The sequence below is a fragment of the Heterocephalus glaber genome, unplaced genomic scaffold (genome assembly GCF_053883595.1).
Source record: "Heterocephalus glaber isolate CG9 unplaced genomic scaffold, H.glaber_assembly_v1.0 deba00001442, whole genome shotgun sequence".
Lineage (NCBI taxonomy): Eukaryota > Metazoa > Chordata > Mammalia > Rodentia > Bathyergidae > Heterocephalus > Heterocephalus glaber.
In genome coordinates this window covers 54155347-54399139 of record NW_028258296.1, presented here as the reverse complement: position 1 = coordinate 54399139, position 243793 = coordinate 54155347, and the positions used below count along the sequence as shown (strand labels likewise).

General features: G+C 41.8%; 4 protein-coding genes, 1 long non-coding RNA gene and 1 pseudogene across 11 annotated transcripts; 2 read left to right on the top strand and 4 right to left on the bottom strand.

Moving 5' to 3' along the window:
- Positions 1-1496: 1496 nt before the first annotated feature.
- Positions 1497-40015, bottom strand: LOC147827757 (uncharacterized). Its single transcript, XM_087213336.1, has 2 exons — positions 39139-40015; positions 1497-2138 (listed from the first exon to the last, which is right to left on the bottom strand). The coding sequence occupies exon 1, from the start codon at positions 40013-40015 to the stop codon at positions 39482-39484; it is 534 nt and encodes a 177-aa protein (XP_087069462.1). The 3' UTR covers positions 1497-2138; positions 39139-39481.
- On the top strand, positions 8920-36518 carry LOC147827758 (uncharacterized). The gene is made up of 3 exons (XR_015452080.1): positions 8920-9175; positions 10240-10326; positions 30979-36518. It is a non-coding gene; the product is annotated as an uncharacterized LOC147827758 (long non-coding RNA).
- Notch2 (notch receptor 2) lies at positions 40013-194072 on the top strand. Of its 5 annotated transcripts, none has more exons than XM_087213334.1 (35): positions 40013-40144; positions 82642-82723; positions 109989-110081; positions 112146-112405; positions 115797-116132; positions 125321-125443; positions 141517-141750; positions 143027-143182; positions 143614-143802; positions 144685-144798; positions 145634-145747; positions 147348-147581; positions 151071-151181; positions 155188-155380; positions 156705-156850; positions 158515-158628; positions 161109-161228; positions 161645-161797; positions 166861-167089; positions 167990-168191; positions 169647-169800; positions 170176-170360; positions 172384-172516; positions 176983-177219; positions 178123-178235; positions 179113-179618; positions 180937-181284; positions 182336-182478; positions 182661-182871; positions 183276-183372; positions 184627-184795; positions 185397-185698; positions 186455-186602; positions 188503-188600; positions 189479-194072. In XM_087213334.1, the coding sequence occupies exons 1-35, from the start codon at positions 40072-40074 to the stop codon at positions 190847-190849; spliced, it is 7491 nt and encodes a 2496-aa protein (XP_087069460.1). In that variant the 5' UTR covers positions 40013-40071; the 3' UTR covers positions 190850-194072. The 5 variants fall into 5 exon arrangements, with proteins under 5 accessions (XP_087069460.1, XP_087069459.1, XP_004853910.2 ...); XM_087213333.1 differs by having other exon boundaries at positions 109986-110081; XM_087213335.1 differs by lacking the exon at positions 40013-40144 and adding an exon at positions 81341-81723 and having other exon boundaries at positions 109986-110081.
- LOC147827756 (centrosomal protein of 44 kDa pseudogene) lies at positions 186663-187991 on the bottom strand (annotated as a pseudogene).
- A 22195-nt stretch (positions 194073-216267) lies between the features above and the next one.
- Positions 216268-219532, bottom strand: LOC147827755 (golgin subfamily A member 2-like). Of its 3 annotated transcripts, XM_087213331.1 has the most exons (9): positions 219360-219532; positions 218505-218729; positions 218353-218425; positions 218061-218152; positions 217561-217689; positions 217362-217449; positions 216866-217266; positions 216695-216784; positions 216268-216618 (listed from the first exon to the last, which is right to left on the bottom strand). In XM_087213331.1, exons 1-7 carry the CDS (start codon positions 219453-219455, stop codon positions 217019-217021), a joined length of 951 nt encoding a protein of 316 aa, XP_087069457.1. In that variant the 5' UTR covers positions 219456-219532; the 3' UTR covers positions 216268-216618; positions 216695-216784; positions 216866-217018. The 3 variants fall into 3 exon arrangements, with proteins under 3 accessions (XP_087069457.1, XP_087069456.1, XP_087069458.1); XM_087213330.1 differs by having other exon boundaries at positions 216268-216784; XM_087213332.1 differs by lacking the exon at positions 217561-217689 and having other exon boundaries at positions 216268-216784.
- A 154-nt stretch (positions 219533-219686) lies between these two features.
- Positions 219687-222903, bottom strand: LOC147827754 (golgin subfamily A member 6-like protein 9). Its single transcript, XM_087212644.1, has 6 exons — positions 222487-222903; positions 221174-221284; positions 220640-220683; positions 220486-220531; positions 220290-220377; positions 219687-219934 (listed from the first exon to the last, which is right to left on the bottom strand). Exons 1-6 carry the CDS (start codon positions 222901-222903, stop codon positions 219687-219689), a joined length of 954 nt encoding a protein of 317 aa, XP_087068770.1.
- Positions 222904-243793: the final 20890 nt, after the last annotated feature.

The window sequence follows — 243793 nt, the reverse complement described above, 5'->3', positions numbered from 1 at the left end:
GGTAAAGGTTGGTTTTCTGCCTCCTGTTCAGCAGGTCTTTCCATTAACCCCCTGCAGCCACACCAAGCCAAGGAATGTGTCCCAATTTTTAACCCCTGAAAGAGATCTCTTTCTCCCAGGTTTAGCCTGTAACCCATCAAAGCCTGGCTTGTAGTGAGAAGCATTTAGGCTTAGAACTTGAATCTTGATTCTTCCTCTTGCCAGCCAAATGATTTAGCAGTGCTATCATTTTAGGCTTGATCTTCCTGAATATTTGCTTTTACATGTAGAAAACGCAGGTGACATTGCCTGACATGCCATTGTGTTGTTGTAAGTGTTAAAAATAACAGCAAGTATCTTATTGGCTGTTTTCCACATCCTGGGCTCGGTTTTAAGCACCTTACATGCATCGATTCATTGAATTCTCACAACAACCTTATGTTCTTCAGTCTAGGCTGTCATTATTTCATTGCACAGGTAGAAAACAGAGAACTAGAGAAACTTATCCCAGGTTACACAGCAAGCAAATAGGGCAGTCAGGAGTTCAACCCAGGTGGACTCCAGAGAGAAGTGCTTTATCTCCATGCCATATTGGCTATGCACATTGGGTTTGCTCTCTACTATAGGTACTCAATCAATAGCTGTTACTAAGAATTGGAACAGGCTTGGGTTAATTTATAAGTAAAGCAAGCAGCTAACTACCTGGATCAAGTCAAAAGGCACAACTATTCAAAAATATCTTCAATTTATTATGACACAGAATCAAATTTCTTACCACCAGCTCTGTTTCTTTAGGGTAGGAAGTCACTCACAGACTTTTGTCAGTGATTGGAGACATATTTGATGGTCACAGCAATGAGGGTTCTACTGGCATCTAATGGGTCAGGCCAGGAATGCTGCAAAACATCCTACAATGCCCAGGACCGTCCCTCAACAAATGTTAATATGACCCAAAATGTTGATATGCTGAGGTTTTTAATTTGCTTTAATACTGAGTACTTAGTAATGAATTGAGACTTCAGTCTTGAGGAGCACTGGTTGTTTTTGTTTGTTTGTTTTTTGGTACCAGGAATCGAACTTGGTCTCATGTTTGCCAGGCAGGTGCTACGCCCCTGAGCTACATCCCTGGCCTGAGGAGCACTATTAATACCCAACTTTGTCACAGAGAATGGCAAAGCAATGCCCTGTTTAACACTGATCTATTGATACACTGACACAGTTCAATATATGCGATCATTTGTTTTACTGACTGTTGATGCAGCAGCTGACATTACCAAGCAAAGGAGATGTGTGCCCTAGAAATGGCCTGGCTGAGTTAGGGCTTGTGGTAGAGTTACAAAATAGAAGCTGTTTTTCTGCCAAATTGTGTTACCATGCCCCAAATTGCTGACATTTCTTCCAATATGTTGAAGTAGGTCATAAGCTCACAGCGATGCCATTTCCTTCCCGCATGCAACTCTATGAATCCCTGATAACTCTCTGTTCAGTCTGCCTTTTAAAATTATTATTATGTGCACACCAAACAGATTTCCAAAGTTTGATTTTCTTGTCCTCTTTTGGAAACTCAAATCTTTAAATTGGTGAAAATTTACTTTGGCAAACAACTTTTGTAAAAATATAAATTTTATTTTATTTATCCCATTTCTCCCCTCAAGCTCCTTCTCCTCCCCATGTACAAAGCCTTTGTTTCTATTTTTACTTTTTTCTTGTCCCTCCCCCCACCTTGTTCCCCTTCCCATTTGAACACTTTCTTCCCATTTCCCAACATCCATTATACATCTCAGTCCTTATTTCCACATTCAGTTTCTCACACCAGAGAAACAGTGCGGTATTTAAACGTGTGAGTCTGATTTATTTCACATCAGAGTGTGGTCTGAAGGTCCATCCATTTAGCTATAAATGTCTGAGGCTCATCCTTCTTTGTGGCAGAGTAGTACTCCATTGTATAAAAAAAATCTTCTTTATCCACTCATCAGTTGATGTTTGCCAAACAGAACTCTGACCAGAAGAACAATCTTGGTTCCTTCACATGTGTGAAGTGTCTGTGATGTGGCAGCACATGGAACTTTCTTCCTTTGTTGGAGAACACTGCCTTGCATCATCATGGCTCGCTGATTTCCATCATACTGTGCATTCATTTAAAGGCTCCATGAATAACCCTAAAAGAAGTTATATCAGTCAGTTTTAAATATGAGGAGACCAATGGTTCCTTTCTTCTTCTTCTTTTTTTTTTTTTTTTTTGGTACCGGGGATCGAAATATATCAGTCAGTTTTAAATAGGTTGTGATGCAATAACAAACAACCCCATATTCTCATAACAAAAGATATTTATCTTTTGTTCATATTGTGTACATCATGAATTGGCTGCTATTTCATGCAGACCCAAGGAATAGGCCCTGTTTGTTACATGGAGGTGTCACAGTGAAGGAAAAGAGCAAAGGTAGAAAGATCAGATGGCTCTTTGGTTCTGCTTGGAATTGGTACATATCGCCTATGCTCACCCTCTATTAGCCAGTGGAAGTCAATGGCCAAGGCAAATTGCAAATTCCTTTTATAAGCTCCACAGGCACAGGGAGCAAATATTCTAGACAACAGTATAGGCTGTTTAAAGGAGTCTGTCTTTGCCCTCAAAGTCATGACCCTCAGAGCCAGGGGCTTGGCCTTGAATCATTACCTTTTCAAGAAGTTTTTGTCAAGACACAAAGGAAGACCATACAGAGAAAGAGTTAAAGAGGGAAAATTGTTGGATTCTGATAACTGGCTTGATGAGCAGCAGGGGTGGATGCTAATAAAGTCCAAGAGAAAACAGAAGTTCAGGGGTGACTTCTAAGATCCCACCTTGGGCGATTGATGAATAAGAGTAGCTACAATTGAGGTAAGGAGCAGAAGAGGAAAGGGAAGTTTAGAGGGAGACACATATGTTTATTTTTGACCCCATGCATATGAGATATCTTGGGGACATCTTGTCCTGGAAAAGGTGATAGACAGCTGGATATAGGAGTACAGCTGATGAGAGAGTGCTGAGCCGGGATCAAAGTCTTGAGGTCCAACAGCATTTCAGTAGCAACAATAGCTATGCAGTTTGCATCTATTGAGCATTTGCATTCGCCAGGCACTGTGCTAAGCACATTTTCTTATTTAGTTCTCACAGTAACCCTATAAGCAAGTTGGCATAATTTATCCTCATTTGGTAGGTGAGGAAATGAAGCCTAGAGAAGTTTAAAAAAAATGGCCTATATCTCACACTTAGGAAACTGTTAAACAGGATCCAAGCCCTTTGCCTCCACAGCCCACACTGTAACCACTTCTGCTGCTCTTAGTGGAGCTATCGAGAGAATGAGGCAGCATGGATGGAAAGAAAAGAGAAGAGCCGAGCCTGGGTCAGGGTTTTAAATATTCATATTAAGAACATGATGGTGGGCCGGGGATTTAGCTCAGTGGTTCCACCACCTGCTCCACAAGCGCAAGGTCCCGAGTTCCATCCCCGGTACCAAAAAAAAAGAAAGAAGACAAATGAAGACCTCAGAGTGTATCACCCTCAAAAGTCAAGTGTGCAGTGTGGACTCCAGTCAGGGACAGCAGGGTGCTCCGAGGGCACAGCTGGGAAAGGTCCACTGGTGTTGACAGTTAAGTCCCGACAACAAGTGTCCTGACCTCGGGGGGGAGCATCCGCAACCACCCGTATCTGCCCCCCGAGACCCGGGCCACAGAGATGGCTGGTCACTAGCCGGCTTGCAAACATCAACTTGTTGCTGCTTCACATTCTTTGAATTCTGCCTCCTGAGTCTACTTTGATGGTTTGTTTGTATGGCTTTATTTTGTGTGTGCGTGTGAGTGTCAGTGTGTGTGACTCTAGGGGTTGAACACAAGGCTATGTCCCCAGCCCATATATATATATAGATTTCTATTTTGAGACAGGGTCTCACCAAGTTGCTAAGCTGCCTGGGCTGGGCTCGAACTTGTGATCCTCCTGCTTCTGCCTTCCAGAGGGCTGGGACTGCCTCCATGTTTTCACCTGCTCAGTTAGGTCTTTCTTTCTGGGTCTGTTGACCTGGCTTTCAGACTCTGTATGTGTGGAAACTTGTCCTGGCTTCTGAAGTCCATACGTATGGATACTTGTCCTAGGTTCTTTTAGTTGAGTAAACCCCAGATTTACACTTCATTCTTAACCTTGGTTATTATGAACCTTCACCTTGAAAGAGCGAGGTTGCGCACTGCACCTCAACCTACAAGGCTGTTATCTCCAGCATTTCTCTGCAGCGCAGCCTGAGAATGGGGACTCGTGGTCTCAGGTGGTGCTTGTTAAATCTGTTCCATATGTGAGACAGGTTGCTGCAGAAGGGGCTGCTGTTGCGAGGTCGCAGCTTGCTGGTCAGGCCTGGTCCAGCCTTACAGTGCCTGCTGTCAAGCACAAGCTCGCTGTCTTCAGCATCTGCCCAGTTACCATGCTTTTAAATCCAGCTCCTAAGTCTGAGGTTTACATCTGGGAGTGGGAAGACATTTATGTAAACGGGACTTCTCATTGCTGCTGGAAAAGGAGAATGCTGGAGAGTAGCCCAACGACTGCCCGGAAACCTACACTGTGGACACCGCTAGGAGTCTCAAAACCCTGACAGACCAACAGGCAGGAGCTCTCGCTATGTGAAGGGTGGCCACTCTTCACTCCAGCGTCAGAGAAGACAGAAACCCAGATCTGCCTCGAGCTTAGCAACCTGACTGGAATGAACTGGTATTATGGAACCCCTGTGAAGTGAGGGTACCAGAATCCTCAGCGTCTCTGTATTTGTGTTAGGTTGGAGTCTGCACCCATAGGTCCCCTCTGGTGGCCACATCCCCAGTGAGTGTTACTAGATTTAGAAAATAAAAACACAAGACTCCAGTTCATGTTTTCCTAGCTTCCCGTTTTCATTAGTGTATGTTTATAATAATTACATTCATCTTGGGGAATTGGTACACAGACATACCGTATCTTAATCATTTTTTACTTCCCATTCTCTCTGCCCTCTCATGTCCCCCCATTCCCAGTTCCCCTTTCCGTCTCCACAGACTACCTCCTTGTTTCCTATCATCTATTTATTTTGCTCCTTAAATCATTTATACTTTCTTTTTTTGTTTAAGAGAAACCATGTGATAGTTAACCTTCTGTGTCCAATTTATTTCACTTAGCATTATGGTCTCAAGATGCATCCATTTTGCTGCAGATGACTCCACTTTATCCTTCTTTATGGCTGAGTATTACTCCGTTGTGTGCATATACCACATCTTCTTTATTCATTTATCTGTTGATGGGCCTATGGCCACTTCCAAGATTTAGCTACATTATGAGTTGAAGACATCAGTTAAATTTGAATTGCAGGGCTGGGGATTTAGCTCAGTGGTGCTGCCACCTCCCTCACAAGCGCAAGGTCCCCGGTACCAAAAAAAAAAAATTGAATTTCAGGTAATAAAAACTACTTAGCATAAGCATATGCCACACAATACAATATTTAGGATATACTAATATTAAGACATTTATTGTTTATCTGAAATTCAAATTAATTACTTGTCCTAAATTTTATCTGGCAACGTTGTGGCTTCCACAGTACCCAATAATTTGGGCCTTGGTAGAAATTCATAAGCCTTAAGATCCAGTGGGCCTCCACCTCTCCAGAAAACACTGGAGCACTTTGTGAAGAAGAAAGTCGCACAACTGGCCCTCTGCTGGGACCACTGGGTCCGGATTCTCTTGTTCCTCGTGTTCCTGGGCCAGCTTTGGGGGTCCATGAAATCTGACCTGAGCGCCTGTAATCTCATTTGCCTTCCATCAACTGCATTTGGGAGACAGGGTGAAGGACAGCTTTCTAGAAGTGTCGAGACCTCGAGACCTTGGTGCCGTTTGACCCATGGAGCACCAAATGATTAGTGTCCTGCCCGACTTTCTGGGAGGTGATCTTTGCTCTTCACAGGCACTGTCCTAATGCTCCCTTGAACACCTCGACATACACAGACATACCTGTCCAGCTACGCCTCAACAGTACTCTAGTACTGGCAATCCTGGGTTACCTGAAGGATAAGCATCTGCAAAACAGTCTCCAGAAAGAAATGTGTGGACCGAGTCCAGTGTAGACAGGTGTCTCTGGTTCTGGAGTGAGAGAGACCCTAGTCACTTGAAGAGACTTAGACATTCCAAGCCATGCTTTATGGCACTTCATTCTCCCTGTGTAACTGCCCCAGTAATGACCTCCTAAACAAAGAAGGAAGTTTGCCTGATGGGCTGAGGTCGACCCCATGTCAGGCAACTCAAGACTCCTTGCTCCAGCGTAGCAAAATCTGTGTACCAGGAATCATTCTAAAGACTCATCTATATTAGCTAATTTAATATTCATAATAATCCTAACAAGTTATGCACTGTTACTACAGCTGTTCCATAGGTAGAGAAACTGAAACACAGAGAGATAAAGTAATTCCTCTACAGCCACACAGATACAAAAATTTTGCTAGGAAATAAAAATTGAGTTTTAAATTCAGGTACTTCCAGCTCCAGAGCTGTCCTCCTAACCAGTAGGCCCGATCTAGACAGCCTTCTGGTGTGGAGACTGGTGCTGCCAACACTGTCCTCAAAGGAGTCAAAGTCGTCTTCAAGCCCTGGAGGGTGTAATGCATGATAGGGACTTCAGCCTGCCTCAACTGGAAGCTCAGCTCATGCTCTGCCTTGGGTGCTCCTGAGCTACATACCCAGCACCAGAATCACAGAGCAAGGCTCTGTCCTTGACACCAGAGTATGAGGAGTGGCAGACTCACCCTCAGAAGTTCTGCTTGAGTATTTCCCAATCTTCCTGTTCACATCATGTGTGAGTATTTTGAACATTTGCACATAGTCCTAGACCAGAGCCAAGACCTCTCTGGAGGTAACTCGAGCAGTGTAAAGTTCCAGGCAGGCCTTTCTAGGAGGAGGAGGAGGGGCACATCTCTGGTAGGAAAGCTTGCGTGCATCCTCAGCCCAGCCTCCTGCCCATTCTGCAACCAAAACACAGTATGAGGCCCTTTCCGACAGATGTGCTGGGTTCTGATGCACGACGACCAGAGCAGCTGGACCTGAAGCAAAGATAACCTGGGCTTCCTGAAGGCCAGCTATGACTTCCGATCCACACACCTTCAGGACTTCCTGTGGGACTCTGGCCTGCTTTCTGGCCCAGTCATGTCTGTCCTGGAGGGGACAGCTCTATGAGGGTGGCAGACTTCCCTCCCTGCGTCCCTTCTCTGTTCACTCTGTCCACTTCTGTGGTTTGTTAAAGCATTGGTGTCCAGCCAGACCCCTCTCTGTGCTCCAGTTTGGGCCCATCAAGTCTACGTGTCCCATCCCACCACCGCCAGACAGGTGACAAGAAAATATGTACGGAACACTTGCATTGCTTTCTTTCTAGAACTTCTTTTCCACGTGACAACAGTTTTCATCGGAACCATTTCCTTGTATCTTGTCTTCTCTGGACTACTGGCACTCCTTCGGCTAGATAGCACCTCAGACGGTACACACTAACTAGAAGGACTTTCATCAGTGAGCCATATTCTGGCTGGCAGCAACCTCTGGAGAGAACGTTAGAGTACAGAATACCATTTCATTCTCCCTAATCACATTCATTCTGCCCAACTAATGTGTAAGCTGATAGGTTCCTAACAAAAACAGCATCAGCAACGACAGCCAACATTTAGTAAGCACTTATTATGGGCCACATGCAGCAGAGTGCTTTGTATATTTCTTCAATTAAATCTCACAATGATGAGGATATTATTTTATCCCCGATTTACACCTGAGAAAACTATGCCAAAGATCACATAAGTAAATGTTAAAGCCAGATTTTAAGTTAATTTTAAGAGCGGGCATCCAGTATCTCTGCTGCCATTATCATATATCTGCTGATTTCCCCGTGCCTAACCTCCAAACTTCTGTTCTTTTCTAATTCTCCAACTACCCACTCCAGCAAAGAGGGGGGATAAACATGAACTGTGCTCCTGAGAGGAAAGAGACTCATAATGACACCATGGCACACCAGCTGGACCATGGAAAAGGATGAGGGCAGGGGTTGTTTTAATTTGACCCTTTGAAATAGACCCTACCTGAAAGAACAGGAGTTTTCTATAAGTACTTTGCTGTTTTGTTCTTGCATCAATGGATTCTAAACACCCGACATGGTGCCTAGCTGGTGGTAGGTGCCCAACAAACATTAGCGTGGGCACACAGCGAGTTGGGGCTGGCCTAATTGAGAGTGCAGGGTCTATGAAGGCAGCTTCATGAGTGGCAGGAAAGTGGGTTTGTATAGAGCCAGGCGACAGGATCTGCATGACAGTAGTGCACTCTTTCTCAGCTCCTCTGTGCTTCCTTTGATCTTTTTGTTTTGTTTTGTTTTTGAGACAGGGTCTCACTATGCAGTTCAGGCTGGCCTTGAAGTCACTATGGTGCCCAGGCTGGCCTTGACCTTGCAGCGACCCTCTGCCTCAGCTCCCCCTTCCCCCTAGTGCTGGGATCACAGGTGTGCACCACTATGCCCAGCTATTTGTTTCCTTTGGTTTTTTTATTCCCACTAACAAATTGTTTGCTCTTCATGCATTTTCTCTATTTCATCTGCCCTCTTGTCACTGTTCTGCTTCCCCATAGCTTCAGTTTGCCATAACCCTCCACAGTCCCACTCTACTGTGTGCCATCATTTCAGGTCCCATTTCCATCGCTAACCGCTTCTTTATACCCATGTTTCCTAACTCGGATCCCAGAAGGAGAACATCTGATTGACTTAACCCATGTTTTCTATTCCAGCCCTGGATTTTGGAGAGGCAGCCCCAGTGGCGAGGACCAATTCCTGGTCCAGTCAGGAGCCATCCCTAGGTAAAGAACAACCTAGCTGTGTTCTTCAGAGCAGGGGGCCGTGGGTGGGGCAGTTTCATCTAGAAGAGGAAGTTGGGTGTGGCGGGCACTGTGTTGACATAATCCAGTATAGGAGTGCTCCCGGGAGCCCATCTCTCATCTCTGAAAGAGATAACTTTGTGGGTTTAGACTTATCAGACTTTCCCAGGAGAGCCCAGCCAAATGCAGCTGGTAACCTGATGAGTTTGGAATTGCTCTTGGCCTCCATCTCCTTGTATATGCTTCCTTCTGGGACTACTGTGGTTTTTCAGCTTATCAGTGGTCGAGTTGGCTTCCTTCTGGATTCTCTCTTCAGCTTAGGTGAGTTGGCTTTTAACTGGACTGCTTCAGGCTTGGGAAAAGGCGAGTGCTTGGATTCCACTTTGGCTCTGGATCATTCTCTCTACCTGGAAGGAATGATCTGACTTCTTGTTTTCTTGTCCTTCTTATTCAAATCCACTCTCAAATCCACACTTACCTAAGTGTGCCTTCCTTTTCCAGGCCCACCTACTTACTCCTGGGGGCATGACATTAAGAAGTGGCTGGTGACCTCAGTGAGAGCAATTTTAGAGGAATGGTTGGGCAGAAACTATAAAGAAGCAAGTTGAGGAAGTGGAAATAGTGAGTGTACGACTACTCGTCTCAGAAGTATAGATGGAAAAGAGAGGAAGAAAACAACTGTGTTAAGAGGGGTTTTTTTAATTGTTAAAGAATTTGTTGCCAATTATATAAACCATGCTGTTATAAAAGTTTTTTAAAAAGCGAAAATTATGAAGGATAAAACAATATCCCATTAAGCCTCTACCCAAATAATTGTGCCAGTTACCCATTTTTAAGCACCTACTAAATAGAGGGATTATACTAGTTACTTTGGAGGTAGTTTCCATTTCTTATGTAACACAAAGTCCCTGTTGAGCCAGAATTCAGACGAGATGCCTGTGATGCAGAGTAAGACAATATCACTTCCCTCACTTTACAAATGGTACCCATTGATTTACAAGGAGGTTGAGAGTTTTGCTGGGGGGTATACACATTTTTTTTTTCTAAAATTTTAGTCCTACAGAGAGACATCTAAGGAAATTTCTAGGTGGATGGATTGCTGGAAAGGTAGAGAAAAGACAGGGTCCTCCAGAGAGGGCAGTCTTTTGAGGAAGGAGTCTGTAGGGGTGAGACTGGAGCACCAAAGGGCATGACCACTCTGGCTGTCATAGGGCAGGATGGAACCCAGCTCCCCTGGAAATGTCTCCCCAGAAGAAAACAAAGAAGGCCATCTGTGTAATAGAAAGAGCCATTTTATGAAAATCTGTGATGCTCCAGGGCCTGTCTCCCCATAGGGAACTAAATGTAACACCAGGAAAAGAGCTTTCCCTTTTTTCTACTGACAGACACACCAAGGATCATCACAGACTCAGTTTCCCACAAAACCAGAACCATGGGGCCAGCGGAAAAGTTTTCTTCCAACTTGCAACAAGGTAATAGAGGCTGATTTCAGTAAATTCTGTAATAACACTGTACCTGCAGCATTGATGCTGAAAAAATGCACTCATTGACTTCCTATTTTTCAAAAGCATCATTGCCTGGGGGAATCACACAGGACCCCACACTGCCACACTGATTTTGGACTTGTAGCTCATAGTGGAGCTGAAAGAGCAAGCACCATGGTGCCAGCTAAGGAGACTGTCACAGTACAGGATGACAGCACTGATCTAAGAGCACAGCTGTGACCTGCCCACTCATGCATGCAAATGTCTTTGCATGAAAAACATTTTCCCAAAAACCCCATATAAAACTAAAGACCCCTCCTCATCCTAGTCCTTGTTATCATCGACTCCACCTTTCTATAGCACTTAAGGCCATTTTGTCTTCTGTGACTTTTCTTATTCCTTCTTCTTTTGTAATCATCTCTTTTCCTATCCTGGTCTGTTTATCTTCATGTTTCCAGAACCCAGACCAGCGACTGGCACAGTATTTTCAATAAAAATAGTTAATTCACTTTGTGGGTTTCTCAAAAATATTTGGTGGAGGATAGAACTACTATGAGTTTTTTTTGAGGGGGGTTGGGTTCATAGAGGGACCTAAGATATTTGTTTACATTTATAACAACCCTACAATAGCCATGTGCTAATATACTCATTTTACAGATGAGGAAACTGGGGATTAGGGTGAAACTGTCTTGTCCTAGACCCCATCTTGACAACGCTCCAACATAAGCGTATTTCAAATCACTCAGGAGAAGTAGCAGATACATCACCACTTTATTACAAGGGCAAGTCCAAGTCAGAGTGCGAAAGCATCAGTGGAGTGAAAGGATTCTGATGTGTGATCAAAATATATGGTGAATGTTTAAATTTTAAAAAAAATTTAGGGTAAAATAATAAGGACCAAAACCAATATAAACTGCCATAATAAGTAAGCAGTCCTTGAAGGAGGTATTGTTATTACTGAGACAAAAGTCTTAATTGATATGGTAAAAGAAGGAATTGAAAAAAGTGATACCTCCAGCAGTGTGAGTGACTGAGAAGGATTACAAGTTTGAGCTCAGCCTGGGCACCTTAGCAAGACCTTGTCTCAAAATAAAAAACAAAACAAAAAAAAGTCAGGGATGTAGCTCAGAGAAAAGAGCCTGGGTTCAACTCCCAGTACTTAAAAAAGAAAGGAAAGAAAGAAAGAAAGAAAGAAAGAAAGAAAGGAAGAAAGAAAGAAAGGAAGAAAGAAAGAAAGAAAATCATAAACACTGATTACAAATATGATTGTAAAACATTTTTCTGTTGTATTTTTCATAAAATAAAAAAATCAACAAAAAATACATAGGAAGATCATGAAAATTTTGTTTCATATTTTCATAAAATAAAAATTTAAAACATAGCAAGATCGCTCCCCCCCAAATTGAGAGATAATAACCCATATAATCAAGTGAAAATAGAAAGATTTCATCTAAGGGGGTAATTTCAATTCCTTTCAGAAAAGAAGCTTGGCTTGTTGAAACTAAGAAAGAAACAAACAAGTAAAATCAAGTCTTTGTAGCTTTTAGCAAATCTATAACAAAATTACGTTAGTGTTGATTTCATATTTTAACTTCAACTGTAAAACAGCAAGAGTAAAATGCCTTGTGGCAAAAAGAGTCAATACTGAGTCATAATCCAGAGAAGATGCTAGCAATGGCATCTGTAAAATGAATCAGGGAGCAGTAGGAAGCCTCGGGAACAGGGGGATTCTCAGAAATAGGACTCAGGGTTGTTAATCACGAGGCTCCTGGGAGTGTAAGGGACCTGTGAAACTGGCTCTGCCTTAGAGTAAGATCTGGCTCCTGTGAGTCCCCTCCCTGACTATCAGTGGAGGAGGCAGGCTACACTGAGGTCCTCCTGAGGTCTTTGGAGGGGGAGGCAGGGACAGATGACTACCCAGACCCGGGAGGACCAGCTGGGCAGGTCAGCCACGGCAAAGGATGGGTAAGGAGACAGGACTAAAGAGTGCAAGGAACCTCTGGAGGCTACATCCACCAGGAGTCGGTGTGGTGGGCCGGTGGCAGCCTATCTCTTCTTTCAATCAATATTTACTGAAAGTTCCTTATGTCCCAGGCACAGGGCCAGCCACTGGGCTCGGTGCTGGGAATGGAAATAATAAACTACTTCCTGATCTCTCCCCTCTCTTCTGGAGAAAGAGGGCTGAGGTCTGGCTCTGGTTGGCACTGGGACTGGCCAGGACTTTGTCTGCAGGAGGCCAACCTCAGCTTGGGCAGCAGGGTCAGGTCAGGGGCAGCAGGACCCGGTTGAAACAATACTTATATCATGCTTGGAACTGCTTTATTATTTCTTCTCCACTTGGTCAAAATACATAAGCAAACTAACTATCTTATGTTTTGTTTTAAGCAATTTCTTGATACCCAGGTATGACTTGGGTGTGTTGATTTTCAGTCCTTAAAGTAACAATGTATCTAATTTGTGGGCTTGACAACTGCCTAACTGTAAGTGTATTTCAAATCACTTAGCGGAAGTAGCAGGTACGTCACCACTTTATTATAAGGGCAACTTCAAGTCAGAGTGGGAAAGCATCAATGGAGTGGAAAGGTTCTGAGGTGTGATCAAAATATATGGTGAATCTTTAAAATTTTTAAAATTAGAGTAAAAGACACATTGCCATTATTTCCCCTCTCTTCGAACACACTTATCCCATCTTTCTTGCCACTTTCTAAAGTGGCTCTGGAAGTCCTCTTTCCCATCTTTAGTTGCCTTACTGTGTTTATTTCGCTATCCCAAATCAATTAAAAATGTTTGCCTTTTGTAGTCATTCTGATTTGGGGAAGAGTCAGAAATCCCATGATGCCAAATCCAGTGAAAGTGGATGAAGATGCATGCTAATGTTTTTATTTGACAAGAATGATAAAAAAAAATACAGTCAATTCATAAATGAAAAAATTTGTTACAGTAAAAGACATTGCTGTTAACTACCCTCAAAATACTCAAAATATTTCAAAACACACTTAGCCCATCATTCTTAGCAATGTGTTTTACTCTAATTTTTAAAATTTAAGTATTCTTAGTACTGTTTAATCATCTTTTTAAAATCATTTAAGAAGAGGGTTCGATTATTACAGCAGATAATCTGCAGCAAGGTCTCCCATGTCCTCTCCAGCAGGAGGGCTCCTCTTCATGACTGGAAGGAAACCAAGGAAACAGGTCTGATGCAATCAACAACCTGGGTTTTTGACTTATTGAGTAGGATTGAGTTACTCAATTATTTACCATTATGGAACATGGTTTCCTTATTAACAGAGTTATGCATGATACTAAGATTTCTACAGTAACCTACTTAAGATTAAAATTCACCATGTACAGCATTTAGCTCAGTCTTTTTACTCAAACTGGAACTCAAAGTTTACTAATTGAAAAAATGTTGTACCAGTAGAAAAAGAGAGAAAGAATAGGAGAATGAGCAATAAGAGAAGCGAAAATAGACGTTCACGTTTAAGCACATCTAATCTTGGCTGTATAGCTACAGCTGCAGGTTCTAGCTGGAAGGATTTGGATCTCTGCTTCAATGGAAACTACAAAGAGTCCACCAAACAGATGATGTTAGGAGCCACTTTTAAGTTTCAGCTCAGTGGTGCTGTGCCTGCCTTGCAAGTGCAAGGTCCTGAGTTCGATCCCCGGTACCGGAAAAAAAAAAAAGTTTCCAGAACTGTGATCTGTGTTTTTTTTCAGTCTCAGAATCTATACATCATTACAAATTTAGGGCATTTCACCGTCACAAAGAATTTTAAAGCAGAACCAAACAGTGTAACTCAATCTTAACATTTAATAAACACTCTGTGCCAGGCACTCTTAATCACTTTACTTGTATTAACAGAATTCCACGAATAATCGCACAAACGTCTGTGAGGTAGATATGGTTGTTTTCATTTTACAGATGAAGAAACTGAAGCACACAGATTGTCCAAAATCATAACTAGTGAGTGACAGAGTTTGGGTTCAACCCACACTCCCTGACTTGAGGTCACACTTGCAGCCACCATGCGACAAGCTAACTGCAGACATGGCTGCCTCTGTACACATTCTCCAAGTGAAGGACACGCCTGCTCATGTGCTCAGATGATTACCTATGACCCTCTGAAATTTGTTAAGTTGTTTCTGAAAGTGACAACTTAGTATGTAAAAGAATTCATTTTTTCTGTGCACAAGGTATTTCTTTGGATAGCAACTTTCATTCATTCATTCATTTATTCAGCCACAGTACCAGAGATTGAACCCAGAGCCTTTGCACTGTGCTACATCCCCTTGTCCCCCTTTTTGAGACAAGGTCTTACTAAGTCACTGTTGTCCAGGCTGGGCTCAAACTTCGGATTGTCTTGCCTCAGCCTCCAAGAGTGTGGTACCATGCCTGGCTTTTGATAATAACCTTTTAAGAAATAAATTAAGGCTGGGGATTTAGCTCAGTGGCACCGCACCTGCCTTGCAAGCGCAAAGTCCTGAGTTTGAACCCTGGTACCAAAAAAAAGAAAAAAGAACCAAATTAGGTTGAAGTAGAGCTACTCGTGTGAGGAGAGAAGGTGGCTGGCCACTCATTTAAGAACTTTAAAAAGTGAGGGAGTATAAAAAAACCACCTTCTACATCCTGCCAGATCTGACTTCCAATAGTTGGTTTTGTTAAACAAATTTCTATCTATGTTCATACTTTTTTCTTCTATTATCTTTATCCAGTTTTAGGGTTAGCACAATGTTGAGTTCCTAAAATGAGGGGAGAAGTGTTCCTTCTTTTTTCTGCTTTAATTGTTTGATATAATTTATCAGTTAAAATGTCTATGAGCCTGCTGTTGTCATATAGGTAGGCTTTCAAGCTAGGAATATACTTTCTTTAATAGGTGCTATTCAAATTTTATATTTCCTCCAGGGTTAGTTTCATTAATTTGTCTTCCAAGTTACTTCTTAGAAGTTGTCAAATTTATTTCAGAAAAGATTTTTGTAATATGCTTTCTATATCCTTTTAAATTCTGTAAAATCTGTGGTAATGTCTCCTAGATCTTGATATTGTAATTTAAAAGATGTATAACTGACATTGTGTAACAGGAAGAAAAGGTCTAAAAGAGCAGGGCAATTGTGAGGGGTAGGGGAAGGGAAAAAAAGGGAAAGGAAAAAATATGAGAAGAGGAAAAAAATGGAAACAAGGTCTTTGCAAATAGGGAAGGGTGGAGGGGGTGAAGGGAGGGCAGGGAAGGGGAAAAAAAATAAGAACCAAGAGACTCATGTAATGGTACAATATCCCAATGATGAATCTAACTGTATTTTATACCTAAAATGTATCAATAAAGTTAATGGGGAAAAAAATAATAAACTACCTGGTTTATGAAATATAAAAAGTGAGGGATGAATTTAGCTTAGCGGTTCCATTGCCTGCCTCACAAGCAGAAGGACCGGAGTTCGATCCCCAGTACCAAAAAAAAGAACTTAAAAAAGTATCAGTTGGCAGGATGCAAAGGCAATGTACATGCCAATGTAATGAATATGCAATAAATAAAACAGATTTGCATTGAAATCTTCCTATATAATAAGAAGTATCTTTTATTTTCCTGTCCTGTCTTTTTTTTTTTTTGGTACCGGTGATAGAACTCGGGACCTTGAGCTTGCAAGGCAGGCGGTGGCACCACTGAGCTAAATCCCCAGCCCTATCCTGTCATTTTTAATTCCCCCTTCCCTTCTTCCTTTACTCTTCACATAATTCTCTTTTACTTCTCCCAGATTTCTTTGTTTTTTTATCTGTGGTGCTGTGGAGCACACCCCGGGCCTCAGGCATGCCTGCCAAGTGTTCTACTACTGTCCCAGGTTTGAAACAAGAATAGCTTTTTGCTGAGCACAGTGCAACACACCTGTAACGCTAGCACTTGGGAGGCTGAACCAAGATCTCAGCGAATTCCAGTCCACCCTGGACTGCACAGTGAGACCCTGGAGTAACCACATTTCTCCTTTTCATTATTATTTCTTGCATAGGACATTAACACAATTTTGTAATCATCTTACTTTGGAGGTAAGGAAAGGAACAAATATTAACCTGTATATTGGAATTTTTCCTATGGGATGTTATTTTGACTGTCTTTACAAGAGCACAGAGAAGCTAAAATTATAAGTATAAATTTCCGATAGTGTGTTTGGTTTAAAATTTGTTGTGAATTTCAGAACTTTCTATTGTGTCGTAATGATCTAGCAGCAGATTCTTCTGATTCTTAAGAATTACTGATCACATGCCGGGGATTTAGCTCAGTGGTTTCCGCCGCCTGCCTCATAAGCGCAAGGTCTGGTGTTCGATCCCTGGTACCACTCCACCCCCCCACCCCCACCCCACCCCCGCCGCAAAAATTACTGATCCCATATCCCCAAATATCTTCACATGCAGTTCAACAAATGAAAACGAGGTGCTCTGAGTGGGTTTAGGGATTAATGAGCTCATGGCGGCGAGTCTGCCTTAAGAAGCAGCTTTTGGAGTGGACCAGCTGTGGACCCTCTTCTTAGCCAGCGCAGGAGGCTGAGAGGTGGAGAAAGGAGCAGTGTAAGCCCACTGAGCCCCAACTGCTGCACTACGCATTTTGTTTAGATGATATTCTGAGAACTAAATCCACCCTGCTGTTTCACAGCTTACGCTCCAAAAACACGCCAGCATCTTAAAATGGAGGCCACGCTCAGTTAAGTCAAAGCCCAAGGGGTTTCTGTCATGGCAGCCTCACCCATCCACCTGGAGCGTGAGGGAAGGCGGGATGGGTGGTATCGCAGCTCTTTTTCTGTCCTCCAAAGTAAGAAGTGGGCCTCTTTTCCTCTTTTTTGGGGGCTTGCTTTAAAGGAAGTTCAACTCAGTTGAAGCGTCTCCAAATTACTGTGGCTGATTTAGAAACTATTCTGGAAAATTAGACCCTGGCACAAACTTAACAGATATGTTTTACAGTAAAAAGAAATCCGTGAACATAGTGTATTATGAAAATACGGTCCAAGTGGGGTTTTTTTGTTTTAGGCATAAATGTAGATAGTATGTTAAGAAATTAGATAATTTATATATATGAGCTCAATAATAAATAGTGAATATTATTTCTTAGGACAAGAGTACAAAAAGTCATTTTGAAGACAAAATCTCTAATTCATTAAATTTATTTTTTTTTGATGCTGTGGATCGAACTCAGGACCTTGCGCTTACAAGGCAGGCACGATGCCACTGAGCTAAATCCCCGGCCCTAATTAATTAAATTTAAATAACTCTATTCCGATATCAATGGAAACAGATCATGGTAGAGAAGTACATTTAAGAGACTTGTTTTTTTGTTTTTTGTTTTTTCCCAGTACTGGGGATCAAATTCAGGACCTTGCATTTGCCAGGGAAGAGTGGTACCACTGAGCTACATCCCTGGCTCTAGAGACTTGTTTTTTAATTAAGTAAAAACACTCTGGATAAAAGAAATCATATCATAAGTGAAAAAATATGTTTTTCAAGAGAATTGAAGGCGATGGTGTCATCAAGATAAAGAAAATGCCAGGTGTGGTGGCACATGCCTTAATCCTGTAGCTCTGGGAGACTAAGGCAGGATTGCAAGTTGGAGTCCAGCCTGGGCAACTCGGGGACTTAGTGAGATCTCAGCTCAAAATTATAATAATAATAATAATAATAACAAAAAATTTAAAAATGGCTGGGAATGCAGCTCAGTGTGAAGGCCCCATGGTCAATCCGCAGTTAAAAACAAAAGATAAAGATCAAATAGCATGGAGGTTAAGAGAAACTCTTGCTCCTTTTTGGTGCATGGGAATTGGCTCTGTGGCAAGAGAGCCTGGGTTTTGTGTTCTGATGATCAGGGGAGTAATGCGCTGATGAAGCAGGAACATCAGGGTGTATTCTACAAGTCAAGACCTGCAGGAACTCCAAAGGGCACGTGCAGAGCCTGCCAGAGAGGTGTGCACCCTGCTGAGCCAGTAAGGAGAGAGCCACATTCAGGTGGGTGAGACTGCTGGGATTCTCTCTGGCTTTCACATTTTAAAAAATGTATCGGGCTTATCACTTTTTTTTTTTTTTTTGCAATGTTAGGGATTGACCTCATCCCTTAAAAGCATGTAGCAATAATAACTTAAGTCCTATTTATTTCCTTTAAAAGGAAGAAACATTTGAGGAGACAATTTTGTACCCCCATCAGGAAGAACTTTTGGCGTGTGAATAATTTAACCAGAATCATTGCCCAACATTTAGGGAATAGCTTATATAACCTTTCAGTCAACCTATACTTCATGCTACATTAACTTCTTGACACCTCTGTAAACTTATTTGTTTCACCAAATATTGACTGGAAACTGAAGAAAAAGGAACCTCCCTTGTACAATTACAGAACATTAGAGCAAAGGAGAACCGAAAGATGAGCTTGTAGAGGCCATCATTTTACAGACGAAGAAACACAAGCATGGAGAGGCTTGCTGATGTGTCACTGCACTGGGACATGGCCCACCCAGGCCCCTTGGCCTGACCTAGACCCAGGCTCCAGCACCAACACCATGTGAATGAGCATGGCAGGCACTGGGCAGACTGAAGGAATGACACAGATGGAAAGGTACTTGACATCAAGAAGCTTCCAGTGGAATAGGGAGAGCAGATATGAATGCCACCCTTCAAAATTATATTGTACTCTCTTGCTAGAATGTTCTTTCTAAATATTTAAATTGTTTCCTGGTGTGGTGGCACACGCCTGTAATCTCAGCACTCGAGAGGCTGAGGCAGGAGGACCGCCATGAGTCCAAGGCCAGCCTGGGCTACACTGTAAGTTCACAGCCAACTTGAGCTGCATCGTGAGATCCCATATATATATATATATATATATATATATATATTATATATATATATATATATAAATAAAAAGATTCAAATTGCTGTGTGTCTGTCCCTGCTTTTAACTCTGGACTGGCTCCTTGCTGCCTATAAGATAAAGCCCCTTGCTCTCCAACTTCTTGTCTATTTTGATGTCCAGGATCTAGCCACAGTGAACAGATTATTCTTCTCTACATATGGTAAGCTGTTTTATCCTGCCAGACCTTTGCTCATGCTGTCCTCTGCCTGGAATGCATGGAAGGACCTCCTCCATCCCCACCCCTTGGGAACTTAGCAAGTTCCAGGCCAGCCAGGGCCACACAGGGAGACCACCAAATTCCACTTAATGAACTACCAATAGAAGGCCTTAAAGGGTGCTATGGGAATGCACCTGAAGGAGCGGTGACCTTGGAGGAGTCCCCAGAGGCTGCAGCAGGCACACTAAATAAATGCACAACAGATCACAAGGGAGAGGGCAGAGGTTGGCTCATAACTGTGTGCAAGAATAGAATACACAAAGGTGCAGAGGCCTGAGAAATCATGAAAAAGCTTTCATATTTGGGAAATGTTGAGGACACCTGATAGGATGGACTGTGGCATATGGGGTTTGTTTTTTTTTTGGTTTTTTTTTTTGGTACTGGGGATCGAACTTGAGACCTTGTGCTTTCGAGGCAGGCAGAGGCACCACTGAGCTAAGTCCCTGGTCCTCAGATGGGGATTTTTGTTGTTGTTGTTATTAAAGTGGAAGTAGGTACAAATGGTAGTGTGTGGAAAAGCCTGGCAATCACTGCTAAGAAAGGAGTTGTAGTGTTATTTTGAATATCCAGAAAAAGAAGGGCTTTCAAGGTCAGTATTGATGGAGTTGCCTGTGAAAGGGCAACGCAGCCCCAAGAGTAGGTAGAGGCTGCTCTGGAGCTGGGGAGATGGATAGCTGTGAGTCGAGGGCTTTGCTGATCTGAGGGTACAGAGAACTGAAAATGGTTCAAGTGAGAAGTGATGAAGACCTGATTCACGGCAGTGGGGATGGAAAAAAAAGGAATGAATGACTGGATTGAGCCCAGCCGTGATGGAATGGTGCGCAGTGACTGGTGGAAGATGAGCAGTGAGGGGAAGGAAGAGTCAAGAGTGACTCCAGGAGTTTGTCTTGACTATTTGAGCAGATGGCTTGGTCCTGCTGTGGAATTCAGAAAGACGGAGCTGGAGCCAACACAGAAGCAGGAGCGAAGTCCATGTGCAGCCATGGAAGCCATAGAAAATGAGGCTGTTCACAGAAAAGAAAGAGAACTGTCAAAACAAAGACAAGACACTCATGGTACAGTCTGAAGAAAAGACCCGAAGGAGCTGTAATAAAGGGCCATGAACATACTCACTGGGGGCTGGAGGAAGTCCAGCATAAGTCAGCTCCACTGGTGAGCCAGTAAGTCAGAGACAAAAGGCTCCTTCTCTTCCCCTGTCCCATCCAGTTCACAAATCTGAGGTTGAATTGAAACTAAGAGTTATGCTAAAGAGCTTCATCTAATTAGGGCTGGTGAAAAAGTTGAGGTGGTTGGTCTATCTCTGGGAAGAGCTTGATAAAGAATTGAAAATCTTTTTTAAAAAAGAACTGAGAGACTTTTACATTAATATTTTTTCTTCATTTATATGAGTTGAAATTAGGTTAAGGAAGTAGCTGATTAAAGAAGTGAAAGAAAAAATCATGACGAGGAAGAAGGATAAGTATTAATTCTTTAAAAACAGACGACACGCCAAACAATGTTCAGTCCCACTGCTCTTTGTTCTCCAACTTTAAGCAGTTCAAGGTCTATAGGAAAAATATAAGCTAGCATAGCCAATAGGCTCTAGCAGGCAAGGGGAAAAAATTCTATTACTATATAATGAGGCATTTATAAAAGAAATTTTGGCTGAGTGTAGTGGTGCACACCTGTAATCCCAGCACTCGGGAGGCTGAGGCAGGAGGATCACTGTGAGTTCCAGGCCAGCCTGGGCTACATAGAAAGACTTTGTCTCAAAAAAAAAACCAAAAATTTTTTTTGTTCCAAATTCCTTAAAAGTGTTCTAGTAAGAGAATAAGTATGGATACTTAACATGTGTTCTGAGGATGGTTGAGAGTAAGAATTTTGCAATTTTGAGGGTGAATCAAGAATGTTGTGACACACAGCATGCAGACTCGTGTATCACTGAGCTGAATATGGACAGGTTTGGGTGCTGTGGAATCCACACAGTGAGTCACAAGGGACATGACCTGTGCCCTAGTTATGTCAGAAGGTCAGATCACAAGTTTGGAAAATTTTAAAAAGTAAAATAAAAAATTTAAACTCCTACAGATAGTTTGAGAAGCACCATTTTAGATCAATATTGAAAGTTTAGACTTCTTACAGCTAATTTGGAATGAGGAAGTTGATCGAGAGCTTGAGTACACACCAAAAAAAAAAAAAAGTACATATAAAGTGAGAAGCAATGGGAGTCATTGTAGAAGATGTGAATTGGAGAGGGATATGCTTAAAATTGCCTTGTAAGATGGTCTAGATTAAATTTAGGCTACTTTTGTTTTTCCAACATGCCCAGAGTTTTTAGCAGTACCTGGCACATGGTAGGCACTGATAAATATCTGATGAACACTGAATGAGTTGTTCCAGCTACAAGGTAGAGACTAGACCGAGGAGGAGAAGGACTAGAATTTGGAAAAATGTCCAAGAAACTTAAAAGACAGTCTAGATGCTGGTTGATGGGACTAATCAGTCTAGCTGATACAGAGGTAGAGACAATATGAATCCAAGAGGAACCTCCAGTTTTTTCCATTCAAGACAACGAAGCTATCCACCAAAGTCCAATTCAGAAACATGAGATCATCCTTCACTCTTCTCTTTCTCTTTGGGCCTAAAATTCTATCATTCCCCGGGCCTTAAATCTTGCTACTCTGACACATGCTCATTTACATGCTCAGATATCACTTTTTCCGGAAAGCATCCTCTGCTTGCCAGGCCCTCTGTTTTGTGTCCTATACCACCACCAATACATGGGTCATTTTGCATCTATTAGCTTTTTTTTTTTCTTTTGGTACTGGGGATTGAACTCTGGACCTTGAGCTTGAGAGGCAGGCGGCGGAACCACTGAGCTAAATCCCCAGACTTACATCTATTAGCTTTTAAAACATGTCTCTAACACTTTGAGCTCTTGAGGGAACAGGTTATTTATCTTTATATCACCAGCACCTTGCACATTTACAGAATAGATAGTAAGCATGAGCTCACTTTATGAAAAGTGAACACTCAGGGTACTGTGATGATCTGTCTCCGTGTTCCCTAGACATGAAGACTTGGTAGGTGACTGAAGTGACAGTGTGGCCCTGTCTCTCTGGGGTCACCACCTACTACCCCCACCTCACTCTCACCCCTCTCTCCAGTCACTTGGACTGCAGAACTCTTCTGGGTAATGTAGTATTTCACTCATCCTCATCTATCCATAATGCTTTTCATCAAGTGTTTCCGTTTTATGATTCCTTTTTCGTTTTGGTTTTTTTTTTGGTACCGGGGATCGAACTCAGGTCCTTGTGCTTGCAAGGGAGGTGGCAGAACCACTGAGCTAAATCCCCAGCCCTCCTTTTTCATTCTTAAGGCATAGATCAATGTTTTTCCTTAGCAAGGCCTTTTATGATCTTCTCAAGACAGAATTAATGACTTCTTCATTTGAGTTGCAAACATATTTTATGCATATCTGTACTATCTATTTTACATTATATTTTGCTTTTTAAAAACTTTTTTGTTTTATTTTGTTTGTTTGTTTTTGTACTGGGGATCGAACTCGGGACCTTGCACTTGTGAGGCAGGCAGCACCACTGAGCTAAATCCCCGGACCTATTTTTGGTTTTTTTGAGACAGGGATCCAGTACATGTTCCAGGCTGGGCTCAAATTTACGGTGATCCTCCTCCTTCAGCCTCCCAGGTGCTGGGATCATAGGTGTGCAGCATCACACCCAGATTCATATCTGTTCTGCCGTAAGAATATGCAAAAGCCAATGTGCAAGAATGTGCCTGGCATATAGCCTGAGAAAATGTATTTATTTTATTTTTTTGGCAATGTTTATTGAATTGCATGGAACATACAAACAGATGCTCATGGAAGGCAATAAAAAGGGACCAAAAGATTAAAGAAAGGTGCCCTTGGGAACAAGTAAGAAGCGAGGAAGAGACAAGAGGACAGTTGAGAGCATGCAGAAGACTCTAGGAGGCAGAGCGTGAGGAAGGCTGACCTCTAATCTGAGAGGTGAGCATGGGCACCGCACCACATGCACTGAGCTGTGCTCCTGGGAGTCAACCAAAAAGGCCGTTGGATTTGACCATGAAGAGATTTAAGGGGGCTACTCCAGCCAGGGCACTGGGTCTGCTCCAGCTTTTAGGTCAGGACAGGAAGGATCTCCAGAAGATAAACTGAAGATCTCATATCTTTTCAATGTGTTTGAAAGCCAGGGACATGGACAGTCTAGCCCAGTTCTAAGTAGGTCACAAGGCTTGGTTCTTTTACCTGATGGAGAAGGTTTTATCATTTCTTCTTTTTTTTTATTAAGCTTATTGGTACATTTTAGGAATACAATAATTTGATGACATTCATCACTGGGAATTTGTACCTTTACATGACATATCTTGGTTCTTATTTTTTCCCCATTCTCCTGCCCTCCCTTCAACCCCTCCACCCCTCCCTATTTACACACTTTGCTTCCATTTCTTCCTTTTCTCATATTTTTTCCTTTCCTTCTTTCCTTTCCCCTACTCCTCTCACTTCCCCTTCCCCTTTAGACCTTTTCTTCCTGTTTCACATTATCAATCATACATTTTGATCCTTATTTACACTTTCAGTTTCTCACACAAGAGAAACTATTGGTATTTATACATGTGTGTCCTACTTACTTCACTTAAGAGTGTGCCCTCAATGTGCATCCATTTAGCTATAAATGACTCTAGTTTCTCATTCTTTATGGCTGAGTAGTATTCCATTTAAAAAAAACAAACCCTCATCTTCTTTATCCAGTCTCCAGGTGATGGGCAATTGGGCTGTTTCCAAGCTTTAGCTATTACAAACTGTGCTGCTATAAATATGGGTGCACATACATTGCTGTGGTATGATTCTTTTAACTTTTTGGGGAAGATACCCAGCAGGGGAATAGCTGGGTCAAATGGGACCTCTAATCCTAGTTTTTTGAGGAATCTCCATACTGATTTCCACAGTGGTTGCACCAGTCTACACTCCCACCAGCAGTGAAGCAGGGTTCTTCTTTCCCCACAGCCCCACCAGCATTTGTTATTGGTTGATTTCTTGATAGCAACCATTCTTTCTGGGGTGAGGTGGAATCTCAGTGCTGTTTTCATCTGCATCTCTCGAATAACCAGTGATGTTGAACATTTTGTCACATGTTTATTTGCTGATGCAGAAGGTTTAATATATGGACCAACCTAATGTGGAGACCAACATGACCATCACAACCAGAGATTATTATCAATGTGGCATAGTCACCTTTGTGGTCCATGCTCTTTGGAATCAAAGATAAAATGTCTAAGTCTGGTTTCAGAACTCAGAACAATTCCTCTTCCATGGAACACTTCTGGATGACTGAATTTCTCTATAAAAGGCATCCTCTGATCTAGTGGACAAATATCCTCCATGCCTCTGCCTGCCTTAAATCTTGCTCTCCTGTCTTCCACCATTATTTCAGCTGGATTATCGAATCTATGTTCTGCTTGGTTAAGCTTCATGCACAGCTGTCTGTCTTGACCCATACTAAGACTCATCTAGACAAACTCCTATGCTTGCAACCTGTCTGGATTTTTGCCCAAGTTGCTTTTGTCTCGCATCTACTTCTAAGATATATCTATTGTGTCCTAGCTTAGTCTACTGTCATCAGGTATGATGTGCATACAATATGAGTGAGGATGATTTTGGGGAGATTTAAAAAATGAATTAACTAATTAATTTTGATTTTTTGAGAGAAGGTCTCAATATGTAGCTCACCATGTAGCCCAGGCTAGCCTCGAACTCACAGAGATCCTACTGCCTCAGCATCCTGAGTGCTGGGATTACAGGCACGTGCCTCTATGCCCAGCTAACAATTTTTTTTAAGTGCGTAAGATGCACATACATGTATGTAAGGTATGTAAACTTCTATCACAGTATACCTGCGTGTATTAGTCAGGATTCTCCAGAGAAACAGAACTGGTAAAATACATATAGATAGCAAAAGACTTATGCGAGATTGATTCATGAAATTATGGAAACCAAGAAGTCTCATGACCTGCTGTCCACAAGCTGAAGGCCCTAGAAGGCCATTAGTAATATTGCAGTCCAAGGTAGAGTGCCTGAGAATTAAGTTCCAGCCTGGCTCCAAAGGCTGAAGAGCCAGGAGCTCTGATACCTGAGGACAGGAGAAGATGGCTTCCCCTACTCCACTCCGGAAGAGCCAACTCGCCCTTTCTCCACCTTTTAGATGATGTCCACCCACAGTAGTGAGGGTGGCCTTTTTCTTTTACTCAGTCTACCAATTCAATTGCTAATCTTTTCTGGAAACACCCTCACACACATACCCCAATAATATTTTACTAGCTTTTTGGGCAATCCTCAGAGCAGTACAGTGACACATCAAGTTAACCACCACGCTGTGGTATTAAAATTTCATGAAGGAGAATTTTTTTTGTGGGGGTACAGGGGAGCGAACTCGGGTCCTTCTGCTTACAAGGCATGTGGTGGACCTGAGAATTTTTTTTTTTTAAGTCTAAAAAGGTTTCTTATTGTGGTGATGATGGGGAAGAGATGAGAAACACAGTGATAGGTGGTGATGAGTGTGCAAATCGAGTTACAGGAGGAGCAGGGGAGAAAATGGAGGAAGCCACGTGAGAGAACTTGACTGAGATATGGCTTCCAGAGAGGATTCCAACCCAGCAAGCAAATGCACTGCGGGAAACCCTTTCACATTTATTAGCAAAGAGTTTCTCCTCATTTTAGTTTCAGAGTATACGTTTCTGCGAAAACAGCAGCAACATTTTGCATAAGGACATTAGTCCACCTCTCCTGTGCTTCAGCAGCTGTTAAGCTAATTATCCGCTTGGAGGTAAGGCTTCGCTCATATTTTGCAACACAAGAAAGACAATGAAAAGCACTGCCCAGATTGTGTTTGCAGAAGCTCTTTCATGGCACCCTTTCAATGGGTTGGGCAATTTAAAAGATGCAATTGCAATCATGACTAACTCATTAAGACGCTGGAGAAAACCCTGAACATCCTTAACCTACTTTTGAAAAGAGAGGCAAGAAAATTACAGGAGTGGGGATAATCCAAGAAAAACAATTTCAAGTCTTTGAACAAGAGACAGACTCCAGAACTTCTTTAGCTGAGCTGGAGATAGGATGAAAAAGCAGAATGTTGTTTAAAGGAAGTCCAGCAATCATCGGGGTACTTATCCCTATAATATATGACATTTTGCTGGTCTGTTTTGATTTTAGAAATTCTCTTCTTTGTTCTTTCATAGACTCATTAAGAATTTCCTGCTGAGCCTTTGCATTTCATCTTAGATAGACCACCAATACTTTGTCTTCATCTCCCTCTTGATGCCTGTGCTCTCCTTCCCTCCTACTTTCCTGGTGTAGTTGTGAGGACTGAAGCAAGGATGATGCAGTTGGGTTGGAAAGTTGAAGGGGGAAGATGAATGAGCCACAGTATCTACAGTCAACTCTTGGCTGCTTATCCATGGTAAATCTCACTTTCAGCTTCTTGTTGACTTTAATCACCCACTCCATGTGCTTAACTCTATGACAGATGTTATCACCAGCTCTGTTCATTCACAACTATAAGAAATCAAGCTGAACAAAGAAATATTCAGGAAAACGTTAGGTATCAAATTAACCGAGGGAGAATCTCTTGTCATTGTTTTAGTGAATATGGGTCATTGTGCTTTATACTCCAGAGAGAGGAGATGAAGAAAAAAATGTGTGTGTGTGTTTTGAGACAGGGCCTTGTTTTGTAGTCCAGGCTGGCCTTGAACGCACTACATAGTCTAGGTTAGCCACAAATTCATTATCAATCCTCCTGCCTAAGCTCTCAAATGCTGTGGTTATAGGCATGTAGCACCATGCCCACCTGAGAAGGAAAGATTGTAGAAGTTGTGCTCCCAGGAGGGTCCAAATGATAGGTAATTATACAGAGCTTAGGGAAGCATCTCTGCTCAGGGACATTCGACTGAGAGGGCCTACTGACTACAGGAGAATAAAGACAAAGAATACTGGTGAATAATCAGACAGCTTTTCCAATTCTGGCTCATTCTCACATTGTAGCATCAATTTTTTCTTAAGTTTGGTAAATTCTTGCACCACAAAATACCTTCAAACAATTCTTTCAATCCTGTGGATATTTGCAGGCTGCTCTGGAAATCAGGACACATAGAATTTAATTCTTGCTGTGACTTTTGTTGACTATGTAACCTTCAGACTTTTCCATTTCCAAAAATGGCATAAATGGTTTGGAATTACTGCAACCTGAGTTCAAGTCCTACCCCTACCACTTGGCAGTTTGTTGACCCTGCACGAGGTATTTAATTTCTTTCATCCTTAATATCATTATCTATTAAATGGAAAGATATCTACCTTTTGGAAAAATTGTGATGATTTAATGTGATCAAACATGCAAAACATCTAGCACATATGAGTCACCACATAAATGGCTCTCTCTATAGGAATATCTGCCGGTGAGGAAAGATAGGAGACAAAGGTTCCTGATAGGTTCTTCCATAACCATGTGGTACTACTAGAGAATGCAGAGAATACAGCCCAGCCACATAGTAACTCAGGCCTGTTTCATTCCTGCAGGATCTAGCCAGCACTGAAATCAACATGTGCAAGGGTAAGGCTGAGGGAAAGAGAGAGGGAGGATAAGAAATGGCAGCTGCCAGGGTCTGTTCTTCCTGTGGGAGAATTTCCTAACATCCTTTCACAGTAGGGTAGGAAGAAGAGGTGAACGGCTGCTGCTGGTGGTGGATGCACCAAGCCAGGTACCAAAGTGTTTCCTGCTCAGTCTCCAGAGAGGTCATTCTTGGCTCTGGATACCTCTCCCCAACATCCCTGCAAGTATTTTCTCAAAAGGAAGAGAGGCAGCTGCATAACTAACTAGTTGGTTCACAGAGCTGACAAACCACTGTGTCATCAAAGAAAGAGAGAGTCATGTGAAATAAAAGGCTGTGGTTCGACTTTCCAATTGGAGAGTCAGGTGGCTGTGAGGTGGCACATCTGACTCTTGTAATTAACGAAGTTTCTCATTATATCCTCTCCTTTGCCTGCTTGCCCACGGCTCAGTTCCATTGGATAGGCAGTGAGTGTCTACTCTAGTCATTAATTTACTGAGGCTGTTCTCTGTTCTCAACATTCACTCAACACACCTCTATGGAACATCTTCTAGGAGAATAACAAAAGTAATAAGAAAGAATGTGCACTCATTACATTCCCAGTAGAGCAGTTACTCTTTAGCTAATTGCCAAATGGTATTTATAATATGAATGGCATATATAAAAGAAATGGCCTATCTAATAGAAACCAGCTGTGGTAGGACTTGGAGAAAGAGCCACAAGGCTGAGGAATGTTTCACGAAGGAGATGATATTTGTCTGAGGCCTTGAGCTGGGATTCCACAGGTGAAGAGATGATGGCCTCCAGACAAAGGGAAGGAAGTTCATGCCCAGGGGTGAGGGTGACTGAGCACAAAGCATGCCCGAGCAGTGGTTGGTGAATCAATAGGGGGCAGCAGCAGGAGAAGAGGAAATGCGGAGAAAAGGTCGAGGGTTTTCTATTCCAGTCTGTGGAGCCTGGGCTTTCAGTACAGGGAATGGGGAGCCATTAGTGGTTTTTCAGCATGAAGTGATGGGATTATACTTGTGCTCTGGTCCTTAGTGTAGTGAACAGACTGAAAGAAGGGGACACCGGAAGCTGGGGAATGGCTAGAAGGTCACCAAAGTTGTCAGTGCTGACAAACACAACTGGTCAAGGAGATGAGGACCAAGAATCAGTTCACTGGATTTTGCAGTTGGAGATTTTTGGTGACATCTAAAAGTAATTTCCCTACAGTGATTCAAGCAGAATCCACATTACCAAGATAGTGGTTCTCAAAGTGGGGTCCCCAGACCAGCAGCATCAACACCACCCAGGGAACTTTCTAGAAATGCAAAGCACCTGGCTCATCCCAGACAAACACCCGAACTCTGCAAACACAGCCCAGTCATTGGTGTTCTCTTGCTCAAGCCAATGTTTGAGAACCATTATCTTAAACAAATCATTTTCATCTCTTCTCCAAGAATCCCTTACTAGGGCCCAACTCTTAAACTTGAGGCCTTTGCTATTCCTTAATATTAAGGTTTCTCACATCTTTGCATAAGCCGTGCCCTCTATCAGTAGTGTGTTCTCCCTGACTCGGTGTATGTAAAGTCTCTGTCTGGCAAGACTGAACTCATTGTTTAAGGCCTAAAAAATGTTAAAATCTCCAACTTCCTTCAGGCAGCCCTGTTATGGTTACTTGTGCATTTATTTCTATTATGACATGCACTCATTTTATTGTGTTGTTTTGGCTTACTGCCTGTCCTCCCTACTAACTAAAGCTTCTCTGGAGTAGGAACTGCCTTGCCAATCTCTATTTCCACATTATTTTTACCCGATAAATGTAGGGAGAGGAAGCTGTCATGGGTTGAAGAATTAAGAACAGCAAGGGTTAAACTACTCTTTTACAAGTTTTGAGAGTAAAAGATAAATTTATCTGAGCCTACAGTAATAAGTGTGTGTGTGTGTGTGTGTGTTAGAAAATTGTTGGTGGAAGGGATTAAGCCAGCAGAGAGGGAGCAATGAATGATAAGACAGCGGGAGCAAATGCATAATGAATAGCAAAGCAAAGGTCCTGGAAAAGGTAGAAGGGGCTGAACTCAGCAGCCAGTGCAGACAGATTAGCACTGAAAGGGATGTAAGTCTACTTATATCTCTGAGATGTAAGTAGAGGCAGTAAAGGTGGGTGCATAAAAAGATAAACTGTAAGGTCAAGTAGGGAGGCTGATGAGTTGTCAGGCCCAACGGGAAAGAAATGGTGAGGGCCAGAACAGGTTTTACAGGGGACGCGATGACTGAGCTAGGAAATGTCTTTAGTGAAGTTGGAAGTAAAGCGTTTTGCTGGGAACAGGGAACAGAAAGTGAGAAAGAAAAGAGCGGTAAAGGCTTGTAAATGCTATGGAGGGGCAAGTTGTCAGGTGAGAGAGCAGCAGGAGATTCTTCCTGTTTCAAGATACAGAGGGCCCCACCCATTCATTCAACTGGCATTGCTTTGGCAATGAAAGCAGCACGCGGGTATTGTCTCCAAAAGCTCTCTTCAAAAAGATGGACAACTTTTGCGCAGAGATCTCGATACTAACACAACCAGTATTCTAGCTCTACATATCGATCAGCATAGGAATTTTCTGCAGACAATGCCAATGCTACATAAGGCAACTACGTAGTAACAAAAGAAAACATTTATAATGTACGAATTACCTGAGAAAGCAGGATAAAAACTGTATGCAGATTACCCCATTGTACAAATAATGCATACAAAGGACAACAGAATAAAACATACCAAAATGCTATCAACTGATAATGCAGGTATGTTTTCCTTTATTTTTCAAATTGATTTTTTAATGTTTATAATTAAAATGATGACAATAAATGAACTGGTTATTTACTGATTTTGTCTTTCATTAGGAATATCTCAGAACAAAAAGTTGTAATGTGGAACCAATCAAAGTTATCTAATCTTCCCTGCAGCTGCCAGAGGAGGGAAGAAAGGTCCTGAAGTCGCTCTAGAGTTGGAGGTTGACAAGCAGGAGGCTGGGTACTATGTGCTACAGGGAAACATGAAGAGGTATATGGTCAAGCCCTCGTCTCACAATAAACTTGGGTTTAAAACAAATAATTGGAAGAAGGCTCAATGCTCAACTGGTCATCTGAACAATGGATGGGATTTGATCTTTGGGGCAGAGACGTGTGGACAAGCAGTACTGGGCAGAGGTCAATTGTATGCCACTGGGGTTGGCTGAATGGACTTGGGCCTGAATCCCGGTGCCACTGAGAAGCCATGTGACCTTGGGCGACCTTCTCTGGTTTCAATTCTCAGCGAAGGGCAGGGTGAGTAATTCCTACATCACAACAATACAGCAGGCGAAGTGCATACCATGGTGCCCAGCACACAGAATGCACTTCCTGAGTGCTGGCTGCACTATTGCTATTAATGTTACTGTTGCACCTGTGAATATTTGTGATAGAATGGATTTGGACTGGGAGTATGTTGAATTCTTTGGAGAGATTCTGAGTGATGTCCTGAGAGCTGGCCTCTCTTGCTGCTGGGACACGGCTGTGGGCTCACCCCAGGCCTTCAGGAAGGGCAAGGAGGATGTGTAAGGGGGAACTCCTCATTGTTTCTTCTTTTGCTTGTGTTCGTGCTACTTCCTCACTTCCACACAGGTGTGTGTTACTCCAGGGCACACTTTCACCTTCCTCTCCTACTCTTCTATTCTGGTTTTCTTCTCTCAACTCTTCTTACTTCCCTTTTCTCCTCAAAACCCCAAGTGGTAGATGAGTAAGGAACGACATACAACTGCCTTCTGTATGTTCTAAGTTTGCCTTTTTTAAAACTTACAGGCTGTTTCCTAATTCCAGCACTTGAAGGCTATCTCTGGGATCTGTGTTCACCCTTTCATTCTTTCCCTTACTTTAAAATTATTTACTCCCCCATCCATGCTCTTTAATGAATACTCTCAAATAATAGTCATCAGTATAGAGACAAGGGTTCCAGGCCGTCAGAGTTCAATTAAGGAAGTCGATTTTGGAGTAATTCTATCTTGCAAACGAGACCAACAGAGGTGTGAACTGTCAGCAAGGCTCTTCTCGGCCACGAGGTGCCTTTCCTGGACTCACATGTAAACCTCAATGTGGGTAGCAGTCTCTGCCTCGGCACTATCTATTCTTTGATTCCTGCTTAGAATTTTAGTGATAGGGAAGGAGAGAAAAATGGTTGGAACAAAAAAAAAGAACAAAAAAAAAGAAAAAAAAATGGTTGGACCAGTGGTCTGAGACAGATGAGAATAGTTAAAGTGCACAATGCTGACAGAGATCAAAACGATTAGAAACAAAAACATAGTGCTATCCAGGATATTCAGGCACAACGACCACTTAATTGATGGGTTTTGATTTCACATTCCATCCCACACTCACGAAAAATAGTGATGATGTACCTGTAGCTTTATCAGAAACCCTATTTGTATATTTATAAGTCCATTATCTTCAGCAACAGATGCATGGTCTGAGCCCAGCAATTACCACCTCTGACTCTTTTGCACACATTAGCAGACACACATACCACTGATTTGTACTTTCCTATAACATTACTCTTTCCCTTTTAATTAGAGTATTTGCAGAAGTGAACCCCATCGTTAAGGCCATGTATGCTTCCATTATAAATACCTGTTGCCAGCCATTAATTATCTCCTGATGAATTACTTACTTAGAAGGAGATTTTGATGCTAACTTTTATAAATGGGATTTCCCTTCATTGCTTGTGATGTCCCCCTCTCGTACTCAGTTAACCATTTTGGAATTCCACACAATAGGGAAATGTTCCCCTTCTGCTTCAGGGGACTTAGATATGATCTGCTCCTAGATGGTATGAAGATTTTCCATATTGTACGGTAGAAACTTTTTGTGTGCCTGGATCTCACTGCTCAGGAATTTCTTGGCTAATCATGAAGGCAAAATGTTGCCAGGCATGGACATGCACACCTGTAATCCCAGCACTCAGGAGGCTGAGGCATGAAGATCGTTGTGGGTTTGAGGCCAGTCTGTGCTACCCAGTGAGAACAAATGCCATAGCATTTTATAAAAATTCAGAGTTGTATAACCATTTTAGTGACTGAAGCACTGAAACTCATCCAATAATATTGTGGTTTGATAATTACACAGTTGCGGATTTATGGTGCTCCTCAGTTAAGATGTGTTTGTATATTCAGGTCAGCCTCCTTTCTACATTTTATATACGAAAAGTACACAACCACTGGGGAAGTGAAGTCTAATACCTTCCAGTATAAAATAGCTAAGGAAGAATTTTAAGTCAAGTAGTGCTAAAGTGAACATTCTCATACAAATTTTCCTGCTTATCTCCTGAACAGCAGAGGATTTTGGATTACTAGTTAAATTTTACAGATACCATTTGTCAAATTCTATATACAGATGAGAAATAGGGGGATTTAGCTCACTGGTTCTGCCACCTGCCCTGCAATCACAAGGACCTGAGTTCGATCCCCGGCATCAAAACACAAAAAACAAACAACGAAAAACAAAAAAACGAAAACAAAACAAAACAAAACAAAAAAGGCCAGACAGATGAGAAATAGATCCTTATATAATGACAAAGTTACATTTTCCTTTTCTTAACATTAATTAGAGATATGCATTAGTGAAAGGGCAAAAATACGTCAAGAAGCCAGAATCACAAGTACTTATGTTACGTACATACTTAATCAGAGCATTAATTGGGTCTACGCTCACTATTGAATCTTGAGGGGGGTCTCCTGCTTTCTGGACCTTATCCTCTGGTTGGCTGAATTTTGTGGAATATGTGTGTTTCTTGAGTCTTACTCTTCTCAAGACAAAGAACTCAACTATTGTGGAGTTTACAAATATGATAGATGAATGGGAAATGCTTGTCTCTGTGCTGTTTAGAATCAGTTATGGCAGCTACAGCTCATATCTTGCAGGCTAGGGACTGGATGAAATGTAAGTGGCCTTGAAATTAATCATAGTACTCTTTACTTTCCCATGGCCATGTGTTTTATATATATATATATATATATATATATCTGTTGAGGTTATATTATTGTTTGTTGGCCTCCCTCAATGCACTATGATCTGTAGAGAGCTGGGGCTGGGTCTTCTAGAAGTCTGACCTGCTACAGAGTCACGGACATGGTCTGCACAGGGAGGCTCTCAAAAAATGCTTTAATTTCATTTTTAAGTTCACATTTGCACACCTAATGGTTATACCCATTGTGGGTAGTTGGTAGATGTACGCAACGCATCTCACTTCTTTCCATGTCGCCTATGCCCTGCACCCCTCCCTTCATCTCTTGGTCCTCTTCCCATTTGCAAACGACCTGTCTTCCTTTTTCCTTTTATCCATCTTTTTTTTTTTTGCTTTTTATTTATACTTTGGATTTCTCATATGAGAGAAATCATATGGTATTTAAGCTTATGTGTCCGATTAAGTTCATGGATAGAGAGCTGGAGGGAAGGAGGAAGGGAAGGGGAATAAAAAGAATTAAGATATGTTGGGCCGGGGATTTAGCTCAGTGGTTCCACCACCTGCCTTGCAAGCACAAGGTCCTGAGTTTGATCCCTGGTACCAAAAAAAAAAAAAAATTAAAATATGTTAAAAACATTTACCTACTCCCTGAGATGAAGTAAACATTATATATACTACAAACGTGTACTAATAAAACAAAAATAAATAAAAATGATTTACCATAAGTGAATGTATTCACCCGTTCAGGTTTCCCAGTTATAGTACGTCAGTTTGTTTTGGTCTGACTGATATGGAAGTAATAAGAACTCTGCCCAGAGGTCCCCATGCTAAATATCATGCTGGGTGTGCTTGCCACGTTGGGCAAAGAGTCAGGGAATGAGGCTAAATACGAAGCTGGAAACAGTGGAGGTTGTGCCACAGCTTTGTCACTAATTACTTACTTAACCGTGGGCAAGGCGCTTTATCTTGGTTTCTTCATCTGAGAAATGGGGATAATCATGACTGGCCTGCCTATTTCCCACGATTGCTTTGGGGATCAAGTGAGATAATATACTTAAAAGAGTTTTTGGAAAGCCTAAAGACTGCTCAAATGCAAGGTGTTATTAAAAGAAAGCTTGCCTCATAATTTCTGCTTCCACAAACATCACACACCCTGGGCCCCTTGGGTTATGTGGTGACGTAAGTGGCACAGCTCAGCTGACATGTGATACTTTCCCCAGAATCCTGCTTCAGCATCTACAGTGTCTAACTGATTCAGCCCGAGAATCTACAAGCACCTAGAAATTCTTCTCGTCTTGCATCTCTCCTTAATTCATGTAGACGTACATGCTCCTTCTCATTCGATATTTACTGAAAAATATATTATGGAGCACTTCTGTGTACCGGTGTGTTAGAAACTGGGGCAAAATCTCTGCACTATTGGATCTGATAAAACAGAAATCATAAAAAATAAGTGCCCAGTCTTACATTGTTTTGGAAGGCAATTTCATGTGTGAGCTTTAATTATATGGCTAGAATTTATATATGACTATATATTTGACTAGAACTGTAACTATTTGTAGCCCTTCTTCAAGTTTTCCTCCTGTTAATGGTCTGTGGATTTTAACTGGGCCGGGAGACTGAGTTGTTGTTGTTGTTGTTGTTGTTTTAACAGATGAGATTGCAGGATCTCATTTTTCTTTGTATCAGTGAAACTATGAGCTTCCAGCATTAGCAAAAGCCGTGATTAGTTATAGGAGCCCCTGGATGTTTTCTTGCCAATCTCGCCTATGCAGAGGATTTTCTTTGACTGTCTCTGGGAGGAGGAGGATCATTCGCCAATCCAAGTGAGTAAGATGCTGAGTACATTTGGGGTCAGCCTCCCCAGGCAGACCTTAGGATTTCATATCTTCAGCTGCTACTCAAGTTTTAGGACACCACTACTACTACAAGTCTCTGTGGCTTCTGATAGGGATCAGGGAAAGACCCACGTGGTGGAATTGAAGCTTAACTTTGGGAAGAGGCCAATGGTAAGAGTGCAAGTCCATCCTGCTAATCAGTCAGGCTGCACCCAGCTGTCCTTAGGGCAGACACCAGCCATGCTGATGGTGTTCCCTCTCCCAGCTATATTGATATCTTCCTCCTTCGCTTCTCTATCAAACCTCCTTTCCTTCTCCTTTATATCTTAAATCTAGGAATACCATCATGATGGCTCAAGGTGCTGTGGTCATTGCTGATTCTTAGATCTAACTTTCCTCTCTCCAAGCAGTTATTAGCTTAAGGAACCAAGCCCATCTTTTCTGCATTTCCACAGCGCCTGAGTTCTTATCTTCCAGGTTCAAGCAACAAATTCTGATCTCTATTGTCTACCTGCTTCTCTACATATTGCCCTGTGCCTGGAGCAGCTTTAAATCTCAAAGTAAGTGAAAGTCACTTCTGCATCACCTGATTAAATTAGTTCTTTGGGAGGCAGGATGTACTATGTACAGGTGCAAATTCCCTCTGATGAGCGTTATCATTACGTGTACCTAAAATGCACCAATAAATGTTTTACTATAAAATAAATAAATTAGTCCAGTCGTTGGGCTCTTCCTGGAGACCTTCCCTGACCATGCCCAGCTGGGGCAGGACTCCTGGTGCCTCAGCTGTGAACCTGTATCACTCTGCTTGTCACACTAAATCCTCATTCTCTTTACTTGTCTCTCTTTATCCTTCAACTCCCTGCACGGGATCTGGCCCAAGAGAAATATTCATTAAAATGCTAGTTGATGAGTTTGGCTTTTGTCACTTCTTGATCTTTGCTAATCCCAATTTCTTCCTTTATTTCCAGTTCCGTTTTTGTTTGTATAAATTTATATTCATAAGGGCTGGGGATTTAGCTCAGTGGTTTCACTGCCTGCTACACAAGCGCAAGGACCAGAGTTTGATCCCCGGTTCAAAAAAAAAAAATATAGGCCGGGGATTTAGCTCAGTGGTTTCGCCGCCTGCTGCGCAAGCACAAGGAACCGACTTCGATCCCCGGTACCAAAGAAAAAAAATTATATTCACAGCTTTTTTCAAAGTATGTCTTTCAAAACACCTGCTCAGTCATGGCCTTCTCCTTCTGTCTATAACATCACTCTGTATTCCTTCTGTCTTTACCAGAATGCATACAGTAAGTTTATTATAACAAACTCAACAGAAGTTATACATGAACATAATAGCTTGATTTCTTTAAAATAGTAACCCTGAGGAACCACACATCTATTTTCATAATGTTATAACTACAGTTGTTTCTGCAGCTCCTCCTCAGGGGTAAGTACCTTATCTTCTCTGAATGTATTTCAATAGCGACAGAACTGATCTTGCAGTTGAATTTTAAAATGTGTAGAAAGCCAATTGACTATGATATATCCTTAATGAGTTAAAAAGCATGATCAGACTGCTAACACTGTGGGTCAACAACTAAAAATTAATGTTATTAATCTTTCTTTAAATATATTTGCACAAGAGAAGTTCCAAAACTATTCTGACTAATTATGGTTTCTTTGTGGGGGTTGCTGGGGGTTAAACTCAGGGCCTTTGGGCTGAGTTATCCCCCATCTCCAGCCTTTTGTTTATTTTGAGACAGGGTCTTGTTAAATCTTTAAATTGCCCAGGCTGGGCTCAAACTTGTGATTCTCCTGCACCATCATCCCCAGCTTGATTATTTTATATTTGAAAAAAGTTTCTAGCGACCCAAGGTGACTACTTTCTACCTTTCAAATAAGGTTATTTATTTGTTCTAAAGTACTTATTAAAATTTTAGTTTGGGAACTTCATAGGCCTATTCTTATACTGATTTGCACTTGCTTAGCATTGTTTTATATCTCAGTCCAACATTTATTATGTGATAGATACTGGGCATAAATAAGGCCAGGATACTTGCCCATAAAGACTTCCTAATCTAGTTGTGAAGATAGGAACAAACAATCCTGTGTAAAAAACAGATTTTGGGGTGAGACAAAGAAGCAGTACAGTGGAGGGATTGTCTCTTTGAGGTAGGAATGCGTTTCACTGTCAGCAAAGCCTTCTTAGGGCTGAAGGATGAATGATGATGAGAAGTTTATTGAGAGGAGGGAAGTGGACTACAAGAGTCATTTCAAGCCAAGGGAACAGAAGGTACAGCGAATGAAACAGCAAGATATGTTTGGGGAATCTCAAGTTGTTCAATATAGTTTCTGTGTCAAGTTCACAATGGGGGCAGTGAGGACAGAAGATGGAGTCCTACAAAGGAAAGTCATGGTATGTGCCATTTTTAGAGGTTTGGACTTTGCTCTAGAGGAGTCAGGGAGGCTTCCTACCCCAACACGATTGTAAGCTCCCACATCCAATTAATCATATAAATTTGTCCTCGCCCCAAGATTTTCTCAGAACCGTCAATTCCTTTTCACTCTGTCTTCTACCTCATTAGTTCTGGCCTTCATCATCCCATGTCTGGACTGTTTCACAAACTCCGAACTGGTCCTGGGGCTCTGGTCCACCTCTTGCTCCTGACAATCAATTCTGCACAGAACTATCAGAGCAACTTTCTTTTCCGTTAAGTCTCACCCCTGCTCAAAAACCTTGTATGGTGTTCCACGACCCGAGAGACAACACCCCCACCCCTTTTAGCTTGTCATCCTGGTCCCAGCCCCCTTTCCCTCCTTTGCTGCCCTCCCCGATAACAGCGCCAGAAGTCATCAATGTAGTCTCTTGTGTGTAGCTCTGCTTTTATAATGGCTCTCATGTGGAATGATACATCCGCACAACTCACAGTCATTGTTAATTTTAGCTCTTCCTACAAACCTTCTTGCAACCAGGCCAGATCATATCCCCATTCCCCTGTCCTAGAAGTAATCACTATTTGGGTGGTGTCCTTTTACATGTACATATGCGTCCACGAATAATATTTTGTTTTGAAAATCATACACAAATGGCATACATTCTCTCTTCTGCAATTTTTTTTTCACTATTATTTGGTTTTCAGGATTTATCTTGGTCAACATAATGAAGAAAGTCTTTCCTACTGCTGCACTGCATTTCATTTTATTATTCATTTAGTCCCCTGAGAGTGGGCATTTTGGTTGTTCCCACCCTTTGGCTATTACAGTGTCACAATAAATATCCTTAGCTGGTCTCTATATTTTACTGACCTTTCAAGATTCCGCTCTCATCACAGCCGTTCCATGAAAGCCTTGCCTGAATCCCCTATCCCGCAGCAGAGGTCTTAGTCCTCGAAGTCCTAGTACATCTTGTTATTACTCCTCTGTCCCAAGCATGCTGCTATGCAAAGTAAGGCACTTAAGAAAGATTTGCTAAATGAACTACAGAATAAATGAATGAATGAATGAATGAAGAAAGAAGAATGAATGAAGAACAAATGAATGAAGCCTGCACTCCCAGTTGACGGCTCTGTTCCTTTCAAGTGGACTTTGGCGCCTTCGCCCCCATTTCCTTCTTTGACAGCACTGGTCCTTCTCCACCGCATTCCTTTGGCTAGCAGGGGAGTGTGTGAAAGTGTGGAGGCACGAGGTCTACCTCTCCTGCAAGTTCAGGATCCTGGTAGACCCTAGTGTTTGAGTTTATCAGGCTTGCACTCAACCCCTCAGCGGAGCCCGGCCCGGCCCGGCGCTCCACCGCGGCGGGCGCGTCGGCGGCCGGCGGGTCGCGGAGGACTGGGGGGCTGAGGATGAGCACTCGTAGTAGATCCCTCCGCGGGGCCTGGCCGGCGCTTCTTCCTGCGGGAAACCCCTGGGTGCCCCAGGCGGCGGGGCTGAGGCCGGCGACCGGGGGCGGGGCCTTGCGGTGGGAGGAGGCGGCCGAGGCGGAAGGACACTTGAGGCTGCTTCGCGGCACACTCGAGAAAGTTTCAGCCCAACTTCGGGCGGCGGTCGGGGGAGCGGCGGAGTCGCGGTGCGGGGAGTCGAGGCGTTCACGCCCGAGCTTCGGAACGTAGCGCCGGGCCGGCAGCCGCAGCGGCCGGAGGAGGGGAGGAGAGAGCGGGACTTCTAGGTCGGGACCCCTCCCCATGTGGATTTGCCGCGGTAGCGGCGGCGGCGGCGGCGGCCGAGGAGGCGACCGAGACGATGCCCGCCCTGCGTCCCGCTCCGCTGTGGGCGCTCCTGGCGCTGTGGCTGTGGCGCGCGGCCCCCGCGCGTGGTGAGTATCGGGCCGAAGGCCGCTGTCCCCGCGCGCGCCGCGCCCCCTCCTCCTGCCCGGCCGGCCACCTGGGGCTACCGCTGCCCCCACCTGCCCTCTGCGGGAAGACGGGGCTCGGCCGTCCGCGCAGCGAGGCCACTTGCTTCCCGAAAGTTGGGACAGCGTGGGCCGCCCCGCGCTCCCCAGAGCACACGCCTCCTCGGCTGGGCGGCGAGCCTCCGAAGCGACTTCTCCCGCGCACCGGCGCCAGGGACCGGCGGCCTTTCTCCTTTGGGTGCGCGTTTCCAGGGGTCGGGGGGAGCGGGCCGCGGGCGCGCCGGGCGCAGGAATGCCCGAGCGTGCGCGCCGAGGGCGGCGGGGGCAGGGCTAGGCGCCCGCTCGCCCCTGCGCAGGGCAACCGCAGCCTGGTGCGTGTGGGTGGGCTCGGCGGGGACTGGACGGGACGGGGTCTGCGGCGCGTCGGAGTTTTGACACTCCGGCCTGATCGGCGATCCCGAGGAGTTGGGTGTGCTGATGAGTTGGGCTTGTTTCTCCACCTTTGTTGAAAGGTAGAAGCCGGAGCAGTGGGGAAACTGGTGTGGCTGCATGCTGAGCCACATGATTTAAAAATCTCAACTGCTGTTATTCTTTCCGAGGCGCGGAACTCTGCTGCTGTTTCAGTCTGTGTCCAGACCCAGGAATGTGGTGTGACGATCGCCAACTCCTCCAACCTGGCAGCGGCGTTTGCTACTTTTTGGCGTGGTTGGGGGTGGGGCAGGGGCGGGTGAGCAAAAGTGGATACGTTGATTCAAAGTGCTTTCTTACAAAGCTTCTTTACGGTTGGATATTCCCTACAGTCTTGCTAACGCGGTTGGAGCAGGGAAAGGAAATCCAATCGTATTTTATCCATCCCACCTACATTTTGAAAGTCTAAATTTCTTAAGACTGTTTTGTGCCGAGAGATCTTGGGGCTGTGGCACCCTGCTCTGTAATCCTGGATATAAACCTACTACTATCTTAACTCACCAATAAAATGGGAATGAAATTACCCAGCTAATAGGATTAATTAAAAGAATGTATATTAAACCCATGATACTGAAAAGGTGCTCAGAAAGTCCTTTCAGGGCAGAAGCTGTGTTTTGTTCTTTCTGAGCTCCTTTCAACGGAATGGTATCTTGTGCATGTTTGCTGAACTGAAAAGGGCCTCTTCTTTTCCGAGTCTAATACCAAGCCAGATTTTACCTCTCCCAAAAAACTAGTACATGAACTATGTCTGTTTTCAAAGAAGAGATGAGGTGCAGAAAAATATAGTCTTTGTTCATTGTTAACAGGCATCTGACATGCCAATCACAGATGTTTAAACAAGAACAAGGTTATTTGTCACCTGAAAACAGTACTGGGTTGTTCAGCACCAACAAGATACTTCTTGGAAAGTTCAAATTTCGTATACCAAAGGTCCTTACAAATTTCAGAAGTGAACCAGGAGCTGTGGGATGATGAAAACTTGTTGTTTCTGAAGTATTTAATAAACGTGAATATGATAGCATTTGTGCCTTTTTCTTTGAGTGAAAGCTTTAGTAAAAGTAGATTTAGGATAAAGAGGCAAATAATTAGTGAAATAGTCTGAGGGTTACAATCCATGGTCTACCATTAACTTTTTTTTTTTCTTCAAGTAAATAATTTAGTCTTCATGATTGGCAGTCTCCTCACCTATGAAATAGAACCAAAGGTATAACCTACTTTACAGTCGTAGGAAGTAGTAAATATGATTATGAAGTAATAAGATTGATGTCAGAAATAGGATCAGTGTGGCATATAGGGCTTGTTTCATTCTAGGACTCTGTGCCTAGAACAGTGATGGCAAACTTTTTAGAGCTTTCAGTGGTACAAACACCCCCCTGTGACACAGTGCCGTAGGTTTGCCACCACTGGCCTAGAACTGTACCCTCTTTACAGTACTTCTGCTCTAGTGAGGTACTGTTATTCCTGGCTGCTTAACTTTTGGGGGGTCAAGTTGAACGTGAAGTTGCCTCAAGGGACAGGATTTAGATGTTTCGATTTTTAGACAGGTGTTCGTAGGTGCTGGATTACTGTAATAGAAGAGATTAGAAAACCTGTTCCTTGGTACAAGTCTTAAATGGTCTCAGAGTCTAGGAATGATGGTTTCTTGGATCTTCCTAATATAGTATGATCATGTTTTCTTCGGTAATAATTGTAGTACACACTTCCAAACTTTTAAGTGTTCTTGCGTTTGTCTCCTGGCCAATTGTTAAACAGTACTGAGTTCCTAAGGCAAGGAGTTTTCAACCCATCCGTTTGCCTAAATATCTATCCAGGACCGCCCCATGTCTCTTGTCTTCTTTTTGCTTTGTAATGAGAAAAAAACTCCCTGATTTTGTTGCCTACTAGATAATTTCTCAGCTCAATTCTTCACATTTTTTGTTTTTTTGTTTTTTGAGGCAGGGTATTGCTATGTAGTTCAGGCTGGCCTCAAACTCACCGTGATTTTCCTGCCTCAACCTCCTGAGTACTGGGATTACAGGTGTGTACCACTATGCCCAGCTCGTTTTTTTAAAACTGTATAGGGCAGTTTTTTTCTTTCGGATAAAGATGAAATTTACCCTAACACCATTTTCCCCTTGTCTTTCTTTGTATATTATTATTTAAGCTCTTTTTTGGGGGGTGGGGGAATGAATACTGGTAGTCCCCCGTGTTTTGATTCTTAAAAAAATATTTACTCATATCTTGTTAACATCTCTGTGCCATTCTCAGTCTAGTGCTTCTTTCTGTAGGTTTCTTAAGTGTAGAACAGTAACTTCTAGTTCACCTGAAGTGTGGATGTGAGCTTCAGGACCTTTAAAGAACATCTAAACTCAGTGGGATATGCTTGGATGCTTCAGAGCAGCCTTACAATACATTTTAAAAATATCACACCCACAGAAATTCTCTTTGGCCCACAAAATTTGCATTGATCTAGTTCCCACTTGCTGATGCCATTCCTAGTGATTCTCCATCCTACCCGTTCCACTGTGATAGAACAAAGCTGTGTGTCCTGGCTAAATGAAAATCAGCTGGAGCCATTTCTGAACTCAGGAATTCGGGTGCAGTAGCTCTGAGGATCTGTATTTTTATTAAAGGTTTACATGACATTCTGAAACAGTAACTTGGTTAGTACTCATGGATTAATTGCATTTTATCTACCTTCATGTGGCATATAGGATTTTTCCTTCTAGATTTTAATAATTTCCATAATGAGCCCAACCTTAGCCATTTCAGAGTTTAACTCTTCTGACTCTGGAGGAATTAGAAGTTGCTAAAAAGCTGTAGAGTATGATGTCATTCTTTCTTTTTCATCTGGGCCCAGTGTGTCTCCATTGTCTCTTTGGAAGAGCTTCTTACATTTGAAGGCTATTATAAATTCTCCTCTCCCCTTCTTTAACTTTTTCCTCAAGCATCATTGACATATATCATTTTTTGATCCTTTATTTGTTCAGAATGATTTGAGAGTGAAAAAAACTCGAAGGCGTTATTTGAATGAGAGCAGAATAAGAGATTCAATATCCTTAATTATCCTTATGTTGTGTTTTTGGTCCATATTTAAGTGCTTCCTTTCTTGGTATCTCTATCTAGATGTCTCACCTTGACCTTTCATTTTCTTTCCATCCTCCCCTGATTCTCCTCCCTTACTCCCATTCTCTGCAAATGACTTGGAACCAAAGGTTTTCATTTCTTCTACTTTCCCCTTTTTAAAATTTATCAGTCAGCCAGATGTGTAGTATTTTGGAAAGATCACAAAACTAGGAGTCAGAAGACCAGAATCCTCTTCTAGGTCTGTTATTAATTGGTGAGGTGACCTTGTAGGAAAACATACTCTTTTGGCCCTTGTGTTAGTTACTTTCCTTGTCATTGGGACATAATACCCAACACCACAACTTAGAGGAAAAAAAAGGTTCATTTTAGGACACAGTTTGCAGAGGCCTCAGTCCATAGTGGGCTGGCTCCAAGGCAGGATGGCGCTCCAGGGGGACACGGTGGACATCACGCAGAGAGGGAAGGGAGGAACTGGGGAGGGAGATAGACCCTTCCAGGCCACACTCATTGTGTGTGACCCCTGTTCTGCCTGGACCACCACCTCCTAGTAGCACGTCAGCTTAAACAGAACACTTAACACATCTTCAAATGCTTATTGTTAATATATGCTTGAGGAATAGAGTTGTGGCTTTTCACTTAAGTGTTTATTCTAATGCTCACACCCTTACCCTTCTATCTGGCTTGGTTCCTTGGCATCTGATAGGCCCCTAATAAATATTTGTTCAGTTGAACAATTATCTTTAGTCATTTTCTTATGCTGGTACTCCTAGGCAGTTTTTAAATGGTATTTTCAAGAATCATTGTTTGCGTTGAAACCTTACATTTGGGGGAAAAACCAAAAATTTCCCTACCTCAGATGTTTTATTTAAATTTGCCATTCTGAATTTCTTTGTGTGTATGTGGTTTCATTCATTTATTCTTTTTCTTTTTCCTGATCACTTCTGCTATTTATAAAGGTCACTTTGACTTTGGAATCTAACTTCAAAGGCACTGGCATTCACCCCCTGCCTCTCACTCTCTACTGCTTCCTGTTTTAATAGTATAGGCCAGCAGTTTCTCTTCTTTTGTTCAGTTGTCATGCCTTATTGTACTTTTATCATTTTTTGAGACTAGACATTTTTGGAATGATATTTTTTTACCTTAATGTTAGCAACATTTGTTTGTTTTAATGATCTTTTTGAGATTTTTTCATCATAAGCAGGCTCTTGATATGTACACTTAGTAAATTGTATTTTTTCTCACTAAATGAGTTCCCTGACCACCACTACTGAAAAATAACTCTAAAGGCGAGACATAGTAAGTTATTTGAGAGAACCACATGGTGGGTAAGCTGCTTCTGCAACAAGTACTTGCTTCTTAAGGCAGAAACTGCCACATGCTGCCCTTCTCTGCCCTACAGAAATTGTCTGGCATTTGCCGGTGTGCAGAGTCACCAGAACGGCAGGTCTTGGTCAAGCACCTGTGACTCTTGCTCAGCCACCCTCGGGATGTTGTGTAGGAGAGGCAGATGGTGAGTCAGGGGTGTGTCTCTGTTTTCTCCTTTGAAGAGATAGCATCAATTGCAAGCTGACCCCGCCTATAGACTTTCATGCTGACCCTTTTTATTCCTCAAGGGGTAGCTGCCATTCTCATCTTTGTTGACTCAATGTGTTGATGGACACTTTAAAATCCATCTAGTCCTTCTCTACACACCATGCTGGATCTGATCTTAGAACACCCTGGTTCAGAAATAGAATACTTTCCCTCTGCTTGACCACCCTGGCGGCAGACAGCTCCTTGAGTCCAACTGTGAGCAGCTCTCATTCTTAGGAAGTTCTCCTTACATTTGGCTGTAGTCTGTCTCCTTACAATCTGCACTCATTGGCATCTTCTCTGAAATTTGTGTCACCATCCTGAGCCGTGCGTACCTGACAAAGATCCAAGAAGGGTGGTTATGTACTCTTCACTGGACTGACACCCACCAGTCTGTCCTGGTAGTGGAACCCAGTGGGGATGTGAAGACTGTCGTGTCTGGGAGGACTGCTTGGGGAACCGTCGTAGCCCTGTGTGTTTCACAGCTCCCTGCCAGGTGGGCCGTGGTGGGAGCAGGGTTCTCCTCATCCGTTACGGTAAAGACAGTGCCATGGGTATATCGTGTTGCTGGGTCTGGTGGTCATCTTTTCCCCCTTGAGCATGCCCGCAACTTCCTGAATGCCAGACTCACTCAGGAGAAGGAAGCTGTCTTCAGCCCTTGTGAATGGTGCTTCCTTTGAGGGTGTCTGTTTTTTTGTTAACCCATCATGCATAACTGGTGGCAGGAATTCCTTCACATGTGTTAGTGTGAAATGATAGGAGGTCACTCATTCCAACTGGTCCTGATTTGGGAGTAGCTGAGTTACTCCAGGATGTGTAGAATGAAAAAGGGAGAGAAAAACGTGGAGGAATGTAGGGCCTCTGGTACAGCACAGAACAAGGCAGTCTGTGAGAAGGATCCCAGCATTGCCGCTTCCAAAGCTGTGCTGTCCCTGATGGGAAGAAGGGGTGGTGCTGGTCTGCATGCCTCAGGGGAGGCGGACTGCAGGGTTCCCTGGTGCTGGTGAAAGGTTTGCTGCTGAACTTTTTTTCCTCCTTCCTATCTTTTTTGAGGGGAATGTTAGCTATGTGGCAGAAAATACATTGTGGCCTTAAAAGAAAGAGTAAAGCCAAGAAGGAGAGATGATACGAGCCACTGTGAGGAAAGCAGTTATTGCATTATTTATAACGTAAACATTTTGATGTACTCCTCTGGTAGGATCCCTGTTGGCTCTAAGATGTATTGTCCAGGTAGCTCTGCTGTCTTAGTAGCATACTGAGGAGAGGATGGGTGTGGTGTGCTGCCACTCTTGATTCGGCGTCGTGTTGGGGGTGGTACAGAATGTTCTGGCCTTCAGATGTGAAGGGACCACGAATGATCCTGACCTCAAGAGCACACACAGCATCACGGAGACAAGACCGATGGCACACGTGAGGAGTATGAAATACAGTCAGTGGTTGGTCATCTGTCCTCTGAAGTAGTTCCCAGCAGTCTGGGTGACTAAGAGTTAGAGGGTCTGGGGAGTAAACTCCAGGTCCTGATAGACCAGGAAGGGCAATCCCAGCTAACCCTCGGGCTTCTCTGCTGTGATGCACTTTCTCCCATTTTCCTCTCTCACTACAGTTTAGTTTCGAAGTCTCAGAACTTGGCATGGGGAAAAGACTAAGACCCCTTTGTGTGGTGGATGTAAATGTAAATTTGGCGTATGTTGTGGCTCTGTTATGTCTGTTCGTGGTTGGCGGCAAGAGAGAGCCCTGTGTCCTCAGTCCTGGGGTGCCAGGTCTGAGCTGTGACAGGGTGGCGACTTACTGGTAGCTTCTGAAAGAGCCAGTTCTCTCTCAGTGGCAGGAGCTGAGGGACTTCTCGTGACGGCCAGGCAGACCACAGCGTGGTGTGGGCACACCCGCAGCTGCTGCCACAGGTGGTACTGATTAATCATACTAACATCTCCCTATTCTTTTGTACTTGTCTTGGCAAAATCCTGCCCTACCAGCTCCTCAGAAGTTTGTGCATCACTAGATAGGGTTGAACCAGGGCGTGGGGGTCATGTCACTGTTCCTTGGTCCTCTTCAACTCCAGCCCACGTACGTCAGCCCAGCTGTGGCTCCTTTGGTCTTGGGGCCAGGCGTTGAGGGGCCAGTGTCTCTCTTGCCAGGGACCAGAGCACCTTTCCTGGAGGCTTGCCTGGGGCAGTTCAGGTCTCTCAGCCGTGCCTTCTGCAGGTTAATGGCAGGGGAGTAGGAGCGAGATGGACTCATCGCTGTACAAGACAGGTTGGGTCTGTGGTGTTGCAGAACCTGTTTGTGGGTTAAAGAGTGGCTCTCCCACCTGTTTATTCCTGTGAAGAGAGTGTGTGTATTTTGTGAGGTAAAGAAAACATGATAATAGTTTGATTGGAGGCAGATATTGTCTCCTGAATGTTTCCATTTAACAAATAGCAAGCATCCTTTTAAAATATGATTTTGCTTGCTGAATAAGGCATTAAATAAGAAGCTGTGGTTACATTTTAAACTGTACTGCCTCGTTTGGAGGCAGGTGCATTTTTAATTTGAGTAGTTTGCTTTTTCATCTCTTGAGAAGCTTCTGGAAGGCTTTTAAGCCTCAAACATTTTCACCAGTCTGTTTTAACTGCTTCTTAGTGGGGAAAAGTTAAGTTGGCATACTTAGCCAATACTCGAATAATTGAATACCGTCTACTCAGTGATCTATTCTGTTGTGTTTCTAATATGAATCGTCACTACACTAGATAGTGCTAATGGGTAAACATCTCTAAATGGTAAATGTGGCGAGCTGCAGAGATATTTTTAATTCTTGGCTTCCATGGGAACTCGTTAGAAAGTGTCAAGACTCACTGAAGTTTCAGGATATGCATATTTCGATTTCTAGTTTTTATATGTTTTCTTTGCTGTGAATATAGCTATTCATTTGCTTGATCTCCTGTAGCTTGGAAATATTAGGGGTGTTTACTTTATGGTGCATGCCTATAATCCCAGCTAATCAGGAGACTGAGGCAGGAGGAGTCGATGTTCAAGGCCAGCCTGGGTAATTTAGCAAGACTCTGTCTCAAAATAAAACTCAAAAGGGGCTGTAAAACTGGCATTGTAGGAGGCTGAGGCAGAAGATCAAAAGTTCAAGCTCAGCCGGGGTAACTCAGCAATTTAGTGAGATTGTCTCAAACAATTAAAACCAAACCAAACCAAACCAAACCAGGGCTTGGGATGTCACTCAGGGGGGGAAGGCTCTGGGTTCAGTCCCCAGTACCACAAACAAAATAAAACACAGAAACCATCAGAAGAAACCCTCCTTCCTAATCTTTATGTGAATTTTAAGGAAAAAGACCATTTCTGGTGAATCATGCTGATCTTTGTCACGCTGCTATGTTGCGCAGTTGGGAGCAGCTTCCAGAGGCTCCAGTGGCACATACTTTCCAAGAGACTTAAGGGAAATGGTGGTAACTAAAAACAAACATTGTAACAGTTTCACAGTTTCAGGTAGGTTTACATAGCAACAGAATTACTCCTTATGTTTATACATAATTAACTCATATTTATACTTTCTTGATTTTTCTCTGGCACCTTCACAAGTTTTGTTTTTTATGTATATGTGATTTAAACAGTAGTTCCATTTAGAAGTAGTTAAAGATGTTTGAAAATCTAGAAAATTATAAGAAAAATAGCATTAGTCATACCACTGTTAATGTTTTGATATATATATTTGGTCTTTTTTTTCTATCCTTGGATTTAACAAAAGTCTCTGATTCATAATATGTATGCAATTTTTTGTTTTGCTTTTCTTAAATAATTATATTTTTATATTTTAAGTATTTTTCATACATTTAATTTTAATGGTTAAATAATATTTGATTACTAGGTTTACTATGTTTTGACCACTCTCTTTTGGTTGCATGGTTGATTGATTCCATTTTGTTTTCTATAAGTGGTGTGATCAACTTCATACAGAAAGAAATTTCTCTCTTTAGAATTTTTCCATAAGCTAGATTTCCAGGAGAATTATTACTAAATTGAAGAGAGTGATGCTTAAAAACTAGGAAAAAAGATTTTTAAAAAAACAAAAATAAGCTGATTATGGTGGCTCACACTTTAATCACAGCACCCTGGGAGGCTGAAGCAGGAGGACCACAAGTTTGAGTCCTGCTTGGGCAACTTAGACCCTGTCTCAAAATAAAAAAATAAAAGGGGGGAGGGGGTTGAAGCTCAGTGTGAAGGCCCAGTGTTCAGCTCCCTGTCACACACATGCACGCGCGCGCGCGCACACACACACACACACACACACACACACAGAAACCCACTAAACCGAAAAAATTAAGAGCGGTAGTAAGCCCATACATACCCTTTAACCCAAACTCATAATTAACATTTTGATGCATTTCAGAGAGTTCTTATTTTTGGTGGTCATTGTTGTAAATAGTACATCGACATACACAGTTTTATAATATACTTTCATGCCATACAATATGAATTTTCTCACACATATAAATATTTTTAAGAATATTACTTCAAAGGCTACATACTGTTGTCTTTTTGAGACAGGGTCTTACTGTATAGTTCAGGCTGGCCTGTGTAGCCCAGGGTGGCCTTGTACTCGTGGCAGTCCTCCTGCCTCAGCTTCTGGAGTGCTAGTTTATAGGCATGCCCCGCCACATCTGGCAAAACTAAGGTTAGAAGGAAATTTACTATTCATTTATTTATTAATTCATTAATTCATTCTTTTTCCCCTTGCTTTTCTTTTTTCCCCCTCACATGTGCTACCACCGAGCTAAATCTCTGGTCTTGTTATGTCTTGAGAATTCACTACAATTCAGATTGAAATCAATCCTTAGTTAGCAGTTTTCTTAGTTCTAAATAATGCCATGAACATCTTTATTCATATGTCTTAGTAGAAATACTTATTTCCAAATATAAACTCCCAGAAGTTAAATTATTTTATTAGGTGATCTGGACCTTTTTGTGGCTTTTGACACACATTGCCAAATTGCTTTTCCTACAGTTTTGACCAAGTTATACTTTCATAGGCAGAATATGGGACTGTCAGTGTTCCCAACCATTGTCAGTACTGGGTTTTGTTTGTAAGAGTCTTTACTCCTTGGCAAGTGGTAAATGCTACCTCAACTTATGCCTGCCCTTTTGATTACAGTAATGTTCACTGGCCATTTGTATTGCCTCTTCTTTTTCTTTTTTATTTGATAAATTATGTCTTTTACTCATCAAGGTGTTTGATTTTTTGATATGAAAAAGCTCTTTAACCATCATCGGCCTTTTTTATATGTCAATAATTAACAATACATAATATCAGATTACTACCAGCTTTGATATAAAAACCTATTCATTTGATAAGTTGCTGTTTTATTCTATGATTTCTGATGTGCTTGACTGATTTTTCATGTATCGTTAACTGATATTTTCCATAGCTGCTTTAAAATTCAAATCTGGCGGTATCACTTTGCTGCCAGTTGTATGTGCCCAGGAAATACACGTGTATTTTAGTACCGACTAAAAAAGATGTTGGGGAAGACAACATGTTCTGGAACCAAATTCGTGATTTGGGGTGAGTGAGTGTAACCTACACTTCTGTCTTCCTCGATCTCTAAGATTGTGAAGCACCCCTGAAAGGCAGGACCAGTACTGTGTCCACCACACTTAATTCAGACATTATGGCCTAGTGGTTAAACCTGTAGTCGCCTCCTCAGTTTGCTGAGAGGACAGGATGAGGAAGTTCCCTCCCTTCTCCCCTCACCAAATTGATTAGTTGTGGCTCAGGCAACCTGTTGTTTTGGTACACCATGGACACCAGCTGTTTTTCTGCTTCTCCCTCCAGCCTCCCCCTGCCCCACTGCTGTGCTGTGTGCACAGTGGGTAGGAGATCAATGTTGTTACTGAAGAATGTTGCAATAAAGAAGAGTGGCCGGTCTCTCCAAGCTTGTGTGTTCTGAAGGCACCCCACTGCTTCTGACATTCAGCGCTCCAGCTGAACTGCTCTCTGCTGAAGGCTGGCGGGTCTCAAGTGTTGGGTTCAGAGTAATTTCAGGCAATATGAATGCTTTCTGAAGTATCACTGGAATTTACTGGGCTGGTTGTTTGCCAGCTATTACCATATTTAGCATGAGAAGACTTGGAGAATGAGGACATTTCTGACCAACCAAAGAAGGAAACCTCGCTCAAGGCTGAAGGACTGCACAAGCCCCCTGCCTCTCTTTTTAACATTTTTTTAATGAGGTGGTTCAGAGAATGCCAGTTAGATCGAGACTCCAGTTTGGGCCCCTTGGTCTTTGCTTCTGTCCCCTGTCCACATAATTTATGAATGGGAAAAGAGATTGGATAGTGAAGTTCTCTCTCACACTGAGGTCTAATGCTGTTTCTGGAAGGAAGTGAGAGAATTATTATGCCTGATTGTACACTGAAAGGCTTATAAAGCAGGTGAAACTGCTGATTAAAAACACAGGTTGATGAGTATTTATTCTCGTCTTTCTCCTTGAAGGCTCATTAATTTTCTATTTTGTCCTGTTCTGAATTTATTTTGGCTCAGCCCTTGTCTGCACCATACTTTTGGAACTTTCAGCCTTCCTGTTGGGGCTTAATGTTTCTCTGTCTCGGTTTTTCCATTTTAAAGATGGAGTTAGTTTTTGGAAGGGTCAGTAAATATAATTAACATAGAATTATTTTTATAAACTAAAACAGTCCCCAGCATTATATGATTTAAAGCAATTTATAGTTTACTTTGTACAGAAATTTGGTGGAAACTGGGTCAGAGGGCTTAGGTGACGTATATACCATTTACTCCTGGACATCAACTTGCACATGGATTTTTTTCTTTCTAAATTGTTGAATTTTTATCCCGTATCCTTCATTCTGTTAGGGTTTTATATTAGTTCTTCATTTAGCTCACGCAGCTGTCCCTTGGGGTGGACAGTGTTTTTCTGTGTGATGGACAAGGAATTTGGAGCATGGGTTGTAGCTCAGCATCTTGGAGTGAGACATGAGACATGTAGTTAGTGAAGGACACAATCAGGATTCAGACCCCTCTCCCGCTTCACAGGGTCTCTAATTGCGGTGCTTTGTGTACCTTCTCAGCAACCCCGAGATAGGGAATAGGGAAGTGGGGAAACTGAGGCTTGTAACACACTCAGGATAATGCAGTTATTAAGGGGCTCAGTTGAGATGTAGAGGTAGGTAGAGTCTGTTCCAATATGGTCCTTCCTTAGTCTAGTACATTGCAGATACATGTTTTATGGTAGGAATAACTAAAAATTAACACAAAACTCTTAAAAGAGCCAAGCTGTTAGGAATGTTTTATATCTTCTGAGTAAGTTAGAGATGGGTGGATGTTATTTGACCGATGCATTGATGGGCCTTGCATTTTCTTGGTTGATTCCCACTTCCAGGACATGCAAATAGAATTCAGATGGAAAGAAGAGAAGTTCCTGATAAGAATGAGTATTGGAGGTTGAATCTAGGGCCTGTGCAGTGAGCTACATCCTCACCCCACACCCTCTTTTAACTTTTATTTCAGGTAGGGTCTTGCTGAGTTGCCCAAGGTGGGCCTGAACTTGTGATCCTACTGCCTCAGCTCCGCGGAGTGCTGGAATTACAGCTGTGCACCATTACACCTGGCTAAGGATGAGTCTTTTTAAGCCCACTCGTTCCCTGGCTGTGAGCTCTTCAGGGACTGCTCTGGGTAGCAATGGGCTGGATCCCTTGGGCTTCCTGTTTGTATTTCTGGAAAGACTTCTCTTTGAGAGGGAGTTGTCAGTTTTTATGGGAAGAGGTAGGGATCCTCACCTATGATTTTAAACTTGCTTATCCTGTATTCTTGGGTGTTTCTTCAGCACTCTGTGTCTGTTTTGTTATTCCTAGATTGAGGATAACAGCAGTAATTGTTGGTGGCGTTAGGTGTTAGATTCGTGGGGCAGTGTCTGCCACATAGTAGAGTGTAGTAAGTTCTTGGTGGTGGTGGTGGTGTTTTTTTGCGTCCCAGTCTGGACTGGCCTTTTCATTGCATTCACTTTGCTTCAATCAAAGTGGGTGAGGGACCAGCCTTTGGGGAGGAAAGAGGAGCTTCCCCTCTACAGCATTCAGATTTGCTGGTTTCCTGTGACATAAATATTGAAGAGTATCGTATTTGACTTTGTCCCTTTAATGGGGTTCCTTTCTAATGTGGAGAAGTTTTGTCTTATGCAAACTGTATTGACAGATGTTAAATCACTTCCCTGTTACTTATTAACTAGTCATTGTGGTTGGATGGTCCATTTAGTGCTACTGTGATTTTTCTGTGCAGTTTTGACAATAGTCGTACTCAGTTCTCTTATTCTCATATTTCCTATGATGTGACAGATGTCAGCGAGCCATCCAGGGTCACCATGAGGAAGGAATACTAGTCTAAGGCCTGACTCCTCAATGTTTTAATTAGCCTTAAGGCAGTCATTTATATAATTATCTCTATTAGATGTTTTGGGAAGAATGCACATATTTTCCCTCATGACTACCTTAGGGGCCCTGGAGATTTGGGGAGCTTGTGCTGGCAACCACTTATCTCATCCACCTTTGTTTTAACGATGAGGAAACCAAAGCCCACAGAAACAGTGACTGGCTGAAGGGATTGGAGCCAGGTCAGGATTGGGGTTATCCACATTCTTGATTTATGGTCAGATAGTTTTTCTTCCGTGTTCACTGATGAAATGGTGTTTCAATATGGCTTTTGAGGTCTAGAAAGGGTTAGTGTCAGGGACAACAACAGAAAAAAAGAGTAGGAAAGGTGGAGGAGGGCAGAGGTGTGGCCATATTGAAAATGTCTGTGAGTCTGTGAGCCCCTGCCTGTGAGTCTGTGAGCCCCTGCCTGTCCCTTTGGCCTTCTTTGTACTGGTTAAGACAACCCAGCAGGCCTGGTGTCATTAGTGATCCGAATTAGATTAGCCTGGCCTGGTAGAGTTACTTTCTCAGAAACCGGCTTCATATTTTCACATTTGTTTCCCATGACAGTTTGCTTATCTCAAGTTTTGGCAGCCTTGAACAAATGGCTGTCAGGTTTTTTGTTTTGTTTAGTTTTAAGGCAAAATTCCAAATTTTATTTTGCAGATTTTGTAAACTGTCTTCTACCTACCACTCCCTTCTGCTCCCTCTGTAATTATTTCTAAGACTTTGTTTTTCCATTGTGGGAGCACTATGAAAGGTTTGCTTTTATAGTCTGAGATATTTATAATTATGTGTAAGCACAGTTTACAGAAAATGTAAGTGGTGCACATGTTAACTCAAATACCCTGAAAACACTTAAAATATTTTCCTATAATTTAAATCTTTTCAAAAACACGTTTGGAGCTGCTTGCTGTAAAAGAGAGGTATACCCATTAAGGGTATCAGAATTTAGATATAATATAGGTAAATGTGAATGTCACTTTGGAGTAACTGGAAGTGTTTGCATGAAAGCTGATCCAAGGTGTACCAACCAAGCGCACAGAAATCTCTGTTCTCATGGAGTTTGTCTGCCTGTCAGTAGCTCCACGCACTGAGGGTTTATGCATGTGACAGTTACTTTTGAAGCAGCTCTTTACCTGTTTCTTTTTGTCCTTACAGTAGGTGTTGTGATTCTTGTTTGCAGAAAGGTTAAGGAATGGTCATGCAGGTCACCCTGCTAGTCAGGGGACCAGAGCAGCATTGTCTGTCTGATGAAATCCTCTAGTCCATGGTGGTAAACCTATGGCACGTGTGCCACAGCCAGCTGTTTGTTATCATTGAAAGCTCTAAAAGCTTCTCCATCACTGGCCCTCAGATAACATAATTTTGGATTTAATATTTTTTTTGTACTAAATTGACTTACATTTTTACTTTTTGTAACAGTATCTTAACTCTGAGTGAATACTTACATATGGGAGTTATTTAAGCAGCAAACTTCCATTTTGAGGAGTTCTAGTTCCTTCTGAATCTTTTTGTAATGAGGAAGATTGGCACTATGTTTGCTATACTCCAGGGACTGTTTTTAGTGGCTCTTTTTTTTTGTTACTTTTTGACCTCAAAAGAAATTCTTTAGTAGATGAAGATGAGGAATGAATCTCTAGTTTTTTTAAATAAAACTTTTAGAAAGCTCCAGAGTCATACAGTATTTGTGCTCAGAAATGTTTTATGACAACCTTTTTAGTTACAAATAGCTTTCTCTGGACTGTGCAGTTGTGTTCTTATTGTACTACTCTGAAAGGGATGTGAGAGACCATGTAAAATGATTGGAATGCCTCAGCATCTGAACAAGGGACATAGCCAATCACTAAAACTACCCAGTACTAACTTACCCTGGCCAGGAACTTGGGAGTTTACTGTGTGCAGCATTTTTGCACATATCATTACAGAACAAGAATAAGGACAACTTTGCCTTTTCTTCCTTTCTTTGAGCTTTATCCCAATTATTCTCTTTTATAGCTGAGAATTGGTGGTCGTCTATGCTATATGAGAAGTATGTTTCATGTCAAACATACGAGACAATCTCAGATCAAGTCTTCTGTTCTGAAGTGCAGTCTTTCCTAAATGCTAAGACATCTATGGCCATACCACCCTGAATGTGTCCAATCTTGTCTAAATTCTAAGCCATGTGGGTCCTTTCAGAAATATCTGACTTTCTCCTTAGGTTTTAGCTGAATGGTACAAGAGAGAATACCCAAGAATATAAGAGTAATAAAAGATAAATGACAAACAATGTTGACTTGTTTTTTCCCCCAGTCAGGACCTTGTGCTTGTGAGCCAGGCTCAGCGCCACTGAATTACATCCCTGGCCCTGTTGATTGTTTTTAAGTGTCTTTCAGAATGATTTTTAGATATCCCTCCCCACTATATTTTGGCTTTTACTTTAGTGTAGTTGGTGAATTTTGGAACCAGATTAGACTTGACTCTGATTTTTACTAGCTGAGGGTATTGTTCAATCCTGTAACGTTCTCTAAGTCTCAGTTTCCTCACTTATATAATGGGGTAATAGTAATGTCTAATTTGCAGGAGTGTTTGTAAATTGGAGACAACAGTTGTGCTTGCATGGTTCTAGGCACAAAATAGGCACCTAAGCGTGGGGGCCCCAAGCTTTAAACTTTATCAGTCTCATGGTAATTCCATCTTCGGAAGAAATAATGAGGGAATACTTGTCCCTGGACCACATTGTCTTAATTTTTAAAAAATGACTCATTCAAGCTCTGCTCCATTGCTAAGGCAAGAATGTGGATTACCTAAAGAATAGACTAAAAGCATTATTGTCTAGTAATTTCAAGTTCATAGGTTGGCTCAGTATGTTTTAAAAGCTTTTCTAACTTTGTTTGTAGCTGCAGCCTCTTGTACCTCTCACCTCAGAAGCAGTTGATTCACAGAAAAACATGATTTAGGATTTTAAATCAAAGCTGAAGAACTCTTTCAATAAGGAGGAACCTACTTAGTTGCATTATTTGTTTCTATATTTTACCCCGAGTCTTCATGGAAATAAGGTTTGAAATGTTAGGCACAGTTGGTTTTCAGCACTGGGCAAGTCTATCTAATCAGGCATGTGAAGTGGCCTATGTCAGATTTTTGTGCCAGAGAAGGCTAGGGGAGAGTGAGGCGATTATTGCTGTTGCATGTAATTCCTGAGCATGGTTGACACACTCAGAGAACAGTGGGGAAACTGTTTGTAAACAGTTGTTGAAGTTATTTGCACTAACCTGTCACACAACCACTTTGCACCTCATATGGGCTCAAGAAATGGGTCTTATATTAGGATAGGTGTATGTGACCTAATTTGAATCATGTAATTGTTTATCATTTCTAGGCTAGATGATGGCGAGGATTTTCTGTTTTTCAGAATTTTGAACTGAGAGCTTTACTATTATGAAACAATATTTTATATTAGTGTTTTTAAATTTATAACCACCTTTATAGACATGATCTTATTTGAGCCCCAGATATACTTTGCAAATGAGGGAAGGCTAATTACCTTATTTTAGTTTTATAGATGAGAATAATAAGTTGCAAATAACTTCAAGGGATTTTTCTAGGTCATTCACATGTTTAGTATCTGACAAAGCTAGGGCAGAACCCAGGTTCCAATAAGGAGGGTAGCTCTTTTTTTGTGTGTGTGGTATCGGGGACTGAACTCAGGACCTTGCGTTTGTGAGGCAGGCGCGGTGCCACTGAGCTAAGTGCCTGGTCCCAGGAGGGTAGTTCTTGATTCATTGTATGAATGGCTTCCTCTGTGATGCCCTCAAGTCTGCGTTCCGTTCCCCATGATATGGAAAGATTCTTTTTGCTTTTTTTTTTATTAACTGTGTCAGTTATAGTGTGACAGTAGTGACACAGAATTTGGGGATTCTTTCTCTGCTGGGTCAGGTACAGGTAGCGTTTGTGTACCTGAGTTGTTAGGCAGCTCCTCTCTTCCCTCATCAGAATCCGAATGTTGATCCACAGTGAAACAGGCAGGAGAATGTGACTGACAGCTTAATGAATTTATAATGTCATGTTCACTTCAGGGAGTTGGCAGTCTTTGATGTCTATTTCTTAGTATTGTTCCTCAACCACTGTTAATGTCTCAAGCATTGATTTTTCCTGTGTGACCCAAAGTGACTTTGGTGCTCCTTAAAGTTTCCGATGTTTCTCAAGAACGTACAGCAGGGGCCACTTCTTTATGTAATTTTGTCATGGCTCTTGGGACTCCTCTCCTTATCATTATAACTTTAAACGGAATACACATGGTGCATGCAGACGACATGTCAGTATGGCACTGTCCCTTATGTAAGTGCACTTGCATGTTTCTTCTTTTAATCAAAATGAGGAAACAGAATATGTTTTGTTACGGTAGTTTTACACATGCACCCACAAGGAAAGGTGTGTCTAGGCTCTGTGGGAACTGTAAGTGATACATTTCAGGGAAACAAAATGCATGGAAACTAAAATTTTAACTCTGTCAAATGTTCACGGGGAAAGAGAAAAATTAGCAGCCCTTACACACCAGTGCCATGTCAGCCTTAATTCTAAGGCTGATGACTTAGCTAAGAGCTCCTGCCTTGTTTGTGTCCATCAGCACATGGAACTGTGTTTGCCTTTCTGCAAAGGCACATTTCCCAAGATGAGCCTTTTGTTCAGGGAAGCCTTTTTTTTCCTTTGGCAGTACTGGGAATGGAACCCAGGGCCTTGCTCATCCTCAGCTTTACTGCTCACCTGTATTCCCAGTCGAGCTCAAGGGAGCTTTCTTAGAAATAAAAATTCTTTGTTTCTCACTGTATGGAAGTTGCTCAAGGGAAACTAGTTGAAGGTTTGACACCTCAGCATCAATGCCAACTGGACCTTTTTGACTCCTGTTGCAATTTAGCTGCACATTTGGCCTTGCTCGAAGAAGGCCACTGTCATCTGCCCCGTCAGGACTATGGAAGAATTTGGAAGTGGTGTGAGTGTTGAAATTTCCCATTCTCCATTATCCCCAGAAGAATTTTGATAGCAGGGCTGCTCCTGAGTCACGTAGATTATCTAAAAGTGCATATAATTTTTTTTCATAAAAAATTGAGGATAGGTTATATTTTTTATTCAGGACAGGTTGAAATGGGCAGACTTGTTACATTTCCTGCCATAAACGAATACTTATGGTTTGGGTAAAGTCTCAAATTTAAAATTTTATAACTTGGATATCAATTAAAAATTAAACACCATTGATTTAAATGAGTGAACGAGTGTGTGTGTGTGTGTGTGTGTGTGTGTGCGCGTGCGTGTAGGGAGGAGGAATAGACCTTGGATCTGTTTTTTCAAGAAGTTTTTTTTTTTTTAAATAGTAGTGCCTATTCTCAGTTGACAGAGCATAGCTATCTAGAATGCTGCTCAGGCCTAGTGAAAAGATTTAGGGAAGTTGTAACTAGTTTAATAACCATCTGTGGAGTGACATAGATTGACACACCCAATTACACAAGACTCGAGTCTGAGAACTGTTGATGTGCAGTCATCCCATCAGCATCTGCTTGTCATTATCAACAGCAATAATGGCTCAACTATTTTTGGGGGCCACATGAAAAGACAGGGTACCCATATCAAAGAGTAAGTCAGACCTGACAAAAACATAGCCCCTCCTTATCCCTTTGTTCCCAGACTTTAAGCATATCCTTTTGTATGGTTTTGAAAGAATTTATTTTACTTGTTTGTTTTTCATTAATTTTTTTTTTGGCCTTAAATACCATACATTTCCAGCTTAAAATTTTGCCAAAACCAGGAAGGGCCAATTTACTGTGGGTCATTTTTTCTGACTCATTTCTTTGTCATTTGGGAGCCTTTACTTTTATGGAATTGTACTGCTTTATATGTATGAAAATATTCAGTATCTTTTTTAGTTTGCATTTTTGGCACAGTTGCTATTATACCACCTTTGGGTACTTTCTAACATAAATAATTTGAGTCACTGTGAGAAGGAAGGAATCCGTTCACAGGGATGAATTTGAGTGTTGAGAAGATAATATATAAGACTGCAGATCACGTACATGTGCATCAGTGTATTTTATGGAGACAGGGCTACATATTTGTAGAGATTAGAGAAGAGACCCTGTGGAAGCTCACACAGAGCTGCTCTCCTGATATCAGAGCCAGTTCAGAGTAAAGGCCAGGTCTTCTGCCTATTCCTCTCTGCAGAATTGGATCATTATTTTACTGGTAGAAATAGGGATCTTGTTTTTGTGTTTTTTTCTGGACAAAAAAAGCATTTATTGACTGATTTGTAGCTTGGCAATGGAGCTCTTGCCTGGCACGAAAAAGCCCTGAATTGATCCCTAGCATTTAAACAACAACAACAACAAAAATTCTGGAGCAGGTAAAATTACGCAGAAGATAGAGCAGTAGCATTGTCCAGTGGCTGGGAGTGGTAGAAGAGGCTGACGAGGAAGGGACATGAGAAAGCCTTAGAGGGTGGAGGGACGATTTTGTATCTCTGTGCAGGTGTTAGGTTGCATGACTATGCATTTGTCAGAATCGGGAGAAGTGAGCCAGATACGGTGGCACATGCCTGTAATCCTAGCAGTTGGGAGGCTGAGGCAGAAGGATCACAAGTTCAAAACCAGCCCAGACTGCATAGCAAGACCCTGTCTCAAAAAAAAAAAAATGACAGAAATGAAATGTACTCTAAGGCGTGGCATGGTGGCATGTGCCTATAATCATAGTCAGGAGGCTGAGGCAGCAAGATCACCACATATCTGAGGGTAGGCTAGACTACAAAGTGAGACCGTGTTTCAAAAAAACAACAGAACAGGGCCGGAGATTTAGCTCAGTGGTGCCGCGCATGCCTGGCAAGTGCAAGGTCCTGAGTTCGATCCTCGATACTGCAAAAAAGAAAAAAAGTGAAAAAAAACAACAACGAAATAACAGAACAACAAAAAACATACTCTAAATTTTACTGGATGAATTTATACCACAAGCAAAGAAGGATCACACTACATCAGCATCTTGAGCCCTTAGGGCAGATTCTCTGCTTTGTGCTTTGGGTGGGGAAGGCTGGAGACTCATGCCTTCAGGAACCCTGGCCCCTTTTGTGGAGCTGCCACCCTGGTCAGGTCACTTCAGGACAAAGATGCACGCTGAGCAGCACAGCCTTAGGCGACCCCCCCCCCCACGAATGTCCGGAGTGCACGGGCACAAACCCAGGTGACTGAGGCCAGAGCTCCAGGCCTGCCACCGCCCACAGGAACACAGTGGCCGAAAGACGCTGCTGCAGGCTTGACGGGGCCACTGTCTTCACTCAGCTTTTTTTCTTTTTTTCAGTACTAATTTTGAACCCAGGGCTTTCATACTGTACTATATCTCCAGCCCTTTCTTGTTTTTTATTTTGAGACAGAGTCCTTGCTAAGTTGCAGAGTTCCCCAGGCTGGGGTTGCACTTTGGTTTTTCCTGCTTCAGCCTCCCAGAGTGCTGGGATTGCAGGTGTGCACCACACCTGGCTCAGTAATTTTTTTATGAGCAGAAGAGTACACCCTAAAATAATGATAAAGAGTGTACTGCAGTGAGCACATAGACCAGTAACACAGTTGTTTATTATCAAGCATTATAGACTGGCATGAGTAGGTGCTACGCTTTTATACAACTGGCAGTGCGCTGGGCTTGCTTACACCAACACCACCACAGATGTGTGAGCCACATGTGGTGTCATAATGCCTGATGGCCGTGTCAGTAGGTGATACGGGTTCTCACCTCCATTGTGACCCAACAGGGACAGAGTCCTCGTCCTCAGGCAGAGCCTGCCTGTGTTTCCACTTTGATTAGGTGAGGAGCTCAGACATGCTGGCCCCTGCAGCCATCTTTCTGTCCTATGAACATCTAAAGTTTTAAGTCACTGGTTTAAATATCACCAGGAAATTGATGAATTCATTTGTTAATTCAAAATTCAGTGACGGGCGTCAGAATTCTACAGAGCTCCAGCGTGCCATCTTCTTTCTCAAATCCCTAATTTTGTCACAGGGAGGAGATGAAGAATATTTATTTAGAAAAACCGGGGACACCAGTACAGCTTCCTCCAAAATCAAAGGAGCTAGTGGGCTGGGGGGATGAATCTTGTTTTTAAAAGGCACCTTTGTTTTTGGAAAATAGGTTCAATTTCTTTCCAGAGTGGAAAAAAGATGTATTTTTCCTGCCTCTTGATAAAAACCATTGTATTTTCCTAAATCTTGTTGTCTGTGACTGGAGTTTGATGGCACCGTAGGGCGTCTAACTAAGTTGCCTTTTGGGAAATTAGAGCTTCATAGAAATTATTGAGCTTTTCCATGGCTTTCTCCAGGCATAGGCTCAGTGTAGCAATACACATGTTTTCTTTGGTTTGTCAGCACTCACCAACCTTAACTTTGGAGTTTTGATATTTGGTTGCTTTCTGTCTGAAGTGTCTGTCTGCACAAAATGGATTCTTAAGAAGGTTTTACTATTTTGGGAAATGGTCAAACACAAGGTATGGGTAGAGCAATGCTGTTACAACTTTGGTGTCAAGTGCTATGTGCTGATTGGCCGTGGGGCCATGTTTGTTTTTTGAGAAGTGATGTAGACGGAGTTTGAGGAAGCATTCTGAGCCTGCATTCCATTCGTCCTGCTCCTGGATGGTGTGAGGCCAGGAAACATGCTTAGATAAAAAAAATTGTTTAACAAATAGCTTTTGCATTTCTTCCAGGGATCCGTCTTTGTGCCAAATGTTAGACTAGTTGCTAGTATATCTTCCTAGCTCTTGCACTGAATAGAGGTAAGCTTCCAGATGTATTTATTCATGCACTCAACAAATACTTGAGTGCCTATCACCAGCTGCTAGGCGCAGTATTAGTTGTGAGGAGATATTGTGAAGAAAACCTGCAAAACCCTCCTTTTTTAGTGGGATTTCAGTGAGCCTAGGCCAAGATTAACCTGATGTTAAGCATCACAGTCACTTTTTATTGAATGTGTATTCTGTGCCAGGAATTAAGGGTAATGCTTTTACATGCAGTGTCTCATTTAATCCCTGGGAAAATCCTAGGGTGTTAATCTCAATATAAAAGATGATGAACTTTGAAAAGATTGGTAATTTATCTGAGTTTGTGGTTAGTGGTCGTGCTAGTCTGTCTGGCTGCAGTGCCACACTGTTCACTAGCAGCCTCCAGTGCACTGATCATAAACTGCGATTGTCTATGAGCTATGGGCTATGAAACAAATTCGGTAGATCTCAAATAACACTTTGGGACAAAAATGGAGCAGAATAGAGAATACCATGTGGTAAGCCTAAGCATTGTTTCTTGACATTTTTTTGTTGGTATGCACACATACCTGTGAGTCTTGAGTTCTGATATAGAGTATAGTTTTTTTTTGGCACTAGGGATCGAACTTGGGACCTTGGGTTTTCGAGGCAGGTGGCAGCACCACTGAGCCAAATCTCCGGCCCTAGAGTATGTTTCTTACTGTAGGTCACCATAAAAATGTTTGTAAGTTACTGCTTTGTTGTCCATAGGACCATAGACCATCTAACATTTTTTTAACAGGTCAGAAACTTGAGGCCTTTGAAAAATAAGTAAATTTTGAAGAACATGAAAGTAGTCATTGGCTGCACAAAGACAAATATGCCTTGTTATCCCGGGTCCATTACTTTATTCCTCACAACACGCTGGTTCCTTAAAAGTGCACTGTAATGTCTGGGAATTGACTCCTGTCTTTCACATGATGGGAAATAAGTATGGAACCTTTCGGGGTGTTCAGAAAACTTGAAAAGGGAAATTGAACCTCAGCCTGCTCAGGGTAGGTGAAAATTCTGCTCTGATGTCCCCAAAATCTGCAGCTAAAGATGCAGAGTTTCTCAGGGGAGTTCTGGCATATTTGATGGAATGTGCATGATAATATTAATCAAGTGCAGGGTGTGTGTATGTTTCATATATAAACACATGTAGTTACTAATTATTTTAACAGCCGTCACGGCTGGGACGTGAACCTAGCTGCTTTGCGTGAGCGGGGTACCCCACCAGCGAGTTACCACTTCTCTGTGCCACCTGCAGTTCCTCATTGTGTTCTTGCTGAGTTCAGAACTGTTTTCCTTACACGGTGGCTTACCTAGGGATGGTCTCAGCCTCACTTTTCTTTTGTTATATCATATATCTTTTTTTTTCTGTATGTCCTTTTATTGGTACATTTTAGGTACACAATATAATGACATTCACCATTGGAAATTTGCACCTTTACATAATCTCTCTTGGTTCTTATTTTTTCCCCCTTGCCCTCCCTTCAACCCCTCCATCCCTCCCTATTTACAAAGGCTTTGTTTCCTTTTTTTTTTATTTTCTCATATTAATTCCATTCCCTTCTGTGAGGGATAGGGATATATCATATATCTTCACTGCGTGGGTAACTTTGGTTCCTGTTACTTTTCCATTTGAGTTAGCACATTGCTGATTTGAATTGGGCAGGGCTGGGAGTTATTGGTCTGATGAGGGGATGTTAGGTGTTGGTTTCCCATGCACTGTATGCAAGCGAGCTTACCGTCTACTCAGGAATAAGGAGGACTTTGGTAATAACTTGAGAATGCTTATAATCCTTCAGTAAGTGCCCTCCAGTAGCGTATAAATAGTCACGGAAGCTGAGGGAATGAGAAGTCAAGGGGCCCATCAGGGAGGGAGCAGGGGATTGAGACTGGTGGGGAGGATTGACTAGTACATTCTCTAATGGCATGTGCTGGGTCGGAAAGGCAGTAAGGATGGGAAGAAACATTTAATCTAGTGAGTCATAAAGTCGCAGTGAGAAGCAGCCTAAGAGGCCAGAAATATTGAAGTGAGTGGCTCTTGGTCAGATGGCTTGGTGACAGAGCTAGGCCTCACACCTCTTTCGTCCCGAGCCATGTTCTCCAGAGTTGTCGGACAAAGCACTTGATTCCAGAGAGGAGAGAATGTCACTTACCCCAGAGTGAGTGAAATAGAGAGCTGGGGAGATAGATCAAGTTTATTCGGTTTCTTTGGATTTTCCTGGTGTCCCGTGTACTATCAAGGATGTATGTACCCTGGTTTGAAATGTTGGAATGTGAATTGTTGGGGGTAAAGCAAGAGCCCCCAAGCTGGAAATAAAAGTATGACCCCCCAAAAAAAACATTCTTTTTGAGCAGAGACTCTCTTCCCATAAGTAAATAAATATTTACAAAGAACTAAACATACCTCATATGCAGCCAAACCATATATATATGTATATATCTATATATTTGTTAACTCTTAGTAAACCTTAATTGTGTGTGTTTTAGATTAGAAATCTGTAGATGTTCTAGCATTCCTACTGGCATTCCCAGCAGAGAGCCTCACACCTCCCCCACCTCTGCAGTATACACACCTCATTTTGCAGACCACTGATCCAGAAGGTAAATCAAACAGTTTAATGCCAAAGCCATTGGTTCTTTCATTAAATAGATTATCTTTTGCTCTCACTGTTTCTAATGTCCCTTTGCAAAATAGTTTTTGAGGTAATGCATTGAATTAAAAAATGTTTTCTTAGGTGGAAAAGATAAGGATAGAATGTATATGTGAATTAGGTTGAATCTCTTTTTGAGGAAGAATACTGATTTTCTTCATAGTCTGGGTTGGTGTAAGAAAAAGCTCTGTGTGATGTTATTAAGCCTTCCCTTCCCACCATTAGAGTGAACTAGCCTGGTTCATAATCCAGAGTTAGGGCTTGGTAAATGTTTACTGATTTTTTTAAAAGATCTTTCTACCTTAACTAGAGAGCAAGCTAGAAAGGATAGAGTGGGACCCTATAGAATGATACTGGTAGCATGCAAGGACTGTGGATTTGTTGTGAGCTTTCTGCAGCATCCCTCAAAATTGATTGAGCAGGAAGGACCATGTACCTCAAAATAAGAAAAATGAGTTCGACAATTTATTTCATTTCAGAGTTTGGAAGCCCAGGATTATGGGCATTAGCTAAGACACAGGTCTACTGAGCAAATATAGTGAAAAATTATTTTGAATATTAGAAGAATTTCCATTTTTATAATGAAATAGGAAGGGACGACACTGTCTGTCATTTGTGGTGAGACTCTGCAGAGCAAATTAGGAAGAGGAATAATAAATCTCTTTGGCTGCAAGTAGAACCAGACAGACTCAGGGACATGTATAGTATATATGTGGGTATTTCCAAATATTTTTTTTAGTCATGAGAATGCAAATCATTTTGATGTTAGAACAGCTCAGCTTATTACTATTACTGGAAAAACAAGTTAAACCAAGTACATGTCCTGTTGAGAGTGAGTCAACAGTGTCATTTTAATGTAAAGGATGGTGCTGTAAGAGTTATTCCAAGTCCTGCGGTTTTCCTCCAGCTGAGCAAAGACAGCTGTTGGTGAGGCTTAAATGCACAAAAAGAAGTTGCCCATTTCCTTTCTGTTTTGATTGTAGCCTTTTTTTTTTTGGCTTGAGGCTTTTCCAACATCTGTTTTTTCCTTAGATTTCTGTTTTCAGATATTTTGAATTTTTGTAGATTTTTTATTTTTAAAGTATATTATGTATTATAGGTGTATTACAGTTTAAAACTTCATTTTAATTCATCTACCAATTTCAAGGTCCATGGTTGGGACATTGGTGTGAGATATCCTTTAGAAAATGTTATAAGGAAAACAGAAAAGCGATCTATTGTAATGTCATTATTTTCTGCCGTTCTTTAGTGGTGTGGACCTGAAGTAAGGTAGTATTTTATGGAACAATCTAGCAAACTATGGTGATAAAATGTACCCCTTTGACCTTGGAAGACAGGTGTGGGTGTTCTGGGTGTTGTGGAAAGTACTGAGAGCTGTTCTAAGTTTTCTTCTTTGGATTCCAGCATCATTAAGGTGTGTGTCAGGACTGATTATTTCTTGGTTTGGGAGGGTGGGTTTTGCCTTTTTACTGTCTGGCTTGATTCTTTTAATTGGAGAGAAGCAGACCCAATGAAGAAAATATTTTATCTCTTATGGCATTTTTGGTTTAACACATTAGTCATTACCCGCCTTCTGTGAGTAGTAGGCCACGCTTTTCCTGTTTAATGGTTCAGTCTTTAACTGAACTGCAGAAGTATTATTCAGGGGGATTTATTTCTAATCATTTAAATTATGGGTGCTTTGATCAAATAATGATGTAGTGCCTACTTTTAACAGGGCCATGATTTGTAAGAATAAAATCGTCAAGGTAAAGTATGATCACTGTGGGGACCTGATTCCATCCCCAATTCCATCCTCTCCTCTTGCTTCTGTCATGCTACTCTGTTATTGAGAAGAAGTGGTGTCTAGTTACAATTTTGCCAAATGAACAAGCAAGCAAACCAATAACTCTGTATAGTTGTAGCCATTCTTTTACCTCCTAGGATGGCTGCTTTTGTTTTGTATTGAATCCTGGAGTTGCCATATTTTCAAAAGTGGTGTTCTGGGTGTCAGTGAGCAGGACACATGTGCCAAAGGCAGTTCCCAACAAGGGGCAACATTGGTGGCCCCTTTGTCCTGGGGAACTCAGTACTGGTTTTATTTTATTTTATTTTTTTTTGGTACTGGGGATCGAACTTGGTCCTTGCGCTTGCGTAGCAGGCAGCGAAACCACTGAGCTAAATCCCCGGCCCAGTAATGGTTTTATTTTGACAGGCATGTGATCAGCTGATATTTGGCATACACTTTTTTATGTGCATGGCTTATATGCAGGTGGTTATCTATGTGACACTGTTACAGATGTATATTGCAGAAGTTTGCAGGTTACAGTAGATAGCAGGTTTTTCTGTCTCTGTTGAGTAAAAGGAATGCAGGGCCCATAGATAAAAAGCTATATTCTAATCCTGGGTTCAACACCTTGATTTATATGACTTTGGGGAAGCCCCTTATTTTTTTGAGTCTATAAAATGGTGCTAATACCAATTTGTATGCCTCATAGGGTTGTTGCGGGATCACATGAGGTCATGTTTATAAAGATGTTTGGTAAGCTGTGAAGGTACTTTTTTATAGCTCTGTCTTTGGCCAGTTGATCTGTGTGTGGTTGAGCCTCCTCAGGATAGCCCTCATAAATTGGGGGTTGTGAGCTTTCTGGCCTACTGGGCCATGGTTTTCACATGGACTGTGTAATTCTTTTAGGTTTGGGTGGAGGAACATGGATGAAATTCAGCTAAAAATCCTTGCCTACTAGAAGCTGGGAAGCAAGTCTGAAATACATTGTATGGCCTTGCTTTTCTTCACAATGCCTAGTCAGCACCAGGTCCATCTTTGTGTACAGCGGGTGCTTGCTGCTCTCGTTTTCCGGAAGTGTATAACCAAGCCCACGACTTAGGACATGGTTGGCTCATTTCTGAAATTAATTCTTTGAGTTGTACTTTGAAGGTATTATGTCCTCTGAAGGTTTTTTGGTTTTTTTGGTACTGGGGATCGAACTCAGGTCCTTGTGCTTGTGCAGCAGGCGGCGAAACCACTCAGCTAAATAAATCCCCGGCCCTGTCCTCTGAAGGTTATTTGATTTTAGGTTATTGTATTTTCTTTGCAGGTGAGTTAGCACTGCAGGAACTCACTGTGCTCAAATTTATAAATTTGTCTTATTTAACAGTTCTAAAACCAGATTGGATTTGGTAAGGCTGTTGGGATAGGGATACTTGACTCACTTTTTTTTTTCCAAATGAAAAGCTTATAGTATTTGAGACCTGCGATGGTAGCATATATTCAGGCTCATAGCTAAAATGATTACAGTGCCTTGGTTTTAATATTTTCTTCAGTGAGGTAATGTGTGCTTTAGTGGGGAGGAGGAGAAATGTTATTTAATCACCAGCACTGCACTAATAACCACATTCACTGAATCTTTTGTCCCTTTGCTTGAACTGAGGTTTCTTGCTTTAATACTGGTTTTCCAAAGGGCTTAATCCTGGTAATGCGATGAGGTGATGGTGGGAAGGACATTCCCACCGGGCCAGGCCGAGTGGCGGAACTGGTAAAACTCCCTGTGTAAATCTCCCCTTCCGGCATGAGTGTCACACCCATGGCCTCAAAGTGGAGTGAAGTTTTACTGAGGAGAGAATTTTAAGAGTGATAAACAAAGGAGATTAAAATGTCTCCTCTGCCAGGCCGTTTGTTTCGATCTTAAAAAGCTAGAATAAACTCACTTTGCAGGTTTTCTTTTTGTCGTGTGGGAAATGAAGCACTTGTTTATCATTCTCGTCTGTTGCTTCAACAGTTCAGCTTGGCAGACATCTTCAAGCACTTGACCATGTGCCTGGCCTCACGTCTGGGTTGAAGCCAGGGGAGCAGACATGGGTTGTGTTGCCCAGTTCCAGCATCTGTATTCTCCTGGAGCTCTCTTAGGTTCCAGGCAGGAGGAGTGGCAGCAAAACAGATGAAATGGGGGTGGGCCAGGGCATCTATGATTAAAAAAAAAAATCCTTCAAGGGATTTATGACTCATTCCTGAAAGGGCAGAAGGAAGCACTGAAGTCAAGCAAGTCAACATCTCAGGCTGGGTGTAGTGTGCACACATGAAATCCCAGTGCTCAGGAGGCTGAGACAGGAAGATTGCCATGAGTTCGAGGCCAGCCTGGGTGGGGTACATAATGAGGTTAAGGCCAGCCTAAACTACATAGGGATACCTTGTCTCAAAACAAAACAGAACAAAACAACCAAAAACTCAACATTTCTTATAGGAGTTATCCTGTCTTCTTTTTCTTTTTCAAGTGGTCAACAATTTATTAATGTTTTTATTGAAGAATAAAAATAATTGATTTATTTTTAAATTATAAGAAATTATTTTCATTGTGAAGAATTGAAAATAAGCCATAATATAATTCAGGTAGAAGAAAAAAAAGCCATTTAAATGAAAAGATTTGAATTCTTTCTGGATTCTGTGATTCTCTTTTAAATTTAATTTTTAATTAACACATTAATTTTATAGAATGGTGCATTTCATTGTGACAATTTCATCCATGCATCTAGCATACTTTGGTCTTTTCTCACTACACTCTCTTACCTTTACCTTCCATCTCCCTCTAAAATTTTTAATTTAATATATTAGAATGTATGTTATTTTTTTCCACCTTTCTGAGAACTCTAGAATGAAGCTGAACAGGAGGTGTCTTTTGGCTTTTCTAGAACTAAACAAACCCTTGACAAAAGCCTGTGACTCTGTTTCCAAATCAAGTGTTGCTGCAAATGGAGATATGCAGTGCTTCCTCCTGTGTTTGAAGACACAAGCATGGGATGTTTAAGTTCCCATGTAGTTGTTTATTAGGTGTACAGAATTTTCTGTCTCAGCTTCGTTCAACCATCAACAGTTAGATAAGCAAAGAGAATGGACCTGAGCATTTGCAAACTAGATTGTGACTATTTTGTTAGGTCCAGGGGTGGACAGCTCACCATGCTGATTTCTTTTCCATCTTTTTCCCTAAATAAACTTTCTTCTTTATCTTTACTCTTCCTTCTTTAATTCATTCAATGAAGCTAAGAGTTAGTTCTCCATGATAGAGTGCTCCAGAGGAGGATCCAGCCCTGATGCAACATTTTGTTAGTAAGTTCAGAGTTATTTTTATTAAAATGAATGTTGGGATTCCATAGAAATATGAGTAGTCCTGGCAAGAAGTTTTTACTTTAACTTACAATAAAGAAAGAAATATGAGTCGTCAAAAGACTGGGTTTTTTAAAGAGGACTGAGGTTTTTAACGGGAGTGTAAATATTAAACAAGGAAATGACCAACTCTTTGTCAAATTTTTAGGTATGTGTTGTTATTTTTTTCAGTTGACCAAGATATATTGGTATGGATTGACATAGATTTGTGTTTGAAAGAGAGTATTAAAAGAAAAAATTGAAAAACAAAATTAAATAGAAATTTAAGCTTGGGACTACGTTTCATGTATTCCTCTTCCCTTAGTATTTAGTAGATTTGATATTTTCCTCTTGTCTGCCTAATCCTGTTCCAAGGTTTTTGGCCCTAGGCATGTTCTCTGGAAATGAGAATGATTCCCATTTACTATCTCTGGATTTAGATATTTTCTTCACCATGCTAGTTTCTATACTTATTTAAAGTATCCTGGGTATGAGCCAGGGTTTTAGGAGCTTTTGAGGCTCATGGCTTAGGCACTTCTCAGCGACACAGGCAAGAATGTTAGGTTGAATACACAGGTGGATAGCTGTGTTTCGAGCTCCAGGTATGGAGCCTCTGGCACCCAGATAATAATACAGAAACAACCTAAGTGTTAGGACTTTAATTTCTGCACATCCGTACTTCTGAAGGGGCCTCCGCAAGTGTGGTTGGACTTTTTGTAGGACTTCCGATCTTGTACCTACACTTTTCCCAGTGCCTTGATCCTGGCATTCTAGAGAAACCTTCCTCAGTCTCTGCTCTTGTGGGGAGCCTTCATCCACCACCCAATAGTGACTTCTGAAAGGCTGTGGGGGAAGCGCTCAGGGGGAAATCTGAGACTTTTCAGGATCTTCCCTGTTTGGCTTGGAGAAGACTCCATGATTTCATATAATGACATATAACAAAGATTTTTTCCATTTCCACTTTAACATGGATTTGGCCCTTACTCTTTCTTTTTGGAAGTCTACCTCTAAATTAACAAAATACTAGAAATTGTCTCCTCCATTTAAAAATCATGCTGAACAATTTAAACTAGAAGAACATTTTGTTTCTTTTGGGTGAGAAGCAAGAAGTTTATACATATTTTTTTTTTCCAGCAAGCGTACTTAAAAGCATCTATTTAAAATTAAGGGCTTTAAAAAATATTAAGTTGTACTTAACAAAAAGGTCTTTAGAAAGTTTTAAAAAGAGAGGGTTTACTAAAAGCACAGGAAATTGGTAACAGGCAAAATTTGTCTTGATAAGAGAACAGACAGTGATAACACAATAGCCAGAAGATGTAAGGTAAGACAATGGAATAATGTTAGTTTTGGATTGGACTTTTTTGAGCACTGAGTAGCACACAACTATATATCCTTTCTGTAGAGAATAATTAACTTCTAGAGATGATTTGGCTTTTTCCTCTCTGTTGGGTTTAATTACACTGAGATTCTGAATGTTTTGGACATTTAAATCCCATATTATTTTGCTCAGTGTTGTTTTGCAAAGGGTTGGATTCTTGTGTTGAGGAATACATTGGAGGTTCTTTGGATCATGTTGGTCTTATTGTTCTATGGGTATGTATCAGCCAAATTGCTTATAGAAAAAATGGTACTGTACAATGAAAACAGACCATCTTAACATTCACTTGGAATTTTTATTTGTTTTCAGCATTTTCCATTTAGATATAAATTATTATTTTTTTTTGTTCAACATATTTCAGTTTTCACCATAGTACTTTTGGTTTGAGATTCAGAGTTGTGGCAAGGGTGGAGAGCGTATAATTAGACACAGTCATATTTGAACATTTTTGTGCTTAATAAAATTAGAAGCTTAGAACATTTTGAAGACAAAAACTGATGGGTTTGTTAATATATTTTGCCTTAGCTACAGATATTTAGCTTGTTGAGTATCTTACAAGAGTATTCGTACTTGCTGTGGTCCAGGCACTATGTTAGGTCCCAGAGATACCATGATGAGCCTGTGAGGGTCACCACCACTAGAGCATTTGTGTAGAGTGGGGGAGGGAGACGGGTGAGGGAACACTTCCGTACATCTTCTCTGCTGCAGGGGAGGGCAGAGGAAGAACATCTACATTAACCAGAAGGTCCCCGAGGCCTTTTTAGGGAAAGTTATTGTCTATGATTCAGAATACAATAGGAATTTCACAGGATAGTGATGGAAGAATATGTGTAGAAGTGGTCATTAGTACATTGGCCATATCCTGATTCATGAATACATGTGGGTTTTTTCAGACCTTTCATTTCATATGGAAGAGTTTCATCTCCAAATGCATTAGTTTCCTTTCCAAAATCCAGGGATTGAAATTTAACTCATAAAATTAAATTTTTTTTCTGTAGTCTTTACAAAGACAGAACAATAAAAGAAAAATACAGTGTATAGTAAATTTCAATGTGGCACAGCGGATTAATGAATTTTGTTTTGGCAATACAAAATAAAATGGGGCAAAATTAGAATTTTTAAAATAAAGGATTATTCTAGATTTATTACTTGCTGGAATGAATTTCTTTATAAAATGAAAATTGTATTAGTAATGTCAAAACTACTCTTACTTACAAATTCAGTTTTTATTGATTCTGTGTCTCTAAATCGAGGCATATTTTTTAGTTTTTGGAAAGCAGTACTTTTTAGCCTGGGCCTTACCCCTGGATCTCATATCAGCATCTCTTAGGAAAACATTTTCTATTAGATGGTGTCTGGGATGAGCATAAAAATCCTTGGCACCTTACCTGGAAAATAAAATTGGTGTCTCTCTTATTGCAATTTTTTTTTCTTTTTTTGCCTTTTAATTAAGACTAATTTCAAGGAAGAAGACAGCTGTTTCTCCACTTCATTTTTATTTAAATGTAGCACTTGGGATTTGAAGTTTCTGCACTTCTGTTTGTTTGGATTTTTTTTTTTCATGGCTTGATCCCAAAAGAATGTAATAAAAAACTTAGTAAATGCTTTGTTGTTTGAAATTGTAGGGCGCTGCAGAATTATTGCAAATCCCTGGTGTCTCCCTGTCTGCCCTCAATTCTCCTATTTTTGGTAATAATGCAAGCAGTCATTTTAGAAAACTTAACTGTGCTCAATTTAGTGCACCCCTTCCACAGGCCGCGTGCCAGAAGCAACGGCAGCCAACAGCAGCCCAGTCCTAGGTGGAAGGCTCAGATGCCTCTCTTTCAAATACTGTGACTCCAAATTTACATGAATTCCGAACAGGAAAAAGAACCATACAACTCTCCTTCACTGATCCTAGGAACACCAACCTTCAAGGCAGTAAAGGCTCTTCTCAGCGAGCAGTAGATGCATGCTGCAAACAGAAGGGAGTCATGTGAGACAGACGGCAGACAGAGGCCTATTTGAAGAGGCTACAAAGCAACAACTAATGCCAACCTGAGACATTACGTGTCACTGCAACAAGTGAAACACATTGAAGACTGCTCAGATTACACTGGGTACTAGACTTAATTACTCATGTTAGAGATTCCTGAAACAAAGGGAGGCTTTTAAGCCAGGGGTATGTAGTTGGCTTGGTGCTGAAAAACTTTGGAAAATTTAGGTAGAGCCTAAAGGAAATTTCAAGGAGGAGCATCCTGTCATGGCTTAAATACCTTCAGCCTCGCCCTAAATAGATAAGTTTATAAGTTTATGAGGCACTGAAACTGGTGAAAATCAGTGACAGCTTACTTACTGTTTTTAGCATTTGTGTACAGTTGAGGCTGATAAACTTGAAGAAGCACTAGCTAGCAGCATTGTCCCGACTGAGTTACAATTAGTGCTAAACAAGGGTTGGTGTTGTATTTCTTAGAAGTTCTTTGTGGAGTGGTTCTGAGGTAGATATTAGGAGATTGTGCTATAGGTATCCAAAAAAAGAAATTTTATATTGCTTTTATTTATTTATTTATTTATTTATTTATTTATTTATTTTTGCATGTGTACCTGTGATTTTATTTTGAAATTTTTTTGAAATCACCTAAGGTGGAAAGGGGTCACTCAGCTGCCTTTGTGGATTCCTCTGCCTCTGAGGGGGCTTCGCTGGCCTCCCATATGACCCTCTCATCCTCGTCGGAAAAGTCCTTGTCGTGCAGCTTCTGCGCCATGCTTTGCTGCCGGGTGACACTGAGAGGCCTGCTCATGTCCCTAAGCCACAGCGGCCGAGAAAACCAGGAGAAGCCCTCCTGACTGTCCTTTTCCACTGAGTACTTCCTTCTTGACCTGCAAATGCTACTTGATGACCCTTCCTCATCTTTCCCCGAAGCTGTTCTGTAGGAGCAAATCTTTTTTTTTTATTTTTAAATTTTTTTTATTAAATTCTTTTATTGGTACATTGTAGGTATACAACACAATTACATTTCTCATTGGGAATTCCCAAAGAGAAATGTAATTCCCAATGCTTTTATTTTTCTTAGAGTCATTTGTGTTAGGACTGTCATTCTGTCTTTAACTTCCTTCCATGCGATTGTAAGAATTGTATGTTTTGTGTTTGATTTCCATGCAATGCCAACCTCACAGTAGTTGTTCAACAAATATTGGTACAATTATATTAAAGTTGAATGACATTTTTGCTCATATATAGTGTTCAGTTTACCTTTAGCGAATCATTTATCTCTGACGTACTTTACCTTTTTAAAAGAAGAGCAACGAGCTTCATTTTGTTTATAGTAGTTCAATATGTCTTTTATTAGATGGCTAGTGATGCCCATTGGGAAGAATTTATGCCATTTATGATATCACACCCTATAGTAAATTATGTCATTTTGCTTTTAAGTTTCTTTTTCTTTTTAGTTCTTTTATTGGTACATTTTAGGTATACAATCCGTTTTTAAGTTTCTTTTCTTAACACAACCCAATAAACACTCTCCCACCTAGAGTGAAAGCTGTGACCCTCACCACACTTTCTGGGTCTAACCCTGCCTGCCTCTGTCCTGTCTTCCATTACTTGCTTAATAATCTCTAGCCATTGCGAGCCTAAAATACCTTGTTCGCACCTGGAGCCCTTTACATTTGTCATTTCCTCCATCTGGGGTGCTTTCCTTCCTATCTTCGTGTCTCTTCACTTCAGTCTCCCTTCAGAGGTCACCTCCTCAGGCAGGCCTTTCCTTTTCTTTTTTTTTTTTTTTTTTGTTAAATTCTTTTATTGGTACATTGTAGGTATACAACACAATTACATTTCTCATTGAGAATTGTACCTTTACATGATGCATCTTGGTTCCCTTCACCCCCTCCACCCTTCCCTATTTACAAAGACTTTATTTCCATTTCTCATCATTTTTCCTTTCCCTTCTTTCCTTTCCCCTGTCCCTCTCACTACCCCTACCCCTTTGGACCTTTTCTTCCTATTTTGCGTTATTGATTATTCATTCTAATCATTGGTACATTTTAGGTATACAATATAATGACATTCATCATTGGAAATTTGCACCTTTACATAATCTCTCTTGGTTCTTATTTTTCACCCTTGCCCAGCCCTCCCTTCAACTCCTCCATCCCTCCCTATTTACAAAGATTTTGTTGCTATTTTTCCATATTCTCATATTAATCCCATTCCCTTCTATCCTTTCCCCTAGCCCTCCCACTTCCTTCCCCTTTGCCCCTTTTCTTCCTATTTCACATTACCTATTATACATTTAGTCCTTATTTACACTTTCAGCTTCTCACACTAGAGAAACTATTCGGTATTTATTCAGGTGTGTCCTATGTATTTCACTTAAGAGTATCGCCTCAATGTGCATCTACTTAGCTATAAATGTCTCTAATTTCTCATTTTTTATGGCTGATTAGTATTGCATTTTATAAAAAAACCACATTTTCTTTATCCAGTCTCCAGCTGATGGGCATTTGGGCTGTTTCCAAGTTTTAGCTATTACAAACTGTGCTGCTATGAACATGGGTGCACATATATCACTGTGGTGTGATTCTTTTAATTCTTTGGGGAGGATCCCCAGCAGTGGAATAGCGGGGTCAAATGGGACTTCCAGTTCTAGTTCTTTGAGGTATCTCCATACTGATTTCCACAGTGGTTGCACCAGTCTACACTCCCACCAGCAGTGGAGCAGGGTTCCTCTTTCCCCACAGCCCCACCAGCACTTGTTACTGGTTGATTTCATGATAGAAGCCATTCTTTCTGGAGTGAAGTGGAATCTCAGTGTTGTTTTCATTTGCATCTCTCGAATGACCAGTGATGTTGAACATTTTTTCATGTATTTATTTGCTATTTCTACTTCTTTGTCTGAGAAATGTCTGTTCATTTCAGATGCTCATTTTTGGATTGGGTCTTTAAATTTGAGAGGTCTGATCTTTTTAAGTTCTTTGTAGATTCGAGATAGTAGACCTTTGTCCGAGGAAGAGCAGGTGAAGATTTTTTCCCACATTGTGGGTTGTCTCTTCACACTGCTGGTGGTTTCTCTTGCTGTGCAGAAGCTTTTTAATAAGAAGAGATCCCACTTGTTGATAGTTTGTGCTAGTTCACGGGCAACTGAGGTTTTGTTCATAAAATCTTTTCCTACACTGATGTCTTCAAGAGTTCTGCCTAACCTCTGTTCCAACTGGTTCAGAGTTTCTATTTTAATATTCAGATCTTGAATCCATTTTGATTTTAGTTTAGTGCATGGCAAGAGATACAGGTCTAGTTTTAATCTTTGACAAGTTGAAAGCCAATTTTCCCAGCACCATTTATTAAAGAGGCTATCTTTCCTCCAGTGAGGGTGTTTGGCTCCTTTATCGAAGATGAGATGGCTGAGTGTGTCTGGTGTTGTTTCTGCATCTTCTAATCTGTTCCACTGGTCCTCAGGTCTGTTTCTTTGCCAGTACCATGCTGTTTTTATCCCAGTAGCTTTGTAGTATAGTTACAGGTTGGGGTTTGTGATACCCCTGCCATGTCTCTGTTACCTAGAATTGTTTTTGCTATTCTGGGTCTCTTCTTGTTCCAAATGAATTTTTGGATTGTTTTCTCAATGTCCATGAAGTATGCTGCTGGGATCTCAATTGGAATTGCATTAAATCTATATAGCAGTTTTGGAAGTATGGCCATTTTCACTATATTAATCCTTCACACCCAGGAGCAGGGGATGTCTTTCCATTTTCTGATATCATGTTCAATCTCTCTTTTCAGAGTGCTGTAGTTTTCAGAGAAGAGGTCTTTGATTTCTTTCATTAGGTTGATTCCTAGGTATTTCAGTTTTTTGGATGCTATTGTGAAGAATTATTTGCCCTATTTCTCTCTCAATGAATGTCATTCATGTAGAGGAAAGCTATTGATTTTTGTGTGTTGACCTTGTAACCAGCTACTTGACTGAATTTGGTTATTAAGTCTGGAAGACTTTTGGTGGAGTTCTTGGGGTCTTCTATATAGAGTATCATGCCATCTGCAGATAATGACAATTTGACTTCTTCATTTCCTATCTTTATTCCTTTTATTTCTTTCTCTTGCCTAATTGCCGTAGCTAATGTTTCCAGAACTATATTGAACAGGGTGGTGATAGTGGACATCCTTGTCTTGTTCCTGATTTTAGTGTGAAGGATTTCAGTTTTTGACCATTTAGTATGCTATTGGCTGTTGGTTTTTCATAGATGGCTTCTATCAGTTTGAGGTAGAGACCATCTATTCCAATGTTTTGTAGGGTTTTTATCATAAATGCATGTTGGAGTTTGTCAAATGCTTTTTCTGCGTCTGTGGAGATAATCATATGGTTTTTGTCCTTGGCTCTATTGATATAGTGTATTACATTAATTGATTTTCGTATGTTGAACCAACCCTGCATCCCTGGGATGAATCCCACTTGATCAGGGTGTATGATTTTCTTGATGATCTTCTGCATTCTATTTGCCAGCCTCTTTTTAAGGATTTTTGGATCTATGTTCATTAGTGAGATTGGCCTATAGTTCTCCTTTTCAGTTGGGTCCTTCTCTGCTTTGGGGATCAAGGTGATGCTTGTTTCCAGGAATGAATTTGGGAGTATTGCTTCCCTTTCAATTTCATTGAAGAGTTTAAACAGTAGTGGCAGTAATTCCTCTCTAAATGTCTTGTAGAATTCAGCAGTGAAGTCATCAGGGCCTGGGCTTTTCTTAGGTGATAAGTTTTTAATTACGTTTTCAATTTCATTGGTTGATACTGGGTTGTTTAGAATTTTTAGGTCTTCTTCATTCAACTTTGGTAATTCATATGTATCTAGGAATCTGTCCATTTCTTTTGTGTTGTCCATCTTATTGGCGTATAGGTTCTGGAAGTAGGTATTGATGATCCTCTGTATTTCTGCTAGATCTGTTGTAATTTCACCCTTTTCATTCCTAATTCCATGGATTTGGGCCTTTTCTTTCCTTTTTCTGATAAGGTTGGCTAAGGGTTTGTTAATTTTGTTGATTCTTTCGAAGAACCAGCTCTTGGCTTCATTGTTTTTTTGTATCGTTCTCTTAGTCTCCATTGCATTGATTTCTCCTCTGATCTTTATAATTTCCTCCCTTGTGTGAGCTCTTTTTCTAGAAGCTAGAGGTGCAGCATCAGGTTGTTTAATTGGGCTCACCCTGTTTTCCTAATATGCGTATTCCCTGCTATGAATTTCCCTCATTAAGACTGCTTTCATTGTGTCCCATAGATTCCGATATGTTGTATTGTCATTGTCATTTAATTGAAGGAACTGTCTGATTTCTTCTTTAATTTCCTCTGTGACCCATTGGTTGTTCAGAAGTGTGTTGTTCAATTTCCATGTGTTTATGAAACTTTTTGTGTTTCTTTTGCTGTGGATCTCCAATTTCATCGCACTATGGTCTGATAATATACAGGGGATAACTTCAATTCCTTTACACTTACTTAAACATGTTCTATGTGTGAGTATGTGGTCTATTTTGGAGAATGACCCATGTGCAGCTGAGAAGAATGTGTATTCTGATTTTGTGGGGTGGAAGACTCTGTAAACATCTGTTAAGTTCATTTGTTCAAGAGTTCAATTGAGTTCTAGTATTTCATTACTTATTTTTAGTCTAGTTGATCTATCTATTTGTGACAGTGGGTTGTTGAGGTCCCCCACTACAGTTGTATTAGTGCATATATGACTTTTCATGTCTGTTAGTATTTGTTTTATATAGTTGGGTGGACTAGTGTTTGGTGCATAGATATTTATGATTGTCATCTCTTCCTGTTGGATTGTTCCCTTTACAAGGATGTAGTGTCCTTCTTCATCTCTCTTAATCAGTGTTAGTTTGAAATCTACTTGATCCGCCAAGAGGATAGCTACTCCTGCTTTTTTTCAGGTTCCCATCGCATGGACTATTATTTTCCACCCTTTAACTTTCAGTCTCTGAGTTTTATTTTGAATTAAATGTGTTTCTTGTGTGCAGGATATTGTTGAATTTTGCTTCTTGACCCATTCAGGCAGGCCTTTCTTACACTGTCTAAAGAAACACCACCACACTCCTGCCCTCATGACTGCTTTGTGTTCCATTCCTGGGTCTTGTTCCTAACAGAACCTACCACTGTCTGAAATAACTGTAATTATTCATTTGTTACCCATCTTTCCCTATGAGAAAAAAGATTCCTGAAGACAGGAACTGTGTCCTGTGAGCTGCAGTATCCCTGACATCAGGGCCTGCATCTGCCTGTAGCAGGTGCCCTCTGAGTGTGTTTGTGGTATTAGACAACTGGTCCCCAAATACACTGCACTGAAAGTGTGCACATTGGAAGTCAGCTTCTAGGTTTTGTGTCATGTTGCCAAATGATTGATAGATGAGACTGAATACCCACTGGTGCTTCTCTTTGGCCTTACTTCTTTTTGAGGTGTGTGTGTGTGTGATGAGAACTTGCACGGAGACAAGATGTAAGACACAGACACAGATGTAAGATTGATTTCATTCAGCCATTAATTTATTGAGTGCCCACTGTGTGTGACTTAAAAAGAAAATTTTGGGGAAGAGTCACTGCCTTCCAAGAAAACATCAGTTTAGGCATCAATTCTCTGGCTATGATTTGATTTAGCATTTTACTTTCATTCTACCAATGTGAAGCTGCCTTAAAGTTTCCTTGTTAAATTGAAATGTTTTACTTTGGGGGGAAAATACAGTTTGAGATAACATCTTTCCTAGTCTCACCTATATCATTTTGGGTTATCAAAGTTTTAACTTATCTCTATATGGCAAATACTTACAGTATTCATTTAGAAATAGGCCAGCAGTGAACTCATGAATCTCAAATTTTACTTTATTTTTCTTTTTTTTGTTCAGGCAGTGTGATTATTACCTAGATGATTCCTAGACTCTATGGGAGTATATGGTTGTAGGGGATTTCTTAAGATGGACACTCTTCACAAAATGTGGTTCTTCAGACCTGTATTGGTTGTCACCATTGCCTTTGAATTTGTTAAGGATTTTCTCAGGCCCTCTGTGGAACTACTCAAATGAGAAACTGGGGGTTGGGTACAGCACTCTTGTGTTTTAAGAAGCCTTCCAGGTTATTCTAATTTGTACTAAAGTTTGAGAGCTATAGCTTAGTAAATTGTAAAGGTTCAAGGTAGCATGATCCCACAAATCACCCAAATATCATTAATTATTAGCCTGGTAAGCCCGCCTCCTCATCAGTCACTGAATTAGATTGGTTCACTAAAGCTAGGCTGTAAAGTTATTTGGTAGGTTGATTGTCACACATTGATTTTAGCATTGTTTGTATTCCTCTGAACCTGTCACTGTAATGATTTGCCAGGGCATGTAATAGGCATAGGCTCTCCCCACCCCCACCCTCCCAGGGCTTTCTGAGTCCAAGTGGCTGGTTCCTCATGCCCTCCTGGATAGCTTTCTGCAGGTATGGGGCATGCCATTTATGTACTTTCAATGAGGGAAGTGTCACTGTTGAATTACAAGGGACCTTTGGGGCATTTAGTCCTTCTCCAGCTTAGGTACAGGTAGAAAACTGTGCCTCGACGTTGTGCCTTGCCCACAGTTGCATGGCATGGTAGGGCTAGCAGTGGTAGAGGCTGGTTGCAGGCCTGCTGACGCCCTTCACTGCAGCAGGATTCCCACAGTGGGACAGAGCTTCATGCCTGCAGAACATTCCTTTCCTACTGAGAAGTTTTCCTTTTTATTTAAAGAAAAAAAGCAAATAGAAGCCAGGAAGTTCTCACTGAAACTAATAAAAGTGTCTAAAGAGAATTAAAAAAAAATCAGTTTGAGAACTTGTGTATGGAGGAAATAACCTGACATTAACTGTTTTAATTATAGTTGTTGCATTGGCCTTATCAGTGTGGGAAGAGGGAGTACTTCAGCCCTACAGGGAAGTGGGATATGGACAAGAAGATGAGCCTCTTCCTGAATCTGCCTGTTCGCCTGCAGCCTAGCGACTGATTGTTTGATGCCAGCAGCTGTCTTGGATACTGGAGACGTGTTGAACTTAGAGACTTGGGTCCTAGGCTCAGTACTACCACAGCTAGTGTTGTGAAGAGCCTACTGAACCTCTCTGGGCTTCATTTTCTGGTAAATGGGTACAATAACATCCTATCCTGTGGAGGAGAGTGTCAGGTAGTGGGAAACAGTATATGTAAGAGAACCGTCTCTGAATCTGGACTTCCTAGATTCACATTCCACCTCTTTAACTCATGGGTGTGACAATAGACAGGTCATTTGTCCTCTCTGTTTCCTCACCTGTGAATAATGTAATGAAGTTAACTACTTCCTGGGGTTGTGAAGATTGAATTGGATAATCTGTGAAAGTGCTTAGAGCTTGGTATTTAAGTTGTATTTATTAGCTGTTATTACTGTTAGTATTTTTAAAGCAATGTTATTTAAAGGATGATGGGGTTCCTATAATCATGCTCTCCAGTGATTTCACCACATGGTACAGTATTGGGAAAACGAAGGCTCCTTACACAGTATTGATGGAGGAGTTGCTGGTGGTCTGGCCCTCTGAAAAGAAGCTAGTTTTGCTGCTCAGGATGGGCAAGCCCACACCCTCTGATGCTGCATAATACATGCATAGGATTTTGTGGCTAGAGTACCTGAAGGTGGAGAGTTCTCGATCTGACTTTCAGGGATTTATGCCCAAAGCATCCGGGGAGAGGGACATCTTGATGACCCTCAAGAAAAGCTGATGAACTTCAATTTTGATTTTGATTGTTAGACTAGGTTTCTTTCTGTCTTGCCTTTCTAGTTCTCACTGATTCTTGATGTAGTACATTTTGGTGATGAATGTGGGAGGTAAATTTTAGAATGAATTTTTGTGCTTCCATGACTTTGGAAGCCAAAAGATGAAAAAGTGATTACAACTCTAAAAGAAAACCCAGTCAGATTGGATGTGGGCCGAAGGTTAATTTGGATGATGGTGTTTTGGTATCTGAGGATTATGATTGATGGCTTATTTCTAATGTACTTTATTCTTTTGTTTGTTTGTTTTAGCATTGCAGTGTCGAGATGACTATGAGCCCTGTGTAAATGAAGGAATTTGTATCACCTTCCACAATGGCACAGGATACTGCAAGTAAGTTTTTCTTTTCATATATTTCCTTTTTCCACAGTCAAACACTAGACACAGTTAGGTTACCCTCTACTTTTAATACATCTATAAAATGTTACCGTTTCTCAAACTGCTTTGATTAGTTTTTGTGGGTGGCAAGGATGGAAGGCTATGGATGTCAGATAAATGATTAATAAGAACTTAACTGTTTTACAATTTTTTTCATCATGAATAAGACTTTTCAATGAATGGCTAGTTGATATATATTATGTCTCTTCCATCTTTCAGTTTAAGGTACAGCCTTAGAATCTCTCCTGAGCATGTTAGCTATGATCTTGTTTTTAAGGCAAACCAAATAGTTATTAACTTTAATTCTGCCCAGTATAAGTAAATGTAATCATGATTCCCCCCCAGTATAAGAAATTCAGTTCTCAAGGTGAGATTGTGAGTGAGAAAGATGGAGTAGTGGCAGGGGCTGCGTGGGTTTATGCTATCAGAGGGGTTAAAAAAGGACGAACAAGGAAGGGGTTGGAGAGAATAGTTCTTGGCTCAAGAGCATTTCTTTTTTTTTCTCTAACCGTCTAATCTAGCCATCCTTTTTGTTTCAGGAAGGCTGCAAGATAATTTCATAAACAGCTTCTCTAGATTTTGTGTAAACCATTTTTTCCTTTTACCTCAGTTGAAAAGTTTTGATAGTAACATGTACCCATTTATTTCAGGGAAAATGTTGGAAAAATAAAACCTAATATGAAATTTCTCTTCTTTTTCTTCGTATAATTAATTATAACATCTTTTCCTCATTAAGTTCATTCTGACACCAGGATCTAAGTTTGTTAATGTCATAAACAAAATTGTTTTTCCAAGTCAGAAACAATTTTCTTCAGCAAAGTGAAAATATTTTAAGCTGTGATGACAGCAAAGCTTACCACTGGTTTGTTTGTATTGGAATAAAGATAACATTGGAAATGAAAGATTTTATGTAACTGATTATAGACTGCTCACTTGATTTTTCTAGCTGGAAAAAAAGTATGTGCTGCATTCCCTCTCTTTTTTTTTTTTCTTTTTTTTGTACTGGGAATCAAACTTGGGACCTTGAGCTTGAGAGGCAGGCAGTGGCACCACTGAGCCAAATCCCCAGCCTGCATTCTCCTCCAAGAATGGAAATACAATTGGAGAAAGTAAGGGAGGGAACTTAACATCTTAGAATTGGCACCAGAAATCTTGTTTAGTTTCTTTAAGGTGTCTGGTGCCTTAGTTGCTTACTTTATTCTATTATTCCGTTCTCTTATAGTAGTTAACCCATTACATTGTGATCACTTGTTGATGTATTTTTATCTCTCAGTAGATTGTGAGGTCCTAGTCTTTGGCACTTTTACACAGTTAATGCCTAGTACTGTACTTGGTATTTATTGCTTAACAATGTGTTTCTTGAACCAAAATGTTTAGTATGGATAATCATTCACATGTCTCTTATCTACTTGTCTTAAATATTGAGATATTGGTTCTTTCCTTTGAGAATTTTGTTTCATGGAGCATCCAGGATGATAGCAGCACACAGAGAGGCAAGCTATTTGGACATAATTCACCTTGGCGACTTATGTAGGGAGAGTGCTTGCATTGGTTCCCATGGTTGGCCTACATATTTATGGTCTGCCTAGGAAGCACAGTCTCTGAGTCTTTACCAACATCCACTAAAGGTTACTTTTGGGAGGGAGCAGATGTATGAGTCGCTAATCTCAGACTCTCCAAGCAAGATTAGAAAGGCAAGGTTGCCCTCAGTTTTTGGAGTGAACACTGGTAGCAGGCAGGAACTTCCTTGTGGTTGGTGAAATGGGGCAGCCGAAATTCTGTTCCTGGATATGGCTAATCGTAGATAGAATGCAATCCATATGAGTCCCTCAGATATCTCCTAACACTGCTGTGAGGCAGACACACTCCTTGAGAAAAAGTAAGGAAGGAAAATAATAATTGGCAAAGCCATCTTTTTGGGAGACCCATATAGTTGTAAAAAGAGAGGATTTACCTGAGTAGAGGTAGAATTAGCACCTTCAGGACTCGCAGGGTCCAAAGAAATAAGAATATTGCCCCAGAGACGGAGATAATTATTCCTAAATGCTGTGCCAGATACACAGAATCTTAAGCAGAATTTTAAGCCAAAATAATGTGTAGTTGGCATTCTTTTCAGTATATTTTTACCAACCTTGCTTTTTCCCCCACCTTGGGGAAAGAAGTTAATCCAGCTTGTTCAAGTAAATATTTTCACAAACTAGTAAATAGGTATTATAACACTTAGAAGGTTTATAAAAATTATATCAGGCATGCAGGGCATGTGATTATGTTTTTATTCATGAGATTGCTTAGTGGATTAAGAAAAGAAAGTTGAAGGCACATTCCTTTGCAGGGGATGAGAGCTGGTGGAAAATGTTTTCTAGTAGAAGCTCTCTGACTACCTGTTAAAAGGGCATTATGCTACTGATTCAGCTAAACTCTAATGACTGTTTATATAAATTATAGAAACCCTGGATAAAATCACATTGACAGATGAGGATAAGTACTTTTAAAGATTGGTTTTGTACACAGCTCACCATTTTCTCACCGTTAGGAGCCTGAGTACTGTGTCAGTGTATGATCAGACAGTGATGCTAGACAAAGGAAACGTGTGTAATCTTGCATAAAACTCAATTATTGCTGCCAAAAAGTTGCTGTCAGATCTTAATAAAGCTCTCTCACTACAGGGAAATAAGACATTTTATTTTCTCCCTTGTCCTACTGGGAGGTATAAATATACAGTATAATTAAGTTTGGATGTCATTAATCACTTTCAAGTTATTTGCTTCAGGCTTTCAAACATAAACCATTCCAAATCCCATTTTGATTAAAAATCATGAGCAACTCAAATCACTGGGCTGTTGAGGGTAGGTAAGGTTATGAGTTGTACAATTTAGAAAATGTATATTTTAAGGACGTATTTGTCAGAGTTACTTAAAGTTCTTATCTGACAATCGTTAACATCTAGCTTTTCTATGGATATTTTTGTATATACGGCTTCTTCTCTTGACTATTGGTAGTTTTCCTTCACTTCACATGTGTAGTACGTTTTAATTGTTGACTGGACTTTAGGGTACTGCACTTTGAAGTTTTTCTTCCACTAAAGAATGTTTTGTTCTAGTAGGCAGTTCCATTCCTGTCAGTTCACCTCAGTCCCATGGAGTCTTGATTTTAGGCTTTCTCAGGGTGAGTCTGCTTCTGTTTTGTCCTTGGTCTAACATACAGAGCTTGGCCCTGGGATATTGTCCTTATTTCCAAGATGGGACTTTCAGAAAGTTCAGTGGAATCTGTGAAGGGTTTACTAAGCCCTGAGGTACTTCTTGTCAAGCTCTTCTAATCTGCCAGGACTTCATTTCTTCTGCTCAGTCTTTTCAACCTTCTAGTTCTCACTTTCTCTTGGATTCCTGAATCTCATCTTGCTCCCGCACAGTCAGCATTCATTGAAGGACACATTTCAAGCTGCTTCTTCAGTGACTCTGCCTTTTCCAGGCTTTCTCCTCTCAAATTCCAGCTGCTTTGACAACTTGGACGTCCATAGTTGGCTTACATTCTTCCCCTTCTGCTGTGCAAACTGGGACGCAGATTCAGGGAAAAACAGTATAAATATAGATTTCCTATGGTTTGCTTCCTTTTTTCTCCCCAGCACTCATATCCTATCTAGATTCTGACTGCTTTTGGTTGCTCTCTTATGCCTTTAATACTGTATTTTATCCAGAGTTTTTAATTGTTATGAGCAAGAGGGTTGGCCCTATGTGAGTTACTTTGACATCATTCTTAAGGATGAAAGTTGGAATTACAAAGAAATTTCTGTACTCCACTTAGGAGGTGTGTACCTAACATACCCATGTTTGTGAAGCATGGAAAAGTCATGGGAGTTGCAAAGGCTTCTGTGGGTGGGTGCTTGTCCTCGAGATTCTGCTCGTTGTCTATCTAAAAGTGACATTTTGAAGTGCATCATTATAAATATAAAATGTTATAAAATACAAGCTTGTGTCACTCTTTATCTAAACCCTGTCTGCCAGCTGTAATAAACATTACACATTAACAACTAACAGCTTTCCTTGCTGGTATAAGGAAGTAATGTTGGTGGTCCAGGCCTCCTAAATCCATCTAAGAAAATTGGAGCTGTTGTCTTTGTTGTTGAACAGAGACACTGAACTTCTTCGGAATGCAGGGTGTTTGGGAGGATGCATCATCCACGTTCATGTCATGGTGGTGCTCTCTCAAAAGGCGTTTCCAAAAGTCATGGCTGGCCCAGCACGCTCCTTTCATCACCTTAGTGTTAGTGCATTCAGTGCTGTGCAGGGTAGCGTCAGATCAAAGAAATACACAAGAAAAATAGAACTGTTAAACCACTTTCTCTTCTTGGTTGAAACTAGGTCTGCCAGCCTGGTTCCTTCAAATAAGAGTCCCCTAGTTAGGAACATCATATATTCAGTTTTTCTGGAAAATGCTAGCAGAAGCCTGGATATTTTTTTTTTTTTTTGGTTCCATGGATTGAACTCAGGATCTTGTGCTTGCCATGCAGGCGATGGAACCACTGAGCTAAATCCCTGGGAGCCTGGGTATTTTTAACATAAAATGAAGAATGCTCTCTTTTGGCTCATTAAATATCTTTCACAGAGTCATTTTTAAAATGTGATGGTTAAGGATTATTAATTTGAGTTAGTCACAGCATTCTATTTATGTATACCACATGTAACAGGTAGCTCCAGTCTGAGGTGGTAGTTGTAATTAATTAATGTTCTCATGACACTTCACACTTGTTTTGGAAGTCATCGAATAACTACCAGGTTCATTAACTCGGACTTCTTAAAGAGATTCAGAGTGAGTCCTGTTAGAGGCTTGTGAAGTCGGGTGTGAAATAACTGACTGTGTTGGGGTCCTCTACACAGAAACCACCAGTGAATAGCAGAGCTGGGGCTGGGGAGGGGAGGGAGGTATTCACCTCAGGAGTGGGATAAAGGGGGCTGCCAAAATAGCAATAAGATCAATACTATTGTAATTATATAGAAAAAATGAAAGCAATGCAGGAATGCTGAAAAAAGTATCAAACCTTCAGTAAAGAGGCCAGTATTACTGATATTTTTCTGTTGCCTCAGGCTCCAGTGTAACTGTTCAGGTTAGCACTGATGAAGAGCACCTGGAAGTGCTCTGCCTGTGACATGCAGAGGACACAGGTTTTCATGCTACATGGACCCGAGACCTAACTCCTTTGGCAGGTTAATGACCGCAGTGCTAGCTGACATTTATTGAACACTTTTACATGGCAGAGTCTGTCTTGAATTGAGCTCCTTTACATTATTTCAGTCCTTGAAGGAGGTAGGTAGCATCCCGTTTTATCAGTGAGTATATGGAAGCTCAGAGAGGTTAAACAGTTTATGCAAGATCACATAACTCTTTTTATTGACCTGAGATACACTCTTTAAAAATGTGCTGTCATTCTGAGTCTGTTTGCCTATCATTAAAATGGGACCAAATTATATATTAAAGGTGTAGTTTAAACAGTGCTTTCTGAAAAGAGAGTGTGAAACATTTGAAAATATACGAAAGGCAGGTTTTTAGACTACAAATATGATTAGAACACTGCTTTAAGTGTTATAGTTCTTAGTTTTAAACTAGTAACAGTAACATTAGTTAGGTCTGGGCATTTCCCAGTAACACTAGATAGAACCGTGTGCCTTCTTGTAGCTGAGTGTATGTGGGCCAGGCTTGGCTACCGCAATGCTTTGAGAAGGGGTCTTTGGCTTGAAAGCTCGGCACAGTTACTGGAGAGGAAATACAAGGCGAAAGCAGTGAAGGGGGTGGAGGATAGACCCATGTTGCCTGTGAAAGTGTTCTTAGTAGACAAAACTAAATTGAAAAACTTGAAACTTTGTCTTTTTCCTAATCAAGGATGAGCAAGTCCAGACTGATTTTATGCAGCTGTGACATTGAGACAGGTCAGATTGAATGACTTCTGATATGTTGTTGCCAGCACAAAAGTCCCAAGTTGTTAACCATAACACCTTGCATTTGCCTAGTAAGTTACAGATAAACACGCTTGAGTCCTGTGAGGCTTTTCCTTGTTTAGAATTTAAGATCTGGACCCCACAACAATGCCATTCCTGAGTCTTTTTAACACTGTGTCCTTTAAAAAAACTTTAACACGCATGTTGTGTCTCTGAGGGGTCTTGCTTGAGGAAGTCTTGATCTCTAGCTTCTTTTCAACATATAGCAACAGAATTTCCCGTGCTCCTTTCAACTCATCTGTATTCTTTAGGCTGGAGCCTTTCCACTCCACTGTTCAGTGCCAAATAGGAGAAGGCAGTTCTTAGGGCCTGCTTGGATTCTTTTGCCCATCTTGGGTAACTGCCAGTAAATTAAATCAATTAATTTTGGCCTGAAAACGTGGCATTAATAGATCTTAGTTTAGCTAAGTTTCTTTCAACACAGTCTCCAGGTTAAATATAATCTTGTGTGAAGTTTGCTTCTTACTGTTCAGTTGTGGCTTGTCAGCACCATTAATTTCATGTAGGAATTCTTTTTTTCCCTCTCCTTCCTTCTTTTCCTGTAAGTAGAATGAGAAATATTTTTTCTCTTGCAGGATCCAGAGAAGCTTAATTAAATCCTTCATTTTAATTTTGTCTTATCTGTGCCCTTAATCAGGGCCAGCAAAGTGGGAGATACCAGAATGCAGTAAGAATTAATTTATCTTGAGATTTCTAAGCTTTATTTGTTACCCTAGTGTAAGAGTGTAGATATGATGGAGATTTTCACTAAACCCCCTTCTCACCATCTGGGAGAAGGAATTTTGTAGCTAAGATTGAAATGTGTCTTTTCCACCCCACTGTCATACGTGTCCATTTTGTATATGAGCTTGCATCCATGTGCACACACGAGTGTGTTATGTACGTTGTTTTCACACTTGTCCTATTTGAGTTTTACCTTACATCCCAGTGTAAGCTAAATTAAAATTTCTCTTGGGTTCCCCCAACTTTTCTAGATCCTTTTTATGCTCTGCAGTAACCTCTAAGCACTTATTCCTCTATGTTCAAAAGTGTATTGCTGATTTTCATACTGGTATCATCTGCTTTCCTGTGTTAATTCAGTACCTTCTGTTTAAAATGTTGATCTCTAGAATATTTTCTGACTTGATCTTTATGAAAAGGGCTTTAGAAAACAAAAGTAAAGGCGGAGAATAAGAAAGGCAGTATTTAAATGACAGGTGATATTACTCAGCAAACGCATGGAACTAGAATATTTGCTAGAATATTATTTAAGGTGTAATTTTCACCACACTGGTAAGTAATGAGCAGGCTCCTGTGATCATCGTGCTGGGTATTAGACAGAAAAGCCTCGAGAGGCCTGTGACAGACTTCCTCACTCACAGGTATACATACCCAGGTGTAGTGTCTGTTAACGGGATGCCATGTTTCTCACACATATGACATGGTGGCAGCCCTCTGACTTCTTGCCATCTTGTTGGAGAGATGAGATATACATATGTGTCACAATTATCTGTAATTGGTGATAATGAGAACTGTAGAGGTTTGTATATGGGTACAGGCTCAACTGCTGTGGGTCAGAAGACTAAAATCAGGATTTTTGGTGCGGTACTTAGATTCTAACTGTTGGACCGTTTTTGGTGCCATCAGAGATGGAGAGAGAGGAGAAGGAGGAAGGAGAGTCAGGGAACTAGCAAGCTGTATTATTTGCTAGTCTCATCATTGCCAATTTTTTCATCATTTCTTCTTCAGTGACATAGTTTCAAAACCTTTCTGCATCTTGGCGGTTCTTTTCGATCTATGCTCCAGTTTGTGTGAGGCTTTACTACATCCCTGGTGGATTAATCTGGCTTTACAGTGACAGCTAAGTGATTTAAAAAATAGTTTCTTTAGCACATGTTTTCTTGAATTTCATCATTTAGAGATGGAATGCCTAGAGTGAAGGGCGAAGAGAAAACCAGGGACAGGAAGAGAGGGCAGCTGGTAGCAATTACCCACCCTCCCCCAGACCTTTTGGCCTTGACTGTCGAGTCTCCTGCTGTTGCCAGACAGAGCAGCCAGGTAGGCTTGTGGCCACATTTTCCAAAGAAATTCAGAGGTCAGGGATCTCTGGGTGGGGGTGGGGGTAAGGAGAAGAATGAGTTGGGGTAGAGAGAGTGAGAGAGAAGTAGAAACACTAAGAACAGGGTGTGTTTTCATGTGCTGCAAAGTTCATTGCTTTAGCTGAGAATTCAGATGCTCACCCTTAAATTTTCCTGTCCAGCATATCATGGGTCAGATTCTGTTCATTTTAGGGATCCATAGTAAGCAAGCGTCTGTTAGCCAAGTCTTTGGTTACCCCAAATTAGCTTATGTCCTTCCCTGCTTGTTTCCTGTGATTACATAGTGCATATCCAACCCCTCAATTATCCAGAATGAAACAGGTCTGCCTGTTCTGTGTGGAAAACATTTGACAGTGGGTAGGATTCTCCTGCGTAGACCAACACAGGGCCTTAGTCACTTAACTACCTGTCCCTTTAAGATTTTGAAGTGCTGGCTTTTGGGTAAGCCAAACACATCTCCTTGGGGAATCATTTCACCAGGAAGCTTGCCCCTTTGGAAACATCAGTCATCCTGAAAAATACTTCAAGAACCTCCTAGGTTTTCATTTTTTGCCTGAGTCCTATTTATATGTAATCTTTGTGCTGTCTGATGCTCTGTCTCATATTGCTGAAAACTCATGTCCTTGAATTTCTGGGTCGCTCTTAAAAAATGGACAGAAATTGATTATAATGAAAAGGTGACTCACGTCCTTCCAGGCAAAGGCAGACGCTGACAATCAGCGGTCATAATTAGTCTTGAAAGCAGCAAACTCTCTAATTATGGGACATCACCTATTTTCTAATTTTTATAAGAATTAAGATAGCATCATGAACTGGGGAAGTGAGTGAGACATTTATCTTGTGTTGAGAGGGTACATAAAAATGAGATCTGGATAAAAGTCTGACATGAAGTTACGTAAGTGGTTGATTTCTTGTGTTTTAATTTAGTACTTCTCTTTGCAGACTGTGTCTTACACATATACATACACACACACACACACCCCCAGGCATTTTTAGCCTTGTGTAATTCATCAGCAGGGCAGATTCAGTAGGGACTGAAATGTGTATCATCGCTCTCTGGGGAAGAAAACAGGCTGTCATGTTGGCTGGTTGTTTTGAGCTAGGTAGTAAGGTCTTTCCATCCCTTTTAGGCTAAGACTTCCTTTCTGTCTCCTTACCTTGTTTAAATACATTGTTACTGCCCTCTCTTTGCTTGCAGTTTTGCTCCCTTCTACTTCCTTTGAGGGGCTAGCTGAAAGCGTGGGTTATGCAATCCATTTAATGAGCGTCTATTGCTTGTCCTTGCCCTTAGGAGGGTGACAGGCCCTGTGAGGGATGGAAAGTAAGACAGACACAGAGGCACCATTTTTTTTCTTTTTTGATACTGGGGATTGAACTCGGTACCTTGTGCTTGTGAGGCAGGGAGCGGAACCTCAGAGCTAAATCCCCGGCTACAGAGGCACGATTCTTGCCATAGGGAGCCCAGGTTTGGGATGTGGCAGTGGCCAGCACACACACTATGCAAGTGACTCGAGCATTGACACTGCAGGCACCCTAAGGGTGGGATTCCTGAGGGGTGCAAAAGGCAAAATTTTTTCTTTTCTTTTTCTCTCTTTTTTTGGGCAATACTGGAGATTGAAGCCAGGGCCTTCTATTGAACTACATCCCCAGCCCTCTGTTAATTTTTTTGTTTTGAGACAGGTTTTCACTGAAGTGATAAGTTGCCTGAGCTGGGCTTGAATTTGTTGTGATCCTCCTGTCTCAGTCTGGCAGAATGCCGGGAGTAGAAGTGTTCACCACCATGCCAGGCTGAGAGCCAAAGAGCCTAGAGTCATCACACTTAGGAGGTTGAGGGGCCTTTGACGAGCACTTTCCCCACTCGTCTTCTTTTATGTATGAGGAGCCCGAGGCTTAACACATCGGAGTGAATTTCCATGTGGGACATAACGGATTAGAGTGTAGACTGGAACTGAGAGCTGCCTCTCCAGACTGTGTTAGGCACTGTAAGGATTTAGCCCTGTTTCTTTGTATTCATGGTACCAGCCCTTAAAGAATGGATGTGAGTGAACATATGTATTGACATAAAATCAGCATTGAAAAACAGACAAAAACCTTAGGGCTTTTATTGAGTGTTTAAATTGCATTTAAAAAATTTTATTTTATTAATACATGTTTGCAGTTGATGAAGTTTGCATTTATTTTAGGGAGTAGGTACCTTGATTCTTTTTTATTTCCTTTCGCCTCCCCAACAACCTCCTCCCTCCATCTGTAGACACCCTCTTTCCCCATTTTCCTTATTATTGCTATTATTTTTAGTTCATGTTTACAACATATGGTGTTTACATTCATTGTGGGTATTTGGTACACGTACATGAGACATCTTAAATTCTTTTACTTCCTCTTTCTTCCCTTCCTCCCCTTGCCCTTAGTCTCTTGGACTACTTCCCATTTGCAAAAGATCTATCTCTGTTTGCTTTTGACACTCTTCTGTTTTGCTCTTTATTTGTACTTTGTGTTATTCAAAGGCGAGAAACCATACAGTTGTTAAGGTTGTGTGTCTAATTTTATTTCACTTAATATTATGTTTTCAGAGTTGATCCATTTTCCTACAAATGTCTCAGATTTATCCTTTTTTATGGTAATTGGAGTTTTTGTTCAGAAAGTCCTTTCCTACATCTGTGATCTCAAGAGTTTTACCTATTTGGTGTTCTAGTAGGTTGATTGCTTTTGTTTTAATTTTTAGATCTTTGATCCATTTTGATTTTAATTTAATACATGATAAGAGATACAAGTTCAGCTTTAATCTTCTGCATCTGGATAGTCAGTTTTCCCAGCTACATTTACTGAGGAGGCTATCTATCCTCCAATGTAAGTTTTTGGCCCCTGTGTCAAAGATCAAATAGTTGCATGTGTCTGGGGATGTTTCTGCATCCCTTGGTCTGTTCTCTTGATCTACAAGACTCCTTTTATGCCAATAAAATGCTGTTTTATCACTGTAGCTTTGTAGCATATTTGAAGTTGGGTATTGTGATGCGTGCTGCTTTGCTTTTGTTGCTCAGGATTGCTTTTGGTGTTCTGGGTCTCTTCTAGTTTCATATGAATTGTAGAATTACTCTCTCTAGTTCTGTGAGTAATGCTGTTAGTATTTTGGTTGGGATTGCATCAAACCTGTATATCAGTTTTGGGAGTATAGCCATTTTGATAATATTTAAAACCTTAGCATTTTTGTGAGATAGTTTGGAAGACTGAAAATGTCAACTCTAGCTGTACCTTTTTATTTTGTAAAGTTTCATGAAACAAAACAATATAGAAATTCTTTAGAGCCCCCCCCAAAGGAGATCTATCCTGTAGCTTCAAGGGGCTATGGGGCATGCCTTAATGGATTCTTCCAGTTTTAGAGATAAAGTGAATGCTGGTGATTATTTGGTCCAGTGTCTTTACTTTTAGTACATGAGGAAATTGAGGAACAAAAAGATAAAGTGGCTTCTTTAAGATCTTGCTGTTTAGTCTAGGCTGGTCTTGAACTCACAGTGTAGCTTAGGCTAGTCTCAAACTCATGGTAGTTCCCGTCCCCGTCTCCTGGGTTCTGGGATTTCTCATGAGTGCTGTCACATCCGGCATGATTATATAGCCAGTGCTGGTCCAGAGGAAAGGTCTATGGGCAGCCCCTCTACCAGAAAGACCTGGAACATCTTGAAGTCTTAGGAAATTAAAAAAAAAAATCTTTTATTCAGATAAAAGAAACCAAACTCATAACCACTAAGTATATAGTTATATACATACAGTATATATGTATCTATTTGTATTTAGGGATATATTTTTATCTAGGGAAGATAAAAGTATATTTGTATCTAGGGAAGTCTGAGACAAATATATAATATATAAAGTAATATATTAATAGAAATTATATATAGGTTTTTGTCCAAGGCTCCTGTATTTTATGTATGTATTGTATTTGTCCAAGACTGCTCTAAAAACATCTCGACTGTCCCTGCGCAGGATGTTTTGGTAGGAAAACAATGCAGGAGAATATAGATCTACCATGGCTGGCCCTGCCCCAGCACAGCTCAGTAGGTGTTGCACAGCTCCAGAGTCAGTGTGGAGACTCGGGCTTTGATACAGATTGTGGCTCCTACCTTATACTGCTATTTTGTTTAGATTGGGGGATTTTATTTGGAGCTTCAGCTCAGTTTAAAGTGCACATCCAGCCTGGATCTATTTCTTTCTGCTTTCACAGAGTTTGTTGTGCTTGGCACCTCCATCCTTTAGTATGCTGATGTCTGCACTGAATTCTCAGAATGCATTTGCCTTCGCTTTTTCCCCCCTACAGAGATTGAACCCAGGGCCTTCTCACTGAGCTACAGCCACAGTCCTTTTAAAATTACTATTATTTAAAAAATTGTTTTTGAGATGAGTCTTGCTAAGTTGCTAAATTTTCTTTCTTTTTTAAAAAAATTCTTTTATTGGTACATTTTAGGTATACAATACATTTACATTTATCATTGGGTGCTTGTACCTGTACATGATGTATCTTGGTTCTTATTTTTTTCCCCATTACCTGTGCACCCTTCACACCCTCCACCCTTCCCTAGTTACATAGATTTTGTTTCCTTTTTTTTTCTTTCTCATAATTTTTCCTTTCCCATCTTCCCTTTCCCCTTCCCCTCCCGTCACCCCTACACCTTTGGACCTTTTCCTATTTCAAATTATCAGTTATTTGTTTTAATCACTTTAATCCTTATTTACACTTTCAGTTTCTCACATTAGAGAAACTATTTGGTATTTACACATGTGTGTCCTATGTATTTCACTTAATAGTCTGGCCTCAATGTGCATCCATTTTTAGCTATTTGTGTCTCTAGTTTCTCGTTCTTTATGGCTGAGAAGTACTCCATTTTATAAAATACCCCACATCTTCTTTATCCAGTTTCCAGTTGATGGGCACTTGGGCTTTTTCCAAGCTTTAGCTATTACAAACTGTGCCGCTATAAACATGGGTGCACATATATTGCTGTGGTATGATTCTTTTAATTCTTTTGGGAAGATACCCAGCAGGGGAAGAGCTGGGTCAAATGGGACCTCTAATCCTAGTTCTTTGAGGTATCTCCATACTGACTTCCACAGTGATTGCACCAGTCTGCACTCCCACCAACAATGGAGAAGGGCTCCTTTCTCCCCACAACCCTGCCAGCCTTTGTTATTGGTTGATTTCTTGATAGCAGCCATTCTTTCTGGGGTGAGGTGGAATCTCAGCGTTGTTTTCATCTGCATCTCTTGAATGACCAGTGATGTTGAACACTTTTTCATATATTTATTTGCTGCTTTTACTTCCTTGTCTGAGAATTGTCTGTTCATTTCAGATGCCCATTTTTGAATTGGGTCTTTGAATTTGGGAGGTCTGATTTTTTTCAATTCTTTATATATTCTAGATAGTAGACCTTTGTCTGAGGTACAGCTGCTAAAATTTTTTTTCCACATTGTAGGTTGTCTGTTAGCTCTGTTGGTGGTTTCTCTTGCAGTGCAGAAGATTTTAATAAGATGAGATCTCAGTTGTTGATTCTTTGTGCTAGTTCCCGTGCTGCTGAGGTTTTGTTCATGAAGTCTTTGCTAAATTTTCTTAAACTTGTGATCTTCCTGCCTCACCCTCCAAGAATGCTGGGATTCTGAGTAAACTTAAGTGAATATTTTCAGCATACTTGTTTGATATTTAGTTTCTGTAGTATGGGAAGTTATAGATCATTATGATTTTTGTTGAGGGCCCCCTAAATTGTCTTTCCCTTGGGCTATGGTCCTGTTTTTTAAGGGAAATGGTGATCGTAAGTTACACTATAAACACTATAATTTTTTTTTGGTATTTCCACCATTTTAATCATTATTGGTTTTAATTATTTAAAAAAATTTCTTGCTTGTTTTATGGTGCTGAGTGGCGGGGGGGTACCCAGTATCCTACACATGCTAGCTAAGTACTTGGTCTACAACCCCAGCTCTCGTCTTTGGTTTCAGTGTTGACAATAATGATCCTTTGATGACTGGATTGCCTTTCTTCTCTCTCTCTCTCTCTCTCTCTCTCTCTCTCTCTCTCTCTCTCTCATCTGTATTTTTATATGACCCAGGCTGCAGCACAGGCAGGCTGTTATACTGCAGGGAGCCCTCCTAGACTAACCCCTGGTTTGCCTTTTTAGTTCATAATAGCTGCTCCTAAAATGGCCTACTCTTCAGTGAACAAAGAAGTTACCTAAATTAAATGAACATTTTGGAAGTGTTTTGTCTTCATATATAATAATTTAATGCTGTTCTGCCCTCAGAGCAGGAGTCAGTAAACTTTAAGTGCTAGATAGGGTTTTGGATTTTGTTGACTAAAAGGCAATTGAAGATCTTAAATAGCTATTTATATTTCCATTTAAAATAGCACCATTTAAAAAATGTAAAAGCCAGCCAGGTATGGTGATACATGCCTATGATCCTAGTACTCTGGGAGGCTGAGGCAAGAGGATCTCTTGTTATAGACCAGCTTGAGCAATTTAATGATTTAATGAATCCCTGTCTCGAAATAAAAAATAAGAAAAGGCCTGGCAATGTAGCTTGGTGTGAAGGCCCTGCGTTCAGTCCGCAGGGCCATTAAAAGTAATAAGAAAGCCAGTCACTGCTTCTGGGCTGACAATACAAAAATAGGTGGCAACAGATTTCATTGGAGGGCAATAGGGTGCCAATCTAGCTTAGAGCCTGTGAGCCAGTTGAAGTGCTTCATGCCCTCCCAGAGGAAGGGGTATACACTGGAAAACCATTCTTTGTCATATTTATTTTTTTGATAGCCAAATGAAGTTCTTGAAACAGATTTTCTGAAATTAAAATAGTGAATCATCTCTGATTTCTTCTGTCTTAGTTTTTAGTTGGGGCCTCTGGTCTAATTAAGATCATCTATGCTGCAGGCCAGGGCCAAAGCTGAGATCCTGCTAAATTAACTAATAATAATAACCAAATAAATGAAAATAACTTCTCATCAACATAAAAGTGGTGGATACTGTTAGTTGTTGTAAACATCATGAAAGTTATTGTTTGTGTGGAAAAGTTTTTGGGGTGACCATTTTGATGGTGATGATTTTAGTAATTTCAAAAGTTTCTAATCTAGAGGAAAACTGATAAATCAAAGCCTGTTCCAGAAGTGGGGTTGGTGCTAAGGTAGTACATGTATATAGATAGCACAGGCATTGCTGGTGTCATCCATATGGTAAGAGTTTGTGGGCTCTGCTGTTAGATTTAAGAATATAAGAGGATGGAAAATAATTATAGAATTGTAGTTTTAAAAGAGCCTGTATGGTGTTCAGTTGTATGTTTTCTACACTTTCTCATTGGACCTCCCCTTCTAGTTTAGCTGTTCCCATGGAAGTGTAGATTTGATTTCATGCAGCAGAAGAAGCACAGACAAAGGAATTTGTACAGCAGAGGAACACTTAATTTTTAGGACACATGGTTTTGAATGTATACTAATAATGCCAGTGTTTATAGAAACTTTCTTGTTTCATTCAACCACTGTTCATCTATTTCTGAGTGCCAGGTCTAAGCTGAGTTACTTTCTTTGTGCCATCGCATTGTTTCTCAGTTTTCATCATTATCACCCCTTGCCCAAAGGAACCTTCTTAAAGTCGTTTTTCCCTAATCATTCTCATCCTGTGCAATTTTAGTATCATTTATGTATGTACATTGTATATCTTTTTAATCTGTTGTGGCCCTTAGAAGGCCAGAAACCATTTTATATCTATGATTCCTTTTTTTTAAACTCTGAAGAATCAGCTTTCTTGCCTTCTGGCTATGGTTCTATGTTTTAAGGGAAATAGTGGGGTTTTTTTTTTTTACTTTGTTTTGGTCTTGAACTATAGTTAGACACCATTATTTTTTTTATGATATGTACCACTTTTACTATCTGTGATTCTAAGACCATTAAAATGAGCTTTACATAGTGTTTGAAGGCATTCTGAAATTATATTTTCCAATTATTCATTAAAAGAATTGCACTCCTACCTGAGTGATTACTTTCTTTTCTACTGAAGGGTGATGTATTCAAAGTCCACAAAGAAGTACTTCGTTGTTGGGTCTTTTCCTCTTTTAAAGTTTGAAAAAATGCAGATTTTTCTTAAGCCTATTCCCACATTCAGGTTTGGTTTGATGTGAATTGAGTACGGTTATTTTTGAGCTAAGAATCCTTTCAGATCAATCTGAGAGCTTTTGGAACTATGGTGTGTTCAGACATGTTTTGGACTTCAGAACCTTTAAGGTGGTCATTCACTCCCACTTTTCTTCTTAGCAGTCTTCCTCAAGTTTCACTGCCAGTTTAAAAACCTAGCAGTTCATGCTATTGAGGCCGCTTTGTGGAATTTCTGTCACTCAGGGCTCCAGGCCCATAGTGGTTCATGTTGTTATTTTATCATAGACTAATAAAAACGCAGGAAAGAATGAAGACTGTGTGTGCAAGGTTGTGTGTGCACATTTGTGTGCCTTTTATGTGTTTGTTAGCTAACTTCATATTTTTGAGGAAAATGTAATTAAAAAAACAATCTACTCCATTTGTGGTCGGCCCATGTTGAATGGTTTAGGGGTGAGTGGGGGTTAAGAAGTACTCTATATGTCAGGAATCTTAATTAAAGAAATCCTTTGGGTAAATAGCTCAACCTATTCCTTCCCAAACTTCAAATGTAATTCAAGTGTCTAAGGTGTAAAGATTCCATGGGCCCTTGCATTTTGTCCTTTGGCCTCTGTTTTTTTTTTTTTTTTTGGTACCGGGGATTGAACTCAGGTCCTTGCGCTTGCGGGGCAGGTGGCGGAACCACTGAGCTAAATCCCCGGCCCTGTCCTTTGACCTCTGTTAAGAATATCAGCATGGGTAGTGGAATGCCTTCCATTTGCCAGTCACTGTTTTAGGCAATGAGGGTATGGGGATTTGTCTATTGGGGAAGACAAATAATCATCATAAAGATTAATGACTGATACGATACATCAGAATTATGGTAACACAGCAGGTGTGTCTGGGCTGTTTCTCAGAGGAAATAGCATTTCAGCACAAGTCTGAAGGAATTTAGGGCTTCACTGTGAGAAGAGGGTGGGGAGCAGTGTTTGGGGTGAGTGAACAGCATGTGTAAAGGTGTGGAGGTGCCATGCGAGCTGGAAGAAGTTGAGTTGGCAAGAGTGTGGTGTGGAGGGGAGATGGTGTCCAGATGGAGCCATTTCCAGTCTTTTCAATACAGCATATCACATCAGAATCTATTAAGAATTCAAGAATTGGTTAAGGGGTGGGGGGTATACTTCACAGGTAGAGCACTTGCCTAGCATGAGCAAGAACTAGGTTCAGTTCCTAGCACCACAAAAACATCATTTTAATATGCCTTTTTATTTTAATAATCATAACAACATCTGCACACATTTAATTACAGGCAAGAGACTGTTCAGCAGTTTGGAGAGTGATTTGTCAGGATTGTAGACCCTTTACAATAATTCTGCAGCCCATAACTTGGAAACAATTGGCTTAACTTACTAAGTTTTACCTATTACTGTAAAGGGTACTTTTTGTAAGCTCCTATAACCAGGGTGTGTTTGTCATGTTTTAATCACACGTAGATATTTTCTCAGGGTCCTGGGCAGTGAAATATGGTAAGGAACTGATTGTGTGCTGGAAGACAGAGGAAAGACTACTTTCTGTTACAGCAGCAAGGCACGTCTTTCAACACTGCTCGTGTGCCCCTGCCCCATCTTCCAAGTGACGATGGAAGAGCCTAGGCACTCAGCTCAGCTTTGGAGTTCTGATAAATGATCCCAGACTGTAAACTGGAAGATAAAGGCATTTGCAAAGTTCTTGTGTCAATAGAGCATGCTTTCCCATTGCAGTGCTTCCTGACTTCATAGTCCCCAATGAAAGGGAATGACACTGTCACTGAACAGCTTCCACACCTGTAACATGTAGCTTCTCTTTGGTTTGGATTTCTTAGAATCATTGTGTATGTGCACGCACGTGTGTGTGTGTTTGTGTGTGTGTTGCTTTATTCAGAGGAGCGTAGGAAAACCTGAACACATGGAGCTCCAGAGGATGGTTCCCAGCCTCACAATTCCCCGTGAGGTCCTTTTCCTGTGGGAAACTTTCAATTTGGAAGCATTCAGCCTAATGTGGGAACCAAGATTAACATTTTCTGAAATACTTTACAAGAAAAGCAGAAATGTTCTGTCCAGGAAGCTGAATTTACATAGTAGAAAAATGGGCTGTCCTGCAGTATTTGGTAGTCTTTGTGTATTAGTTGTGATAAAAAGTGTGTGTGTGTGAGAAAGAGAGAGAGAGGAGAAAGAGAGAGAGAGGAGAGAGAGAAGAGAGAGATTGGTTTGTGTACTTGTCTTCGTTTCCTTTACATCAAACTAACAAGGCCCTAGAAAGTGTGTTTTACCGCAAACAGCCAGGTTCTGAGCCCTGCTCTGTATATGCTAATACTTTTTTCTCCTTTTTATTTTTCCTTCTTGCTGAGTAAGCTATAATGTTTCCTTTTAATTTCTTTTTTCAGAGGAAGAGAGTAGGGGTTGAGAGTGGGAGGGAAAAGTCAACATGACAGAGCTTCTTTTTCTTCCCCTCTTTACCAGGAAGTTAACTGGAAATCTTCGCGGGTTTTGTTGTTGTTGTTTGTTTTTGTTTTAAAACGAAGTCAGTAAGTAGCAAAACCCAGTTAGTTACCTTTCCACCAAGTTACAGACGTGGCCCTGGAAGCGCCCGGAAGACAGCACGAGGTGCTTTACCGGTGGATGGGGTCTGCAGGGCCAGCCCAGGCCCTGGGGCTGATTGTGCAGCCTCTGGGGCACCTAGAAGCTTGAAGCCACAGTCTTGGGATTTGAAAGTTACATAGGAACTTTCACTGGTTACAGTTAGCTTTGGCTGTTAGCAGTTATTTTTATCTACTTTAATAGGGGGAGTGGGGGAAGGGGCAGGAAACCAAGCTGGCATTATGGTCACAGGAAAGAACAGGCTGATTTGGGGCCTTTCAGACTGCAGACCTTTGTTACTGACCGATGCTTAATTTGGTTTCTGGATTCTGTTAGGTTTTTCCCCCTGCCCTTACCTCATTTACCTTAACGACAGCCTCCCCCTCTGGAGCTCAGCTAGGGCAGGCTGCCACTGAGGATTGGGGGGCCAGAGGCCCAGAACAAGAAGAAAGTGGGTTGAAAGCAGAGTTCTGTTTAAAGAATTTTCTGCTGGAAACCAGCCCAGAGGGAGTAAAGAAGAGCTTTAATGAGGAGCAGCTGCAGGGCCGACACAGCCCACATGAGACATTTTTTCCCCCTCCATTCCACATTCTGTGCAGTTTTAAAAAAAATCATGATTTTGAAATAGCTGTTTTGTGAAGCACGCCTCTCCTTTTCTTCTTGTATGTAGTGGGATTTTGTTTTGTTGTTGTTGTTTTTAAGGACCAAATCCTTAGTTAAAAAAAAAAAAAAGCAAAAGACAAACAACCATTAAAGGCAGAGCAGAAGCAAAGCCCTGGATGCAATTTGGCCTCACCCTGCTGCTGCAGAGCATTCGGTGCAGAAAACAGGGAGAGAGAACACTGGCTTTTATTTGGAAAAGGGGCTTATTTCCTGCTCAGACTTCAGTCATCTTGGAGCTGACACAAGCTGCTACACTGTTTTAAGCTTTTCTCTACACGAGTGGCTATTCACTTAGGAAACTTGAAAGAACAAAATTCTCTGTCCTCTTATTACTAGGGAGGCTGATCCTGAACCGCAGCCATTGCCAGATAGAATGGAATTGCCATTCACATCCCAGCTTCGTTGAAATCTGTAAAGTGGCTACATGTAAACTAATCCCGGCTGCTGGTGACATGTGAGAGTTAGGGTCTGGTTTTCATCTGCTTCAGTGGGGGTTCGGGCTGGCTGTGTAGGTATCTTTGGAAAGGGAATGTTTTCCAGTTCTATGAGGAGAAGTCCTGTATTTTTCTCTCTTCCTCCTCCCTCCTTGATTTCATTTCTTCTTGTGTGTATTTGAATAGTAGCAGTGAAAAAGTGGACCTCTTCATGTCCGAAATGGCAGAGTTTTAAAGAAAAAGTCAGGAGTGTGTCTGTGTGGACCTTATAAGGAGTCATATTAATTTATGGGATTCTTTTATAGGGAAAAAGCTTCCCCCCCATACTTTCCCTACATTCCCATTCTCACCTGTGAACTGTGTTCTTTCAGGATTCCAAAGTGAGGGAAGAAGGTCAAATAGAGGGAAATTGCAGAGAACAATTAAATAACCGATAAATTCCGCACAGGAGGGAGGCATGACATTCTTATAGTTTTGGGAACAAAAGGCAGCTGTTAGATGTATTTGATTATTGTTTTTGAAAACCTTTTACATAGCTCTTTGGTTCAAGTAATAGACTATTTTTCAAACTTTATACTGGTAACTGAATGGAGTTATAAACATGTGAGGGAACTTGTGTGCTTAACTAGTCATATTTCCAGCCTCTATCCAAGCTTAATTTGAGTTATATCAAGCAGAGAGCTACTTAAGCTCTTGTTTTCAGGCAGAGTATCGCTTCCCACTTACACGTCCAGGGTGTGTGGTATCCTTGTGTTATAGTTGAGCAGGGATATGTGAAGCTAAAAGACCTCCTGCTTTAGAAAACAGGGGTCTTTTATTTCTGACTGCCTCACTTACCCATTACTCCCCTGATGTCCCATGTCCATAATTCTGCTTAGTGTCTTGGGATATGAAGGATAATCCTCTACCTCAGGACTCTTAGGTTTGATTTGGCCAGTGTTCTACCAGACAGACCATAGTGTAGAGTTGGAAGGGGATTTTCTAGCAGATTTGGATTGGGAAACTGACCTTATCCACCATATGAAATTTAACCTGCTTTGGAACCAGTTGCTTAGTGGCATATGATATTCAAGGAACCTGCACAGGGCCTCAAGACATGCTCTTCCCCCAGAAACTGTCTAAATGGAAGCTTGAGAGGAACGTGGGAAAGATAGACAGTGGCTTAAGTGAAGCAGAGCCAGTGGTTAGAAACAGTGCAGTGATGATGAGGAGGGGCCAGAGATGGGCAGGTGAGTTGGAGGCCACTTACTGAAGGATGTAGAGATTTTGAGTGGATACTTGAAAGAAGTATGGAAGAAAGACAATAAATAGGAAACATCAGATAAGAAGCATGCCATTTCTCATTGGAATTCAGACTTTCTTTATAGGGATCAGTTGACAAAATTGTGGCAGCAACCTAGAGTGTTTGGGTTAGGGTGTATAAGTAGTAGGAGTAGGGTAGGTGGGAAGGTCAGAGATTCTTAGGAAGTGTGCTAGTTACCAGGCAGAAGAGTGACACGATCAAAATTATATGTAAGAAGGATTCGGAGTAGTGTTTCCACAAGGAATTTCCAGGCTGTCCCTACAGAGAGGTCTGATGGAGTGCCTGGGCAGTTAGGATGATGTTGGTGACTGAGTAGGTGCTGGTCTTTGGGGCAAGTCTTAGTAGCATGCTCTCATTAAGTGCTGTTTTATTAGAAGTTCTAGGTGAAGTTAGGGATAAATTTGTAGATGACACAAAGCTAGGGAATTTGCTAGATTCACAAATGATAGACTTGTGGAAGTCAGTTAGCTTTGATCTTGATCTTGTCTTTGATCTTGCAATAGGGATTCAGACCAGTTTTGGAGATGAGGTGCAGCGTTGAAATTCTATGAGTAGATGGATATAGCATAGGAGTTGTCTTAGTCAGTGAGACTTAGGGTAAAGATTCAAGATGTGAAAATTTTAGAATGAACAGATGACAGTTCAAATTATAAAACATTTGAATATAGGACGAGAAAAATACAGCATAAATGTAGCTCACTTGGAAAAGATTTAGAGGTATTTAGCTGCACATAATACTTTGTGGTTTCTAAGAAAGTAAATGCAGTGCTTCACACATATGCTAAGAAAATAAAGCTTTAGAATGAGATAGTAGAAACGTTGTGTTCCGATCAAGAGGCAGTGGTCTGATTCTGCTGCTCAGGTGAGAATGCAAGTGTGGGGTCCTTTTCTGTTTTGGGCCCCATGTTTAAGAGTTGCCTTGATGAAGTAGAATCATCTATAGCTGTAAAATGTGTGGCAAGTGTTGGTATGTAGTGGATGCTTAAAAATGTTGGACATTGTGATTATCATTGTTGTTGACATTTTAAGTGTAGAAGAGCCACCAAACAGGGTGTGGAAGCTTGGAAATAATTTCATACTGAGGGATAATATTATGCTCAGTAACAGTCCAAAAGCACTGAATACCGAGACAAAAAGAATTTAAGAGAGTCTACAAATTTAGATTCCTTTTTGTGTTTTGAGACAGGGTCTCACTCTATAGTTCACACTGGTTTTTTTTCTTTACAGCAAGAAACAACCAACAGAGTAAAGACAACTCACAGAATGGGGAAAAAATTTCTAGCTCTTTCTCCGACAGAAGACAAATATCTAGAATATATAAAGAACTCAAAAAAAAATAGACCCCCATCCAAAATAAAAGACTCAATCAAAAAATGGGCTCTGTGCTGCCCTTTAGTTTATCCTCCTGCCTCAGCCTCCCAAGTGCTGGGATTACAGGCGTGTGCCACCACGCCTGGCTTTGTCTTTAGACTCTTAAAGGTCTATCTTGCTCCTTTGTGTTCTGGAGGACAAGGAGGGACAGTAGGTGGAAATTGTAGAAAAGTAGTTAAGTAGTTTTTCTTTTTTTTGTACTGGAGATTGACCTCAGGACCTTGTGCTTGCAAGGCAGGCGGTGGGTGGCACCAGTGAGCTAAATGCCTGGCCCAAATAGGTTTTTTTGTAAAAGTTAAGATACGTCACATAACAAAATTCACCCTTTAAAAATGTATAATTCAGTTCTTTTAGCATATTTACGAAGTTGTGGAACCACCACTATTACCTAATTTCAAAACATTTTCATTATTTTAAAAAAAATCCTCTACCCCTTAGAAGTCACTCTGCATTTTCCCTTCTCCCTAGCCTTTGCCAACCCTAATCTACCTCTGTCTGTGGATTTGCCAGTTTTGGACATTTGAATCATACATTTGACTGGCTTCTTTCACTTAGCATGATGCTTTTATGGTAGCTCCACATTGTAGCATGTAGCAGAACTTCATTCCTTTTTTGACCGAATATTTCATTGAATTTGTATTTATCCATTCATCAGCTAATGGACATTTGAGTCGTTTACCCCTTTTGGCTGTTTTGAGTCACACTATGCAAGTAGTTGTATGGACATATATTTTTAGTTATCTTGAGTGTGTGCCTTGGAGAAGCAGCATAATTTTAAGACTTAAGATAGACATTCCTGACAATGGAAAAGTTGAAGACTTCCATTGAAGCAGTGAGCTAGTACAGTAGTTCACTTACTGATATTTAATCTGTGCTAGGTGGTGTTGTAAGTGCTTTGCAATGATTTTAAAACCCTACAAGGACACAATTATTAAATCTGTTTTACAAGGAGGAGGTTTAGTACTTTGCCCAGATTACCCATTGAGCAAATACTGTAAATGGTGGAATTGGGATGGAAATCTAGGTGGTCTGGTGGGAGAGACTGTACGTTTAATAGCAGGATCAATAGACCTTCAAGCACTTAAAAAATTCTGTATGTGAGGCACCATGCTGCATGTTTGTTTTCAAGCAGAAACCTGTGACCTTTTTGGATAGCAATTTCCTCAGGGCGCATTGAATCCTCAGCTCCCGTTTTTTTTCCAAAGATGGATGGGAATGCAGGAAGAGAGGCTTTTAAGGTGATTAGAACTTGTGTGAAAAAGGAAACTGATGTCTTACAACTCTTTCAGGAAGATACCTACAAGGGGAATAGCTAGGCCAAATGCAATTCGGGTTTTCAGTTTTTTGAAGACTCTTCATACTGATTTCCATAATGGTTGTACTAGTTTATACGTAGAAGTGTTCCTTGTTCTCCACAGCTTCACCAGCATTTCATTGTTTGGTTTCTTGATGATAGCCCTTCTTTCTGGGGTAGGATGGAATCTCAGTGTTGTTTTAATTTGCATTTCTCAAATGGCCAGCGATGTTGTACATTTCTTCATGTATTTATTGGCCATTCATACTTCTTTTGAGAAGTGTGTGTTCATTTCATTTGCCCATTTTTTGATTGGGTCTTTTATTTTGGGTGGGGGTCTATTTTTTTTTGAGTTCTTTATATATTCTAGATATTTGTCTTCTGTCGGAGAAAGAGCTAGAAATTTTTTCCCCATTCTGTGAGTTGTCTTTACTCTGTTGGTTGTTTCTTGCTGTAAAGAAGCTTTTTAATTTGATATGCTCTCATTTGTTGATTCTTGGTACCATGTCTTGTATTACAGTGATATGTGCATACACATGTTTATAGCAGCACAATTCATAATAGCTGAGTCTTGAAAGTGGCCTACATGTCCATCAGCAGATGAATGGATAAAGAAAATGGGATATTTACATATAGTTGAGTACTATTCCGCCAGAAAGAAGCAAAATGGATGCACCTTGAGGCCATAATGTTAAGTGAAATAAATCAGGCACACATGCTTAAATATAGCATGGTTTCTCTTACGTGAGAAACCCAAAAGATAAAGAACAAAATAAATGATAGATAATAGGAAGTAGAGAGGTAAAATTTTTCTCAAATGGGAGGGGGGAACCAAGAGATTGGGGAGGGGGTGGTACAGGAATAGAAGGGGATGAAAAGAATTAGGATGTGTTATGTACATGTATCAACTCCACATAAGGGATGTAAATGTTATATACTGAAAACATGTACTAATAAAAAAAGGGAAATTGTGTATGTGAATGATAAGTATTATAGGAATTCAGTTAACAAGACTTATCAGAACATAGTAATAAATTATATATAATTTAAAGTGATTAAAAGTGATTTTAAATTATGAGTGGAATCCTTAGAAAATTGGAGGAATTAAAGTTTCATGGGAAAACGGTCTCTTTCCAAATGTTTAGTTTCAAGTATTGGCAGAACATACTAAGGTCGATAGATGACTTCTAGAAAGCTAAACATATGGGGCTGAAACAGTGTGTTTTGTGACATTTGAGGTGGTGTTTAAAACCAAGTGAATAACCACAACAGTAGTACCAGTACATATGAGAGAAGTGCAGGGCACCCCAGACTTAAATTTCAAGGTGGTTGTAACTGATGGGGAAGGAGGAGGGGGAGGGGGAAGGGGAGGAGGAGGAGGGGGAGGAGAACAGTAATCTAGACTAAGACTCTACCAGGGGAGTCACAGAAGTCAGGGGAAGAAAGATGAAAATGATTCATGAAGTGGTCAGCAGTACCTTCTGGGGGACAGGGAATTTCCTGATGGTGAAATCTCAGATGAGGACACTGAATGTGACAATGGGAAAGTTCTTGCTCTTAGAACATAGTTTCTAGGCAATAAAGTGAAAGTCATACTGCAGGAGACAGGTAAGAAGTAGATGGAGAAGAAAGAGGAATGTCTGTAAAAGTAGTCACAGGAAGTTGTTTGTGAATGAAAAAGAATTTGGAAAGGGAAATGCAAATTAGTGAAAAAGATAAATTAAAAGAGATCTGTATATGTTTAAAGGTAAAAGTAAAGAAATAGGCTGATATCTAGCCTTCTAGAACATTTGAAATAGAAAATCAAGCCTTACTTTCCACAGGTTTTGTTCTGCATAAAGCAAAGACATAGTTCTGTAGGGGGCCTTTAGTAGGGTGTGTCTGTGGTAATCGTACCTCAGTATTATCTACTTAGAGTAAAGCCCTAAACCATTTGTACAGTGGTCTAAAGGCCGCACCTGATCCACATCCACATTACAGTCTCACTATTTTCTGCGACTCTTTTATTCTTTGGCATAGTTACAGAGGTCTCCGTGACTCCTTGCCATGTCTTGAACTTACCAGGACTGCTCTGTCTTAGACCTGTCCATTTAGTATTCCTTCTTCCTGAAACATACTTCTCTTTGTTGCTACATAGCTATTCCTGCACCTCCTTCAGATCTTGACTCAAATGTTGCTTTCTCAGTGAGACCTTCTCTGATTTTCTATTTAAAACTGAAATTTTTGTCTGCCCAGTCCATGCCCCTATTCCCAACCTTATCCCTTCCTGTTTTTCTTTATAATATTTACTCCCTCTAACATGTTATAACTTTTACTTATTAATTTTGTCTTCGTGTTCTCCTACTAGAATTTAAACTCCATGAGGGCAAGGGTTTTCCCAGTGTAGTTGTCCCTCAGTACCTGTGAGGTATTGGTTCCAGGACTCCGCACATGTACCAAAATCTGTGGATGCCCAAATCCTGTACCTAAAATTTCTAATTACTTATAATGCCTAATAGAGTGTAAATCGTATGCAAAAGTTGTTACATTTTTAGGGAATAATTACCAAACCAAAGCCTGAACATGTTCAATACAGACCACAGTTTTTCCCTAATTATTTCCGATCCGGTTGCTTGATTCCATGGCCGTGGAACCTGTAGATACAGAGAACTGTTAGATATCTGGCAAACAATAGGCATTTACTAAATGTTTGTTGCAAGAATGAATGAATATTATGAATTTAATATTCTTTGTGGAAACCAGTAGGAGAATATTCTCTTCATCATCAACATTGTTACTAATAAGCATATTGAGTGCTATTTATAGGCTCCATATAGTCTCTTCTCAGGGGTTGGCAAACTTTTTCTGTAAGGTGCTAGAGAGTAAATATTTTTGTGGGCCATGTGGTCTCACTGCAACTACTCCATTTTGCTGTTGCATTGGAAAAGCAGCCATGGACCATCTGTAAATGAGTGAACATGGCTGTGTTCCAGTAGGACTATTTATGGATGCTGAAATTTGATTTTTACATCATTTCCAAATGCCACAAAGTATTATTCTTTTTGTTTTTTTTTTTTTTTCTCCAGCCATTTAATAATGTAGAAACCATTCTTAGTTTATCGGTAAGAAAATGGGCAGTGGGCCAAATTAGATTGGTAACATATACTTTGTCCGTCTCTGTTTTTATTGGTTTCTCAAATATATCTTAGTTGAAACTTATTTTTTCCGTACTTGGTAGGGAACAACAATGTGGATTAAACCTTCAAAACAGTTCAGAAATTCTTCTGTTTAGTTCCAGAAACTTTAATGTCGTTCCATTTTTGTTCTCCTGGGAACCTTATGCTTTCGTTGTGTCTTTATGATGTTAACATTTAAGTGAATTTGCATTGTTTTAGCAGATGCCACATGATGGTGTTGGGAGTACTGTTACAGCTTAGCAGCAGAGCTGGTCAGAGCCCACCCAAGTTTAGAAGATTGCCATTATTTACAAGGTGAATAATTCCCATATGGGGGAATCCAGAGTCATCAGCCAGGCCCAGTGCCCAGAGGACCATCCCTGTGGATGGGAATTGTGTTAGAGTTCTTAACATCATCCACAACACATTTTGTGAATAAGCTGCAAATGCTTTTAATAATGTAAAAGCAGGGTTAATTGTAGCAGTGCCACTTTGGTATTCTTTACTCCTAAAAAAAAAAAAAGGAAACCAGAAAACCAAAATCAAAACCCCCCAAACCCCAAAACAGAAAAAATCCTGTTATCAAATCAAACTGTGATTTGGATTAGGCATCGTAATTTCCTCAATAAGCGCAAAGAGAAAAATGTTTTTCATTTGCAAAATTTTTTAGTACTTATAAGGTTTTTCATGTACTTGCTTTTGTTCTGTTTTCACAGTAGTCCTATCATGTAGGTACCCTTTGTAACTGTTTAAGTGTGAAAGAACTGATAGTTGATGACAGAAAATAATTGGTCACAGCACCAGGACTCCTGAGAAGATCTTCTGGGCACCTGAGGTGCAGATTCTTTCCTTACTCTCAGCTTCAGACAGTTGATGCTTTCAGTGCTGCAAACTCTTCCACCGCCTCTTCCTCTCTCGGGGAGTGAGGAGCCTGTGGCCAGTTACATCACCGAGGCGGAGGCTGTTCCGGCTCTCTTCTCTCCTAGCCATTTTGCCAACTGTGTAATTCTTCTGAGCATGTTCTGTCTTGGTCTGCTAGTATCTGGCCTTCCTTCTTTTCTCCATACCTTTGATCCTTGAAGACCTCATCCACCCACCAGTAACGAAATGTCTTGGGTATGACTGGCAAAGACAGGAAGGAATCCAGCGTGACTCCAGATCTGAGGGATTAGGACCATGGAGACCCAGTGACTGAGCACCAGAAGACTTGACAGGAGCTGATTTTGAGGGAGCAGATTTAGAGTTTGTTTTAAATGTGTTATTGTTGAGGAAATGGTTGAACAGCTTTGTAGATTCAGTTTTCTATCTTCCAAAAAAGTAAAATGGTGAAATAGGTTGAACCAAGGATCTGGGGCTCCAGTGAAGTAGCAAAATGCATAGTTAGAATCAAAGTCTTTGTGCTCCTTTTACATACTTTTTAGGGGTGCCGTTTAAGCAACTTATTCATTATGAAAATGGAAACTTCTCAAGCTTTTTTGAAGCTGTTTAGAGAAAATTATTATCAATAGTACTCACAATTTGGGATGGCTGTGTATCTTATCAATTAAGAGGTGGCATGAAAAGATTCCTCAGTACCTCAGTGAGGAGCATGTTATAGGATGTTATTCTTGAATTATTTCACTTCTTCATTTTGGTACCTTAATGTGGTACCTTTGATATTTTATATTATTTAATTACATCATGTGCCTTTTTATTTGCCTAAAAAAGCTGCCACTTATATATTAAAAGATATTAAGACACTCCTTTAGGGCTTTTCCCATTCCTGTACCTCCTTCCCCTTTCTGTTGCAGACTCAACCATCTGGTTGTAGCCCAGAAAGCTATGTGCAGGCCAACTGATGTTTCAGTGGAAACAAGAGAAAGAAGAACTTATTATTTCTCGATACTTAATCAAGAAATAGGTCATGATATCGTATATATTTTAAATTGGAGGGATAAGAGAGTTGGTCAAGTCCATGCATTTGATGTAAATACCTTAATCCTATCAAATGGCTTAGTCAGAATGACAGAGTTAATGAATTTAAGCAGAGAGTATGAATAGTGCTCTCCCAAAAGGTGCTGTTACACTATCCCAGCCTGTACCTATGTGAACAAAGCTGCGTGTATTTTTATTTTGCCTTTGAGTAAGGGTCATGCTGACTGCCTGTGGCAGACACTGCTGAATAATCCACCTACCAAGACTCAGAAAGACCTGGAAGTATGTGGTTAAGTTCTCTACTTACTCCTTTGCCAGTAGTGGGGGCATCTTATAGATCATACTTGTAAGTCTCTTGATTCCGCAGTTTACTGTGTTCTTGGATAAACTGCATTGTTTTACTGTAAGTTATTGGGCTTACAGAAAGTCAGGAGTTTTAATGGACTCCTGTGTTTTTCCCTACAGATGTCCAGAGGGCTTCTTGGGAGAATATTGCCAACATCGAGATCCCTGTGAGAAGAACCGCTGCCAGAATGGTGGAACCTGTGTGGCCCGGGCCATGTTGGGGAGAGCTACCTGCCGGTGTGCCCCGGGGTTCACTGGGGAGGACTGCCAGCACTCGACCTCTCACCCCTGCTTTGTGACTCGTCCCTGCCAGAATGGAGGCACCTGCCACATGCTCAGCCGGGACACCTATGAGTGTACCTGCCAAGTAGGGTTTACAGGTAACAAAAGTGACCCACGCCCATACTTGGCTACTCTCAGCACATATCTTTATTTTGAATCTTTAGATTTTAAAGTCTGTTTTGAAGGGATCCCCTGACTCTGGTGCACATTTAACATTGTGATAAAGAATGGGAATGTTCTGGACAATTATCCTCAAGCTCCTTTTAAGAGTTTTAAGGGGCCAAGAAGGAGAAATAAGGAGAGTAAAATACTTAGATACACTTGACAACTTCAAGTCTGCACTGCATGTGTTAGGACCTCAGGATTGGTGCTCACAATTAGTTCACTGAAGGAAACGCGCTGTCACTAGGAGAAGGGCGTGGATGCTGTTGGTTTTCACTTCTCCAAAGTCTTCCTGAGCTACTCAGGGCACACTGGCCATGCTGCTTTCCTGAACTCTTGATCGTTCCTCTTTTTTCTGCATTGCCTCATCCTTATCCATCGGTGTTTATGTTCTCCGGAACAGTTCTGAGGCGTGTCACAGCTCCCCCTGGGGAATCTCACCGTCATCGATTGCTTCGTCTCCCCTGGCGCCGATGACTCTCCTAGTCTTCCCGTTAGCTGCTGCCTGCCCACCACTCGGGCTCACCCTTCTAACCGCCTATTACGTGGTCTGCTTAGGACTTCTGTTAGCACCTCCGATGCAGCGTGTTGATAGAAATAAGGGACCCCGTTGTGTAGCTCACACACCCAGACTGCAAGCTCCTCTTCCTCGTCTTTTCCCCCTTTACAGCAAGTCACCAATCCATTCTCTGAGTTACGTGCAACTTATTTTCTCCTCTCCATTTCCTCTACCTGCTGTGTAGCTGAGGGCCATGGTGTCTCTCACTTGGACTCCTGAATTAGTTTCTTAGCTTCTCATATTATTCTCTCTCTCATTCACCTGTGATATTGTTGCATCATTAGTTATAAATGCAGATCTTTTAACAAACTCGCTTGCTTACAGTGTCTCATGACATTTCCTCATCTACAGAATAAACTGTAAACTTCATTTGGCTTCCGTGGCCCATCCTACTCTAGGTGATGGTGCCTCTGTGGCCTCACTTCTCCTCAGACATCTAGGCCTGGTCACACTGACATTCTCATCATTTCCTGAAAAATGTCATTCTTTTTGTTGCTTACATGTAGTTGCCCATGTCTTTGCCCGAAAGGCTCTTTTTTATAATTGATGATTGCACAATGTTTTTCTAAAACTGTCTCAGTGACCCCTTTGTGATTGCTTGAGGCAGTTGGTAGCTAGATTTTACTATTTTTGTGTCACAGTTTATCGTACTTAATTTTTTCTGTGTCTCTCTTTTGAGTAGATTGGGGGTTCTCCAGAGGTAGGTCTGAACTTTATTCAGAATGAACCATTGGGGTTTATTAAATTTGGTGAGAAAAGGAGAACCATTCTCCATTTTGTCCTATTTTAAACACTAAATCAATTGCTTCTCTGAACCAATAAGCAAAAAATGAGGAAATAAACGGAGAAAACTAGACTGGAGAAGTTATCTTAGAATATTTTTTGTATTAATTTTTCATCAGAGGTGTTGGTAGGGATAAAGGGTAATTAGAAGGATGAGTTGTCTCATCTTTACCATGGTAGCATTGATGATGTGGGTCATTAAAGAGACTTGGGGCTGTGAATAATTTCTTACTGATTGTCAGTTTTGTTTTTGCAGTGCTGGTGATTGAACCCAGGACCTTTGCACTGAGCTATACCCCCAGCTCTTTTATTTATTTATTTTTGATTTTGGAGACAGGATCTTGCTAAGTCACCAAATTGCCCAAGCTGGGCTAAAACTTGTGGTCTCCTGCCTCAGCCTCCCAGAGCTCTGGCATTACAGGCATTTGCCACCATGCCCAGATTGCCAGTTTTGAGTTGTTTTGCTGCTTCAGGACATGGGGGAGAGCATTCCCGTTTCCAGCATTTTAATCCTGATTAGTAGAAATGGCAATAATGCCTTCTTTAGAATTAAAACTTCACTCTGAAATGGGCTCCAAGTTAAAACTTCCTCTTTTGCTATTAAAAAGATCTCTTGAAGGTCTGCAGCATTCTGATCATCTTTATACCTTTATCACTTAACTCTGTCATTGTAGGAATCACCACAACCAAGTTCACCCTTTTGGTTTTTGTGAGCACTCTTACCTCACCCCGTCAAACCTGTTAGCTGGTCTCCTGTCACAGATGCAGCAGAGGCAGTGAGTTAGTGCCTGGACCTAAGGTGTGTAGAGACCAAGTTCAAGGGTCTCTCAGTGTCGCTTGTGGGCAGCCATTGATAGCCAGGCTTGTCAGAAGGAAGCCTTTGTATCTCTTCTTTCCATTGTAAGTAACTGCTTCTCAGTGGAATGATGGAAAAACTTGGAACAAAAATGGTAGTTCCTTCATTTTCTCCCTGCTTAGCACTGAGGTTTGTGTGCTGGGCTCAAGTGTTTTTCACCTTTCCCTTTTGATTTGACATTTCTTGACAAGCAAAGAGCATTTCTTTCTGTCTCATATGCCACATCGTCTATCGAAGTGGTCCTGTCTCTGTTGCTTTTCAGGGGGGGCGGTCAAAGATTTGGACAGCCAGTTGCAATATTAGCAACTCATAGAGTTCTCATCTCTAGTTTAAAAAACAGAAGATTTAGATAACGAAAAGAAAGACATATGAATATCAGGTTCATTAGAATCATGGAGATATTTCTCTGTTCTTCTTTCTCAAAAAATCTGTTCTGCTTCCCATGGATTCAAAGCTTAGGATTCATCATCACTGCCTTCCTGCTATTGCTGGTGCCTTTTTACTTAGGAAAGCCCACAAATTACCTTTCAGGACCTCTGCCCTCATGACAGCTTTCATTTCTTTTGATATATAGGGAGTCAGAGATCCATCACCATCTCCAAATGCATCAAATTGTATTTATAGCAAGACCATAATTAACATTATTGCCCAGAATATATGTGTGTTGTGTCGGGGGGCATTAAGAATGGCTTCGTAGATGTGGTGACTGCTGAGGAGAGTCAGATAAGGGAGAGTTCACTAGGTGAACAGAACAGAAGCTGGCCTTCCAAATGGAGGAGCAACATGTGCAAAGACAGGCAGGTGTGAGAGAGCAGATGGACCCAGGCTGTGTGCCACAGGGACTGCCCGGATCCCTGACTGGGCTTCCTGGGAATCGCCTGCTGCCTCTTTCGGACTCCATGCATTGAGTCTTGAGTCTCATCTACTGACCCTAGAGAGCTGGAAGGTGTGCCTCTGTCAGTTGATCTTGAGGAGGCTCTGCGTTGTCCTTCTGTAAAATCAAGAAGGGTAGGGATCCTTGGGAGAGCTCCTGCCGCTACCTCTTGGGCCAGAGAGGGGGATGTTGAGGGTGGGGCCATCTCCTGTTTCTCTCTGTGAGTGGGACTGAGTGCTTCTGTCCTTTCTGTAGGGAAGTTGTGCCAGTGGACTGATGCCTGCCTGTCCCATCCCTGTGTAAATGGAAGTACCTGCACCACTGTGGCCAACCAGTTCTCCTGCAGATGCCTCGCAGGCTTCACAGGGCAGAAGTGTGAGACTGATGTCAATGAGTGTGACGTCCCAGGACAGTGCCAGAATGGTGGCACCTGCCTCGACCTGCCTGGTTCCTACCAGTGCCAGTGCTCCCAGGGCTTCACGGGCCAGCACTGTGACAGCCCCTACGTGCCCTGTGCACCCTCCCCCTGTGTCAATGGAGGCACATGCCGGCAGACTGGCGACTTCACCTTTGAGTGTAGCTGCCTTCCAGGTAAGGAGTTCGCTAGTGTCCGGGGTCTGGGGATAAACCAGTCACGGAAGGAGGGCAGATGGTAATGAGTGTGGCTTAGTGGCTCCTTTAGGAAGTACCTTTAAAAAGGAAGAAAAGGGAAGTGAGAATTTCGTGTGGAGTGGGTTGCTGGTGAGGGAGGAGTTTTATGGGCCCACTGAGCTTCATAAACTGAGCAGGGGGTTATTTAACATGTCAACATTTATGATGATGAGTGGTTCATTTATTGTCCCTTTTGGAGACGTAGTGAGAAGAAATAAGAGAGATAGAACTCTGGGAAAGGGACAGGGAAATCTGGAATGGAGAAGAACATCATGAAAGTTAGACTTTGGTAAATATATATGTGTGATTAGTAAAGTGCTTTAAACTAGATTGACACTTAAGTAGTTGATCAGCTTTTCCATATGCTTTTGGCTCTGATGGAGTAACTCACTATTGTCTCATCCATTTAAATATTTTAAATGCATTCATCCACCTTTTGTTTTTCTTTTTTTAAGACAGGGTCTCACTGTGTAGCCCAGGCTGGCCTTGAACTCATGATGATTGTCCTGCCTCTTCCTCCTGAGTGCTGGGATTGCAGACACTCACCACACCCGACTCCATCGACCCTTTTGTGATTTTTTTTCCCCCTGGGATACTAGCCTTTAGAACCTTCTCCCATGTACCTTCTCTGACTTTGGAGTACCCACCCCCTAAATGGGAGCTGGAGAGTTTGGAAACTAGAAAGGAAGGGGGGTCCTCTGTTAGTCAGTGGGCACTTTTTGATGAGCCCTGGTAGATGATGTAGGAGAGACTAAGCGTGACACAGTGCTTTGTCATGCTCTTGGCTGATCCCCTGGAGCACACATGAAACCCAAGATAGCAGCAGGCAGAGGCTCAGTGTCTGGGAGCTCAGCGCCTGGTGTTTGTAGGGGGAAAAGAGCAAGACTGGCCAATTCATTTCGCTCCTTAAAGTGATGGGGAGGCTTAAAACCAAGAATTTTGATTGGGAACAGAACACAAACAGCTGGAGCAAATGAATTACTAAGCAACAAAGGTCTTGTTTTTATACAAATATCCTTAGTACAAAAACAAAAGAAGAAAAACTCTGTGGGGTGTGTGTGTGTGTGTGTGTGTGTGTGTGTGTGTGTGTAGATAATATGCTAAATAGACATAATTGCCTTACAAAGAGGTTGTTCTAGCCACTCTTTTGGAGTGGGAATTTTAAATTCTGGTGTTATGGATGTGGTTCACATATAATGGGTTTGTGTTTTATTTTGGGGGGATTAAAGGTCATAGGTTGGTTCTTAGTGAAAAACGGTAATTTATTCATTTTATTTGGTAAAAATGTGTTGACTGTCATATTCTAAATACTGTGTTATGTGACTGGGATACAACAGTGCAAGATCCTGCCAGGAGTCTAAATAAAAACTTTATATCATTTAACTGTATCATGAGAACATGCTATTAATTATACTGCTTTTAGTTTCTCTTTCAATAGAGAATAGATAATGCTGTTATTCGAGATACTAGATAAATGTTTATTAACATAGTATTACTATCATCCACATTATCATGTAGAAGGGATAACTAAAAGATATCTTTTTCCTCTTGAATTTGTTTGCTTTTAGGGTTGAAGACAGAAATATACTATAAACAGTTTAATTTTGTAAATATTTTAGTATCGCTAACATCCTAGAGGTCTGATGCTATCTATACTGGTCTAAGAGGCCAGTAATTGAGGTTACTGTGATTTATGGTTGAAGGCTATATGCCATTTACAGTTTTAAGAAAATTACTTTTAATAGTTGCCTAGAACAGGAGGTTAATTTGGCAGCAAGATATTGAGGGGAAGTTAGAGAAGTCAATAAAGGAAGTCTTTAGCTGGGAGAGAGTGATTATTCACTCCCATTGTTTGTGCATTATTATCCATTAGCCATGATAAGAACCTCAGGGAATTCTGAGAGCGTGTCCAGGAAAGGATCTGTCAAATGAGAATAGTATCTCCTCCTTGAGAAAGGAAATAACCAGGGATTCCACAGCCAAGAGGCTGCCAGAGTTAGTGGGAGGGAGTAAGATTTTGGCTGTCTCTTAAGCTCTTATGTCATGTAAAGCAAGACAGTATTTACTCACTAATGGTGCGCACACGTGGTGTGTGTGTGTGTGTGTGTGAGAGAGAGAGAGAGAGAGAGAGAGAGAGAGAGATGGAGAGGCGTGGAAGAGAAGATGGGCAAAGAGAAAACTAACATTTATTTAATGCCTTTTCTAAGCCAGGCACTCCTGGGTACTTGCATAGGCAAAACCCTTGGGGATGGGTATCATTGTTTTCAGTTTTCTCACACAGTGTAACTGAAGTTCTGTGATATTAAATGATTTACCCACAGTTGCACAGCGGATACCTGGGGAGGCTGGGCCCTGAAACCCAGGCTCTGTGAGTCTTCCTGCCTCGTGCTACACTGCTCAGCTGCTTCCTGGTGGCGCTTTGAAGATGTGTGACTTTTTAGTAAATGTTTGGTTCAAAAATATCTATGCTTACATTTTCAGAAAAATGAGATATTCCTAATTATAACCAAGTAGTATTTTTATCTCTGCATATATATAGTGTTGTGAACATATTTAAACATAGTTAAGGAGATCTAAAACAGATGACCTTAGCATGGACACATGTATAGAGAGGGAAATCCCAGAGGTTTCCAGAATAATGGATATGCAGCAACACTGTGAATAAATATGTATTTACACAGTGTGTAAGAGTTTTATGCTGTGTCGTATGTACTAGGTGAAGTTTTAAAGTACTTACTTGATTTCCACATAGGGAAATAGTGCCTGGAGAAGATTTTTTAAAAAATTAATTTTATTGGTACATTTTAGGTATGGAATATACTGACATTTATCATTGGAAATTTGTACCTTTACATAATATATCTTGATTCTTATTTTTCCCTATTCCCCTGCCCTCCCTTCAACTCTTCCACCCTGCTATGTTTACAAAGACTTTGTTTCCATTTTTTCATTTTCTCATATTAATTCTATTCCCTTCTTTCCTTTCCTCTAGAGAAGATTTTTTTAAAGTCCTTTAAATAATACAGTACCCTTTTTCTTGCTCCTCCCTTAATTGTTCTCCATGCTAAAGTAATAATCACCCTCTCCATGTGAATAACAACTTATTTGAGGAGAGTTATTATTTCAGATCTAAAAATGGGGAAACCAAGTCAGCAGGAGGCAAAGCAGCTTGTCGAGATATTTCACAACTCCAGAATGACTGCTTCCGACCCCATTTCAGGCCTTTTCACATCTTACTGAGGCATGCTCTAATCATCCTATTTCAACTTGTAACCCTCCTCCGTCCCTCTGAATCACTAATCCTGGTATAGTTTTTGTTTTCTTTTTCTGTGACACCTTCTTACTGTATAATCTGTACTATGTAATTTACTTCATTATGCCTATTGTTTATTGTCTTTTCATAATTCTGCTGCTGGCCGGGGATTTAGCTCAGTCGTTTCGCCGCCTGCTGCGCAAGCGCAAGGACCTGAGTTCAATCCCTGGTACAAAAAAAAAAAAAAAATTCTGCTGCTGTCTTCTCCTCTCCAGAATGAAAGCTAAGATCTTTGTTTTGTTTACTTATGTATCTCAAACACCTGAAATCAGTGCTTGGTATACATAATAGGCCCACAAACATCTGTTGCCGGCCTGTTTGAAAATGGACTCATGTTATAGTATGGAGACTGCAGCTTTGGTCTTCTCATTTCCTTCTCACTACCGTGCATCCTAGACTTACTTTGAGTTCTCCTTTTATTCTTGTCCACTCCTGTCTTTTCAACATTGAGAGTTAGTGATCATATTTAAATGGTTGTTTATAACCCTTTCCTGCAAAGGGTTAGTATAGTCACTGTGAGGTGATTTTAGTATTGTAGGATTCAGGGGGAAAGAATTAAAGCTGCAGAAAAGAGAGGGAAAAAAAGTACCTTCAAGAGGGAACTAATAGAATGGAATCAAGCAATCACATTGCATTGTGTTCTTGGGTCAGCAGCTGTTAATAATCTAGACACCTGATGAACTTCCATCATGTAAAGTCCTGAGGAGGGCTCCCAGGCCCAGTGATTTTAGCATAAGAGCAAAATAGAGCATGAGAATGAATTACAGAATCATTGAATTTCTGTTTTTCTGTTAGGGCCAACAAATGGGAGAAAATGGGTTAGGCTCATTTTGATAGCTACTTTAATAAATAGCACAAGTAATCAGAAAACCAAGGGCTGTTTTGAATCTGTTGGCCATCCCTTGTGAGTTCACGGTTGGGTTGGACAGTCCTCAGCATACTTTCCCTCTTCCCTTCTCTCCCACATCTCTGTTCTTTAGATTTCTGTTTTAAACTTAATAGAATGCTGTTGGGTCTGTCCTCTCCTACCAAAGAAGGCTTAACCTTTGCAGCCACCTTTGCAGTGGTTATGTGTCATTTCCCTGCACATTAGAGCTTGCACACACCTTGTGGTTTTGTGCCTGTTGCTTTCTGTTGTTGCTGAGTTTAAGAACTATGAGAAGTAATTCCCTCTGCATTTTCCTACTCAGGAGCATGTGATGTTTTCCTGGGTATTATACTAATCATGTTTCGGCAGGGGGAGGGGAGTAGCCCTGTATCTTTTTGGTTTTGCCCAGTTCCAAGTACCCTCACTTTTTCATCTCTGTTCATGGAAGCTTTTTGTGAGGACTTTGGGCCTGGCTGAGAGCATCCCAGTTATGTCATCTCCTCTTCCCTTTCTCCTTTGGTCCCCACTCCTTTCCACCCTTACACCTCCTAGGGCCTAAAAACGGAAAGACAGGCATCCTCTCTTGAGAAATGTTGCTCTCTGTGTGGGATGACAAGTTCAAAAGACTTTTCTGCTCTCCATTCTCATTGCCATCCTTACTCACTGCAGTAGCCCACAGTTCCATGACAGCCTGGTCTTAAAATGTTCCTTCTAAGTTTAATTTCTCTCCTTCGGGCTTTTTAAGGACATGGCTTGGCTTTGGGCAGTAGACTCCTTTAGTGCGGTCCCTGTGAGCCTCTGTGACTGCTACACCCATCCCACCCACGGGTCTGGAAGTATGACTGCTTCCTTTTCCTCCAGAAACTGAAAAAATATTCTTTTTTTTGTTGTTGTTAAATTCTTTTATTGGTACATTGTAGGTATATAACACAATTGCATTTCTCATTGGGAATTGTACCTTTACATAATGCATCTTGGTTCTTATTTTTTCCCCATTCCTAGCCCTCCCTTCACGCTCTCCACCCTTCCCTATTTACAAAGACTTTATTTCCATTAGAAAAAATATTCTTAAGAAGGGACCACGCTGTAACTTACAGCCTGCCCCGGCTCTGGGTAGACTGTTTCATACAAGAATTTGTTCGCTCTTTCCAAAAAGGGTTCTGTAAATCTATTTTTAAAGCATAAATCCTGTCTGAACTTTGGAGGAGAAACAGTTTGGCTTGAGCTTTCTTGAACATGAAAACTTTTGACCTAAGGCCAGTTTTTCAGCTTGTTGAAAGAAAACTGGGGTCTCAGAAAACGAACTAAAGACCAGGTAAAATTTCTGGTTCAGTACTGACTCTTGCCTCTTGGCCATATGATTGAGGGCATGTCAGCTATGTGACCTTCACCGTCTTCATCTGTAGCATAATAGGATTGGAATAGATAACTTCTAATGGGTGTCCTAATTCCATTGGTACCTAATAATGTTAGCTAAATTGTTTAATTACTTTCTCCCTGAAGTAACCACTTAGAGATATAATTTACACACCATATAATTTGCTCTTGCATATAATTCAGTGACTTTAGTACAGTCATAGATAGATCTAGCCATCACTTCAATTTTAGAATATTTTTATGCTCCCAAGGAAACCATGTACCCATCATCACTTGTCACCCATTGTTTCTTAATTCTTTCTCTGCCCTTGGCAATTATTAACCTACTTTCTGTCTCTATTTGCCCATCTTAGACATCTTATAAATGGAAACAGCAATATGTAGTCAGGTGTGACTGGTTCCTTTCACTCAGCATAGTTTTAAAACTCCACCCATGTTGTAGCATGTTATCAGTACAGTACTTCATTCCTTTTCATGGCTGAGTAACATTCAGTTGTGTAGGTTTGACATTTTATTTACTCATCAGTTGATTAACATTTTGTTACAAGTAAGTTTTGATGAACATTCTTGTATAAGTTTTGTGTGGATGTAGGTTTTCATTTTTCTTAGGTATTTGCTGAATTATATAGTAACTGTTTAACCTTTCAGTAATTGCCAGACTCAGACTAAATGTATCCCAAAGTGGCTTCACTTTTTTTACATTCTAGCCAGCAGTCTGTGAGGCTTCCAGTTTCCCCATCTTTGTCAACACTTACTATTGTCGGTCTTTTTTATTCTAGCAATCCTAGTGGATGTGAAATGTTATCTCATCATGGTTTGATTTGTTTTTCTCTAATGGCTGGTGAAGCTGAGAGCGTCGGCATACTTAATGTTCATTTATGTATCTTCTTTGGAGATTGTTTAGATCCTTTGACTAGATTATTTGTATTTTTTAATAAGCTGTGAGAATTCTTTTTAATTGTAGACATGTCTCTTATCAGATGTATACTTTGGCAGTATTTTCTTTCACTCTGGGCTGTCCTTTCACCCTCTTGATGGTATTCTTTGAAGCCTAAATGTTTTTAATTTGATGAAGTCCAGTTTACCCATTTTTTTGTTGTTGTTGCTTGTGCTTTTGACCATGTTTAAGAAAGCTTTACTTAACCCAAGTTACAAAGATACAGTCTTTTTGTTGTTGGTGTTCTAACAGATAATTGTATAATTTTAGCTCTTACATTTAGGTCTGTGATCCATTTTGAGATAATTTTTATGTATGAGGAGGGGTTCCAAATCCATTCTTCTGCATGTGGATTTTTAGTTGTCTAGCACCGTCTATTGAGTTAAGTGCTTTTTATATCTGACTCGATCCTCCAGTAACTCTGCGAGCTAGGCCCTGTTCATCCCTCAAGGAAGAAAGAAAATTTAAGGTTTGTACCAAGGTCACTCAGTTACTGTGTGGCAGGGCTGAGAGTTGTGCCTAGGCAGTCTGGCTCCAGAGGCTATGCTTTTAACCACAGATGAACTCTCACCTGTCTGCCCTCTTACCGCCTGCATATTGACAGTGAAGAACTACCTCAAAAATACTCAGGCAGCCATATACAATTTTATTTCTTATAGCTTGTGGTTATGTGGAAATGCTTTTGCTTTCTTAATTTGTCTGTGGTTGGTGAATTCAGTTATTTGTAACATTGACTAATATAAAGCCAGGTCCAAGTTATAACTTAGCTTCAAGGGCTTTATCACCTCCAGACACCCTGTTCAACCATGTTTAATCTCAGTCACCAGCGAGACAAGTTAGGGAGAGGATGGCCATCACGAGTTGTAGAATCCCCATCAGACCACACAAGTTCTTCTAAAACACTAATTTGAACTTTCTCAAGAGTGGCTCCATGAAGAGCACTAGACTAGGAACATTGACCTCAAATTGCATTCAGTGACTGCTCTGTGGTAGACCTGCAGCTTTGGCCTCACTTTATCACAGTTGGGGATGGGCTTAAGCAATTTAGCATTTTCTGGCTCAGTCCCTTTGCAAGATTTTCATATGAATAAACAGCAATATGAGTAATATAAATTTTTAAAACCTGAGTGTATATTTCCTTAGTCTTTCTCAGGCTTGCTTAGTGAATTCATCTGCTTCAGTGGACTGAATAATAAGTACTGGGAGAATTAGAATTTTCTTCAATTAGGCTTTCAAATGTTCCTATCTTCTGTGAAGTATTTCCTTTCCTTTCTGGGGAATATCTTTGACCACTCATTTGAAACTCATTTATGTAACTATCTCTATGTTCAGAGAAACCAGCCATGTTCCAGTATAGCAAAGCAGATGTAAGAATTCACAGTAACTTGTGGTAAGGAATGATCGCTGTCCTCCTCATGAGGTTGTAAATGTCATGGAAGCAGGGACTCTGCCTTTTTCACCTACTGTTACTCCTCAGTGTCTAGTGTAAGACCCAGCAAATATTTTGAGTAAGAGACAAAAACCTTAAGGAATATTTGAGGAGTCCAAATAGCTAGTTATGCTATATTTCAGGTAGGAAAATACTCATTGAACATTCTCTTGTCTTAAAGCTGGTAGCCTTCTATTTATTAGCTCAAGGATTTGGTACAAGAAAAGGGAAAGGAAGGAAGCCAAATGTATAAAATACAGAGAGCCACACTGTGGGCACTGAGGTTGAAGTTTGATGCTTGAATTTTGTTTTTCACGAAAGAGAAAAATCAAAAGAAAGGAAATAATGCTGTAAATATAACATTCATTTAGAGATGAACATAAATAATTTTTTTTGTGTGTTTTGTTTTTGTTTTTGTTTTTGGTACCGGGGATCGAACTTGGGACCTTGCACTTTCGAGGCAACTGCCAGAATCACTGAGCTAAACCCCTGGCCCATGAACATAAATAATTTGAAGTACTGGGACGTAATTAGTAATCATGGCACCTCATTTTAAGGTAGCTTTTAAGATTTGTGTAACACCTTATGAAGTGATACTTACGAGAATGTAGAAAGGCAGACTGGGCGAGACTCCTTTTACAGATGGGGAGGCTAATTCAGAGTTTGTAATTTACTGTGTATTAAATGGCTTGTAGGTTGTGAGACTGGACTTGACCTGTATCAGTATTCAATATTTCAATATTTTTCCTATGCACCCCCATCCCCAATTTTGGAGGCCCCTGAGCTATCTCTACTCCCCCCAAAAAGGAATTTAAAGTTAATTGGGAAATCTTTTATCTCTTCTTTCCAATAGTCTAGTATGGAGCTGGGGAAAATCTAATACCTTGTTTTTTCAGAACCAGTATGTATTTGTCCCAAGAAGGTATTTATCTTCCCCAGGATTTTATTTCATGGAAACACGTTGAAATGCTCATGAGGTGACTGTGGAGGCATGTCATTGGTATAAAGAGTCCCTTTCACTGTCTGGCTATGTTTGATGCCAGAGAACATGAAGGATCATGGAGTTTTTCGTATAGTGAGTTCTACATTGAGCAGTTCTGCATTGGTTGAACCGAAATGGTTTTCTGGTGACCGTGTCCTGTAGGAGAAAGTGGAATGCTTCTATTTGAGAGTTCATCATGTGCTTTTGTTCTTCCCCTGCCAGGCTTTGAAGGGAGCACCTGTGAGCGGAATATTGATGACTGCCCGAACCACAGGTGTCAGAATGGAGGGGTTTGTGTGGATGGTGTGAACACTTACAACTGCCGCTGCCCGCCTCAGTGGACAGGTGCGTATACAGTGGCCAGTCATCAGAACAGGGTGTGGCTTGGAAACCAGAGGAGACTGGGGTTAAAGTGAGCACCTTGTACAACTTTTCTTAGAGCTGCTCTGAGACTAGACTGAACCGAGCAGAGACCTTCTTGCTGCATCTTTGGGTGGGTGCGGCACTAGCCCCGTGTGCTCTTCTGTGTTCACAGCAATAAGACAGTTTTCACAGATATGATTGGGGAACTGCTCTGAACTTAGCAGCATGTTAAGTGCTGTGACAGGCGAGGAGAACATTATTGATTAACCTAAGGCCTATTATCCAGAAAAAGCAGCACATTACTTGGAACGTAGTAGTTGGTTAATAAATATTTTGGGAGGGAAAAGAACACATTTAAATGGCAAAATGTACACACTACGAGAATTCAGATCATAGTTTATTCACGGAGAGATATCTACCCTGCCTAACCGTTTATTGTCATCCCCCATAGCTAGCAAAGGGTTGAGCAATTACTTTTGACATTATTTTTTATTATCCCACTACATGTCTGCTTTTTCTGTCTTGTATTCCTTTTTCCATACCAGACAAAAATAGGTTTTTCTGCCTCTGACATCAGAAGAGCAGTCTTGTTTAATTTTACAGCCTCTTGGAAGTTTCTTATGTTGTCTTAGGTTTTTCACTTATTTTTGAAAGTCAAGTGATTTTATGCAGGCATTTAGTTCTCATTTTTGTTCATAGGATGTGTTTATCTGTCTAGTGAAAGTGGAAACTATTAACTGGTTAAGGGGTGAAGAGCTGAGCCTTTTGGAGGGACATTGATTTAATTAGAAACCCAAGGAGTACACGACAGGAGAAGAAACTGCAGCGGCAGGGGTGGGCTGTCTCCTGTAGAGCAGTCTTGGTGCTGGGTTGCAGCTATTCCTACCTAATGTTCTTTAGCATCTTAGAATTGCTTTCCTTTATAGCTTCTAATTATTTAGAGTACTCTAATGCTGTAGACTCTGAATGGGAAGAAATAGAAAGGATTTACAACTTAATATGATTTTCTTCAAGAGTCTTCATTTCTGCTTTTAATCCCCAAACTGTTGGTTTTGATTTTTTTCCCATGGGCTTTCCCTAGCCCTGAACTTTCCTTAGCATTTTTTTCATGGTGTCCTAGGACTTTACTCCTAACCCTCTATGCCTTCTACATGCTCTCTCTTCTCCTAACGTTCTATTTTTTTTTTTTTTTTCCATTTCTGTGGAGGATTTTTCAGAGGCCATTTTTCCAGCTTGAAAAACTACCGAGAGTTACTTCGATGGTAGATAGTTACTGGGAGATCTGAATTTTTTTCTCTTTTTAATGATATTTGCCATGGTATTAGACAGGTTGAGATACTTGCCAGGAACTTGACTTTATTCTAATCTCCTGCTTCCCAGTGGGAGAGTGACTGTGTGGTACTACGACTTCTGATGCCAGTGAAGATTAAATGGTATTTAATTTCATTGCTGATTTCTCTTTGATATCACATTTGGTTTCCTGCTTTGATATTAATTAGGGAGGTCTGATCTTGGGAAAAACTTTCCCCCTTTCTTATCCCAGGATGTTTAGTAAGTACCTCTTATCTATCAAAGTCCTTTTAAGACATTTCTCTTTTGATGTGTTTTATTTCTAGAAAGAGTGAGAAAGGTAATGAGTGGGTAAGTTCCGAGTGGCAGTTTTTTTTTCTTTCCATCTGTTGGCTGTCCTTTACAGTGACCCTCAGTCACTGGTTTCCTTCCCCTTTCTCTCTGATTCTTTGATTTTCAGTGACAAGACTTGCTTTTTGCCCTACCCATCGTCAACAGAATGAAGTCCAAGATCCTTCCTGTTACTGAAACCCTTCAAGCCTCAGCTCTGTCTTCTTCCCCAGGCTCCCTTTGCATCCACCAGCTCTTCAGACTCCAGCAAAAGAGCTGCTCTTAATTCTGATTCTGCTGCTCATTGTTTCACAGCCTAAGTCTTCATTCACATCATTCCTTTTCTCAAGATTTCGCCACTCCTCTCCGTTTTCCTGTTTTTCACCTCCCCAACTCTTGCAGGTGGTTACCTCCTTCAGGAAGCCTTCGCTGACTTCTCTGCAGGCTCAGCCGAGTGTTCCCCGCTAGGCTGTGTCTCCCTGTATTTGTATTGACCTTGTCTGATGCCTGATATGACGGAGGTACCGAGTTAGGGGCAGTTGGACTGTTGGTGACAGCTGTTGCTAGCACTCTTTACAGACCTATGAGAACTGTTTTCCATCACACCCTGCCCGCACTCTGAAGAGAGGAATGGAAAGACATTTGTATCATAGGGTTCCTATTTCCATTGAAATTACAATTCTAAATTCAGATTCGTATTTTCTACATGATGTAAATTATAGAAATGAATAGGTCTGGGGTGTAAGAATTAAATGATGTTTATTAGCTCCCAAACAGTGTGCTTAATTGCACTGTTTTTATTTTGTGTAATGTTTGCAATAATTGTGTCAGGTATAGACTTTATTAAATATCCATTTTACAGATGCTGATACATATTCAAAAGGGTTAAATAATTTGCCCAAGGCAGATAGTGATTAGGTTAGTGTTTGAATCTAGGCTTATTGAGTTCCAAATCTGTGCTCAAATCTGTAGTCTTTTTTTCTATCTCAAATTGATTCGGCGAGTTGTCCTTTTTATTTTTTAAGGACTTTTCTAATATGTTGAAAGTTTAATTTCTAATTTTGTCATGCTAGGATTTGGTGACTTACTCTTCGTGTTTACCCCCATTTAGGAATTTAGCTGGTTACTTTGAGGTTAGAAGTTCACATAATGGGAATGTTTTATAGTACATTCAGTGCTTTTTTCACTGTACCTAAGAGCCTCGTTTCAACTTTGTTCAGACGTCCCTTTGCAACTTCCAGCTGTAGAGTTGAAGCATGAACTGTTTGGTTTGGCTTTTGACAAAACAGAAAAGGAGGGGTTGTACTAGGCGAGTAGGAAAGGAGATGAAGTTGCTGGCCATTTGAAAACAAATAGATGAGATTATATGGATGGGGAAAAAAAGACATTATTTTAAATAAATGGAAATTTGGGAATTTGCTATATTTTTAATGAGAAGAGCAGCAGACTTCCAGATGAGTGGAAGTTTATCCAGCTCTACTCATGGTTTGACTTGGAGAAGATAAATTCCTTGTTCTTAGAAGACTTTATTTGCTATGCATGAAACGAATTATCTCTTTCTTTCTTGAGGTCTTGGGAGAATCACTGGCCAAGAAAATGCTTTTTGACTTTTTTCCTTATTCAGCAAACAACAGTCCTGCTAAACAGTGTAGTTACATCTTGCTGTTGAATATCTTAAGTGTGATGTTCTGTAACTACATGAAATACCTGCTTTTGATGACTTAATAGGAAAACAATACAGTATCTTAATAAGGCTTAAATATTGATTAGATGCTTAAGTTATGATGTTTTAGATAACATTGGGTGAAATGAAATATATTAAAATTAATTTTATACATCCCTTTTCATTTCTACGGTGGCCACTGGAAAATTCAGAATTACATCTGTGTGTCTCCTTGTATTTCTTTTAGAAAATACGTACTTTAGATGCAAAGATGTTCTTTCTGCATTACCATTGCTGCTACTATGTAGGAACATCAACTTGGCCTCTCAGTGGTAGAGGAGTAGATGGGTAGCCATATGTAGAGGAGGCCTCTTATTGGTCTCACTGGCAAGAACATGTTGGCTTTGTTTTACTGTGGTTTTCCCATCAGGTAAGGGCAGAACTGTGTCATAGCTCAGTACAGAGCCTTTTCAGCTACCATGGCTGTCTAAATAGTGTTTGTTCATGCTTTCAAAGACCACCAACCAGTTTTCTGGACTAGCCTGAGCTCAAGTAGAAGAAAGAAATTGGTGTTGGGAGTAGGTGTGGACAAATGGTTTACTTCTTCATAGGAATCTTATTATGAAGATAAGTCTGAATGACTCGATGTTCTTTTAGGAAATGAAAGTATACCTAAGGGTTTAATGCCGACTGAGCACAAATGTCGTCATTATACTGCATTTGGCCCCAGGCCATCTTATTGGGGAAGTTCTGCTCTGCTAGATAACCATTTAAGGAGAAATAAGTTTTAAAAGGCCCCAAAATTTATTAGAGCAATGTAGATTAATGTTTTGTCTACATAGGTTGTTATTTGAATTTTCCTTTTAAAGGTTCATTTCCTTCAGAATTAAAGTTGACTCTAAGCTCAAATTCTTCTCTGTGGCTGCTTTTGGTTTTGGGTTCATTTGTAGGGCAGATGTGATTTACTTTCTGTTGCTTATTATTAATCCAGAAATGTAATTTCATCTTGGGCTTAGAATAGTGCTTTGGGACATTAAGCAGAAGTGAACAATGACACTTAGGTGGATAGAAGTGAAATAAAACTGACCAAATTTTCTCTCAGCTCTCCTTTATGGCATGAAGAGTTGGTTACAATCCCCACTGCTCTCAGTCACTGCAGTTTCAGTATGAACTTTTGGCCTGAATCAGTGAGTGCGGATGCCAGAGGTGGCACATGAGCTCCCTGAGTCTGGGAGGGGAGTCTATATGTAGGTGTTTTGATGTTGAACGAGGTGTCTCTGTCTCGGCCCAGCGTCTGGTTGGTGACAAGTTGTCCTCTGGGATAAACTTTTCTCACAACTACTTGTGTGTGTGTGTGTGTGTGTGTGTGTGTGTGTGTGTAAAACTTTAAGGAAAAGCTTTTAGTTGAGAGTGGAAATAAATTGCATTTTGGGTTACAAAGGTATTCTCATTTATATTCTGCATGGGAGAATGGGAAAATTTCACATTTCAGTTTGTCTGCTGGCAGCTTGATTGTAAGGACTTGATAATCAGCTTTTTCTCTAGAATTCTTCCCCTCCCCCCATTTCAGTTTCCTGTCAGTTGAGCAGACAGCCGGAGTGCTGACCCGAAGCACCCTCATCCCAGAGGTCCAAAAGCTGATTAGCGACCATGTGTGGAAACAGGAGTGAGTGCATAGTGGAGCCCAGCTAAGTGGGGAAATGAGACTGAAGGATCTTTTCTGCCCTTGTGACTCATTATCCAGTATTCAACTTTGGGTCTCTTATGGGCAGGATCCAGTTTAACCTTGTGGTTTTTAAACCCTCATAGTTTGACTGTGAGTTCAATAACATATTTATTAGAGCAACTGTTACATCCAGTATACTGTGCTAGATGTTGTGAGAGACACAAGAAAAAATATTTCCTACCTTTCAATAAGAGTAAAACTCACTAGAAAGAAAGTCTACAAATAACTGCAAAGGAGGTAAAAAGTATGAATGAATGAGATTTTGAAAGAAGCATGGTAAGAATTGGAAACTGTCAAAGTACTTTTTGAGCTGGGTGTGGTGGCACGTGCCTGTAATCACTGTGAGTTCAAGGTCAGCTTGGACTATGTAGTGAGCTCAAGAATACATAGTGAGACCCTGTTTCAGCTCCCTCCACCCAAGTGATTGGTTGATTAAGGGGAAAGATTAAGAACAGTTGAATCGGGCTGGGTATTTAGTTCAGTGGTTTCGCCGCCTGGCTGCCTGCCTCGAAAGCGCAAGGACCAGAGTTCAATCCCCAGTACCAAAAAAGAAAAGAACAGTTGAATTCTATTTTGAATTTAAGTAATGAGACACTGTGGGACTGGTAGAGACGGAGAAGTAGAGTACAGATGATGGTAAATTTAAGGTGAGTTTTCCAAAAGCAATAACTGCATCATGACTCATCAGCTCAGAATAGAAGTAAAGACTAGAGCCTGAGGTTTTGAGCTCCCCTCTGTTTTGGGTTCCCATGGAAATGTATAAAGTTTGTGAGGGATAGTGTGTCAAATGAGAAAAACAGGTTTTGGACCTGAATTGTGAGATATGGTCACACTTAAGAAAATTGATGAGGAAAGGATCTAAAGAAGGTAGGTAAGAAAAGGGGAGGTTTAGACACAGGGATATAGCATTGTAAGGTTGCTCTGGACTCAATTATGCTTCTGTGGCAGCATGTATAATACTTCATTGCTCTTACTGGTTTCTGTGCTCGACTCAGCTAGTATGTTATCAACCTCTTGAGGATTGAGAATTATTGTGGCATTTCTAGACCTATTTTAATGAATGATTATTGAACGAGTGACGAGAAGACTCAAATAAGAATGAGAACATCTCATTCTTTTTTAATGTGTATATGACAGAATTTTCTTTATCCATTCATCACTTACTAGACACTTAGGTTGATTCCATTTCTTGCTATTGAAGATAGTGCTGCAGTAAATGAGTATGCAGATATCTCTTCAACATACTGATATCATTTTCTTGGATATATACTCAGTAGTGGAATTGCTGGGTCATATGGTAATTGTATTTTAAAATTTTGAAGAAACACCATACTGTTTACCAAACTGGCTATACTAATTTACATTCCCATGGACAGTTTGCAAGGATTCCCTTTTCTCCACATCCTTGCCAGCACATTCTCATTCTTTTTGATAACAGCCATTCTCATTGAATGAGGTAATCCCTTTGTGATTTTGATTTGCATTTCCCTAATGATTAGTGATATTGAATATTTTTCCTAAACCTGTTGACCACCTATATACTGCATCTTCTTTTGAGAAATGTCTGTTTAGGTGTGTTGCCCATTTTTAATTGAGTTCTTTGTTGTGTTTCTTTGTTGCTATTTTTTGTGTTCAGAAACATTTTCCTTCTGTTTGTGAACTCTGTCTGGTAACAAACACGACCACGGCCATCTTCCCCAGAATTGTGCAGTGAATTACTTTCATGACCTGAGGTTCCACTGTAAAACCAAAATGCATTAAAGATCTAAATATTAAAACAAACACAACCTACTGGAAGATAAAATAGGTAAAAACTTTTGAAGTCATAGGAGTAGAGAAGGACTTTCTCAATAGAATTCCAATTATACAAGAAATAACAGCAAGAATCAACAAATGGGATTACATCAATTAAAAATCTTCTGCCCAGCAAAGGAAACAATCAATGGAGGAAGAGACAACCTACAGAATTAGAAAAAGTTTTTTCCAGCTATTCCTCAGACAGAGGAATATACAAAACACTCAAAAAAATTTGACCCCCCCAAAACAAAAGACCCAATCAAAAAATGAGCAAGTGAAATGAATAAACACTTAGCAGAAGAAGTACAAGGAGCTGATAAACATGAAAAAATGTTCAGCATCACTGGCCATTAGAGAAATGAAAATTAGAACATCTCTAAGATTTCATCTTACACCAGAAAGAATGGCCATTCAGGAAATCAAATAATAAAAAAACACTGGCATGGCTGCAGTGAAAAAGGAACCCTTCTACTTGTTGTTGGTGGGAATGTAAATTAGTACAATCATTATGGAAATCAGTATGGACATTTCTCAGAGAAGTAACAATAAAAATTCCGTTTGACCCAGATATGCCCCTTCTAAGTATCTTCCCTAAAGAGCCGAAGCCATCATATTACAGTTATACATGCATATCAATGTTTATAGCAGCACATTTTATACTAGCTAAATCCTAGAAGCAGCCTATATGTCCCATCAACAGATAAATGGATAAAGAAAATGTTGGGTCTATATATAATGGAATACTGCTTGGCTATAAAGAAGGATAAATTTGGGACATCTGTAGGAAAATGGATGCACCTTGAAAATACAGTGCTAAGTGAAATAAATCCGACACACCTGATTGAATACTATTTTATTTTTTTCATTTGAGTAATCCAAAGTACAAATACAGAACAAAATCAAAGATTGATAAAAAGGAAACAGGAAGATAGAGGAGATAGATCGTTTGCATATGGGAAGAGGACCAAGAGCCCCAGGGCAGAGGGAGGGAGGAGAGGATGAGGAAGTAAGGAGATTAAAGATGCATCCTGTACAAGCACTAACTCCCCTCAATGAATATAATCATTATGTGTCACAAACTGAAGAAAACAGTTGTGTTCCTTATCGTTTCTGATCCTGGTTTTATTTGAGTTGCGTTCTTGTTTTATTGTGACATGTACTCATTTCATCTGCCTGCTTCCCAGCCCCTTTCATCAGAGTCTAGAGTTCTGTATTATTTTTCACTACTTTAGGGCCTAAATTCATGTAGATGTCTTGAGAGCACAGAATTCTCTCTAAATGTATTAGTTTCTGGAAGTATTTTTCACAATATACTTCTCATCCAGTCTTAAGTGGCACATGCTCCATGTTCATACTGCAGTTTTTAAAATAGATTGCCCTTTTTTTTTTTTATCAATTATTCCACACTGAGGAACTGCTTGCCCATAAATAGGGGAGGTTGTTGCTCTTTGGGTCCCTTCACTCTCAGTGTGACTGCAGTAGGGTTTTTCTCCCTGTGAGGTGAAGGGCTCTTTTATGTAGACTAGCTTAGCAGCCCAGCTTCTAAGGAAGTGGGGAGGGAGCCAGAGCGTGGGCCCCCTAGCAGGGGAACCAAAGCTCGGCACTGCTTTCCTCTGTGTGTGGAGAAGCCTCAGTGCTAGGTATCAGCTTCCTGAATACCCAGCACTGGCCCAGCTTTCCCAACTCTCCATACAGTGGCTGAACCTGGATGCTATTTGGTGCTGCTGCATCCGGAATTCGCTCCAGATCCACTGCAGACTTTCCTGTTGCTATAGCGGCCATGGGGCCTGGGAGTCACCAGTGCTTTAAATTGCTGTTGACCTGGAGGGGTGAGATGGAGTTCAGCCCATTCTCCTCCCTGCAGCACTGTGGGCTTTCTGAAACGCAGATTGGATGGAGTTGTTTCTTTGCTTAAAACGCTTCACTGGGTCCTCCTTGTTTTTGGATAGAGTTCCAAGGCACTGCATGTAACCTTCTCCTGCTGCATCGATCCACTCCCCCATGCATTCCTTGTAATTCAACCTCATGGATGCGTTTTTCATTGCCTCAAATGAGCCGTGCTCTCTCTTCCATTCAGACCTATAAACATTACTTCCTTCTGCCTGAAATACTCCGTATCCTGTCCCACTTTTTTCCATGTGCTCTCTGTTACACATACATACTCTTACTTAACCTTACTCTGCCTGTGTGCTTTCACTTAAAAGCTTTATTCTGTAGTTCTTCTTGGTCTTTCTACTTTGTGCTGTTAAGGCAACAGATATCTGTTAAAGCACTCACCATCTTATATTTTCCTTATTTGGCTATAACACCACTCTTTGAGAAATGGTTAATAATTGTATGAAATAAAAAAGTTCAACATCCTTAGCCAGTAGGGAAATGCAAATCAAAACTACACTGAGATTCCATCTCACCCCCATCAGAATAGCTGTCATGAAAAACAGAAACAACAATAAATGCTGCCAAGGATGCAAAGGGAAAAAGAAAATCCTTCTACACTACTAGTGCCAATGTAAATTAGAAGAGCCATTATGGAAATCGGTATGGAAGTTTCTCAAAAAACTAAAAATAGAGCTAAGCTACCATTTGATGCAGCTGTACCACACTTTGGTACATACCTGAAGGAGTTAAAGCTAGCATACTATAGAGATACCTGCACAGCCATGTTTATTGTGGCATAGTTCACAATAGCCAAGATATGGAACTAGCCTAGGTATCCATGAGCAGATAAATGGAAAGGGAGATGTGGTATTTATATACAGTGGGAATACTATCTGGCCATAAAGAACAGAATTAGTCATTTTCAGAAAAATGGATGGAACTGAAGATCATCATGTTGAGTGAAATAACCCAGCTCAGAAAGACAAGTGTTATGTTTTCCCTAATACATGCTATCTGGAAAAAAAAAGATGAACAGATGGAAACTGTTAGAAAAGAGGAAGGGGACCAGCTTTGGTCCCAGCATTTTGTGCAACAGTCTGACTTATCCTCTGTCCTTCAACTTCAGCAGCAAAGTAGAACGTTCATATGGAGAAGAGATTTCATGGGATAGAAGTTGTAAGAATGCTTTGGATGTCGTGGGAAGAGATGAAACTCCAGAACTCAGGAGCTTGGGTGACGGCTGGTTGGAGGATGTATCAGAGACTGAATGACCTTGACCTAATCCATAGGAGAGAAGGTAGCAGGGCCAAGGGCCAGCCCAGCTCATTTTTACATGCTCCTCATGTGGGGATTGGTGTTGCAATGTGAGTTGACCCTTAACAGGACCATTAATGTGATAAAGCCTTTTCCCACAGACTTCACAGTTGAGAGATGAGTGGGATGCATGAGGGCTTCTTCACAGAACACTAAAGCACAGTGATCATTTCTTTTCTCTTCTTTTGTTGTCTTCCTCATCCGTCTTGCCAGTCACTTGTAACTCCAAGCCAGATTGATGGTTTGTTTGTGATACCCTGAGAGAACTATAATGAGCTGTTACAGCTCATAAATGGTGTCTGTTTAATGGTCCACTGCTCGCTGGGCTCAAGCGTGATGCTAATGAGGCCCAGGTCATGGTTTCCATTTTGGTACAGACCTCTCAGGTTCGCTTGGTTATATTTACTGCCACAGGCTAGGCCCATAATCTTAACTTATTCAGCCTGTGGTTTTAAAACCATAGGATAGGGCAGTAAAAAAAGAACTGAAGTGATCCCATTCCTGCAAAACCAATACAGGATACTTATTCTACTAATGGTAGTTTGCTTGTGTTGTCTTCATTTGCAGCACTACTGTCTTCCTCTTCCCCTTTATTTTTCAGTCCCGCCTTGTCCCTCAACAATCAGCTCTGATTCCTCTTCCCATTTTGAAAACTAATCTGTAGCAATCTCACCCTACCAGTTTTTTTTGGAACTTAACTATTTCCGTCTCCAGTTTGTCTTTCTCATTCTTATAACAAGCTGTGCAAACTTGGGTAAGTTACTATACTTCCGGTCCTGTTTCCTCATCTATAAAATGAGAATATTGGATTTGATGTTTTTAAGGTCTGTTTACACGGACCCCAACTGTCTGGGTTAGTGCCTGGCATGGACATCGAAGTGAGTAGTAGACACAGTCCCTGCTGTCATGGAGCTTATAGTCTGAAGGGAGAAGAGTCCTGTGTATAAAGTAAATAAGTACAAAAGTACAGCTTGTGATACATGCCGGATATGTGGAGTAGGACAGATGCAATGATAGGGAAGAATGGGGAGATGTACATTTAGAGATCCACTTACGTTATGAGAGGTCTGAGGGATGAGAAGTAACTAGCCACATGAATTAGAGAGGATGGATATGCAGAGGCACCAAGGTAGGAAAGAACTGAATATGTGAGAAACCAACAGGAAACTGTTGTGACCAGAGAAAAATGTACAAAGAAGAGGTAGGATTTGAGTCTATTTACAAGGCAAAACTCCTAAGCCAGAAAATTGTAGCTACAGGTGGCTCTTGGTGTTCAAGCTGCCAGCCGCGGACTGGATAGTGTGACCTTTCCTACCAGATTCATCCAGACTTGGTGGCATCAGAGAGGGTAGTTTCTAAAAACAAGTCATTCCTTTCTGTCCTGCCCATAGGAAATGGCATGGAGAAGGCCCACATAGCCAACTGCCATGGCCCCAATGTTAGTCAGCAGTAGCGTGCAGTGGCTACAGGAAGAAATTACTAAGTGGGATAATTATTACCCTAAAAACTTGCCTAACTGAGCATTGTGCAACCTGTTTTGGGAGTTCACCAGCACAGTTGTTGTGTTGACACAGATGGTGCTGATGATGCATGCTGAGACTTGTCTGCATTGAAGATTTAGTAACATGGTAGGGTACAGAACAATACTGCTCTCCCTTTTCACCAAATGCTTTTGTTAGGTAGCTCATAACTTAGTGTTCTCTCCTCCTCTCTGTGCAGACAGAAACTCATTTGTGTGTCCTCCTTCCTGCATTCTGCTGTCTGTCTAGTCTTCACAGTGTTGATTGTGTCTTCCTCCACTCTCCTTTGCTTGTCATGCTAAGGTCGGGATTCATATTCAAACTCAAATCCTTAGACCACCCTCAGGCTTTTCTTCTTTAAAATCGTATTCAAAGAATACACTGCCCACTTTGTTACCTTGTGTGTAGACCTAACCATAACTTCATCCCGTAGTAGCCTCTTTCCTGCAGTCCAAGCTACTGCTTTCTTGTTGTGCAACAGTGGGAAAAGCCCAAAGCCAGCATGTAACTAATACCCCTATAGAGTCATGAAGGACTTTTCCTACTCTGGTATCTTGTGGCCCTCTGCCCTTACTACTTTATACTCAGTATGTTCTTCAGTTATCTTATGCACCTGTGCTTTCCTGGTGTGCTGTCAGCCTAGGATCAGGGACTTGGTCTGTAGATCTTGAACAAAGCCAGGGCTGTCTAATCAGCTGTGCTGCATAAAAGGACATCAGATGTGAAGTCGGACTGAGCTGGGTTTGAATGGCAGCATTCCCACTCACCCGCTCTGTGAACTTGGGAAGATTATTTACCTTTCTAAGCTTTTATTTTCCCCCTCCCTTCCTCTCCCCTCCCTTTCCCTCCCCTCCCCTGCTTTTCCCTCCCCCTTCCTTTCCTGGTTTTTTCTCTTTGAGCATAGCTAAATATATTTTGTTTCTGCAGTCCTGGAGATTGAACCCAGGGCCTTATTTTATGCATGCTAGAAGCAAGCCCCTTTCCACTGGGCTGCATGTCCTATGACCCTTGTTTTTCTGAATGTTAAGCTTTTGCATTGGTTTTCTTCTAACAGGGTGGGGACATGAAAGAAGTGCATATCTTAGACATTCCTTTGGGAATTTTGGAGGAAAATCGTAGCCACTCTGATTACTATTTTCAGCAGTCTAAATTTTAGAACTGGTTGATAGATTTGTAATAAGAAGGAAAAAATCTGGCAGAAATGAGACTGGGAGGCAACATTTTTCTGAAGAAGTGTCCCTGAAACGCAGAAAAAAAAGTGATCCATCCTCTGGACCATTACTTTGAAGCCAGTATGTTCTCAGATCTCTAGGTTTCATGTCTTTTAATGCACAGTGTCTAACAGACACGCAGTTCTGGATATTCAGTGAAGGCATCTAATCTTCACAAACCGGTCTCATTGAAAAACAATGAACTGTAACCCAGAAGTACATTTCCATTTTGGACAGTAGTTTGCAGTCGTTAGTTTTCCAGTAATCCCATCGTGTGAATCCTGATTTTGGTCTCCACTTCCTCCGTCCTCCCCCCCTCCACCTACTTGTGTGCACTTGGGAAAAAAGGGACATGCAGAAGTGGCTTGATGGGGTCAGGTTCGCACCGCAAGTCTTTGTTAAGAATTTTCGAGCAAGGCAACCCCAGCACTCGCTGTCTCATAAGGCAAGGTAACGTACCACTCTGATCTTATTTCCCGAGCTATGGAGGACATGGGTTTTTTTATGACAGCCCCAAGAGCAATGCTGTTTCATGGTAGGCAATCCATGGCTACTGGTGTCTTCTCTGAAGAGTGCCACACTTCCATTCTGAGGAAATATTATTTTACCCAGTCTACACATTTATTTAATTAGTTTCTTTTACAGCAGTATTTCAGTGGCTGGGTGTTCTAATGCATAAGAAATGTATATGAAATACTTTTAAAGGTGCTGTCTCTCATACTCAGATTTATCAGAGAGCCTCAGTAAAGAAAAATAACAGCTAACTTGCTCTCATCCTGTAAGCCAGCGTATTTTGGAGGCAGCATAAGTTAGTGTGAGTACATATGGTAGACCAGACTCAACAATTTCCAGGTTAGAGCAGCTCTTCACCTACTTGTTGGTCATGTGTTTATTTCTCCACCCCACCTGCATCCTCATAACACAGCTGTCATTGCTTTGAAGTGGCATTTTGCTAGAAGAGCAGAGTTTTCTATAATAAAGGAGGTCATCTCCCCCGCCTCCTCCCCGGAAGTGACTGCTGTTGAGTTCATGCTCTACCTCCCTCCCTCCCTGTCTGGTTCACTCCCTTCCTCCCTCCCTTGCCTTCTTCCTTTGTCTCTTCCTTGTTACCTCATTCACTCACTTTCTTCTTTACTCCCTCCATCCTTAACCAAGCCTTTACCTTCTCACCATCTTACTCCTCCCTCCACTCACTCACTACTTTACCCTCTCTCCTTCCTTCCCTTGCCCCTTTACTCCCTCTCTGCCTCAGTCCCTTGCTCTGTGTTAGTCAATACTTTGAATTGCAGCCGGCAGAACCTCATCTCAAATTAGGAAAATCTTTTGCAGGAGACATTTGTCAGAATAGCTGTGCCACCAAGTGGGCTCTGGAGCAGTTGGGCTTCAGGAACAACAGGGACCAGCAGTTTTAATGTCACCATGATTTTATTTTTCTCTCTGTGCACTTCTGGTTTCTCTCCAGATCACCTTCTTTGCAAACAAGCCACCTTGTCCTTTTGGTCCTGGGGCAGTGTTCTGAGTGCAGTAATTTGGGAAAGAGACATGGATGTAGCTTGGGCTTGGTGCCCATCCTGGATCAGTCAGCTGTGGCCAGGAGGGTGTAGATACGTGAGAACATGGTGATTCCTTCAGGCCTTGTATGGATGGAGTACAGGGAGGGGCAGAGGAGGACCAGAGACCTCCACGTGCCCATCCTGATGTGCTGGGTGCTGGGCTTCCCTAGGGGCACAAGGCAAGGTCTTTAAAGTGAGGTTGCTTGCAGCCAAGCTGTGTGGATAGGTGTGCAACCAAATATGTGTGACCGAGTTTCGTGGATTTTGTGGTAGTGGAGGTACACGTTGAACAGGAGCAAAAAAGAGACATTCCCTTAGGTTAGGTGGACACAACTAGCCTCTGCCAGCAGTGATGGCCCATGGCTGGGCATGCTTAGGCCTTCTTCAGATAACACAGCCAGTTGACTTGTTAGGTGTTCGGGACTAGCCGTAGCCTGGGCATTTTCTAAGTGCAGATATTATGTGCTTTTTCATTAAGAGTCCTCTTCATCAGACTGCTTTTTTGAATTATCATTGAGTGTTGTTTTATTTTGGGACAGGGTCTCACTGTGTAGTTCAAGGTGGCCTCGAACTTACTGCATAGCCCAGGCTGTCCTTGAACTCCTGATGATCTTCCTGCCACAGCCTCCTGAGTGCTGGGATTACAGGCATGAGTCACTTCACCCGGCTTGAGTATTGTTTTAAACAAAGGAAGAATGAAGGAGACCATGACATTTCTTGAGTTTCAGCAACTTGTCATTTAGAGAATTCAAATGATCTTAAATTTTAATTTCTTTGCAAGCTGTCTAAATTGATTTGTAAGCATCTCCAACTAAAACCAGTTCATTAGTTTTATAGCTCAGGTAGCTTGGCACTAAATTGCTTTTGATAATCACAGACACCTTGGTTGTAAGGAATGTAAAACATAGCCTTGTTCCTTGCTAACTGGCTTTAGCTGTAGTCCGATCATTGCTATAGCAGTGGCCCGTATCACATGTGTAGTCTGATGGTTATCACCGTTCAGTGTACTCTTTCAGGAGAGCAGACTGGTCCTTTTCCCTTTTCCTATTACATTGGGTGGACTTTGTACCTCATGCTCAGCACATTTTGTTCCAGTCTCACTGTTCTGAGCCTTGCCTTTTATAGCCACCCTTTACTGGGAATTTTCATTGTTCTTTATATCTTGAAGATTTCCATCCTTGCTTGCCCTAACATTTTAAAAACCATAGTCTTTAAGATAATTATGGTTCCATACATGGCTGTAAGAATTAGTGAGAGATACTGAGTGCTGTGTACGATGTTTCCCAATGGTCATGTCATTTTGCAAAGCTGCTGTATGTCGACATTGATACAACCCAGATAGAGAACAGTTGCTCTCGTGTTTGGATATGGGGTTCGTGCTCATTGTGCCTTTCTTACTTGCGTTTCAGACCATCTCTCCTCACTCTTCTCACTTATTCCTTGTCCCTGGGCTTTAACTGAGTGAAAGATCTGTTTTGTAGGCAGGTTGAATTCTCATGTTGTCAGAGTTCCTGGGGATTGCAGTTTGTATTCTTGAAATGACTTGCCTGGAACAAATGTCATTTAGATGGCAGTACAAGAAAGCGTGGACTCACCTGCCTTGCAAGCCCAAGGTCCTGAGTTCGATTCCCAGTACTAAAAAAAAAAAAAAGAGCAGAAAGCATGAACTGCTATGAGCAAGTCATGTGACAGTGAGTGTCATGTGACAGGAGCTGCTATGATACAAATCCTTTGAGACCTAAGGTCCCTCATCAGGTGTTCTTTCCCCCAAAGGACAATTCTGCACAGAGGATGTAGATGAGTGCCTGCTGCAACCCAATGCCTGTCAGAATGGAGGCACCTGCACCAACAGAAATGGGGGCTATGGCTGCGTGTGTGTGAACGGCTGGAGTGGAAATGACTGCAGTGAGAACATCGATGACTGTGCCTTTGCATCCTGCACCCCGGGCTCTACCTGTATCGACCGTGTGGCCTCCTTCTCCTGCATGTGTCCTGAGGGGAAGGCAGGTGAGCTGAGCAGCAGGATGAACTGGGGGCCAGGGATGGGGGAGGCGGAAAGCACAGGCAGCTGTGTTCTGTGAGTGTTCATCTATAGGAGTGTATCCCTCAGGGCTCTTCTTACGGAAATGTAATCTGCTAGTCAGAGGGCTCTGAAGGTGGTCTCCTTCCATAGAACTTCACCTCTCATCTCAGCCTCGTGTAGTTTGATTTTTCATTCCAGAAGCTGAAAGCTAGTAACTTCGGTCTGTGGAGCTCTGCAGAACTCTTCCAGACCTTAGAGTGAAAAAAATTCAGATTAAATGACAAGTAAATGGATTCACAGACTTCATTTTTAGAAGGAGTAATCCATTTTACTCAGGAGTTGGCAGGAGAAGCATTTAAGTATATTTCAACTCTCAGTGTCTATGAAAATATTCCTCTAATGGAAGATTTCTCCAGACTACAAAATTTGCTGTGCTCTAGCCTCACAGCTTAATAGCTTCTAGCTATACAAGTGGAAGAGCAATGTGGGGACAAAAATGATGGAGGAAATAGTTTAGCTGAAAGAACTTTCTGCCCAGAAGTTTTGAAATGTTCATACATTTCTTTGTTTTCAAAAGCCACACCTCTAGTTTTGTGGGAGAAGCTTCAGTTAATTGCTGAGTGGAAAATGCAGTTCACACTAAAACTCTGTGAAGGGCAGGAAGACTTGCAGTGTCTTCCAAGACCTGAGCCTGTAATGTCAGGGCTCTTACAGGGCTGCTCTAGTAGAGGAGGATGATATCCATTCAGTGGCTGTTTTCTTCTGAAAGCAGTTGCTAGTGAACTGTTGGTGGGCCCAGGATCATCAGGTAGTGTGACACCGGAGAAGGAAGATGCCAGATAAAATACAGGATTCTTAGAGTATTTCACATACTCTAATACAAACTTTCCTTGTTTTCCAGAAATTCAGATTTAACTGGGCATCTTCTACTTCTGTTTGCTAAATCTGGCACACCCTACAGAGAATGTGTCAGTTTTTTCCGTATCTTCCTTCTAATCTTCTGTCCCATGTGACTGCCCTGAGGAGAGGTACAGCTGAGGGTTCTCTGGAGTACTAAGTTGCTTTGCTGATGCCTTCTGCAGGTTGCTGAGGTACATCAGGCAAAGGGGAAATAGACTGTAAATCTTTGTGTTGGATTTTAAGGAACTGCTCATGTTTTTCCCTTCTTGGTGGAAGAGAAAGCTCTTCTCCAAGTGAGAGACATTTTCTTTTCTCTCTTCCCTTTTCCTCTCCCCACCCCGCAACCCCACCCTGTGACAGGTCTCTTATGCCATCTGGACGATGCCTGCATCAGCAATCCTTGCCACAAGGGGGCGCTGTGTGACACCAACCCCCTGAATGGGCACTACATTTGTACCTGCCCACAAGGCTACAAAGGAGCTGACTGTACAGAAGACGTGGATGAATGCGCCATGAGTGAGTGCAGTGACCTTCCCTGAGCTTGGCTTCTCGGGAATTATGACAGGAGCACAGTCTACTCCAGGATCATGTTATACCCAGACCTCAGATTCTCCTGTTCCATGCCCACTGCTTCCGGATAACCCTGTCAGCATAACTATAGACTGCACTCTGGGAATTAGATACATGCAAGGAAGACCTGCTCTTGATTCTTATTAGAAAGTCCTAACTCAGTGACATTTGGACAAAAGAATAGCAAAAAGGCACATAAGTAGAGATCACCCTCATCTTATTTCTTTCCTCAAATTAAGGAAGAAAGGAGAAAGTTGAGAGTGAGCTCACCACAGGCCCTGCCCTGGTGTTGTAGCCAGCAAACTCTGCTCTGGAGTCCACCTCTGTGGAAACTGGCAGGTGCTAGGTTGCCAGTAATGAGTGCTTGTGTCTTGCAGCCAACAGCAATCCTTGCGAGCACGCAGGAAAGTGTGTGAACACAGATGGCGCCTTCCACTGCGAGTGTCTGAAGGGCTATGCTGGGCCTCGCTGTGAGATGGACATCAACGAATGTCACTCGGACCCCTGCCAGAATGATGCCACCTGCCTGGATAAGATAGGTGGCTTCACCTGCCTGTGCATGCCAGGTGAGTGGGCACACAGTGCCTGGGGGAGGGGAGGGGCTGCACTGGACTGTCCCAGGGGAGTCCCGGGAACTGCTGTGGTTCCGTGCACTGGGTCTGCTTTTAATTCCCTGTGCTAACTGCACTGTAGGAAGATGGGGGCTCCTGGGCAAACCCCTCACTCGCAGAGGGGAGCCCTGTAAGTAGTGCGGTGCTGAACTGCTACATCGGTGTAAAGCAGATGAAACAACCCCATGATGTCAGAAGTCAAATGCATGTGATGGAAAATTTCAGAAGCAGTTTACCCCAACAGTCTCAAATAACAAGTTTGGTATATTATAAATACAGAAAAGAATTTTATCCATAATTATATAGGAGGTTTCTATTTCTATGGAGTGAGGTACAAGCCTAGTTGTGTTCTGCAGACACCGTTCTTCCTCCTGAGAGGACACAGCCAAGTCTGGCTTGAAGGAACAACTGAGGGCAGCCGGTGTGCCTCATGATGGATTCCAGCCCCTCTGGCCCTGCAAGGCCCTTCTGACCTTGACCTAAGCCCTGAGAGCAACAGAGACTTCAAGTGAGCTGGTCTTTAGGACAAAGTGGGCATCCACTGGGCTGGGCACTGTCCAGAAAGTATAGACTGGCCACAGAAAAGGTAGCAGTGCCTTTGCAGGCGAGGTCTCACCAGTATCTTTGGAACCCACCCCACTTCACACTGTTAAGAATTATCACAAAATTCCCTCTCCCGCTGGTTTTATGGACTGTTTCCTATTATGGCTAAGACCCTTTCGTTTGCAGAAATTTTTATGCTCATAGAAGTTGTAGCCATCTTTGCACATTTTTTGCATTGTTTGCTGGACTATGCCTTGCTATGTTTCTGAGCTGTGTGTGGTCCATTTTGTGCAGGTTTCAAAGGTGTGCATTGTGAAATGGAGATAAATGAATGCCAGAGCAACCCCTGTGTGAACAATGGGCAGTGTGTGGACAGAGTCAATCGCTTCCAGTGTCTATGTCCTCCTGGTAAGTGCCCGCCACCTGCCTCATCTGCTTGTAAAGCGCAGAGCTGACCAAGCACAGGGAGGGAGAAGGAGGGAATGTGTGGGTAAATCATGAAAGTGAGCATGGTGAGAGGTATGTGTGGCATTGTTTTTGCTGGTTGTCCTCAAATCGTTTGTGGCCAGAAGTCCAAGTCTGTTCTTTTTCTTTTTGGTAACGGAGATCGAACTCGGATCCTTGCACTTGTGCAGCAGGCGGCGAAACCACTGAGCTAAATCCCCACCCCCCAAGTCTGTTCTTGAATGGCGATGACCTGTCTGCCCGTGTGTGTATTTCAGAGCACTGACTCACAGAAGCCCACGTTCCAGGCTATTCGGGATCTCACATTTCCCCACAAGTCGTATTCTCAAAGCCTCTCTGTGAGATCATTATTTTTACACATTTTACCCCATGGGACCAGACAGACAATAAACACCAAGATGTTTTCCCCAGATCCTCCACCTCTCCCTTTTCTTTTGATATTCTATTGAAGGCATGGCAAGTGTCTCCCATGGGCAGAAGCCTCCACTTTCTCGTCAGAGAGAAGGTCCCTTCGCCTCCGAAGATACAGTTCCTGGTTCGGGGGCTCTGCCTCATGTATCTTACCAGTTCCTGTCCTGAGATGAGAGCAGTAGTGAGGCACAAGAGCCTCTGAGCCTGATCCTTTCCAGTTGTCCACTGGCCACTGGGCACAGTTGTTGTTTGGTGATCACCTGACATGCCCTGCCAGGGATGTCACCCATCCCCTAGGGGGATCATCCTCTCAGGAAAGGAGGATGCAGACAGTCACTGACTTGTGTCCCCACTGTGCCTCTTCAAGGTTTCACGGGGCCAGTCTGCCAGATTGACATTGACGACTGCTCCAGTACTCCGTGTCTGAACGGGGCCAAGTGTATCGATCACCCAAATGGCTACGAATGCCAGTGCGCCACAGGTAAGCACCTGCTCACCCTTCCTGCCTCGGGAGAGCTCTGGCACAGCAGGGCGACTCTCCTCTGCCGGCTGTCCTGTTGGAGAGCAGAGAGGGCTCTGCCATCCCTCACGGCCAGGCGCTGTCTTTTGTGGGGAGAACTGCCAGCTGCTTTCTCTATTCCCACGGTTCCTCCTGCTGCACCTGCCTCCTCCGCGAAGCCAGCGGTCGGGCCAGGACCTCCCATTGGTGCCCATGTTGCTCTGGATCGATGCGGGGAGCAGAGAGCTTCCGGCTGGCTTGACTGACTGCTTTGAGAAAGAGTAGGATCCCTGTGGAAGGTGGATGTCTCTGCACTTTCTGCGAGGGTCTGTCTCCTGAGGCAGTGGCTGGAAAGAGTCTAAGGGCTAAGTGTGCTTGTGCAGTGGCTTTCTGCATCCTGGAGGTGACTTCCTCAGGCCCAGGTGTGTAAGTGACCGGAGAGAGCTGTAGCTGGGAAAGCTTGGGGCTGTTTGCTGACTTCTGCTTCTGCAGTACAGAAGGATCTGTTCACACGGGTTCTGCATTACTTGGTCTCTGGCTACATTTCTCTCCTGGGAGTGGGATTCATTAAACCAAACACCCCTGTTGCACATTTGCTTCTGCGCAGGTCAATAATGTAGAGAAAGTCTAGAGATTCCTATGAAAGGTGATGTTCTTTATTATACGGCTGCTTGAGAAAGGAGTTACAAATATATTTAAAGACATTGTTATTTTAGAGAATGAATTCTTTAAGGATTATAGGCATTGTGCAAATGATTTCTTTTTCATTATAGAAAAGGAAATAGTCCCCTAAAATCATTCAGAAAGTTGATATTGCCATTGTTAGTAGATAGGTGAGACCATCTCCAATGAGACCCTGAACTTTTATTTCCTTTCCAGACTACTGTGCTTGTCGGAGAAGCTTTAGGCTTTGCCTTCCCAGGCCAGACTCTTCTTGGGGAGCCTTGGCTTCACTGGGGAGAGACTGAAATCCTCAAACTCATGTTTAACCCCAGGGAGAGGCCTTGTGGAGCCTCTCAGGAAGAGGTGGAATATGAGTGTCATGAAGCCTTGCATGAAGGAACTCTGGCTTGTTCCTTACATGTTCACACTTGGTTCACTCACTGTATTCAACAAGTATTTATTGTAAACCTAGAATATATGCACAACACTCTGGGAGGGATCGACAAGAATAAAGAAATATTCCGTGTTTCCAAAGTCAGAATTGGGCAGAGAGGATGCATAAAAACATTAAATCATACCTGTGGGTTGGGTTTGAAAGGAAAGGAATTCAGCCATAAGCACATAAAGGAAGACATTGAGAGGATTTCCCCTGATGTCCAGTAAGCAGCCGCTGAGATATAAGCATGTTTAAAGGGAAATCAGTCATCGGTCACAAAAGTGCTTCATTTCTGCAGCTTTGACTGGGAATCTTTATTTAGAGCACACTTCTCCAGGCTGACCTTCTAAATCAAACTGTCCACCTCACTGCTCAACACTGGCAATGACAGTTATTCCCTGAGGGGTAAATGGACAAACCGTTGTGTCCAAGTGTGCAGCATCTACCTTGGTTTTTGAGATTCCTTGTAAAATCCTTCCCCAGGTTTCACTGGTCTGTTGTGTGAGGAGAACATTGACAACTGTGACCCCGATCCCTGCCACCATGGCCAGTGCCAGGATGGGATTGATTCCTACACATGCATCTGCAACCCCGGGTACATGGGTGCCATCTGCAGTGACCAGATTGACGAATGTTATAGCAGTCCGTGCCTGAACGACGGACGCTGTATTGACCTAGTGAATGGCTACCAGTGCAACTGCCAGCCGGGCACGTCAGGTAAGCCTGCGGGGGCCGTGCCTGGACGGGTCTCACTGTTTCTCAAACACAGTTCATGCAGACAGCTCCAATTTTCTTGACATTTGTTCAGAAATCTCCCTAACCCTGAGAAGCACAACCCTAAGTCGTAACTGTCTCCAAGGCAGATGACTGTTCAGTGGAGAAGTTGGAGACCATAACTCTGCCAATCTAATGATTTTGTCTCTGTGTGTTTGTAATTAAATCAGGCAAACCACTGCAAAATGTGATGTTGGTTTTAAAATTGAAAACTCACTTGCCTTTGTGGCTTGATGGATGTTCATTTGTTTTTAAGCCACTCCCACTTAGAGTAGTGAAGTTTTCCTCCTTTCCTTCTTTCCTCTCTCCCTGGCTCCTTCTTTCCTCCCTCCCTTGCTGTAGTGTCCTTGCTCTTCTTCGGTGTGACACTTTTCTTCTGCCACTTGCACCTGGGGCCTCAGGCATCTGGGGGACTTGAAGGGTGGGGAGGGGCACAGTCTGCTGCACATCGTGGTCAATGTGACCTGTGGTGTGTGGATCTCGTTGCCTGTCCCGACTTCCCCGGCCCTGGCTGAAGGCTCCTGTGAGGTGCACTGGGCGCTGCTCCTTCTTGAGGAGACTGGGAGTTGTTTTTTCAGGGAGCAGCATTTCCCAGTTTTCTCAGGATTCTGCTTTTTGTATTTGGAGAGTGATTATGGGCACAAGTGTGGTTAAGGGGCAGAGAAGTTCTGCGCCCCAGATCAAAGGCGGGTGTATCAGTGGAAGACTAACTGATGTGTACCTTTGCTCGAGAGGAACCTGCCAATAGCAGGGTGATTCACTGAGCCCTCATCCTGGACTTGAGGAAAATGGCCTGTGCAGGTGACAGCGAGAGGGAAGGCAGTTAGCTGCCCTCATTATACTGCTATTCCCAAATCCATTTCTTCAAACTTGTCAGAGGCGCTGGGCTTTATCCAGGGCCTCACACAGCCAAGTTGAAAAACAAAGTTCTCTTTGAATTGCTCGAGCATCCGAAAAACATCCCATGCCTTCACAGCTGAGAATGCCCCCCCCCATTTAGATAACTCCCTCAAAGGGCTGAATAGACCTTTGTGAAGCTTCCAAAAGCAATTTGCTTCCAGGCTGGTCCCCAGACATAAGAAATTGCAATAGGAAAAGAAATATGAGCGACTTACAAGCAGTGAGTGGACACCTTTAGAATGGAGGGGCTGCTTTTGGCCTTGCTGTCGTTTGCTTTATAACACACATGCTGGAAACCTGAGTGAGTGGTGGGCTGGCGAGCACTTGGTTTTCTCTGAGGTGGTATCATTATGCCAGGACGTATCAGGTGTGTTTTCTGGGGAGGACAGAGAGGGCGTGGTGCGAGTAGCTGTCACTGAGAAAGGCAAGAAGTAAAGACGAGTGTCTGGGGCAGGCAGCATGGAGAGAACGGCTCCGAATGGCTCAGAACCCTGCCAAATCCATTCCTGCAGCTGTTTAAAGAATTCAGGCAAAGAGCTACAGCAACATAAAGAATTGCTGGTCTATAATGGGTAGAGAAAGAACTGGCATGTGCCTGGACCTCGGTGGAAAGTCTGTTAAATGAGGCATTATGAAGAGACTCTCACAGAGTACGAATCCTTGACCCATTTATAATATGGTCCATTTTAGTAGGTTGATGTTTTGGTGGGACTATTGGAGGAAGGGACACATTGCAGCTTGCTAGCTTCAGTTGTGATATTCACTCACTTGGTAATTAAAGTTAGATAAACTATTCAGAGTCTCTTTCAGTTGCCTTCTCTCATCTGTGCTTTTATGATGTTACTGTATGAGTTATTGGTTTCCTTGGGTTTCACGTAACAAAAACCTGCTTGAGCTAGCTGAAAGAAATCATTAATAAACAAGTAAACAACAAAGTAGTTTGGTGAAAAAAAATGCTTCTGTCATATACAGATTAAAAAAAACAATTCAGAAAATAAGAACCAAGATACTCATGTACATGGTCCCAATGATATATGTAAATATATTTTATACCTAAAATGTACCAATAAACTTAATGGGGAGAAAAAAAAACAACAATTCAGGGAAGGCACACTGAAGCCTCTCAGATTCTTAACAGGAATGAAATCAGAAGGCTTTGGAGAAAATGGCACAGAGCGGGGCAGTTTTCAGACCGTAGATCACATAGGTCAAATTTCCATATAGAAGTTCACTGACTGGGCTTAACCCGGATGTCACTCCTACTTGAGTAAACAATGGCCATTGGGCTAGAAGCACCTGGGATTGCCAGGGCTTTATTGGGCTGCCTTCAGGGATTGAAAGAGCACTGTCTGTCAAGGGCTAGAAGCATCTCCTAAGGGCACATGCTTAAATACAGGAATATGGAGATTGCTTCTGTATTTATGGCCAATCAGGGAGGATACCTCCTTAGCACTTCAAGAAAGCATGGCATGCTAGAAAGCGTAGAGCTATGGAAGCAGAGGAAATGGCTCAGTTCTCAGCTGAGCTTGCCCTTACTAGCACTGTGCAAGTCAGTTGAGCCATCTTTAAAATAGGTATAACACAGCTGTATTCTCAGCTTGGCTGAGAGGAATAGAAAATAAGTCATGAAAAGTGCCCATAATAATGACTGTCTTAGTTACTTTCTTGTTGCTGGGACAAAATACGTGACACACAAGTTAAAGGAGGAAAGGTTTATTTTAGCTAATTGTTTGTAGAGGTTTCAGTCCACAGTCAACTGTCTCCAAGCCAGGGAACCATGGCAGAGGAAGATCTCAGAGGAGAAACAGTCCATAGCAGGGGAGACAGGAAGCAACAAGCCTTCCTCTTTATATTCCATTCAGGCTACAAGCCTATTGGTTGGCCCTTTTTATTTTTAAAAATTTTTAAACCGGGTCTCACTAAGATTTCTATCTTTCAGAGAGACCAAGACCAAAAAGGGCCGAGGATGTTGTTTGGCACTCCCTGGGTTCAATCTGAATATCTCCAGTCCTGCAAAGAAGGAAAAAAGAAGTACTTTACGTGTACTTCCCATTTCCTCACATGAAATGGTAGAGATATATTCTAGGCTTGAGATTTGATAAAGTTATTAACTTTTAACCTCTTCCTTGAAAGCTATTCTTCGGTGAAACTGGCACTTGGGTTTGTTTAACTGAGGGCATAGGGGTGTGAAGAGGAAGTAACCACTTGCACAGCTTGGTGCTGCTGCCTGGACTCTTGCTGAAATGCCAACAGTTTTACCCCCATTACCTTTGCACCATCAGTGTGAATTTCAAAACAGTAAAAAAGACACATAATGGCTAAGTATGAGTAATAACATCCTTTTTACCTCAAATATCCCCACCCTCACTCCCTGGAAGAGTCTGTGAACTGTACTCTTTGAGAAATGCTGCTTCGTTCTGTCCAGGGCTACCTGCCCTGTCCTTAAACTTCTTAATGTGTAGTATCACAAGCAAAAGCTGCGATACTTGTTTGGTAACGTGGAATGGTTTCTCTTTGCTCCTCTCTCTGCAGGAGTTAATTGTGAAATTAATTTTGATGACTGTGCTAGCAACCCTTGTGTCCATGGCATGTGCGTGGATGGCATTAGTCGTTACAGTTGTGTCTGCTCGCCAGGATTCACAGGTATGCTGCATGAACTGGGGCCTCTCCTTCAGCCCCACCACTTGGGGGAAAATGTCGTCTAAGGGGAAATTACCATTCAGATATCTCCTGTTTCTTGGTCTCTCTAGAAAGTAGAAATCTGCTTCTGTTCTTCTCTGAACCATTGTTTGGCTTTCAATTGTTTCCTAAATGGAAACTTACCAGTTTTCATTAATTAAGGTTTTCAGACCACATGTTTCTTGCTACCTGAGAATAATTTCCTGACAGACTATAAGTTTCTATTGCTATTCATGAGTTAAATTGACTCCAAAGCCACCTTTGATTCCCTCAGGCAGTAGTCGGTGTCTTCTATAAAGCCATCCCCAAGGTAAACGTTGCATGAAAACACCAACTGCTTATCTCAGGTTCTTCTTCTTCACAGAGATGGATGAGGTCATTATTTGAGGGGATCATCCTAATTTGCTAGCAAGAGTGAGATCTTTCTGCCCAGAAGGAAGAAATGACTAAAATAAATTTGCATATAATTCTTCCTAAAGTGTAACCAGTAGAGCATTTGCATTTGTGCACATGTGCACAGATCAGAACATTCTGGAGGCCCCTGAGGAGTCTTGGTCCTTAATGACACTGAAGTCTGTGACTGGTGCCATCAGAGGAATGCACCGTGTATTCTTTTCTTTCTGGACAGTGTCACCCACCCACAGCAGGCACTAATGCAGTAGTACCCTTTAGTAATCCCCATGTGGTCATTTGTTCCCAGGTGAGAAACTCCCTGGAGAGCTTTTGTCAGAATCCGAGTTAAGCGAGGAGAATGTCTGCCATTCGCTTGCTGGGAACTTTGCTCTCTGTTGCACAAACCTTTCAACTGCTTGGTGTGACTGTAGACACTGTACAGTGATGTTTGTTGCTCCAGTAGGTCTCAGTGATTCTGGTTCATTGAAGATCACTGAGGAGCCAGCCATAGTGGAAGCTTTCATGCCCAGGCCCCACACCGCTGGGGCAACCTCATGCGCATGTGTTCTGGAAAGCTGTTGCTTCAAGATCAGGTGGCACCAACTAAACGCACAAAAAATCCCTGCCAGGTACCACTGGCAGGCATTGCTGCTAAATGGGTCAGATAAAAAGAAGGGGTAACTTGAGGACTTATTTTGAGATAGACAGTACACCAAGTGCCATATCCAGCTTAATCACAGCTGTTGTCCTTCCTGTGTAAGATGAGAAATGCACAGTGCAGCAAGGTGAAGTGATACCCCCTGTGCCTGCAGCTAGGACCCCACCACTGGTGGGCCGAGCCAGACCCAGGGCTCATTTTGCCTGCACTGCACAGCTCAGTAGTGACTTCTTTTTGGATTTATGTAAGGCCTTCTGCTGGACTTACTTATTTTTGAAATGTCAGTGAATCATATTATTTCTCTTTTAACATTTGGCAACCCAACAAGGTCAAGGAAGAAGGACATTGGCTAAAAATATTCTAAAATAAACTTAAGGTGTAGTGTGAAAGTACATAATGAAGAAATGGAATGTTTTGGTTACTGGCTGGTACCCTGTTCTTGGAACTGTTTTCTGTGCCTGAGATTTTATTTTTTAATCAATATCATAGGTGACTGTGACACATACTCCTTAGCAGTAAATGTGAGGTGTTTTATTCTTTCCTTTTATTTTAATGCTTTTCCCCTGCCACTTTAATAAGAGCTCTGAAAGATTTAAGGGAGGCTTTATTTTTCTTTTTAAAAACTAAATTCTCTGTTCTCTTAGGACCTCCTGATACTTTGTGAGTAAAGAAAGTAAGGAATCATGGGCTAATCCTACAAACTACTTTTCTGTCTTCTAAAGCACCTCCATACCCACTAGCTTCCTAAGTTCTAACAGCCCAGAAAGGACTGCTGCACTCATTTAACAAGTAAGGCAGCTGAGAGATGGAGCTTGCTATGCCCAAGCCAGAGAGAGCACTGTGAATTCCCAGAAGGCAGGGACCTCCCTCAGTCGGCTGGTTAGTGGTATCTAGCGCAGAGTAAACACTCAGTAAATGTTGCTGAACAAACGAATGAATGAATGGGACTCACATATCTTCTGCTATCCAGCCCGGAATCTAGAGTCTGGACTATATTATTCATTAAATACCAATTCTTTGAGCACCTACAGAGTAAGAAACATGAAATAACTTCTCATTTCAGTAATTTCCGAACCCTATGGGGTGCCTGGTTGAAGTGAGTGTTTCTGATCCTGAGTGGACACTGGGAGGGCAGGTCCTGATTCTTGGAGTAGCTGCCAATTCACACAGCAGAGCAAGAAGGCGCTTAATCCTCTCACATAAAGATGGCTTGCACATTTATTGTAGGAAAAGTTTCAAAGCAAATGATGGGCAGCAGAGGTAGCTGAGAGGTAGAGCATTTACCTAGCATGTGTGAGGTCCTAAGCTTGATGCCCAGCACACTAAATAAATAAATAAACAAATAAATATTAGAAGGCTGAAGCTGCAGGATCACTTGAGCCTCTGCATTCTAAATCAGTGCGGGCAATGTAGTGAGACCATTTCTCAAACAACAAACACACAAACAAAGCAGCACCTGAAGAAAACTTGGGAGAAGTGTTGTCTGTGGAGATGCTTTCTTAAAAGGGTCAACATTGAACAAAGCTGTTTCTTTTGGTGCATTGCACGCCCAGGGCAGCTCTGTAGTTGGACTCTGGTTCATATCTTGGTGCCAGTGGCAAATGTCTCAAAGAACCAGTGGTTGAGGTCAAGGAAAAAGTATTTTTAAATGAATGCTTAATAAAACACTTAGAGGAAAGGAGTAACTACTTCCAGATTATGGGTCTTCACCACAAGAACCACCAATAATGGTTTGGAGAGCAATGGAGGGTGAAAAAATGTTAATACCCATACTTTAAAGGGTGTGTATCTGTTTCATTTGGAATTTCCTGTTCTAAATGCAGGGTTGCTCTTTCTTCAATTTAAACAAAGTGCATTTAAAAAAATTTCTAAGTCAGGGGCATTGTAGTCTTTAAAATGTATGAACTTCTTCATAGTTGCTTGATTTCACTCATAGAATTATGGGAAATTTAAAAATTTCACATTGTTTCAGAATATGTAGTTCAGTCTCAATTATTGAAATTTTAACAAATCAAAACACTTGTAAAACTCACATGTTACTTTATTCAGCCCAGTGCAGTGAAGACAAACGCTATCACAGATAAACTTTCACATTTCAGTCTTGGGTATGTTGTGGAGGAAGAACTTACTTCAGTTTCATGTGCTCTTATCGTCTGCACTATTACAGGAGATGAAGCATAATTGCTTAGGGAAGAATTGCTCAAAATCTAATGTTTGAAAGGCCTGCATCACAATCTCTGGCAGTAGGACCCAAGAATCTCATTTAGAAGTACTTTAAGTATTTCACGTATTAAAGTTTGAGAAGCACTGGTCTAGACTAGGAGTCACTGAATTATAGGGAACAATAAAATTATGCTTAGAGACTGCTTCTTGAGGCAGAAAATAGATTAATGAAGCTAAGAATGAAAACAGAATAGCTTTTCTTCTTAGTTTAATCATTAACCTAAGTTAGCCTGTTGACCAGGCATTCCAGTTCATTGTGATTTACTGCAGATAGAAATATAAGGGGCTGGTTAACTGAAGAAGTGCAACTGTGACATGCTGGCAGGAAGAATGTCACGAAGGCTTTTTTGAGTACACTCACAGCAATATTAAGACACTGATGACCTTTTTCATTCCTTCAATGCCTTGTGAAGATTTCCCCCTCCTAAGTTGGAAGGAGAAAGATATATACCTCAAAGTGCTATAACTGTTTGAGTGTTTTGTCAACTTTGCTTCATTATCAAATGCTAATGCTGTTAGCATCTTCTCTGCGTGGCATGAGGTGCTTTTCAGTGTCTTATTTCTGAAATCTTGACATTGGGCACCCCAGGGCACCTTGTAGCCTGTGCAGATAGAGAGGATCACATCTGTGTTTCATGGTTCTGGTCTGCTCCTTGAGCATTTGGGGTTTGTGTAACACAGCCCCCTTCTCTCCAGGGCAGAGATGTAACATCGACATTGATGAGTGCGCCTCCAATCCCTGCCGAAAGGGCGCGACGTGCATCAACGATGAGAATGGTTTCCGCTGCATCTGCCCCGAAGGTCCCCATCACCCTAGCTGCTACTCGCAGGTGAATGAGTGCCTGAGCAATCCCTGCATCCACGGGAACTGTACTGGGGGCCTCAGTGGGTGAGTAGCCATGTGTCAATAGTTCCCTTGTTGATATGTTTCAAGCCAGTTGGTTTTTAGTACTGGTGAAAGTGTGAAGAAGAAAGTTGGAGACTTAACCTGGAGAAATCAGTTGGAAACTTTACCTGAAACTTGGCTGAAGGTTCTGATAGTCTGTTTTAAAATCTTTCAGAGTGTCACCTGGTCCATGGAAGTTGGCTTTCCTTCTGTGGCTGATGTTCTAGATGGAAAATAAGGATTGTCTTTTTTACATAAGTGATCAGAAGGACTTCATATGAGGAATCCAGACTTATTTCATGAGTCTTTGACAATTATGTTTCAATACTTATTACAGGATTGAGTTTGAGGAGTGTTCTAGCTTGATTTTTGCCCCCTACTTAAACACAGATCATCTCTGTTTTATCATAGTGCCTGTGTGTACTGTGGGGTAGAATTGGTTCAGCCAGCTTTAGATGTGGTTCTGGTAAAATATTCATAGTTGGCATACCCCTCAGAATTGTACGATATATTGGTAATTTTTGGAACTGTGGAGTAATCTTTGGTCCCTTGAGCTCGCCATAAGACAAAGATTTGGGTATTGCCATTTGCCAAGCTTCCAACAGGTGAAAGAAAAAAAAATGTTTTAGAAATAAATGGGAAACAAAGTTTTTTAAACAATGGATTAACTCAACAGTCCTGTTTCAGAGTATACCAGTCTTCAAAGCTCCCCTTCCCAGCCACTCTGTTCCTACAACCTACAATAAGATGGCTATCATCTTTTGCTAACATATTCTAAGTGCTAAGACATTCACACTGGAGATTCTGTATATTTTCATTTTTGTGCCTTTTCTTGCTCAATCCCATAAGTGCTTCCTTGAGACAAGGTTTCAGGTCAGTACAAAGCATGACTCAGATGTAAGACATCCTAGGAGCCCCCCAGTGTGCCTGAGTCTTTGGTGTTAACCTACTTCCTGTTATCTGTTTTGCATCAGAAACCAGGGATCCTAAGGTGTGCCTCACCTTTGTTTTATGTATCATAAATCAAACCGATTTATGTATGTTAGTATTTCCTTCAGATTGGCCCCAATGTATCTGACAAGCTATTGCTTATACGTTTCACTATGATTAATCAATCCACTAACTTCTTGGTGAGCCAGACACTAGATGGGCCCATATGATTTACATCATGTGCATGGTGATACAAGTGTATGGCTATAGAAGATTACAATGAAATTAGCTTGTGAGCTCATCTGTCCCCTCACTTCTTCACTAACTCCTTTATTTCACCCTGTGACTCAGCTGTACATTTGACCTCTCACAAGAACAAAATTCTGTCTTCTTTCAGATATAAGTGCCTCTGTGATGCAGGCTGGGTTGGAACCAACTGTGAAGTGGATAAAAATGAATGTCTTTCTAACCCATGCCAGAACGGAGGAACTTGTGACAATCTGGTGAACGGATACAGATGCACTTGCAAAAAGGGCTTCAAAGGTAAAAACAAAGCACATCTTTTTACTTCTGTGCTTGTCTTCTTGGTGTGTACCCCTTGACTCACTTGTTTTCATTTTTTTTCTTATCCGTGCAATAGCAGATATTGAGCAGTTAGCATTTGTGAGACACTTGGGGAATAAAAACATGAATAGATATCCTTTCTTCCTTTACCTAACAGAGAGGTAAGCTATTGAAATAGTAGTATTTCAGACTATCAGTTAAGACACTTAGACAACTTTGGACACATGTACAATGGCAAGTTTCTACATTGACTCTGTGATAATTTAGCCATGTGTTTTAACAAACTCTTATACATGGAAATATTCTTAGATACTTCGTTTCCTATTGCCTTCTAGAAAAAGGCATAGAGCAAGAATTATGTAGTCTTCTTTTTTTTTGAGTTGTCACTGTTACATTTCTACTATCAGTTTTCTCTTGGAAACTCATGAGAGGTAAATGTATGGCTAAATTATTTATATTTATACTCATCTATCCACTTATTCATTGATTTACCCACTCAATCATAGTTGGCTATTGTGATACATCAAAACGTTTTAGAGCTACTTTGATAACAGAATGACCATACCAATCCAAAACTCTGAAATCTCAAAGTGCTTCAAAATCTGAAAGTTTTTGAGTGTCAACATGACAGCGGCATAATTGGAAAGACCACACCTGACCTCATGTGTGAAACTTTGTTTCATGCACAAAATTATTAAAAATATTACATAAAATTACCTTCAGTCTGTGTGTATAAGGTGTATGTGAAGCATAAATGAATTTTCTGTTAAGACTTGGGTCCTGTCTTCACGATAGCTCACTGTCTATACGTAAGAATTCCAAACCCCCTCACATTCCTAAGTATAAAATATTTCTGATACCAAGCATTTTAGATAAGGGATACTTAACCTGTACCTAAAGGTTTTCTGAAACCATATTTCAGTTATTAATTTTCTGGTATATTGCATATGTTTACAAAGAAACTAGCAGGTTCAAAAACACCTTCCTTTCTTTATCTCATTGAGACGTGGGTATCAGTGAGAAAACTTGAAATCAGAATGTAAAATCCAAGTGTGCATGCCCTGTGAGAAGTAGAGTACGACTGAACCCAGACCTCTGCGTTCCTAGACCATCAATTTCTTCTTCATGATGCTACAGTTTCTGTTTTAAGGCTCTGTGACAGACTGCAGACAGACAGAAGTCCTTCATTACTTTTCTCCCTTTCTACTGAGAGTAAATTTCATATCTTGAATCAGGAGGAAATGGCTCTGTGATTCAGGAAGTGCTACATTGACGATAGTCTATGCAAATGAATGAATGGGCTCTGAACCAGAGGCTTTGACTGTGTTCAAAAACATTTTCTGTTTTTCGAACCAGAAACTTTATATAAAAACATCCTGTTTGCATTAAGGAGCTCATAGGCCCATTATTTAGAAATTACTTGTATTTGGAGGAGCATTAGGTTTTCAGGGCATTAGAACAGATTGTTCTTCCTTGCATCTTTTTGAATGACTGTTCACTTCTACACTGACTGTGTCAGGGACTTGTGACCAAAATGAATGAGGTGTTCAGCAGCCTGAAGAAATAACTGCAATCAGTAATTCAGGTGATGAGAAGGTGGACAGTTTCACTCTGTATGGTTTCTCTCCTTTTTTTGTCCACAGGCTACAACTGCCAGGTGAACATTGATGAATGTGCCTCCAATCCATGTCTGAACCAAGGAACCTGCTTTGATGATGTCAGTGGCTACACTTGCCAGTGTTCACTGCCCTACACAGGTGGGTGCCTCAGGCGCCAGCGGGGATGGCTTGTCATGTCAGTGTGTGTGTCTGGTCTCAGGGATGCAGGCCTGTGGGGCACTGGTGCTGCTCTGAGGAATCACTGCCTGGCTGTCCTTCCTGCACTTGCTGACTACATCTGGAGTTTTGAGAAAATGCTATAACGGAGACACTCCTTTGCCCTCTTTATGCTTTGGAGTTAGAACTTTTAAAAAATTTGTATGTGGCTAGAACCTGTTACGTAGCTGATGGTTTTGTTTATCACTGGAATGGATCACATGTTTGCATCGATTTCACTCGTAGTCTTAATTGCAATAAGACAGCTACCATTTATTGGTAATTTACTGTGTACTGGACACTTTTTTAGGTGGTGGTGGGGATTGAATCCAGGGCCTCACGTGGACTAAGCAAGAGCTGTGCCACTGAACCCACACATGTTTTATACTTTAGGTTATTTAATCTTATCTTCAGCAATTCTAGGATGTAGAATTTCCTGTCACCAATTTATACATCAGAAAGCTGAGCCAAAGGGAGCTCAGAAAAATAAGTGGAAGACCTAGGATTTCCTGTAAGTGTCTGAATCCTGGTAACTGCCATTCCTCTCTCCATACTCAGTACATCTTTCTCACTCAGAAGTGTTACCTTGTGATTGGTTTACACACACAGAAGGCACAGATGTGATTTCATTTCACATCAGGTATTATCCACGTCAGGTGGTGTATTGCTGTGTGCTTGAGGCATTTCTTTTTATTTTCTCTAATTTTGGTCATCCTATGATTGGTTGTTTTTGGTGTGGTTTTTTTTGTGTTTTTTTTGGTACTGGGGATCAAACTTGGGACCTTGTGCTTGCTTGCGAGTCAGGCAGTGGAATCACTGAGCTAAATGCCCAGCCCGATTGGTTGTTTTTGTATATATGTCTTTCTTACCTCCTCCTTGTCCATGGGAATAAAACAAAAATGTGGACCACGGCTTTGCTTGTTTCGTGCCCATTTTATTAGTCTCCCAGAGTCTTAGACTTTTAGTAATAGCAGAGCTTTGTAGAGCAACAGGACCACAAGTATAACTGAAGGACTCTCTTCTATACTGTTGTCTGTATCAAGCTAAAAGAAATATTACTATAGGAAAACTGCATTTAACCTACCTGGGTTATAAAATCAAAGTTACAGAAGATTCAAACGAACCTTAGACCAAGCATAGTGTGAATAATGTCATTCCACAGAGGCAGTGCTGATCCCAGTTTTTGGTAATGAGATCATCTTGTGACTATTAAGACTCTGAGTTGACAGCTGTGGGGATGCATATGCAGTTGTGACCATACTCAGCCACCTCAGAGGATTGCTTGCTATGTGTCTTAGATGTCCACTCATTTGAGAAAACCTGTATTGTCCTTAAGCTACTCAGATACACTGAGAATATTTGGCTGTATATGGGCTGTTGATCTTTCATTAGAGAATAATCCAATTAAATAATTTATAATGTGTGCCTTGGAGAAACAAATCTAACCTCTGGGCTATATGCAGATTGGCGTTTTAATTCTATGTGGCTAAAATGTCTATGTGTAGAGACATGTGTAGAGTTTGCCCAGCAAAGGGAAGGAAGCTGCATTTCTGTCCTTTGTAGGTCAGTAATCTGACTAGATGCTAAAAACTTGTTTGGTGCCATTTTGGTGAAATGTTATAGTATTTTTTTTCTTTCTGAATACAAAATTTTAGAAAAAAAGTTAACCTTGAGTTTGTTATAACTTGACCTTGAAACAACCTCATCCCTCTTTGAATGGAAGTATTCTTATTTAATATCATTTTACTAGAAGCTTATATCTAACATGCTAAGGCAGAAAGTGTTGGTGGCCAGATATCAGTGACATGTTGATATCATTACAAGGAGACAGCTTGCCCAGAAATTGGAGCCCCTTCCCTGTTTCCCACCTCTGATGTGCCTTCTGGTCAACCCCATTCCCCAGAACAGGGTGGCCAGGTTGGAGGCACGGGAGGCTATGCTGCTGTTGTTTCCCGGCTGACACAGAGGTGTATTTGTGAAGCGGAGCTTCTGTGTAGCTAAGTCTTAGCTATGGAGATGCAGAAACTCTCCTTTGATACAGCTGTGCAGATCCAGGTGATCACTCAGGAAAGAAAAGGTGATTGTGGCCTAGTAGCATTTGATTGCTCACTCTGTGCACCTGATTAGCAAATAAGGCCTTTTCTGCATTTTTTCATTTAATCCTTAAAAATCCTCTGAGTTACATATCCTAATTCTTTTTTTATTCATGAGGAAGGCTTAGAGAAGATAAATAACTTGCCCAGGGTTATGGAGTCGGCAGTGTAAGACCAGGATTGAAAGGACCCACCGGTCCCTCAGATTTCAAAGCCTCCAGACTACTACTTTAGACTTAAATTCTGAAAGCATACAAGGCATACAATCTGGGGAAATTGTTCTTTCTTTGGCTGGTTCTCTATCATGAACTCTTATCATTTATTTTCCAGGCAAGAACTGTCAAATGGTATTGGCTCCCTGTTCCCCAAACCCTTGTGAGAATGCTGCTGTTTGTAAAGAGGCACCAGATTTTGAGAGTTACACTTGCTTGTGTGCTCCTGGCTGGCAAGGTAATAGTGTGGGGGTGGAGAAGCCAAGTGCATACATTGTTTTCTGAGCTTTAGACAGAACGGTCAGGTCTGCAGATGACACGAAGGCCCTACCCAGTCTTTGCCTGCCAGTCATTATCAAGCATTCAGTCTTTGCACAGGAGTTGCTGAGTGGAATGAATTGTCCATGTCTTTGGGGCCCTCTAGTGGCTGAAGATTCCAAAGCAAAAGTTGCAAACCATGGTGTTTCTTGAGGAAGCTTTTGTACTTTGGTAGAAACTTCCCAGGAGTACAAATCTCTTCCTGGGACTTCCTGAAGTAGGAGACCAACTAAGGTGTCGAGTAGCCCTGTCCCCCCCAGCTAAGCTCAGGCCCCACATAGATTTCAGTGGGAATCAGCTTCCAAAGGCTGGCAGTTCATCGCTCCTTGTTTCTAGGTCGGCGATGTACGGTTGACATTGATGAGTGTGTCTCCAAGCCCTGCCTGAACCACGGTCTCTGCCATAACACCCAGGGAAGTTACATGTGTGAGTGTCCCCCCGGCTTCAGTGGTATGGACTGTGAGGAGGACATCGACGACTGCCTTGCCAGTGAGTATGCCGGCCAGCTGCTGAGCCGTCAAGGGGGAAGCAGCTCAAAGGGAGCAGAGAAGAACTCTGGAGGTGCTTGTTGCCTCTCATGCTGACCTTGGCCACACCTGTCCCCCCCCCCCCCCCCCCCCCCCCCCCGTCCTGGGGATTTAACCCAAGGCCTTTGAAAATTAGCAGCATTATCATTTTGAGTTTTGAGATAGGGTGTCCTAAAGTGCTCAGTCTTGACTCAATGCAAGATCCTCCTGGTTTAGCCTGCCCAGTAGCTGGAATTTTAGGTGTGCACCGACACCACGCCTGGTGTTTGTTGGGTGTTTTTAAATCTTCCTTTTGAAGTTAAGAACCAAGGCAATAGAATCTCTGATAAGCACTTCTCTATGACATTTTGAACATTGACCAAATAGGGAGAGTGCTGTGGTAGTTTTCTCATACATATTTTTGAGAGACAGTCCAATAAACTGTAAGTATTTTAAATGGATAATTTTGGGATGTGATATCCAAAACCACCGCCTATGCTAATGAGCACGTTTGTCCCCCGGCATGTATTCTCATCCCATTGCAGTTTAATCTTCCCTTCCACTTTTCTTATTTCATAACACCAGAGGTCTAGTTTCTGTCACTATACATTATCTGGCTTTTTTTTACTACTTTATATAAATGCAATCATACAAGCACACTCTTTTTGGGAGAAGAGGTTTTGACTTGTTGCAGTCAGCATAATATTTGTGATTGGTCCATTTTGCTGTTTTATCAATAGTTTATTCTGTTTTATTGATGAGTAGTATTTCATTATATGGATATACAGATGGAATATCCCGTAGTATTTCACTATAGGGATATACAGATGGAATATCCTTTATCTGAGGTGCTTGAAATCAGAAGTGTTTCAGATTTTTTTGGATTCTGGAGTATTTTTATTTTATAATCCCTGTTTCATATATCTTATTTAACAAATCTAATCCAAAGTCACTGAGATTTAGCTCCTATTTTTTTTTTCTAAAAGTTTTATACTTTTTCTCTCCCTTTTTATTTTCTGGAAGAGCTTTTATATAATTAGTATATTTTTATTCCAGAAAATGAGGCATGGAGTTATCTTTTTGGTAAAGTTTTTAACTACAAACTTAATTTTTCTAGTAATATATGCTATACTGATTAATTTATAAATGTCATTAATTCAAATCAGTTAATAGAGTTATTCAGATCTTTTGTATCCTCCCCAATTTTCTGTCTACTTATCCTATCAATTTTTATTTACAGAAAGAGGTTGAAATCTTCCGAAATCCTTCTATATTTATCTATTTCTTTTAGTTTTTGCTTGATTATTCTGAAGCTATGACATGAAGCACATACACATACAGAATTGTTCTGGCCTCTTGCAGAATTGACCTTTTTGTCATTATTAAATGACCTTTAATTCTTGTCATATCTGTTGCTCAGAATTTTACTTTGCCTTATACTGATATAGCTACTCTAGCTTTCTTTTAGTTATTATTAAGATTTGCATATTTTTCATCTTTTTATTTTTGACCTGTGTCTCTAAAATGGGTTTCTTATAAAAAGTGTATATTGGGTCTCACTTTCTTGCTCCACTGTTGACAGTGCCATCTTTTTGAGTGCTTTTCATGATTACTTTTTATTTCTTCACTGACATATTAGGTGTGTCCCTTTTGTGGTTGGAGTAGAGGGTTTCATAGACAACTCTAGCTCATTGTGTTCTGCTTCAGTTACACTACTTCACATAGAAAAAAGAGCCTTATCACAGTAAACTTGTATCAAATTCCTCCTGCATTGTTGATGTATAATTTATGTATCATTAAACCTTCAAATATATCATTTTTGCTTTAAATGGTAAGTTATTTAAATGATAAATTTAAATGATAAATGATAAATTTAAAAATAAAATTTAAATGGTAAAGACATTTAAAATAATTTAAAAATCCTTATTTTGCCTACATATTTACAGTTCTTCATTCTTTTGTGTAGATTTGTGTTTCCATCAACTCTCATTTTCCTTGTGTCTGAAGAAATTTCTTAAACATTTTCCGTAGTGTTTGTCTCCTGGCAATGAATTTTGCCTGCTCTTGTATGTTTGAATATGGTTTGATTTTGCTGTAGTTTTCAAAGATATTTCCACAGAAAATAGAATTCCTAGCTGACTTTGCCCTTCAGCACTGTAAAGTTGTCTTGCTTGCATTATTTCTGAGGGGAAATGTTCTATAATTCCTTCATTTACTCATTTCTGTATAATTTTCTCATCCATGGTTGCCTTTGAGATATTATCTTTCTACTTCTTTTTAGCAATGTGATTATGATGCCTGTTGGTAGTGTTCTCATGTTCCTTTGATCTGGGGTTCCCTGATGTTTTAGGATGTATGGATCCAGATTTGGAAAACATTCAAACATTAGTTTTTTGTTTTTTGTTTTTTTCTTTTTTTGTATTAAATTCTTTTATTGGTACATTGTAGGTATACAACACAATTACATTTCTCATTGGGAATTGTACCTTTACATAATGCATCTTGGTTCTTATTTTTTCCCCATTCCTAGCCCTCCACGCCCTCCACCCTTCCCTATTTACAAAGTCTTTATTTCCATTTTTTCCATTTCTCATCATTTTTCCTTTCTCTTCTTTCCTTTCCCCTGCCCCTCCCACTACCCCTACCCCTTTGGACCTTTTCTTCCTATTTTACATTATCGATTATTCATTCTAATCATTGGTACATTTTAGGTATACAATATAATGACATTCATCATTGGAAATTTGCACCTTTACATAATCTCTCTTGGTTCTTATTTCTCACCCTTGCCCAGCCCTCCCTTCAACCCCTCCATTCCTCCCTATTTACAAAGATTTTGTTCCTATTTTTCCATTTTCTCATATTAATCCCATTCCCTTCTACCCTTTCCCCTATCCCTCCCACTTCCTTCCCCTTTGCTTTTAAAGAAAATTTTCCCCTCTCCTTTACAGCTTTCATTAGACATGTGTTATACTTTTTGAAGTTGTCCCTCTATTCACCAATGTTCTTTTTAAGGGTTTCTTCCCTCACCCCTAGTGTCTTATTTTATTTGAAGTTGTCATGCTGTATTTTCAACTTCATGTATTGTTTCATCTTACTACCTTGTTGGCTGTTAATCCCAGCCTGGATTTTTCCCTCAGACATTTTATCTCTTTCCTCCAGAATTTCAGTGAGTCTTTCCCATAACTTGATCTCTCGGTGTGTCATATTCATGCTGTTCTTCTTGAACATGTGGAAATTAGCAGTTTTATAGTTGTCAGTAATTATTTTATTGTCCTTACTTACTATTTCACCACATGAGATATTCCTGGCTCTTTTTGCAGTCATGATTTGTCTCCTCTTAGAAGCATTTTTTCCTGCTTCTTTGTCTACCTGGCAGTTTTTTATTGAATCCTAGTCATTGTCAGTTTTACATTGTCCTGTCCTGAATTTTTAAAAATATCTTAAACACAGCATTTTTAAGCTTTATTTAGGGACTCAGTTATTTGGAAACAGTTTGATTCTTGTGAGTCTACTTTGGAGTTTGTTACATAGGTCCAGAACAGCCTTTTGGTAGGTTTGATGTAGCCCAGTACTACAAAAGTACAGTACTCTCTCAAGACTCTACTTAGTACCTCATGTTTCATTTTCACTAAATGCACATGAGCTATTCTCAGTCTAGTGAAAACTCTAGAGATTATCCTGCCTCCTCCTTTCTGGTGGTTTTTTTTCTCCAGCCTCAATAGTTTCACCACATGCAAGTGCTCAGTTGCTTGTATGGCCATTAAATGAGTGTCATAATGCATTAAGAACTAACTATAGCATCTTCTATCATAGGATATATAAATCCAGATTATATATGCAGCGCAACAAACTTGGAGCTGGCAATGCCAAGATAAATAATCCCTAATCCCTACCTTCATGAAGCCCCATAGTCTATTAGGGAAGAAAGACATGCCAACAAATAGTTTTAAAACTTTTAATGGTGAAAAAAATATATGTTTATAGCACAATTGATGGAGAAATTAGGGATCAGGTTCAAACTATGTGGATTCCTTTCCACATTCACTGCCAAATATTCAGTAAAGTTTCTTCTTAAATGAAGTGGGAGCAGCAATATTTATAATAGGTTTAAAATAATTCAGTAAATGCTAGTGAAAAATTCAATGAAAATTATAAAAACTATACTATGTTAATAAAGGATAAAGTAATTCTTTGGTTGCTCTAATGACTGTGGATGAACCTTAGAATGGAATTAGTTTAACAGATGAATGAGATATATTAAATGTCCCTTTACTAAAATAGAGGTACTTTATTCTTTAGTTCAGTGTTTAGTTTTCTTTTTAAACTTATGACTTATCTTTGCAATTGTAGTGTCTTTAAATGTTGTATTTACTTGTATGGATTTCTATGCCATCTGTATTGTGATGGACCATTGAATGATTGTAGCTCAACATTTGTTGATTTTGCTGTTAGTGTTAAGTGTTCTAAAATCAGGCTATGTGATATTTTAAAATGCTTTAAAATATCTTTGTTTCCTAAAATTACTTACATCTGAAAGAAAGAAACAGAGATGGAGAGAGGCAGGGAGAGTCGGGGGTATGGGGAATGATTAATTAAGTTCCTGGAATAAAAAGTATATTATATATATATATATATTTTTTATATATATTAAATATATATATATATTTTTTCCCTGTTCTCCACTATCCACCTCAGCACCACATACACTTTTTGAAAATACTGATTGATACTCCTGATGACCTATGTGTTGGGTCACATATCTGATTATAAGTATAGGGGGGCAGTGCAAGTTTTATGATCCAGTTTTATAAAATTGTGAGGATATAGATTAGTTTTATCCCATTACTTATGCAAGTTAAAATGTCAGACGTGTTCCTCAGTATATTTTTATAAACGAAGGATTCAGGACAAAATAATGTGGAGAGGCCACATACAAAAGTCAGAACTGTGCTCGCCTTGGCATGACTTAGGTCCTTCCCCTTTACGAGTCTACGTTACATGGATGCTGCTGTTCTGAGCTCTAATTCTGTCGTAACGGCTTAGATCCTTGCCAGAACGGAGGTTCCTGTGTGGATGGCATGAACACTTTCTCCTGCATGTGCCTTCCTGGCTTCATTGGGGACAAGTGCCAGACAGACATGAATGAGTGTCTCAGTGAGCCCTGTAAGAATGGAGGGACCTGCTCTGACTATGTCAACAGCTACACCTGCAAGTGCCAGCCGGGATTTGATGGGGTCCACTGTGAGAACAACATCGATGAGTGTACCGAGAGGTAAGCAGTTCCTGCATTTGGGAACTGGTGTCTGCTCTGGGAAAGGGAGAGAGGGGAGGAAGCTTCAGAGTACAGCGCTGGGGTTGTGGGGCAGGGATGAGGCCTCTGCCTGGGTCCCACTCCAGAGGTACCTCTCATCCCCTGTCACCCTGATTCCCAATAGACAGAAAGCATTTCTTTTTTTTTTTCAACCCTGGGGATTGAGCCCAGGGCCACATCCCCAGCCTCTTTTTATTTTTTGAGACAAGGTCTCCCTAAGTCTCCAAGTTTCCCAGGCTAGTCTTGAACTTGGAATCCTCTTGCCTCACCCTCCCAGAATGCTGGGATTATACGCATGCACCACTACACCTGACAAGATAAATGTGTCGTTTGACAGTCAAAGGCCAGAGGTTAAAAGCTTACTGAAAAGCTTGAAAAGCCTACTTAGGGAATAGAAAAAGCTGTAATTCTGCAGATTTGTTACCATTCTTTAAGCAATCTCTGGGAGGTTTGTTTCGTTTCTTTATCAACATATTTGTTCTGTTTATCTTTCATAAAGAAATTCAGAGTTAAGAGCATTTATTTTGCATTTTTTTATATAAAGTAAATTGACTTAGTAATAAACTAAGATGTGGAAAACTACAGAAGATAACAAAACCCAGAACATTTCACTTCCCCTAGGAATCTGCAATAAGCCTTTTAAATATTCCTAATCAGCCTTTTAAATATTCCTAAACCTTTGGTTGTAGAAAGAATATTGGTACTAGTCTAGTGTGGAAGAAAGTAAAATTTACTGGATATGGAGTTTGGGATGCTCAGGGATATTCCTGCTGTAACATCTTAGATCCCAGAAACTGCATTTCAAATATAAAGTCTGAGGAAGCCCTTTCCTAGCTGATGGTGCTTCCGCTTGTTCCTCAGCTCCTGTTTCAATGGTGGCACCTGTGTGGATGGGATTAACTCCTTCTCTTGCTTGTGCCCTGTGGGCTTCACTGGTCCCTTCTGCCTTCACGAGATCAATGAATGCAACTCTCATCCGTGCCTAAATGAGGGGACATGTGTGGATGGCCTGGGCACCTACCGCTGCACCTGCCCCTTGGGCTACACTGGGAAGAGCTGCCAGGTAATTGACTTCCTTCCCATTCACTCAGCTCCTGCAGAGTCGCTAAGTATTACTCGTGTTCCTGCCTATGCAGAATAAGTCCCTTCTAAAAGAGAAAAGTGTGGATCGTAGGAGTACCCCTGAGAAAAATATAGGTACTTTCTTAATAGCTATATTCCAAACTGGTGATGCTATCAATATGAAATGGATTAACAAACATAAAATTTTTTAAGAGGCTGCTAATGGACTGCAAAAAATATGTGTGGGAAATAGGCACAAAACAGGAAAAAGCAATCAAAACAAAGTCTTTAAAGGTCAAGTACAGCATCTTTCTTGACTTGCCATGTTGTAACAGTCTTAAAACCAAACTAAACTTGAGACAGCTGGAAAATGAATGTGTATTGAAACTATAATGCTAAGTGAAGTAAATCGGACTCACAAGCTTCAATATCACAGGGTTTCTCTTACAGATTAACCCAAAATATAAAGAGCAAGATAAATTATAGAAAATAGGGAGAAGGGAGATAGATCTTTTGTAAAAGGGAAAAGGACCGAGAGATGGAAGGAGAGGGCAGGAGGGGAGGGAAAGGGGATGCACCGAGAATTAAGATGTGTTATGTATATGAAACAGCTCCCCACGAGGAATGCAATTCTTACACTATAAACATGTACTAATAATAAATTAATTAATTAATTATGCACACATTCTCATAGAATCTTAGGGTAGAAGGCATCCTCATAAGAAACAAATCTATACTTTTAGTTCAGGGAAGAGAAGCTGAGCTCTTGAGGAGCAGAAGCAGTACATGACTTTAGATCCATCCCAGAGTTGGACTTTTCCAGGTATCCAGTACCTGGATTCCAAACAGCACTGTGTTTAATTTTATGCAGACTTTACCTTTGCAGGAATGAGGGAATGCTCTCCCAGGGGTGATTTTGGTTACATCCTGGTGTCACTGTTGTGACTGTGACCTACTTCTCTGCCTTGTGTTTTTCGTAAACCTGATTTTGTCCCCTTCAAAATCAGCTCTTTGACCCTGCTAGATTTATAAACAGGCTTTAGATCTTTTTACCCATCTTCACCACAGACTGGGTTGGCCAAGACCCATATGGATTTCATGAAGGATCCACGCACGGAGTCTCTGACAGCTTCACCTCTTTCTTTCCAGCTCTACTGGATGGCTGTATACACAGACACAGTCGTGCCTAGAGTGCTGAGAATAACTTTACCTCTTGGGTTTCCTCGAATTCTTAAACTTCAGTGCTAACAACTTTTCCAATAGCAGAACGAAGAGATGTTTAAGACTATAAAAATAATGAGCTGCACCTGGAATACTGGATCTAATTTAAGGCTTAGATGAGGGCTGTTTTTAAAATTCATGCACTGTCCTTGATTTCTTGCGATATTGTAGAACTTCCTTTCTTCCTTTCTGGTATTCGGATTTTGATGTATCTGCACCTCTGCCTTTGCTTCAGACCCTGGTGAATCTCTGCAGTCGGTCTCCATGTAAAAACCAAGGCACTTGTGTTCAGGAAAAGGCAGAGTCCCGGTGCCTGTGTCCATCTGGGTGGACTGGTGCATACTGCGACGTGCCTGATGTCTCCTGTGAAACTGCAGCCCGCAATAAAGGTGAGCCCTGCTCCTAGGGCTCGAGGGCCACCCATGCCAGTGTGGACTGATCAGTAGCATTTTCAGGCAGATGTTATGATTGTAGAAGAAAGAGGAAAAGACAGCAGTGAGTGGGCACAGCTCTGGAGAAAGGGGAGAGGAGTAGGCTGAAGAGCATGCAAAAGGAAAGTTATTTGAAAGGAAACTAAGTCATATTCCACTTTCAGAACTGGTTTATTTTTAATACAGATCTAGTAGTGAGATTTGTGAAAAACTGGACAAGGGTAAAATTGGAAATGTCAGGCAGCTTAGATTTGCTTGCCCATTCATTGGTCTGAATCTGATGGTGTATTTTTTGCCCTCCTGTGATGCCACTCTCCCCTCTGGACCTCCCAGGCGTGCTTGCCAAGCACCTGTGCCGGAACTCAGGCGTCTGCATCAACGCTGGCAACACGCACCATTGCCAATGCCCACTGGGGTACACGGGAAGCTACTGCGAGCAGCAGCTGGACGAGTGCACGTCCAATCCCTGCCAGCACGGCGCCACCTGCAGCGACTTCATTGGCGGATATAGATGTGAGGTGAGGAAGATGAGTGTGCCCGAGAGGTTGCACAGCTCTGAAGAGCACTAGAGTATCAAGCTTAGCTGCTTAGTTCTTATGTTTACAGCTTAGGAGTTTTTACCAGTCACCTGCTCATGCTCACTGCCACTGTTTTCTTCAGCCTCCCTATGCGGTGTGTAAGTATGGGCCTAGACAGATACTTTTTTACTGAGGTTTGGAACCCTTTTCCTTAACAGGCTTGCTGCCAGGATTCGGAACCAGCAGCTACAGGGTGCATTTCACAGGCCTGCTCACCACAGTGACAACTGAGCTAGGATAAGCCACTTTGAACAGTGTCTTTTTGACCCATGTCACCTTTGTATATAGTCATCGACAATCAGCTAGTAATTTCCTCTCAAAAAAAAAAAAGTGGCTCAACCTGTTTTATCATAGCGCCATGCTGAGTGTTAGCATGTGTGCATTTAGGAAGGATGTGTCTTTAAGGGGCACTTCACTGCCTTCTTAATGTCTCGGCTGACTACAGTTAGAACAAAGTGTTAGCAAAACAGAACAGAGATGAATTTTATGCCAGTTCAGGCCACCAAGCAATAGAAAAGGCTTTGATTTCCTGCTCTTGCCTCAGTTTTTTATTTCTTCATAGTGGCCTGGGGCCCGTTGGTTGAAATGCCTACCAGTGCTAACCTGAAATTTTTTTTTTTTTTTGATACCGGGGATTGAACTTGGGTCCTTGCGCTTGCGAGGCAGGCAACAGAACCACTGAGCTAAATCCCCAGCCCCTAACCTGAAATATTTATACACCCAGTTGTTTTAAATATAGCTCAAATAAGCAGATTTAGTCATTTAGGTCCTGCCTACCTGGCATAGCATGCAGGTACACCCAGTATCTCCAAGCCATTGATAAGATGACGTCTGGGGCTAAAATGACCCAGCTGATGCTGCCGTTCAGTGCACTCCAACCCAGAGACCTGCGGCTGGGCTACTGAGCGACATCCCCTGGACTCTCACGCTTCCTCTCTGAGCCCTCTCTCTCTCTCTCGGAGTCCACTCGCTCTTCTCCCTTCACTCTCTTCCCCCCGCTGGATGGTCACATGCTATGAGGGACTTGCCCTACATGCAGACATGTAAAGTGTGGCCTAGATAAAGTTAACTCATAGTCATCATTTTCCTTCGTCAGTCTTGAATTTCTCCCAACTCTTATATCAACCATAGCCAGCCAGGTCCACCTTCAGCCCTTATCCCTGCTTCAGTTTCCCCAAAATACTTGTAGTTAGATGAATCTGGAGGTCCACATTGCCATGTCTATTCCTGTGTACTCATGGAATGTAATTTTAAAGATGGGGGAACAAACGTTTTGCATGGGAGTTGTCTTAGTTACTTCTCTCCTAGCTGAGACAAAATACCTGACACCCAAAGTTAAAGAATTAAAAGTTTATTTTGGCTCACAGCTTGTAGAGGTTTCAGTCCATAATTGGCTGGCTCCAAGGCAGGGTGGGATGGCAGAGGGGCATTGCAGAGGAGAAACAGTTCCTGGCGGGCAGGAGGTAGCAAAGCAACAGAGTGGCGAAGAAACAAGTCCAAGCCACCTTAGCAGCTTCTTTCTGCCCCTTTTATACTCTGCTTAGGCTACCAGGCTTAAGGCAGGTACTAAACCAATCAGTGGACTGATTTAGTAATCACACACCCTTAATCCCAGCATCACGTGTTCTAGATCCAGCCACCTCTGAAAATCCTCATCTTGGGGGAACATCTAAACACAGCCATAACAAGTCATATTGAAAATAACCCTCAGCATATTTGTCCCTTTTCTTCCTTGTAAAGTGGCTTTTTCAGCTAGGAGAGAAACGGATAAGTGCCAGTAAGCTGGAGATTGACCTTGTACTGGATGATGAGCAGAGAATGGGTGATTCCAGAGGAGCCTGCAAGAGCTGAGGGGGAGGGGGCAGGGTCATAGCAACATCCCAGATCTCACTTGACCATATGTGGTTTTCAGTCGACTCAATCAGTATTCCTTGTCCTTTTTTGCTTCCTCTTGCTTTGGCAGTGTGTTCCGGGATATCAGGGTGTCAACTGTGAATATGAGGTAGATGAGTGTCAGAATCAGCCATGCCAGAATGGAGGCACCTGCATTGACCTTGTGAACCATTTCAAGTGCTCATGCCCACCAGGCACTCGAGGTATGAAATCAGTCTTGCTCATCTTCTGTCTAAGCCATTCTCTAAGCTATAGATCCATTCCTAGTGTTGAAGGGATTTTTAAAAAAAATTTGATAGTTACTAGCTTCATTGCAAGCATTTAGTTCTGGATTCTGGTAATGTAAGCCATTTTACTCTCTCATCTCTTGCTAGCACTGACTCATACTCTCAGTTCTTTTGGGTGGTTGTTTGACATCTTATATTCCAGAAAACAGAATGTGTAACTCATAGAACATTGCGACAAAATTATCCTAGTCAGCAAGATTTCTTGGTGCTTCAAGTGAAAGCAGTTAATAGTCTCTTGAATGAATAGTTCACATTTAGCTACTTTTGTATTTTTTAGCTAGCCAAATCTTGCCTCTGTAAAGTAAAAGAATGAATGAAATGAAAACCTTTGCCTACTTTCATAATTCCAGGGGAGGAGGCTGATATCCTAAGGCAGTGATGGCAAACCTTTTAGAGTTTTCAGTGATACACATAGCCCACTGCGGCTCGCATGCCATCCCACCACTGCCCTGAGAAATGCTGCTGTATTGTAGTAAGGTGTAATGGGCCCTAGACTGAGTGGCGGAGCCATTTCTCTGCCGTAGGGATTGCCAGTACCTGTACTCTACTCTGGCTACTGTTTGTTAGAACAGATGTAGTTGTGAAAGTGCCTGTTTTGAGTGGCCTGTGGAAAGAATGTGAAAAGCCATCCACAATAGTAAGATATTCATTCTCAGTATCAGAGAGAAAAGAAAAGAATTTCAGAAAACTATTTATATTGTTGTAGTAAACTTCTGTATTAGTGAATTTTGACAATTTGTCTTCCTAGAGATCCAAGTTTGGCTGAATTAAGATAGAAGAGTACACTGCTAGTAGAGTAGTTACATACTTGAGGAATGAAGTTAAAAGGGAAGAGAAAACTAAGAGAAAACAGCCTTTAAATAGTTGAAAATTTGTCAAGTGAATAGAAGATCAGTTCTTTATTCCAGAAATCCATTGTTGAAAGAGAAATACGTGTCAATTCCAATTCATTATTAATTAATCCATTTGCACTATTGTACTTCTGAGGACAAGCCGCATTTCTGATGGTAGCTAGTTAAACCCCAAAACTCAGAGCTTAACACATTATGTATTGTTTGGTTTTGATTTTTGTCACTCAAATGTACCCCAGTATATGTTGCGTTGGGCTCCCTTACTCTGTACTTTGTATATGTGGTTTAAAGTACTTGGCTTCTAAGGCTTCCAAGGAAAGGAAGAAAGACAGAACTGCAGGGTCACGTGGCAGCTTTCACTGCTCTCACAGTATATGGTCAAAATTTGTTTAATAATTTCCACCTGTTTTGGCAGAGGCTAGGAAATCCTCGAGAGTACATAGATACGCACTTAACCTAAATTCTCTACTGTACCATACACTTTTTATGGGTCATTTCATAAGGCAATAAACTGTGTATCTTTTCTAACCATTTCTTAAAGATGGCCTATAATAGTAGTTTTACAATTATTGTTGACTGTATTTCTCTTCTAGCACTTTGAATGTGTCTTCCCACTGTGTTTTGCCTTCCATGGTTTTCAGTGAGGTATCAGCCGTTAATGTCGTTGAGGCTCCCATTTATATAATATGTAACTTCTCTTGTTGTTTTCAAGATTCTTTGTCTTTGGTAATCTAATCATTATATGTACAAGAGTGATCTCTTTGAGTTTATTCTACTTACAGTCATTGAACACGTGGTACTATGTGTGTTTGTTTAGGTATATAGAACATACTGTATTTATTTATCCTGACTTAACTGCTCTGTCCACTGATAAATATTCCAGGAGACTGAAGTTCCATAATGTCATTGTGAGAGTTACCACAGTACTTGATTTTGTCAGGATACTCCTGAGCTTTGGATCTTGGCCTCAATGTTCCTCCAGTTTCCTAGTTCAAGGGTTACTTGTAACAGTTCTACCCATCCCTGCTGTTTTGCTTCAGGCTGAGTTTGAATTCATTCTCATTTGATAGAACTATTCATTATTGGTAGTACCATTCTAATGGAAGCTAGACACAGCCCTAAATATAAAATATTTTAGGAGGTCGGGAGCACATACAGATTTTGTTTTTACTTTCTTGTTTTCAGTTTAATTTTTAATTAGATAATAAGGTAATATATGCACATAGACCAAAAATATATATACATTGATATAAAAGGCATGCAGTAAAAAGACACTTCCTTTTACCCAAGTTCTCCTTCTCCCACAAGCCAGTAATCACCACGTTCAGTTTCTTGTGTTTTTTCCTAGTTTTTTTAAGTATCCTTAAGAATTTCTTCATGTGCATGGAAGCCAAAAATAAGATATTTTTTATTTCCCCTAGTTGTTACTCTGAAGACAGATTATTAGACCCATTATTTTACTCTTGATTTAAAAAATTTAATCAGAGATATTTCCATATCAAAATATAGAACTTATTCAATCTTCTTTCTAGCTGCAGAATTCGCCTTATGAGCATACCATATATATACCTGTCTTAGTTACTTTCTCATTGCTGAGACAGAATACCTGGCACCCACAAGTTAAAGGAGGAAAGGTTTATGCCCCTCAAAACTTGTAGAGGTTTCAGTCCATAGTCAGCTGGCTCCATGTCAGGGTGACATGGCAGGGTGAAACAGTCCATGGCAAAGCAGGCAGAAGGCAGCAAAGCAGCAAACCTACCTTCCCTCTCTCCCTTTATATTTTATTCAGCTATCAGCCTATTGATTGGTGCCACTCACATCTAGGGTGGGCCTTCCCATTATCCACACGCAGAACTATACTAAGCCAATCAGTGGACTAATTTAGTACCACATACCCTTAATCCCAGTATCTCAGACCCTAGATCCAGTCTGCTCTGAAAAACCCTACCTACGCATGCATGAGGCTTTAAGGGGACATCTATATATAAGCCATAACAATACCTAACTAATGTCCTAGTAACAGACATGTGGGTTGTCTTGCATGCATATAAGCATATTTGTAGAATTTTCAGAAATAAATTGATGGATTGAATAAGATGTGTGTTTATAATTTTAAGTTTTATGATTTCTTTTATTCATGAAGATTTTATTTTTAATCAGGTTGAATACTTGTTTTTTATTGCTTTTGAATTTCGAGTTGTAGTTAGCAAGACCTTGCACACACTAAGGTTATAAAGGAATTTACCCATATTTTCTTCAAGTACTAGAATACTGAAGCACTTTTTCCGTATTGGCTGCTAACTTGCCCTTACACAGATTGGTGAATATTTGATCTTTTGTGCAATGATTTGAGATGGGACTTGTATCAAATTCTAAGTTCTCATGTGTATTTGGATGTATTTATGGACTTTTAAAAATTCTCTTGTTCTATTAATCCACCAGTAGCTTGTTTTGCTTGTTAAGGATCTTCTTCATGTTTTCCATGGTTCATTTTTCTATATAATTTTGTAATCAGCTTGTGTATTTAAGAATCCCTCTAATATATTTTTATTGGGGTCACATTAAATCTCTAGAATATAGAGAAACTTTATACTTTTCACAAGGAGTCCTCCTTACCAAATCATGGTATGTCTTTCTATTTGAGTCTGCTTTTGTGTCTCTCAAGATAATTTTAAAGTTGTCTTCAGGTAGGGTAGCACGTTTTCATTAAAATTCTTCCTAGGTATTTTACGTTTCCAGTTGTTATTGAAAATGAAACTTACTTTGCATTTCTCTTTCTTTTTCTTTTTAAGTCTTGTTTCTTTTACTGTATACTACAAATGCAAATGGCAGGAATATAGAACTGGTTGTTTCTGTAACTTAAAATTAATCATAATGTCTAAAAGTTATTGATATTTTTTATATATTTCTAAAAAATGTTGGTAAATATTCATACTAGCTAGCTCATTTACATTTGTGGTAGTTCTATTTTAATTAGAATCGCCATTGAACTCTCAGGCTATTTCCTATCTATTTTAAACGGAGATACAATAGAACTTACACTATTTTGAAGAAAGAAATCAATGATTATAATACTTAAAATATGTATTCAAAATTCAATTTCAGTTCTTACCAATATTTTTACATAGTCATACCCCTTGTATTCACTGTTATGTCCTTTTTGAATTGTTTTTATATATTTTGAATTGAAATGAAGATATTAATGAAAAATTACTGAGCCTCCCCTGGGCTCAGTTTCCTTGCCTTTAGACGGGACAGATAAGAGTACCTGCACCTTAGGGTTCTTCTTCTTTGCATTGTGTGGGGAGAAGATGTGACACCCTAATGTATTTTCCCCTTTCCTCATTCTGCTCATCAGGAAGGTGGCAGCCATCACAGACCAAGTGTGCTTCGCCCTGCCTGACCTAAAAAGGTCCACGTAGATTGAGGAGTGCAGTCCAATGGATTCTTAAAGTCCCAGCAAGGCGTTGTCCCTTGCTGGAGACCAGCGTTCCAAAGCTTTCCCAAATTCGTATCCTCTCTGTCCTGCAGGCCTGCTCTGTGAAGAGAACATCGATGACTGCGCTGGGGGTCCCCACTGCCTCAATGGTGGCCAGTGCACAGACAGGATCGGGGGCTACAGTTGTCGCTGCTTGCCTGGCTTTGCTGGGGAGCGGTGTGAGGGGGATATCAACGAGTGCCTGTCCAACCCCTGCAGCTCTGAGGGCAGCCTGGACTGCATCCAGCTCACCAATGACTACCAGTGTGTCTGCCGAAGCGCCTTCACCGGTGAGGCCCCATCTCCGAGCCCTGGTGGAGGCTTCAGCGAGCAGAGTGGGCCCTGTGTGACTTGGCCCAGACCCAGGGGGAGTCTTTTCTGTATACAGAAAACTAGACCAGCTTAGCTGAAGAGCCCAGTTGTTTTGCTGGGTGTGTGCACTGTGGATGTTTTACTCTCTCTCTACCTTTGTTTTTCCCAAGATGTTATGTATGGATTGTGTCATGCTACTGTAGGGAAGGATTGGACAAAGTAACATTTTTTGTTTCTGGTAAATTAACTCTGGGAAAATTAAGCTATATTTTAAAGCAAACCAGACATGTTACAGAAGAGCAAAAATCACTGAAGAGACTCATAGATGAAAATTCTCTCGCCAGTCCCTAGTTGGGTACATTGACCTGGTATAGCCTGTCCTATGAAGCAGAAAATACTAACAATGTAGTGAACAGTTCATTAGTTCATTAATCATTTCTTTCAATTTATGAAACTAAAGTACCTTGAAGAACTGAAGTGTGATTTTACTTTTTCTTTTTCTTTTTTTTTTTGGTAGCGGGGATCAAACTCAGGTCCTTGCACTTGCGCAGCAGGCGGTGAAACCACTGAGCTAAATCCCCAGCCCTTTTTCTTTTTTTTTACATGCTTAGTTACATCCGTTCCTCCTTGTGGGTTGCTTTGGGTACATGTAGCTGTGTTCGCTGTGTAGACAGGGGAGAGGATTGGCTGCGTCAGCCATGGCCTATCCGGTTGACATCCATGGAATATCTGCTTGGTCTCTTCTGATTCCTGTAGGCTTAGAGCTGATCTCCTGCCCCTTGCTCCGGTCCGTGCCTGGCTCCCATCCCAGTGGGTTCTTTTCAGTAGCTTGAGGTTACTATTTCTGCCTTTTAAAACTGCTTTTTATTTTCTGCCTTGAGGCCGTCACTGTGAAACCTTCGTGGATGTATGTCCTCAGATGCCTTGTCTGAATGGAGGGACTTGTTCTGTGGCCAGCAACATGCCCGATGGTTTCATTTGTCGTTGTCCTCCGGTAAGTAGCCTGCTGTTGATTTAAGGGGCCTGCTCTCTTCCTTACAATCTGCAACAGAACAGATTAAACCTGGGTTTCTAAAGTTCCTCATTGGGAAGATTTCTCAATTTCAGCTTGTATTTTTTTCTATGGAAAGCTGTTTAGGCAGTCTTAGGAACTGTGAGATTCCCAGTCTGTGGCTGTCAGCATTCAGAGCTCTAAGAAAAACTCCACAAGAAGTGATGGGATGTCCCCTTGAATTAGGGGCACTGTCTCAGCCCAGTGTGAATGAAACAGTATTCTTTAGAGGGACCATTGGGACCACTGGAAGGAAGTTGCATCTTAAGCTATAAGAAAGCTTAATTTTAGTCATTTGCTGTGCAAACACTTTTGCCACTGCCAAAGGCTGAAAGTTCTCTAAAACAGAGATTACTCTGTATGGAGAAAAACCAAAAAAAAACCTATCCAGTAACTTTGGTTTGGACTATGCAGGAAGTACAAGAATGAAATGAAATGCAAAATTCTTCTAGAGATCCAAAACTTCTGGTTGGATCTCCACCCCCAGCCATAATAGGAGTGAGCTAAATGTGATTAGGGAGGTACCTTGAGATAGATAAAGGTTACCCAACTCTTCTTCTACCCTGACCTGTGGACTTAATTTCTGAAAATAAACTCAAAGTGAGAGAACTCTATAACCATCCCACAGAACCTTTGCACCTCACCTATTGGCTGCCTCAGAGAGGTCATTTCCTAGAAGTTGGTCCAGGAGGCAACATGGAGGAAGCTTACACCAAGGGTCTAGTCTTAATCTCCCTCATGTGGAGTGAGGTAGCTGAACGGAGAATGAGGCACACCTTCAAGTCCATCTGCCATCCTCATTTCTTGACATTTTCCACAGGGCTTCTCAGGAGCAAAATGCCAGAGCAGCTGTGGACAAGTGAAGTGCAGGAAAGGGGAGCAGTGTGTGCATACTGCCTCCGGGCCCCGCTGCTTCTGCCCCAAGCCTCAGGAATGTGAGTCAGGCTGTGCCAGTAGCCCCTGCCAGCACGGGGCCAGCTGCTACCCTCAGCGTCAGCCTCCGTATTACTCTTGCCACTGCTCTGCACCGTTCTGGGGCAGCCGCTGTCAATTCTACACGGCCCCTACCAGCACCCCTTCTGCCACCTGTGCGAGTCAGTACTGTGCTGACAAAGCTCGGGATGGCGTGTGCGATGAGGCCTGCAACAGCCATGCCTGCCAGTGGGATGGAGGTGACTGCTCCCTCACCATGGAGGACCCCTGGGCCAACTGCTCCTCCCCACTGCCCTGCTGGGACTACATCAACAACCAGTGCGACGAGCTATGCAACACAGCCGAGTGCCTGTTTGACAACTTTGAGTGCCAAGGAAACAGCAAGACCTGCAAGTAAGGGCTCCAGGTTGTCCAGAAGCTGAGGGGCACTGTCACTAACGCCTCGGTTTCTCGCCCTTGCTCCTAACCACTCCAGTGCTTCAGCCCAAGCTGCCTCTGCACTTCAGATGGTGCTGGCCTCGTCCCATCACACACTCCCCTGTTCTCTCCCTTGCTGCAGAGGCCAGGGATGCTCGTTGCATAGCCACCCCCCTCTCTGCCTATCTCTGCCTTCTCACCCGCTGTTCTCGTGACCTCCTGGGGGAAGTAACTTTTGGAAGTGGTGTTCCTCACGCTCAGGCAGCCTCTCACATAACCTGCCTACAGGATGGATGGCAAGGTCTGTACCTCTCTTTTCACCCACTCCTTTCCCTAAGACTGACTTTCACTGTCTAGATTGATCCGGAAGAAGGAGCTAGATTAGGCCCCCTAACCCTTCTGGTCTTTATTGTTGCAGTAACAGGATGCTCTGTGGTCTACACAGTAACCTTTCTATTAACCACTCCATCTAATTTAAGTCTAGTTGCTTCTCTGTTACCTTGTGAGGTGTAGGTATCATCAACAGTCTTTCAAGGGTGAGGGAACTGAGGTCCAGAAGGTTAAAGAAGTTGCTGAAGCGTGAGCAGCTCCTCCTGACTCGTGGTCTTTTCAGTGAGCTACATGGCAGGTTGAGCTAAGGGTACAGATGTCAAGGTGTGGGGTCGAGGGGAGAAGCAGAGTGTAGAAGAATGGTCTGTGCGTCATTTAGGTTTGGGGATTCTATTTTCTTTTCCCAGCATTTGAAGGCGGTTGTGCAAATTTGATCTGGTAACCTGTGTGGAAAGTAAGTCTCCTTAGCTTCTGTAGTTGGGATTCACTACGGAAAGGGAACGAAATGGGCCATATTGATAGGTTTCTCTGTATAACAGCTCTTGATGGTTCCGAGTGTGGAGCCACCTTGGACACCTTTTACTTCCTAAAGCCCCCCAGTCTGAGGAGGGAGAAGTGGATGCAAAGCAGAGGGAGCATTAATCAGGCTGACTTTGATTTCAAACTTTTGTTTACAAATCTGACTTCAACAAGATTGTGAGTTGCTTGGGAGCCCGAGAGCCCCTGCAGCGTGATGAGCACAGCATTGTTCCTCATTGAGGGAGCAGTCGGCAGCACTGAGCATAGACAAGTTACACCACACTGGCAGGGACAGCAGGTTTCAGCAAGGCTTCACAGGCCATTTGGATCCTGATACAGGCCACAGAGATGGGTAGGAGAATCCACAGTAGTTCCAAGTGGAAACCCAAGTCGATTTCCAGTCCAGTCTGAACCCCTTGCCCTGTCTCTTCTCTGCTCTGTCTAGGTATGACAAGTACTGTGCTGACCACTTCAAAGACGACCACTGTGACCAGGGATGCAACAGTGAGGAATGCGGCTGGGATGGGCTGGACTGTGCCTCTGACCGGCCTGAGAACCTGGCAGAGGGGACTCTGGTCATCGTGGTGCTGATGCCCCCTGAGCAGCTGCTCCAGGACGCTCGAAGCTTCCTGCGGGCACTGGGCACCTTGCTCCATACCAACCTGCACATCAAACAGGACTCACAGGGGGTCCCCATGGTGTACCCCTACTATGGGGAAAAGACAGCCACCATGAAGAAGCAGAAGATGTTACGAAGGTCTCTTCCTGACGAACAAGAACAGGAGGTGGCTGGGTAGGTTTTTGGTTTTTAAACTGCTTGAAAATTTTTATATAAAGCTGAGCACTGAGATACACAAGCAAAAGTCAGGAATCAGCCTATAAAAATGCAAAGCTGAGGCAAGTAGAATGGCCTGCCACTAAGAACAAGCCCGTGAGCCAATACTGAGTTTTAAGAATAAAGATTTGCCTTGATCGTGGGGTCGGGAAAGGTGGGCTGATGTCGGGTGGAGTGAGTGGCAGGATATTGGGAGAGGTTTCTCGTATGCTGGAAGCCCTAATCTTTTGCCAGAGTTGCCTCAAAACCCTTTAGTGTTGAATACTCTTTTTTGTGGTACTGGGAATTGAAGCCAGGGCCTTCATGCTGAGCTACATCCTCAGCCCTTTTTATTTTTTATTTTGAGACAGGGTTTCAGTAAAGTTGCCCAGACTGAACTTCAGTGTGTGGTCCTCCTGCCTCAACCTCTCAGAGTGCTGGTATAGGCATGCACCACCGTGCCTGGCTGTGACTTCTTTTTTGTATTAGTCATTGTCTTATTTTCAAGACCCTCCACCTACAATAAGCCTCTTTGATGAGGGCAATAATCATCAGTTATTCTGTCATCTCCACCTCACTGTTTGCTAGTATATACCACAGTTTTCAGCCTTCCAGATAGCTGAGATATGAATGTAGACACCTAGAAGGATAAGGGGTCAAAACGTGCAGGGTGCATTTTTAGCATAGTGCTGAGTGCCACTGAACAGGCAGGAAAGGGTGGAGGACCACCACTGCCTACAAGAGGAGAGCACTCTGGAAGCACTTGGCCAGTTCTGTCCCTTTGTTATGTGTTGCCTTTGTCAGAAGGCTTAGACCAGCCACAATGAGGGACCTGCGACACCCTGAGGGCAGGAATCAGTATTTAGGATTTGAAGGGACAGTGTCATTTCCCAAGGGTGGAGCCTGATTGATGCTGCAGGGTGGAAGGTTCATGTTCCCTCTCTGCGTCAGCCTCAGCGGCTGGACCTGCTGCATCCTGCTGTTTCACCTACCGTCTCCCATCTTCATCTTCTCCCTTGGCATTCCACAGCTCCAAAGTATTCCTGGAAATTGACAACCGCCAGTGTGTGCAAGACTCAGACCAGTGCTTCAAGAACACTGATGCGGCCGCGGCCCTGCTGGCTTCTCATGCCATCCAGGGAACCCTGTCCTACCCTCTTGTGTCTGTTGTCAGTGAGTAGCATCGGTGCTAAGGGGGCGGGGGACTGGGGAGAGACATCCCAGGGCTCGCACTTTGATGCGCAGCCCTCTGTTTTTCAGGGGTAGTGACGTCAGGCAGCCCTCTGCATGAATTTAATGCAAATACCAAGAAGCTAATGTTATATAACACTGACCCTGTTTTTCCAAACTTTCAGGTGAATCACTGACTCCAGAGCGCACTCAGCTTCTCTATCTACTTGCTGTCGCTGTTGTCATTATCCTGTTTATTATCCTGCTGGGAGTAATCATGGCAAAACGGAAGCGCAAGCATGGCTCCCTCTGGCTGCCTGAAGGTTTCACCCTTCGCCGAGAGTCCAGCAACCACAAGCGTCGAGAGCCTGTGGGACAGGATGCTGTGGGCCTGAAGTAAGTGGATTTGCCACCAAGGCACGATTCACAGTGGTAAGCAAGGATGAATAGAAAAGCACGCCTTACTGTGTCATGATGTTAAATGCTAAGACCTGGCCCTGAATCTCTCTGGATCATGTTTCAAATGGCTCAGAGTCTGGATGCGTTTTTTCTGTACATGTATGTTATCGTCATGCTGTCAGCTTCTGTGCTGGGGCATCCTTCTCTCGGAAGTCCTTGCTCATTGTGAAGGGAAAGGATGAATGTTTGCACATAAAAGACTGCCCATCCTTTCTGGGCCCAGACCCCCAGAAGTTAGAGCATCGCTTTAGGAGTGGGCCGTGGTGGGAAAAGTGTTGAAAACCCCTCTTGTTTATGCTGTAACCTCTACTCTTGTTTCTCCCTTTATAATTCTTTCAAAGAAATCTGTCCGTGCAAGTTTCAGAGGCCAACCTCATTGGTTCCGGAACAAGTGAACTTTGGGTGGATGATGAAGGACCCCAGCCAAAGAAAGCCAAGGTGAGCTAGCCTTGTCAGAGCCACCACTGTCACCATCATCTGCATTTCTCTTCTTTGGTTCTAGCGGGCCCTGCATAGGAGAAAAGGGTGATGGTTTTTACATGTTACCCCAGGAATGGCTACCCCAGGTTCCCATGAACAGCAGGGAACCTTAGGGCATTGACGACCTTCGGTTAATTATGTATGTTTTTCAAGAATTCTTAAAAATAATCCTCAAGGGCCCTGCTAGTGTTAGTTGATTTAGGACTGGGGTCTGGGTCACTCTCTGAAAGGAGAGAGGGAGTTAAGCAGTGGGGGAAGCCAGTGGCTGTTGACTTTAGGGGTTATACATCTTAAGCCCAGGAAACTAAAATTGTGTGCAGCGAGAGCTAGATTGGGCTAAAGCTGACGCGAGTGAGCAAGGAGACCTGCGTGCACTGCGTGCACAGCTGCATGTGGCAGGAGCCAGCAGACCATGACAGTGCAGCCAGGTCTGGGTTCAGGTGCAAGAGTCTGCTCCGTAGTAGTTGGCAAGTTACCTGTCCTCTTTGAATTTAATTTTTCTTATCTGTTAAAGGGATAATAACAACTGACATTAAATACAGTGGTATAATGTCCCCTACCTATTTCTGGTCATGTACTAAGTATTCAATAAAGCATAGTTGCTTTTAAATTATCATAGTTATCATTATTCATTGATCTTTCCTGAGTGCTTGCTCTTACTGGATACTGTGTTAAGCACAGGGAGGCAGCTTTGGACAAGGTTTGTTCCTTCCTCTCAACCTTATAGGCAGCTGGTAGAGGCTGCCACACAGTACCATGTAAGTGCCCAGGACATGGTCAGTTAAGCAGAGGAAGGCAGAATGTACATTTTAGAATCAATAGGAGGAATTAAAATCTAATTTCTTTTTGAAGAGTGGGTAGCAGTTAGAGAATTGAGGAGGGGAAACATTGCACACTGAGGAAAGAACACGGGCAGAGGCCCAGATACAAGAATATGGTGTTTTGGGGTTCCAAAAATAGCATATTGGGGGTCAAACCTAGACTTTGGGTGGGGAGGTGGGGTGAACTGCCCAGATGACTGAGAAGAGGGAAGCAGGAGCCATGTTAGAGAGCAAGGGAAGCTAAGGTGGTTGATGAAAGAGAGCGTTAGAACAGGAATAAAGTGGAAGCCAGATGGAGATTAAAGAGGTGGCAGGAGACTGACCCTGCGTCCCGACCGCAGCTTCTGGTGGCTGGTCAGGTTGACAAGGGAGTATGATTGTCCCCTGCCAGGCTGAAGATGAGGCTTTGCTCTCAGAAGAAGATGACCCCATTGATCGACGCCCATGGACACAGCAGCACCTGGAAGCCGCAGACATCCGTCGGACGCCATCGCTGGCTCCCACTCCTCCTCAGGCGGAGCAGGAGGTGGATGTGCTGGATGTGAATGTCCGGGGCCCAGGTCAGTACTGCCAGCCTTCCCCTCTCTCCAGGTAGTGCTTGCCTTGCTTCTGCATGGTTGGCCCCATGTTTGCCCCACCTCACCATAGGCTCTCTGCCTATTTCACATGTCCTAAATCAGTTTGAGGAAATGTATGTGTAAGGAACCATAGGCACACAAAAATTATGAACTCAGAAGAAAGGGAAGGATTTCACATTGTTCCATATGCAATGGGCTGAGAAAAAACAGGCTCATTATGTGGGTTAGATTTTAGTAGACAGAAAAACAGTATCCTGAAACAGAAGGTAGAGAATTAGTTTAGTTCTGTCTTGTGCATATAGTTCTATTAATAGTGGGTGTTTAAAAATGTTGTACTTGAGAGAAAAGCTTGTTCACCTTCGGGAAGAGGCCCAGCTCAGAAAGACTCACTTCCCCATTACTGTTTATAGAAATGACATTATCAGAGGAGAGGTAGGTGACCAATGTAAAACTAATCACCAGTTACAAGAAGGAGCACAAGAAATCCCCTTAAGCATACCTTCACTCAAATAGAAGTGTTTCAGTGCTAGGGTTCGTTTCCTTCTCCTCCTTGAATATTTCCTAGAGTTTTCCTTTCCTGCAGATGGGTGCACCCCATTGATGTTGGCTTCCCTCCGAGGAGGCAGCTCAGATATGAGTGATGAGGATGAAGATGGAGAGGACTCTTCTGCCAACATCATCACAGACCTAGTCTACCAGGGTGCCAGCCTCCAGGCACAGACAGACCGGACTGGTGAGATGGCCCTGCACCTTGCGGCCCGATACTCAAGGGCTGATGCTGCCAAGCGCCTCCTGGATGCAGGTGCAGATGCCAATGCTCAGGACAACATGGGCCGCTGCCCTCTCCATGCTGCAGTAGCTGCTGATGCCCAAGGCGTCTTCCAGGTAGAGAACATGAGAAGAGCTGGTTTGAACAACATGAATTTCTTAGGGGACTGTAGTGTTTTATCTGTATTAATAGTTCACTGAACTTGTTCAGTAATTCTTTGCGAGATTAGTCATGCTTGCTAGGTGAAAAAGAAGGGAAATGGAGGGAGTCAGCTGACCTGCTAAAAGTAGCCACATAGTGATAGAGCCAATACCAGTCGTTGGATTCTTAGCCAGCAATATTTTGATGTACAAAGTTGCCTCCCAAATGCACAGATCAGATGGGAGCAATATCTGGAACAAAGCCCTTGCCTCATTCACTACTCCCAACTACTTCCTACCTGACCCGCCTGTGTGGGCTTCCAGCTGCTTATTGGCCATTTTCTTGATATGAGTTGACAGTGTACTCTGTGATGCCCTTGTATTTTAACCTTTTGATGAAAGTGAAAGCATTCCAAATCACATCAGGCTGCTACACTTTGTCTGAAGTTGTGTTTTCCCACGATGCTCTGCTTTCCTTAGAAAGTAGAAATACATTGCTTTATGTGGGCCACTGTGTTTGGACCCCCCATTTATAGGTTTGTTCATTCATTTATTTATTCAACAAATGTTTATCATTTGGCTGTGCTAGAATCTTGGGCACAAAGATAAAACTTTCCTGCCCTTCAGGAACTTACAGTGTAGCCTCAGTGCTAACACATTTGTTCCCTCTCCTTAGTTTCATTGTTTTCCTCTGTCCAGGTGACTCTCTTTTCTGTACTCCTCCTCTTCTAGATTCTGATCCGCAACCGGGTAACTGATCTGGATGCCAGAATGAATGATGGCACTACACCGCTGATCCTGGCTGCCCGCCTGGCTGTGGAGGGAATGGTGGCAGAACTGATCAACTGCCAAGCAGATGTGAATGCAGTGGATGACCATGGTAGGGACAAGAGGGAGGGATCTGAAGTCTTTTTTTTTTTTTTCAATAGTTCAAAAATATCAAAGTATTTATTCAATAATGAATGGAAAAACTCATATACCAAAAGGAATACAAATTCTTAATAAGAATATTACACTATATTAAAATTATATGGAAAGTTCTTAAAATATACAACATGTACAGTAGCCAAAGCCCTACAAAAGTTCATGCAGAAAATTCTACAATTAGTGACTTGGGCATTTTAATAACTCTGCAGTTTCTTCAAACATTTTTTTCATCCTTTCCATTTTCTGGATTGTTGTTTCCTCTGAAGTATCTTTCAAATCACAGTAAGTAATAGTTGAGGCTGTGGGAGTTGAATTTGTTGATTCTGTATTATAACCAGAGGACAGAGGAATATTTGCTGGCCTCCATTTTGATTTTTCCATCAGGAGTCAACAGATCTGTGTCACTACTGGAAACATAGTCGTCACTCATTGCATTAAACTCTACATATTCATTCTTTTTAGACAAAAGCATTTCTGTTTCAAGAAGAGTGATCCAACTTAGAAGATTGGTCCAGGTCTTTGCATCTACTGTCACTTTGCCTTTCGTTGTTTCTTCCAAAGAGTCTAGCCTTTTCTCTATCCAAGTCAACTTATTAAGTTTTTCTTGACATTCAGCAAGCGTAGTTAGTAGTGTAGTAATCTCTGGATTATTTTTTATATCTTCCTGCTCAGCCTTGGTTTCAAGGACCTGCACTTCAGTAACCTTTATTTCAGAAGCCTTTAAGTCTGATGCATCACATACTTCATTATCATCTGTTACCGAACATTCTGTATCTTCCAGAATGTTAGCATCGTTTTCATTATACAGGTGATGGATCACCACGGCTTTCTTTCCTGAAGTCATAAATCTGCCAGTGGCATCAAAGCCAATGGGTTCTGCAGGTGTTTTCTCATTGCCTCATGAAGGCTCTGAATATGTAGAAATGATTTTTTTTTTTCTTGGTTGTGAAGGAGTCTTATTAACTCCAGTCAATTCCTTGTGCTTTTTCATCACACAATTCAAAATATCACAAATAATCTGGATTTTCCATTCTGCGAACCCATGCTGCATAAATTGTGCTTTTGTCAAAATTGGTTTATAATCAAATTGATCACAAAGAAGCTTATAGACAGTATCTGTAAAGCACAGGTCATTCTTTGCTAGAAACTCTACATTCCATTCCATGAGATGTTCTGTTACAAAGGTTGAGTAGGAGGTAAGAGAATAGCTGATGATGGGCAAAGTTGCTGCTGTGTCTCCCTTTATCAAACCAACATAATCCACCTCTCTAGGATAATTTAATAAGCGAAGCACTTGTTCTAGTTTCCGTAAGCTGCTTTTTAAGTCACCTGTTGCCGTTATTTAACATTAGATTCAGCTCCAACTCTTGCAGTACAATTTTTTGCCTGATAATTTGCCTGCACCTGGGGTCTCAGTAAGGACAGCAGAGAGAAGCGGTCTCTGAACAAACTAGCCCGCCAGTTCCCTCAAGTTCACCAATGGCCGCCGAAGAAAGAAGCGGCCTCACAAGGGCTCCAGCAGAGCCCAGCATGGAGCGGGAGAAGGAACCATAAGTAACTGGAGGAACCAGCCTCCAGCTGCCACTCCCTGCACCCTGGTGCGGTTCTCATGCCGACCGTTTGTGTTCCAGGATCTGAATTCTTATCTGCACCTACATAGGAGAATTGTTGCATCCTTAAAGAACTATTTCAGATCCAGATGCATTGGAGAGTCACTCATTCTTTCATTCATGCTTTCATTCACTCTTCCCTCAAATGTTGAGCTCAGAGAACTGAGCCAGTGGGGAATCTGTAGATTGAGGTAAGAATGTGTTCTTTTACTGTCTGCTTACAAAAACGCCTTTCCCTTGCAGGAAAATCTGCTCTTCACTGGGCAGCTGCTGTGAATAATGTGGAGGCTACTCTTCTGCTGTTAAAAAATGGAGCCAACCGAGACATGCAGGACAACAAGGTACAGGCTGTGAACTTACCTGAGGATGCTCTTAGCAGTGCCTCGCTTACAAGGCCCTTCCCTTTTGTCTGTGTAGCTTCTCTTTTGATAAGTACAGACAGATTTAGAAGCAGGTTGGGCAGGAACTGGGTCTGGACAAGATGCTGCAGGCCAGATACTGAGCTTATTGCTCGGTGTGTCAGGACGCACCTACCAGGCTGTCCTGCAGACAACTCCACGTGGCTTCACCTGCCTTCTCTTCCCTCTGGCGTTTCCTTTTCTCTGATGCTCTCTTCTGTTGTGCTCACTTCCTTTTCTCTTGTTCTGTCACTTTTTTTGTTTGTTTGTTTTTGGCTCTTGTTTTGTTTTTCTGTCCTTGGATGTCATGATGGTTTCTTATTTGGTTTTCTCTCTCTGAGTTTCTGGCATGCTTCCCTTCCCTAATTTATCTTGTCTCATTTATTTCTACTTTTTCATTATTTTATTTAGTTCATTCTTACACATTTTACCTCTTCTCTCTTTTATTCTTTCTCTTATTTTTCCCAGTTCTGTACATGCTGCTTCTCCTTCCTTTCTTATTTCTAACTCCTTTTCCGCTTAGAACTTTAGGCCGATAAGCTCAGTACTCTTTTAAAGAGTTTCTGGCCCAGAGTCATGGTTTACTTCACAAATTCCTAAGAAGGCAAAATTGGTCTCCGGGAAAGGTATATAACTTTTTATACAACCCACAGATATATATTCAGTACCTAAGGAGATATACAGTATTTCTGTGGTATTAAAATTTCATGAGGGAAGCATGTAGGAAAATGTGTCTAAGGGAGCTGATAAAGAAAAGATTGAGGCACTGCTGTAACCTTAAAAGTGTGATTAAATATGATATATGTGGGTCTTTTCTGTAGGAAGAGACTCCTCTGTTTCTTGCTGCCCGGGAGGGGAGCTATGAAGCAGCCAAAATCCTGTTAGATCATTTTGCCAATCGGGACATCACAGACCACATGGATCGCCTTCCCCGGGATGTGGCTCGGGACCGCATGCACCATGACATTGTACGCCTCCTGGATGAGTACAACGTGACACCGAGCCCCCCAGGCGCTGTGCTGACTTCTGCACTCTCACCGGTCATCTGCGGGCCCAACAGGTCATTCCTCAGTCTGAAGCACACCCCAATGGGCAAGAAGCCCAGACGGCCCAATGCCAAAAGCACCATGCCCACTAGCCTCCCTAACCTTGCCAAGGAGGCTAAGGATGCCAAGGGAGGTAGGCGGAAGAAGTCTCTGAGTGAGAAGGTCCAGCTGTCTGAGAGCTCAGTGACGTTATCCCCTGTCGATTCTCTCGAGTCTCCTCACACATACGTGTCTGACACCACATCCCCCGGAATCCTACAGGCCTCACCCAACTCTCTGTTGGCCGCTGCTGCACCCCCAGCCCCAGTCCATGCACAGCATGCCCTATCTTTCTCTAACCTTCATGAAATGCAGCCTTTGGCTCCCGGGGCCAGTACCGTGCTTCCTTCTGTAAGTCAGCTCCTGTCCCACCACCACATTGTCCCCCCAGGCAGCAGCAGTGCAGGAAGCTTGAGTAGGCTCCATCCACTCACTGTCCCAGCAGATTGGGTGAACCGCGTGGAGATGAACGAGACCCAGTACAGTGAAATGTTTGGCATGGTCCTGACTCCTACCGAGGGCACCCACCCTGGCATGGCTCCCCAGAGCAGGCCACCCGAAGGGAAGCACATCACCACCCCTCGGGAGCCCTTGCCCCCCATTGTGACTTTCCAGCTCATCCCCAAAGGCAGCATTGCCCAGCCAGCTGGGGCTTCCCAGCCTCAGTCTGCCTGCCCTCCAGCCATTGCAGGGCCCCTGCCCACTATGTATCAGATTCCTGAGATGGCCCGTTTGCCCAGTGTGGCTTTCCCCACTGCCATGATGACCCAGCAGGACGGGCAGGTAGCACAGACCATTCTCCCAGCTTATCATCCTTTCCCAGCCTCTGTGGGCAAGTACCCCACACCCCCTTCACAGCATAGCTATGCTTCCTCAAGTGCTGCTGAGCGAACACCCAGTCACAGTGGTCACCTGCAAGGCGAGCATCCCTACCTGACACCATCCCCAGACTCTCCTGACCAGTGGTCAAGCTCATCGCCCCACTCTGCTTCTGATTGGTCAGATGTAACCACCAGCCCTACTCCTGGGAGTGCTGGAGGAGGTCAGCGAGGACCTGGGACACACATGTCTGAGCCACCACATAGCAACATGCAGGTTTACGCATGAGTCTGCCACCAGTGTAGAGACAGAACTGCCTGTTGTCAGTGCTGCTGAGGAACAAATGAAGGTCATCCGGAAGAGAAATGAAGAAATCTCTGTAACCAGCTTTTGAAGGCAAGAGAAAGAAGATGCTCCTAGGTTTCAGATAATACACGAGAAGCAATTAATCAGCTTTACTATTTGCAAGGTTTTAGGGGGAGGACATGGCTCCTCCCAATCTCTTGCCCAGCAAGCCAAGTTCATAGACATGCAAGATAGATACAAGCCTTGGGGCCATGTTTACTCTCTTCTGTCTGGAGACTAAGATGGATACCTTTTGTAAGCCCAGACATCCTTGCAGCTTGGACTGCATTTTAAGCCCTGGGGGCTTCTGTATATCCATGAGAAGATTCTACACTAGAGTCCGATTGGGAATTGTGCCCTGGAATTCTGCCCAAATTGACCTATCTCAGTCTTGAAATTCTTTTGACTGCAGTTGGTGCTTTCCTTTCTGCACCCCTCTGTGGTTGGAGCCCCACCAGCATACAATAGCAGCTTCAGCCTTCCTTCCCCTGCCTATTTTCTTCACATTCCTAGGAACCCCCTACAGTTTACTTCGGTCATGGTTGTTAGCATAAACCCTCAAATATATTTCTGTAAAAAATGGACATGTTGCATTCTACGTATTATCATTCCTAGGAGAAAGAGAGCAAAATGTTTTTCTTTGAATCAATATTGGGAGCAGGAGATCCCTTCAAGAGGCTGCACCTTAATTCTGTTTCCTGCATTCAGGACTTCATATACAGCTTACCAGAAGGAAAGATACATGCCAATTTTTTTGTTTTCTTTCTTTCTTTCTTTCTTTTTGTGTGGGACTGATCTATATAAAGTTGTATCCTTTGTAGCCTAGATATTATGATCTTTTTAGACTAGAAATGGGTTAGATGTTGGAATGACCGAGAGATAAGCTAACTCATGAAAGAAGCAGTTATTACCCATAGTTCCCCCTCCTTTGTGCCGAGCATTCCATGACTGCCACTGTGAAACACATTCGTCCTGGATCTCAAAACGCTAGGCCTGCTTTCCTCACTCATCCAGGTGAAGTTATTCATAGCTGTTGAGCCTTTCTATACATCTCCACAGAAGAAAATGTCTCAAACACCATATCCTTGCCATTTAGGATTGAACCTTCTTCGGCTCAAGAAACCCAGTGACAGCCTTCTTCCTTTTGATTGTGGTGTCTACTTCCTGATTTTCTTTCAGAGCAGAAGTCTATTTACAGTTTCCCTGTGTACTGTGATCGGAGTTACTGGTGTACCCAGGAGGTTCTCACCGAAGACGTGGATTTTCTATATGCAGGACATGGAAAATTGGACTTCTCTAGGGCACACTGAGGCAGCCTTTGCTAGTTTTTGCTGCTCTTCCTCTTGCTCTGAAACAGTCACAACATTCCTCTTCAGGAAACTAACATAAAAACTTACCAGGGACTTTTTCCTTCCCCAGAGTCACCTGGATAATCATAGATTAAAGACTTGCTCATCACTGTCGTCTTTATGTTCAGATTATGATTGCACCTTACCTAAATCTGTTCTCTGTTGTGATCTTGACAGCTTCCTCGACTCTGTCAAGAATCAAAGCATTTTAGTCACCTGTACGAACAGGAAAATAGTGTTTTTCCTCTTCTCATTGGGTCAGTTAATAATTGGTTGTATGGCCACGTTGTCACTTCCATCGGTAGGTACTGTGATGCCCACGATATCTGGAGATTAGTATTGTCAGGGCATTTTGTATGTATTATTAGTAGATGTATTGCCTGTCTTGTTTTGGTTTAATGATAATCTTCATTCCTCCAGTGTGTGGGGTGTACACCAGTGGTTCCCACTTTTCTGTCTTTGGCCCCCCATGGGAGCCATGTTTTGGCACGGTAGTCTACAAATAGTTCTTTTTGGGGGTTTTTTTGTTGTTTTTTTTTGGTACCGGGGATCAAACTTGGGTCCTTGCGCTTGCACAGCAGACAGCGAAACCACTGAGCTAAATCCCCGGCCCTACAAATAGTTTTCAGTCCCATTCAAGTTCATAGAACCAACAAAAGCTAGTTCTGCCCTAATGTATGCTGGTTGTTTGCTCGTCCTGTTTTGTTCTTTCCATGGCAGCCCCTGTTACGGTAAACATGTTATCATTCTAAATGGTGACTCTTTACCCTTGAGCTCCTCTTCACTAGTCCCAGATGGGGAGAAGCCCATGAACTACTCTGGACCACACCACGTCTGCCTCTTGCTTCCCTTCCGTGCCAGCACCACTGCCTGAAAGGATCAACATTTGATCCAGCCTTGGATGTTTTGTACCTCACCCCCCGCCACAATGTGGGACTACCCAGCATGATTTTCCTTCTTGGGATACTTTTATTTGATTCATTTGAGTTTGGGGGAGTAGAGTGTGAAAAAGCTGCCATTACCGACACCTGGCTCCAGTGATAAGGAAGACAACACTGCCTCTGAAGCATTTTACCAGCCTGTCAGACCTTAAGCACCTTTGAGCTGTGTTTTATCTAATAAAAGGGAAGGTAAGATGGAGAATCACTTTCTATTTGGGTTCTCAACTGGATACTAAGTTTTTGTGGGTTACATCTTTCATGCCATGCGTAGATCTCTCCATTTGTGGTTTGTTTTTATTTTAATAAATTCTTCCTTTCTTGGAATCCTGTTCTGCCTACCTGTAAGGATAGGTTGGTTTGTTTGTTTATTTGTTTTAAGCATCATTTTCTGATTTACATGAAGGTGGGGGAGGGAGAGGTTTGAGGGAAAGACAGACTGAGGGTTGAAGATTTTAATGTAAGCAGCTGTGACACTCAAGTCCATTTTATCACTTTATTGTTAAATTTGCCAGTTTGTAATTTTTGCATAGAAAAGAACCAAAGGTGTAATGTTCCGTTGGCATGTGGTTTGGGGATTTGGGCCTTAACCAATACATTGAATGTATGATGACTAATTAGGAGGACACATTTCTGTGTCCTGAGGCCCCACCAATAACTTTTTGGTACTATGGCAACTTCCTTGTATATATTTTCCTTAAAAAAGTGATACTATATCTGTTTGTATGAGAAACCTAGTAATCAATAAAATGACTGCATATTCCTGCCTAAGGAAAGTGCACACTTTGTTTTTACTTTTCAAAATTTCATTCTAAAAGTAGTTAAGATGAAATTTATATGAAAGCATTTTTATTACAAAATAAAAAGGTTACATGTCAAGCTCAGTGGTATTGCATTTTTTGTTTTCCAGTTCTGTATCCCTCACCTTACAGTGTTTACTTCATGTTGATGTAATTTGATGAAAAAAAAATAATTTTCATTCTGGAGCTATCACTAGGCTTCTCTTTTCCTCCTCTAGTCAGATAATAAATAAATGCTTTTGAGGAAAAAGATTCCCATCAAGTCAGAAATACCATAATATTGAGCTGCTCTTCCCTCCTGTGAACTAACCATGGCCAGTGACCAGCTAGCTGCTCAGGACAGGGTGCCTTCCAGTGGAGAAGCAGGAACTGAGAATTGCGACATAGGCAACAATGATGTGGTCACCTGAACCACTGGTTTGTAATATTTTTCCTCACATTTTTTTTGGTACTGGGGATTGAACTTGGGACCTTGCGCTTGCGAGGCAGGCAGAGGATCCTCACATTTTGAGATATATATTTTGAGAATGTGATATATAGGATTGTAAAATATTATTTCACATGTAAACAATACCAAGTGCACATTTATACATTACCTATAAAGTCAATCAGTGAGACCTTTGGACATGAATATTTGTCATTGGTGATATGTATGATACAGCAATCTCATACCAACCTTAGCATCTAGTTTATTTCCATATTCTGCTGTTTTGCAGAAACTTCTGAATAACACATGAATAATTATACGTGGTAAAATACATATTTAAATGACTTGATTTGAAATCTTGGGATATGTGGCAGTTAAGCAGCGGAAGGAGCTCCATTGTCTGCACAAGTATGTCAATACAGTTGGTAGCACATACTGCTTATTCTGAGTGTTAGCTTTATATGAATTATACTTGGGTCTTTATGTGGGTTTTATAATTGTGTAAGAAGACGAATTTGAGAGCTAAGGAATGACCACCCCCGCAGGCTGGTCTATCGGAGCTAGAGTTGCTTTGGGAAAGAAAACTTGCTTGACAGAAAACTGCTTCAGTGGATCTGGGCTGAAGGCCACCGGTCCGCTGGCCACATCCTTTCCCTGCAGTTCCAGCCTTACAGCCAGCTTCACCTTGGATACTGCAAGGAGCCTGGATGCATCTGACATACAAGCTTGGATACCAGGTCACCGTCGTGCCACCTCCCTTGGTCATGCAGCTAAACAACGTTATAGCCCAAGGGTTGGGGTTGGGAGGGCTCCTCTTTCTGAACATGATGAACAAAACAGCTTTCCGTAATAGCTGCCTGCTGTCCAGGGTGTGGCCCATGGTGCAGGTATGAGCCTGTTAGTCCTGTGCCACTCAGTTTTCAGCCATCAGGTGTATGTGGGGTGCAGGTGTGTGGGGGGATGTGAATGTATCTGACAGAATACGGCTGCCCTCATGCAAAGTGTAGGCACAGTCACTTAGGGATAATTCAAGGAGGGCTTATATATGAAAGGTTAACTACAAAGACGTGTGAGGGGTAGCGGAACCACAAGGCAGGTAAAGAAAACCCTGCTAGCATCAAGGAGCCTATTAGCACTCCTAGGTTCACGGGCCAAGGTGGGGAGAAGTGACTGGGATCTAGAAGGACAGTCCCATAGTGCAAGTTGCCTCAAGGAAAGCTGTAACTTCTGTTAGAGTACGCTGGGGTCCCCCAGGCCTTTTGGAGGAAGTTGGGGAACAAGTACTCGGATCCCATTCCCCACACCATCTCCACCCTGGGGCCTGAGACCAAGTACAAGGCTAGAAATACGGCAGTCCTGGGGCCGGAAGCTTGGTGGGGAAGGAAGACTGGATCTGAAAGTGCACACACGACATTGTTTCAGACTCTTCCTCTTACTGTATTTCTGAGACACTTCCACTGGCAGTCATTGATGTCTCAAGGCAGAAAACACAAAAGGAATTAGGTATTGATTCCTGATTTAACTTCCTGAACTAGTAGTGGATTTTTCCACCGTTGTGGCTTTTGATTGCACCAAAGAGGGCAAAATTAGCCATAGGTTGGACGAATATGTTGCATTCAAATGAATCTATGTAAATGAAAAAGAGCAATATACAACAACAGAAAGAATTGTCATAGATAAAACATAGACCAGAATTAGCCAGATGCCACCAAAGATTGCCTTTTATACAATTCCATCCTATAAGTTTAGGGAAAATAAACACTGATAAGAAAATCTAAATAGTGGGTACCTTTTTTGGGAGATGGGTCTTGATGGAGACAAGAGCAAGAAGAATCTGGAATCTGAAAAATCTCCTGTCTTCAGTAATAATTACATGGGTTTATATGTATATAAAACTACATGTAAACTTTAACTTGTGACTTACATGTTTTAATTAATGTAAGTCAGGCTTCAATAAAATGTATCTACATCAACCTACAGAAGCACACAAACACCTAATATTGGAATTTTTAAAATGTTAGTATGTCGTCATCTTTATTTCAGATATTTAATGATGATGTAATGCTTGCAATCTAACACTTCTGTATTTCCCTTTAATCCATTCTACTTGTTTTCTTATACCCTCCTTTTCCTACTTGTTTCCAAAAATTTAGTTAGTAGGCATTATCTTCTTGGAAGCATTATTATTTGAAATAGTTGATCCATGAAGAAAATAAACTTCAAATTTGATTATATGAAATGTAGGACTGCATAACTGCAAAGTTAATTGAGCAAGGTGATCCAATGCAGTTGGCCTGCTGGGCAGGAGTTCTGGGCTCCCACTGAATAATCCATGTCTGTCTGGGCTCCAGCTGTTACTTGGGGTTACATATTGGCACTTGTTTGCCCCCACATAAGTGAGTTTGAGAGGATTCTGGGTTTTGTAATCTGGTTGGGATTTTCAAGACTCATTATAAATCACAACCTGCTTCCTGTGGCTATTTTCAAAGAATTTAGGCCAGACAAATACTGGGGTGTAGATACCCAACCCTTGCCTCTGCAATGGAATTGTCTCATGGTTTTTGGTCTCTCCCCATCTTCTCACTGCTGCAATCTCTTTCCCTTGACTGGTGCAAAAGGTTTAAGGGCATGGGCCTGGCAGAAGATGGGCATTGGCCCTGAATCATGTAATATCAGACTCTTACTGTGGTTATTGCAAGGTTTTACTACAAGAATTGGAAGGGAGGTTAGTACAACTATATAACTGGATAACCCAAGAAAAATTACTGCAATCCTAACCGTCAACCACTAGAAATTCAGTAAAGTAGCATAAAACTAACTGAAGTTGTTATAAACAACAACTGGAGAATGTAATTGAAAAGATCACACTTATAATAGCAAACATGGATGCATGCACATCCCAGTAACCTTCAAAGCATTGTAAACCCCAAATATTTACATCATCCACCTGTTTTTATCAGTTTTACCAGTTGCTGCTGCTTTATCAATTACAGCTTTAGCTCAGCTCATTTCTTCCCATCTTAACTCTTATTTTCTACATAAAATTCCTAAATGGTGAGCATACCCATAGCTCAGATAAAATTCATTAAGATACCCAATTCTTTCATCCTATGCCAGTATCATCTAACACAAGTTCAAATGCTGAGATTCCCACTATCCCCAAGGTTCAATGAAGAGAATGACTCAGTGATACGCCTGGTGATCTTTGATACACATCAACAAGAGCCTCTACCGAAACTAAGATAGAATAAAGTCCTGTTCCAAAACATTAGTATAAACAGAACTGATGGGAATAGTGAGTTCATGAATTTATTTCAAGAACATCTGGATCATTCACAAAATCTTGAAACACATAAATCTTGACAGTTTCAAAGAGAACCACAGTTATGTCTGATCATAGTACTATCAAATTAGAATAAAAAATGAAAACATGACCAATACCACCATACATATTAAATTCTTTAATTTACAAATAATCCTGTTAGCATAAATGTAAATCAGAATATATTTAGAACTATACAAAATACCCATCAGATTGTACCACTATGCAGTAAAACCTTGGTTTGCAAGCATAATTTGTTCTGGAAACATGCTTGTAATCTAAAACACTTGTATATCAAAGCAAATTTCCATAAAAAATAATGGAAATTCAGGTGATTCATTCTATAGCCCCAAAATGTTCATATATAAATGATTATAATACTGTAATACTATACAAAATAATGAAAATACAAAGTATAAAGAAAAACACATTAATCTGCACTTACCTTTGAAAACTTTCATGGCTGCTGTGAGGGAGATGAGAGAGGAGGGTTATTGTGTAGGACACCTTTCACTATCACTAGTGTGATCACTGCTATTGGCTCAATAGACTCTCTTTTCATGAAACTTAAACGAACCTATCCAGTGACACTTGTGTCTGCCTCCTTTTGAGGATTTAGTGGAAAAGTGATGTCACATTGTCATTAAACATTCATCATTTGTACTGCTACAGTCATATGCTGGTGGTGCTTTTCCATGAAATTTTGCCATTCCCCATATTTTACCTCTCTCTAATCTCATTTGAAGTGAGATTCTTCTGCCTTTTACTCCTCTTCTGCAGACAAGATCTCCTCTGTAACCTCTTGTTGGGAGATGATCATCCGCAATCCCACTTAAAGAGATGAAAAACCATTGGCTTAGTAGTGATCATGTGATGTCCCACATCATGTACTCTTCATATTGCAAGACATCACTCGTTTATCAAGTTAACATTTATGAGAAAGTTTGCTCATCTTGCAGAACATTTACAGAACAAGTTATTTGCAATCCAAAGTTTTTACTGTGTTTGAAACATGAATCATTAAAATTTAGAGAAAACAAAGTTTTTGTTTTGGTTTTTTCCCATTAAGTTTATTGGTACATTTTAGGTATAAAATACAGTTACATACATCATTGGAATCTTGTATCATTATATGAGTATCTTGGTTCTTACTTTTTTCCCCTTCTCCTGCCCTCCCTTCACCCCCTCCACCCTTTCCTATTTGCAAAGACTTTGTTTCTATTTTTTTCGTTTTCTCATATTTTTTCTTTTCCCTTCTTTCCTTTCCCCTACCCCCTCCACTTCCCCTGCTCCTTTTGATCTTTTCTTCCTATTACACAATATCAATTATACATTTTTAAAATTACAATATCAAGATCTAGAAGACATTACCACAGATTTTACAGAATGTAAAGGGATATAGAAAGCATATTACAAAAATCTGTTTTGAAATAAATTTGACAACTTCTAAGAAGTACCTTGGAAGACAAATTAATAAACTAACCCTGGAGGAAATATAAAATTTGAATAGCACCTATTAAAGAAAGTATATTCCTAGCTTGAAAACCTACCTATATGACAACAACAGGCTCATATACATTTTAACTGATAAATTATATCAAACATTTAAAGCAGAAAAAAAAGGAACAATTCTCCCCTCATTTTAGGAAATCAACATTGTGCTAATCCTAAAACTGGATAAAGATAATAGAAGAAAAAAGTATGAACATAGATAGAAATTTGTTTAACAAAACAAACTCTTAGAAGTCAGTTCTGGCAGTACGTAGAAAGTGGTTTTATTATAGGGATGGCAGTGTTGGTTCAGCATTGGAGGATCCACCCCCAAAAGTCATCATTTTAACAGAGGAAAGGAAAAAGGTATATGATCCTGTCACTAGTTGGAGAAAAAGTACTGGACTAAATTCTACAGCTGTTCATGGTAAAAGCTATCAGGAGACTAGAGGTAGAACAGAACCTTCTCAACAGATCAAAGATATGTACTCCATACTTTCAGCAAAAACACCTTATATGAATGGAGAAGATACAATGCTTACTCCCTAAGGTGGGGAACAAGGGCAGATATGCGTACTCTTCATCTGTCCATTAAACTTTGAAACATAGGCCCGAACCAAAATAGCCTGGCAATAAAATGACACAATTAGGATAGGATTGGCAAGGGAGAAGCCAAGCCTTTATATGTAGATGAAATGATCATCTACAGAGAAAAAACTAAGAAATCTCTAGGAGCCCCTAGAACTTGTATTTGAGTGTAGCAGGATTAGAAAACACAAGGTATATATAAAAATTCAGGTCTATGTATACTTGCTATAAAGGAAGAATTGGATATTGAAATTTAAAAGTTATGTAGGAGTACAAAGACCTAAAAAAGTAAAAAGAAAAAGAAAAAAAAAGTTGGAAGATGTTTAGTACCTAGTTTTAAGACTTCCTCTAAAGCTACAGTAATCAAGGCAGTGTTGGTGTAAGGAAAGACATATAGATCATTGGAATAAAACAGAGAATGTAGAAATAGAACCACACATATATGGTCCACTGAGTTTTGAAAGATTATTTAACATTAACATTTTATAGAATATAAAGTCAATTCAAGAGCTGAGGAAAAGATAGTGTTTTCAGCAAATGGCACTAGAACACTTGGTATCTGTATATAAAAAATTAACCTCAACCCTATATTTCCATACATAAAAATAACTTGAAAGGGTCTATGAACCTAAATATGAAAGAATAAACTATAAAACTTTAAGAAGAAATTATAAGGGAAAATGTTTATGAATTTAGTGTAGGCAAGAACTTCCTAGGATACAAAAAACATTATATATAAAAGAAAAAAATTGATAAGTGAGATTCCATCAAAATTTAGAACTTTAAATGACATCATTAAAATGAAAAGTAGTCCTTGAACAGACCATATTTACAATGCATATAACCTATGACCAGAATATAGAAAGAACTCTTACAGCTCCTTAATAGACAAAACCCAGTTAAAAAGTACACACAAGAAGATGATAAATAGCCAGTACAGCACAAGGAAAGGTGTGCAACACTAGAATCAGAAAAATTCTTATCAGTACAATGACAAGATTGAATTATACACTCATTAGGGAGATGAAGTTAAAAGTTTTAAAAGCCTTGTCATGACTTTTTCTTTTTGTTGGGTTCTCCCCGTTTGTGTTTAAATTGTCACGCCCAATGGATTCATTCTGCTGGGCTTCCTGGGGTTGTGATCCTTGTTGTCTTTTCCTAGGATATTGTCTAAAATATTTTGGAGTGTTGGTTTGGTATTCATGAAGTTCCTGAGGTGCTCTTTATCATGAAAGTATCTTATTTCTCCATCAATTTTGAAAGATAGTTTTGCAGGGTACATCAATCTTGGTTGGACGCTGTTTTCCTTTAGGGCTTGAAATATATCACTCCGAGGTCTTCTTGCCTTGAGGGTTTGCACTGAGAAGTCTGCTGTGATTCTGAAGGGCTTTCGTTTGTATATGATTTGTTTCTTTCCTCTCACTGCTTGTAGAATTTTGTTCTACGGTTGGGTTTCTGGAATCCTAACTATTATATGCCTATGTGTAGATTTTTTTTGATCGAGGCTAATTGGAGTCCTATATGGCTAACTTATCTGTATGTCAAGTTCTTTTCCCCTGCTTGGGAAGTTTTCTGCCTTCACGTCTGTGAACAGGTTTTTTATGTCATCTGCCCTCTCCCCTGTTTCTTCATTGACTCCAATCAGTCTTATGTTATTCTTCTTTGCATCGTCTAGCAGCTGCTGGATTGCTTTCTCCTGGTCCCTTACAATTTTAAAGCAATTTTTCTTTTCCTGGTCACTAATTGAAATCTTATCTTCTATATCTGAAATTCTGTCCTCACATTGGTTCATTCTGCTATGTAGACTTTCAATGGAGTTTTTAATCTCCTGGAAATCTGTTTGCATCTGTTTTATGGATTCCATTTGTTTCCTATGTTTGGATTCCATCATGTTCCTCAGATCCTCTATTTTTTTTTATCTGTGTCCTCTCTAGATTTATTAATCATGTCTTGCACTATGGGCACAATCTTTGGTGTTTTCTGAGAAATTATTTCTGATTTCATTTTTTCCAGATCCTCTTTTGTTGCCAGTTCAGAGAGTCCAGGTGGTTGAGTATCAGATTGTTCCATCTCGTTTCCCTTTGGGGTTGCTGTAGGTGATCTGGAAGTCTGTTTTTGAGGCTTATTTACGTGTCTTCTCATTTCCACAGGGGGTGGGGGGTGTGCTGCTGGCCCCCACATGGCTCACCTCCTCTGCCCTAGAAGTGGTGGAATGGCGGTGGGGGAGTCTCCTCCTGGGTGCTCTAAGGTTTTAAGTAGATATATTTAAGTACTTAAAAATTTTTTTTTGGTACCAGTGATCGAACTCAGGACCTTGTGCTTGCAAGGCAGGCAACTGCACCACTGAGCTAAATCCCCAGCCCAGTACTTACATTTTTGCCACAGAAAGGCTGAAAAATGTAATTTCTCCTCTAAGAAATTAACCAGAGAACTCCAGACTAAACATGGAGAGATGAAGGTAGAAAATAAGACAAGTGGTTAAAAATGAAACAAAAAGTTAACCAAAAGCTTATTCTTTGAATGACATAAAATAGAAAAATCTCTAGAAAAAATAAAATTACTAAAAAGTACAACTAACAAGAATAGGAAACTAAAGTAGGATTTACTAGAAGGCATAGACTAAGCATGGTGAGAGAATATGAACAAATTTATTCTGATATATTTTGGGTAAATAGGTAAATCCTACTGAACTTTAAGAGATGGTCCTTCTCATAAACCCTCCAGATATTAAACATAAATTGAATCTAATAAAACTTTCAAAACAAAATCCTATAAAAAATACATTTAAGAAAAATTATAGATTTGCCTATAAACATAGATGTCAAAAGTCCTAAATCAACTATTACTAAACTAAAACTAACAATGGAGATCATGAAATTCCATTATGATCAAGAATTTTCTCCCACAAAATAGGATAGTTAACAGTAAATCAATGACAACGTTGCCACATCAAGTAGATGACTCTTAAAATCACTGCAACAGACTTATCAAGGTACTGAGAAAATTAAATCTTCATGATAAAAATTCTGAAATATAACAGTATATTAGGAACAGAGAAGAACTTTGCAAAACTAATAAAGGTATCTACTACAATCTACAGCAAAAATCATACTTAATGATATGAATCTGAAAAGTACACAATGCAGATCCTCACTTTCTCTAATATGTTATATTCAACATTATCTGAAAGTTCTAGCTCTAGCCACCACAATAATCAAAGGAGTCATTAATTATAGACCATCTGATTGTGTACATGAAAAGCCCCCAGACCTTCCAAAACCATTAGAACCAATTACCATGAAAGAGGACAAGAAAGAGAATTTTTCCTGTTACTGATTAATTTAATCCAACTAAATTGTGAAGGAAATTGACTACATTTCAGCTGTGGTGTCCTGGGGCTTATGCCAGCTGAGAAAGGCTGGCTTGTGGAGGGACATCCATTCAGAACTTCAGTTGATCTGCTGGAGAATGCTAGAGGGAAAGAATGGATTCAGCTATTGCTCCTGTGTCTCAGGAATTATCTGCCTGGTAGCACATATTCTATAGTCTTGTCCCAGCCTCAATATCTGGTAAGAGATACAGACCACTAACTAGAATTCTGTAATCTTGCCTCTTTGGACTGGAAAGATCTAATAGTTTATAGAAGATTATGCTGAGTGTCAATTTATTGTCTTTTTGCTCTATAATCATCCTTTTTTGCTTCCTCTGCGAGAATGGATCCAACCCCTTTACAGTATTTCTGCTTTGCTAGCTGACATTTATATTAGGCTTTGTCAGTAGAGGGCACTAGAAGATGTCTCAGGAGTAAGAAGTTTTCCTTTCTGACTTCAGAGACCAGTGACAGCTTCTGAAGTGCTGTAAGTGGATTCCCAAGCCCGGCATCCTGAAGCACAGGCAGCGGGCTCTCCAGAGCTCAGCATCTGCAGCTCAGCAGCCTGAGGCACCTGGCAGCCAGCAGCAGTCCCATCCCCCCACCCCCAACACTCACACCCAAGTGGCTTCATGGTGGACCACGTTAGAATGCCCAGTAGGACAGCTTCCTGAGAATGGCTGTTCCCAGTACCTTACACACCAGGTTTCTAGAAGGATCCACCAGTGTGGTACCACAGTGATTTCTCTGCCATCCCATGAGGTGTGGACGTGCCCTCCATCAATGTCTAGGTCTCTCTCACCCAAGGAAAAAGAAAGCTCATTCTGCAATGCTCTGTTTCAATCCTTGCAGTAGAGGCTATATCCTACTCACATCATGTCTGCTATATTATTTATCCACTGTTCCACTATTCTTTAAAATTCTCTTTACATCTTACTATTCACATTCTACTTATGCCACTTCCCTGTTACATTTTCCCTTTCCACCATTGTATGGCTTCTCTCTCCTGACTGGATGAGACTGGTCGATAGTGAAGGACACTTTTGTAAGAAAATAAACATTTCCCTATGTTGTGCTTAGTTTTATCCTAGTGTCAGTCAATAAGTCAGAAGCATTTTAGGATCTATAATTCATTATCATTGTTATTATTAGCTTTACTAGGGATTAAACCCAGGGCCTTTGCACTGAGCTACATCCCCAGCAGCTCCAACCCCTTTTGAGACAGGGTCTTGCTAAATTACCATGCTTGAACTTGTGCTCCTCCTACCTCTGCCTCCCGGACTGCTGGAATTAGAGACATAAGCGACTGTGCCTGACTCTTTCATCAATTTCTCTTGTAAAAGGGATGAAGATAATTCATGAAGGCCATCTCAAAAACCTGAAGCTATTACTTTTTTTAATTTTAGGAGAAAAAATGTTAAAAGGGAACAAAATACAACAGTGATGTAATTTTTAAAATGTAAACATATTGCTATATTTTTCTATTAGCATTATCCATTCAATAAAATCTTTATGACTCCAAGGTAATATTTTAACTTCAATATTAATGGCTCCAAAACACATTTTATTGTGTCATCTGGAAAAAGAGAAAAATTATGTTATTAAAAGCTTCTTTTCCCTCTGCAGACAGGCAGGTCTGCGCACGCCCTACCGAGGTCCCGAGTTGCACGGAACACGCAGAATCAGCCCGCGCCCTGGCAACAATCCCCTGGAACCCCACCCCCGCTCCTCTGTACAGCTGCATGGTTCCACACTACAAAGACGCAGAGGACACTGGACCACCAGACCAAGGTACTGAGTCCCTCTGCTCCCGGCCCAGAGGTAGGGGCTTCTGAGCCGCCGTTCCACTGATCCTGGTCCAGAGGAAGGGACTTCCTGGCCACCATCCCTCCCACCGCTCCCGGCCCAGAGGTAGGGGCTGCTGAGCTGCCATCCCACTGCTCCTGGACCAGAGGAAGGGGCTTCCCAGCCACCATCTCTCCTGCTGCTCCCAGCCAACATGTCCCACCTCTCCCAGCTCAGAGGAGGTAATCCATGCAGGCACCAACACCCTCCACACCAGTTGAAATGAGAAAACACGTAAATAAGTCTCAAAACCAGACTCCCAGATCACCTACAGCAACCCCAAAGGGAAATGAGATGGAACACTCTGACACTCAACCACCTGGACCCACTGAACTGGCAACAAAAGAAGATCTGGAAAAAATGAAATCAGAAATAATTTCTCAGATAACAGGAGAAATTGTGCCCCTAGTGCAAGACATGATTAATAAATCTAGAGTGGAGCTCAGGAACATGATGGAATCCCAACATAGGAAACAAATGGAATCCATAAGACAGATGCAAATAGATTTCCAGGACATGAAAAACTCCACTGAAAGTCTACACAGCAGAATGAACCAATGTGAGGACAGAATTTCAGATATAGAAGATAAGATTGCAATTAATGACCAGGAAAAGAAAACTTGCTTCAAAATTATAAGGGAACATGAGAAATCAATCCAGTAGCTGCTAGATGATGCAAAGAAGAATAACATAAGACTGATTGGGCTCAATGAAGAAACAGGAGAGAGTGCAGATGACATAAAAAAAATCTCTTCACAGAAATAATGACAGAAAACTTCCCAAGCAGGGGAAAAGAGCCTCACATACAGATAAGTGAGGCATATAGGACTCCAAATAGCCTTGATCAAAAAAATCTACACATAGGCATGTAATTGTTAAGATTCCAGAAACTCAACAGAAGAACAAAGTTCTCCAAGCAGTCAGAGAAAAGAAACAAATCACATACAAAGGAAAGCCCATCAGAATCACAGCAGACTTCTCAACACAAACCATCACGGCATGAAGATCTTGGAGTGACATATTCCAAGCCCTAAAAGAAAACAGCCTCCAACCCAGATTGATGTACCCTGCAAAACTATCTTTCAAAATGGATGGAGAAATAAGATATTTTCATGACAAAGAGCACCTCAGGAACTTCGTGAATACCAAACCAGCACTCCAAAGAATTTTACACAATATCCTAGGAACAGACATTGAGGATCACAACCCCAGGAAGCAAAGCAGAATGAACCCATCTGGCATGACAAGAAATTAAAGGTAAAGGGGGAGAACCCCCCAAAAAGAAAAAGTCATGGCAATGACAAGTCAATACGTTTCAGTTATAACCATCAATGTTAATAGTCTCAATGCACCAATCAAAAGGAATAGACTGGCAGAATGGGTCAAGAAGCAAAATCCAACAGTATGCTGCATACAAGAAACACACTTAATTCAAAAGGAAACTCATAGACTGAAAGTTAAAGGGTGGAAAACAATACTCCATGTGACAGGAACCCGAAAAAAAGCAGGAGTAGCTATCCTCTTGGCAGATCAAGTAGATTTCAAACCAACACTAATTAAGAGAGATGAAGAAGGACACTACATCCTTGTAAAGGGAACAATCCAAGAGGAAGAGATGACAGTCATAAATATCTATGCACCAAACACTAGTGTGCCCAACTATATAAACCAAATACTAATGGACATGAAAAGTCATATATGCACTAATACAATTGCAGTGGGGGACCTCAACACCCCACTGTCACAAATAGATAGATCAACTAGACTAAAAATAAGTAATGGAATACTAGAACTCAATCGAACTCTTGAACAAATGAACTTAACAGATGTTTACAGAGTCTTCCACCCTACAAAATCAGAATACACATTCTTCTCAGCTGCACATGGGTCACTCTCCAAAATAGACACATACTCACACATAGAACATGTTTAAGTAAGTGCAAAGGAATTGAAGTTATCCCCTGTATATTATCAGACCATACTACCATGAAATTGGAGATCCATAGCAAAAGAAACACAAAAAATTTCATAAACACGTGGAAATTGAACAACACACTTCTGAATAACCGATGGGTCACAGAGTAAATTAAAGAAGAAATCAGACATTTCCTTCAATTAAATGACAATGAGAATACAACATATCAGAATCTATGGGACATAACGAAAGCAGTCTTACGAGGGATATTCATCGCAATGAATACGCATATTAGGAAAACAGAACGAGCCCAATTAAACAACCTGATGCTGCACCTCAAACTTCTAGAAAAAGAAGAACAGGACAACCCCAGAGCTCATACAAGGGTGGAAATTATAAAGATCAGAGGAGAAATCAATGCAATGGAGACTAAGAGAACGATACAAAAAATCAATGAAGCCAAGAGTTGGTTCTTCGAAAGAATCAACAAAATTGATAAACCCTTAGCCAACCTTGTCAGAAAAAGGAAAGAAAAGGCCCAAATCCATGCAATTAGGAATGAAAAGTGTGAAATTACAACAGATCCAGCAGAAATCCAGAGGACCATGAATACCTACTTCCAGAACCTATATGCCAATAAGATGGACAACACAGAAGAAATGGACAGATTCCTAGATACATATGAATTACCAAAGTTGAACGAAGAAGACCTTAAAATTCAGAACAACACAATATCTACCAATGAAGTTGAAAATGTATTTAAAAACTTATCACCTAAGAAAAGCCTGGGCCCTGATGGCTTCACTGCTGAATTCTACAAGACATTTAGAGAGGAACTGCTGCCACTACTGTTTAAACTCTTCAATGAAATTGAAAGGGAAGCAATACTCCCAAATTCATTCCTGGAAGCAAGCATCACCTTGATCCCCAAAGCAGAGAAAGACCCAACCGAAAAGGAGAACTATAGGCCAATCTCACTAATGAACATAGATGCAAAAATCCTTAATAAGATAATGGCAAACAGAATGCAGAAGATCATCAAGAAGATCATACACCCTGATCAAGTGGGATTCATCCCAGGGATGCAGGGATGGTTCAATATACACAAATCAATCAATGTAATACACTATATCAATAGAGCCAAGGACAAAAACCATATGATTATCTCCATAGATGCAGAAAAAGCATTTGACAAAATCCAACATGCATTTATGATAAAAATCCTACAAAAAATTGGAATAGATGGTCTCTACCTCAAACTGATAGAAGCCATCTATGAAAAACCAACAGCCAATATCATGCTAAATGGTCACAAACTGAAATCCTTCACACTAAAATTAGGAACAAGACAAGGATGTCCACTATCACCACTCTTGTTCAACATAGTTCTGGAAACATTACCCATGGCAATTAGACAAGAGAAAGAAATAAAAGGAATAAAGATAGGAAATGAAGAAGTCAAATTGTCATTATTTGCAGATGACATGATACTCTATATAGAAGACCCCAAGAACTCCACTAATGGTCTTCTAGAGTTACTAACCAAATTCAGTCAAGTAGCTGGTTACAAGGTCAACACACAACAATCAATAGCTTTCCTCTACACAAATGACAGACTCACTGAGAGAGAAATAGGGCAAATAATTCCTTTCACAATAGCATCCAAAAAACTGAAATACCTAGGAATCAACCTAACAAAAGAAATCAAAGACCTCTTCTTTGAAAAACTATGGCACTCTGAAAAGAGAGATTGAAGATGATATCAGAAAATGGACAGACACCCCCTGCTCCTGGGTAGGAAGGATTAATATAGTGAAAATGGCCATACTTCCAAAACTGCTATACAGATTTAATGCAATTCCAATTGAGATCCCAGCAGCATACTTCATGAACCTTGAGAAAACAGTCCAAAAATTCATTTGCAACAAGAGACCCAGAATAGCAAAAGCAATTCTAAGTAACAGAGACATGGCAGGGAGTAGCACAATCCCCAACCTGCAACTCTACTACAAAGCTACTGGGATAAAAACAGCATGGTACTGGCAAAGAAATAGACCTGAGGACCAGTGAAACAGATTAGAAGATGCAGAAACAACGCCAGACACACTCAGCCATCTCATCTTCAATAAAGGAGCCAAACACCCTCACTGGAGGAAAGATAGCCTCTTTAATAAATGGTGCTGGAAAAATTGGGCTTCAACTTGCCAAAGATTAAAATTAGACCTATATCTCTCACCATGCACTAAACTAAAATCAAAATGGATTCAAGATCTAAATATTAAAATAGAAACTCTGAACCAGTTGGAACAGAGGTTAGGTAGAACCCTTGAAGACATCGGTGTAGGAAAAGATTTTATGAACAAAACCTCAGTTGCCCGTGAACTAGCACAAACAATCAACAAGTGGGATCTCTTCTTATTAAAAAGCTTATGCACAGCAAGAGAAACTACCAGCAGTGTGAAGAGACAACACACAATGTGGGAAAAAATCTTCACCTGCTCTTCCTCAGACAAAGGTCTACTATCTCGAATCTATAAAGAACTTAAAAAGATCAGACCTCCCCTATTCAAAGGCCCAATCTGAAAATGGGCATCTGAAATGAACAGACATTTCTCAGACAAAGAAGTAGAAATAGCAAATAAATACATGAAAAAATGTTCAACATCACTGGTCATTTGAGAGATGCAAATCAAAACAGCACTGAGATTCCACTTCACTCCAGAAAGAATGGCTTCTATCATGAAATCAACCAATAACAAATGCTGGCAGGGCTGTGGGGAAAGAGGAACCCTGCTCCACTGCTGGTGGGAGTGTAGACTGGTGCAACCACTGTGGAAATCAGTATGGAGATACCTCAAAGAATTAGGACTGGAAGTCCCATTTGACCCTGCTATTCCACTGCTGGGGATCTTCCCCAAAGAATTAAAAGAATCATACCAGAGTGATATATGTGCACCCATGTTCATAGCAGTGCAGGTTGTCATAGCTAAAACTTGGAAACAGCCCAAATGCCCATCAACTGGAGACTGGATAAAGAAAATGTGGGTTTTTTTTTTTTTATAAAATGGAGTACTACTCAGCCATAAAAAATGAGAAATTAGAGACATTTATAGCTAAGTGGATGCACATTGAGGCAATACTCTTAAGTGAAATAAACAGGACACCCATGTATAAATACCGAATAGTTTCTCTTGTGTGAGAAACTGAAAGTGTAAATAAGGACTAAATGTATAATAGGTAATGTGAAATAGGAAGAAAAGGGGCAAAAGTGAAGGAAGTGGGAGGGGTAGGGGAAAGGAAAGAAGGGAATGGGATTAATATGAGAAAATGGAAAAATAGGAACAAAATCTTTGTAAATAGGGAGGAATGGAGGGGTTGAAGGGAGGGCTGAGCAAGGGTGAAAAATAAGAACCAAGAGAGACTACGTGAAGGTACAAATTTCCAATGATGAATGTCATTATATTGTATACCTGAAATGTACCAATGATTAGAATGAATAATCGATAATGCAAAATAGGAAGAAAAGGTCCAAAGGGGTAGAGATAGGGGGAGGGGCAGGGGAAAGGAAAGAAGGGAAAGGAAAAATGATGAGAAATGGAAAAAATGGAAATAAAGTCTTTGTAAATAGGGAAGCGTGGAGGGGGTGAAGGGAGGGCTAGGAATGGGGAAAAAATAAGAACCAAGATGCATCATGTAAAGGTAAAAGTTCCCAGTAAGAAATGTAATTGTGTTGTATACCTAAAATGTACCAATAAAAGAATTTAATAAAAAAAAGCTTCTTTTCATTGTGAATTATTGCATATACAGGAATAAGCATACACTTTTAGGAACAGTTTCACAAATATGTACAGCAAGCCTTAGAAGTCAAGAAATATCAATACTCCTGCACCTCAAAAGCTAGATCACCACCCCTATAGCACAGAGGAGGTGAGGTGCTCCCAGTGAACAGGATGAGACTTCCGGGCTGCCGTACCACCCCTGCCAGCACCGAGAAGGTGAGCCGTGTTGGTGCCAGGAGCACCGCCCCCCAATGGAATGAGAAGACACATAAACAAGTCTCAAAACCAGACTTCCAGATCACCTAAGGCAACCTCAAAGGGAAACAAGATGGAACAATCTGATACTCAACCACCTGGACTCCCTGAACTGGCAACAAAAGAGGATCTGGGAAAAATGAAATCAGAAATAATTTTTCAGATAACAGCAGAGATTGTGTCCATAGTGCAAGACATGATTAATAAGTCTAGAGTGGACACAGGTTAAAAAATATAGGATCTGAGGAACATGATGGAATCCAAACATAGGAAACAAATGGAATCCATAAAACAGATGCAAACAGATTTCCAGGAGATTAAAAACTCCATTGAAAGTTTACACAGCAGAATGAGCCAATGTGAGAACAGAATTTCAGATATAGAAGATAAGATTGCAATTAGTGAGGAGGAAAAGAAAATTTGCTTTAAAATTGTAAGGAAACATGAGAAATCAATCCAGCAGCTGCTAGATGATGCAAAGAAGAATAACATAAGACTGATTGGAGTCAATGAAGAAAGAGGAGAGAGTGCAGATGACATAAAAAAACTTCACAGAAGTGATGGCAGAAAACTTCCCAAGCAGGGGAAAAGAGCTTGACATACAGATAAATTAGGCATATAGGACTCCAAGTACCTGTGATTAAAAGAATCTACACATAGGTTATGATTCCAGAAACCCAACCAAAGAACAAAATTCTACAAGCAGTGAGAGGAAAGAAACAAATCACATACAAATGAAAGCCCATCAGAATCACAGCAGACTTCTCAGTGCAAACCCTCAAGGCAAGAAGAGCTCGGAGTGATATATTTCAAGCTCTAAAGGAAAACAGCCTCCAACCCAGATTGATGTACCCTGCAAAATTATCTTTCAAAATGGATGGAGAAATAAGATACTTTCATGACAAAGAGCACCTTAGGAACTTCATGAAAACCAAACCGGCACTCCAAAATATTTTAGACAATATCCTAGGAAAAGACAACAAGGATCAGGATCACAACCCCAGGAAGCCCAGCAGAATGAATCTGTTGGGCACAAAAAGAAATTAAATGCAAAAGGGGAGAATCCAACAAAAAGAAAAAGTCATGACAATGATAAGTCAATATGTATCAGTTATAACCATCTCAATTCACCAGTCAAAAGAAATAGACTGGCAGAATGGGTCAAGAAGCAAGATCCAACAATATGCTGCATACCAGAAACACATTTAATTCAAAAAGAAACTCATAGACTGAAAGTTAAAGGGTGGAAAACAATACTCCCTGTGACAGGAACCCTAAACAAAACAAAACAAAATAAAACAAAAAGCATGAATAGCTATCCTCTTTGCAGATCAAGTGGATTTCAAATGAAAATCTGAAACACTCTGGTCCCAAGAATTCCAGATAAGGGATAGTCAACTTGTATGTACAAATCTGTTGTGAACATGTGTTTTCATTTCTCTTAAGTAAAAACTTAATAACAGAACTGTTTGTTTTTAACAGTAATACAAGAAATTTCTATATTGTTTTCCAAAATGGTTTTATCATTTTACATTCACATTAGCAGTATTAGAAAGTTCTAATTGGTTCACACCTAAGCGGACATTTGTTCTTTTAAAACTTTTAACTTCATCTCCCTAATGAGTATATAATACAATCTTGTTATTGTACTGATTAGTGTTGTTCTGATTCTAGTGTTGCACACCTTTCCTTGTGCTGTACTGGCTGTTTATCATCTTCTTGTGTCTACTTTTTAATTGGATTGTCTATTAATGAGCTGTAAGAATCCTTTATATATTCTGGTCATAGGTTATATGCATTATAAATAGGGTCTGTTTAGGGACTACTTTTCATTTTCTTAAAGAAGTCATTTAAAGTTCTAAATTTTGATGGAATCTCATTTATCAATTTGTTTCTTTTATACATCATGTTTTTTATATCCTAGAAAATTCTTACCTGCCCTTAAATTCATAAACATTTTCCCTTATAATTTCTTCTTAAAGTTTTATAGTTTTAGTCTTTCATATTTAAGTTCATAGATCCTTTCAAATTATTTTTATGTATGGAAATAAGGGGTTGAGGTTAATCTTTTACATACGGATACCAGGTGTTCTAATGCCATTTGCTGAAAACACTATCTTTTCCTCGGCTCTTGAATTGAGTTTATGTTCTATAAAATGTTAATGTTAAATAATCTTTTAAAACTCAGTGGACCATATATGTGTGGTTCTATTTCTAGATTCTCTGTTTTATTCCAGTGATCTATATGTCTTTCCTTACACCAACACTGCCTTGATTACTGTAGCTTTAGAGGAAGTCTTAAAATTAAGTACTGAACATCTTCCAACACTTTTTCTTTCTTTCCTTTTCTTTTTACTTTTCTAGGTCCTCTGTTCTCCTACATGACTTTTAAATTTCAATATCCAATTCTTCATTTATAGCAAGTATACATAGACCTGAATTTTTATATATACCGTGTGTTTTCTAATCCTGCTAAATTCAAATACAAGTTCTAGGGGCTCCTAGAGATTTCTTAGTATTTTCTCTATAGATGATCATTTCTTCTACATATAAAGGTTTGGCTTCTACCTTGCCAATCCTATCCTAATTGTGTCATTTTATTGCCAGACTATTTTGGTTTGGGCCTATGTTTCAAAGTTTAATGGACAGATGAAGAGTACGCATATCTGCCCTTGTTCCCCACCTTAGGGAAAAAGCATTGCATCTTTTCCATTCATATAAGGCATTCTTGCTGAAAGTATGGAGTACATGGCTTATCTGTTGAGAAGGTTCTGTTCTACCTCTAGTCTCCTGATAGCTTTTACCATGAACAGCTGTAGAATTTAGTCCAATACTTTTTCTCCAACTAGTGACAGGATCAAATGACTTTTTCCTTTCCTCTGTTAAAATGATAACTTTTGGGGGTGGATCTTCCAGTGCTGAACCAACGCTGCTATCCCTATAATAAAACCACTTTCTACATCCTGCCAGATCTGACTTCTAAGAGTTTGTTTTGTTAAATACTTTAAATATTTGATATAATTTATCAGTTAAAATATATATGAGCCTGTTGTCATATAGGTAGGTTTTCAAGCTAGGAATATACTTTCTTTTTAGCCAGATTTTTTTTTTTTTTTTTTTTTTGGTACCGGGGATCAAACTTGGGTCCTCGCACTTGTGCAGCAGGCAGCAAAACCACCGAGCTAAATCCCCAGCCCCTGGATGAATGGTTAAAAACTTTTTAGACACAAATTTATAAATATGAATCAAATGATGGCCTCTTTTGTGTACAGTAAATAGATTTAAGTCCAAAACCAGAGAATCAAAAAATATGAACACAGTTTAGTCCTCTTAAACTCCAATCTGCAACTTCATAGCAGAGACACTTCACTTGCCCATTAATGTTTATATCTTTTATTCTTTATTTTCTACTTTTATACTTTTAAATTGTACTGTCTAGAGGTAAGCATAAGGTGTTAGATATTGTGTTTGCATATCGTTGACTAGTGCAATAGTTACAGCATGTAAATAAAACTTGGTGCTCAAAGTGGGCCGGGTTGGACATTGAAAAGGAGCCTCATTCTCCAGCAAGAGACACCTAGTGGATAGGCATCGAACTGCAACTGCACTGAGCAGGGTGAGGAGAAACACGGGCCCCTCTCAGGAGTCAGCCTCCTCTGCAAAGGTGTCGAAGTGAGGGGCCAGCAAAGCCCCGGTCACCCATACTAAGCTATTCCATGCTGGACACCTTCAGCTATGTGATGCCATTCTATGGGGCGGGAGTTAGACTTGGTGGAGTAGGAGCAGAATGTGGAAACAAGCACTGATTCTGAGTTTTCAGGAAGGCGTTTGTAGCAATGAGAATGCTCCGCCCATGTCCACAGGGCAGCAAGAAGGCCTCCTGTCTTTGTTTCCTTTTGGAGCACCAGCCTTCCTTGACCTTGGGCCCATGGGGAATGAGCTCCCCTCCATCAGAAGCATTCAGACAGCAGCTGACGAAGTGGGGCCCGGGTGCCTAGGTCTTCTGAGATTGGGGGGAGGATGGGTCACCAGAGCTCCAGGTCCCATGACAGACCTGTGACTCTGCGCTCGGGATTCAGGAGGAACTGGGGCTGAGTGCAGGCAGGAGGAAGTGGCCCGGCCAAGTGCTCAGTCTCTCTGACCCCTGGCTGTGTTGGTATCATGGCCCCTTGCGCTGGGTTCCCCTCTGAAAAGTGCCCTTTGAGTTTCCATGTTCACTGTCCCTGTGTCCCTTGAGCCCTTGTTAGGACCAATTCGAGGATCAATCCTTAAAGTCACTGTCCCTACTAGGGGACAGAGGTGCCTTGTCCCAGACCATCCATAGCCCAGGGTGGAGGATTCATTCCAGTGTCCAAGAGGTCCTTTGCCAAATGGGCCAGGAAGTAACTGGAATCCTCAGCCTGAGGATGGGCTGGCCGGGATCCCAGTGGGCATAGTGTGGGTGCTCCATGGAGCCTGATCCAGGCTGAAAACCAGAGCCCGTTCCTGACCCTATCTTCAGTAGCCTTGGAGACGAAACAGAGAAATAGCGACTGAGTACATGGCCCCTGCATCCATCAACTTCAAAATACATGAGACATTTCAGGGACACTTTAGAGTAAAATGCACCATTCCACCCCTTGCCCCCAAAAGACTCATGTCTACCTCATGCAAAATGAATTGAGTCCATGGCTTAGAGTCCAGTCAACAAAGTCTCCAGAGTTCCACAGTTGCTGAAGAGTGCATTGAGGATTCTTACCAAAAAACGTACCGCCAATTCCTACCACTAGGGGGCAGGGTCACAACTTCTGCCTGGCTGAAGAGGGGCTGAGGCCTGCACTGGCCAGGGCTGGACAGGAGGAACCAGCCACCAGGAGTGGACAGGCCCAGGACCAGGGCAGGAAGTGGAAATCCTGCACTGCAGGTCAGCACCCTTAGGTGATGCCCGCTGCGTTCCCTCCCACTGTGGGGTCAGGCGCCTGTCTGTGGCCCCTTAGGGCAGGATGCCCTCCGAGCCCCCATGGCTGTGCCCTCGCCCTGCCTCAGACAGCGTCCAGGTGACAGGACAGGAAGATGCCACTCAGCCCTGAGGGATCAGCTCAGACACTGGGGCTCTGCACAGCCCGAAGCGCGCCCTCTGCTGGCGGGGCCGCTCCCTGAGCCTTGCCATGTGCAGGCAGCACAGGACCCTGGGAGGGGAACAGGCCAGGCCAGGCCAGGCAGCGGGATGAAAGCCATTTATTCCCAACCACATGAAATCAAATTGAACAGGACCCCTGGGACCAGGGCACCATGATCCCATCTCTGTTTCCTCCTTCTGTCCTTCTGACCCTTAAAGAAATTTTATAAAAATAAAAGTTTCTAATTTTTATTTTAAAGCTTTTCTAAAGTTTTTTGTTCATTTGATGGAACATCTTTACACGTTTCCTGTGATTTCAAATTTCTTTAGAAATTTACCAGTTAAAATGTTTTGAAAGAACAATGAATGTGTGGAGCTCACCTTGCTCCTATCGGGCTAACAGGGAGATGGGAGGAGAGGAGGGAGGCAGGCAGGGGCTGAATGGGGAACAGGGGGGACAGAGCCCGGGCCCCAGTTCTCCAGGCTTTGCTGGGGAAATGCTTTGGATCAACTTGAGATCCACGGAGTCCTTTTCCTAAACGCCAGAGAAAAACAGAATGGAGGGGCTGCAGGGATGAAGTCCCAAGCCTGGGCCCTGATGGGATGCTCACTGTCAGGCAGTTGGGGTTCTGGGGAGGACCCCGCCCCAGCCTCTTCTCCTGGGGACTCCTCAGTGTGAGCAGGGCTCCCCTCTGGAGGGTCTGTGGAGAGAGAGCAGCAGGCACTGAGTGCTGTGCCCCTGCCCACTCCGGCCCCAGCCGCCCTCCCAGGGCTCCACTCACCACCCTCCACGGCTGCACTGGCAACGTCCTGGGTGTCCGTGGGCCCTGCAGTGGGCTCCTCACCACGGCTCTGTGCAGCGGCCCCAAACTCGCCGTGAATGGACCTGGGATTGTCCTCCAGCCCCAGCTCCACGTCCTGCACCACAAACAGTTTTACCCAGAGGGCCAGGGGCTCAGTGTGCACCCTGATGCAGCCAGAGAGATGTCCAGCCCTGCCTGCAGCTCTTCCTGCACTGGAAACAGCTGGCTGCTCCACTGCTGCTCCTTCTCCTCCTCATCCGAGTCCTCCTCCTCTTCATCTTCTTCCTCCTCCTCCTCCTTCTCCATCACCTTCTCTTCCTCCTCCTCCTGGTGTCCCTCTTTTGCTACTGCCCACTGTTTGGGACACATGGCAGTGGGCTCTGCAGTGGGGAGGAGGACAGCACTGAGCCATCCCTTGCAGGGACCCCGACCCCACACCTTACAGCCTCTGCTACCTGGACCTGGCCCGGCTCACCGATGTCGCCTGTGTCCCCACAGAGCTCCAGCCACTGATGCTCCAGGTGCTCTGCCCCCTCCTTGATCGCTGCCTCCTCCTGCAAGACCTCCAGCACAAGGAGCCAGAGCAGCAGCGTCAGGGCTCTGTGCCCACCTGCCCTGCCCACCCTTCCCGGCCTGGCAGGACAGACTCAGCGGCAGCTTCCCCATGGACACACGGTCAGCCCTGCTCCTGGGGTGCGAGCCTCATCCTCAGGTTTGTCCTGGGTTGGGGCTGCCAGGTGGGTCAGGTAGCAGCGTTGCCCCTTCTGCTGCCTCAGGTCCCTGGGCAGCAGAGCCCGCTGTTCCTGGACAGGGGTAGGACCATCATTAAAAATGCCATCTGGGCCAGGGATTTAGCTCAGTGGTTTCGCCACCTACTGCGCAAGCCCAAGGACCCAAATTCGATCCCCGGTACCAAAAAAAAAGCCATCTGAAGAAGGGGTGTGCTTGCGAGGGGACTGCTCCTGACAAAGTGGGGAAAGGAGCAGAAAGGAGCTCCCCACTGTCACTGGCACCCGAGGGTCCCAGGGGACAGCGTCTGACCACAGCTGGCCAGGGAAGCTGTGAGGTCCATGGAAACAAGAGGGTGCGGAAAGCGAGGCACTGGGGTGTCCAAAGGGACCACAGAGGGACCAGGGCAGGACAGGGAGAAGGGATGAAGTGGAGACCTACTCACCAGGGCCTCTGAGCTGCCCGAGTCTGCAGGGGTGGTGTCGTCAGACAGAGGAGTCTCCACACTCCTTTCCTCCACATCGCCTTCATTTCCAACTGGGAGCAGCCAGGAGGTCCCCAGTGAGCCACACAGGGAGGCAGAGCAGCCAGAGGCCCCCTCTTCACCTGCCTTGCCAGGGGCCCCGGGACCACCACCCTCTGCCAGAGAATGAGCAGCACCCTACAGGTCTCTTCCCCCTCAACTCTCTGCTTCACAGCTCTGCTCAGCCCACCCTGCCCTGGGCATCTCCACTCACCTTCCCTGGGCTGGGCTGGGCCTCTCTGTGGGGCTGATTGCAGATCTTGCAGTGTGGAGGCTTCCAGGCCCTCCTGTGGGCAGCATGGAAAGTGAGAAGTCAGAGGCAGCCAGGGCCTTCCCTGCCCGGCCTCGCCTCAGCAGCTTCATCACCTGAGTCTCCCACAGTTCCTGGTGCAGCCTGGCCAGGGCCACATTTTCCTCCTTTATGGTGTTTTCCTGCTGCTTCACCAGCTGCCTGTGCAGCAGAGCCCGCCTAGACAGGGCCTCCTTCTGTGTGGCCAGCTGCTGCCAGGCCTCAGCATGCTGCCACACCTGGGACAGCAGCTGCTCCCCCTGCTGCTGCAGCTGCTGGGCCTCCTGGCTCTTTAGCACCTTCTGCAGAAGACCCAGAGGTGAGGGAGGGTGAGCTGCTGCTCCAGAGCCTGAGCTCACGAATGTGGCGGGGGCACTCAGAGCCCCGGCCTTCTGCACCCAGCCTCAAGCCTCAGAACCTCCTTTCCCAGCCCTGGGACTTCGGACCACAGCTGTGCAGAATCAGAGGAAGCCAGCCCACATCCACTAAGCACTGGCTCAGCCTCCCATCCTTCACACAAGCTGGCTCATTTAATCCACCAATTCGAGGGGAAAAGGCTCACATCCTCTTCAGGTGGTGGACACCCAGGCGTGGTGATGGAGGCACTGAAACTGTGACCGGGGCAGCTGAGATGAGAATGCAGCTCGGCCCTAAGGAGTCTCCTCTCCCAGCCTGTCTCTTCCTTGGATCAGGGTTCTCAGGTCTCTAGCAGGGACAGTGACATCAGGACTGGGGAGGAGCCCAGGGCCACCCACATCTACCCATCAGAGGCATGGAGCAGGAAGCAGTCACAGAACTGCTCAGCAAGAAGGGCAGGGCTCTGGGGTCACCTGTCCCCCACTGTGGGAGTTTGGTCCTGGCCCAGCACCTCCCCTCCCCTCCCCATGGGCGGCACCTCTGTCCCAGCCCAGTCTCACGGGGTGGGGAGTTACCAATGCCATGAGCTGCACCATCTTCTCCTGCAGCTGGCCCAGCTTCCTGGCCAGCTCCTTCCTCTCCAGCTGCTCTGATTGCAATGCACTGGGCATTTTTAGGTTGTCTTCACTCCTCAGAGAAGAGGAATCAGTGCCGCCAATATAGCCAGACCCAACACCCAACCTCAGTGTCCCTGGGGCAGGCACAATGGAGAATCGTCCCCTGTCCCCAGCAGATGCTCCAGCAGGGTTCTGGCTCACAGGACACCTTCACAATTGAGGGCTGCAGTGCCCCCATTGAACTGAGGGGGGAAGGACCCCGAGGGCTAAGTGTGCTGCTCTGCCCTAAAGGACCTGGCAGGAGAAGACCAGCGAGCAGTGGCCACACACCTGCCTCAGAACACTGTCCTGCATCTGGGCCAGCTGCTCCGCCTGTTCCACTGTTCTTACACACAGGCTGCAGGTTTCTTTTTTCTGTGTCTTCAGCTCTTCCAACACAAGCTCCAGCTGGTGTTTGAGCTGCTGGAGCTCACACTTTAGCTGCAGTTGCTCCTCAGAGGGCCCGGCTGGGGGCTGCAGGGCTGGGGGCACAGCTGAGAAGGGAAGTAGTAATAACGGTCTGGGCCTCTCAGGGCTCAGCCCCCAGTTCAGGCTCCTTGCCCCACCTCGGCTTCCTGATGAATGATTTCTCCTTCCCAGATGAGGGCCAGTCTTGAAGCCACTTTCCCCTGAGGTTCTCAGGGGGCTTGGCAGTGGGCACAGCACCCATCTCTCAGATGGGGACAGGAGGCTCAGACAGATGAGAGGATTGCCAGCTCCCGTCACAGAGCCCTTTCTCTCTGCCCCATCCCTTGAGTGTACGTCGCTCCTTAGGAAAGTGCAGGCCACAGCCACAGCCACAGCCCAGAGACCGGGTCCAACTCCCAGGTCAGCCTTGTGCTCACTCACCCATGTCTGCCTTCAGGTCCATCAGGCTCTTCTCTAGCTCCTGGACCTTCCTGTCCTGCTCCTCCTTCTCTGCTTTCACCTTTGTCCGCTGCCCTAGGCACAGGGGACAGTGGACGGGGGGGGACTGGCGACCTCAAGTACATCTATCATCCAAGTGTCCTTCCCTCTCCCCACCTCTGGCCCCAGTCTGCGGTACCTCATTCAGGACCCTCTGGATGTCATCGGAGAAGTACGTCCTAGGGCTGGAGACACAGGGTCAGGGTAAAGGTAGGATGGGGAAGAGGTTCAGGGGCAGTGGCCGGCCCTGACCCCTCAGCCTAGGGATGGCTGCCCCAGTAGGAGACACTCACTTGTTCTGAGCCAGGACCTTGGGGCCACTGGTGGCATCCTGGCTCTGCTCAGAGAGAAACACAGGAGGTGCTGATTCCTCTTCCACTAAGACTCCCCCACCCAGGGTGGCCTGAGCCAAGCTCCCTGCACACCCTGCCTCCTCCCAGACCTCACACCCTGGGCTCTGGCAGAGATCCTGAGCATAAGTGGCTCTTCTTACTGGCCTGGCTGCCCTTGAGGCTGAGCAAAATCAAACTCCAGCTACCATTTACTGAGTGCTTGCTCTGCACCAGGCCCGAGGGCATTCACATAAAAATGTGTCATTTAAACATCAAAATTGTACATAAAATCCTCCCCACATATTTAATTGCACTGCTGTTGGTCAGACCCAGGACTTGTCATAAGCTTGTCACACACCCGACCGCTGAGCTGTCACAGACCTGGCCCTCGAATGCGAATTTCTTATCCTGCACCTGACATTGTGCTCATGTGAACCCTGACCCCCCACTGCCATGAGAGCCACAGCTGCAGCAGCCTGGCCAGCTCTGACTCACCTCGTCAGGTGGGTGACATTTGCCACCAGTGGATATCCCGGGATTTATGCTTTTCTTCTTCTCATCCAGAGAAGGACCCAAAAGATTGTTTCTTTCCTGAAACTCTCTCAACTGCATAAAGGAAAAGCAATAATACTGATGAAAATGATGAGCCTCTGTGTTCACAACCTCCTGCATCATTTCTACAGCACACTCTTAGGCACACCACCTGCTGCAATGCAGCAACAACCGACACAGTGCTGTGATGATCAATTAATGCCTGAGCAAAGGAGCAGTTACGTGGCTACACGAAAGAAAGAAAGAAAGAAAGCAAGCAAGCAAGCAAGCAAGCAAGCAAGCACTGTGGTGCATGCCTGTCATCCCAAGTACTGGTGACCCTGGGGCAGCAGGAGCACAAGACTGGGACAAGCCTGAGGTAAAATAGCATTAAAAAGTGTCTGAAAATAGAAATAATAAACTATAAAAAGTATTGGGCATGTGGGTCTGTGCCTCCTGGAATCAATCCCTAAGGCTAACACAAGAAAAAAGCAAGAGGGCTGGGGTTCAGCTCAGTAATAGAGAGCTTGGCCCACTTGTGAAGGTTGTGGGCATAATCAGCACTACACACACACACACACACACACACACACACACACACACACGAAAATTCAAACGTGAAGTAGAGAATTTAGGAGATATTTTGAGTCTCTCTGGAGACAGAATGCTGGGAGAAAACCAACCCAAAGCTGGGGTCACCAGAGACACTGTCAACCTTTCGAGTTCTCTGATGACAGTTTCGTGTTGTCAGTGCCCAAATTCAGCAGCAGGGAACCTAAAGCCTCGCTGCACCCCTTCCCATGCTCCCATCCCCTTCCGGGTGGAAATCTGCGTCTCCACCGGAGGAACTGGACGGTGGCTAAGGACACTTTAGGGGACCCGGTGGGAAGAGCAAGGCCCAGGTGAGGGATGGTGATGACACTGTGAGGGAACTGGGCCTTCAGCACATCCTACGCCTGCCTCCCTGTCCCCCGAATCTGACTGTGCCCCTGCCCTCCTCTGTGTTCAGAACAGGGAAGCGACGAGGCAGTCTGAGGCAGGGCTCAGGGAGGAATGGGGTGGGGTGGCAGGAGGCCCCAAGAGTGATCGCAAGGGTCCCTGAAGCCAGGAGGGGCTGGGCTGTGAGGCCCGGGTCTGTGACAGGACCTGATGGGGGCACTGGGGCAACGAGGCTCCCGCCCCATGTGCCTCAGGGGCGGCACGGACTCTGACCAAGGAGTGGCCATCTGGGGACTCAGTCCGGGCCCAGGGGCTGGGATCCTCCCTGTGTGCTTTACCTTTTGCCTAGCTCTGGCCAATTTCTGCCTACGGGTTTCTTCTGAAATCCCGGGGCAGGGAGAGGGAAAGGGGAAGGGCCACTTGCGCACAGTGCCTTCTATCACTTGGAAATGCTCTCCAAGAGTCTCAGTGCAGCTCCGCCGGGCCGCCTGCAAGAGGCCTAACCAGGGCGGAACTAAACTCAACACAGAGGGCGTGGCCTCAGGCCCCCAGTCCCATTGGTTGAGAATGTTGATGACGTCATAAGGGAGCCTGGTGAGGCCGCCTCCAGGGGGTGGGGGATGGGTGGAGTCCCACGCAGGCTGCAGGCAGCTGCTGCTCCTGGCAGCTATGATAGGAGCTATGATAGGAGGGTTCCTGAAATGTCCCCGATAGCTGTGGAAAGGGTGTGGATTCCATGGAAACAAAAACGCCATAGTTTCCCAATTAAAATCATTCTAGGATGAAAAGTCTAAAGAGCGTTTCTTAAGAACAGGGAAAGGATTCTACATAGCCTTCATCTATAGGCAGGACCAGGGTGCAATGATGAATACGTGCTTAACTCTAAAGAATCAGTTAAATAAAACACTAAAGGAAGACACAGAGCAAATAGAAGTGAAAAGAACATATATAAAAGGAGAATTAAGTAGAGGCACCAAACTGGAATGAAAAAAGCAAAAGCTTCAGTGTGAAAGTTAGGAAGAAAGGGGGAGGTAAAACAGAAACAAAGAATGGCAGCAGAAATAAAACAGACAGAATCGAAGCCAGATGAATCAGTGAGCACTGTCAATGTAAGCCACTCACCTCCACGTGGAAAGGCATCATTGTCCAAGCTTATCTTTGAAAAGTGAATTCAGGAGGAGCTGCATCTGAACTAAACTGACTACAACAGGACTGAGAGGAAAAGCACGGGAAAAGAAGTGTGGCCCACTGTTACAGCCATTGACACTCACTCAAAACAGGCTTTGGGCAAGGGAATACTCCTCACGGGGCCACGCTAGGTCAAATTGGGAATCTCGTCAGGCTCTTAGGGCAATGCTATGTCTCTATGACCTTCCTGGTCTCTAGATGAATCCTCGTCTCCTGCCAAACCTAGAATGCCTTGGGACTCGGTTCCTAGCATTTCTCTGTGATGGTTTTTCTCCTGGTAGTCACATTCACTTGTACAACGTGACAATCCAGGTGTACACTAACTCTGAAAGTTACATCTTCAGCCAGCACCCGATGGTGAACTCCAGACTCATGACATCCATGGTCTGTCCTTGTGACATTCCCTGTGTGTGTCTAATCGTTTCTCCAGCCTCCTAGGTCTACCGTCCAGCCTGCAGTCTCACTTCTGCCACAGGTTCTTCTCCTAGGCATCAGCATCTCACATACAGGAGACCCCACCTCTCCATGCTTAGGCCAAAAATAGTGGAGGCATCTGACAGATCACTTCCTCTCATATCTTATATTCTACCAGCAAGTCTAGTAAAATTTCTTTCTGTCCTTCTTTTGGTCTTTTTCTTATTGTGGGGCTGAGGATTGAATCCAAGGCTTTTATACTAAACTGTTGAGTTCTTAGCTTATTCATTTATTCCTTCCTTCCTTCCTTGCCTTTTTTGTTTGGTTTGTTTTGGTCATTGGATTCCTTCTGTGAAAAAAAGCCAAAACCTGATTTCTCTCCACCTGCACTGTGGCCACCCTGTCCACGCTCCTGACACCTCTCCCGGGGCTATTGTGTTTGCCCCTGTCACTGGTATCCCTGCTTCTGCCCCTGATTTCCATGTTTGCCCAGATCCTCCTAGAAGTTGATGCCTGACAGGATCCAATGTACACACGATTTACTGTGTAAAACCCTGTGGGAGGAAATGACACCAGGAATGGGAGAGACTGACACAGCTTCCAGACTGTGAAGCAAGGGAGACGTCAAATGAGGGAGGGGAGGCAGGTTAGGTGCAAGGTCGTAGGCTTCTGGGTGCTCCTGAGGGGTTGAGCAGAGCTTCTAGGGGGTCCTGAGCCAAAGCCACCTGCAGGGAGTCCTGTGATTCCCGGAGTGGGCTGCCTTGGTCTCCCTCCTGGGCTCTGCCCTGACTTGAGAATAGCCAGTGGGAAGCAGGGCCTCAAGCCCTCCCTCTGGGCCTGCACTGAGTTCTGCCTCCCGCACACGGCCGTCCGGAGTGCTACCACTGCTGGCATCTCCAGCCCTTCCATCTGTCCTCCTGTTGTACTTGGCTTTGTTTTTATTTTAAGAGAGGCTCTTGCTATTTTGCCCGGGTTGGGCACAGCCTCTAGAGCCTCCTGCCTCAGCTTTCCAATACTGGGCTTCCATGTATGCACCACTACACCCTGCTCAGTCAGAGAGTCTTAAGGCTGATGTCCATTAAGTTTTTCTCCTGGTCTCCCAGCCATCACTCCTAAAGGCAGTAGATGATTTTGTCTGGAATGAGTGATCAGAAAAGTAAAAGCAACAAGCACTTTATGGAGAATTGATTCATTCTGCATCTGGGGCAGGGAAAGACGAGGTGTGTTTGAAACATCTTCCTCTATCAGAAAGTAAGAAAGTGCTGAAAATCAGTGGGCACACAGGCTACAGCTTGAAGGGACTCACACTGGTCAAATTTTGGTCACTTTGGGCACCAAAATAAATAACTAGAGAGTTGGATTCTAATTCACTGATTCATCCAAAAATTTGGCACACACTTGTCATCCCAGCACTTGGTAGGCAGAGGCAGGAGGATCGCCATGAGTTTGAGGCCAGGCTGGGCTACTTAGTGAGTTTGAGTTCAGTCTACACTATACAGTGAGACCCTGTCTCAATAAAACCACAAATAATAGTAAAAATATAATTATATAATGAAATATATAACATATATTATCTATAATATATAATCAAATATAATAAAATAATTATAATGATGATGCATGAGCCAGATGTGGTGGTAAACAGTTGTAAGCCCAGCCCTCTATGTGGCTGAGGCACGAGGATTGAAATACTGAGTCTAGCCTGTGCAATTCAATGAATTAGCTGAATAAAACGTTTACAGCAGGCTATGGCAAAATGAAATTTGAAAATGTGAATCCATGCTATTGCCAAAAGGCACACAATGAGTTTTATCCGACCTAAAATAATCACTGTCTTATACAATAATAATTACAATATATTAAAATGATTATGTTGAAGTCTGTTGGGAAACCAGACACTCAGTCTCAAAATACCATATCACAGAACAGTAATAACTATAAAGATAGTAATTTTTTTTTTTTTTTTTACTGTGGGATTGGACATAGAATCTAGAACCTTTGAGCTACATCCCCAACTGTTTTTATTATTTTGAGGTGGGTTTCACTAAATCACTAAACTGTCAAGGCTAGAATCAAATTTGAGATCCCTGTGCCCCAGCTTCCCACTGGTTAAGATTTCATCTTAGTTACTTTTCTCCTTGCTGAGACAAACTATCCAACACCCCAGGGAAAGGGAGGAAAAGTTTATGTGGTCTCACAGTTTGTAGAGGTTTCAGTTTGTAACTGGCTGGCTCCAAAGCGGGGTGCCATGGCAGAGGGGCATCACGTAGGAGAAATAGATCATGGTGGGCAGAAGGCAGCAAAGCAGAGGAGTAGAGAAGAAGCAGCAAGCAACAGCAAGAGAGGCAGCACTCCACTGTCTGTCCCTTATATTCATCCAGGCTACCCACACTTAGGGTGGGTAGCAGTCTTCATCCCTATATCATGCTCTCATTCCCAGCAGCACACAGTTCACCCCAGCATCACACACCCTAGACCCAGCCACCTCCAACAAAGACACACCCATGAGCGCATGAGACTTTCTGGGGACAACTAGATGCAAGCCATCACAATTTCCTTAGACTTTCATTGCATATTTCAAACACATGAGGGCTGATGCTTTAGGTCAGAGGTCTCTAACTTAGGAACCAGGCCACACAGTATGAGCTGAGCCTTTAGTCACTGAGAGAGGCTTCAGCTGTAATGTGTGGCTTTCTTTGCAGGGACGGGATCCATCATCAGTGTTGGGACTGTGGAATGCTGCAAAGCAGGAGTCAGCAAGGACTGATATAATAGCAAGACGCAAATGGGCTTCAGCAGAATCCCCCTGGATTTTAGAGTCATAATCATGAAGATACTTACCTGGTACAGCTTTCACATAGAATATCAAGAAGATTGAAAACAACATTTTCTGTTGTGGTGGATCCTGTGTTACACATAACACAATAAAATCAGTTATACAAAATTTGGCTGTACAGTTTCCATTGATTTGGGGAAATAATGGGTTGGAAACAATCTGCCAACAGCAAAAGACAAACTATACAGTAAATATTCAATTTGGAAGTTGGGTATTTAACTTGAGAACCAAAACTGCAATTTTCCAGGGGCCAGGGATTTAGCTCAGTGGTTTCGCCGCCTGCTGCACAAGCGCAAGGACCCGAGTTCGATTCCCGGTACCAAAAAAAACACAACAAAACTGCAATTTTCCAATGGGTTATGACTTATTCTGTGCATGCAATTATATTAAATATTTAATACATTTACCAGAATGAAAACAGAAATGATAAAATAGGATTAAGTAAATAATGAAAAAGCTAAACTAGACAATCTGCTTCCTCTCTCTTGTCGCAGGCAGCAGTGGCCAGCAGGTCCCCGCCAGCCCCGCACACCAGGTCAGACCACAGCGACGCCCATTCTGTGCTGTGGCTTTGATTTTTGGATCCAGGTGTTCAATGAATGGCATGCGATGTGTGACATTTTACCATGAAATGGGCTTTTTGTTAGGTGTTTTTCGCCCTGCGAATATAAGTGCAAGGGAGCCTGGGCTGAGCTGTGACGGGAGGTGGGCTCGGTGTCTTGAAGGTACTTTTGATTTAAGATGTTTTCAGTTTATGATGGGTTTACTGGGATGTGTGCTCTCTCAGCCAGCCCCCGCTTATGCATCTTTTAATTGTTTATTTGTTTTTGGGTAATTGGAACATTGCAATTGTTAATGTATCTCTTAAGTCTTAATGTAGTCTGTTTCCTATCTCTCTCTCTCATATTGGGGTTTGAACCCAGGGCCTTGCATTGAGCTATATCTCCAGCCCTTTTTTCAACTTTTTATTTTTAGACAGAATCTTGCTAATTTGCTCAGGCTGGAACTTTTGATCCTCCTGCCTAGGGTGTGCTCCCATGACCTGGGTTGGGGTAGGGGAGAGAGAAGGAGAGAGAGAGAGACAGAGACAGAGAGAGGGAGAGAGACAGACAGAGAGACAGACTGAGAGACAAAAAGAGACGGGGGGGGGGAGAGAGAGAGAGAGAACACGTGTGTGTCAGGACCGGATCCCTGTACACTGGCCCCGTTTGGTGGGTTTGGCTTCTTCTCCTCATGCCCTAAGCATGTCCCGGGCCCTGGCCTTTTCTCCCAAACTCACTTAAATAGAGGGCACAGCTCCTAGTGACTTCCAGGCCTGCCCAGCTGAGGAGACAGCAACAGAGCCACCTCTATCTGCAGACTCCTGGAGGTGACACGGGGGCCTCGAGGCCTTTGAGGCTGCCGCAGAGTGCATGCGCTTTGCCACCCCACTTTCCTGGCCTGACCACGCCCTCTGGCCCTGCCAGCCCCGCTGCTGTCCCCGAAGCATGCCACCTTCCCCTTTGCTCTTGCCCCTTTGTCCCCGCTGAACTGAGAAAGGCAGGTCAGCAGTGTGGCAGGTGCTCTGACTGGAAGACGCTGCAAACCACACAAGTGAAATTCAACCCACTGGCAACTCAGCGTTTTCACTGCTTTGCTCTTCTTGGGCCCAAGGGGTCTCCGGTTCTGAGTGTCCGGCAGCCCTGTTGCTCTCAGCCTTGGCCTGAGCCATGTGGGTCTAAAGGTGTCTGCTGGGGTGGGTCAACCCTGCAGGTTCATCAGGGCTAGAGAGCAGGATGGGGAAACTGAGGCCCAGAGAGCTTCCACCCCTTCTTCAAGGTCACGGTAGGCCTTTGGGTGTCACAGTAGGCCTTTGGATCCTGGAGCAGTATCCAAGACCTTAAAATATTTATTGGCTACCAAATGGGAAAAGAAAACTGTGAAATCGAAATTAATAAATGTTAAATGTCTACCAAAAGAAAAAAAACAGAAAAAGAAAAAGCTAAACTATTCTTCAGTCTAAGTCAACATTAAATTTGTTGATAATTCTCTGCACTGAATGTCTTCTTTCCCTTCCAGTGTTCAGCAAGAACCTAACGTTAGTTTAGTGTGTTGAAAAAATTTAGTCCATAAATTACTTCAATAGCGGTCACATTATTTGTACTTGGTAGTCCCATTAAAATGTGCTTAAAAATATTTTCAACATTTCAGTAATGATTGTTTACACATTTGACATTACTTTTCTTAAAAGTCAATGATGCGGGCTGGGGATTTAGCTCAGTGGTTCTGGTGCCTGCCTCACAAGTTCAAGGTCCCGAGTTCGATCCCTGGTACCAAAAAATAAATAAAATAAATAAATAAATAAATAAATAAAAGGTCAATGATGCATGCCCTTAGAAAGAGAAAGAAATAAAGAACACACAACTTTAGCAACAGAGAACAATCTGTTTTGTCCAGTACAGAATAACACTCATTTAGAAAACTTCTCCCTATGTTTATTTTTTTCATTTACCTTTCAAAGTTTTCTTTCTTTTCACTTCAAATTTCAACTTCTACTATTAAATATTTGGTCTCTTTATTATACTGTGTTACCCAAAATTAAATGCCCTTCCTTATTTTGTTGAGTTCCTCAATAAGTTTTCAAATGACATAAAGAGACCCTTAGACAAATAGAATTGAAAAAAACACAATCTATAATGAATAACCTGAACCAAAATATTCTTTCTGATTTCATTTGTAAGTAAACACTCAGGATGAGGAAATGATGTCTGATGCTTCAGCTGTAAGACTTTCAATGCTATGCTAAATATAAACTGGGTAATTCACACTTTGATTCCAAGCGAGAGAATATAGATATAAAAGGGGAATTAATACGAGTTCATATTTGTTAAGTACAAAACAAATTATTTTATTTATCTTATACTTCACATACTCCAAAATAGCACAGCCAAAACCAAAAGATATGTGTCAAGATGGTCAAATATGTTTCTAACCCATAGGCTACATACTGTGGTTTCCATCTGGCATGTCCCCAATAGACTCCTGTGATCAGGGGTGGGGCTTTTGGAAGGGGACTGAATCAGGACTCTAGAGATGCCTGTGGTTAGGAAGGAGGCGGGGCCTGATGGAGGCAGGACTGGAAGGGGACATTTCCTCCCTGGCTCCTCCTCTCTCTGCTTCTTGGCCAACATGAAGTTAACAGGTCTCCTCTTCTGGATCCCTCTGCCATGCTCTTTCTGCTTTGGAGCCACTCAACTAAAGACTAGAAACTAAAACCGTGAGCCCAAATAAACGTCCCTTCCTGTTACCTGTGAGTGTTGGGCATTGTGTGGTAGCAACAAGGCAAGTGACTAAGACACCAGAGGAAAGCTACATTTCTCCAACTATCAATGGATTTTAACGGCCCACCTATAAAAGGAGACAACACAAGTAAACACTGGGCAGATGATTGACTTTTTAACAATCCTTGACAGCAAATGAATAAACATATGGGAACATGCTCAGTTTTGTTAACAGTTAAATACATTGAAATTAAATTTCCTGGCGGTTGTTCTTTACACGCATTAGGTTAATAATATAAACCTTTTGATGAATGTGTTTTTGTAAGGCTAGGGGTCTGTAGGCAGGGACAGAGTAGAATAAGGCCCTCAGTAGGTTTTCTGGCTGATCCTGACTAGAAGGACCTAAGACTTTACCGGAGGAACTTCCTGTGGGAGCACTGAAAAGGCCAGGGGTAGAGCGAGAATAAAGCCAGACATAGAAAAGCACCGGGCAGCACAGACAGCATAAGGACTTCCATCACAGGACGGGGGAAAACTGACAGGCAGAGCACAGAGGAATCGGGAGCAAGAAACCGAGACCCCTCCCCTGCCCACCTCCAGTAAATTGCAAGACAGGGCAAGAGTGGAGGGGCTGCCTAACTGGAAAGAAAACTCTCATTTAGCATAAAGGATAGCAGGCTCATCCTGGTGTCTCCTTTCATTTATGCAGGCCACGTCCTGTGGGAATATGCCAGAAGGTTTACATATGGGGTCCTGGGAATTATTTGGTGTTGTCCTGGGATCTTGTTATTGACAGTTCCCCCACTTAATTCCCAGTCAGCTTTGCCACACCCTATCTACTAGAGCAATCTGGGAAGACTGGAGCACAAGAATAAAAAGAAATATGTCAAAAAAGAAAAAAGAAAAGAGAAAAGAAATAAGCCAAGACTGGGGGGTTAGCTCAGCAGCACCACGATTGCCTTGCAAGCAAAAGGTCCTCAGTTCGATCCCTGGTACCATAAAAAAAGAAAGAAAGAAAAGAAAAGAGCCAGACCACCTTACAAAAGGAGAAAGCAGCTCTTGTTCCACCAGCAAAACATAAATAATGTGGAAACCTGGTTCCTCTCTGAATTATGTAATTTTTCTTTTCTTTATTCTTTTGTTTTCAGTAGTGCCGATTGAACCCAGTCCCTTCAAAGTAAGCTGCATTCCCAGTAAGCTCCCCTTTTGGAATTTTTTTTTCCCCATTAACTTTATTGGTACATTTTAAGTATAAAATACAGGACGGGATTTAGCTCAGTGGTCCCAGTGCCTGCCTCGCAAGCACAAGGTCCTGAGTTCGATCCCCGGTACCAAAAACAAAACAAAAAACAAAACAAAGAATCAACAAATGAGATTGTATCACATTTAAATGCTTCTGCAAAGTAAAAGAAACAACAGAGTGAAAAGACAAATTTAAAAAATAGGTATAAAATGCAGTTACATTCATCATTGGGATCTTGTACCATTACATGAGTCTCTTGGTTCTTATTTTTTTCCTCTTCCCTTGGCCTCCCTTCACCCCCTCCACCCTTCCCTATTTGCAAAGACCTTGTTTCCATTTTTTTCCTTTTCTCATATTTTTTCCTTTTCTCATATTTTTTCCTTTCCCTTTTTTTCCTTCCCCCACCTCTCCCAATTTCCCTGCTCTTTTAGACCTTTTCTTCCTATTACACAATATCAGTTATACATTTTTTAAATTACAATATTAAGAACTAGGAGGCATTACCACAGATTTTACAGAATTTAAAAGGATATAGAGAGCATATTACAAAAATCTTTTTTGAAATAAATTTGACAACTTCTAAGAAGTAACTTAGAAGACAAATTAATGAAACTAACTCTGAAGGAAATATAAAATTTGAATAGCACCTATTAAAGAAAGTATATTCCTAGCTTGAAAACCTACCTATATGACAACAGCAGGCTCATAAACATTTTAACTGATAAATTATGTCAAACATTTAAAGCAGAAAAAAGAAGGAACACTTCTCCCCTCATTTTAGAAACTCAACATTTTGCTAATCCTACAACTGGATAAAGATAATAGAAGAAAAAAGTATGAACATAGATAGAAATTTGTTTAACAAAACAAACTCTTAGAAGTCAGATCTGGCAGGATGTAGAAAGTGGTTTTATTATAGGATTGGCAGTGTTGGTTCAGCATTGAAAGATCCACCCCCAAAAGTCATCATTTTAACAGAGGAAAGGAGAAAGCCATATGAGCCTATCACTAGTTGGAGAAAGTATTGGACTAAATTCTACAGCTGTTCATGGTAAAAGTTATCAGGAGACTAGAAGTAGAATAGAACCTTCTCAACAGATCAAAGACATGTACTCCATACTTCCAACAAAAACTGCTTCTATGAATGGAGACGATACAATGCTTTCTCCCTAAAGTGGGGATCAAGGGCAGATATGCCTACTCTTCATCTGTCCATTAGACTTTGAAACATAGGTCTAAACCAAAATAGTCTGGCAATAAAATGACACAACTAGGATAGGATTGGCATGGCAGAAGCAAAATCTTTATATGTAGATGAAATGATCATCTACAGAGAAAATACTAAGAAATCTCTAGGAGCCCCTAGAACTTGTACTTGAATTTTGCAGGATTAGAAAACACAAGGTATATTTAAAAATTCAGGTCTGTGTATACTTGCTATAAATGAAGAACTGGATATTGAAATTTAAAAGTTATGTAGGAGTACAAAGGACCTAGAAAAGCCAAAAACAAAAACAAAAATGGTGTTGGAAGATGTTTAGCACCCAATTTTAAGACTTCTTCTAAAGCTACAGTAATCAAAGCAGTGTTGGTGTGAGGAAAGACATATAGATCATTGGAATAAAACAGAGAATGTAGAAATAGAACAACACATATATGGTCCACTGAGTTTTGAAAGATTATTTAACATTAGCATTTTATATGATATAAACTCGATTCAAGAGCCGAGGAAGAGAAAGTGTCTTCAGTAAACAACACTAGAACACCTGGTATCCATATATAAAAAATTAACCTCCACCCTTTTTTTCCATACATGAAAATAATTTGAAGGGATCTATGAACCTAAATAAGAAAGCCTAAAAGTATGAAACTTTAAGAAGAAATTATAAGGGAAAATATTTATGAATTCAGGGTAGGCAAGAAATACCTAGGATACAAAAAACATGATGTATAAAAGAAAAAAAATAGATAAATGAGATTCCATCAAAATTTAGAACTTTAAATGACATCATTAAAATGAAAAGTAGTCCTTAAAGAGACCATATTTACAATGCATATAACCTATGACCAGAATATATAAAGAATTCTTAGAGCTCATTAATAGACAACCCAATTACAATGTAGACATAAGAAGATGATAAATAGCCAATATAGCACAAGGAAAGGTGTGCAATTCTAGAATCAGAAAAATACTAATCAGTACAATAATAAGATTGAATTATACACTCATTAGGGAGATGAAGTTAAGTTTTAAAAGCCTTGTCATGACTTTTTCTTTTTGTTGGATTCTCCCCCTTTGCGTTTAATTTGTCAAGCCCAATGGATTCATTCTGCTGGGTTTCCTGGGGTTGTGATCTTCATTGTCTTTTCCTAGGGTATAGTCTAAAATTTTTTAGAGTGCTCGTTTGGTATTCATGAAGTTCCTGAGATGCTCTTTATCATGAAAGTATCTTATTTCTCCATCAATTTTGAAAGATAGTTTTGCAGGGTATATCAATCTGGGTTGGAGGCTGTTTTCCTTTAGGGCTTGAAATACGTCACTCCAAGCTCTTCTTGCCTTGAGGGTTTGCATTGAGAAGTCTGCTGTGATTCTGATGGGCTTTCCTTTGTATGTGATTTGTTTCTTTTCTGTTACTGCTTGCAGAATTTTGTTCTTCTGTTGAATTTCTGGAATCCTAACTATTATATGCCTATGTGTAGATTTTTTTCTGATCAAGGCTAGCTGGAGTCCTATATGGCTCACTTATCTGTATGTCAAGTTCTTTTCCCCTCCTTGGGAAGTTTTCTGCCATCACTTCTGTGAACAGTTTTTTTTATGTCATCTGCACTCTCTCCTCTTTCTTCATTGAGCCCAATCAGTCTTATGTTATTCTTCTTTGCATCGTCTAGCAGTTGCTGGATTGATTTCTCATGTTCCCTTACAATTTTAAAGCAATTTTTCTTTTCCTGGTCACTAATTGCAATCTTATCTTCTATATGCGAAATTCTATCCTCACCTTGGTTCATTCTGCTGCGCAGACTTTTGATGGAGTTTTTAATCTCTTTGAAATCTGTTTGTATCTGTTTTATGGATTCCATTTGTTTCCTGTGTTGGGATTCCATCATGTTCCTCAGATCCTCTATTTTTTTATCTGTGTTCTCTCTAGATTTATTAATCATGTCTTGTGCCATGAGCAAAATCTTTGGTATTATCTGAGTAATTATTTCTGATTTCATTTTTCCCAGATCCTCTTTTGTTGCCAGTTCAGAGAGTCCAGGTGGTTGAGTATCAGATTAAATCAGATTATTCCATCTCGTTTCCCTTTGGGGTTGCTGTAGATGATCTGGAAGTCTGTTTTTGAGGCTTGTTTATGTGTCTTCTCATTTCCATGGGGGGGGGGTGCTTCTGGCACCCATGCGGCTCACCTTCTCTTCCCTAGGAGCTTGGGATGGTGGTGGGGGAGCTTCCTTCGGGGTGCTGGGACCGGCTCACCTTTTGTGCCCTAGGAGCCTGGGATGGAGGCAGTGAGCTTCCTTCCGGGTGCTGGGCTGGAAATTTTGACTCTGAGTCTTGCTGAGTTGCCCAGCCTGGCCTTGTATTTATTACCCTACTGCTTCAGCCTCCCAGATTGCTGGGATTACAGGCATATACTACTAATCCAGCTGAACTATAGGAACAATAAGATTTGCAAGATAAATTAAGAGCAAAATCAAGATTGTGGTAGGAAATATTTAACTTCAGAAAACAGGGCTGGATGCAGTGGCACATGCCTGTAATCACTGCTACTCAGGAGGCCAAAGCAAGGAAAGTGAAAGCTCAAGATCACCCTGGGGAAATTAGCAAGACCTTGTCTCACAGCAAAAAATAAAAATGAGCAGGGAATGTACCTCATAGGTTGAACAAATGCTTAGCACACACAGGGCCCTGGGTTCGATCTCCAGTGGGGAGGGAGGAGTGGAGGAGAAAAAATAGACAGGTCCAAAGCAAATTAACATGTGAATCCTAATGGGACACTTATTCCTTAGAGCACTGGTTCTCAAACTCAACTCCTGTTTATTCTATAACTTATTCTATAAACAGGAATTTTTGAAGCAAATTCAAATAGGATAATGGCATTTCTCCAACAAATTAAATTAATAGAAAAACATTTCTGATTTCTATCTCTAGCTTTTCCTTTTACGTTATCGTCCAGAGTCAGGCAGTGAGGTTGTGCCTGCCTGTAATCCCAGCTACTTGGGAGGCTGAGGTAGCTGGAGGCCAGCCTGAACAACTGAGTGAAATCTTATCTCTAAAATAAGTAAATAAATAAAATCTAGTGTTGGTAATAAAGTGCTCCTTTAGTGAGCATTTAATACAGCAGTATTGTATTGTGTTTTCGTTTTATTTTATATTTGAAGGAGAACACTTGCACTTCTGGCTGTTCTTCACCTGAACCTGCCTAAGGAATACTTGTAAGGTCAATGTAGTTTGTGGCATCTTATCTGAGAACAGTGGACTAAATCATTATTCTTCAGCTTTGTCTAAGGACCAGTTTCTCAAGTCAGTGTGTTTTTGACATTCAACCTCTGATTCGCTTCTCTGTCTCGGCCATTAGAATAATAATTTTCTCCCTTGGTTGACATCAAGCTGAAGACCTGGGCTTTCCACCTTGTCCTGAGACCTCTCCTCATGCATCATCAGGATATTCAGGCTTCCCATAGTCAATGTACACTTGGCTACTTTGATGAAGATCTGTGATCATTTTTATTATACAGATGACTTCCCTATGAGCCTGGCCTTTTGCAATGGAGCTGAACTGAAAGGTCAGGGGTGAAGAATGGGCTGGACATGTTAGACATTGGTGAGGCATATTGGCCAGTTTCCAAGTGTGTTTGTTTTTACTTTTCAGTTTCCCAATATTCTTGTCAAGGCCCAGCCAGTAGACTTGATGTGAACATAAGCAACACTGTCCCTGAAGGTTCTGTATGTGTTCTGGTTATCTCAGCCTCCCTCCCAAGTCCCATAGACAATTTGGAGAAAAGTAAATAAATGTCTGATTATCTCCAACAAGTCCCACTCTAGGATCTAGAAGCCAGGTTGGTAGGGTAATCAGTCATCCTTATTTGCATAGGACTAAGGGGGCTCTGGTGATTCAGAGATTTCTGTGCTAAAAATGGTAAAGTCTTGAATGAACTAGGACAAGCCGGTCACTCTGCTGGTTGGAAAGAGCTAGGACCTTGCCCTGATTCAGGTTCAGAAGTGTCCAGAACTACGTAATGAACTAGAGGACCTGAAGGAGGCAGGACCATAAGGACTCTTAACTGGTCCCTTGAGAGCACATGACCAGAAATAAAGAACTGTGCCTAGGGTAGGGTCACCTGAGCAGTTAGGTCTGGAGTTAGGAGGAGCAGGCTGCCCAGGTGTAATGTTCAATGGTTATTTCTGCCCCTCCATGCACTTCAAACCCGAGGTACACATGGGCCCTATGAGGGTGAGGGTGTAGTAGAAAATACAAGGGCTCACTCAGCCCAGCTGAGGAAATCCTCCCTGAAAGAGCTGGCCATGTAGATATCCGGGCCAGAGAGAAGAGAGTGCAAAAGACTACAGAGACAGACTAATGTCCAGAGGAGAATGGCAGGGGCAAGTCCAGCCGCCAGAGATGGCAAAAGTGAGGTAGACAACAGAGGAGGGGGTCAAAATTAGCTCTGATCATCCACAGGGTCATGGACTAACTTTGGAAATCTCAGATGAAGAAGGTACCCAAAAAAGCAGATTCTACTGGAGATAGGTATTCCTGGGAATTCTCAGAAATAGGTGTACAAGGCAATATAAAAAAGAAATAAAAGTCTGCTGTCCAGCAGTTATGGGTACAAAAGACAGAGATTGGGATTATTATCATAAATATAACTTTGGGCTATCATTACATAAAACTGCCTTATAAAGCTTGAGACATGCAGACTATAATCACATTAAACTACTTTTTGTGTGTATATGGTACTAAAGATTGAACCCAGGGCCTTTTCAGTGAGCTACATCTCCTGCCTATTTTTTTTTTTTGCTTAAATTCCTTTATTGGTACATTTTAGGTATACACTACGTTTACATTTATCATTGGGTGCTTGTACCTGTACATGATGTATCTTGGTTCTAATTTTTTCCCCATTACCTGTGCACCCTTCACCCCTCCACCCTTCCCTATTTACATAGACTCCATTTCCATTTTTTTTCTTTTCTCATAATTTTTCCTTTCCCTTCTTTCCTTTCTCCATCTCCTCCCACCACCCCTACCCCTTTGGACCTTTTCCTATTTCAAAGTATCAATTACTAGTTATTAATCCTTTTCATCCTTATTTATACTCTCAGTTTCTCACACCAGAGAAACTATTTGGTATTTACACATGTGTGTCCTATTTATTTCACTTAAGAGTATGGCTTCAATATACATCCATCCATTTAGCTATAAATGACTCTTGTTTCTCATTCTTTATAGCTGAGTAGTACTCCATTTTATTTTTAAAAAACCCCACATCTTCTTTATCCAGTTTCCAGTTGATGGGCACTTGGGCTGTTTCCAAGCTTTAGCTATTACAAACTGTGCCGCTATAAACATGGGTGCACATATATTGCTGTGGTATGATTCTTTTAATTTTTGGGGGAAAATACCCAGCAGGGGAACAGCTGGGATTTTAAAAAAAATTTATTTCTGAGGCATCCTCTTGCTAAGACTCTCATTTGCAAGCTGGCCTCAAACCTGGGATCCTTCTGCTTCAGCCTCCCAGAATACTGGGATTACAGGTGCGCACCCATACTTGGTTTAAACTATTTCTGAAAATAAACTTTCTGTAAGTACAAGAACTTACAGAAAAAACACATTTACCACAGGTGAACAGCTCAGTGAATTTTCTCAAAGAGAACAAACTTGGGTACCTTAAATCCAGATCACGAAACAGAACGTTACTATCACTCCAGACCCCTACCTTGTGCTTCCTGTTCATCTTTGCCCCTCTCCAGGGTAACTGCTATCTTGATATACAGTCGCACTATACATTACTTTTGTCTGTTTTTGAACTTTATGTAAGTTGCAGCCCACTCGACTCTTTCATTTGCCTTCTTTCACACAATATTATGAGATTATTCATGTAGTTCTATGAGGATCTTGTTTATTTCTTGTCACTGTTGTTTGAGATTCTCTTAGGAATGTGCCACCATTAATTCATCCATCTATTTCAGTTGGTAAGTAAATGGTGCATTCTGACTAGGAATGGCCCTAAAGTATAACTGCTAGGTAAGAAGCCATATATGTGCTACACTTTGGAAGATACTGCCCCACAGTTTTCCAGAGTGGTCATTCAATTTACATTTCTCCTAATAATGCATTCCAGGTACTTTATGTCTTTCTTTCATGTTGGTCATTCTACTGAGGGTGAAGTACCCATAAAACTTTAAGTTTTATTGTAAGAGTTGGCAGATTTCCTGTTTCCCAACTATCAAGATTTTTCTTGGATGTGCCAAATGGAGCCCTCAGTGTAAGGATTCAGAGAGGTTCTCTTCTTCTGAGGAAGTTAAATGCATTTCCTTGTTTTCAAGGATTTAGAAACTGTTATATTCTGAATGCATGAGCAAAAGCAAGCAAACAAACAAATAAATAAATAAATAACAAAGCCAAAGGCAGGTATGATGGTACACACCTGTAGTCCCAGCACTTGGGAAGGTGAGCCAGGAGGATCATAAATTCAAGCCCAGTCTGGACTATACAGTGAGTCTGAGGCTAACTTGGGCTACATAGCAAGACCCTGATTCAAAAAATTCAAAGGCAGATAACAAAATGGCCATGCAGAAACGTTTCCTTTCTCTCTTAGCTGGTTCTTTCATACAATATGTACCGTAAGGCTTGATCCTGGTAACCTGTTCACAAGACCTCTCTTCAGATACGTGGCTACAACAGCATGGACCTTTCATTTAATCTTTATATCTCAGAGCACAGACTACTGCTGGAAACCTGCAACCAGTATTAGTTGGAGAACTACACAGCCTTTCTCATAATTTATCTTGAAAGGAAAGACTATCTTCCCCTAGGTCATTTTTCTAGGAATAGCTGTGCTGATTTAAATGGAAAGAATCTGTTACATCCAAATCACAGACAAAAAAAATCAAATAAATATAGGAATGAAATTTTCATGAAATTCTGCTCTGGAGATCAATACATAAAAGGTACATGATTGGTTTTTCTCTTTTTATTATCACCATTGACCTAGGAATTTTGAATTCTGAAAAATAATTTTTGCCTACACACGATTCATTGACTTTTTTGTCCTCAAAGCATTAGTGTAGTAAAATTGTGTATTAGAGCATCAAAAGGATTGAGAGGAAATGAGGAGTTCTCAAACATACCAGAAATGTTCATGGACTTAATCAGTCACAGTTGGCTTGAAAGAGGATTCCCTGATATGGCCTGAAAATAATATTTTTTAAAACTTCAATTCACATTTCTGTCTGTATAAAAGGAGCTTCATTTCCCAGTGCTGGTAACAAAGGCATTTAAGAAACTATAAATTAAGCCAGACATGGTGACTCAGACCTAAAATCCCACCTACTTGGGAGGTTGAGGTAGGAGGATTTCAAGTTCAATGCTGGCCTGGACAACACAGAAAGAACTTGTTTCAAAATAAAATAAAAATACCTGGGATGATAACTCAGGAGTAGAGTGATTGTCTAGCTTGTGTGAGACCCTAGATTCAATAGTGCAAAAAAAAAACAAACCCCAAAACCCACAATTACTAATTACTAATTATGACCATCACGTCTTTCCTGTTTCCCTTCATGTCTTTTCTCATTTACATTGTCATATATTTCAGTTTGTGGGTTTTAAAAGTTTTAAAAGAACAAATGTCCACTTAGGTGGGAAGAAAGAGATTGTGTGAGTCGGTCCTGGCGGTGCATATCTGTAATCCCAGCACTTTGGGAGACTGAGGCAGGAGGGACCTAAGCTTGAGCCCAACTTAGGCAATTTAGCAACTTAGGGAGAGCCTGTCTCTGAATGAATAACTGCTCCGGATGTAGCTCAGTCAGAAGGCTCTGGGTTCAGCGCCCAACATGTAAGAAAATAAGTAAATTAAATAAACCGTAAAAAAATTTCTTATTGCTTGTGTTTACTCCTGTGTATTAGGCTATCAGAGTTCAGAACAAGGCTTTTTGATCTTTGAAGTCTCTTCAATATCTAATAGGGTACCTTGACTTTTTACCCTCAAAAAATGCTTGTTAAAGAATTCAGTGAGTCCTTAGGAAGAACGACGTGAAGGTGAAACTTCTTTCACGGTGAGAGAAATTTTCAGATACAAATCAGAGCCAATCGTGTGTTTAAATGTTCACCAGGGCCCGCTGCAGACAGGCAGGTCTGTGCACGCCCTACCGAGGTACTGAGTCACGCGGGAGACACCGAATCACCCCACTGCAGACAGGCAGCCACCTGATTCCACATTACCAAGGCGCAGAGGACACCAGACCACCAGACCAAGGTACTGAGTCCCACTGTTCCTGGCCCACAGGTAGGGGCTTCTGAGCCGTCATCCCACTGCTCCTGGTCCAGAGGATGGGGCTTCCCGGTGACCATCCCTCCCGCTGCTCCCAGCCCAGAGGCAAGGGCTTTTGGGCCACCTTCTGTCCCGCTGCTCCTGGCCCAGAGGAAGGGGCTTCTGAGCCACCATCCCACTGCTCCTGGTCCAGAGGAAGGGGTTTCCTGGCCACCATCCCTCCCTCTGCTCCCAGCCCACAGGAAAGGGCTTTTGGGTCACCATCCCTACCGCTGCTCCCGGCCCCTGTCCCACCTCACCCAGCTCAGAGGAGGTAATCTGTGAAGGTGCTAAGAGCCCCCCGCCCCAGTCGAAATGAGAAAACACATAAATAAGTCTCAAAACCAGACTTCCAGATCACCTACAGCAACCCCAAAGGGAAATGAGATGGAACACTCTGATACTCAACCACCTGGACCCACTGAACTGGCAACAAAAGGGGATCTGGAAAAAATGAAATCAGAAATGATTTCTCAGATAACAGGAGAAATTGTGCCCCTCGTGCAAGACATGATTAATAAATCTAGAGAGGAGCTGAGGAACATGATGGAATCCCAACATAAGAAACGAATGGAATCCATAAAACAGATGCAAATAGATTTCCAGGACATGAAAAACTCCATTGAAAGTCTACACAGCAGAATGAGCCAGTGTGAGGACAGAATTTCAGATATAGAAGAGAAGATTGCACTTAGTAACCAGGAAAAGAAAAATTGCTTCAAAATTATAAGGGAACATGAGAAATCAATCCAGCAGCTGCTAGATGATGCAAAAAAGAATAACATAAGACTGATTGGGCTCAATGAAGAAACAGGAGAGAGTGCAGATGACATAAAAAATCTCTTCACAGAAATAATGGCAGAAAACTTCCCAAGCAGGGGAAAAGAGCTTCACATACAGATAAGTGAGGCATATAGGACTCCAAATAGCCTTGATCAAAAAAAATCTACACATAGGCATATAATTGTTAAGATTCCAGAAACACAACAGAAGAACAAAGTTCTCTAAGCAGTCAGAGAAAAGAAACAAATCACATATAAAGGAAAGCCCATCAGAATCACAGCAGACTTCTCAACACAAACCATCAAGGCAAGAAGATCTTGGAGTGACATATTCCAAGCCCTAAAAGAAAACAGCCTCCAACCCAGATTGATGTACCCTGCAAAACTATCTTTCAAAATGGGTGGAGAAATAAGATACTTTCATGACAAAGAGCACCTTAGGAACTTCGTGAATACCAAACCAGCACTCCAAAGAATTTTACACAATAGGCTAGGAACAGACATTGAGGATCACAACCCCAGGAAGCAAAGCAGAATGAACCCATCTGGCATGACAAGAAATTAAATGTAAAGAGGGAGAACCCAACAAAAAGAAAAAGTCATGGCAATGACAAGTCAATACATTTCAGTTATAACCATCAACATTAATGGTCTCAATTCACCAATCAAAAGAAATAGACTGGCAGAATGGGTCAAGAAGCAAAATCCAACAATATGCTCCATATAAGAAACACACTTAATTCAAAAGGAAACTCACAGACTGAAAGTTAAAGGGTGGAAAACAATACTGAATGCGACAGGAACCCGAAAAAAAGCAGGAGTAGCTATCCTCTTGGCAGATCAAGTAGATTTCAAACCAACACTAATTAAGAGAGATGAAGAAGGACACTACATCCTTGTAAAGGGAAGAATCCAAGAGGAAGAGATGACAATCATAAATATCTATGCACCAAACACTAGTGCACCCAACTATATAAAACAAATACTAACAGACATGAAAAGCCATATATGCACTAATACAATTGTAGTGGGGGACCTCAACACCCCACTGTCACAAATAGATAGATCAACTAGACTAAAAATAAGTAATGAAATACTAGAACTCAATCGAACTCTTGAACAAATGAATTTAACAGATGTTTACAGAGTCTTCCACCCCACAAAATCACAATACACATTCTTCTCAGCTGCACATGGATCATTCTCCAAAATAGACCACATACTCACACACAGAACATGTTTAAGTAAGTGCAAAGGAATTGAAGTTATCCCCTGTATATTATCAGACCATACTGCCATGAAATTGGAGATCCATAGCAAAAGAAACTCAAAAAATTTCATAAACACTTGGAAATTGAACAACACACTTCTGAATAACCAATGGATCACAGAGGAAATTAAAGAAGAAATCAGACAGTTCCTTCAATTAAATGACAATGACAATACAACATATCGGAATCTATGGGACACAATGAAAGCAGCCTTATGAGGGAAATTCATAGCAGTGCATATGCATATTAGGAAAACAGAATGAGCCCAATTAAACAACCTGATGCTGAACCTCAAGCTTCTAGAAAAAGAAGAACAGAACAACCCCAGAGCTCAAACAAGGGAGGAAATTATAAAGATCAGAGGAGAAATCAATGCAATGGAGACTAAGAGAACGATACAAAAAAATCAACGAAGTCAAGAGTTGTTTCTTTGAAAGAATCAACAAAATTGATAAACCTTTAGTCAACCTTGTCAGAAAAAGGAAAGAAAAGGCCCAAATCCATGCAATTAGGAATGAAAAGGGTGAAACTACAACAGATCCAGCAGAAATCCAGAGGATCATGAATACCTACTTCTAGAACCTATATGCCAATAAGATGGACAACACAGAAGAAATGGACAGATTCCTAGATACATACGAATTACCAAAGTTGAACGAAGAAGACCCAAAAATTCTGAACAACCCAATGTCAACCAATGAAATTGAAAACATAATTAAAAACTTATCACCTAAGAAAAGCCTGGGCCCTGATGGCTTCACTGCTGAATTCTACAAGACATTTAGAGAGGAACTGCTGCCACTACTGTTTAAACTCTTCAATGAAATTGAAAGGGAAGCAATACTCCCAAATTCATTCCTGGAAGCAAGCATCACCTTGATCCCCAAAGCAGAGAAAGACCCAACTGAAAAGGAGAACTATAGGCCAATCTCACTAATGAACATAGATGCAAAAATCCTTAATAAGATACTGGCAAATGGAATGCAGAAGATCATCAAGAAGATCATACACCCTGATCAAGTGGGATTCATCCCAGGGATGCAGGGATGGTTCAATATATGAAAGTCAATTAATGTAATACACTATATCAATAGAGCCAAGGACAAAATCCATATGATTATCT

Excerpts from the sequence above, each read along its gene's own strand:
- Notch2 (XM_087213333.1), top strand. The coding sequence starts at position 40,072 with ATGCCCGCCCTGCGTCCCGCTCCGCTGTGGGCGCTCCTGGCGCTGTGG. Across the intron at positions 177,220-178,122 it reads CTGCCGAAGCGCCTTCACCG|GCCGTCACTGTGAAACCTTC; the intron begins GTGAGGCCCCAT and ends TTCTGCCTTGAG. Across the intron at positions 185,699-186,454 it reads ATGCCCAAGGCGTCTTCCAG|ATTCTGATCCGCAACCGGGT; the intron begins GTAGAGAACATG and ends CTCCTCTTCTAG.
- LOC147827755 (XM_087213330.1), bottom strand. The coding sequence starts at position 219,455 with ATGCCCAGTGCATTGCAATCAGAGCAGCTGGAGAGGAAGGAGCTGGCC. Across the intron at positions 218,153-218,352 it reads CCCAGCCCAGCCCAGGGAAG|TTGGAAATGAAGGCGATGTG; the intron begins GTGAGTGGAGAT and ends GGCTGCTCCCAG. Across the intron at positions 217,267-217,361 it reads TGGGGACACAGGCGACATCG|AGCCCACTGCCATGTGTCCC; the intron begins GTGAGCCGGGCC and ends TCCCCACTGCAG.
- LOC147827754 (XM_087212644.1), bottom strand. The coding sequence starts at position 222,903 with ATGGCGTTTTTGTTTCCATGGAATCCACACCCTTTCCACAGCTATCGG. Across the intron at positions 220,532-220,639 it reads AAGGTCCTGGCTCAGAACAA|CCCTAGGACGTACTTCTCCG; the intron begins GTGAGTGTCTCC and ends CTGTGTCTCCAG. Across the intron at positions 219,935-220,289 it reads GGACCTGAAGGCAGACATGG|CTGTGCCCCCAGCCCTGCAG; the intron begins GTGAGTGAGCAC and ends TTCCCTTCTCAG.
- LOC147827757 (XM_087213336.1), bottom strand. The coding sequence starts at position 40,015 with ATGGGGAGGGGTCCCGACCTAGAAGTCCCGCTCTCTCCTCCCCTCCTC.